The sequence below is a fragment of the Nomascus leucogenys genome, chromosome 2 (genome assembly GCF_006542625.1).
Source record: "Nomascus leucogenys isolate Asia chromosome 2, Asia_NLE_v1, whole genome shotgun sequence".
Classification (NCBI taxonomy): Eukaryota; Metazoa; Chordata; class Mammalia; order Primates; family Hylobatidae; genus Nomascus; species Nomascus leucogenys.
Window position 1 is genome coordinate 62,960,560 of NC_044382.1, and position 283,664 is coordinate 63,244,223.

The following is a 283,664-nucleotide window of genomic DNA, read 5'->3' on the forward strand; positions in this document are numbered from 1 at the left end:
TGTATGCATGCAGAATGAATACATGCTGGAGGCACGAATGCATGTGTATTAAAGTAATAGTCTGCGGTCTCGGCCTTCTCTAGTAGGCCTTGCGCACCCTCTGGCGTCGCCTAGGTGCATCGCGCTGACCCGCCTTGTCCCATCTCTCCACGCCCATTGGAGGAAGTGAGTGTATCTCGCTCCACCCAACACCGGGCGGAGAACTAGGCTTAGGTCTTCGCTGCCCGCTACGCATGCGCACATTACAGAACTTGTGAAGAAGCTTTATGCAGGGCATATCACAAGCAGTCAGGATGGCCGAGCGGTCTAAGGCGCTGCGTTCAGGTCGCAGTCTCCCCTGGAGGCGTGGGTTCGAATCCCACTTCTGACAGAGCTTAATTCTTTTCTCTCATCAAGACCGCAGATCAATGAGCTTATGATGTCTTGTGTGTATATATAGTACTCATAATCTTTTTTTATTCTTTCACAGATCAATGAGGTTATGATGTCTTGTGTGTATATGTTCTCATAATCTTTTTTTATTCTTTTACAAAACGAGTATTTTCTTATTAACGAGGATTTTATTTTTTAGAAAAGAATCTCGCTCTGTCGCCCAGGCTGGATTGCAGTGGCGAGATCCTCCTGCCTCAACCTCCTCAGAAGTTGGGAGTTCAGAATCACACCACCACGTCCTGTCAGACTTCTTCCCCACAGACATTCATTTGACATTCATTTGACTTTGGATTGTAAAACGTACGGTCCCCTATGTTTGCGGGCCTCTCTTGGTGTGCGGTCGTCGAGATTTCTCTTCTAAAATACCGGAAAAGAGTATTTGTCAGAAGTGGGATTCGAACCCACGCCTCCAGGGGAGACTGCGACCTGAACGCAGCGCCTTAGACCGCTCGGCCATCCTGACTTCCCGGAGAGCATTATTTTGGGGTCTGATGTAGTTCCTCTCATGCTGCAACGACGCTCGGGACCCAGAACCCAGAGGCGGTGTCCCGGGCAGTCCTGAGTCCGGCCGGCAGCTTAGGTTATCCACAACCAAACCCAGCTGGTGCAGCGAGACTCACTGCTGCTCTCAAACCGGCGCTTTCTACTGAATACACAGATAATTTACATGGAAAGTCAGTTTTCCTTACCATCAACAGAAATAAACACAATGAAAACGAAATAACGTTGCTAAATTCTAGCCGCCTGCCCAGGCTGTGAGCCTCAAGTGGTGGTATTATTCTGAACGACTACTAATACCGGTCGGATGTTTCCGGCTGTGAATGGGGCACTGGCGGAGTAGGGGGCGGGGTTTGGAGAATTATTGTTGGAAGGAGGATGCTCTGTAAGGTTTTTGTCATCCGCTCCTCAGGACGGGAGGCCTTGGGTTGGGAGATCCCACTCTGCAAATGATTACCTAGGGCCTCATCCAGAAAGAGTTGGCTTTTAGACCTTTCTAATAAGCTGATCAAAGGAAAAAGTTGGAGATTGTTAAGCTTGGGGAAGAGAATTATTATCTGTCTACAAAAGCCTGATATACAAGGGGTTGGGATTGTGTCTGCCTGTCCTTTTTGATCCAAGAACTGGGGCCTGAGGTGGGGGTGCAGTGGGTGGATAGTTACAGAGGATGGGTTTGGGAGAAGAAAGAGTTTGCCGGAAAGGAAACAGGGTGACTGTATTGGTAGGGATATCCCCGTCGCTGGAGGCATTCAAGACGAGGATCGATGGTCACTTGGTGGAAATGCTGCCAAGGAGATTCAAGAGTTTCTATTGCTGCCGTAACACATAACTACAAATTTGGTGGCTTAAAACCATCCCATTTATTTATCTTACAGTTCTGGAGGTCATAAGTCTAAAATGGGTCACAGGGTTACATTCCTTCTGGAGGCCAGAAGGGAGAATCCATTTCCTGTCCTCTTCCAGCTGCTGGAGACCACCCATATTCTTTGGCTCCTCACACACCACTCCAACCTTTGCTCTGTCTTCACATCACCTTCTCTGACTCTGACCCTCCTGCCTAACCTCTTTATAACAACCCTTGTGATTACACTGGGCTCGTCTGATAAGCCAGGGTCATCACCCCATCTCCAAATCCATTATTATTATTATTGTTATTATTTTGAGACATAGTCTCACTCTGTTGCCCAGGCTGGAGTGCAGTGGCACGAACTCGGCTCACTGCAACCTCTGACTCCTGGGTTCAAGCAATTCTCCTGCCTCAGCCTCAGCCTCCTGAGTAGCTGGGACTACAGGCACTCACCACCACACCCGGCTAATTTTTGTATTTTCAGTAGAGACGGGGTTTCGCCATGTTGACTGGACTGGTCTTGAACTCATGACCTCAAGTGATCCACCCGCCTCCCAAAGTGCTGGGATTACAGGTGTGAGCCACTGCGCCCAGCCCAAATCCTTAATTTAACCACAGCTGCAAACTCTCTTTTAACCATTTAAAGTAACAGAGCCACAGGTTCCAGGGATTAGAATATGATGAGGAGACTCATTATTCTACCAGTGCCCTAAAGCACAATTTGATTTGGAAGATTCCATCCAGGAGTAATTTTCTATAATATCTTTGGTCTGCAACCAACTTTCCCCACCACTTCGCTGTTCAGTTTCCCCAAAACTGCTCTGAGTTCACCTCCCCCCTCATCACAAACGTGGCTGGTGGATCCCGGAGGCCCCTGCTAAACCTTGAACAGGTTGAGAAGTACTGCGTTTGAATTCCTGTGGTGTGACCTTGGGTAGATCACTTCACCTCTCTGAGCCATATAGGAAGGAAGGGAGGAGTTGGAGCAGGGGTCCCTAACCCCTATACCGGTCTGTGACCTGTTAGGAACCGGCGGCATAGCAGGAAGTGAGCCCCAGGCAAGCTAAGGAAGCTGCATCTGTATTTACAGCCACTCCCCAACACTTGCATTATCGCCTGAGCTCCGCCTCCTGTCAGATCAGGGGCAGCATTAGATCCTCATAGCAGCGTGAACCCTATTGTGAACTGCGCGTGCAAGGGATTAGGTTGTGCAGTCTTTGTGAGAATCTAATGCCTGATGATCTCCCATCACCTCCAGATAGGACCGTCCAGTTGCAGGAAAACAAACTCAGGGATCCCACTGATTCTACATTATGGTGAGTTGTATAATTATTTCATTGTCTATTACAATGTTATACTAACAGAAATAAAGTGCACTATGAACATAATGTGCTTGAATCATCCCCAAACCACCCTCCTAACCTACCCCTACCTCCTCTGGAAAAACAGTCTTCCACAGAACCAGTCCCAGTCCCTGGTGCCAAAAACGCTGGGGACCACCGAGTTGGGGGACTGTAACGCCATTCATCGGTTTCTTTGGGTGTAAAAGACAGAAACCCAGCTTGCCCTCGTTTTGGCAAAAAAGGGAGATTTGTTGGCTCATGAGACAGAGGGCAGGTTGGGCAGGCAGGCTGCTGGATCTCCGGGATCCCAGGAAGTGAGGGATCAGAACTTCTCCCACCTGTGCCCCTCTCTGCTTTTCTGGAGGCAGCTCTGGCCAGGGCCTTGTCTCTCTGTTCAACACCAACAGGGCCACCCTCACACTCCAGATCTTTCCACCACCGGGAAGCCTTCCCTGCTCACCCCTACAAATCGAGTTGTCTGGCACAGTCTCCCCCATCTCCCTGGGTCTCCAGCCAAGCACATCTGTAATGAACATATTATCTGGGTAATCCTTTGTTTAATGGCTCTCCCTAACACCTCCCAACACCAAACTGTGGCCACTCTGTGGCTTGGTGATTAGCCGGACCCCTGGGGCTAGCGCCTGGCACATAATAGGGCTTGGTCCATATTTACTGTGTGATGAAAGAAATAAATAACACAATCCTAGTTTACAAAAATAAAAAATAAATAAATAAATAAAAGGGTTCATACCATGGAAAAATCTCAAGACAAAGAGTTAAGTGAAAAAAGCTAAGTAGAAGCCAGAAATGGGCTGGGCGCGGTGGCTCACAACTGTAATCCCAGCACTTTGGCAGGCTGAGGCAGGTGGATCACTTGAGGTCAGGAGTTTGAGACCAGTCTGGCTAACATGGTGAAACCCCATCTCGACTAAAAATACAAAAATTAGCCAGGCATGGTGGCACATGCCTGTAATCCCAGCTACTCGGGAGGCTGAGGCGGGAGAATTGCTTAAACCCAGGAGGCACAGGTTGCAGTGAGCAAAGATTGTGCCACTGAACTCCAGCCTGGGCAACAGAGTGAGACTTCATCTCAGAAAATAAAAAATAAATACATAAATACAATCTTACTAGGTGATCAAGGTCAACATCAACAGTGATAGGTTCCATTGATAGTAGGTATCCTTGAGTGGCAATTTACCTCTGTAGTCTTCCTTCCAAAAATACATTACTCTAAGTCTAATCATGACAAAATAATATCAGACAAATCTCAATTGAGGAACATCCTACAAAACCCCCGACCAGGGCCGGGTGTGGTGGCTCACACCTGTAATCCCAGCACTTTGGGAGGCTGAGGCGGGTGGATCACCTGAGGTCAGGCGTTTGAGACCAGCCTGGCCAACATTGTGAAACCCTGTCTCTATTAAAAATACAAAAATTAGACAGGCATGGTGGTGCGTGCCTGCAATCCCAGCTACTCGGGAGGCTGAGGCAGGAGAATGACTTGAACCTGGGAGGCAGAGATTGCAGTGACCTGAGATCATGCCGCTGCACTCCAGCCTGGGTGACAGAGTGAGACTCTGTCTCAAAACAAAACAAAACAAAACAAAGAAAAAAAAACCCTGACCAGTACTCCTCAAAATGTTCAAGGTCATCCAAAACAAGGAAGGTCTGAGAAACTGTCACAGCCAAGTGGAGTCTATAGACACGGGATGACTAAATGTACTGTGGTATCCCGGATGGTATCCTGGAAACAGAAAAAGCACATTGGGGGAAAACTGAAGAACTCTGAATAAGTATTTAATAACAATGTAGCAATATTGGCTCATTAGTTGTGAAACAAATGTAGCCTGGGCAACATAGTAAGACCCCACTCTAAAAAAAAAATAGCCAGGCAAGGTGGTTCACACCTGGGGTCCCAGTTACTTGGGAAGCTGAGGTGACAGGATCATTTGAGCCCAGGAGTTTGAGGTTGAAGTGAGCTATGGTCATGCCACTGGACTCCAGCCTGGGTGACGGAAGGAGACCCTATCTTTAAAATAAACAAATAAATAAAAATTTTGCTTTTCAAAATTAGCCCGGCTTTGTCACCCAGGTTGGAGTGCAGTGGTGTGATCTCGGCTCACTGCAATCTCCGCCTCCTGGGCTCAAGTGATCCTGCCACTTTGGCCTCCCAAGTAGCTCGGATTACAGGAACGCCACCATGACTGGCTAATTTTTGTATTTTTTTGGTAGAGACAGGGTTTCACCATGTTGGCCACACTGATCTCAGACTCCTGGGCTCAAGCAGTCAGCCCACCTGGGTCTCCCAAAGTGCTGGGATTACAGGTGTGAGCCACAGTCCGGCCAAAAACACTGTTAAAAAATAAAAGACAAGCCACAGACTGGGAGAAAATATTTGCAAGATTTTTTTTAAATGGCCAGGTGCGGTGGCTCACGCTTGTAATCCCAGCACTTTGGGAAGTTGAGGCAGGCGGATCACGAGGTCAGGAGATCGAGACCACGGTGAAACCCTGTCTCTACTAAAAATACAAAAAAATTAGCCGGGCGTGGTGGCGGGCGCCTATAGTCCCAGCTACTCGGAGAGGCTGAGGCAGGAGAATGGCGTGAACCCAGGAGGCGGAGCTTGCAGTGAGCTGAGATTGCGTCACTGCACTCCAGCCTGGTCAACAGAGTGAGACTCCGTCTCAAAAAAAAAAAAAAAAAAAAAGATTTTTTTTAAAATCAGATATATCTGATAAAGCACTTGCATCCAGTTATATCTCAATTATAAGGAGACAACTCAATTTTAAAATGGGCAAAAGCTTTAAACAGACACTTCAGCAAAGAAGATATATGAATGGCTAATAACCACATGAAAAGATGCCCAACCGTCGTTAGTTATTATGGAAATAAGCAGTAAAGCCACAATGAGACACTACTGCACACCTATTAGAATGGCTTTTTTAAAAAACTGACAATACTAAGTATTAGCAATGATGAGAAGCTACTGCTAGAAGTCTCTCATATATTGCCAATGGGAATGTAAAATGGTGAGACCATTTTGGAAATTTTTTTTTTTTTTTTTTTTTTTTGAGACAGGGTCTCCTGTTGCCCAGGCTGGAGTGCAGTGGTGCAATCCCGACTCAGTGCAACCCCTGCCTCCCAGTTTCAAGTGATTCTCCTGCCTCAGCCTCCTGAGTAGCTGAGATTACAGGCGCCTACCACCACGCCCAGCTAACTTTTGTATTTTTATTAGAAACGGGGTTTTGCCATGTTGGCCAGGCTGGTCTCAAACTCCTGACCTCAAGTGATCCACTTGCCCCCGCCTACCAAAGTGCTAGTATTATAGGCATCAGCCACCGCGCCTGGCCAAACATTGATTCTTTTTTTTTTTTTTGAGACGGAGTCTCGCTCTGCTACCCAGGTTGGAGTGCAGTGGCGTGACCTCGGCTCACTGCAAGCTCCGCCTCCCGGGTTCACGCCATTCTCCTGTCTCAGCCTCCTGAGTAGCTGAACTACAGGCGCCCGCCACCACACCCGGCTATTTTTTTTTTTTTTTTTTTTTTTGTATTTTTAGTAGAGACAGGTTTTCACCGTGTTAGCCAAGATAGTCTCTATCTCCTGGCCTCGTGATCCGCCCGCCTCGGCCTCCCAAAGTGCTGGGATTACAAGCGTGAGCCACCACGCCCGGCCACTGGAAAATGGTTTTGCAATATCTTTTTTTTTTTTTTTTTTGAGACGGGAGTCTCGCTCTGTGCTCAGGCTGGAGTGCAGTGGCGTGATCTCGGCTCACTGGACGCTCCGCCTCCCGGGTTCACGCCATTCTCCTGCCTCAGCCTCCCGAGTAGCTGGGACCACAGGCACCCGCCACCAGGCCGAGGTGGGTGGATCACCTAAGGTCAGGAGTTCGAGACCAGCCTGGCCAACATGGTAAAACCCCCATCTTTACTAAAAATACAAAAATTAGCCAGGCGTGATGGCGCACACCTGTAGTCCCAGATACTTGGGAAGCTGAGGCAGGAGAATCCTTTGAATTATTATATGTATATATAATTTTATTTTGTTTTTTAAAAAATAGAGACAAGGTCTCACTCTGTTTCCCAGGCTGTGTCGAACTTCTAGCCTCAAATGATGCCCTCGCCATCACTGGCCTCTGCCTCCCAGAGTGTTGGGATTGGGATTATAGGCATGAACCATTCACACCCAGCCAGTTTCACAATGTCTTATAAAGTAAAACATATTGGCCAGGCTGAGCTCGGTGGATTACACCTATAATCCCAGCACTTGGGGAGGCCAAGGCGAGCAAATCACTGAGCCCTGGAGTTCAAGACCAATCTGGGCAACATAGGGAGACCCTGTCTCTACTAAAAATACAAAAATTAGCTGGGTATGGTGGTGCAGGCCTGTAGTCTCAGCTACTAAGGAAGCCAAGGCAGGAGAATCGCTTGAATCCGGGGAGCGGAGGTTGCAGTGAGCTGAGATCGCACCACTGCACTCGAACCTAGAGGACAGACTCCATCTCAGAAAAAAAAAAAAAAAAAAAAAAGAAAGAAAGAAAAGAAAAGAAAGAAAAGCATAAACAAGGTGGCTGAGTGACACTGCTCACACAACGACAGAGTTCAGGGGTGGGTTTCCCCAAACCATCCTTAGGTTCCATAATCAGCCAGGACTCACAGAACTCACTGAAAGCTGTATAACCACAGCTGCAGTTTATTACAGCTGAAGGATACAGATTAAAACCAGCCAAGGGAAATGGTGTATAGGGTAGGGGCCAGGAAAGTTCCAAACCTGGAACCTCCATTATCCTCTCCCTGTGGAATCAGGGACAGCGTTACTTTCCTAGCATCAATGTGTGACAATACGCACAGACTATTGCCACCCTAGTAAACTCACTGTCTTGGTGTCTAGAGTCTTTATTGAGGTCCCATCATGCAGGCTGAGTTGACTGCCCGGGTGGCAAATCTCAGACTCCAGCTCCTCCTAAGGTCCAGCTATGTGGGTCCATATCTTGTGTCCCAAAGCTTCCACCCTAAGCCACACTGTTCGGCGACCTGCTGCAGCCAGACCCCATGCTAAACCACATTGTTAGACTATCAGGTGTGGCCAGCTCCACCCTAAACAATGACTATCAGATATGACATTCCAAGGGTTTAGAGGTCAACACCCAGATGCTGAGCACAAAAGCTAGATCTTGCTGGGTGGGTGGTTCGCACCTGTAATCCCAACACTTTGGGAAACCAAGGCAGGCGGATCACGAGGTCAGGAGATTGAGACCATCCTGGCTAACACGGTGAAACCCCGTCTCTACTAAAAATACAAAAAATTAGCCGGGCATGGTGGTGGGGGCCTGTAGTCCCATGCAGGGGAATGGCGTGAACCCGGGAGGCGGAGCTTGCAGTGAGCCGAGATCGCGCCACTGCACTCCAGCCTGGGTGACAGAGAGAGACTCCCTCTCAAAAAAAAAAAAAAGCCCTCAAAACTAACTAGGAAATGGGGAGATGTAGGTCAAAGGGTACAGAGTGGCAAACATGTAGGATGAAGAAGTGGAAAGACCTAATGTACAGCATGAGGGTTATAGTTAATAACAGTGTATTGTATTCAGGATCTTTGCTAAATGAGTAGATTATAGCTGCTCTTGCCACAGGGAGGAAAATGGGTACCCATGTGAGATGACGGATATGTTAGTTTGTTTCACTACAGTAACCATTTTACTCTATATGTATCTTACAACATATTATATATCTTATGTACACACAATAAAATGCATTAAAAAAAAAAGGAACCATTCCCACAGCACCAAGCATAGGACCAGTTGGAAAAGTACTCAATCAATATTTGTTGACTGCAATCAGCAACTCTTCGAAGTTGGCTTCTGGAAGCTGTTAGATGAACCCCCATAGGAACCTTTCTGTGAATTTCTTAAAATTGTAAAAGGCAGGGTGTGATGGCTCAAGCCTGTGCTCTCAGCACTTTGGGAGGCCGAGGCAGGATGATTCCCTGAGGCCAGGAGTTGGAGACCATCCTGGGCAACACAGCAAGACCCTGTCTCTACAAAACATAAAATTAGGCCGGGCGCCGTGGCTCACGCCTGTAATCACAGCACTTTGGGAGGCTGAGGTGGGCAGATCACGAGGTCAGGAGATCGAGACCATCCTGCCTAATACGGTGAAATCTGTCTCTACTAAAAATACAAAAAAAAAAAAAAAAAAATTAGCCTGTAGTCCCAGCTACTCGGGAGGCTGAGGCAGGAGAATGGCGTGAATCTGGGAGGTGGAGGTTGCAGTGAGCTGAGATCTTGCACTCCAGCCTGGGCAACAGAGTGAGTGTCCGTCTCAAAAACAAATAGTAAAAATAAGTTAAAAATAAAAATAAAATAAAATAATTAGCTGGGTGTGGTGGTACACGACTATAGTTCTAGCTACTGGGGAAGTTAAACTGGGAGGATCACTAGAGCCCAGGAGTTCAAGACTGCAGTGAGACATGATCATGCGATTGCACTCCAGCCTGGGCATCAGAGTGAGACCCTGTCTCAACAACAATTGTCTTTTTTTTTTTGAGACAGAGTTTTGTTCTTGTTGCCCAGGCTGGAGTGCGATGGTGCAGTGTTGGCTCACTACAACCTCCACCTCCCGGGTTCAAGTGATTCTCCTGCCTCAGCCTCCCAAGTAGCTGGGATTACAGGCATGTGCCACCACACCCAGCTAATTTTTTTGTATTAGTAGAGACAGGGTTTCACCATGTTGGCCAGGCTGGTCTCAAACTCCTGAAATCAGGTGATCCGCCCGCCTCGGCCTCCCAAAGTGCTGGGATTACAGGTGTAAGTCACCGCACCCAGCTACAATAACAATTGTAAATCTAATAGTGTAAATCCTTCAGTGGTTTAAGACCCAGGTGATCTGACCCTTGGCTGCCTCTTGAACCTCATCTCTCCCTATCTTCCCAACTCTTAGCCCTCTGTCCTTCCTCAAAGATCTCAAAGTCTTCCCTCACTCAGGGCCTTTGCACAGAAGGCAGTTTTCCCTGCCTGCAATGTTCTTCTCCCGTCTGATTCTTGTTCATCCTCCAGGTCTCTGCTAAAATGTTTAGACCTTCCTTGACCCAGTTATCTAAATGACAACCCCCAATCCTCAGAATTACTCTCTCCCTTGGCACCCTGCTCTTTTTCTGTGGTGACATCATCACTATTGGTGAGTTGCTATTTCTTGGTGGGTTTGTACATCTAGACTGTCTCCCCCACTAGACTCCTTGAAGGTGGGGGCCCTCATCACAGCTCACAGCTGTGTCCCCAGGGCCTGGCACTCCCGAGGCACACACTAAACATCTGCTTCGTGCCTGAACCCCCACTGCTGAGTAGCTGAGTAGTTGGGACCACAGCTGGGCAGGCCCAGTACACAGTGGGGATTTGGTCAGAGTAGGGAACTTTCGTAGAATTGAAGAAAAATGAGGCAAGACATGTACTGCAGGTATCCCGTGTAGAGATGGGCTGCTCAGAGCCCGGGAAGGGGAGGCCAGTCCTGGCAGTAGACAGGCTGTGTGTCCCCCGACCTCATCCTAGGAATCCAGGACCCCGTGGCGCCAGTGGAGACTGTGGGTGGGCAGCTGGTTTCAGTCTGGGGACAGGTTCCTTCCCACTTTTTCTGACTGGGGGGCGAGTGAAGTTGGTTTGGGAGAAAATGTCAAAGTGAAAAACAGTGGAGTGATTCAGTCTTTTCAGTCTTGCTTGCTGCCATTTGAAAGGAATGAAAGTGGGATTAACAAAAAAAAAAACCCACAAAATCCAAACCAAAACAAAAACACCCTACTGTTTTAGAATCTGTCTCAGAAACAATCATCTTTTTGTTTTCTGTGTCATAATAAAATTAAGGGCTCACCCGAGCTTTGTTCTGCACTTGGACTGGTCTGCAGAGAGGCTGGTCTTTGAGTAACAATTTTGCAGCTACCAAGAAGCACTCCTCATTTCCAGAGTACCTACTGCAAGTGGGGTGCTGGGACAAGGGAAGGGTCCCAGGTGCATTGAGGGGAGAGGGTTGAACATCCCATTGAGTAAAGGATTAGGTCAGCATCAACCAGTGATATTTTTAAAGTGTTCATCAGAGCTTGTCTCTCGCCTGCTTAAAATACTCCAGGCCTTGGCCGGGCGTGGTGGCTCACGCCTGTAATCCCAGCACTTTGGGAGGCCAAAGCAGGCAGATCACGCGGTCAGCAGATCGAGACCATCCTGGCTAACACGGTGAAACTCCGTCTCTACTGAAAATACAAAAAAATTAGCCAGGCGTGTTGGTGGGTGCCTGTAGTCCCAGTCCCAGCTACTCTTTGAGGCTGAGGCAGGAGAATGGCGTGAACCCAGGAGGCAGAGCTTGCAGTGAGCTGAGATCACGCCATTGCACTCCAGCATGGGTGACAAAGCGAGACTCCGTCTCAAAAAAAAAAACAAAAAACAAAACACTCCAGGCCTTAAAATAAAATGTTAGCCCTTCTCCATCATTGTGGTAGGCTGTATAATGGCCACTAAAAGATATATCAGTGGCTCATGCACTTTGGGAGGTCAAGAAAGGAGGATTGCTTGAGCTCAAGTTTGAGACCAGCCTGGTCATCATGGTGAAACCCAGTCTTTACAAAAACTTGGTGAGTTATGGTGGCTCAAGGACCTGTGGTCCCAGCTACTCAGGAGGCTGAGGCAGGAGGATTGTTTGAACCCTGGAGGCGGAGGTTGTAGTGAGCCAGGATGGCACCACTGCACTCCAGCCTGGGCAACAGAGTGAGACCCTGTCTCAAACAAACAAACAAACAAAACAGATCCTAATTCTTGGAACCTGTCCATTTTACCTTATAAAGTAAAACGGTCTTTACAGATCAAGTGACTAAATTAAGAACCTTTTTCTTTTTTTTTCCTTTTGAAACAGGGTCTTGCTGTCACCCAGGCTGGAGTGCAGAGGCAAAAACATGGTTCACTGTAGCCTCAACCTCCTGGGGCTTAAGCAATCCTCCCACCTCAGCCTCCTGAGTAGCTGGGACCACAGGTGTGCACCGCCACGCCCGGCCAATTTTTTTTTTTTTTTTTTTTTTTTTTTTTTTTTTTTTTTTTAGAGATAGGGGTCTTTGCTATGTTGCCCAGGCTGGTCTTGAACTCCTGGGCCAAACCCATCCTCCTGCCTTGGCCTCCCAAAGTGCTAGGTTTACAGGCATGAGCCACCATGCCCAGCCTCAAATTAAGATTCTTTAGCTGAGGAAGACTATCCTGCAGTATCTGGGTGGCCCTAACACCATCACAAGTGTCAAGAGAGGCAGAGAAAGATGTTATACATACAGAAGAGGAGGAGGCCATGTGACGTAGGAGGCAGAGACAGGGTTGATGCAATCATAAGTTGAGGAGTGCCAGCAGGCCCCACCAGGGTTGGAAGAACAAGGATGGGATGCTCCTCTAGATCCTGCAAAGGGAGCATGACCCTTAGGACACCTGATTTTGGCTCTTCCCAAATTTTGGAAGATTTTGGCCCAGTGAAACTGATTTCAGACTTCTGGCCTCCAGGACTATGGGAGAGTAAACTTCTGGTTTTTCTTTTCTTTTTCTTTCTTTTTTTTTTTTTGAGACAGAGTTTCGCTCTTGTTGCCCAAGCTGGAGTGCAGTGGCTCAATCTCGGCTCACTGCAACCTCCGCCTCCCAGGTTCAAGTGATTATCCTGCCTCAGCTTCCTGAGTAGCTGGGATTACAGGCGTGTACTACCATGCCCAGCTAATTTTTTATATTTTTAGTAGAAACGGGGTTTCGCCATGTTGGCCAGGCTGATCTCGAACTCCTGACCTCAGGTGATCCGCCTGCCTCAGCCTCCCAAAGTGCTGGGATTACAGGCGTGAGCCACCGTGCCTGGCCAAATTTCTGTTGTTTTAAGTCACCAAGTTATAGCAGCCACAGGGCACTAATACAGTCCTCTAAATAGCCTGTGTGATCTGGCCCTGGCCCATGTTGCCAATCTCACCCTTACTCACTTGGCTCCAGCCCCACCAAGGACCTTTATCTGTTCTCAAAACTGGTCCAGCCTCAGGGCTCCTGCACTTATTAAATTCTTTCCCCAGATTTCCCAAGGCTAGCCCCTACTCATGATTTGGGTCTCTGCATAAATGTTGCCTCTTCCCACAGATCTTCCTTGACCACCTTAACCCAGAAATCACCTGTGAGTGACTCTGTGTCACATTCCTCCATTTTACTTTAGTCACAGCGTCTGTCACTATCTGAAAGTATTATTCCTCCCTGGTTTATTACTTCTCATCCCCACCAGACAGTGGGATCCAACGACTGAAATCCTATCATTTGTGGCAACACAGATGAACCTGACATGTGAGTGAAATAAGCCAGACATAGAAAGACAAACACCACGTGGTCTCTCTCATATGTGGAATGAAATAAAGAAGTTGATCTCGGCCAGGTGCGGTGGCTCACGCCTGTAATCCCAGCACTTTGGGAGGCCGAGACGGGCGGATCACCTGATTTCAGGAGTTTGATACCAGCCTGGCCAACATGGTGAAACCTTGTCTCCACTAAAATTACAAAAAATTAGCTGAGCGTGCTGGCGGGCGCCTGTAATCCCAGCTACTCAGGAGGCTGAGGCAAGAGAATTGCTTGAACCTGGGAGGCAGAGGTTGCAGTGAGCCAAGGTCACGCCATTGCACTCCAGACTGGGCAACAAGAGCAAAACGCCATCTCAAATAAATAAATAAATTGATCTCATAGTAGAGTTGAATAGTGGTTACAGGAGGCTGGGGTGTAGAGGGAGGATAGAGAGAGGTTGGTTAACAGGTACAGAGTTACAGTTAGGGCTGAGCATTGTGGCTCACACCTGTAATTCCAGCACTTTGGAAGTCCAAGGCGGGTGGATCGCTTGAGGCCAGGAGTGCGAAACCAGTCTGGGCAACATGGAGAGACCCCATCTCTACAAAAAAATTTTAAAAAATTAGTCGGGGCTGGGTCCAGTGGCTCATGCCTGTAATCCCAGCACTTTGGGAGGCCAAGGTGGGCGGATCACGAGGTCAGGAGTTCAAGACCAGCCTGGCCAACATGGTGAAACCTGGTCTCTACTACAGATACAAAAAATTAGCCGGGCATGGTGGCTCGAGCCTGTAATTCCAGCGAGACTCCATCTCAAAAAAAAAAAAAAAATTAATTGGGCATGGTGGTGTGCACCTGTAGTCCTAGCTACTAGGGAGGCTGAGGTGAGAAGATCACTTGAGCCTAGGGGTTGGAGGCTGCAGTAAGCTATGATCATGCCACTGCCCTCCAGCCTGGGTGACAGAGTGAGACCTTGCCTCAAAGTAAATAAAAGTAAAAAGAAAAAAATACCAATATTGTACATTTCTTTTCTTTTTTCGTTTTTGTTTTTAGATGGAGTCTTGCTCTGTTACCCAGACTGGAGTGCAGTGGCGCGATTTCGGCTCACTGCAACCTCTGCCTCCCTGGGTTCAAGTGATTCTCCTGTCTCAGCCTCCCGAGTAGCTGGGACTACAGGCACCCACCATCATGCCTGGCTAATTTTTTTGTATTTTTGTAGAGACAGGGTTTTGCCATGTTGACCAGGCTGGTCTTGAACTCATGACCTCTGGTGATCTGCCTGCCTTGGCCTCCCAAAGTGCTGGGATTATAGGCATGAGCCACCGCGCCTGGCCCTAATATTGTATATTTCAAAATACAGTAGCTAGAAGTGGGGATTTTGAATGTTCTCACCCCAAAGAAGCCATAAATGTATGAGGTGATGGATATGCTAAGTACCTTGATTTGACTTTTTTACACAATGTACACAGGTACCAAAACATCACATGGTACCCCATATTTAGGTACAATTATAGGTTGCTACAAAAGTAATCGCGGTTTTTGCTACACTTTTAAATGCAAAAACCGTAATAACTTTTGCATCAACCTAATATTACATGTCAGTTAAAAACAATTTTTTAAGTGGCTCTCCTTGAAGTGTGGGTATTTGGGGAAAAAAAATGTGGGAGCCAAGAAGCCCTCGTCTAGTTCATTTCCTGCTGTATCCACAGGGCCTGGCATGTAGTAGGTGTTCAGCAAACATTGGTTGATGAATGCATGAATGACCTATCTGTGCAAACCTCTAGGCTCAAGGGGTGTGTGTGTGTGTGTGTGTGTGTGTGTGTGTAAGGATTTTAGGGTGCATGTGTGGCAATGAAACTGTAACCTCTATATGACCTCCCATCTTCTGAGTGACCCCTCCTCCCTCACGCTGTCAGGAGCTTTCTGGGGAATATTTCATTTATTCCCTACAACGCTCTGTGAGGCAGGTTTCCTTCATATCTATATGACAGACGAGGAAACTGAGGCTCCGCGATCATCTAAGTTATATAAAATATGTTCAGAAGTGAAAACCGCATTAATAGGCAGAAAAGGACCTCCCCCTTCTACCGCTTACCCACCGCTTACCCACCGCTTACCCAGACCCTCCCCTTCCCCGCGCTGGGTCTCCCGGGACTCTTCTTTACTTTCTTTTCTATAAAATACAGACGGAGGGGGGGGGGGAATCTCACTGTGTTACCCAGGCTGGTCTCGAACTCTTGGCCTGAAGTTATCCTTTCACCTTAGCCTCCCAAAGTGCTGCGATCAGAGGCAGGAGTCACCGCATCCAGCCCCCCTCCCGGGACCCTTCAAGAGTCTCTGCGCAGGGTCTAGGCCGAGGGTGCACAGCGCGCAGAAAGCGCCTGGGAGAGCGGTGTCCCCCGCGAGCCACCACAAGTTTATCCCTAGGCGCGGAAGCTACCACGGCCTGGGCGAGTGCCGGAAAATTCCCAGCAGGCGGCTTGCCCCGGGGGAGGCCGGCGAAGCGGTCTAGGCTGGTGCTGGCGGAGCCGATTCACGGACCCGGGGTTGTTTACTGGTCCGGGGAGTGGACGCGGCTGCCCACTAACCGGTCGCGGCTGTAGCGGCGGCGGCGAGCGAAGGGTTAAGGGGGCGGCCCCGGAGGCGGGGGCGGAGCCGGGATCTCTGCCGCACCTGGCGCCCCAGGCTCCCAGCCCCGACGCCTCCTGCAGCGCCCGGAGCCGCACCGGGATCGGGAGCTTCGGGAAAAAGCGGCGCGGGAGCCGGCACCCACCGCTGGAGGGGCGGCGACGGCGGCCGTAGCGACCTCGGGAGGCGAGCGGAGCCGCCATGGCCGAGTTCCCGTCCAAAGTGAGCACGCGGACCAGCAGTCCTGCGCAGGGCGCCGGAGCCTCGGTGTCGGCGCTGCGCCCGGACCTGGGCTTCGTGCGCTCCCGCCTCGGGGCGCTCATGCTGCTGCAGCTGGTGAGAGCGCGCGCGGGCCCACGGGGTTGGCCTGGAGGTCCCGGTCCGGCCAGGATGGGTGAGGGACTCCGGCGCTGCGTTCATTCTTCGCGAACCTTGCGCTCCCCACCCGGGCTCACACTCTCACCGACGCGTTGCGCGTACCCCTAGGGCGCTTCCCGCACGGACGCCCCCAAGATCGCCCTGCATCCCTCTCACCACGAGACTCCCCCGTGGCCGTCCCTGCGAGCGTGAGCACCCTGCATCGTGTACAGAGTGCCCACTGCCCGTGCCCCATCGTGCCCCCTTCAAGGTGGTTACCAGCGGCCACAGAGAAGCCCCCACCGGAGCCACAGTCACTGAGCACAACCCCCCAACCCTTCCCAGCCGTCCCTTCCCTCCTCTCTCTTTTTCACCCCTCTTTCTGCCCGGACAGTGCCCCCAGCCCTCTAGGGAACCCAGTCTGAGGCAAAGTCCACTCTCTGACCACCTTCTGCCCCGCTCCCAGCGGCTCCGGGTGGCCGCACCCATGAACATTCCTCATCTAATCTAGAGGGCACATCCGACTCCCCAACACGCACACTCAGGCACTACCCTGTGGGCGCCCACGCGGGAACCGGGCTCTTCTAGCTTTCTCTGGGTGACCCGCCAGGTTTCAGCCGGTTTAGCCAGCCCCACGGGGCCCAGATATCGCTGGAGGGTGGGGTTTGTGGGTAGCCAGGGGCAAGACTCCTACTCTCCCCCAGACCCCTGTACAGACCCCAACTGAGGAGGACCCATGGGAACATCCTCCACTCCCACACCAGCCACAGGCCCGGATGTTAGCTTCTTCCTCTGCCACCCTTTCGTGAGAGCCTGGAAGGTGGGTGAGGGCCTGATACATTTTCAGAGGACTCAGGTGGAATTGGAGTTGGGGCAATCCAGCGAGTGGACATTTCCCACTGTCTCCTACTGCTGGGTGCTAGCGCTGCTGCGAGGCCCAAGCTGGAGGGCAGGGTGGTTGCTTTGGTGCCAGACCCTGGGCTGAGGTCCAGTCTCCCTCCCCTGACCTCTCCAGGTGCGGGCCCACCTCCACCTGGGTCAGTGCTATCTCATTTCAGGATTTCTCAGATCTCTGTGGGCCCCCTCCCCAGCCTCTGAATCTCCTGGTGGGTTTGTTTAAAATTTAGATTATTGGACTCCACCCCCGGAAAAAAATGTGCAATTGGAATTTGAATCTCAGAAAGTACAGCCAGAAATCTACATTTTTAACACTTCTCCCAGAGTTTTTTGTTTGTTTCTCTTTTGGGGTGTGGGGGAGAAGATTCTATCTTCTGAGGGAAGAGGTCTAGTTCCTGGAATCATTTAATTCTGCAGATGGGGAGAGCCACTGACCCCGCCACTGCTGGAATGCTCGGCTCTGGGCTGGTTGTGAGGGGCACAGCCATGAGCAGCTGCCTGGCTGCCTAGGGGAGAGCCAGGTGGGTGTGAGAAGTGGTGCGAAAGGGCAGAGGAGAAGGAGAGCAATTCTACGACCAGGAAGGCTTCTTGGAGGAGGTGGTTTTTGAGCAGAAACTTCACTGAAATCTGAGGCAGAGGCAGGGAAAGGGTGTTCCAAGGGCAGGGAACAGTGTGAGCCAAGATGTGGTGATGAGAAAGTTGAATTAATTTGCAGGGAGTAGGCAACAGGTTGGTGGTGCTGGAGTTGAAGCACTTGTTTCTGGTGTGGACCGAAGCCAAGGGCCTTGTGTAACTTCTGTGAGCTACAGGGTCTAGGTTCTGTTGGTGGCCTTAAGAGGTTTTGGAACAGAAGAGGGATCTTGCTGGGTGGAGGATGATGAGCGGCAAGATCCCTGTGAGGGACCCCTCAGCATCCCTGGTGAGGTGGATCCTGAGGCTGGCCCCTGACGGACAGGAGGATTGCTTGTGGCCAGAAGTTCAAGACCAGCCTGGGCAACATATTGAGAACCTGTCTCTACAAAAGAAGGAAAAAAAAATAGCCAGGCATGGTGGTATGCGCCTGTGGTCTCAGCTGCTTGGGAGGCTGAGGTAGGAGGACCCCTTGTGCCTGGAAGTTCGAGGCTACAGTGACTTTGATCACACCACTGCACTCCAGCCTGGGTGACAGAATGAGACTTTGTCTCAAACAAAAAAAAGAAAAGAAAAGAAAAAAGAAAGAGACTAGCAATAGGGGCAATAGGGGGAATGGAAGTCATTGGAGTAAGAGGAGGATGTTGCTGCTGTGGGCCGCAAGGGTCTTGGTAGCTTCCTCTAGAGAAGGCTTGTGTTCCTGATTGGGGGTGAGTGGGGGCATCCCCTGAGGGCTCAGCAATCCAGCCCTGAGCATCTGGGTCCCGTTACACAGAAGTAGACATTGACGTCTAGGTAGAAGGACTCGCCAGGAGTCCTGTAATAGATCTTGGCACTTGGGTCTCTTGACTCTCGAGGACTGGGTGTGAGGGAAGTGGGCTCCTTTTGCCCCCTACCTGCAGTGCATTTGGGAGGATGAGGGTCTCCCATCAGAGTTCTGAAAATGACCTGCACATTTTAGTACCTTAGAAATCTGCTTGTTGGGGCCGGGCACGGTGGCTCACACCTGTAATTCCAGCACTTTGGGAGGCCGAGGCGGGCGGATCACGAGGTCAGGAGACGGAGACCATCCCGACTAACACGGTGAAACCCTGTCTTTGCTAAAAATACAACAAAATTAGCCTGGCGTGGTGGCGGGCACCTGTAGTCCCAGCTACTCAGGAGGCTGAGGCAGGAGAATGACGTGAACCCAGGAGGCGGAGCTTGAAGTGAGCCGAGATGGCGCCACTGCACTCCAGCCTGGGGGACAGAGAGAGACTCTGTCTCAAGAAAAAAAAGAAAAAAAAATCTGCTTGTTGGAGAAGCTGCATCCTGAGCTGTTTCTCTGGCAACAGACAGTTCCACTGGGTCTGAAATGGGATATGTGGGGGTTCATCCAACAGGCACCACCATCTGCTGGGAAGCCATGGTAGCTCCCATCTATCGGGCCAGCACTAGGCTCAGGCCCTTTGCTAAGGCCTTTAGATCCTCTTCATTGGCCCCATTTTACAGGTGAGAAAACTGAGGCTCAGAGGCCAGTTCTTTGCCCAAGATCTCACAGCCCTCCTCCACAGGAGTGATTTTTCTGACTTTTCTGGCCTATAGTCTTAATGACCACGTGTGGCTTTGCTGCTACCTTCCCAGGATCTGTCATTGTGGGGGGAGTGGTGGGGACCCTGGGCCCAGAGCCCGCTTTCCAGGAGCTCTTGGTCAGTGAGAGAGGTGCCCAGAGGATGTGCTTCTCCCAGAGGGATCAGAGAAGGCTTCATGGAGCAGGAAATAAATGAGAAGATGGAAGCTTCTCATCAAGGATTTGATGAATGTTCCTGGTGTGGTGGGAGGAAGGGAAGGTGGGTAGAAAGGCTCCCAGCTCCTGGAGAAGGAGATATACTTTTCATTCGGTATCAGAATGTGTCCTGAAGAACCAATCTCAGTATTCTTCACAGATATCTGGTGGTGTTCATTGATTTATCACTATCCTTATTCCTTGTAGATTCAGAAAGAACACCAGATGGAATATGATATTAAACCACATAAGACAGAAGAGTTAAAGCAATATATCTTTAAAAGCTGGTGGTGTGGAGGGGAGAATTGACTTGCAGCAAGTTTAAGGCTGTTGATTATTTGCTGAACTTCCTAGCAGCCTAGGCAAAAAGGGAAACATGAAGAATCTATGCAAATAGCGTCTAAAAAAGGAGGCAGGTCTTTGTTTTGTAATTTTTTTTCTGACCAACGGATTCATGTCACAAGGCAGGCAAGTTTGATCTACAGACAACTCTTTTGGTTTTTTTAAAAAAAGGCGTCAGTGCTACGATTTTTGTGTAACTCAGGTGGAAGAATGCAGAAAGCGTGGTTATTTGCTTATGGGGAGCTCCCAAAGCCTTTTTACAATAAGTATAAAGTAGTGCTATTAGGTGCCCATCTCTCCTTGTTTCAAGCCTCCCCAAGCCGTGGGGAGAAGGATGATCTTATCTGGATTTATTGATAAGTAAATAGGCTCAGAGAGGATGAGGAACTTGTCCAAGGTCACACAGGATAGAGTGGCAAGCTTGGCCTTGCACTTTGATCTGTAAATCCAAAACCTGGCTCTAGCTATGCTTCCTCATCTTGTTTATTTTGGGGGTGGGAAGTTCTAGAGTGCTTTGGAGGGGGAAAAGGGGGACTTCAGGAAGGGAGACTCATCAGGGGCCAAGGCCATCAGGGAGGGCTTCCTGGCAAAGGAAGGGAGAAGGAGGATCAGGACAGACCAGAGCTTGTACAGAGAGACCTGTCAGTCAGTAGGCATCCTTGAGGCCCAGGATGTGGAAGCTGTGTGAATGCCCTGTGGCAGTAAGGCCATTTGGTTTGGTACCTTCTGTCCTTCCATTTTGCCCCACCTCCTGGGATTGGGGGTGGCCACACAATTCCCATTTTGCAGGTGAATAACAGATCAAAAGCCTCACCTAGCTGGGCAGGTGGCAGGGTGGCACATGCCTGTAGTTCCAGCTACTTGGGAGGCTGAGGCAGGAAGATCGCTTGAGCCTCGGAGTTTGAGGCTGCAGTAAGCCATGATCACGTCACTGCACTCTAGCCTGGGTGACAGAGTAAGACCCCTACTTTTTTTTTTTTTCCTGGAGACAAGGTCTTGCTCTGTCACCCAGGCTGGAGTGTAGTAGTGTGATCACAGCTCACTGCAACCTCAACCTCCCAGGCTCAGGCGATCCTCCCACCTTAGGCCTCCTGAGTATCTGGGATGACAGGTACATGCCACAATGCCTGGCTAAGTTTTTATATTTTTTGTAAAGATGGGATTTCATCATGTTTCCCAGACTGGTCTCGAACTCCTGGGCTCCAGCAATCCACCTGCCTTGGCCTCCCAAAGTGCTGAGATTACAGGTGTGAGCCACCACACCCAGTCCTCTACTCTTAACAAAAAAAAAAGGAAGAAGAAAAAGAGAAGCCTTCCCTAGATCTCCATGATCCATGGGGTGGCATGGAGAGTGGTGATGGGAACACAGGCCTGGACGCTGAGAGCCTTGGGTTCAAATCCTGGCTCTGTCCCTTTCTGGCTGCATGATCCTGGGGGAGTTCCCAAATTTCCCTGAGCCTCACTTCCTTGTCTGTTAGATGGTGATGGCGGGATCTAGATCATGCCTGCAAAGAGCTAGCCTAGCACTATATGTGGGAATGAAGGACAGTTTGGATTCACAGGGTTATAGGATCCGAGGGTTCTTACGCAAGCATAAGAGGTCCCTTTGCAGCATCTTCAACATGAACTTGCGTGCTTCCAGAGACAGGGAGCTCAGTTCTTCTTAAGGCTGCCTGTTCCATCCTTGGGCACTTGGGAGTGTTGGAAAGTTCTTCCTTATGGTGATACCGGCTCTGTCTCCAGCCCCAGGAGGCAGACCAGCTCCTCTGCAGATGGAGGGCAGTGCAGGGACTGAAAGCCAACTCTGGTCTCCAGGAAGGGGCTACCTAGATGAGATTGTTGGAGTCCGAGTGAGGTGTGAGCAGGGCTTGGTCACACTGGGATTGCAATGTCTGAGACTCCTGGGGCTTCCCTTAGCACTGAGATTTGTGGGTGGTTCAGTCTTTTTAGTACAGCATTCCAGGCCCTGCATGCCCAATATCTTCATCCAACCCAGCTCCGCTGCACAGAGCAATAAATGCCTTGTATTGTTAGTTCCCCCACACACTCCCCACTTACGGCAATGGGGGGAGTATTGAGTGTTTGGGAATTAATTTGTAATTACATTATGAATATATGAATACATTCTCCTCACAAAATAAAAAAACCTGTACAGATTACACTAAAGCTGTAGTTGGATTACCCACCTCTGTCCTTAAGGGGACAACTATTTTGGGTGTTTCTAGTCTTTTTTCCTGTGCACTTTTGAAAACATTGATAGTTTTATTCTGTATCCTTTGTTCAGCAAGTTGCTTTTCTCATACTTGGTGCATCTGAGAGCTCTTCATGTGCTCTGTCATCCAGGCTGGAGTGCAGTGGCGTAATCTTGGCTCACTGCAACCTCTGCCTCATGGGTTCACGCCATTCTCCTGCTTCAGCCTCCCGAGTAGCTGGGACTACAGGTGCCTGCCACTACACCCAACTCATTTTTGTATTTTTAGTAGAGACGGGGTTTCACCATGTTGGCCAGGCTGGTCTTGAACTCTTGACCTCAGGTGATCCACCTGTCTCGGCCTCCCAAAGTGCTGGGATTACAGACATGAGCCACCGTGCCCGGCCACTCTTCATGTTCTGAGACTTGTCTTCCTTCCTTGTAAACTGTTGTGGAGTAACCCGTAGTGTCCCGGCAGCCTCTGCTCATTTAGCTGTTTCTCTACTGATGGAATTGTTTCATTTTTTGAAAAAAAATTACAGAAACATAATACAAAGCACTGAAATGGTAGAAAGGGTAATCATGAAAATGTAATCTCTCTCATCCCTGACTGACCATGCCCCACAGCTGCCCTCACCCCAGGCAACCACATGCCTTGTGTCTCATTCCAGGGTGAGTGGATGCATATTTCTACAAAAAACCCATAACCTCACTTAACCACAGATAGGTGCTGTCTGTGCGTGTGCCAAGCCATGTTTTTCCCCACGGCAATACACCTAGGGATATTCTGTATCAGTGCACAGCAAGCTGTGTCCATTTTTTTCTTACCTTTATTTACCTAATTTCTTTTTCTTGATTTTTATTTTGTTTGTTTGAGACAGGGTCTTGCTCTGTCACCCAGGCTGGAGTGCAGTGACGTGATCTTGGCTCACTGCAGCCTCTGCCTCCCAAGTTCAAGTGATTCTCCTGCCTCAGCCTCTTAAGTAGCTGGGATTACAGGCATGCACCACCATGGCCTGACTAATTTTTGTATTTTTAGTGGAGACAGAGTTTCACCATGTTGGCCAGGCTGGTCTCAAACTCCTGACCTCAGGTGATCCGCCTGCCTCGGCCTCCCGGAGTGCTGGGATTACAGGCGTGAGCCACCGCACCTGGCCCCTAATTTCTTTAATAGGTAATGTATTTACAATGCTCAAGAATAAAATAGACTGGGAAGGAGTACAGTGAAAAATCTGTGTTCCCTCTTGGTGAAAGTTGACTCCTTCGTGCCCACTCTCAGTTTTCTATATCCCATTTTAAGACTTTCTTTTAGGAGATCTATGCAAATGTGGCTCTAGATTCCTATGCCCAGTTTATATAGTCTCCCCAAGATATATAGTCTAGCCACATCCTTCTGCACTTTTTCTTTTATACTTAAAAAATGAATCTTGGGGGTCCTTTTGTCTCAGTGTGTGGAGTGCAATTGCTTCTTTCTTTATGGCTTCTGTAGTATTCCATCATGCAGCTGTGGTGTGACTGTGTGGTCAGTCCCTTTGTTGACAGACACTTCGGGTTTTCTATTCCTTTGCTGTTGTGCACCCTGCTGCAAGAAATGCCACCAAGTGCATCTGTATGATATGTTTCCAGAAGTGGGACTACTGGGTGGGAGGGTATATGCATTTGGGATTGTGATGTAGATTGCCATATGCCTTCTGGAGAGGTCACACCCTTCCTGCCCGCAACAGCATGCCTCCTGGAAGGTTCCTGTTCCCACAGCCTCCCAACATGGTGATTTAACACACTTCTGGATGTGCCCCAATCTAATAGACCAAAATGATAGGTCAATGTAGTATTATTTTCATTTCTCTCTCTCTTTTTTTTTTTTTGAGACAGAGTCTCACTCTGTCACCCAGCCTGGAGTGTAGTGGCATGATCTTGACTCACTGCAACCTCTGCCTCCCGGGTTCAAGCAATTCTCTGGCCTCAGACTCCCGAGTAGCTGGGATTACAGGCGCCCACCACCAAGCCCGGCTAATTTTTGTATTTTTAGTAGAGACAGGGTTTTGCCATGTTGGCCAAGCTGGTCTTGAACTCCTGACCTCAGGTGATCTGCCTGCCTCAGCCTTCCAAAGTGCTGGGATTACAGGCATGAGCCACGAGGCCCGGCTAATTTTTACATTTTCAGTAGAGACAGGGTTTCGCCATGTTGGCCAGACTGGCCTCGAACTCCTGACCTCAGGTGATCTGCCTGCCTCAGCCTTCCAAAGTGCAGGGATTACAGGCATGAGCCACCAAACCTAGCCTATTTTCATTCTCTTGTTAGTGAGGTTGACCTTTTAAAAAATGTGTTTGGGTTGTTTGTTTGTTTTTGAGCCAGGATCTCACTCTGTCACCCAGGCTGGAGTGGAGTGGCACGATCAGGAATCACTGCAACCTCCGCCTCCTGGGCTCAAGCCATCCTATCACCTCAGCCTGCTGAGTAGCTGGGACTACAGGTGCTCCTCACCATGCCCAGCTAATTTTTGCTAGAGACATGGTCTCACTATATTCCCCAGGCTGATCTCAAGCTCCTGGGCTCAAGCAATACTCCCGCCTCGGCCTCCCAAAGTGCTGAAATTATAAATGCGAGCCTTGGCGCCAGGATCTAAGAGATGTTTAAGAGCCATTTGTATTTCCTTGTCTGTTTGTATTCTTTTTTTTTTTTTTTTTTTTTTGAGACGGAGGGTCGCTCTGTCACCCAGGCTGGAGTGCAGTGGCGCGATCTCGGCTCACTGCAAGCTCCGCCTCCCGGGTTCACGCCATTCTCCTGCCTCAGCCTCTCCGAGTAGCTGGGACTACAGGTGCCCGCCACCACGCCCGGCTAATTTTTTGTATTTTTAGTAGAGACAGGGTTTCACCATGGTCTCGATCTCCTGACCTCGTGATCTGCCCGCCTTGGCCTCCCAAAGTGCTGGGATTACAAGCGTGAGCCACCGCGCCCAGCCAATCTGTTTGTATTCTTTGCTCATTCTACTGAGTGTGGTTGGTCTTTGCCTTAATAACTGCTAGGAGTTCTGGATTATTTGCAATTATTTCTTTCCTAATTTGTTTGTTTTGCTGGGTTTCCCCCCTCCCCCCCATGGTGTTTTTCTTGCCTTGCAAAATTTTGTTTTAGTTTTTTTGTTGCTGAATTTCTTTATTTTATTCTTCTTCCTTTTTTCTTTCTGGGTTCTGGAAATTGAATCATAGTTCAGTCTTTTTCACTCCAGTTGTATCTGTCTGGAATGTATTAACATTGTTACATATTTGTTGTATTTAATTACATTGTTAGCTTCTATTGTGATAGATAATACAGGTTTCCCACTTCCTAGTGATTTAAGTTTCCTTTTTAAAATTAGCTTATATATGTGATATATACAAGTTCATCAATGGGGACTGGTTTAGATAAATTATGATACATCTGTACAATGGTGCATGATGCAGTGAGTAAAAAGATATCCCCCACCCCTCACAGAAGACAATGCAACAGCTCTGTGTGTAACGAGGGACAATCTCCAGGCTACATATTTAAGTGAAAAAAGCAAGGTACAAAATTGTAGCATGCTATCATTTGTGTGGAAGAAGTACACAGATACAAGACACACTTACCTGAAATGCACGTGTGTGTGTGTGTGTGTGTGTGTGTGTGTGTGTGAGAGAGAGAGAGAGAGAGAGAGAGAGAGAGAGAGAAGTCCCTGGGGACACACATAAGAAACCACTCTTGGCCGGGCGTGGTGGCTCACGCCTGAAACCCAGCACTTTGGGGGGCCGGGGCGGGCTGATCGCAAGGTCAGGTGATTGAGACCATTCTGGCTAACATGGTGAAACCCTGTCTCTACTAAAAATACAAAAAATTAGCCGGGCATGGTGGTGGGCGCCTGTAGTCCCAGCTACTTGGGAGGCTGAGGCAGGAGAATGGTGTGAACCCGGGAGGCAGAGCTTGCGGTGAGACAAGATCGCATCACTGCACTCCAGCCTGGGTGACAGAGCAAGACTCCATCTCAGAAAAATAAAAAATAAACTACTCTTGAGCCGGGCACAGTGGCTCACACCTGTAATCCTAGCATTTTGGGAGGCCGAGGCAGGCAGATTGCCTGAGGTCAGGAGCTCGGGACCAGCCTGGCCAATATGGTGAGACCTCATCGCTACTAAAAAGACAAAAAATAGCCTGGCATGGTGGTGCGTACATGTAGTCCCAACTACACGGGAGGCTGAGGCATGAGAATCGCTTGAACCCTGGAGGCAGAGGTTGCAGTGAGCCAAGATTGCGCCACTGCTCTCCAGCCTGGGTGACAGAGCAAGATTCTGTCTCAAAACAAAAACAAAAACAAAACGCACTCTTGGTTGCCTCCAGAAGTTGAGTATCAAATGGAAGACATGATGCTGAATACGCTATTTGGATACCTATCATGTCATATGTATTATATCTTTCAAAGATAAAATCACATATAAAACTTTGAAATAAATGCAAATATTGAGTAAAGAAAAAAATAGGGCCAGGTGTGGTGGCTCACACCTGTAATGCCAGCACTTTGGGAAGCTGAAGCGGGAGGATCACTTGAGCGCAGGAGGTCGAGACCAGCCTGGGCAACAGAGCTAGACCTTGTCTCTACAAAAATTTAAAAATTAGCCAGGCATGGTTGTGCATGCCTGTCCCAGCTCTTGGGAGGGTGAGGTGGGAGGATTGCTTGAGCCCAGGAGTTCAAGGCTGCAGTGAGCTGTCATCATGCCACTACAGTCCAGCCTGGGCAACAGAGTGAGACCCTATTGCCAAAACAATAAAAAATAGTACACGTTCGTGGATATGGCAAAAGCTATGAAGGTGGCGCTTGAATGTCCTCAGGCCCAGAGAGAGAAAGGCACTTTCCCCAGCATCACACAACAGGGAGCAATAGCCTTGAGTTCAGTGTTACGGCTGAGGGACCTTGGGTGATTTTCCCAACCATCTATGAGTGGAAGGAGAACAGGTTACTGGGATAAAGTCTCCCAGGCTGTTGCTGTTGCTGTTGACCTGGCAGGGACAGGCATTGGTCGCTCCTTATCAGCCAGTAAGTTGTTTGTGGCAGAATTTGGTGAGGACCAGGGCCCTGATTTCCCATTCAGAGATTATCTGAGGGATCCCCATGGCTGCTGTTTGCCCAGGTCTCCATGGTGATTGGAAACCTGGGTGGTGGGGGTGCTGTCTTTCTTGGCAGCCCAGTGGGCTGAGCCCTGATTGTGACAAAAGCCAGGCCCAGGCCCTTTGCTGTCGGGCTGGGTTGGTCCCTCCTGTTTGTCCAGTGGGGAGAGGCCAGGGTGGTACCCCAAGGTCTCACAGGGAGTTGCGGGCAGGGAGACAGGTCAAAGGTCAGGTAGGGCCCAAATCCTGAACTGCTAGGGAACAGACACAGGCCTGTTCTGGGATGTTCTAGATTTTATTTGGGGCTGGGGTCAGACACCAGATGAGCTTTTTCACATCTGCCACTCTATGTGAGGGTGGCAGGATGGGAGCACTGCCCCCCCAACTTTTTTTTTTTTTTTGAGATGGAGTCTCGCTCTGTCCCCCAGGCTGGAGTGCAGTGGCACGATCTTGGCTCACTGCAAGCTCCACCTCCCGAGTTCACACCATTCTCCTGCCTCAGCCTCCAGAGTAGCTGGGACTACAGGCGCCCACCACCATGCCCGGCTAATTTTTTGTATTTTTTTAGTACAGACAGGGTTTCACCATGTTAGCCAGGATGGTCTCAATCTCCTGACCTCATGATCCACCCGCCCGGCCTCCCAAAGTGCTGAGATTATAGGTGTGAGCCACTGCGCCTGGCCCCCCACACCCCCAACTTTTTTTAAGACAGGGTCTCACTCTGTCACTCAGGCTGGAGTGCAGTAGTGTGATCATGGCTCACTGCAGTCTCGACCTTCTGGGCTCACATGATCCTCCTGCCTCGGCCTCCCAAGTAGCTGGGACCACAGGCATGTGCCACCATGCCTGGCTAATTGGCTTATTTTGTTTTTGTTTTTTTGTAGAGATGGGGATCTTGCTTATGATGCCCAGGCTGGTCTCAAATTCCTGGGCTCCAAGCATTCCTCCTACCTTGGCCTCCCAAAGTGCTGGGATTGCAGGTATGAGCCACTGTGCTCTGCCAGTGGGCCCCTCCTTGAAGTTGAGACAGACAAGCCTTGCTCAAGGTCACCGAGAACATCAGTGCCAGCATTGGGTGTAGAACCAGTGTTGCAGGAAGTCCAGGGAGAGAGGAGGATCCTCACTTTAGCACCCCCATTCCTCCAGCAGGCTGAGGCCAGGGTGCACGGGGCTGATGAAGCTCTATACACTCCCAACAGCAGCTGGTTCTTTCTCTGGAGGGGCCGATGGAAGGATGAGGTGGCCCTGGGGTGCTGAGACTATAAGCTTCTTGTTATCCCAGCTGCCCTGGGTTCGAGTTCTGCCACTGCCCCCTCTCAGCTCTGGCTTCAAGAGCAGTGATGCTCTCTTCAAATACAGTAGTCTCCAGGGGAATGTCCCCACATCCTGGGTGACAAGGGAAGGGGAGCCTGGGCCACAGAACTATCCAGGTCCCAGTCCTTACCAGGCATGACCTTGGTTCAGGTCCAGATCTTCCAAGAGCCTCAGTTTTCCTCATCAGTGGAATGGGTCAAGTGTTTCCCTTGAAAGGGTTGGGCCCAGAAGGAGGAAGGCCCTGGGGGTAAAGCCCTGGCGGGGTCCTGGCAGGGTACTTGCGGGGGCGGGAGTTGGAGGGAATGAATGCAGGGCTCCACCTGGGACTTTACAAGGAGGGTAAGGCCTTCCTGGGAACTCTCTGTGTGGCTGGAGGGGCCTGGGTGCTGGGGAGGCTTGGGTAGGCTTTGTGGGGTAGGCCTAGGAGACCCTGGGAAGGAGGGAGGAAGCAGAGGAGGGGACCGGCAGGCAGGGAGCTCTGAGTTTCTGAGATCCCACCTGCGAGTGCTGCCACCTGCTCTGAGAGCCAGAGGGGGCCTTGGAGTATCACTCAAGAGGCCCCCACCTGCCTTTACACACCTGGGGGCTGCCTGTGGAGGGAGGACCTACTTGATCTGACCAGAGGGCAGAATGGGAATGGGGTGGGATTAAGTAGGGGGTAGTTTGAGTTCAAGTTGGGAAGACTTTTCTTTTTTTTTCTTTTTTTATTTTTGAGACAGAGCTTTGCTCTTGTTGCCCAGGCTGGGTGCAATGGTGCGATCTTGGCTCACTGCAACCTCTGCCTTCTAGGTTCAAGCAATTCTCTTGCCTCAGCCTCCCAAGTAGCTGGGATTACAGGTGCCCGCCACCACGCCCAGCTAACTTTTTGTATTGTTATTAGAGGCGGGGTTTCACCATGTTGGCCAGGCTGGTCTGGAATGCCTGACTTCAGGTGATCCACCTGCCTCGACCTCCCAAAGTGCTGGAATTACAGGTGTGAGCCACCGTGCCCGGCTGGGAAGACTTTTTTAAAGCCCTAAGGGGGGACCTCACAGCAAGGATGAGGTGGTAGTGGCTCCTTGGCTGCAAGTACACGTGGGGGCTGCAGGACCTTGCTGGGGGTCCAGGGGCGGCTCAGCCACTGGGGTAGGTGTGCTGCAACCTCTTCTGCCTTTGGCATTGAAATGCTCTCTGCTCTGAGACCCAGGACTCAGGAATAACAAGCGATACAATGAACGCTTTGGAGGAGGACCAGATCTGAGCCCCCACCTCCAGCATCGTCCTCCTGCCATAGCCCCAGGAAGCAGGGCCCACGCGGGAGGTGGGGGTGGGGTGGCTGTGGCCTGGGGTGGGGACCCTCGCTGCCAAGCTCCCCACTGTGTTCCCAGGGCATAGAACAGCTCCTGGCACAGTTTGTTTAATGACTGAATGACTCCGTTTGGTGACTTACATGCCCATTTTTCCAATGACAAAAGAGAGCTTAGGGCTGTTCAGTACTGCCCAGGTCTAGTGGACTGGGGCTGGGTTCTGAGTCTGCTGTTGCCTTCCTGGAGAGCGGGGATGACTCCAGGATCCTCGAATGCTGGAATGCATGGCACGGGAATTCCAAGGTGCCCTCCCTCTCACACAGGCAGGGGGTGGTGTGTGGCTGTGTCGTGGCCAGCTTAGGCGCCCGGAGCCTCTGTCCCCTGCCCCTTTGTCTCGTGTGATACAATGGGTGGCTTTTTGTCCCCATAAAGTCCCTTTCACTGTAGGGAGAAGGGCCAGAGCGGGGGTGGGGACCAAGCCTGGCCAGGCTGAGTTCTGAGTGTCCTTGGCTTGCCCAGATGTGTCCCCAGTGAGGGGGACCCCAGGAAGAGTTTGCTTTGCCATGCTGGGCATGGTTTTCCTGGATGGAGCAGTGGGAATAGAGAGGCCGGAGCTGGGGAAGGACTCGGGGGCCTGGGAAGCACTCGGGGGCCATGGATGGACATGGGGGCAGGGGAAGGACTCGAGGGCTGTGGAAGGACTTGGGGGCTGGGGATGGACTCGGGGACTGGGGAAGGACTCGGGGGCTAGGGATGGACTCGGGGGCTGGGGAATGACTCAGGGGCCAGTAAAGGACTCGGGGACTGGAAAAGGGAGTTGTGGATAGACTTGGGGACTGTGTTTGGACTCGGGGGCCATGGAAGGATTTGCTGCCTTGGCCCCTTTGGCCGTCACGTTGTTTCTAAAACCTTTGGTTCAGTCATCCATGTTTAAAAAGCTGATTTTCGCCAGGTGCAGTGGCTCATGCCTGTAATCTCAGCACTTTGGGAGGCCAAGGTAGGTGGATCATCTGAGGTCAGGAGTTTGAGACCAGCCTGGCCAACATGGTGAAACCCTGTCTCTACCAAAAATACAAAAATTAGCTGGGCATGGTGGTGGCACGCACCTGTAATCCCAGCTATTTGAGAGGCTGAGGCAGGAGAATGACTTGAACCCAGGAGGCAGAGGTTGTAGTGAGCCGAGATTGCGCCACTGCACTCCAGCCTGGGCAACAAAGCGAGACTCCATGAGATAAATAAATAAATAGCTGATTTCCATATAAAATCCAGAATTCTAGTGTCTCTTGAAAAATTAGAAACTTTGGTCACCCCAGGCCTACATTCCCAGCAGCCACTCCAGAGACTCCCCAGCCCACTGTAGTCATTCCTGTGACCTGCCAGCCCTGGCAGCTGCTGAGCTTGAGCCCTGGTGTCCTCTAGGCCCCGGCTGCCTTCCTGCCTCATGGCTTCCCTCTCTGGGATTTCCCTCCCCCAGCCCCGGACTGTCTCACAGCCCTCACGACTGTTCACGACTGCTATGGCTTTTAATGTTTTCTTTCACATGGTTTCATCTGCATGACACACCTGTGAGGTGACCGGGTGTCCCCCTAGGGTCCCTGTACCCCAATTTCCTCACTTGCCAGTTGAGGAAACAGACCAAAAAGGTTAGGTGACTCCCCCAAGGCCACACAGTGAGCCCACAAAGGTCTGACGCTGCCCTGGAAGTGAGGAGGGTGAAAAGAGTTGGGGTGACTGTCTTTGCATGACAGCTCAGAGTCCATAGGGTTGGTCGAACCCCTCCCTTTGGGGCCCCTGGAGGAGGCCCATGTTCAGGAGTGTTGACCTCAGGCTGCGGGGAATCTCAGAGAACAGCAAGCCAAACTTCCCTGCTTCCATTGTGCCAGGGGTGAAGGGGTCTGCCCAAGGCCCCTCAGCCTATGAGGAGCTGAGGGAGTGCAGCTTCAAGGAAGATCTGAGGGCTGGGCTGGATTTCTGGGGCCTCCTGTGGGAGCACCACTACCTTATCTGTCAGGCGGGTGGGGTTGGCACTGACGTGGGTCCTTATCTGTGCCCGGGCTGTGCCTGGTGCTTGAATGTGGATACTGTCATGCTCTCAGTGAGGCCTCGCCCTCCTGAGGAGCCGCACACACCGTGGCGAATGCAGGAAAGTAGGCCCAGGGCCTGACTTGAAAACCCATGTTCTTAACCCCTCAGGGTGATCATGACACCTGGCCATATTGAATATTAAGCCTATGCTGGTTGCCGATCTAAGTACCTTGCTCAAAACTACCCTAGGGCCCAGGCAGGAGGATTGGTTAAGCCTAGGAGTTCTAGACTAGCCTGGGCAACATAGGGAGACCCCACCTCTACAAAAATTAAAAATAGCTAGGAGTGGTGGTGCATGTCTATAGTCCCAGCTACTTGGGAGGCTGAGGTGGGAGGATCACTTGAGCCCAGGAGGTCGAGGCTGCAGTGAGCTGCAATAGCGCCATTGCACTCTAGCCTGGGTGACAAAGTGAGACCCTGTCTCAAAAACAAAACAAAACAAAACAAAACCACCCTAGGGGGTAGATACATTTCAAAGATGAAGAAAGATGAAGACAAAGGCACAGAGAGGCTAAGCCACTTGCCTGAGGTCACACAGCTAGTTAAGTTGGCAGGGCCAGAGCATGAATTCAAGGAGTCGATAGGCCACCCCTCCAACAGAACCAATGCCAGTGTCACTCAGGTGAACAAGGTCATGACACCCATCCACAGATTCAGAGAGTAGCTGAGAAAAACCTATTCATTTCCTGCGGCTGCCGTAACAAAGTTCCACAAACTGGGTGGCAGAAATATATTGTCTCGGTTACTGAAATCAAGGTGTTGGCAGGGTTGCTTTCTTCTGGGACTCTGAGGGAGAGTCTGTCCCATGTCCCCCTCCTGGCTTCTGGTGGTGACCGGCAAGCCTTGGTGTGCCTTGGCTTACAAATGCATCACTCTCGTCTCTGCCCTGTCTTCACACAGTGGTCTCCCCTTGTGGTCTCTGTGCCCACATTTCTCTTACGAGGACACTGGTCATTGGATTAGAGATGCCCCCAATCCAGTATAACCCCCCCTTAACTTGAGCATGTCTGCAAACACTATTTTCTTTTATTTTATTTATTTCTCTCTCTTTCTTTTTCTTTCTTTCTTTCTTTCTTTCCCTTCCTTCCTTCTTTCTTTCTTTTTTTTTTTTAGACGGAGTTTCGGTCTTGTTGCCTGGGGTGGAGTGCAGTGGCGCAGTCTCGGCTCACTGCAACCTTTGTCTCCTGGGTTCCAGCGATTCTCCTGCCTCTCCCAAGTAGCTGGGATTACAGGCACATGCCACCATGTCTGGCTAATTTTTTGTATTTTTAGTAGAGGCGGGGTTTCACCACGTTGGCCAGGCTGGTCTTGAACTCCTGACCTTAGGTGATCCACCTGCCTCAGCCTCCCAAAGTGCTGGGATTACAGGTGTGAGCCACCGTGCCAGGCCTTGTTTTGTTTTGTTTCTGAGACAGAGTCCCACTCTGTCCCCCAGGCTGGAGTGCAGTGTTGCGATCTCAGTTCACTGCAACCTCTGCCTCCTGGGTTCAAGTGATTCTCCTGCCTCAGCCTCCTGAGTAGCTGGGATTACAGACACCCGCCACCATGCCCGGCTAATTTTTGTATTTTTACTGGAGACGGGTTTCTCCATATTGGCCAAGCTGGTCTCAAACTCCTGTCCTTAACTGATCACGCACCTCGGGCTCCCAAAGTGCTGGGATTACAGGTATGAGCCACTGCGCCTGGCCAGACCCTGTTTTCAAATAAGGCCACATTCCCAGGTACTAGGGGTTAGGACTTGAACATATTTTGGGGAAAACATTGCAAACCACAACAAGAGATGAGGAAAAACTTCCCTCAGAGTCAGTGAAGGGCATGCACCCTGCAGGAACCTGGCCTGTCTGGCTGTCAGTGTTGGCAGCTTCTGGGGAAACTGTAATAACAGGGTTTCACTGGAGCAAGGAGTGCCTCTTGGTCGGGCATTTGTGACGAATCTTCTTTCTGATCCTGCAGGTGGTTTTAACAAAAACATCTGTTTGTTACCCAATTGTTTGGAAATTCTTTGAAGATGCAAAGGTCATTTTTGACACTGTAGTCTTCATATGTAAAAAAAAGTTCCTAATCCAAATTATTCAGGTTTTCAGAAAAGCAAAAAAAAAGGCCCTGTGCCCTTGAGATTTCCAGACAGTTCCCTTTGTTTATCTGCAGGACCTGTCTTGGGGGGGCATGGCAGGGACCTCAGAGAGCTGGGAAGGAGGGGAGGATGTGGTTTGCCTGTGTGTGTAGGAGACAGACAGTTAGATGTTCATGTAGACACCTGCAGAAAAACACGGGGACAGATGAACACGTAAGCAAGAGAGACCTACAGGGCCCAGGGGTGAAGGCATAGAGTTGTGTTCCCAGATACCCATGTGGCACCCTTCCTGCCCCTCCCTCACCTCCCTGGGTCTTTGCTTATCATCACCTTGCCAGTGAGATCTTTCTTGGCCCCTTCTCCATAGACGTTTGTTAAATGTATGAACCCAGAGAGATGCCCACAGCGAGGCCTGTGTTGGGTGCCCTGTTCTGAGCAGGGTCTCTCTGGGGGGACTGGGCTGGGGTCTCAGGGACCAGGAGAAACCAGTTTGTCTGGTTCAAATGCAGGAATGAACCTTCCTTGTTCTAGGGCAGAAACCAAGGCGGCTCCCCAGGCACAGAGCCAGGCAGCACAGCCAGAAGGAATGCCAGAAATTCCCAGTGCTTATCCACCGGCTTCATCTGGACGCTGCGTTTGCTGATCTGGAAACCAGGGGTGGGGCTGGAGCACAGCACAGGGTGGGGCAGGGATGGGGGACGGCGGGGGGGAGCCTGGGTGCCCAGCCCAGCCTGGCTCTTGGAGCCAGCTGAAGTGTCCTCATTTTTTACACTTCACTAAATAACTCATAGTAGCGCAGGTTCCGAGGAAGCATGGATCTGGGTTCGTGTCCTTCCCTATCCTTTTACAATTTTTTATTTATTTTTTGAGACAGGGTCTCTGTCACCCAGGCTGGAGTGCAGTGGCTCAATCATGGCTCACTGCAGCCTTGACTTCCCAGGCTCCATTGATCCTCCCCCTCAGCCTCCCAAGTATCTAGGACCACAGGCACATGCCACTATGCCCAGCTAAATGTTATATTTTTGGTAGAGATGGGGTTTTCCCGTGTTGTCCAGGCGGGTCTCGAACCCCTGAGCTCAAGTGATCCACCTGCCTCAGCCTCCCAAAGTGCTGGGATTACAGGTGTGAACCACTGCGCCCGGCCTCCTGCCCTGTCCTTTACCCACAGTGACCACAGGCACATCGCCTCCTGAGATTCCCTTTGGAAGATGGGGATAACAAATAGAACATTTGAGGAGGGTCTGGTGATGGAGGAATCAATGAGACGTGTCTGGCACAGAGCGGGAGGGCATTGAGTGGTTATTGTGACCTAGGCTGTGAGTCATGGGACAGGTGATTGATAGGCGTATGATAGTGGAAACCTGAATTGGTCTTTTCTTGATTTTTGGTTCATTGCATTTTCTGACTTTAGTTAGTTGGAAGCCGGCAATACAGTGGCAGCGGAGGCCCATGAGGAATTGGCTTTAAATGAAAAAATAATTGTTTATCTTGGACACACCCAGTTCTCACCTGGAGAAGGGATGGAGGCGTGCTGCCTGAAGTGTTTGTTCTCCTTCAGAACACTGGCCTCCCCCCGGCTCTGGGGGTTCGTGGCCTCTCCAGGTGTGTCTGTTTCTGGCAGGGTGTTGTTCTGAGACATCTTGCCCTGGGTCCACACTTGTAAGGGCTCTGCCCCCAGCTTGGTGTGTGACAGCGGGCAAGGCCCTGCGGCTCCGCCCTGGCTTCCTCACCTGCCTGCCCTCACCTGGCCTGCTTGTGGCGGTGAAAGGAGAGTGCTGACGGGCAGCAGAGGCTGGCAGGGTGCTGTGTGGCGGGGGGTGTGTCGCTGGAGCTTCACCCCAGTGTGGGGAGGAGCAGGTGCTGAGCCCTGGAGAGAGGGACACCTTCCCTGAGCCTCCCACTTCGGGCTGAGCCCCTTACTTGGGTTGGGGGGAGGCGAGGCCGGGGGCAGTTCACAGATGGACACCTGCTTCTTATTATTTTATTTTGTTAATTTAATTTTAATTTTATTTATTTTAGTTTATTTTGAGACAGGGTCTTGCTGTTGCTCAGGCTGGAGTACAGTGGCACAGTCATGGCTCACTGTAGCCTCAACCTCCCAGATTCAAGCGATCCTCCCCTCTCAGCCTCCCAAGTAGCTGGGACCACAGATGCACCACCACCACACTTGGCTAATTTTTAAATTATTTGGCAGAGATGGGCTCCCTGTATATTGCCCAGGATGGGGTCTTGAATGCCTGGGCTCAGGCAATCCTCCCACCTTGGCCTCCCCAAATGCTGGGATTACAGGCATGAGCCACCACGCCCAGCCCCGCTGCTTCCTCTTTCAATACACAGCGCGTGTGCAGGGCAGGGTTCTGATATCTGTCATGGATGCAGAAATAGGATTGTTAGTTCCTAAGCACATTGTGTATTTAGCGTATATTGTGTGTCCGGGACTGTTGGGCACTGAAGATACAGCAAAGAACAAAACCCAGAATCTTCCTCGGAGAGCAGGGAAGGTACTCGGTCAGCGTCACACAGCCACACAGATTTTGACTTCCAAGCTCGAGGCCCCACCTGCCACTTCCCCACTGGGCCACACCCTTCCCGAGCCAGATCCCTGGGGGATGGGGAGGAGGCGGAGGAAGGAGGGTTGTGAGGGCTGAGGGCTCCCTGGGCCAGCTCAGCTACAGGCCCCCCAGTCTTGTCCCTGGCTTCTGTAGGGATCCACACAGGAGCTTCCCTTCTGGTCCTTGATGAGGGTGCTTTTGGATGGGGTGCCTGGCAGGCACCCCAGCTCTGTCTGTGCTCTGGGCCCAGGCCCTCAGGTGCTCTAGGGGCTGGCGGCAGCCCCTCAGCTGCTGGGAGCAGCCAGGACTTTCTGTCTCCAAACCCTAGCAGCCAGAGGCAGGTCCTGCTCTGGAGCCGCTTTTCTGATCCCGCTGACTTGTCCTTGGGCTGGTGGCAAGGTCACTACGCAGCCTTGGTGCCACGTACCTGGGTGCTGACAAGGGGAAAAAGAGGACACCTCTGTATGTCTTGATTGGCGATGGAGGCTTTCTCCAAAGCTAGACCCTCATGTCCTCTCCGTGGCCAGGGATTCCAGAGAGTGCCCTCGTGGAGAAGGCACTCTCCAGAGCATCTCCATCAGCAAGGGGTGGGGGGTAGGAGGGGCTGGGGAGGCCCAGGATGGCCACATCCGAGGTGCTTCTGGGGGCCTCCACGAGCTCCCTGGGCGCTGCCTCAGCTGGCCCTTTGCTGGCCCGCACTCTGAGACAGTCTGCATAGTAAGTCGACAAACCTGCCACAGAGAATTCTCTGTGGCTGTGAGGGCTGGGGCCTGTGCAGTCTGGTTTGGACTTGTGGAATAATAAAAAAACACTTCTGTTGCAATCATTTATGTTCATGAACTTGTGGGTCCTCACAGTAGCTCTACGAGGTAGGAATGGTCATTATACTCATTTGATAAGCAAGGGTGGTTATACACTTTCCCAAGGCCACACAGCTGGTAAGGAGAGCTGAGATCGAAGCCAGACAGCTGGGCTCCAGAGTTCATGCTGTTAGCCACTACCCATGCTCTGCTGGGATGGTCGGGCCCATCCTGCCATGTGGGAACAGCATGACAGGTAGGCCCCTTGGCTTCCTGGAGGCCCAGTTTCACCTGTGAGATGGCAACACCTGTATAGAAGGGCATCTGGGAGAGCCAGAGAAGTGGGGTGTCGGGCAGGAGGTCACCCAGAGGCCGTTGTGACGTTCTCTGCTGGGCCCAGCTGGGAGGGAGGACACAGGGCTGTTGTCTTCCCGCCTCTGGGACTGTGGTGACTTGATCTTCCTTTCAGCAGCTTTTACTGAGCCCCTGGCAGGGCCTAGGTCCTGTGCTGGGTGTGGGGACGTAGCTGTGAGACAGCCACGGCCGTGCCCTCGTGGAGCTCGCAGTCTGGGGAAGGGAACGATTATGGCCCTGGATGGTGGGTGCGTGGGGGGCCCTGTGAGCGCTGATGAGGGCTCTGGGATGCCAGCTGGAGGCGTGGGGGTGTCCTGGAGCACCTGACATCTCAGCTGAGACCTGGATGAGGAGTGAGAGTGCAGGTCAGGGCCCCAGTACAGTGGTGTATCCCACGAGCCAAGTCAGCATTCCTTTTTAAAATTTTTTCTATTTTTTGAGACAATTTCACTCTGTCTCTGAGATTGGCGTGCAGTGGCATGATCATAGCTCACTGCAGCTTCTAATTCCTGGGCCCATGTGATCTTCCTGCTTTAGCCTCATGAGTAGCTGGGACCACAGGTACGCACCACCATACCTGGCTAACTATTATTATTATTATTATTGTTTTTTGAGACGGATTTTCACTTTTGTCGCCCAGGCTGGAGTGCAGTGGTGTGATCTCAGCTCACTGCAACCTCTGCCTCCCAGGTTCAAGTAATTCTCCTGCCCCAGCCTCCCAAGTAGCTGGGATTACAGGCACATGCCACCATGCCTGGCTAATTTTTGTATTTTTAGTGAAGACGGGGTTTCACCATGTTGGCCAGGCTGGTCTCGAACTCCTGACCTCAGGTAATCTGCCTACCTCAGCCTCCCAAAGTGCTGGGATTACAGGTGTGAGCCACTGTGCCCGGCCTTAATTTTTCTGTAGAGATGGGGACTTGCTCTGTTGCTCAGGCTGGTCTTGAACTGGCCTCCAGCGATTATCACACCTTAGGCCCCCAAAGTGCTGACATTACAAGCATGAGCCACTGTGCCTGGCCAATATTACTTAGCTAGATAAGAAATGAAACTGCATCTCTGGCTGACCCTGCCCTGTCTGACCCTTCTAGGTGCTGGGACTGCTGGTGTGGGCGCTGATTGCGGACACCCCGTACCACCTGTACCCGGCCTATGGCTGGGTGATGTTCGTCGCTGTCTTCCTCTGGCTGGTGACAATCGTCCTCTTCATCCTCTACCTGTTTCAGCTGCACATGAAGTTGTACATGGTTCCCTGGCCACTGGTGGTGAGTCTGGATGGGGATACTGGAAGTGGCTATGACAGGACCACTGTGACTTTCCCTAAAAGAAGTGGCAGGGTGTGGGGGGGTGGCCTGACTTCCTCACTGACTTAAGCTGGTCTGCAGAGCCAGGGGTGGAGGTGAGGATTGATGGTTCAGGGGTCCAGTTTTTCTATTTTTCCTTCAAGAGTGTCTCACTATGTGCAGGCTGGAGTGCAGTGGCTCGATAATGGCTCACTGCCGCCTTGAACACCTGGGCTCATGTGATCCTCCCATCTCAGCCTCCCCAGTAGCTAGGACTACAGGCATGTGCCACCATGCCCTGCTAATTTATATATATATATATATATATATATAAAATATATATATAATATATATAATATATTATATATTATATAAATAATATAAAATATATATATATTATATATACATATTTTTTTTTTGTAGAGGAGGGTTCTCTTTATTGCCAGGCTGGTCTTGAACTCCTGGGCTTAAGCAGTTCTCTCACTTTGGCCTCCCAAAGTTCTGGGAGTACAGGAGTGAGCCACCACACCGAAGTGCACAGTTTTTTGGGGAACCATGAGCCAGGAAGGACACAGGCTTGACTGTCCCAGGAGGGGAGTAGAAGTGAGGAGCTGTTGAGTGGATTTATAAGAGGCCATTTGGAATCTTAAAAATATTTTTCCCGGCCGGGTGTGGTGGCTCACGCCTGTAATCCCAGCACTTTGGGAGGCTGAGGCAAGTGGATCACCTGAGGTCAGAAGTTTGAGACCAGCCTGACCAATATGGTGAAACCCTGTCTCTACAAAAAATACAACAATTAGCCAGGTGTGGTGGCGCGTGCCTCTAGTCCCAGCTACTCGGGAGGCTGAGACGGGAAAATTGCTTGAACCTGAGAGGCGGAGATTGCAGTGAGCCAAGATCACACCATTGTACTCCAGCCTGGGTGACAGAGCAAGACTCTGCCTCAAAACAAAAAAAAAAAATTCCCCTCTGAGAGTGGTCAGAATTTGTGCCTGTGTTGTATGAGTTTGTGAGATTGTAGCTTGGCCTAGGTAGGCAGCCCTGTGGCTGGAGGCTGGGGCAAGCTGTCAGAAGTTGCCCAGGCCAGGGCCTCAAGTGTGCAGGACAAACTCAGGCACCTGGCTGCCTGCAGGTGAGGCTCTGAGGCCCGGGAGGGGCTGGGCTCCCCAGGTTTTCCCCAGGACAGTCTCCCCAGGACACAGGGCTGAGAGCAGACATGGGAAGTACCCTGGCCAGACACACAGAAAGCTGCTGGTTTGTTTTTTTTTTCCTCTGACCCGGAAAACCCCTGCAGCTGGGGTCTGAGGCTTTCAGTGAGAAGAGAGGCGAGAAAGGCACATGATTGTAAGACAAGCAAGGCTGGGACTAGGCGGCATTGTTTGGAATTCAATGACTTTTTAAACCGAGGAAACGTGAGTCATCCTCAAGACAGAATGGGTTTGTTAGATCTCGACATCCCTGGCAGAAACAGGCAGCGTTTGCAGGGGTCGCTGGGCTTGCAGGGAAGATTTTGGGGTGAGGAGGCGGCACCCTGACTTCCGGGCTCAGGGTCCCCGCCCCCCTCGTGTCCCAGGGGCCTCTAAGAGAGAAATCTCCGGAGATAAAAGCCTGTGTGTCTCTTAGGTGCAGATTTGGGGCTCCAGCCGTGGCTGTTAATGGAAGGAGGCTCCCTTCTGCCACAGTGGCAGGGCATTGCTTCTTGTGCTTCTGGACCCTCAACGAATGGGGCAGAGAGGGCTTAACTGCATCTAGAGAAGGCTGGATTAGCATGGCCAACTTGGGATTTTCTGGCATGGGGGCTACAGACCCCTACAGGATCCAGGCAAGATATGTGAGTGAATTGGGTCAGGAGGGACCCTGGAGAAGCCAGCATCCATCTGCCCATCGCAAGCTGCCTCTATACTCATTTCATCTGTTCCTAGTCGGAATGCAGCCCCTTTGTAGCAAAATCTTTTGATACCCAAATATTTTTTTTTTTTTTTTTAGACAAAGTCCTGCTCTGTCGCCCAGGCTGGAGTGCAGTGGCGCGATCTTAGCTCATTGCAACCCTTGCCTCCCGGGTTCAAGTGATTCTTCCGCCTCAGCCTCCTATGTAGCTGGGATTACAGGTGGGCACCACCATTCTTGGCTAATTTTTGTATTTTTATTGGAGACGAGGTTTCACCATGTTGGCCAGGCTGGTCTCTAACTCCTGACCTCAAGTGATCTGCCTGCCTCGGCCTCCCAAAGTGCTGGGATTACAGGCATGAGCAATACTGTACCCGGCCAAGAATTTTTTAATAAGAAATTTTTACATGAAGTCTTCAGGTTTTCATGAAATTTAATTTTATAAGGTTGGTAATTTTTTAAAAGTATATTGGACAAACTGAATGAATGTTTGAGGACTATGCGTTTGAAGACTGTGAATGGGTTCCTGGGGCCAAGCGTTTGGGATGAGGGACTGGGGCCTGGTTGTTAGCAGAGGGCCCCTTCCTGCCAGTCTGGTTCCGTATCCAGCTTGAAATATCTGGTCCTCCTGGTCCTGACCCTGGCATTTGCTTAGAGCCTTGAGCTTAGGATGTAGCCGAAAGGGAGACTAAGATTCTTCCCCCTCAAGGCAGAGAGGGATATGAGGCCCAGCCCAGGACTGGCCACAGAGCCAAACCTTGCAGTGGTACCAGGGATGGCCTGGGCTTGGCACTGGGCTGCACTTGGAGGAGTGGCCTGTGTTTCTTTAGCTGGTATAAAGAGATGGGTCATGGATTGGCCTCTTTCTGTGAGGAATGGGTCTGGCACTGCCCCTACCCCATCACTGAGGCCCTCCTGTCATTCCCCTCCCCCAGCCTCAGGTGTGTTCATGCTCCCTGCTCAGCAGGCCTCCTGGGGACCAGGGCCTCATGGGCTGACCCCCTGGCAACGGTGGCCTCTTGAGGCGCTGTTGGTGGGAAAGACCCAGGTGTTTGCATCCCCATCCAATGGCTACTCAAGGAATATGCCAGTGGGAACCAAGAGGCCCCAACCGTTGGTCTCCTTGTGTGTCTTTTTTTTTGATACAGGATCTCACTCTGTCACCCAGGCTGGAGTGCAGTGGTGTGATCATGGCTCACTGCAGCCTCAACCTCCTGGCGCCAGGTGATCCTCCCATCTCAGCCTTCCAAGTAGCTGAGATCACAGGCATGGCCACCATGCCTGGCTAACTTTTTTATTTTTGTAGAGATGGGGCCTACCTATGTTCCCCAGGCTGGTCTCTAACTCCTGGGCTCAAGCAATCTTTCCACTTCAGCCCCCCAAAGTGCTGGGATTACAGGTGTAAACCACCGTGCCCGGCCTCTCTTTGTGTCTTAAGCCTTTTCTCTCCCCACTCCCTACCCCCATGTCCTGCAGTTAATGATCTTTAACATCAGCGCCACCGTTCTCTACATCACCGCCTTCATCGCCTGCTCTGCGGCAGTTGACCTGACATCCCTGAGGGGCACCCGGCCGTATAACCAGCGTGCGGCTGCCTCGGTGAGTCTGCTTCCCAGGCTCCTCCTCGGTGGTCTGCAGGGTCTCGGCCCCAGGACACGCTGCTCGCTTGGTCTGAGGCCAGGCACCTGCCACCTCCTGAGGAGTTGTCACCTGAACACTCAGTGGGTCTTAGAGGGGAGCTGGGCTGCCTCCAAGCTTCCATAATTAACAGTGGGGAGTGGTGTGTGGTGGGCAATGGAAGTTTTGGGTTAACTATTTTTTTTTTTTTTTTGAGATGGAGTCTTGCTCTGTTGCCCAGGCTGGAGTGTGGTGACGCGATCTGGGCTCACTGCAACCTCCGCCTCTTGGGTTTAAGTGATTCTCCTGACTCAGCCACCCAAGTAGCTGGGACTACAGGTGTGTGCTGCCACACCAGCTAATTTTTTTGTATTTTGTATTTTTTTTTGGAGATGGGAGTCTACACCTGGCTAATTTTTGTATTTTTAGTGGAGATGGAGTTTCACCACGTTGGCCAGGCTGGTCTTTTGAACTCCTGTCCTCAGGTGATCCACTTGCCTCAGCCTGTTAAAGTGCTGGGATTATAGGTGTAAGCTACCGTGCCCGGCCTGGGTTAACTATTGAACCTTGTTGTAAATCAGCTGTGCCACACTGACTTAGGGTCACGTGCCCCCTTGGAGAATGTGAAAAACACGCTCTTCCACTGACAAGTGCACGTGCAAAAACCTTTTGGTTTAAACCATTCTGGGAGATTCATAGGCTCTCCCATGAAACCCAAACTCCAGGCCCACGTCAGGTGGCCAGTGAAATGGCTGCAGTCCCTTCCACGCCTGTCACCCTTCACACCACCAGGCCCTGCACACCATCTCCTCCCAGGATCCTGCGGCACCCACAGTGAGGGGAGAGGAAGGGACTACGAGTCGCTTTTGACAGACAGGAGGCTCCTGCTCAGAGAGGTTGGACGCCGGGCCTGGAGCCACAGCCAAGCCCAGGGGAGGGCAGGGCCTCGATCGGCATGCATTTGGTTCCTTACTCTTCCTGATGAGGGCAGTTTTGAAATTAGCAAATTCAGTGAGGGGGACAGAGACGGGGAGCTTCTGAATGTGGCTGCAGCTGTCAGTATAGAGGCGTGAACTGGTTCTAGGAAATTCCTAGGGTGGCCTTTGAATGTTGTCATTTTAGAACTAAATCCTTGCTAGGTGTCCCCTGTGTCACTCTTATCTTCTCCTTCATTGCCCTTATCACAATCTGACAGGCCCCGCCTGTGGTTCTTAGCTGTTTCCCGTGCTTAGAAGGTAATGTTGGCATCCCAGGACCCTGGTGCTCATCAGCCCCACGATAAACAGCTGTGAAATGCACCTGGCTAAGTGTGAGATGGTGCGGCTGCCACAACCCCTCCTGCCTGGCCTGAGATCTGGTTGGAGCTTGTGTCACTGTCACCCTCTCGGTCCTTAAGCCCTTCTCACCTCTCTTTCAGTTCTTTGCATGTTTGGTGATGATCGCCTATGGAGTGAGTGCCTTCTTCAGCTACCAGGCCTGGCGAGGAGTAGGCAGCAATGCGGCCACCAGTCAGATGGCTGGCGGCTATGCCTAAACCACCTGTGCCACGGCCCCCTCTGGGGCTGAAGCCGCCGCTGGGTCACAGAGCAGGGTCGCCCTGCAAGCCCGAAGCTGGGGAGCCCTGCGCGGAGTCAGCCCGACAGGGACTGCATTTGCTCCTCTCTGCCCATCAGACACAAGCTCTCACAGCGCTAAGGAAGCAGGCCCAGGCTGGCAGGCACCTCGGCTTGCAGGAGGCCAACCGCTGAGACCTCCTCTCCATCCCCCTTATTCAGTGGAAGGTGACGGGGGATCTGAGGCTGTGTCTCTGCCTTGTCTTTAGAGGACTTCAGCGTCCAAGACTGGGGCCCACCCTTCTCACCAGCACTAAATGCACTAACAAGGACTCCACACCTGCAGCCCCAGACCCGCCGTAGTATAAGCCTAACAAGCAACATGTAGCACCTTAGTCTTTGTTCCAGGAGAGCTGAGCAAGCTCGTGAAACCACTCTCCTTCCTTTAAACACCGTTTCGACCAACCTCTCCCTGGAGCCAACCTGTAAAAAGTGGGTTATGATTGTTGACAGCATGGTCTTCCCTCCCTGCGTTTCAGACATACCAGTTACTGAAAGCAAATCAGTTTTAAGTGATTTCTCAATGCTGAAAAGCCTGTCCAGGTTTCCTTCCCTTTCCCAAGCCTCTCTCTGTAATACTCCCTTTGGGCGAAGCTAACATCAGTGCCGACTGCCTCCCCGACCTTGCTGACTAGGCACACGAGACGCGAAGGAGGGAGGGATGCAAGGCCTTGCCTGGCGAGTTGTCATGTGGTTGGTGGTGACTGTTTTATTTTATTTTATTTTTTTTTAATAAAAATAAAGATGAGAGAAATTATTTGGACAAGATGTTGGCGAATCACTTTTGCAGGTGCTTGTAACCTCCAGGAGACCTCAGCTTGACTGTAGAAGATGCCTGCTATAGGGCAGTTCACGTTCTGGAGTCGTTCAGCAACACCTGCCGACCCTTTGACCAGAGGAAGGCTGCCTATACTTCCTGCTTGCTGGGTCTGGAACAGTCCTGGTTTATGCTGTTTGTGCTGGCATAAGTAGAATAGCACGGACTTTTATTCTCACAGGTGACTCAGTTTGACAATAACTTAGTCACCCTTGCTTTGGGCAGGTTAGATGAGCTTACTGAATGAAAGATTTCAACAATATCATCTACCTTGAAAGTCTGTGAAGCTTGGAGGTCATATAATCAAGGCGGCTGGCCATGCTGCCTGTTCAGAGCTGGTAGAGACAGCAGAGGAAATTCCGCAGCTGAGTATTCCTGAGCTTATTTTTCCAACACCACAGAGCAATGTTCTCTAAACAATAAGGTAAAAGCATTTCTAGGTACCCTCTGTACCCTTTTTATTTATTTTATTTTATTTTTTTGGTGATGGAGTCTCGCTCTAGCACCCAGGCTGGAGTGCAATGGCACAATCTTGGCTCACTGCAACCTCCACCTCCCGGGTTCAAGTGATTCTCCCACCTCAGCCTCCCAAGTAGCTGGGATTACACCCAGGGTTTAAACAACAGGGTTTCACCATGTTGGCCAGGCTGGTCTCTTAACTCCTGACCTCAGGTGATCCACCTGCCTTGGCTTGTCAAAGTGCAGATAAGCTACACTGTTACTAAGGGATGGGGGATTAAATCCAGTACCTATGTCCCAGTCCGCCTGGGACAAGCCCAGTTTGTGCTGTTGTCCTGGTATAATTTTTTTTTTTTTTTTTTTTTTTTTTGGAGATGGAGTCTCACTCTGTCACCCAGGCTGGAGTGCAGTGGCACCATCTCGGCTCACTGCAACCTCTGCCTTCTGGGTTCAAGCAATTCTCCTGCCTCAGCCTCCCGAGTAGCTGAGACTACAGGTGAGTGCCACCATGCCCAGCTGATTTTTTGTATTTTTAGTAGAGGTGGGGTTTCACCATGTTAGCCAGGAATGGTCTTGATCTCCTGACCTCGTGATCCACCTGCCTCAGCCTCCCAAAGTGCTGGGATTACAGGTGTGAACCATCGCATCCGGCCAATTTTTTTTTTTTTCTTTTTTTTAAGAGACAGGGTCTTGCTGTTGCCCAGGTTGGAGTACAGTGCCACAACCACAGCTCACTGCAGCCTTGACTGCCCAGGCTCAAGCAATCCTCCCACCTCAGCCTCCTCAGTAGCTTGGACTACAAGTGCAGGCCACCATGCCCAGCTAATTTTTTTTTTTTTTTAAGACGGAGTCTTGCTTTGTCACCCAGGCTGGAGTGCAGTGGTGTGATCTTGGCTCACTGCAACCTCTGCCTCCCAGATTCAAGCGATTCTCCTGCCTCAGCCTCCTGAGTAGCTGAGACTACAGGTGCGTGCCACCACGCCCGGCTAATTTTTTTGTAATTTCTAAAAGTACATACAAACAAAAGATGCATATCAAACATATTAGGAGGTTGCACATGGGAAGATGGGGAATAGAAATGGGGGGTGGGAATTAAAGAAAATAAATGAGAGAGGGACTTTGTATGGATCAATGATAATAACTCAATCCTCTATCTGACAAAGAAGAAGGAGAAGGAAGAGGAAGAAAAAGAAAGTGGGATAAAGGATCAGAAAGGGAGGAAAATAGAAAAAATTAGAGTATGACTCCAGGGTAGACCTGTTTTGTTGTCGCTTGGTTCGTTGGTTGGTTTGTCAGTTGTATTTTTCATATGTTTCGCCATGTTGGCCAGGCTGGTCTCGAACTCCTAGCCTCAAGTGATCAACCCACCTCGGCCTCCCAGAGTACTGGGACTACAGGCGTGAGCCACCACGTCCAGCCCCCACATTGCTTCTGGCCTCTGTGGTAGACCTCCCAGACAGGGTGGCCGGGCAGAGGCGCTCCCACATCCCAGACGGGGCGGCCGGGCAGAGGCGCTCCTCACTTCCCAGACGGGGCGGCCGGGCAGAGGCGCTCCTCACTTCCCAGACGGGGCGGCTGGGCAGAGGCGCTCCTCACATCCCAGAAGGGGCGGCCGGGCAGAGGCGCTCCTCACATCCCAGAAGGGGCGGCGGGGCAGAGGCGCTCCTCACTTCCCAGACGGGGAGGCCGGGCAGAGGCGCTCCTCATTTCTTCCCAGACGGGGCGGCCGGGCAGAGACGCTCCTCACTTCCCGGATGGGGTGGCGGCCGGGCAGAGGGGCTCCTCACCTCCCAGATGGGGTGGCCAGGCAGAGGCGCTCCTCACATCCCAGACGATGGGTGGCCGGGCAGAGGCGCTCCTCACCTCCCAGAAGGGGCGGCCGGGCAGAGGCGCTCCTCACTTCCCAGAAGGGGCGGCCGGGCAGAGGCGCTCCTCACTTCCCAGATGGGGTGGCTGGGCAGAGGCGCTCCTCACTTCTTCCCAGACTGGGAGGCCGGGCAGAGACGCTCCTCACTTCCCAGACGGGGCGGCCGGACAGATGCGCTCCTCACTTCCCAGACGGGGCGGCCGCGCAGAGGCGCTCCTCACTTCTTCCCAGACGGGGCGGCTGGGCAGAGGCGCTCCTCACTTCCCAGACGGGGCGGCCGGACAGATGTGCTCCTCATTTGGCGGCCGGGCAGAGTCGCTCCTCACATCCCAGACGATGGGCGGCCGGGCAGAGGCGCTCCTCACATCCCACACGATGGGCGGCCAGGCAGAGACGCTCCTCACTTCCTAGACGGGGTGGCGGCTGGGCAGAGGCGCTCCTCACCTCCCAGACGGGGCGGCCGGGCAGAGGAGCTCCTCATAGCCCAGACGATGGGCGGCCAGGCAGAGACGCTCCCCACCTCCCAGACGGGGCGGCGGCCGGGCAGAGGCTGCAATCCCAGCACCCTGAGAGGCCAAGGCAGGCGGCTGGGAGGCGGAGGCTGCAGCGAGCCAAGACCACGCCACCGCACTGCAGCCCGGGCAACAGCGAGACGGTAGGATTCTCTACATAGAGCGGAGAAATCGGGGGGCCTTCTCACCGCCTGGTCTAGGCAGCCAGGCAGATCCAGGGATCTGCCAAGTGTCTCCCTGGAAAAGAAAGGGGACCTTTCGGATGAATCCCACCTGCCCTTTCGGCCTCCCAAACTACTGGGATTACAGGCGTGAGCCACCGCACCCGGCTGATTTTTAAATTTTTTGTAGACACTGGGTCTCGCTATATTGCCCAGGCTGGTCTTAAACTCCCAGCTTCAAGTGATCCTCCCACCTCAGCCTCCCAAAGTGCCGAGATTATAGGCATGAACCACCACACCTGGCCCTGGTATAAATATTAATAGCATCTAAAGTCTCAGAGTTTGAATAATAAATTAGTCCTTCCAGGAGTAAGTTATAAGAGTTTGGTTTTAAGGAAGGGCAATGCACTTAAATGCAAAACAAAATCCCAGGCAAGTTAGAGAGCTCACCCCTCTTATGTTTCCAACATGAATCAAAAAGCCTGTTTCAGGGGGGACATTAAAGGCACTCAGTCAATGCTAAGGCTCAGCAGTTTGCGTGACTATTGCTTCCCATTGGGGAGGAGTCCTAAGCAAGAGGACTGGGGCTTCCTCACCCCAGGCCAGATGAGAGCCCCATCAAAGGTGGCACCTGACATCTCAGTCTAAGTGTCTGTGGATGGAGAGACAGGCTGCTAGTTTATTTTAAAAGAAATCAGAACGTCTACTTATACTAAGTGACAAAAGACTTGCCTCCTTTTTTCTGAGCAAAAAGGGTGAAAAACCAGCCAGTCATGGTGGCTCACACCTGTGATCCCAGCACTTTGGGAGGTGGGTGATCACCTGAGGTCAGGAGTTCAAGACCAGCCTGACCAACATGGTAAAACCGTCTCTACTAAAAATACAAAAATTAGCTGGGCATGGTGGTGGACACCTATAATCCCGGCTGCTTGGGAGGCTGAGGCAGCAGAATCACTGGAACTTGGGAGGTGGAGGTTGCAGTGTGCTGAGATCATGCCATTGCACTCCAGCCTGGGCAACAAAAGCAAAACTCCATCCCCCCCCAAAAAAGGGTGAAAAACCAATTTGCCTTTATCATCGTTTTTTCATCATTTAATCTCTGGACTTGTCCACTGGCCTTTTCTCAAGCAGGCAGGCTGGTCCACAGGTCTTAGTAAGTGCCCCCAGCATGCCTGGGCTGTGGTGGACAGTCCCATTTATAGACAAAGCAAGGGAAAGCAAGCCCAGGAGAGGTGGCATTTTGAAAAGCTGGCTCTGAGAGTGGTTTTAAAGGGCCAAAGCAGGCTGGTGCGAGTGCAGTGGTGTTTACAACTAATAATAGATCACAACTAGTGGCAGATTTCTTTGTTCCTTCTCTACTTCCATTGCTTCACTTGACTAGCCTTAAAAAAAAAAAAAAAAAAAAAGACCAAAGCAATAATAACCTGATGGCAGTGGCTACCTTAAAGAAAGAGTACGACTCACTGAGAATGGTGGTTCTCGCAAAACACCTCAAATTTTACTCATGGTACAAAAGTATTTAATAAGTGACACATCAGTACAGAAAAACACAGAGCTTATAGCTTGTCCTTTAAAACCAGAATGGCCAAGTGAAAAGTAAGTACAGATTCTTTTTACTATTAAAAAAAATCAAAGGGACACACTGGGAATTGAACTACTATGCTTTTTCTTCGTTCTAGAGATGACATATATGTTTTCTGATAAGTAATCTACCACACATTGCACTAAACCAAAGCATACAAACAGCCAGTAAAGCTGTGCCCTACCTGCTACTCATGCTGGGCTGGACAGTGGAACACCATCTTGGTAGGAGAGATTTTGACAGGAAGAAACTGCAGAGTCCCTACCAGAGAACCTTACAAACTGGTTTATACACAAAGGATTTTCAGCAAACATGCAAACACACTAACATGCTATAAGAATATGTTTTAATCTATTTCTAGCACACAGCATACATTCATAGGTGCCCAGTAAAATAGGAATGAATGCCAATGTAGAAAGCATTTTTGCCTTCACGAGTACTAACACCTAAAAAGCACACAGCATATAATACTTTGATCTTTAAGTGGATAATCATGGAAGTTCCAAGATCACATCCACTAGGTTAGCCTGAGTATTCATCTATAAAAATATTTTTTTTTTCAAAAATAATGCTTAAAAGAGACTTCTAGAAACAGTGGGACTACATCAGGACCAGAAGACAGTGACACAAGGACTGCAAATGTTAAGACTAGGAGTAGCTTTTCACATGGAGCTTTTATGTAGAGAACGTCTCTTTCTGTTGATTCCTACAGCTGAGACAAGATGTGATCACAGGAGATTCCAAAATCTCAAACGGCTTGAGTAACACCCTAGATAAACATCAGGAACCCCACTGAGGCTGAAGTACTGAAACTGTGGCCCATGTGAAAAAGAGGTGCAAGTGCACAAAGATTCATGCAGAGCCTGCTGGAACAGAGGGTGGTGGCGGCGGGTTAGTCCACCCTTACACACCAGCAGGTATGCTGGGGAAGGGCCCCCCAGGTGGAGTGCCTGACATAGGGCTTGCTCCAGAGGCATCTGACTCAGAAGATCCTGAGAGAGATGTCTACTTGAGGTGGGGAGGAGTACTATGGTTAATGAATACAAGAAGGTGTTTCAGGATAAATAGGTCCAGGAGGGTTAGGTCATTTTGGTTTTGACCTATCAATACTTAACATAAATGAAGAGTTACATAACAGAGTCAGTCTTTCCAAGATGTGTTCTGTCCTCATGAGCTGAGTCTATTGGGCTGGTGACATCCAGAATGATCCCATTCATTGGCTGGAGGTAGGACCTAGTGCCGCAGATTGTTCTGGGAAGCTGGCAGAGAAGATTATTTGCACAACGAAGTCACCACTAAGCCACTGCTTAAGTCCAGTCCTCGGCCTTCTTTTTCCTATATGAGAAAACAACCAAAAGGAAGGACTAGAAAGAGCCCTGGCTTGGAATCTTGCCTCTGACATGGGGAAGGCAGAGCTGAAGGTGGGAACGTGGACCTCCAGAGTACACAGGAAGGGAACACAGGTTATTGGTTATTCTGCATTTCTGCTCAATACTGGCCTGCCCTAGTCTTAATTTTTTTTAATATTATTTTTAAAGAGGTAGGGTCTTGCTCTGTCACCCAGGCTGGAGTACAGTGGCTTGATCATAGCTAACTGCTGCCTGGAATTCCTGGGCTCAAGTCGTCCTCCTGCCTCAGCCTCCTGAGTAGCTAGGACTACAGGTGTGCACCACTACAGCTGGCTAACTTTTTTATTTTCATTTTTGTAGAGACAGGGTCTTGGTATGTCACTTAGGCTGGTCTTGAACTCTGGGCTCGAGTGATTCTCCTGCCTTGGCCTCCCAAAGCACTGGAATTGTACGTATGAGCCACTGTGTCCAGCCTGGCCCTGGTCATTCTTAAAATGAACTCTTAAAAGGTACCTCCTTTCACTGGAAAACATTTTTCTTTCTTTTTTTTTTTTTTTTTTTGAGATAGGGGTCTTGCTATGTTGCCCAGGCTGGAGTGCAGTGGCCACTCACAGGCACCACTGCTGTGTAATACAGCCCCAAACTCCTAGGCTCAAGTGATTCTCCTGCCTCAGCTTTCCAAGTAGCTAGGACGACAGGCATGCACCACCACATCCATTTCTTTTTTCTTTTTTTTTTTTTTTTTTTTTGGACACAGGGTCTGACTCTGTCACCCAGGCTGGACTGTAGCGGTGCAATCACGGCTCACAGCAGTCTCAACCTTCTGGGCTGAAGCGGTCCTCCCACCCAGCCCCCAAAGTAGCTGACTGAGACTACAGATGCACACCAGCACACCAAGCTAATTTTTGTATTTTTCATAGAGACAGGGTTTTGCCATGTTGCCTTGGCTGGTCTCAAACTCCTGAGCTCAAGCCATCTGCCTGCCTTAGCCTCCCAAAGTGCTGGGATTATAGGTGTGAGTTACCATGCCCAGTCTCCTATTTTTCTTATAAAGAGCTTGCATTATAAGAAAAGCAAGGCAGGGCCAGGTGTGGTGGCTCACGCCTGTAATCCCAACACTTTGGGAGGCCGAGGTGGACCATGCTTCAGGAGTTTGAGACCAGCCTGGCCAACATGGTGAAACCCCGTCTCTACTAAAAATACAAAAATTAGTTGGGCGTGGTGGTAGGTGCCTGTAGTACCAGCTACTCAGGAGACTGAGGCAGGAGTATCGCTTGAATCTGGAAGGCAGAGGTTCCAGTGAGCTAAGATTGTGCCACTGCACTCCAGCCTGGGTGACAAGAGCAAAACTCTGTCTCAAAAAAAAAATAAAAGAGAGGCAAGGCAGAATGAGACCTGAGACCTGCTTTTTGGGTTTTGTCCTTCTGATTAGGAACTCTAAGATGGTACCTGGGGCTTGTTTCATGAAAACATGAGAAGGCCCCAGCCACAGTAGAATAGCAGCTCACTCTTCTGATGCCTCATCGGCTGCTAGACTGATACTGGCCAGTTTGAAGGGAGAATGATGGGGGAAGCGCAGGAGGTTCATGTTCGGTATTTCTACCTGGAACTTTCTAAGTGGCTCAAAGTGGCTAAATAAATAGGCAGTAGTAACTTACTGCTCTGTAGTCCAAAAACATTTCTTTAAAAGCCAGAAAATCTGTGAAGGTGAGCAGCATGTCGAATATGTCACCAGCCACTTCATCCTTATGGTGCCTGCAAATGGAACAGATGGCTGTTTTGTGAATGAATGATGAGACAGTCCTCAAGACTGCTTTCGTTTTTCTTTCCACCACCCCAGCCCCACCCCCGCATTTTTTTTGTTTTGTTTTTTTAGAGACTGGGTCTTGCTCTGTCACCTAGGCAGGAGTGCAGGGGTGCAATTATAGCTCATTGTAGCCTTGAACTCCTGGGCTCGAGGGATTCTCCAGCCTCAGCCTGAGTAGCTAGGCCCACAGGTATGCAACACCACACCTCACTAATTTATTTTTTGTAGAGTCGGGGCCTCACTATGTTGCCCAGGCTGGTCTTGAACTCCTGGGCTCAAGTGATCCTCCTCCCTTGGCCTCCCAAAGCACCGAGAACACAAGCGTGAGCCAATGCCTGGTCTTTTCAAGATTTCATTAAAAGGTTTGAGGGCTTCCTACATAGGACCTAACCACCAAAGGCATGCACAGGAAAACAAAACAAGGAGGGTCTTTTGGTCAGCCTAGGGAAGGAAGAAAGTGAGGAAACAAAACAAAACATAAAAATCCGTCAAGCTCAACTCACTGTAATGTTGTGGTGAAAGCTGCCATGTTGAACCCAGGAATCCGCTGCAGCAGCTGTTCTTCAATATATTTTTCTACCAAACAAATCTGCAACAGTGGAAAGGATTTTGGTAAGACCACACTTTGGGAAAACAAGACTTCTTTTCAGAAAGCCTGCCCAACCCTTCCTAGACATTTCCTGAGGTCTGTGTGCCACAATCTACACTGAGTGCCAAGGATACCAAAGAGGACCAAAACACAGCTCCTGTCCTGGAGAAGTACTCAGCCTCGTGTGGAAGAGAAGCATTAGCTGATAATGATGCTGTAACAGGGTGGATGCTCTGACACAGGTAGAGACCGTGAGTAGCACGGTGCCCACATCCACAACCCAGTGCAGGATGCAGTAAGTGGGGGCTTTGCCTCCCGGGTAGAGGGCATCTGTGTAAACAGAACATATGGACATGGAGGCAGTCACAGGTTCCTTCTGGACAGGTTTGTTTATGCCATGCTTCTGTGTTAAGAAAATAAAGTCCTGGAGGCCGAAATGGATTCTTAGATGACAAAATCCCAGGGGGCTGTTAAGAGGCCTCAGGGTAAAGTGTAGAGACCCAAGGATGACAAGCTGAGGTTCCTGGGTTCCAGTCTTGGTTTTTCCACCAAATAGTTAGTGATCTTGGTCTCAGTTTTCACTTTTACTTAATAGTCATGCATATATGACTGGATTATATAGAAGAAAGAAAGAGTATGTGAAAGCAGAAAGGTTTGTCAAAAGCATGCAAATGCAAGGTATGAAGAACTCATGTACTGTGATTAAAAGCAGGATTATGATAAGCCAAATGTATTTTATTTATTATCTTTATTATTATTATTTTTTTTAGAGACAGAGGTCTCACTGTGTTGCCCAGGCTGGTTTCAAACTCCTGAGCTCAAGTGATTCTTCCACCTCAGCCTCCCAAATAGCTGGTACTACAGGTGTGCTACCAAGCCCAGGTCAAACTTCTTTTAAATAAGAAGCTGATGAGCTAATCAAATATTTGCCTGAAAGCCTTTTGGAAAATAGCCCCAAAGGCTGTGCAGAGGAAAATGAACTTAAACCAGATTCTAATGAGGATTCCTGGCAGTGTACAGGTGGCACATTTTAGAAGGCAACAAATTTCAATGTCTTTTGATTCTAAATTTAAATTTTTAAAAAACTCTGACCTCCTGGTAGGAGGCATAGAAATCTACTTACGTATTCATTAAAAATAGGTGTGTAGGTGAGTTTATTCTCTTCTGTGTCTTCAAACTCCAGGTAGTACTTGTCCATGAAATTTCTCTGTAATAACTGGAACTCGTCATCTGAACCACAATGGGGAAAATGTATTCTTTTTAATGGAGATTACCAATCATTATGATTTATAAGTAGGCAGGATATATGTCAGCAGTACTGCTTTCTCAATGGTCAGTCTTTGGAAGGAAAGCTGATGTTTTAAGAGGGTATTAAATGGGATCCTGATGTTGAAATAGCCCAATCCTGTTTTCTTTTACTTTCTTTTTTTTTTTTTTTAGCTGGAGTTTCTCTTGTCGCCCAGGCTGGAGTGCAATGGTGCGATCTCGGTTCACTGCAACCTCCACCTCCGGGGTTCAAGAGATTCTACTGCCTTAGCCTCCTGAGTAGCTGGGATTACAGGTGTGTGCCATCTCGCCAGGCTAATTTTGTATTTTTAGTAGAGACAGGGTTTCATCATGTTGGCTAGGCTGATCTCGAACTCCTGACCTCAGGTGATCTGCCTGCCTCGGCCTCCCAAAGTGCTGGGATTACAGGTGGGAGCCACCGCACCCAGCCCTGTTTTCTTTTTAAATTGTGGTGAGATATATAATTTTTTAAATCATTTTAATGTTTAAGCACACAGCTCAGTGGCTTTAAGTATGTTCACATTGTTGTGCAATGATCACCAACAACCTTCAGTCCACTTTAACCACATCCACACAGGGTGGCTTGGGAACTCCCTCACATTACTTTTCTGAAAAGGAATGAATTGGTTCTCTCTTATTTTGATATAACTTCAGCAGCAGTTGTGGAAACAGTGTCGTAATTAAAATTATGAGGTCTGAAAGAGGCTAGCCCGTCTGGGTTCAAATCGCGTCTCAGCTACTTACTAATTGTGTGACCTTGGCTAAGTTACTTAATTTCTCTAAACCCCGTATAAACTTCTCATTTATCTGGAAAATAAGAATGGTTTATGGTAGTTATCATATAGGATTGGAAGTGGAATTTAGATGAGAATTCATGTAAATAGATTAGTTCATGTTGAACACTTAATAAATGATAGGGAATAGAGAATCTTTTTTTTTTTTTTTTTTTTAATTGAGACAGGGTTCTCCCTATGGTGCCTAGGCTGGTCTTGAACTCCTAGACTCAAGCAATCCACCTGCGCTGGCCTCCCAAAGTGTTGGCGTTACAGGTGTGAGCCACCATACCCAGCCCGGAATAAGGAATTTTAACAACTGAATAGATTATTTCTAAAAATAAAAGGAAAGTTTCAGAAAGGACCCAGACCTTGGGATAAATACTGTAGGCTCACAGAAGGCTCATTTTCCCATAGCATATAGGGTATAATAGGCAAGAGAACTGAATGGATTCTTCGGTATTCCCCAGAAATCCCCAAGTCCACATGGGAAACGAGCTTAATGATGAAACATCTATATTCAGGAGTTAAGGGCATGAACTTTTATACCTGAAGGTATAAAAACTTGGTAATTTTCATACTAAATGGATTAAGCCATACAGCCAATAACACCAAATAACAGTGTTCTTTTCTCAATTCTCATAAAACTTAAAGTCAACAGAATTTTCTCAAATGTAAGTTTTCCCCTCCTACATACTTGTCTTAAACCTCTGGGGAGTGTTACTGCTTGTCTGTTACTTAGCAGGTTTCATGGATGCCCAAATACATCCATAAGTAGGAACTCAAAACCTAGGAAAACACAGAACCAGCTGAAGCTTAATACCTTGTTTTCTTTATGGCCATGTGTGCTTGTGGTTATGGTTTTATGTGTTTATTTTCATTTTTATTTTTTCCAGACGGAGTCTCACTCTGTCGCCCAGGCTGGAGTGCAGTGGCACGATCTCGGCTCACTGCAAGCTCCACCTCCCAGGTTCACGCCATTTTCCTGCCTCAGCCTCCTGAGTAGCTGGGACTACAGGCGCCCACCACCACGTCCGGCTAATTTTTTTGTATTTTTAGTAGAGACGGGGTTTCACCGTGTTAGCCAGGATGGTCTTGATCTCCTGACCTCGTGATCCGCCCACCTTGGCCTCCCAAAGTGCTGGGATTACAGGTGTGAGCCATAGCACCTGGCCTGGTTTTATGCGTTTTATGGCATGAAAATGTTAAAACTCAAAACTATCTAAAAATGAAATTGCTCTTACCCTACATAAGAAATAGAGTAGATCACTATTTCCTATAGTTTTGCGAAGAACGCCACACTGCTGGTGCCCCATTAGCCTGAGTCAGTCCCTTCCAGGCCTCTGAATCTATGCTTATTAGATGTTTTCAGGAGTACTGGGCTGTTTGTTTCTAAGACAAACTGCAGTAAGCCTTTACTTAAGTATTACACTGTGCTACATTAAAAATTGCAGGCAGCTTGATGTTTTCTCTTTTTAAAATTAACTCTCCAAATTGATTTCAATGTCCTTAAAGAAGAAGCAAGCACCGGGCGCGGTGGCTCACGCTTGTAATTCCAGCACTTTGGGAGGCCGAGGCGGGTGGATCACGAGGTCAGGAGATCGAGACCACGGTGAAACCCCGTCTCTACTAAAAATACAAAAAATTAGCCGGGCGTGGTGGCGGGCGCCTGTAGTCCCAGCTACTCGGAGAGGCTGAGGCAGGAGAATGGCGTGAACCCGGGAGGCGGAGCTTGCAGTGAGCCAAGATCGCGCCACTGCACTCCAGCCTGGGCAACAGAGCGAGACTCCGTCTGGAAAAAATAAAAATGAAAAAAAAAAAAAAAAAAAAAAAGAAGAAGCAAGCAAGTCCTTAAAAACAGTATTTTAAAAGCTTACCCATGATAATGTCCTCTAAATATCCAACCACAGCATCAAATTCTGCATCAGAGGCGGAGGAGCTGAAAAACATGCCTGGATTAGGTGCTATTTCAAATAATGCATTAAAAAAATGTTTTTAGTATGGACGTTTTCAAACATGCACAAGAGAAAAAAGAGTAGCAAAACGAACTTCCCATCACCAATCTTCAACAATTAAGAATGACTGATTGTCTGATCTAGTAAGTCCAAACAGAAGAAAACACACTCGGCACGTTTGTGACATGAACGTTCAATGTCATGACTCCACTTTAATAAAAACTTGTTCTCCAGGCTCTTCGCTATCACCCCATACCTGTCTGCTTGTGAGCATGAACCCGGCACGGACGAAACACCTGTCAGGGGGGTCATTTGGTCAGGAGTCCGGGAGGCGGGGGCCAGGGAGGCGTGGAGGGGCCTCGGGCGCTCAACCCCTCCAGGATTTGCTGACAGCTGAGGGTTGGCGGCTGGGGATTGTGATGGAGGCGCTGATCAAGGTGACACCCGCCTCGCACTCCTGTCCTGCGGGGCCTGAAACCTGCGGCCTTAGTACTCTACAAAACGAAGGCCTGGAGCTGGGACGGCGCCTTGGCGGCCCCCACCCTGCCCGGCCCCTAAGGACACCTGTTTTATAGGGTCAGGCCCGGGGCGAACGCCGGCTGCCCCTGGCCCCAAGTCACCTGCGCCCTGGTGGAGCTACTCACAAAGACAGCGCAAAGCTCTCTTCTTCTAAGGCGTCCATCGCCGTCGCTCCGAGTAGGCTCCAACCCCGCCCGCGGCCCAACTCGCATGCAGGGCGCGGCAGCCGGCGGGGTTAAGGCCTCTCAGCCAAGGCCGCGGCCCGCTCACTGCCAGGTCGGGTCAGCGCCTGCGCGCCAGGCCCGGCCTTGGGTACCCGCTGCCGCCACGCGTCGGCCCGGCCTCTAAGCCCGGCCTGGCCCTCTGCGCGCGCCACCGACGCCGCAGGTCCAGGCCTCGGTGACTGCCAGAGGGGCGCGGCGCCCCGCCTCCCGTCACCATGGCTACCGCAACTCTTTCCACCGCCTCACGGCCTGCCGGCAGCCAATCACAGGCGCGCGTTACCGATGCGGGCGGGGCAAGACAGGGAGAGGAAGTCGCGGAAGGGAGTGCGGAGGGATGCGGAGACTCGGCGGGCACGCGTTGTGTGCAACTGCGTCTCACGTCGCCCCCATTGTAGAGATGAAGGAATCGAAGAGACAAGCCTGAATTTCCTCACTCGCAACTCGAGAATAAATTGCGCCTCCCTGAGTGTGGAAGATTAAATAAGTAGTTTAAGGCGTGTTTGAAGAGCGCTTTTAAGTTGCCAAGTCGCTAGAGAGCAAGTCCCTTATCCCTTGAACTAGGTGATTGCCGACGTCTGATTTCAAGACAGTTCCTACCCCTCGTGGAAGGAAAGCCCCATCGCAAGAAGTAGATGTCTTGTAATTTACATTATAATCTTCGCATCATAAAGATTACTCGGCAGTAATTGGTTTCTTGACTAATTATACAAGATGAGAATTGAAGAACTATTTTGAGCCACGCAATCAGGAATCAGATACCTTTCAGGAAAAGGCCTCTTCAAATCTGCCAAACTTTGAAAAAGGATTCGTTTGAGCTGATTTCTCTTGATTGGACAACTAAGCATTGTGTCTCTTTAGTTGCATGATACCTTTTGGCCAAAGTGTGGTATATGACTAGAGGAACTAGAGGGGTTTAAGGTATGAACTGAGGGTCAGGTGGCCATTCAGAATGGGTTAGCAGACATTTTTTTTTTTTTTGAGATGGAGTCTTGCTCTGTCGCCCAGGCTGGAGTGCAGTGGCACGATCTCGGCTGGCTACAACCTCCGCCTCCCAGGTTCAAGCGATTCTCGTGCCTCAGCCTCCCGAGTAGCTAGGATTACAACTGCCCGCCACCATGCCCGGCTATTTTTGTATTTTTAGTAGAGACAGGGTTTCACCATGTTGCCCAGGCTGGTCTCGAACTCCTGACCTCAGGTGATCCACCTACCTTGGCCTCCAAAAGGGCTAGGATTACAGGTGTGAGCCACCACGCCCGGCCTAGCAGATATCTTTGAATGGACGTAAAATAGATATCCGTGGGATCTGGAACAAAGATGGTTACAAAGACATAGTCTGGTGTGACAGCTGTGACCAAGGTGACATCAATTATTACTAATTTATTTATTTATTTATTGAGATGGAGTTTCGCTCTTATTGCCCGGGCTAGAGTGCAATGGTGCGATCTCGGCTCAACACAACCTCCGCCTACCGGGTACAAGCGATTCTCCTGCCTCAGCCTCCCGCGTAGCTGGGATTACAGTCATGCGCCACCATGCCTGTCTAATTTTTTTGTGTTTTTAGTAGAGATGGGGTTTCTCTATGTTGGTCAGGCTGGTCTTGAACTCCCGACCTCAGGTGATCCCCCCGCCTTGCCCTCCCAAAGTGCTGGGATTACAGGCGTGAGCCACTGAGCTCGGCCTATTTATTTTTTGAGACGGAGTCTTGCTCTGTCGCCCAGGCTGGAGTGCGGTGGCGCAATCTCGGCTCACTGCAACCTCTGCCTCCCAGGTTTAAGGGATTCTCCTGTCTCAGCCTCTTAAGTAGCTGGGATTACAGGCACGTGCCACCACACTCGGCTAATTTTTGTATTTTTAGTAGAGACAGGGCTTCACCATGTTGGCCAGCGTGGTCTCGAACTCCTGACCTCTGGTGGTTTGCCCACCTCGGCCTCCCAAAGTGTTGGGATTACAGGCGTGAGCCACCACGCCCGGTCAGGTGACATCAATTATGAGTTACTCTGTTTAGCACCAAGTGGAAGATAGGCATTTTAAAAGGTTTGCTGAATTACTGGACTGAGTTGTTTAGTCAAGCCCTGGTCACACAGCTCACAGCAAACTCAGAGAGTTTCTTCATGACCTACTTTCTCTATATACCACACATTTCTGGACAAAATGAGTTTGCCTACCCTTCCTAAGTCATTGATGGAGTGGAGGAGGAACACACCTTGATTTAATCTGTTCTGGTTATCTATTGCTGTTACAAACCCCCTGAAAACTTAGTGTCTTAAAACAACCATTTTGCTCACTAATCTGTAATTTGGGCGGGGCCAGCTAGTCTCTATTCCAGTTGGTGTCAGCTGGGGCAGCTGGAATGGACTAGAGGAGCTTCCTCCAAGGAGTTTACTCACGTGGCTGGCAAATTAGTGTTGGCTCTTGGCTCTCAGTTGTGGACATTGGCCAGAGAACTGGGGCCGGGAGTTGGGGGGTTTCAGTTCCTCTCCATGTATAGGATTCAGGGGATTCTTGGGTTTTCTCACACCATGGTGCTGGGTCCGAGAGCAAGTGTTTCAAGAGACACTGAAATGTAAGCTGGCAGTCACTTAAAGGCCTGGTACTGGAAACTGGCACAATATCCCTTCCACTGTGTTCCACTGATCAAGCAGACATAGAACCACCCAAATTTAAGGAGAGTAGACATAAACCTCATTTCTTGACGGGAGGGATGTCAAGTAATTTGTGGCCATCTTTTTTTTTTTTTTTTTGAGACGGAGTCTCACTCTGTCACCCAGGCTGGAGTGCAGTGGCGCGATCTCGGCTCACTGCAAGCTCCGCCTCCTGGGTTCACGCCATTCTCCTGCCTCAGCCTCTCTGAGTAGCTGGGACTACAAGCGCCCGCCACCACGCCCGGCTAATTTTTTGTATTTTTAGTAGAGACGGGGTTTCACCGTGGTCTCGATCTCCTGACCTCGTGATCCACCCGCCTTGGCCTCCCAAAGTGCTGGGATTACAAGCGTGAGCCACCGCGCCCGGCTGTGGCCATCTTTTAATCCATTTCACCACGCTTATTGACTCTAGGAACAAATGGGGATAAAGATAAAAAGTACCCACTCACTCAAGGATGTATCAGATAGTGTGCTAAACACTTATAAATACATTGTCTCCTTTTGAAATATTTGAGACCCTATAAAAACAAAAAACCGGTATGAAGTGGGTAGTATCTCCATTTTACAGACTGGGAAGCCAAGCATTAGTGGGACCTGAGTCCAGTTCCACTCCAAAGGGCCTATTTCAATCATCATGCTATATAGCCCCTAATCCCTGGGTTGTTAAACCATGTTCTTGGAAATCAGAACATGTTTTCTCCTGATTACAGAATGGCCTTTTTCCACTTGTAGCAAAATTAAAAATTGACTTGAATATACTAAATGTTTTTCCATTAATACTCGTTTTTAAAATCCTTTGATTGGGGGTTGGCACTAGGAATTCTTCTGAGTGAATAAATAGCAAAAGGTAAATGATGGGCAATACTGGAAAGAGCTGATCTTGGGTGGTTTTTGTGGATACACATTCAAGATGGTTGAAACTTGTGCAAAAGTCATTTTCTGCTAGTGAAATTGTGTCAGTTTTGTGACTGAATCAGTTTCCTGGCACTCTGCAAATGGCACCATGACTTTCTTCTGCTCTATGTCATTTTAAAAAGGGGCCAATTCATTAAAAAGCTTTTTTTTTGGCTGAAACGCTGGACTTCCCCAATGAATCACCTGACAAAATACCATAATTTTTTGTTTTTCTCCCTGGTAACAATTTATCAGTAGTAAAAGTCTAGCTTTTAATTTCTCTTAAATGCTTACATTCAGTTCAGAATATGGATGTACAATTTTACTCTTCCACATAGCTTGCTAACCCCTAGTTTTTTCTTTGATACGGAGTTCCTGTCTTTCCCTTTGAGGTGACTCCAACTTTACAACTTAGCTTCCATCCTGGATGATTTGATGAATTTAATATTGAAGCCCTTTTGTTTTATGATCTAGAAGTTAAGAACAGGAAAAGTAAACCACCTTAGGAACAAAGTTCAAGGGTAGATTTTTAGAAAGCTATTAGGCTCCTGCATTCCTTTTCCTGGCAAATTATTAATTCCATCTATTTTTCCTTCTCTCCACTAAGTGTACAGACTACCTTTAGTTTCAGCTGGACCACACATTTCTTTACTGGTCTATTTCCATTTTTTTGCTTGTCCTTTACCCCCAGCCCACCCCACTCCTCCATTCCATTCTCCAAATAGAAGCCAGAGCCATCTGTTAGAATTATCAAGGCACTTCCATGCTTAAACACCTTTGCTTTCTACTGCACTTAGTATAAAATAGAAAATCCTTCACATAGCCTTCATGAGCAGTTCCCTGGCCTCTCCAACACTGTAGCATTACCTCTTCTACCTACTTGCTTCCTATTTTTCCAGTTACAGGGGCCTTCCATCGGATCCCCAAACCCACTGAGACCCATTCTTCCTCAGTTAGTGCCTTTGCCTAAAATGTTGTGTTTGCCTAGCTACCCAGTCCTAGAAGCTAGTCCTCAGTCTCTGCCAGGCTATGTCCCACTTCCTCCTTTAAGTTTCACTAATGTTACTTCCTCAGTGAGGTTTCTTCTGACACTCCCACCACCATCTAAATTAGGTCCCCCTCATTCTCTCTAGGACCCTATTCTTTTCCACTAAAAGTTTGTTACAATAAACACAAATATACTGTCTTCTCCCCACCTTGGGAACAAACTTCAAGGGTAGATTTTTAGAAAGCTGTTAGCCTCCTGCATTCCTTTGCCTGGCAAATTATCTATTAATTCCATCTATTTTTCCTTCTCTCCACTAAATGCACAGACTACCTTTAGTCTCAGCTGGACCACTTCCAAATTACTGTTAAGACATAATAATAGACAATAATTAGACAAACTTACTAGACATAAGCTCTACAAACAGATATTTTGTATGCCACATAGGCACAGTGCCTAGCACATATTAGGTGCTCAATAACAATCTGCTGGATGAGTAAGTGGCCTTATTCTTAACTCTAATACTTGATTCTCTCCTACTCCCAAAAGTAGCCCTTAAAGTCTGAGAGTATAATGTCTTGGAACCTTAGCAGTATACACCAATGAAAGTTGTGAAATCTTAGTCAAAAAAGGCAACAGATGTTTTATTCTTCAATGCAAATTACTGTATTCACCACAAGCTAAAGAACAGAACATGTATCTACATATATATTTATATATATATATATATTTTTTTTTTTGGGATTTATGGAAGACTAAAGACACGGAAAAAAATCCAGCACCCCAACATGTACAGCCAGGAAGGAAATCAGCTCTGTAATAGGACAGGTATAATGAACTACAAATAAGAAGGGGTGGAAAAAGAAGAAAAAAAAATGTGCATTGAGTTTAAGACACTGTAAAACTCAGAAGACATATTTACTATTCAAGTATAAACTCTGTAAGGACTTGGCATAAATTGAAAGGCAGCTGCTGAGGTACACCATTATAAAAGAAGTTCTATGAATTTACAATTCTACCTTCCAATTTCCTGGGAGAAAAAACCAAACTCTTGAAGGTCTTCACCAGAGACCCTGAGAGGGATTAACACTTTTGATGAAGACATAGTCAATAATTCATGATTGAACTTACTATTCAAAAACATGTATTTATTTAGAACAATAGAAATACGTGTTCTCAGACTGTCCTCTAGAGTTTTTGAGACTATTAGTTCAAGAGTTTCAAAGTATATTACTTGTAAAAACAATACTGATTTAAAAAATTTAACAAAAAAACAGAAATCTGATTTGATGGTACCTTAAAAATATCCTAAATACCAAATTTTCTCCAACCTAACATTACAGCTAATTTAAGAATTCCTCCTGCATTGGTAAAACATTTTTTCCTCATTAAATGTGGGTACTGAAATTGGATAGAAACACTACGAATGTGAAAATACCACCAATTTTCTGCAGTAAAAAAAAAACCAAAAAAACAAAAAAACAAACAAAAAACGTAGAATGTTCTTTGGAATCACTGAAATATCACAAACTTGGGTTTTTTCTTACAGTCTGTGCACCTTCTTTCAGGTTCTCTGTTTTGCTTATACTACTGACTGTGTGATTCTAATTTTTATAGATTCAAGTCTTGCAATGCAATATCCATGCTTGACACACCGGTGTCTCTGACCAGTGAGAAATTATGCATAACCCAGAAACGCTGTCATTTACATCTCCATAAAGACTTCTGCCCCAAATAAAAACTTCAGAATGACACAACACATCCTGTGTAAACAATCAAATGAACCCAACATGGAGGATTCCAGTGTGATTTCAGTACTTGGGAGGGCATTGTCTGCTATGGTTTTTCATGGAAGTACCACAGGCCTGGCTGCTAGCATTCAGCTTTCCTTGGCCTTAAAAGGGATTTTCTCAGGGCTGGCAAGTTGGATTAGATTCTAAGAGAATTTTGTCTTTGACAAACTACCATTTTTAGCGTAAAATCTGGCCATGGCTGTAAGTTGCAATGTGTGTACAACTGATTAGAGAGTTTTTTTTCTTTTTCTTTTCAACATTGGCTGGAATTGAGTAGAAAAAAGTCCACGATGCCTCTTCACATGTGTCATGAAATATGAGAAATCTGTCTGATTCTAGATACTATTTCTTTACGACACAATGGGCAGGTCTCCAGTTGCAAGGCACAATCCATGCACAGGTCACTGGGGAGAAACACAGAAAAGTCAGTCAAGTTAATGCTTCAAAAGGTCAAACTCCAACTGCCTGCCAACTAAATCTAAAATGTTAACAAGTTTGTTCATTGAAAGGGTTACTAATTATACATGGTTTAAAAAAATGAATATGTAAATAAAAAATAAATCTTACATTTCTGATCAATTGTCTTAGTCTGAGGAACGAGTAAAAAGTTCATATGCATTCTTTCAGACACTCTATATATGCACAGCATATACTTACAGATGTGTACATATAGGTAGGGATATAATATTTCTCCCCAGAAAGCTAGCCATTTATCCCAGAATCATTTACCAAACAGTCCATCTTTCACCACAGTTTTGACACAGTGCCTTTGTTATATGGTAAATTTTCATTTTTAGTTAGTTCTATTTCTGGGCTTTTATTGTATTCCATTATTTCTGCCATTCTTGTCATATAGTCATGGGACCAAACTGTTAACATTTATTTTAATGTATTTTAAGATGTGGTATGGTTGTCATCTCTCTAACTTTCAGAATTTTCTTGCCTTAAACTTTTAAATCAGCATGTCAAGTTCCAGAAAAAAATCATGTTGCTCTTTTTATGTTGACCAAATTAAACTTAAGAGTTTAGAGAAAACTGTCACCTTTACAATACTGAGAGGTCCTCCTATCCAAGAAGAGACTCATTTATTTAAGTCTTCTGTTATAGTCTTTGGTAGTTTAAAAGTTTTCTTCATATACGCTCTACATATTTTTCTTGCTGTGTATTCTTAGATAGCCCTTTTTTTTAACCATTGTAAAAGGGATCTTCAATTACATGCTGTAATTGGCTGCTATTTATACATATAGCTAGAAGAGCTACTGATTTTTGTGTATTTTGTAAGTCATAGTGGTGACAGTAGGCATCCTTATCTTATTCCCAACGTCTCTTGAAATGCTTCCCATGTGTCACCATTAAAAAGATGCTAGCTGGTGAGACCCCGTCTCTACTAAAAATACAAAAATTAGCTGGGCATGGTGGTGGGCGCTGGTAATCTCAGCTACTTGGGAGGCTGAGGCAGGAGAAATCACTTGAACCTGGGAGGTGGAGGTTGCAGTGAGCTGAGATCATGCCACTGCACTCAAGCCTGGGCGACACAGCGAGACTCTGTCTCAAAAAAAAAAAAAATAAATAAATAAATAAAAATAAAGAGATACTAGCATTTGGCTGAAATATATGTTTTTTATATTGTTACAGAAGTATCCATCCATTCCTATTTTATATTGTTTTCGTCCCTTCATTCATTTCTGTTTTGTAATATTTCATCCATTAGGAATGGATATTGAATTTTAACAAATGCTTTCTCAGCATTCTTGAAGAAAGTGATAACTGCCCCTCTCCTGCCTCTGGCCTATTTGAGTAATTACATTAAAGACTTCTATATTGTAGGCTGGGCATGGTGACTCACGCCTGTAATCCCAGCACTTTTGGGAGGCCGAGGCAGGTGGATCACTTTAGGTCAGGAGTTCAAGACCAGCCTGGCCAACATGGTGAAACCCCGTCTCTACTAAAAATACAAAAATTAGCTGGGCCTGGTGGCATGTGCCTGTAATCCAAGCTACTCGGGAGGCTGAGACAGGAGAATTGCATGAACCCGCAAGGCAGAAGCTGCAGTGAGCTGAGATCGTACCACCGTACTCCAGCCTGGACGACAGAGCGAGACTCCATCTCAAAAAAACCTGCCCTTGCCTGGGCTGGACTGCAGTGGCACGATCTCTGCTCACTGCAACCTCTACCTCCCAGGTTTAAGCAATTCTTTGTCTCAGCCTCCTGAGTAGCTGGGATTACAGGCACCCACCACCATGACCGGCTAATTTTTTTTTGTATTTTTAGTAGAGACGGGGTTTCACTATCTTGGCCAGGCTGGTCTCAAACTCCTGGCCTCGTGATCCACTTGCCTCAGCCTCCCAAAGTGCTAGGATTACAGGTGTGAGCCATTGCACCCAGCCTGAGATTTCTATATTGTACCATCCTTGCATTCCTAAGATAACTCCCCCTGCCAGTTGTGTTGCTGGGTCTTACTTTCTAATATTTTATTTGGGAGTTTTAGATTTATATTCATAAATAAAAAATAGTTTTTTCTTTTTATGAGTTTTATCAGCTTTTGGTATGATTACTAAAAATAACATTGTGGTTTTCCTACTTTCTCTATGGTTTGGCCAAGTTTAAATAGAATTGGGCTACCTATTCCCTGAAAGTTGTAAAGAGTTCACCTGTGAAACTAGCCTTAGTACTTGTGGAAGAGAAGACAAAGGTAGCTTTGATAACGATTTCAACTTCTTTTTATGGTAATAGGAATGCTTAGATTTTCAGTCTCCTCTGGGGATTGATTCTTGTAATTCATTTTATCCAGGTTTCCTTTCTTTGTCCCTATATCCCTTTTAAAATTGTTGCTGCTCAAAGTTTAGCTAAATTTTCTTATAATTCTTTTAATGTCCTCTTCCAACTCTATTTTGGATATATATCTACTATGGAGACTATGATCATACTTAAGATACCTAGTTCTAAAGTTTTATATTTCAGCACTCATTAATGACCCCTTGTATTATGTGCAAGACCGCAGGGCCAGAGAGCTCAAAGCTGATTAAGACAGATCCTGCTGTTTGAGATCTTAACATTCTTACAGAAACAAAGATCAAAAAGGGCATGAAGATATCCAACCTTTAAACTCTGCATCTGTCTGTGAGGCCCTGATAACTAAAACCTCCAAATATGCTCAAACTGAGAAATTCTGGGCTGTAGAAGTAATAGGGAGGATCAATCACAGCTGGAATCACGGTGCCTTTCTTTCAGAAGAGAGGCTGGTATAGCTAAGAGTGAAATGAGACACACTCTACTTCCCTTAAGGGCACAGCCAATTAGATAATCCGTTTCAAAAGACAACAAACATAGAGAGGCAGAGTCAGGGGCCCAGGCTGAGTCATTCCTGGGGATGACAAACTGGGTCCATCACTCTAGGCTCTGGACCCCCGTGGAGCCACGTGACTAAAGCTATGTCAAAAATAAGACCAAGGCAGGGTATGGGATATGATGAATTACAGGTAGCTGGCTTGTAACATCAGCTTGAGTGTTGCTCATAAACAATCGGCACACATTGACTGGCCAGGACGCCACATTGCCCAACTGCTCTTCTCCTTTCTAAACTTAGTTGGGCTAGCCTTCCTGGGGACCATCTTACTTGCTTCTCTTGCTGATGCTCACTCTGTTCTATAGGGTCCAGGCTGCCCTCTGAGTTCATCTCATACAGCTGAAATTTAGTAAGATGACATGGAGGCTGCTAACTTCTCAATGGTTGACTGTAAATAAGAAGTTAATGAGGAAGCTCTAAAACTAAAAAAGTGCCCAGGAAGCTCATAAATAGCATTAAACCTGTTACATTTTGTGAAGCCAAAACTCTATCAAAAATACAGTACTAAGTAAACAAAACAAAAAGAAGCCTTCCACATCAAGCAGCAGCTTCTATTTCAGGTACTTTGTGGAAGACAGCCAGGTTCTACTTAAACTCTAGTTCCTCATTCAGCCTGCTTTAGATACAATAAACCTTGACGAACAGCCATGGAACTAGCAATTCAAGAACAGTATGAAACTTTGCCTAATATAAAGTACAAAAGAGGAAACAACCCAACAAATCCTCTTACCTGTGTCCACATGGCTTCAATTGTGTGTCTGCTACCTCATCACAACAAAGGGAACAGCAGTTTTCTCGGATACTGACTTGCTTCAACAGAGCAAGACGCCTGTGCCTGAGTAGAAAAAGCAATTTGAAATACATTTTGTCAGCAGGGGGCCTGTTAGCAGTGATGCATATGAAATGTTTTGAAAATGCTCTGCACCTGTGAGATATATTCCTTAAACTTTGTTCAGTAAGGTTTTCATACATGCCATCTCCTTTCAGTCCTACAATCATTTTCTAAAGTAGGGAATGAAGGAGGTATAACCATTCCCATTTTACAGAAAAAGTTCAAGGAAATGACTTGTATAAGGTATGCAGTCAGGAATCAAATTCAAATCCTTTAGTTCTAAGTCCAGCGCTCTTTTTATGGTACCAGCAAATTTCAACCTTTTAAGTCACATATGTGAGAGTCTGCTCACAAGCATAGAGCCTTTCTCTAAACACACATATACAAGTTTTTATACAATTTCAAGGGGTTTATAACAGTCCTTTTTAGACTCCCTGCAAGTCCAAACACCTCAAGTTAGAACCCTTCCATTATACTTTCACTCAGTATGGAATGGAAGCAGACAGGCAAAACTGTTCTGCTGAAGGTACAGCCCTAATAGATGGGCAAGGGAAGCATGAAGCATGTATTCAGTTCACTTATGGGATTACTGTGTGCCAGACACTGTTCCAAGCCCTAGAGATTCAGCAGTGAACAGAGGACTAAAAAATTATCCCTGCCTTTGGAGAGCTTATGCTCCAGTAGGGGAAAACAGAAATAAACAAGATAAGTAAAATACAGTGCTAAATGCTGATAAATACTATGAAGAAAAGAGAAAATGGGAAGGACAAGGAGTGTACACATCAGAGGTGGCGTGTTATTAAAACAATTTTAAATATGGCAGCCAGGAAAGGTCTCACTAAGGTAATATTTAAGTAAAGAGGTAAAGGGAGTGAGGAAGTGAGTTCTGTGGTTGTTTGGAGAAACTGTTTCAGGTAGCAGGAACAGCAAGTGCCCTGAAGTGCCTGGTGTGTTTCAGGAGCAGCAAGGAGGCCAGGGTGGCTGAAGGAGCATGAGAAAATGGGAGAGGGTAGGAAATAGGTCAGAAAAGTAACATAGGGAAGGGAGAGGACAAATTGTACAGGGCCTGGGAGGTCACCGGAAAGGTTTTGGCTTTTCCCTTCAGTGAACAGGAAGCCACCCACTGGCATCTTTTGAGCAGAGAAGTGTGTGATCTGACTTACGTTGTAACAAATCATTCTGGAGGCTGTGTTGAATAGACTGAAGGGGGTCTGGGGAGGAACAAGGTAGAAGGCAAGACAAAAATAATATAGGTAGGAAATGGTGGAGGCCTGGACCATGGTAGCAGCACTGAGGGTGATGAGTAGTGGGATTTTGGATATATTCTGAAGGCACAGCCTACTGGATTTGCTGAGGGATTGAATGTGGAAATAGCAGAAAGTAAGGTGTCAAGGATACTCTACGGTTATGACCAGGGAAACTGGGATGATAAAGGAGTTATTTACAGATGAGGGGCCAGGCACAGTGGCTCACGCCTATAATACCAGCACTTTGGGAGGCCGAGGCAGGCAGATGGCTTGAACCCAAGAGTTCGGGACCAGCCTGGGCAACATGGCGAAACCCAGTCTCTACAAATAATACAAAAATTAGCTGGGTGTGTTGGCATGCCTGTAGTCCCAGCTACTCAGGAGGCTGAGGTGGGAGGATCGCCTGAGCCTGGGAGATGGAGGCTGCAATGACCTGAGATTGTGCCACCACACTCCTGGGCAACAGAGTGAGACCCTGTCTCAAAAAATAAAAAATAAAAATAAAAAAACAGAGATGAGAGAAGACTGTAGGAGAAGCAGTGGCTGTGGGTGGATGACTTGTAGCTGAGAGTGGGTATGTGGTGCTTCACTGTACTATTGTTTTTTTCTTCTGTATGTAATTGAAATTTTCCATAATAAAAAGGTTAAAGAAAAAAAAGAATGAATGGAAGAATTACAGACAGAGAGTATATACAACACAGAACAATTTATAAAATCCCAGTTAGTAGTAACAGGGCCATGATCTCCTACTCTGATGCCAGAAAGGAGTAATATTCCAGTGAATATAAAGTATCACTGAATATACATTTTTGGAACACAGGATAAAAATATTAATGGCACAGAAAATGGTCTTAAGTTCATACTTAATGCCACAATTTATAATTAAGCACAACTGGAATGTTAAGGGCAGCAAGGTGCAAGAAGGAGGTTGGCACTAAGGTGGCCACTCAATTAGGCTCCTGACAACTCCATCTTCTTGTTACTATCAGAGAAAACAGTCTAGAGACAGCACAGGATTGACCTAGCTTGGAATTCAGCTGTTCTTATTCAAGACAAGACGATCTTTAGGTACCAAATTTATACACATGGTTACCAAGAGAGTATGTATAAGCTGCCTGTAAAATGAGACTTTCTGACAGTTGATGCCCATTGCCATCTGAGTTTGGGAAGGTTTAATTCTGCAGGAGCAGTTAACTAAATGCTGAAGCATTTTAACTATGTCCAGTCCCCATGGGAACTTAGATGGATCAATTGTCCCTTTTAGGGTATATGTGAGAAGACTTATTTGTAGGCCTCATCCAAGGAAAAGGCAGGCTAGATGAAAAAGAATGGGGTATGATAGATAAGGGAGAGGTGTCCCCTCAGACTTTGGCCAAGAGGAATTTAAAGTTCAGAATCTCTGTCAGGCACCAAGGATGAGCCTGAATGAAAAGTTCTAGGAATTAACCTCAGAACCCTGAGCGGGAACATATGCAACCCTTATGTTCTTGGGCTATTACTGAGGCTTTGCTGCCAATGCTACCATCTGCAGACAATGCTACCATCATCGTCCCATTTTCTAGTTCATCTGGAAACTATTCAACCACTGAGACAGTGAGTCCAAGGTGAAGCACAGCCCAGAGCACTGCTTGCAGATCTGCTTTTTGAGCCAAAACTAGAGCTAGGATTATGTTACAGATACCTTCAGGGGCGTAACAGTCCGACATTGGCTATGTCATGGCCAGTATGCTGGCCTTGGCTGCTGAGAGAGACTCTCTTACTGATATAAGATATGTGGTCTTAGTAACAGGAATACCCTTTAAACAGGCAGCTGCTCTGTTTAAAATGATAAACTTTAGCTCACATTGTGAAATAAGCTTCAACTTGAAGTAATTAACAGGAAGCAGCTGGAGTCTTTCCCCAGCCTAAGGAATAGACTACATTCATCTCACAAGGAAGCAAAGAGGCATTCATCTGATAAATTAATGCCAATCACAGTTTTTGTCAAATAAGGGCTGTGAAATTTTATGCAAGATGGTATTCACGGATGGTTGTGGAAGTGTTGTCATCTTTGCCACACAGTTGAAACCACATAAAAAGTCTGTTTCAATAAAGCCGAGTCTATTAAAAGGTGCACTAGATTTCCTAATATTTAGGATTCTGACATTGACATTCAAGTGAAGTTAGTTTGCAGTTTGTGTGTACGTGTGTCATATTTTTCTGATTTTTATACCAATCTTGTTTATCTCACAAAAAAAATTTGAAAGTGTTCCGTCTTTCTGGGTTTGGTAATATTTTAAATAACAATAAGGTTATCTGTTACCTAAAGATTTGGTAGAGACCCCCTGTGAAACCACCTGGGTCTGGTGCTTTCTGGGGACAGATATATACAATAATTGGTTTGTGTATATTTCTTCTGGGATCTGTCTCAGAAATTTATATTTCCTGAAGAGTCATCCATTTTACTCAGGTTTTCAAAATTTGTTATATTCTTTTAAAGTTGATTATAAATTGTTTAACTTCTCATAAGATTCATGTGAAAGTCTGGAGATAGCCTGGGCAGATTCCTTACCTTGGCAAAATGATTTTTTCTTCAGCTGTTAGGAAGGCGTAGTCATTAAAAGTGCTAAATTTCATAGATGGTGGGTATTTGAATGGTTTTGCTCCAAAATTGAACTCACATTGTTGATATGACATGAAACTAGCTGCAGCAAAAAATCCAGATCTACAAATAAAATGAGTACAGAGGCCAATAGAATTAATAAAAATCAAAATAGAGTTAATAGAACAGTTTTCAGAAAGACAGGGTGAGTCAATCCTACCCTGGCAGAAAGGAAGAGTGACAGATTGTGTTTATAACCCACACAGGTCTGTGACCAGAGAATATTCTGCCTTATCTTCCTGTATCAAATTTTGGGATAGTTTTAGGTCTGATCAAATGGGTTCCCAATCACTTGAAATTAATCGATTTCTCATCACAATTGCATATATAAATGGACAAAGACTTTTTTTTTCCTAGAGAAAAGGGCATTCCGTGCATCTACTCAAATTTTTGACTGAGAAGAGCTACTTACACAGTAGATGAAAAGACTTGCTTTTCAGGAGGCAGCTGGTTGCCATTTAAAAAGAAGATCATTTGCTTTTCATTCAAGTCTAACAGAAATCCTACTGTGTCTCCTAGAGGATAAAGAGAAACACTGTTAGGATAATGATGTGTACTACCAGAATTCTTTGCTAAGCATCTCAAGTGTTTCAATGGCACTGTATTAAGTCTGCATCTTTAGCTATGCATTCAACATGTTCATTTTTGTTTCTTCTGTAACTGATCTGACCCCTATACACCAATATTTTAATGTAACAATAAGAAAAAAATACTGCCAATTAAATTATGACAAGCCAATTTTAAGATGCATCCCAATTTCAAAGATGTTAAAATGTGGGGAAAAATATGCATTTTGGGCTCAATGAAATATGGTAAGATCAAGAAATCATGTGGTTACTTGCCTCTCTGGTGAGATTTATAACTCCCTAGATAACTACCCCAAAATATGCCTTTCTTTAAAAAAAGGCAAGGCAGGCTGGGCGAGGTGGCTCACGCCTGTAATCCCAGCACTTTGGGAGGCCAAGGTGGGCAGATCACCTGAGGTCAGGAGTTTGAAGACCAGCCTGGCCAACATGGTGAAACCCCATCTCTATTAAAAATACAAAAATTAGCTGGGTGCGGTGGCGGGCACCTGTCATCCCAGCTACTCGGGAGGCTGAAGCAGGAGAATCACTTGAATCCGGGAGGCAGAGGTTGCAGTGAGACGACATCACGCCATTGCACTCCAGCCTGGGCGACAGGGCAAGACTCCGTCTCAGAAAAAAAAAAAAAAAAAAAAAGGCAGGGCGTGGTGGTTCATGCCTATAATCCCAGCACTTTGGGAGGCCAAGGCGGGCAGATCATCTGAGGTCCGTTTGAGACCAGCCCAGCCAACATGGTGAAACCCCATCTCTACTAAAAATACAAAAATTACCCGGGTGTTAATTGCGGGTGCCTGTAATACCAGCTACTCGGGAGGCTGAGGCAGGAAAATCGCTTGAACCCTGGACGTGGAGGTTGCAGTGAGCTGAGATCGCGCCACTGCACTCCAGCCTGGGCGACAGAGTGACACTGCATCTCAAGAAAAAAAAAAAAGCATTTATCTTCACTTATCAGATAAAGTAAAACTCTAAGGTTTCAGTTTTTCATTTTGTCGTTTTTGTTGTTAAGACAGGGTCTTGCTCCATTACCAGGGTGGACTGCAGTGGTACAATCCTAGCTCACTACAGCCTCAAACTCCTGGGCTCAAGTGATCCTCCTGCTTCAGCTTCCTGAGTAACTAGGACTACAGGCACGTGCCACCACACCTGGCAAATTTTTAAAATTTTTTTGTAGAGATGGGGGGGTCTCATTATGTTGCCCAGGCTAATCTCAAACTCCTGGCCCCAAGTGATCTTCTCAAAGGCTCCTCACACTTTGACCTCCAAAAGTGCTGGGATTAAAAGTATGAGCCACCACGTCTGGCCCAATTTTGGTTTTGAAAGATGAGATAAACAAATTTGTTTGTCAAAGATAAACAAATGAAATTACACAGCAATGACAAGAAAAATGGACACTCAATGCTGGTGGAGGAAAATCTGCCAATATACAGCAACAGCTTTGAAATTCTATATCCCCTTTGCCAGAGAAGTTTCACTTCTAAGGGTTTTGTCTTGAGAAAATCCAGAATGGTCTATAATGATAATTTTAAAAGGCAAAAATATCAGTGTCCAACAATGAGGCATTAATTAGTATATCATAGTACAACTATATAATGGAATATTGAGAAGCCATTAAAAGTAATGTTATTGGCTGGGCCATAGGGGCTCAGGCCTATAATCCCAACACTTTGGGAGGCCAGAGTTGGGTGGACCACTTGAGCCCAGAAGTTTGAGACTAGCCTGGGCAACATGGCAAAATCCCATCTCTACCAAAAAAATACAAAAATTAGCCGGGTGTGGTGGTGTGTCCCTGTAGTCCCAGCTACTGGAGAGGCTGAGGTGGGAGGATGGATTGTGCCTAGGAGGTCAAGGCTGTATGAGCTGTAATCACACCACTGCACGCAAGCCTGGGCTATCGATAGATGAAACCCTGTCTCAAAAACAACAATAAAAAGTAATGTTATTTAATAAACTGGAAAGCTGTTCAAGGTATTAAGTATAACAACAACAAAAATATATATATATAAAATTTAAGTGTTTTTTAAAAATCTCAAGAAATTACAGGAGATTTTTAGTTTATTCATTTTTTTCTTTTTTCTTTTCTTTTTTTTTTTTTGAGATGGAGTCTTGCTCTTTCACCCAGGCCAGAGTTCAGTGGCGCGATCTCGGCTCACTGCAAGCTCCGCCTCCCGGGTTCACGCCATTCTCCTGCCTCAGCCTCCCGAGTAGCTGGGACTACAGGCGCCCGCCACCATGCCCGGCTAATTTTTTGTATTTTTAGTAGAGACGGGGTTTCACCGTGTTAGCCAGGATGGTCTTGATCTCCTGACCTCGTGATCCGCCCGCCTCGGCCTCCCAAAGTGCTGGGATTACAGGCATAAGCCACCGCGCCCGGCCTATTCATTTTTTTCTTTTTCTATTTTCCAAATTTTTATAATAAACATACGACTTGAATAATCCTTTAAAAAATTCTTATTAAAAAACAAGCTAGTTTTTGAAAACAGTGCCTTTATCATATGCTCCGTTAAATGAAGAAGTTTTACGTGCCTTCAAGAACCTGCAAGCCATTAAAATGAGTGTTCCTGTTGGCTTTTCTAATTTTTTTTTCCCCACACCATCAATTTAATCAAGTGGAGCTGTTTCCACATGGGGGTGGGCAAATTCCTGCTTTCTTTCCTTTTTTTTTCTTTTTTTGAGATGGAGTCTTACTCTGCTGCTCAGGCTGGAGTGCAGTGGTGCAATCTCGGCTCATTGCAACCTCTGCCTCCTGGGTTCAAGTGATTCTCCTGCCTCAGCCTCCCAAGTAGCCGGGACCACAGGTGGGTGCCACCACACCTGGTTAATTTTTGTATTTTAGTAGAGATGAGGTTTCACCATGTTGGCCAGGCTGGTCTTGAACTCCTGACTTCAAGCAATCCACCTGCCTCAGCCTAAATTTCTGCTTTCTTAGCATGCCTAAAAATTCAGTTTATATCCATAATGCTGATTGGGGTAGCAAAATGAGAGAGGGATGCTTGGAGAAAGAGTTGGGTTATATCCTCTATCTAGTTCTGATGCTAGGAATCAAATCCTTCCAGAGATTATATCCTCTGCCATATGATCCTACTTCCTTAGAGTGTGGCCACTGGATAGGACCTGTTCCGTAGCCATCTTGTCCCTGAAAAATCCTCATTTTAGTGGCATTACAATTCCAGTGTCCCTGATATTGCCATGGCTGCTTTAATTCAAAACAGATCCAAAGAGGAAAACAGAATTCATACTAATCTTGAGCATCATTTTCTGACAAATGTAAAAAATTTATTTTCTGAAATGTTTTTGCTACAGGAAAGACTCTACCAGAGGTAAATTTATCAGAGGAATACCATTTATATCCTTGGCAGTGACACAAAAGTTAATATCCCTTTTCACATTTGATCATCTTCTAAGACATTTTAAGGCTTAATGTAATAAATGCTTCATAATAACCAGATGTCTTAACCCACTTGATAAATTTATAATGGAGGGAATGAATACCTTCTTTCCAGCATGGGTGTATGTGAGGCTTACTTCTGGCATTGTACCAAATCAGCTGCCGGCAGCCATCATACGCACAGGAGTATTCATCATCCCCAATGCCATAGCCTTCCTGGAGAGAGACAAGGCCCAGAAGATTAGCAAGTCTGCCTGCTCTGACCTGGGAAGAGAGAGTGTATCTTTTACGACCACTGACCTAATAGCTGGGATTCTAAGCTTTCTGGATGAAGAGAGAGCTCACGGTTTTTTGAAAATACTAAAATTATGACTTAGAGGGCTGGTTCCAAGTGAATAGATAATGACTTCACCAACAAATATTTTCCTAGTGCCTCCTTTGTTCAGGCACTTTCACATTTGTTAGTTCATTTAATTCTCACTATCATGAGGCTGGTGGCATCAGACTCCATTTTAAGAGGAAACAAAGGCTCAGAGAGGTCAACCAGCTTGCCCAAGCATGTATTACTTGCCCAAGAAACGAGCCGGGTTTGAACCTAAATTCTTCTGATTCCAAGATCAGTCAGTACACTTGTATATCAGCACAAGATTGTCAGAGGCATTCAAACCAGATAGACTCCATCTTGAACAGGGGCAGGGTAAAATGAGGCTTAGACTTGCTGGGTTGCTCAGCTGCATTCCCAAGAGGTTAGGCATTCTTAGTCACAGGATGGGATAGGAGGTCAGCACAAGATACAGGTCACAAAGACCCTGCTGATAAAACAGAATGCAATAAAGAAGCCAGCCAGAAGCCGGCCAAAACCCACCAAAACCAAGATGGCAACAAAAGTGACCAGTTGGTCATCTTCACTGTTCATTATATGCTAATTACAATGCATTAGCATGCTAAAGGACACTCTAACTGTCATGGCAGTTTGGAAGTTACCCTATATAGTCTAAAACGGAGAGGAACCCTTGGTTCCAAGAATTGCCTGTCCCTTTCCCAGAAAACTCATGAATAATCCACCCCTGTTTAGCATATAATCGAGAAATAACTTACTAAGTTACTTCTGTTTCTTTAATAAACTTGTTTTCACTTTATTCTATGGACTCGCCCCAAATTCTTCCTTGCGCGAGGTCCAAAAACCCTCTCTTGGGATCTGGATCCAGACCCTTGCCAGTAACAAGATCAGATCAGGCAAATACCTTTCTTGCATGTAGCAGACTTCAAAATACCCAAATATTCAGAGATTTCAAAACTGGAGATAAGAGAATGGTTATAGTGGACACTCAGCTAAAAGCTATTCTGAGATCAGCTTGATTTGAGGATTGTACATGTCCTTGGCAGTTTCTTCTTTTTTTTCTTTGAGATGGAGTTTCACTCTTGTTGCCTAGGCTGGAGTGCAATGGCGCAATCTTGGCTCACCACAACCTCTGCCTCCCGGGTTCAAGCGATTCTCCTGCCTCAGCCTCCTGAGTAGCTGGGATTACAGGCATGCGCCACCAGGCCCAGCTAATTTTGTATTTTTAGTAGGGACAGGGTTTCTCCATGTTGGTCAGGCTGGTCTCGAACTCTAGACCTCAGGTGATCTGCCCGCCTCGGCCTCCCAAAGTGCTGGGATTACAGGCGTGAGCCACTGTGCCTGGCAGTTTCTTCTTTTATTACTTATTGCCTTTCAATTATTTCACAGAACTGTTAAAATAAAAGGGTGGCTGAGATCTTAAGAAATTATTTTGAGTGCTTATAAAAAAATAGAAGAAGCATGCAAATCAGACAACTGCTATCTTTAAGGAACAATGGTGAAAAGTTTTACTAGAGAAAGAAATTGAAAACGGCCAAATCTAAGTAAGATCAGGTCCTGATGGCCTGCTTCTTCTATGGGGCAAACAATACAGTGAGGAGATAGATTGGAAAAAAAGTTCTGAGGAATGCAACAACGATTTTGTACTGGATTTTTGGATTACAACATACTGAATTTGGATGAATGCTCTCCAAAGTGACTCTTCTGAAATAGCTATTGATATTCACTATTCAGACTATTCAAGAGTTAAATGAGCTTGCATCTAATTGCCTTAGAAATTCACCACCCAAGGCTGCCAGGAGCAGTGGCTCATGCCTGTAATTTCAACACTTTGGGGGGCAGATCACTTGAGGCCAGGCATTTGAGACCAGCTTGGCCAACATGGCAAAACCCTGTTTCTACTAAAAATACAAAAATTATCCAGGTGTGGTGGCGCACACCTATAAGCCCAGTTACTCTGGTGGCTGAGGCACAAGAATCACCTGAACCTGGGAGGCGGAGGTTGCAGTGCGCAGAGATCACGTGCCACTGCACCCTGGCCTGGGTGACAGAGCGAGACTCTGTCTCAAAACAAAACAAAATAAATTCACCACTTGCTAGAAAGAATGCCTTGCCACCCCTTTCAAAGGCTGAACAAGTCAGTAAGTAAAAAACTTAAAAACCACTAAAATGTAGGCACTGGGGCATAAGTAAACGGCAAGCAATTCTTTTCTATCTTCACCTTCTAATGTCCTGAGAAGTCCTTGACAGAACACTTGAAAGAAATTCCTAGAAGCGAGCCACCATGAGTTGGTAAAGAGCAGACTCATTACACATTCTTTACCATGCAATGTCTTTGATGACTGGGTAAGTTCCACAACAGAGTGGCACTGTAGCACAAAGAAGGGACTCTAATAACTTTAACTACAGAGCAGCATCTACAGATTTAAGGAGAAGATGCCTCTGCCTAGCAGAGATGCACTTTAAAAATCTCTTAAGCTTACATCTCAGAGAACAACCTAGATGTCCTACACCTTCTCTCAGCTCAAAATGTTCCCAGCAAGATTAATCTTGGTTTCCATTGGCTAGGACAGATAAATGAGAGACTAGAGTGGCTAGCTTGGTATTTATTTTGAACTACCTGTTTTTTGGTCATGCATATTTTAGCAATGGAAACATTACCAAATACAAACAAAAGAAAGTTTATCCACAGCTTGTCATTCAAGGAATAGTTTAAGTCTCTTTCTCATGTGGTGGACACTGTCCTTTTTCCTGCTGTAGGGCATCCCAACCGCTTCCTGTTACGGGAAATGTATGAAGACAGTGTTCTGCCTCCTCCTTTGGAAGTGGAAAGGTAAGATATGACCTAAGCTTGGTCAGCTGGACCTTCCTATCAAACACTCAGTATGGTGCAAGTGACCCCAAACAGAGGGATAGTTAGGATTGATTTCCAGCAGCAATGGTGGCTGCATGCTGGCCAGATCATTCCCCTAAAACACCGGCTATTGTACTTCCTGTTTCTTGGCCCTGACAGCCTTGGAGCCTGTCTAGTTCCAAAATTTCTCCACAATCTGCAGGCCCCAGAAAGGCTTCTAAGTCATTCCTTTTCTGTCTGTGATAGCCAGAGTCATTTTCTCCAAGGCAGATGCTTCAACAGGGGAAGGAGCATGGGCTATCCCGACCTGAAATCTCTAGCAGCTGGAGACTAGATGGCTTTGGGCAAGTTTCTTAATTTCTCTGAACTTGATTTTCCTCATCTTTAAATGGCAGGATAATACCTTTCCAAACTCTCAAAAAGATTAAAGATGAATATGTGAAAGACTTACCACATGACAGATGCTCACGAAAAAGCAAAAGATATTTATTTATTTATGTATTTTTGAGACAGAGTCTCACTCTATTGCCCAAGCTAGAGTGCAGTGGCACTATCGGGGCTCACTGTAACCTCTGCCTCCCATGTTCCAGCGATTCTCCCGCCTCAGCCTCCCGAGTAGCTGGGATTACAGGCGCCCGCCACCACGCCCAGCTAATTTTTGATTTTCAGTAGAGACGGGGTTTCACCATGTTGGCCAGTCAAACTCCTGGCCTTAAGTGATCCACCCACCTCAGCCTCCCAAAGTGCTGGGATTACAGGGGTGAGCCACCGTGCCTGGCCAAAAGGCAAAAGATATTTTAGATAAATCAGAGTACACCCTTGGAGAGTTGCTCCTCCTAAGCCTCCATAAAAATATACAATACAACAAGACAAATTGTTCTGTAGGTTACCTGAACAGAACTATCCTTAAGCTTATTTTAATGACCTAACATTGAGCCCAGTGGCCAGCCTTTTAAAATGGAAACCTAAGCAGCAAGAGTTCAAGTAAGAGGCACTATGGAGAGACTTGGAATCTTTTGAAACTGGGGGTATGTAAGTCCTAGGAATGACTTACTTCATGGAATCACACCCTGTCTGAATAGGCAAAAAGAATCAGAATCACCAGAACAATGTACATTTAAAGCAAAGTTTTATATATGGCAGCATCATTAAAATCCTGTATTTGGGAAAAGACATCATGTCAGACTTTATCATTTTCTAACAGGGAATCAACTAATGCTTGGATCAGGGAAGAATGTTTGTTTTTAAAGAAACCAATAGCCTGTCAAGTGATCTGGAGGATAAAAAAAACAGTATTTAAGTCTTTAACTTGACAAGCCAAAGGTCTGCAACTACATGGCAAAAATTATAGTTTCATCGAGCAGATGAAATGATCCAGCTTCACTGGTCATTAAAAAAACACACTTGTAACATGCAGTGTCAGACCTAGATCTGTAGTGTGTTTGCTGCCAAATCAGGAGAGACAAATTTTATATCAAAGCTTCCTCCCTGGAAGAATCCCCTATTACTTCTAGTTCTAGAACAATTTTTCACTTCAAAATGAGGAAACTAGCTAATTCTCTGAGATTTTCCCCATTTTTGAATACAAAGAAAACAACTGTTGTAGAATAGGAAGGCCACTGAATTCTGTTATGAGTTTCTTCCTACTCTGTCTCAGTTTTCTCATCTGTGAAATGGAAATTGCAACAGTAAAAGCCATTGTGGGAATCAGATGATTGGCAGACTGGGGTCTAGTTCTCCACCCCAGACAGGAGTACAGACCTGACCTCTCCACTGGCCCTTTTCCTCCAATTTGTCTTCTCTCCAGCCTAGGAGTTTTAATAACACACCATCAACAATTCCAGGGTGAAATACAGCCTTGCTGAAATAGGCCTTTAAAAACTATGCTTATAAGTAGGTCACCATGGGATGTGCCTGTAGTCTCAGCTATTCAGGAGGCTGAGGTAAGAGGATGGCTTGAGCCCAGGAGTTCGAGGCCAGCCTGAGCAACACAGTGAGACCTGTCTCTAAAAGCAAAGCAGAAAACCAGAAAACCTCACCATGCTTATGGCCGGCAAGTTTAGCTTGATTTTGTTGGATCACTTCTAAAACCCATTCCAGGATCTTACATATTGGAGGGGGGGCTATTATTTAGATTAACAAAATAATCCAAGGGGCTTTTCCCACCTCAAATGGTAGAAACCATATGAAAACAAACTATTCCTGATCAAAACTGGATTAATTCCAAACAGCTTATAATTTGACCATCAGAAGAAAGCCAATTGGCCTGGGTGTTAGAAGAGTATAAAGTGGCAAGAAATCATACATCTGTAGGAAAGGGAGGAACTCCAACACCTTCAATGCTACTTACTGTAGGATTTAAGTTTCCCTTTTATATTATAGCTTTCTATAACAAAAGATAAATGACTAAATAAATATTGAGAAAAATGTGCCAACTAATTACCAGGTAAAAGTCAAGTGAAAGAAGTCAAGCCAACACTATTTTTTGAAAGGGAAAGAATCCCTACAAAGCCCTTCGAGCTTCAACTCAAGGTAATAATCAGCACTACTTCCTGTATAAGAAATGAGCCAAATATGTGGTTGGGGTGGAAGCAGAGCCTACAAAGACAAAGGACACATCCAGCCTCTAGGTGAAAAATTAGCGTGAACTTAAGATTCAAGAAAAATCAAAGGCCAAGGGACAATTTCACTTGTTTTCCTATTTCTCTATCAGTTTAGTAGATCATTGTTAGGGACCTGGTACCATGTGGCTCTGCCCAAGAAAAGATTATTGAGCAAATCTATTTGAAAAATAAGTATTTTCCACCCACCAACTAGGGGGAGAAAGCAAACTGCCACTGCCCCCCATTTTCACAGTTCTCTAGGGTACTCACATGATTGAGGAATTTGCTGTCTCGAGTGGCCCAGCCAATCTGCATGACGCCAGAAGTGACCACTGTTACTTCATAGTACCATACCCCGGCATCCACACAAAAGGTGCAACGCACACTTTCAAAAGAGGAGGCATCACAGCGAGCCTGACAAAACCAAAAAATGTGACAATCAACCATGAGGGCCTGAAGACCACCAAAGATAACTGACTACTGGGAAGGTTGAGTGTATTTTTCCTTATTAAAGCTTCTGGTGGACTATTGCTTCCTCCTCTGTCTATCCTCAGTGACAAAAAGTACAAAACCAAACTATATAAGGTATTTGGCAACATACAGAATCAAAGAATTGTTTGCAGCCATTCTTCAAACAGTTCTTTAATCCTGACACATCTAGTGCCTTATGGTACCTTCTGTTCATAAGCAGCTCTTTCATCAAGACTTCCCCATGAAGTCAGCAACACTTCCAAAATATAGGGAGAGAGGGAAGCACTAACCCTAAGACAATTGGCTATGCAAGGATTAAAATAATTACCCTCTCATCCCCCAAAGGGTCCAACTGTAGAAGTGTTACCTACCTCTAAGCCATGAGGTGAGATCTTCAGGTACTCGCTGACATCATTGCTATTCAGCATGGCCCTAATGCTACTCAAGTTCACTTTCTCATAGGTCAGCTGTCTACCTTCTTTTAAAACTGCAAAAGAAAGAGTGTTCATGTTTCTAAGGCAGGCTGCTGTGGAGAAAAGAAGAAGCTAGTGCCAGCTATAGCAATCAGACAAGAGAAAGAAATAAAGGGCATCCAAAATGGAAAGGAAGAAGTCAAATTATCCATGTTTGTGGATAATATGATCTTATATTTAGGAAAACCTGAAAAAATCTGCCAAAAACTATTAGAACTAAAAAGCAAATTCAGTAAAGTTGCAGGATATAAAATTAACACACAAAAATCAATAGCATTTCTATATGCCAATAGCAAACAATCTGAAGAAGAAATCAAGAAAGTAATTGTATTTACAAAAGCTATAAATAAAATAAGATACCTAGGAATAAACTTAATCAAAGAAGTGAAAGATCTCTACAATGAAAACTGTAAAACACTAATGCAAGAAATCAAAGAGGACACAAAGTTATACCATGTTCATGGATTGGAAGACTCAATATTGTTAAAATGTCTGTACTACTCAAAGCAATCTACAGACTACATGCAATCCCTATCAAAATACCAATGACATTCTTCACAGGAATAGTAAAAAATAATCCTAAAATTTATACAGAACTACAAAAGACCCAGAATAGCAAAAAACCTGACCCTGAGCAAAAAAACGAAACTGGAGGAATCACATTACTTGACTTCAAATTATACTATGGAGTTATAGGAACCAAAACTGCACGGTACTGGCATAAAAACAGACACATGGACCAATGGAACAGAATAGAGAATCCAGAAATAAATCCATACATCTAGAGTGAACTCATTTTCAACAAAGGTGCCAAGAACGTACATTGAGAGAAAGGATAGTGTCTTCAATAAATGGTGCTGGAAAAACTACATATCCATAAGCAAAAGAATAAAACTAGACCCCTATCTCATCGTCTACAAAAATCAAATAAAAATGGATTAAAGATTTAAATCTAAGACCTCAAACTATGAAGCTACTAAAATAAAACATTGGGGAAACTCTCCCAGACACTGATCTGGGCAAAGATTTCTTGAATACCCCAAAAGCACAGGCACCAAAGCAAAAATGGACAAATGGGATCATATTAAGCTAAAAAGTTTCTTACAGCAAAGGAAGTGATCAACGAAGTAAAGAGACATCCCACAGAATGGGAGAAACTATTTGTAAACTATCCATTTGACAAAGGATTAATAACCAGAATATATAAGGAGGTCATATAACTCAATAGGAAAATATCCAATAATCTGATTAAAAAGTGGGCAAAACATCCGAATAGACATTTCTCAAAAGAAGACATACGAATGGCAAACAGATGTATGAAAAGGTACTCAACATTATTGATCATCAGAGAAATCCAAATCAAAACTATAATGAGCTATCATCTCACCCCAGTAAAAATGGCATTTATCTAAAAAACAGGCAACAATGAATGCTGGTGAGGATGTGGAGAAAAGGTAACGCTTGTACACTGGTGGTAGGAATGTAAATCAGTACGGCCACTATGGAGAACAGTATGGAGGTTCCTCAAAAAACTAAAAACAGAACTACCATATGATCCAGCAATTCTGCTGCTAGGTACATACCAAAAAGAAAGGAAATTAGTATATCAAAGAAATATCTGCAATCTCATGTTTATTGCAGCACTATTCACAATAGCCAAGATTTGGAATCAACTTAAGTGTCCATCGAGTGACAAATGAATAAAGAAAATGTGGCACATATACATAATGGAGTACTGTTCAGCCACAAAAAAGAATGAGATCCTGTCATTTACAATAACATGGATGGAACTGTAGGATATGATGTTAAGTGAAATAAGTCAGGCACAGAACGACAAACTTCGCATGTTCTCACTAATTTTTGTGGGAGCTAAAAACAACTGAACTCATGAAGATAGAAAATAGAAGGATGGTTACCAGAGGCTGGGACGGGTAATGGGGGTGAGGGAGAAATAGGGTTGGTTAATGGGAATATAGCTAGATAGAATGAAGAACACCTAGTATTTGACAGCATAACAGGGTGACTACAGTCAACAATAATTTATAGTACATTTAAAAATAACTAAAAGTACAAAACAAAGAAATTTTAAAAAACCAAAAGAGTATAATTGGAATGTTTGTAACACAAATAAATGATAAATGCTTGAGGGGACAGATATCCCATTTACTCTGATGTGGTAATTACTCATTGTATGACTGTATCAAAATATCTCATGTGCTCCAAAAATATGTATTACTACATATCCATTAAAAATAATCCTCCTGGAAGGTAAAACACACTGATTTTTCATACATTAAAAATAAACAAACAAATAAGCTAGTGCTACCCTAGTCAAGAAGTAGAGGTACTCATAAATGGCAGAATAGGTGAGGAGACATAGCCAGAGCTTTGCTGCTGCACTGCCATTTGAAGATCAATCAAACAAATGCTAGGAAAGGCAGCACTGCTAGATTTATGCTTCCATTCCCTAGAGTATCCTTTTGTATGAACAAAATCCAAATTGCACTCTTTCAGAATTATTCTTTAACTGGCACTTCACAGGCTGTGCATGAAGCTCCTCCCCACAATATTGGGGTAACAGTGGGGGTGGATTTACATGTCCAGTTGTGCTTTAGCACAGTACTAACCATGGATGGGGGAGTGAGGGTACAGAAGTATACAGGTTGATCGCTCTTAATCTGAAAATCCAAAATGCTCCAAAATCCAATAATTTTTGAGTGCAGACATGAGGCTCAAAGGAAATGCTCAATGGAGGAGTTCAGATTTTTTGATTAGGGATGCTTAACCTGTTATCTGCATATACTCCAAAATCTGAAAAAATGTGAAATCTGAAATACTTTCAGTCCCAAGCATTTCAGATAAATTCTACCTATAAGAGAAACTATAGTAGGTTTTGTCCCAGCAGCCATTGGAGGAGGAAAAGAGAAAAATCAAGAACAATTCTCATGATGTAGGTAAGACATGACTTGGGTTTTGAAGAGCAAAGTTGGGAAAGGGAAAGAAGTAAAGAGGGAATTCCAAGTGAGGGGAATAGGTCCAGAGGTAGGAATCATCAGGACCTGTTGGTAGGACCGTGAGATGATTTGTGTTGGAAAGAGATGGTCAGACAGTGCCATATAATTAAGGGCTTTGATGCAGCAGGAAACTGGGAGCCAGTAAAGGTTTTTGAACAGGAAAATGCTGGAATTAGAAGCATACCATGTAATTCTTGTCTAAAGGGTCTCTAGGATAATTCTGCTAGAATATATCCAACCTGCCAGTAGAGGTCCTTGTAAGGACTCATACTTACCATTGCAAAAGACCAGTGAGCCTATGAAAGAAATGAGTCTGGAAATGGAAACAGACATTTTAATAAAGGACAACTCCCACTTACAGAGATTGTCTAAGCTCCACTGGGCACAGAAACCAACTTGACGTTTCAGATAATCAGGATCATTAGCCCAGGACTCCAGTGTGACAAGCCGGTCACTAATACTGGATTCAGAAATAGTCAATTTATTTTCACCTGTTTGGAAAGACATAATCTTTGAATTAACAATGAAAGGGTAGAATGATTTGCTCAGCAAATTAGTATTGCTAAGGAGGGGGAAGAGGCAACTAAAGAATTGGAGACTAGATTAGACTTCAATTAAAATTTCTAGGGATAACATAGCCAAAGAGCTTTGACTATTTTCTTTTCCTTTTTTTTAGTCACAGGGTCTCACTCTGTTGCCTAGGCTGGAATGCAGTGGCACAACTATGGCTCACTATAACCTTGAACTACTGGGCTCAAGTGATCCCCCCCCGCCTCAGCATCCCAAGTAGCTAGGAACATAGGTGCATGCCACCATGCCTGGCTGATTTTTAAAAATTTTTTTGTAGAGATTGAGTCTTGCTATGCTGCCCACCCTGGTCTCGAATTCCTGGCCTGAAGCAATCCTCTGGCCTTAGCCTCCCAAAGTGCTGGGATTATGGGCAAGAGCCACCACACTTTTTTCTAGAAACTAGCAATTGCATCACTAAATTTTTGGCTATAAAAAGTGAGTAATCATGGTTACCAAGTTTTGATTCTTAGGTGAGAAAATCCTTGCCTTTGTCCCTGTTATACTTCATTGGCTTTAACGTGTCTATCCAGATGAAAACAGAATGTATGCCCATCTGATGGGGTTCAAAGTGTAGGCTCATCCAGTAACTAAGAAAAATAAAATTTTTAACAACCAATACAGAAGATCATTAGTGCAAGAAGTCACTATACCTACTTGTCTGTGCAAACTTTTCCAGTGCGATAAGTGCAAAAAGCATGACTGTGGGGTGGGACTGTAACTTCTGAAAAACAACAAAAGATAAAAAAAAAAAAAAAAAAAAATCATTCCCCTGCAGAGGTGGCAAGTTATCAGTTTCATTTCCTTGCCCAATATGTGCTAGAAGTTTTTTTGAGTGGTCAGAAAAGTTTCATTCATTCAAGTTCTCAATTATCCATTTGGCTAATAATGTTAGTAATGAACTGGACACGCTCTCTTAATCTTGTATTTTTTTCTTAAAGTCACTAGGTTAATTTACAGATTTGGAAATTTCAAAAGTATCCTGTTAAATACACTATGTTATTTTACTTAGTAAAACTTATATTAGGGCTTTGTTAAACAAAATATTCATTCTCACATTCATTTATGCAAGCCAAACAGAAACCTAGAATTATAAACTAAAAATGATCTTTTACTTAGAATCCTAAAAAGAACCACTTATCACTACCAAGTTCCAAAATTATAAATAAATTAACAATTAATGGCTTAGTTTTTAAGCTGTTCCCTGAAAGGAATTCTACAAATGCTGATGGTAGACAGGAGAAAGCAACAAGTGAACTCTTTTAGTTACATTTAAGTTCATGTCACATGAGTTCCCCTTTAAGGAAAGGTCTATCTGTTGAACATGACACCTTCTCATAGCTGTGCCTTCCCTACTGCTACATTGGGAGGCACCAGAGGAGCTCCAGAATACCAGATGATTCCCACTCACTTCCCTGGTACCCCCCTAAGTTCTGGAAACCTCACATAACCACCATCCCTGCTGCTGGAAAGCCTATTCAGCATTCTATTTCTTCTCATATCCATCTAAATCCCTCTGCCTGGCTTTTCAGGCCCTGAACCCTTTCTAGCTGGCTACTCATTCTGTGTCCTATCTCTGAACACTGTCTTCTCTCATCAGACAATTCTCTGTCTCTGGGCTTCTGCCTGTGATGTTCCTTTAGCTAAGAAACCAATTTTTTCCCTCCTCTGGGCACAATAAAATCGTCATCTTATGGCATGACCCAGCTGAGGGTCCACCTTCATCAGGAAGTCTCACTTTCATGACACCCCGGCTCTTATTACCCATACCACCCACCTCCCTCACCTTCTCATTTAGTCTTTTTTTTTTTTTTTTTTTTTAAGATGGAGTCTCACTCTGTCGCCCAGGCTGGAGGGCAGTGGCGAGATCTCAGCTGTCATCTCTGCCTTCTGGGTTCAAGTGAATTCCTGCCTCAGCCTCCTGAGTAGCTGGGACTACACACACATGCCACCACGCCCGGCTAATTTTTGTATTTTTAGTAGGGACCAGGTTTTGCCATGTTGGCCAGGCTGGTCTTGAACTCCTGACCTCAGGTGACCAGCCCACCTCAGCCTCCCAAAATGCTGGGCTTACAGGCATGAGCCACCGTGCCCGGCCCTCATTTAGTCTTGACAAAGTACTTTCTCCCATGATCACATCCTGTGATAAAATGGAGGCTAATTACCTTGTCTGAGTAGTTTTGTTTCCTCAACTAACCAATAAACTTCTTGAAATCAAAGGACTGCCATGCTGTATCCCCAGAGTGCTCATTGAGAGTAAGGTAAGTGTTTTAAGCACGTATCAGTGGGTATTGACAAATAAGGGTTTTCAGACCAGAGTTTTGAAAAAGGCCAATGCTCACTAGGCCTACAAAAATAACTTTTAAAAATACAGACCATTCAAGACCACAGGCCAGAACTATGAGAGATCTGAGGGCACAGTCTCAGCAAACCACAAGCTTCATAGACAATATATTAAATACTCCAGTGACAACAGTTTTAAGAAGAGTAGCAGTGAGGGGGAGGGCAGGGAGGAGTAGAGATTTATATATACTGGGAATCTGACTTGATTGCCTCCTGGCTTGGAACGCCATGTAATTTTGTTTCTACTGTGGAGGTCCCTATTACCATTTGGCAAACTCAACGAACATGCAAAAGAGCCAATCATAGCAGCTATCTTATGACTAAATTTAAAACCAGACCAACTCAGCTGTTTTTGCTGGTTGGGATAAATTCCAATCCCACTCTCTTTTTTAAACATAGGAGGGAATAAATAAGCACTCGGGAAACACCTGCAAATAAAATTTACAATTGATTCCATTCTCTGTGCCAGTGGCTATGCCAGCAATTTGAGAAAATGCACAGTTCTAGATGATGCCCACTTCTAGATGACTAAGAATAAATAGTTTTGATGTCTCACTTACCAGACACTGTAGCAAATATTCCAGTATTCCTGGGCTAAGTAAACCTATACTTGCAGGACCTAGACAAATACAACAAACACTTGATATAATTAAAATGCCATATTATTTTAAATCACTGGTAACAATCAAATTGTTTTGGTAGAACTCTTTCAAGCACATTATCTTATTCAAGCCTCCTGCTCTGAGATAGAAAATAGTACGAGCCCCATTTCACAGTTAAGCAAGTGAGCCCACAGAGTGAAGCAACTAACTCCAGGGCACTTGGCGAGCACATGGGAGAGTCCAAACCAGTAGCCACATGTTCTGATTTCTAATCCATTGCTTATTCCACAATACGTGATGTAAGTAGCTGAGGTATGCCCCTGTACTTTGCTGTTAACTTTCTTAAAATGGGTAACATTCATAAACAAATTAAATACCTGCTTCTCAGGAACTGCTCCAATCAGAAGTTCCTTTTCCTCTCCCTCTACCTTGTATGTCTTCATAATCTAGCTAAACTTTATAAAGTGTGTATATGTGCAAATTATATATTGTATACACACATACATATCTTTGTTATGCTGAATTTAGCTTTTTTCCCCTTTTTTTTCTTTTCCTCACTCCTTATTCTTAAAGCAAATAAGCACAACTTTTTTCTTTTAAAATTTCCCCTGAAAATCCACAAAGCTAAATTAAATTGCATTTATCTCTGTAGCCTTTCAGTAATTTTCTTCCAGTTAGTCTATGTCTCCCAATATCATTTTTATGAGATTTCTTTCTGGTATAGCAGTTTGATCAAAGACCTACAGTACAAATTTCCCTTTAATGTCAAACAACTTAAGATCTTCCACTGTGGAGTGTCCCGAAGTTACCTGCTAGTTTCTCAGCCAAGCAGCCTAGGACTGCAGATGTGTTCCTGTGTTTGGCAGGATGGCTTGAGTCCTGGCAAGCTACTTCTCCATTTAAATTGAGAATTTCAGTCAATTTCTGGAGCGCATCCTAAAACAAAAAAGTACAAGTGGGTTTGACCCATATACTACACAGGTTGTTTTCCCAGGCTCATTTTTTTTTTGAGACAAAAGCTATAACCAGCACTTTGGGAGGCTGAGGCGGGCAGATCACGAGGTCAAGAGTTCGACACCAACCTGGCCAACATGGTGAAACCCCATCTCTACTAAGAATACAAAAATTAGCCAGATGTGGTGGTGCACACCTGTAATCCCAGCTACTCGGGAGGCTTAGGCAGGAGAATCACTTGAACTTGGGAGGTGGAGGTTGCAGTGAGCCGAGATCAAGCCGCTGCACTCCAGCCTGGACAACAGAGCAAGGCTCCGTCTCAGGGGGGTGGGGGGAGCTATAACCAGGTGTTAAATAAACTCAGAATGACCATATAAAAATTATGCAATGTACCCCAATGATATCATTGATGGGAAATATCTGATCAACCTGAAAGTCTCCTTACATGACTTACTAGATTCCATTTCATTCAGAATGCTTAAGTTGTTATCAAATATATGCTACATATTCTTGAATCACTAAACAGATTAAATCCACTCAGACGCCATTATGAAAACATTAAAGGCTAGTGATGTTGAAGTAAAAAGTTACTTTAAAAAAAGTTTTACTAAGCAAAAACAAATCCCAACAGAGTTTTCTTCTTTTCTTTTTGCTCTTGCTCTGTTTCCCAGGCTGGTGTGCAGTGAAGTGATCATGGCTCACTGTAGCCTTTACCTCCTGGGCTCAAGTGATACTCCCACTTCAGCCTCCCTCATAGCTGGGACTACAGGCACATGTCACAATGCTCAGATAATTTTAATTTTCTGTAGAGATGGGCATCTCATTATGTTGCCCAGGCTGGTCTTGAACTCCTGGCCTTAAGTGATCCTCCTGCTTTAGCCCCCAAAAGTTTTGGGATTATAGGCATGAACCACTGCACCCTGCCCCAACAGAGTTGAAGGCAAATTGAAACAGGCACCTCTTATAAGCCTAGGCAAAGGTCAATTCATTCGTGACTAGGCTAAAGACTTTCCCCTTCTGTCCACAATGTTTTTCTGCACTGGGCTTAATTAGATGAATGATAATGCCAGAATCGAGGCTGGGCACAGTGGTTCATACCTACAGTCCCAGCACTTTGGGAGGCCAAGGTGGGAGGATGCTTGAGCCCAGGAGTTTGAGACCAGTCTGGGCAACATAGCAAGACTCCATCTTAAAAATGAAAGGTGCCAGAATCCAAAAAAAGAAAAGAAAAAAAAAAGGACTCTGTAAAACACATGGACTAAGGCAATGAAAGTTCGATGCTTTTGTTCTATGTAAAGGATAACCAACGTTACACTAATCATTAATACATTTGAATAAGATTCAAAAGTGCTTTCAGTTTTAACTTTTTTGTTGTTGTTGTTGAGACGGAGTCTCACTCTGTCGCCCAGGCTGGAGTGCAGTGGTGCAATTTCGGCTCACTGCAACCTCCACCTTCTGAGTTCAAGTGATTCTCCTGCCTTAGCCTCCTAAGTAGCTGGGATTACAGGTGCATGCCATCGTGCTGGCTAATTTTTGTATTTTTAGTAGAGATGAGGTTTCACCATGTTGGCCAGGCTGGTCTTGAACTCCTGACCTCAAGTGATCTGTCTGCCTTGGCCTCCCAAAGTGCTGGGATTACAGGCATGAGCCACCATGCCTGGCTTTTTTTTTTTTTTTTTTTTTTAATAGAGACAAGGTCTCACTATGTTGCTCAGGCTGGTATCAAACTCCTGAGCTTAACTGATCCTCCTGCCTTGGTCTCCCAAAGTGCAGGGATCACAGGCATGAGCCAGTACATCCAGCCCCGCTTTTCCTCTTAATAAAAAACATTCTTAAAACTTTTGTTAAGAGGAAATTGCTTAGAGAAAGATAAGAAAATCAGCTCAGCAACTCAACATTCTCTTCTAGCTTCTGAATAAAGATCACCACCTCAGATACAAATACTTCTTTTTTTAACCAGGCTGGAGTGCAATGACGCAATCTTGTCTCACTGCAGTCTCAACCTCCTGGGTGCAAGTGATCCTCCCACCTCAGCCTCCTGAGCAGCTGGGACTATAGGCACGCACCATGACACCCTGTTAACTTTTGGACTTTTTTGTAGAAACAGGGTTTCACCATGTTGCCAGGCTGGTCTTGAACTCCTGGACTCAAACAATCTGCCTGCTTTGGCCTCCCAAAGTGTTGAGATTACAAGCGTGAGCCACTGCGCCCAACCTAAATGCTTCTTCTTCTTCTTTTTTTTTTTTTTTTTTTGGGACAGAGTTTCGCTTTGTCACCCAGGCTGGAGTGCAGTGGCACGATCTCAGCTCACCGCAACCTCTACCTCCCAGGTTCAAACAATTCTCGTGCCTCAGCCTCCTGAGTACTGGGATTACAGGTGCCTGCCACCACTCCCGGCTGATTTTTAACAGAGACGGGGTATTTTAGTAGAGACAGGGTTTCACCATGCTGTTCAGGCTGGTCTCGAACTCCTGACCTCAGGTGATCCACCCACCTCAGCCTCCCAAAGTGCTAGGATTACAGGCGTGAACCACCGCGCCTGGCCTTAAATGCTTCTATTTTTAACATTTTAAAAATTTTAACCTAGGCTGGGCACAGTGGCTTACATGTATAATCCCAACACTTTGAGAAGCCAAGGTAGGAGGATCCCTTGAGCCCAGGAGTTCAAAATCAGCCTGGGCAACAGAGTGAGACCCTTTATCTACAAAAAATAAAAAAAATGTAGCTGGGTGTGATGGTGCACGCCTATACTCCAGCAACGTGGGAAGCTGAGGCAAGAGGATCACTTGAACCTAAGAGGTTGAGGATACAGTGAGCCATGACTGTGCTGCTGCACTCCAGCCTAGACGGGGCCGGGGGAGGAAGGGAGGCAAGAAGTTAAGGGAGGGAAGGAAGGAAGGGAGGGAGGGAAAGAAAGAAAGAAGAAAAAAAAGAAATTAAATAAAGCCTTGATAGAGAATGTGGTGGGGCACAGTGGCTCACGCCTACAATCCCAGCACTTTGGGAGGCTGAGGTGGGCTGACTGCTTGAGCCCAGGAGTTTCAAGACCAGCCTGGACAACATGATGAAACCCCATCTCTAAAGAAAACACAAAATTAGCCAGACATGGGGTCATGCACCTATGGTCCCAGCTACATGGGAGGCTGAGGTGGGAGGATCACCTGAGCCTAGGGAGGTTGCAGCTGCAGTGAGCTGTGATCGCTCTACTGCACTCCAGCCTGGGTGACAAAGTGAGACCCTGCTTCAAAATAAATAAAAAGACATAGGGCTGGGTGCAGTGGCTCATGCCTGTAGTCCTAGCACTTTGGGAGGAGGCTGAGGTAGGTGGATCACTTGAGGTCAGGAGTTCAAGACCAGCCTGGCCAACATGGTGAAATCCCGTTTCTACTAAAAATCCAAAAATCAGCCAGGTGTGGTGGCGGGTGCCTGTAATCCCAGCTACTTGGGAGGCTGAGGCAGGAGAATCGCTTGGACCCGGGAGGTGGAGGCTGCAGTGAGCCAAGATCACGTCACTGCACTCCAGCCTGGGCAACAGAGCGAGACTCTTGTCTCAAAGAGGAAAAGAAAAAAAAAGAGGACATAATTCTTCGTAACACAAAATAAATTTACATAATAAAATCAATACTGAATAAAACAGACCCCAAATGTATAAAGATGAAACACATTACATCAAATGTTCTTTGTGGTCATTTTTCCTGTGCTTATGCACAAATGATAGTTTCACAAAAGGTAAGTATTAACTTACTTTAGTGGGCAATGGACATTCATCTAGTAACAATGTTATAACAGCTGGTCCCAGTGGATCTTCCAGTGGAATAACTCTAATTAAAGACTGGACAACATCCAACCATCCTTCATCTAAGAGCAAATCAAGAAGATTATATGATGGAGTCACTATTTTTAAAATGTGAAAATACGTCACACAAGATCAATTCACATTAAAAGAAAGACTTTTGGTCTATAGATATTTAGCAGCTAATATTTGGCATGGACATAATCATCAATTGCTAGTCATCGTGGTGGAGTAAAAACATCTTAAGTTACAGGAGTCTGGTGATTTGTGGGTACCTTTATTTGGAAAAGGTTAAGCTATGGTCTTGTGCTCTCACATTAAAATAGTTTTAAGCATCTTATTTACTACATAGGAGTTAACTGAGAAAATGAAGTATACTCAGCAGTTGGCTTTGTTTTCAGAATGATACTTAGGAAACTAAGGAACAAAAAATATCTTTGGCCAGAGGCTGTGGCTCACACCTGTAATCCCAGCAATTTGGGAGGCTGAGGCAGGAGGATCACTTGAGTCCAGGAGTACAAGACCACCCTGGGCAACATGGTGAAATTCTGTCTCTACAAAAAAACAGAAAAATTGCTGGGTATTGTGGCATGCGCCTGTGGTGCTAGCTACTTGAGAAGCTGAGGTGTGGTGATCACCTGGGCCAGGGTAGGTTGAGGCTGTAGCTGAGCTGTGATCGTGCCACTGCACTCCAGCCTGGGCAACAGAGTGAGACTCTGTCTCAAAAAAAAAAAAAAAAAATTATATATAAATAATCTCCTCTCCATTCCAGAACAGTATGGTGAAAGATCCATCAATGCCAAAAAAAAAAAAAAAGGATATAATATGCATTGCCTATTATACCTATTCAGGGAAATTTCCATACAGTAAGGGCTTTTTTCATTGTTATGTATGCTGTATTTTTGGAGTCTTTTATCTCAAAACAAAACAAAACAAAACAAAAAACAAAAGGTGGCTACTTTTCTTCATTATTATATATTCATCATAAAGTAATACAAACAAAACTAAAAATACCTGTTTCTGCCATTTCGTGTAATGTTATCATTGAATAGGGAGGTTCCTGATCACTGGAAAAAAAAAATTCAAGGCATTAAACCTGAGGAAATAATAAATGACAATTCCAAATAAAAATTGAAACTGGAGGTGTGGAGGTAAAAAGGGACAGAAGAAATGAACACAAATGTAAGGAGAGAGATAGAAGAGACAACCTGAGCTATGACCTGTAAGGATGAATGTATACCGTATGTGCTAATTTCCAGTCACTGTCCACAATGACCCACAGACAAAATGGGCAGGTGGGTACAGACAAGGACTACTATGTGTCCTGGGGTAAACGCACAGGACTAAAACTGGAGATCACAGCCTACTCTCAGCTTTACACTCAGAGGCCCAGTGCCAACTGAGACAAGCCAGGAAGGTCAACATCATCTTCATACTTACCTCAGAGAAATGCCAGGAAGAGAGATGACAATCCCGGTTGAGGACTTTTGGAAGCAAGGGCCTATATACACATCTTCATTTTGAAGTTTTCTTCTGGAAATACCACTACATGCTTATACTTCATAAAATGGTATACAAGAAAACAAAACCAAACTTAAGGAACTACTTAACATTCTAGACATTGCTCCAAAGTGGCATTATACACCTTAATTCAGTGGTGTGATCCCAGAAATCTTTACAAAGTCCTTCAGGGGAACTTCAATAATGAAATGTTTTCCATTAAACAATTCTAACTGCTTAAGAACTCACCACTTATTGTTTACATATTGTGGGTCTCTGTTTTACTGTGGAAAAAAAAAAAGCCCCCAAAACTATCAACTTAAGTCATTTAATCCTGAGAATAACCTTGTGATATGGGAATTAGTATGGTCATCTCAGGTACTCATTAGGTGCTGCCTGTTTAAACAATATAACTGACTGATGCAAACATTTCTGAAGAATGATCTGGCAATAATAAAATTAAGTATGCATATACCCAACAGTTGTAGGTAAATTTTTACACAGGTCCAAAAATCGATGCATATTTTTGCTGTTCACTGCAGTGCTGTTTGTAAGAATAAAAATTTGGCAGTAACCTAAGTGACCATCACCAGATGAAAATGTAACAAAATATGATACTTTCAGGCATACAAAGGAATACTCTGTAATAGTCAGAAGCAGTTGTAGATTTATATATAGCAACATAGATTTCAATGTTGAGAGAAGTTAAAAACAAAGAGGTTTGTATAACTATGTCACTCTCTTTTAAAATATTGCAAGGGGCCAAGCGTGGGGGCTCACATCTGCAATCCCAGCACTTTAGAAGGCTGAAGCTGGACAATCGCTTGAGTTCAGGTATTTGAGACCAGCCTGGGCAACATGGCAAGACCTGGCTCCACAAAAACTTTTAAAAAATTAGCCAGGTGCAGTAGCACACGCCTGTAGTCCAAGCTACTTAGGAGGCTGAGGTGGGAGGATGGTTTGAACCCAGGAGGCTGAGGCTGCAGTGAGTCATGATCATGCCACTGTACACCAGCCTGGGTGACAGAGTGAGACCCTGTCTCTTTAAAAACAAAACAAAACAAAACAAAAAAACTCTCTCTCTCAAAGTCTATTCTGCACCCATTTTTCCAATGAGCTTAAATTAACATTGCTTGTGGTTTACTTCCTTACTTGGGAAGGACAACTTTTATTACAATTTGGTACAAGGGATTTAAAAATTTTTTTTAAATTAATTAATTTTTTGAGACAGGGTCTTGCTCTATTGCCCAGGCTGGAGTGCAGTGGTGCGATCATAGCTCACTGCAGCTGGAAACTCCTGGACTCTAGCAGTACTCCGGTCTTAGAATCCTGAGTAGCTGGGACCACAGGCAAGCGCCACTGTACCTGGATAATTTTTAAATTTTTTTTGTAGAGATGGGGTCTCCCTATGTTGCCCAGGCTGGTCTTGAACTCCTGGCCTCCAGCTATCTTTCTACCTCAGCCTCTCAAAAGTGTTGGGATTACAGATATGAAGCCATTGTGTCTGGCCAAAAAATTATTCTTCTTGAAGACTAACAAATGCTCCAGTGTTTTATGGAAAAGTTTAATACAGCTCTAAAAATTCATTTGTATTCACAGGTACGCTCTCTTTTATGCTTAATTTTTGAGGAACTATACGAAACTGGATTTCTATAAATGTGATTATCAAATGTTTATATACTTAAATTTACTAGCAGGGCCTGAAGCAAAAAGAACACATAAGTAACTTTTTAAAAAATACTACCATCTACTGAGCAACTGTTAAGTACAAAGCTCCACACTGAATGCCTTATGTACATTATCTCATGATAATCCTTGTGGGAAAAGTATTATCCCCCCATTTACAGATGAGGAATCTGAGGCTTCAAGAAGTAACTTACCCAGTGTCACGCAGTTAGTAAGGCACTGGGCCAGAACTTGAGCTAGGCCCATCATGGTTCTAAGCTTTGTACTCTTAACTACTGAAGTATATAACCTTAAGTTAAATGTTTTTTTCTACTTGGATGCCCTTTAATTTCACTGTTATTCAATCTATGATTTTGTATTTAGAGGTAGACAAAGCAGAGGAAAAGACAAAACAGGTACAGGTGTGCCTTGCAGTATCAACTGACAAGCTTCCTAAATGGATTAAAGATAGTCAAATAAGGGATAAAGGATCAAATAAAGGATAATGAAAACTCTCCTTGACCTTTGTCCTTATGTTGCCAAGAGAAGTTGCCTGTAGCCATATTCTTGGTAAAACAACTTATCTTGAATCTGAGGTCAGTGGAATAGACAGGCATGTACCATTAACAGCCTTCATGAAACCATTTCCTATTGTAGCTAGCAACATAAACTCACTCCATATTTACTCTATTCTCTAATAAAGATCATAGCTTTATAGTGTTTTCTGCTACAGAAACATTTAGACATTTCCAGACAGAGTAGATGATAGAAAGCAAAAACATCAAATCTTATCATTTACTCTGCCATCAGAGGAGAATTAAAATATTCTCCTTTGCCCTGTGAGCACAAGGCTTGGCAAGTATGTCCTAAAGGAACTGAAGGAGTCCTAAAGTCATGGTTCCTGACAGAACACTTTTCATTCCACTGGAGGTGACTGTGAATCAGATACTTACTTATCTACAAGAGTCCGTATTACTGCCAGCGTGTCCAACACTAGCCCATCCACATTTTGTTTCTTTCTCCTTGGCTCATGTGGTCCTCGGCCCCTCCTTGGTGGCCGAACAGGGTCCCGTGGTTGGCTCCTTGTGTCAGCAGTGGGTACTGCACTGTTCTCGGCCTGTTGCTGCTGGGTGTCAACACTGTCATCTGTTCCACTGTCATCTCGACAGATACAGGAATTACCCATGGTAGTAGTGGCACCTCCAGTCCCTAGGAGGTGGGCTATGTGCTCTTCTAGAGTCAACAGCAGACCCTGGCCAAGGCTTCTGCTCACTAAGAACACGGCCCAACCAAAGACGATCATTTAGGTAGTTTTCAGTTTTCCAAGTACTGTTTTCATAATCTGGAGTTGAGGAATTTGCATCCTATTTGTTTTTAACAACTGAATGCCAAAGAAAGTTGCAGAGCTTATTCCCAACATTATCAACTACAGGGAATTCTGGTCATCCAATGGCAGTTCTAAAAGAAAATGAGAAAAAGGAAAATGAATAAAAGATTCTTGACCACTTAATTACTCAAATTTTCCTAGTCTGATTTTATAGATATTAGGATTCTAATGAAGAATTATCTTTGGTTATTTTTACAGGTTTCCAATACAAAGAGATAGCTTTAGATAACATAATTAGCAATCAATCAATCAATTTCTTTTTATCATTCTGTTACAAAGTTGACTGACAAACCATATTCTTATAGACCAGAGGAGTTATCATTGACCTTTTTAAAACCACATGTATAGTTTTTCCTATCTATATAGAAATACATTAGAAGGATGTGTGCATTTCTTTTTCAAGGGCTCCTTTTATCATAAAAAAATGAATTGTCTTTCTGTGTAAGAGGTAGGTGTTAAAAAGAGAAAAATCTTTAAAAAAATGAATTATCTCCTTTCTTTAAATCCACAGGATAATTTAACAAGTTTTAAATAAAATAATTACAGATGTTTGTTGTTAAAAAAAGTTATGATACAAATATGATAGCACCATTTGATATCAAGGAGAATAAAAGGATAGAGTTCCCCATTGGAAGCTCACTCAAGAACTGAAAGAATTCATACAAGTTGTTGCAAAGTGTTTCTGTTATGTAAGCAAGGCTTTGTTTTGGGAAAGGAAAATTAATATCACAAAGGTTGTATTTTCACAATGATCAGTTTGTTGCACATGTCTGTTACAAAGTTCAGAATAAGATGCACCAATTTATCTTTGCCTGAAAATACTGACTAAGCACCTTGTGCCAGGCACCACGCTGGATTAGGAGAATAAAGATGAATAAGGAATAGTTCCTGCCCTCCAGGAATTCATGGATGGCCATTCTCATCCCACACAGTATGTTTACCATTAAAAACCTAATGAAAGAACCAGCTCTTCAAGAAGCTGATAAAATCTAGTCAGATTCTGGAAGGAAGTAAAGATTTAGAAACAGGAGACTTACATGGGCTGGTAGCAAAAAGTAAAAAAAAACAAAAAAAAACAGGCTGACATCTGGCGAATAGGCCACATAAGGAATAGACTATGCTAGTGTGCAGTCTCTACACAACATTTGGCTAGTTACAATTAATTCCTCATACCTTGGGCACCGACCAGGAATAATATAAACCAAATTTATAATTCAGTGGAATTAGAAGAGAAATATTACTTCCATTATTTTATTTATTTATTTACTTATTTTTGAGGAGTCTCACTCTATCACCCAGGCTGGAGTGCAGTGGTATGATCTTGGCTCACTACAACCTCCACCTCCTGAGTTCAAGCAATTCTCCTACCTCAGCCTCCCAAGTAACTGGGACTACAGGTGCTGCCACCACACCCAGCCAGTTTTTATATTTTTAGTAGAGACAGGGTTTCACCATGTTGGCCACGAACTCCTAACCTCGGGCTATCTGCCCACCTCGGCCTCCCAAAGTGCTGGGATTACAGGTGTGAGCCACTGTGCCCAGCCTATTTCCATTATTTTAGACAGATTAATGGCAAATTCTTTTTATTTTCCCAGTTTGATTACTGCTACAGGGGAAACATAGAAGAAAAAGAGAAAAATGGAGACAGTAAGTCTTCATATACATATAAATAATCATATGTAATAAAATATATATAAAGAGGGAGGAGGCAAAGGGAAGGGAGAGAAAAGAATGGAATGGGATGGAACAAGACAGGAGAAAGAAAAGGATAAAGGAAATGAGAGGCAACAGACGTTTTCGCTATTAAGACAGCAATGGCTGGGCCAAGTGATACCACAGATGTTCTTGGTTCCCCCAAACCACTTGGGCTGTCTTCAAAATTTGGAGGTTGTACTGAAAAGGATGTGACTGAAGTATATAGGTAGGAGTATGATGCAAGGACCAGCTGGAAATAGCTTTTTAAAAGAACACATTCTAAACCAGCAGAGTTGAAGTAACAACATTGCCATTACTGTGGGGATCAGAGTATGATTCGCTTTAGAGGGTAGATAACTAAGAGATTTCAATGCTTAAAAGAACAGAGGAAACAGAAATCCAAAATAGGAATAACTCTTTAAAGGGTCCCTGGAATGAATTTCTACAGATCTTATAAATTATGCTGGTTTCTGAGAAAGATGAAAAAGCAACATTTAAGAAGCTATGCTCTGGGTCCTCTCACAGAAATTTCACTGATAAGGCGCTGTTAGAATATTCCAGATGAAAAGAGGTAAACAATTCAAGGTTTTTGGACAGTTCTGACTCTGGGCCAGTAGGTCAGATGATTGTGCCACTATTTACTTGAAATCGTATTTTATTAAAAAAAAATCTTTATCTAGAAACCTTAAAATATACAAATTCATTTCTAAAACCTAAATGCTGCACAGGCCTATGGAATGTGAAAGTTCCTCTTCTGCTCTGCCTAGCCCATGCCTTTCCCAGAGATAACTAACCTCTTAAAAGCTTCATATGTTTGCCTCCACATCTATTATTACATACTTTCAAACTAGCTTTTTCTTTTTTTTTTTTTTTTTTTTGAGATGGAGTCTCACTCTGTCGCCCAGGCTGGAGTACAATGGCGCGATCTCGGCTCACTGCAACCTCTGCCTCCCAGGTTCAAGTGATTCTCCTGCCTCAGCCTCCTGAATAGCTGGGATTACAGGCACATGCCACCATGCCCGGCTAATTTTGTATTTTTAGTAGAGACAGATTTTCACCCTGTTGGTCAGGCTGGTCTCAAACTCTTGACTTCGTGATCCGCCCGTCTCGGCCCACCAAAGTGCTGGGATTACAGGCGTCAACCACCGCGCCCAGCCGCTTTTTCTTTAAATCTAACTAGAATGAAGCCATAAATACTGTTCTATGATTTGCTCTTTTTAATACCACAACCCTCTATATCAGTATATATATAACTACCTCATGCATTTAAAGGCTGTACAGAAATTCATACTCTGGATTATCATAATTTCTCGACCACTATGCTATAAAAACTTGTGGCTAACCCAACTAACACTTTGGGGATGGTAGAAGGGAGTAGTCCAGGATTAGAGACATGGGACCTCTTCTGGGGAAATGTGTCATCCCCTAGGGAAGTGCTAACTCCAAACTCCTTCCTCACAGTGGTAAGGGTCCTAGGACTATGCTCTGTGGTGTCAACATTGCCATAGCAGAGAGGAACTCCACTGGCTTCTCTAATACCCCACAGCCTTTCCACACAATCTGTATGAAGGTGGGATGGGAAACAAGATGCAAACAGTAGATTCAATCCAAATTGGGGAAAACATACCTGAGGAAGGGAGGCTAATCACGTACTAAAAATAACTGGCAATGATTTGAGAATTTCAAGTTCCAGAAAACAAAGCCTCGAAGGGGAGAGAACAGGGATCTTGTTGCTCAGTAATTTCAGGGGGAAAAAAAGCAAAAAGAATAGGGGATCCTATAAAGTTACAATTTAATGCCAACACATAAAGGTATTTAGGAATTATTAAGAAGAAACCATCTTGGGGGTGCCTGTGAGGAGAGAAGTTAAAAAGAAGTTTGTTGGATCTTAAATTCTTAAACTTTATTTTATCATTTTTTCCTAAGGTTTTTATACACTGAATACAGAATAATCTATGCAGATTTCCATTTAGTATTTTTTTTTTTTTTTTTTGAGACGGAGTCTCACTCTGTCGCCCAGGCTGGAGTGCAGTGGCTGATCTCCGCTCACTGCAAGCTCCGCCTCCCAGGTTCATGCCATTCTCCTGCCTCAGCCTCCGGAGTAGCTGGGACTACAGGCACCCGCCACCATGCCCAGCTAATTTTTGTATTTTTAGTAGAGATGGGGTTTCACTGTGTTAGTCAGGATGGTCTCGATCTCCTGACCTCGTGATCCGCCTGCCTCAGCCTCCCAAAGTGCTGGGATTACAGGTGTGAGCCACCGTGCCTGGCCCATTTAGTACAATTTTAAGGTGATTGGAAGATATCCAATACATGCAGATATTTTTTTAAAATCTGACTAAATCTGATAGGCTGGGCATGGTGGCTCATGCCTGTAATCCCAGCACTTTGGGAGGCTGAGTTGGGAGGATTGCTTGAGCCCAGGAGGCTGAGACCAGCCTGGGTAATGTAGCAAGACCCCATTTCTACAGAAAAAATTAAAAAATTAGCTGGGCATGGTAGTGCACACCTGTGGTCCCAGATACTCAAGAGGTTGAGGTGGGAAGATCACTTGAGCCTGGGAGGTCGAGGCTGCAGTGAGCCCTAATGGTGTCATTGCATTCCAGCCTATGTGACAGAGCTAGAGCCTGTCTTTGAAAAAAAAAAAAAATACTAAATATGAAGGTAAGAAGACAAAAATTAAGTTTTTTTTCCAAATTGAACTAAAGTGCATTTTGAGTCAGTTTCTTCCAAAAGAGCAATTTTCCTTAAATGACCCAGAAAATGTCAACTATAAAATTTGTCAGAGAAGAAAATGAGGCTTTTAAAAAAACTGTAAATACTTTAAAGCCAAATACTTTTTTTTTTTTTAAATAAAAAGGACCAGCTGTGAAAACCAAGTGTAAAGAAGAGGTTAATTAGGTGGAAGAAGCTGTAAGGCATTTTATAAAGGCAAGCCTAGGAAACGTACAAGGAAAAAACAAGAGCTGTTACCTCTAAATACTTTCTGAGATGACTACACAGAGTACTCTTGAGGGCTACAGACAGGGCACATAAATGAACAAAGTAGATGATTTTTCAGATTTATTTGGCACTGAAAACCTATAGGTTTTAAATTGGAAATGGCTGTCATTCATGGTATTTTTTTTTTTTTTTTTTTTACAGAGAAGTGGTGGACTGTAGGCAAAAGACTGGGTGAAAGCTGATCAATTACACTTTAGACAACTTTGTTTTATCCATTTAAAAAAAGCTTTATGTGGCCCACTTTCCAAGGACCACTGCTTTAAGACAACAAAACTCAGCTTACAGATTTTACACACAATACCAGAGGCCACCATAGCACAGTACACACTGTTGTCAGACGAGGTGAAAGTCCCAGCCCTGCAATATTTACTGATACGCATCCTAATTAACCTGACTCTTGACACATGTTAAAAAACAGAAATAGTAACAGTTCTTATCTCACAGTACCACTGTGGGGATTAAATGAAATAATGCATGTAATACACATGGCACAGTGCCTAATACTTAAACTGGATCAAAAAAATGCTAGATGTTATAAAATGAGCACATATCTAATCAGAAATAACTAAATAACCTGAGGAAGAAGGATTCTGGAGTAAAACTTGAGTTAAAAGCACTAAGAAAACTAAAGAATTTATCTTTTACAGAACTACCCCGTACTGAAGTAATTTTATGTATAACCTATACTTTACCTATATTTTTAGACAGAGAATCTTGGGAGGCATTGTAGCTTGATCATCGCATAGGTGGCATTAGAATCACTTAGAGTACTTATTAAAATGCAAATCCCTGGTCTCACTACAAATAGCCAGAATCAGAATTTCTGGGATGCCGGCCCAAGCCTGTGTTTTCTTAAAAGCTCCCCAAGTGACTCTGATGGCAGCCACATTTGGAAATCACTGTGTATAGAACCTACCACGGAACCTGGCACAGCAGTAAGGACACACTGACTGAATTAGGGGGCAAACTGAAATACTAAAGGGCAATTCTTCTTGGGTCAAAAATGTTAATTTCCTTGTCCAGTAAAATGAACTGAGACTATCTTTGAATGCAGTCCTTTGGAGAGGTCAGCCTAAAAAGCCATTAGAATAGTTATATCCATAAGTGACATGTACAGTACATATCAACACAAAGAAAAAAATGGCTCCATATATTTCCCATAAGGTCCATCTTATGAAGCATCAAAATGAACCTAAATGGTACGCTGCTTAAGGGTAATATCATCAAGGGTTAAGAGACTGAACAGAATAGAAAATGAGTAAGATGAGATTATATAAAGGCAACACATCTGTAACACATACATACATATATATATATATATATATATATATATATATATATATTTTTTTTTTTTTTTTTTTTTTTTTTTTTTGAGATGAAGTCTCACTCTGTCGCCAGGCTGGAGTCCAGTGGTGCGATCTCGGCTCACTGCAACCTCTATCTCCTGGGTTCAAGTGATTCGCCTGCCTCAGCCTCCCGAGTAGCCAGGACTACAGGCACATGCCACCATGCTCAGCTAATTTTTTGTATTTTTAGTAAAGATGGGGTTTCAATATGTTGGCCAGGCTGGTCTTGAACTCCTGACCTCATGATCCACCCGCTTCAGCCTCCCAAAAAGTGCTGGGATTACAGGCGTGAGCCACCGTGCCTGGCCAATACCTATATTCTTTACCTTAACTTCAAAGACAACAATAGCTGGTGAAGTCGACTTTGAGACAAAAAAAAAAGCCAGTCACACAATTTAAATACACACCTGTGGCAACCATCAACTGATTTAATAATTTTTATCACTGGATGCCAGTGCTTAGTAGAAAGACTCTTCTTACCACCTAAATGGCAATACTTTTACTATCATTATACTTTTTAAATATTTTTTCAGATGGAGTTCTGAATATTTTTATTATTTTATGAATAATAATATTTTTATTTTTTCAGACGGAGTTCCACTCTCATTGCCCAGACTGGAGTGCAATGGTGTGATCTTGGCTCACTGCAACCTCCATCTCCCGGGTTCAAGCCATTCTCCTGCCTCGGCCGCCCGAATAGCTGGGATTACAGGTGCCTGCCACCACGTCCGGCTAATTTTTGAATATTTAGTAGAGATGGGGTTTCACTATGTTCACCAGGCTGGTCTTGAACTCCTGATCTCAGGTGATCTGCCCACCTCAGCCTCCCAAAGTGCTGGGATTACAGGCATGAGCCACCACGCCCAGCCTAATATTATACTCTTGATAACAATTTTGCTGCAAGAGCGTAATTGTGATCGAATATTTCCTTTGCAAATCTATTTCTCTGAAGTGTGGTATTATTAATTTTGATTCTTGCCTTTTAAAAACAGAAACTAAAGACTATTCTCTCCATTTCTATATTATTTGATTTATTAGATTTTTACATTTTACATGTTTTTTCTTTTTTCTTGGGGGCAAATGAAGCACCTAACACTTTATATTTTTTTAAAGCTGCTCTGAGACAAAAAATAATCAAACTTAGGGTCTTGGTAAGTTTGATGTTAAAGCAGTAAGGTTCTGGTACTCACTGTCTTTATAAAACACAGACCTCTACCATCATAAACAGCTCACCATGGAGACATCTGGCCAACTAGTCTAACCCTCTCTGACAAATGGTCCAGGAATCAATGATTCATCTCTTCAAATATTTGCTTGCATTCAGCCATAGTACAGATCAGTGAGAAAGAACACTTTCTTTTCTTTGAAAATAGGACTGCAGAATTACACTGCCTAGGAAGGAAAAGCTGATTAAAAGAGTGACCATAAAGAAGAAAAACCAGACTTTGGGCACTAAATTACTATTGTTATAATCTTCACCTTATCATTCCAAAATAGTGTTAGAGGATGCGACATTTTTTTTCAACTCTCCCCTGCAAAGGCTAAGTCAAATAGCATGAATAGCAAAATGTGTAACATCCTGAAAATTTTAATGATGTTCTCTCGTTAGAAAATGTTTTCGGATTTTTCCCTAAGTGTGTTAAAGCAATAGCTTCTATCATCACATTTACTCCCCACTCCCAATATTTTATTATGAAATTTTCCAAACATACAGAAAATTGAATTAGAGTTCACTGTAAACTGTGAACTATATACCCACCACCTAGATTCTACTACTAACATTTTACTAAACTTGCTTTATCACTATCCATCTCTATATCCATAATTAATCCATAGTTTTTTTTTTACATATTTCAAAGTGAACTATAGGCATCAGTATACTTTCCCTTAAATAATTCAGCATGCATATCACTAGACTTCAATAAGCTTCAAGTTTTTAGGAGTCGAATTTACATATACTGAAATGTGCAAATCTTTTTTTTTTTTTTTTTTTGAAACGGAGTCTCATTCTGTTGCCCAGGATGGAGTGCACTGGTGTGATCCCAGTTTACCACAACCTCCGTCTTCCGGGTTCAAGCAATTCTCCTGCCTCAGCCTCCCGAGTAGCTGGGATTATTGACACATGCCACCACACTCAGCTAATTTTTGTGTTTTCAGTAGAGATGGGGTTTCACCATGTGGGCCAGGCTGGTCTCAAACTCCTGACCTCAAATGATCTGTCCGCCTCGGCCTCCCAAAGTGCTGGAATTACAGGCATGAGCTACCGCACCCGGCTGCAATGTGCAAATCTTAAGCACAGTAATGTGCTGAGTTTTATCAAATGCATACACCTGTGACTCAAACCCTATCAAGATAGAGAACATTATCTAGAAACAAATTTGCTTTAAAAAATACAAAAATTAGCCAGGCACAGTGGCATGTGCCTATAATTCCAGCTACTTGGGAGGCTGAGGTGGGAAGATCACCTGAACCCAGAAGGTGGAGGTTGCAGTGAGCCGAGATCATCCCACTACCCTCAAGCCTGGGTGACAGAGCAAGACTCTGCCTCAAAAAAAAAAAAAAAAAAAAAAAAAAAAGCCTGCAGAACACCCCAAAGACCACAGTCTTCTTACTGAAGATTGTGTTTAAATGGGGAAAACTCTGAAGTCAACAATACTGATTTGGTAATGCATGAAGATTACACTTGCCAGCTGAAACAGAAACTACCTAAAGATGTTTCAACAAGAGTGTTTCTGTCTTTAGACTCTAAAGACTTTGTTAGGGAAGGTAAGAAGGGGGTAGATTGTGAAATATTTGGTTGGAATTTTACTTTTCCCCCAAAAAGAAAGGTTGTCTTGATAAGGCGTTTTTACTTGCCTCCCAGATGTCCAAAGCTATCTATCTGTAGGTTTAAGTCACACAGAGTACCATTAACCCCTGAATTGTAACTGTCAAGAAGTCTGGGAAAAGCACTGGATGATTCTGACATTTCCCTTATGCACTGAGGATCTTTAAGAAAGCACACCTTTGAAAGCAGATTTTTTTTCTGGTTGAAAGAGTATCTGAGCAGGGCATGGTGGCTCACACCTGTAATCCAAACACTCTGGGACGCCAAGGCAGGCAGACAGCTTGAGCCCAGGAATTTGAGACCAGCCTGGGCAACATGGTGAAACCCTGTTTCTACAAAAAATACACAAATTAGCCAGAGTGGCGGCTTGGACCCTATAGTCCAGCTACTGGGAAGGGCAGTGGGAGTGAGGGGTGGGACGATCGCCTGAGCTGGGGAGGTCGAAGATGCAGTAAACCATGATTGCACCACTGCACTTCAGCCTAGGAGACAAAGTGAGACCTTAAAAAGAAAAAAAAAAAGTCTTTGGAAAAACCTTCCTCTAAAAAGTTGAGAGTTTTTTAAAACTAGTAGCAGTGCATCTGTGGTCAGAAAGAATTACAGAATATAGTCCTGACCTAAAACAGTACAAAGGAGAAAAGACAAATCCTTTCAGCATTCAAAGAATTTATTAAAAAATAAAATTTAGGCCTAGGATAGAGTAAGGAATTTCCAGAAGCAAATAATAGTGAAAAAGGGGAAGTAAATAATCCCTGCCCGAAATCTTAAGGATTGAAAAATTTGCCTTGGACTCCCAAAAAAATACTAAGGAAGAATTGAGGTAAGTGCTTATGATGGTTGCAGTACAGGGAAGAAAAACAAATGTAATATTCCATAGTACTTGTGGTTTTCCCCCCAGGAGGCCAAATAATAGATCATATGTTATTCAAATATACACAAATCTAAAGGAAAAGCATTTTTCTATTATAGAAAACTCTTTGCTTTTAAGAAAAGCAAATAAAATATATAAGCAGCATGAATATCAACATTTTCCTTAATGATGTCTACTTTAAACGATGTCTAAAACACTCATACTGCATACTCATTTGGATACTCATTAGACCCTAATACGTATTCAACAAATATCTTAGGTGAATTTATTCTAAAATCTGTAACATAAAGTCTCTCCAAAATATTTACCATTTTGAAAAACTGAGACAACACCATTCAATAACTATATATCCAATGCTTATATGGCAGGCAGTGAGGAAAGACGGAAAAAGGTCCCTCATGCTCCTGACAAAGGGAGCTGGGGTTAGGGACAAACTTAGCTCCCTACCCAAAGACTACAGATAAAGCATCTACTAGAAGGAGGCCTCCTGTTCCATCAGTTTTCCAGTGGAAAAGGAACTTTGGTAACACTGAAGTATCTCTGTGTGAGCAAGTTTTTAGGTCAGTATACAAATCAGCAATAGCAAAAGGGGAATAGAGAATCTATCTTTGCATTGTAACACATTTATGTCTTACATTATAAGCCAAAATATTGTTGGTATAAATATCCCTGACCACACAATGAAAAGTAAACAAAAAACCTATAAATTAAATTGATAAAGATGAAGCTAAATAAAAATTCTAATAAAGAGGAATCATGATGAAAACTGAGATCATTTTGAGACAATACAGATGATGCACCCCAAACTAAGCACGCTTCCTGAATACTGCAGGAATCCCCATTCTGCATATGACATGTGAGAAGCTTGTACTGGTGCCAGGTTTCCCAGGACAGACTTCCTGGGCGAAAAAAGTATTAAGAGACCACAGTAAACTCCAATATTGTTCTAGTTTTAGGTTATGAATACCATGTTTTAGTAATCCTTAGTAATTCACTTGGTAGGTTATTAATAAGTAGCCCTTAGGCATACCTAAGTATGAACAACTATGAAGCAATAAGAACTTAAAAAAAAAAAAAAACCACAGAGCTGTATTTCCCATGTGGAGGGACTGGGCAGGAACCACATCTTGAGAATCACTGCATTAAGGGAACACAGGAGCGAAAACAATTCTTCAGGAGATAGAGGGGTAAGAAAAAACTAACACTGAACATTAAACTATGAGGTAATATACTTGCTGAGTAAGGTATTTCCAACCTTCTATTTGAGGTACATAGGACCCATTAAATTACGCCTGGAAACTATAATTTCAAGCAATAAGAAAGCTATGTGCAGAGTTCATTCCTTAACAAATTTAAGGAGTATATAAATTCCTTACTATTTCAAATGTATTGTCAGTTTTCAAAAGCTCAGAAACAAAGCGGAATGTTCTCTAAGAGGCCACCACTATTTATAAGATAACTTTTCCTGATGTAACCTTGTATATACCACACATTTATTTAAAATTACTGCTTTTACATATTTAACCAGCAACCACTCCCTTTTGGAATGGACACATTTGTATGTTTTCTCTACTCACAAAGGTTGGCAAGAAAAGGATTTCAAAAGCTGACTTACTGAATGATAAACCAAAGGGAAATATTCACTTCTTTGCACTTCTAAAAAGTTGTAAAAGTCCCCTCCAAAAGGTTGTGGCCCAAGTTACAGCATTTACTACTTCGTGATTATTCTGCTTTCCAATTTTCTAATTTGAATATCAGGGAAAAAACTACCCAAATTCAACAATAACTGCCTTGAAAATGCCAAAAGCTTGAAGAGAAGCTAAATCCATAGTTTATTATCCCCAAATAATTCTTTTGAAATAGATTGCTGGTTCCACTGTGTTTCCCATTTGTGGTGACTATTGACTTTCCACTTATTTTGCAATCCTGAGACTATCACACCCTACTTTACAAGTATCCTACTAAAAAATACAGAACATTTCCTATTTATTTATTTGAGACAGGGTGTTGCTCTGTTACCCAGGCTGGAGTGCAGTGGCTCACTGCAGCTTCAACCTCCCAGGCTCAAGAGATCCCACCACCTCAGCCTCCCGAGTAGCTGGGACTATCTGCATGTGCCACCATGCTGGGCTAATTTTTGTATTTTTTTTGGTAGAGATGGGGTTTTGCCATCTTGCCCAGGCTGGTCTTGAACTCCTGGGCTCAAGTAATGGTGTGAGCCACCATGCCCAGCCATAACTTCCAATCTTCAGTAGTGTAATAGTGATTACTACCCTCAAGAATTCCTAACATTTTCTCCAAACCATATAGAGTGCGAAAGACAGCTGTATTTAAAAAGATGCAAAGGGATTTCCCACTTCATTAGAACAAATTACTTCATTGCTAAGGAAAGCATATACAATTCTCAATAGACTAAATTAAGCTCACAAGGCTAGGCATGGTGGCTCACACCTGTAATCCTAGCACCTTGGGAGGCCAAGGTGGGTGGATGGCTTGAGCCTAGGAGTTTGAGACCAGCCTGGGCAACATGGCGTAACCCTGTCTAAAAAAAAGTGCAAAAATTGGCCAGGTGTGGTGGCTCGCACCTGTAGTCCCAGCTACTTGAGAGGCTGAGGTGGGAGGATCACCTGAGCCTGGAAGGTAGAGGCTGCTGTAAGCCGTGATTGCACCACTGCACTCTAGCCTGAGAGACAGCATGAGACCCTGTCCGGAAAAAAAAAAAAAAGAAAAAGAAAAAAAGAAATACAGAATAATTGTTTGTTAAACTCTTGCCAAAACATCCTTTTTTTTTTTTTTTAGCCTCCAGGCCCCACAGTGTTACATAACTCAGATTTGTTGTTTTTACCTGATTCACTACAGATTAACACACTATTATACAAAATGCTAAGTTTTTATTTCCCTTTGATACTTGCTAAAAGTTATTTTGCTGACAAAAGCAGAAGCCCACATAGAGTATGCTAGGATACCTCCTATAATCAATAACTTAAAAATAATCACTGAGGGCCGGGCACAGTAGCTCACGCCTGTAATCCCAGCACTTTGGGAGGCCAAGGTGGGCAGATCACTTTGAGCTCAGGAGTTCAAGACCAGCCTGACCAACACGGTGAAACTCCCTCTCTACTAAAAATACAAAAATTAGCTGGGCATGGTGGTGCTTGCCTGTAATCCCAGTTACTTAGGAGGCTGAGGCAGGAGAATCGCTTGAACCCAGGAGGCGGAGATTGCAGTGAGCCGAGATCGAGCCATTGCACTCCAGCCTGGGGAACAAGAGGGAAATCTCGGTCTCAAAAAAAAAAAAAAAAAAAGTCATAGAAAAAAGCATAACATAGAAAGACATTAAATAGTAGGTTAGGGCAACATGCATCCTGGGAGATCAAATAACTCACAATCACCAGTTATAGTTTTTAAAAAGATCCACAGAATATAAGATCACAAAAACAAAAAATTCAGAGCAGTACAAAAATTACTTCGAAAGGCAGACGCAGTGGCTCACGCCTGTAATCCCAGCACTTTGGGAGGCCGAGGCAGGCGGATTACCGGACGTCGAGAGTTCAACACCAGCCTGACCAACACGGAGAAACCTCGTCTCTACTAAAAATACAAAATTAGCTGGGCGTGGTGGTACACGCCTGTAATCCCAGATACTCCGGAGGCTGAGGCAGGAGAATCGCTTGAACCCAGGAGGCGGAGGTTGCAGTGAGCCGAGATCGCGCCACTGCACTCCAGCCTGGGCAACAAGAGCGAAACTCCGTCTCAAAAAAACAACAAAAAAACAAAATACACAACTAAATTACTTCGAAAAAATCCCACATAAATTGCCCGATATTTGGAAAACCATCTCTAACAAGTACCACGAACCAAACACTAGTAAAATGTCACACAGGGACACAAGTCTCCTATAATCTCATAGAGGGATCTACAAAGCAAGATACCATCCCAGGAAATGCAAACTCCACATAAGGGGAAAAATAAAGAGAACCACTGTGCAAGAGAAATTTAAAAGCAACTTCCAACGTGCCTCATAATCTATAGTCGAGGGCTACCACAACGCATAGTATTCGTGGAGGAAAAAAGGCAGTCTTTACCAATCACAGCTGAGGGAGAAAGTATGATATTCACTGCCTGTAGACATCCAAAAGCCATGCGTGTGTGTGTGTGTGTGTGTGTGTGTGTGTGCGTATGCAAAAGGGGGAGGAGGTTTACAACGTTGAGATCAAATTACTTAGAGGAAAATTTCAGCTGTCAGGGGAAAAAAATTCCTGAAGGAAAAGATATTCCAGTGGTAACTCCTGCCAGCACCATAAGAAGTTCAAAGTAAATGAAAACTGAGAGCAAAAGCTGGAAATCCCACCATCCTCATCTAAGCAGGGTTTGAAACCATGGGTTTAGATCTTAGTATGGCCTAAGAAGCTGTGAACCTTGAAGCTTTCAGTACAATATGGCTCCCAGCACTCCACAGGTGACAGACGACTGTATTAATCTCACCCCTTACCTCTACATACTACTTTACAGTTTAGAAAGTGCCTTCACTTTTATTCCTCAACAGCAACCCGTTTGGTGGTAGAATCACAGTAACTTAGGTTCACGCAGCTTGTAGTTTGTACTTTCACATACTGCGCTGGTTATTTTACAGAAGAGACTTAAGGAGGTTAAGTCACTCCACTAAGCACAAACAGATGGTAGGTGAAGAGCCTGGAAAACTGCGGGATTCTACTCAGTCAATAACAGACACTTTTAACCCTTCAAAGTTCAAAGTACAACACTCCAGGGGGAGCAACCTTACTCAGAGAACTATACAAGACAGGACCTCGGACTCTCAGCCGACCGTCTCGGTCTCGGTCGGTTTCCCTCCCCAAAGACGGGGAAAGTGAGGCAGCAGGCAGAGACAAATGCCTAATTTGGACTCACGCAAGGGTTGTTGGTGGGATAGACCCTCCCCACCCCACTCGGGCAATAAGCCCGGAAGCAGTTGGATCCTGTGTCTGGGACACCTGGTCGATCTCCAGAGAGGGAATAATTCCCGTTTCCCTTTCACTATTCCCCACTCTGGCTTTCCTATGGATGGAGGTGTCTTCTTCCCATCACCGCCCAGAAACCCCCTCTCCCCAAGGTCCTTACCCAATTTTCAGCTCCGGCTTCCGTAGTAGGAGATGCCGCTAGTTCTGGCTCCTACCTCCTAGCCCCATTCTCTTTCTATCCCAAGGCGTTTCTAAATCTCCCCGGGGATGTATGCCTCCCACCCGTGCCACCTATACCGCAAACTCCACAAAAGGAACCCTCCCAAAGCGTCCCCTCATCTACCCTTTCTATCCCGGGCACCCCTGAGTAGGTCAGGACCCCCTCAGTACCAGGAGCCACCCCAGGAGACAGCTGCCTCTCTCCCGGGCCCTGTTAGCCGCAGCCTCCTCAGAAGGACGACCCCCAAGAACCTCTTCTGGTGAGGACCCCCGAAAGAGGGAACACCCTCTTCTAGGAACCTCTTCAGATCCCTCAAGCGCGGGCCTCGGTGGAAAACATCTCGGCTGTTTCTCAGGTTCTGACCAACGCCACCTCTCTCCCGGGCCCTTTCCAGAGCCTACCCCGGCCCCAGTCCGGTTAGCCCGCCCCAGGCTCGAGCTGCTGTTCCCCTCCTTCACAGACGTCCCCAACCCTCAGACTCCCTCCCGTTCCCCGTGCCCAGGGGGCTTCTCAGAGCAGCGCGGTCGGGCTGCGGCACTGACTTTCTCTAGCTCCCGGGCCCACTGGAGGGAGGGGGCGGCGACGGCGGCGCGACTCCTTTGTGACAGGTCCGAGAGAACGGTAAAGATGGACGCGAGGCCACGGCGCTGCCATTACGCGCAGAGCCCACCCCCGCTTCGTACCGCCCCAGCCCTCCCTCAGTCCCCTAGGAAACGCCCCTTCCTCGGTGGCAATCCCGCTCCTTGACAGCCAATCACCTTTCAAAAATTGTATCACGCGATCAGAGGGACCGGCCCGCCCCCCAGGCGTAAACTGGCCAATCCTCATCCTGAGGCGTGAATGGTCCAATCAAGTCTCTCCGGCTCGTTTTCAGGGTACCGGATTTCCATCGGGCTCCCGGGGAGGAAGAGCTCCGCGGATTGGGTTACGTCACCGGAAGTGGGGCGGGACTCTATTGTGGCGGTGAGGAACAGGAAGCCCTGAAGGGTCAAAAGAAATACAAAAGCAAAGGCTATTTTTTTTTTTCCTTCTTTCATTCCTTCCTTCCTCTGTTTCTTTCTTTCTTCCTTTCATTTTTTTTTTCTTTTTTAAGAGCGAGCGGCTCTGCGGTGGCAGTTTGGGGTGGGCGCCGCCGAGGTGAGGGCGTCTCGCCTCCCGGGCGCCGGTAGGTGAGTGCGGCCTCGGTCCTGGCCTGGCGGCGACACCTGGGTTCCAGCTTCCTTGCGGAAGAGATGAGCTGCGGCTGCTGTTAGGGTTAGCGCCAGGGCCAGGCCTGTTCTCAGTCCGCGCACCCGCTCCTTGTCCGGAGTAGCCGAAGCCTGGGGCTTGCGGGCCCAGCCTGAGGGGAGCCGAGGGTGCCCGCGGGAAGGCATCTGGGTCGCGGGGAGGACCCTTTCAGGCGGGCCCAACACTGCTGAGCGTTTAATGGGGTTTCCCCAATTTTCTACCAGGTAGGGCCACCCAGGCTTCAAGTGAGTAGCAGGCTCCGTTCCAGAGGTCTGGGAACAGGTCCAGGTTACTCACTCCGATGTGCGGCGTCTGGTTGGAAATGGTTGAATCCCAGAATGGCAGTGCAGGATGGGAAGCACATTTATTGTGTGCCATGTACCAGTTGCTGTGCCAAGCGAATTTTCTATTACGGAAAACAAGCCAGTTGGCCCGTTTTGCAGGAAACTTAAGGAACGAAGACAAGAGAGTTGAAGCGTCATGCTTGAGAGTTGGTGGTCCTTGTGACTGTCAGTCCACACAGAGGAAAAGGGGAGACCTGTTTGTTCGTAGTCGTGGTTCTTAAACGTTAGTGGAAAACAAGATCTCCTGGGGCCCTTTTAAAATGCGGTTTCTCAGACTCCCGCACGCTCGGGTAGTCCGACTGGCTAGTTCAGGAGTGGGACCCAAGAAGCCAGATGCGAGCCTGGTGATCGGAATTCCCGATGACCTCTTGCCTACCACCTGTGAGATAAGATTTGTCGATTCTTCAGTTATTTGGTGTATTCATGTGTCCACAGGGACACCATAAAATGGAAGGCACCCTTCTGAAATATTTGAAGGGAATCAGTGGGTAGACTCCTTTTTGATACAAAGTATTGAGCCGACAGCAGCTTTTACAATCTTTTAGTTAGATGACTTGCGAACAATTTGTAAGGGTCTGAAAGTAGAGGCTGCCCGATTATCTTTCTCAACTGAAGTCTTCATGTCGTTACCCTGTGGGGAAGTGCTTCATGATATAAGAAAGGAATAATTGTGTCAAAACCATTTAGTTGATTATCAGTCTCCACTTTCATCTTCCAAGAATCGTGATGCTTGGTTAGAATCAAGCTGCTGCTTTAGCTATTGAAAACCACGTATGTGGTAAATCAAGTAACAAGTGCAATGTAAGTACAGGGTCAGTCATAGTGTAATTATGCCTTTATGGCAGCTAAATTAAGCATTTTCAACATGTTCACTATTAGTCACCTTCTGAACATACTTTGTCTTCATTCTTAAATATTGTTTCACTCTTTACTGTAGAATATGTTGTTAAGATTGTTTTGTCTAAAATCAAGTATTGACAAGTTTTAAAAAAAGATTGTTTTGTGTTTGGTTTTCTATATTTCCACTATGCTCTATGGAACTATGGGTTGGTTTGTGTTCAATTTGTTTGGTATTTATTAGACTTCTTGAATCTGTGGATTAGTGTCTTTCATTAATTCTGTAAAATTCTCAGCCATTTTATATGCATATATTGCTTCTTCCCATTGTCTCTCTTTTTTGTCGATTTAACTAAACCTTTTCACTCTTTTCTCTATGTCTTTTACTCTGTTCTTTCATAGTACATTCTGCATAATTTATTCTCAAGTTATTTCCATTGTTATTAAACTCGGCCTCTGAAATCTTAAATCATATATTGCATTTTTTAGTTTCTGAAGTTCTGTTTGGTTTGTGACACTTTTACAGTTTCTTATTTCTTACTATTTTGAGGCTTAATTTTATTTCTTTAAGCATGGAAAGTATAGTTGTTTTTATAATCTCTATGTTTAATTCCACTGTCTGAATTCCCTTTGGGGGAGTCTATTTCTGTTGTCCATTATTCCTGCTGTTTTACTTCCCAGTTCACCTTTACTTTGAAGCTGTAGTTCTTTTGGGTACCAAATTAAGATGGAGAGGGAGGTAGTTGTCAGACTGCACTCCCTGGATGGGCTCCTGGCTTGAACTTGTTTCTGTTGTCTCATAAAGGCATTGAAACTTTAGCTTTTAAGTCAGATAAATCCTCAGGATGAAATCCATTTTGAATACTGGGCTTAATTTCTGGTTTTCACCTTCTAGATTGTGTCCACATTCTTTACTATCTTGTTAGCTTTTCTATTTAAGAACTAATATTTTTGGCTGGGCGCGGTGGCTCACACTTGTAATCCCAGTGGTTTGGGAGGCCGAGGTGGGCAGATCACTTGAGGTCAGGAGTTTGAGACCAGCCTGGCCAAATGGTGAAACCTTGTCTCTACTAAAAATACAAACATTAGCCAGTCATGATGGCGGGCGCCTGCAATCCCAGCTATTCGGGAGGCAGAGGTAGGAGAATCGCTTGAACCTGGGAGGTGGAGGTTGCGATGAGCTGAGATCATGCCACTGCACTCTAGCCTGTGTGACAGAGCGAGACCCTGTCTCCAAAAAAAAAAAAATTATTTTTGACAAATTTCCAGCATATTTAGTGCAGAGGTGGAGAATTGGTTTCAATTACCTAGCCCACTATTTCAAGAAATGAAAATCCCCCTGTATTCTGATTTTTGGAATGTGAAATTTGTGTGATTTCCAGCATCCTTAAATTAAAGATGGTTATTCTTCATATACGTAAAATTTCCACCACTTTTCACTGTGCATCGTCACAGCCATTATGAAAATTAAGCTTCCCCAGTGCTTATTCTAGTCTTCCTTTCTGAACTGCTTAGTGCCTCTTATGGCCTGTAACCTAGTTTTACTTTTCCTTAAATTGCTGTGTGCCAACCTTACGTCTTTTACTAAATGAGTATAAGTTCCTCAGTTGCCTGTTTAGTACATAGCATTGTATCTTGCACATAATAGGTTCTCTGTAAATATTTGCTTCAAAAAATGTTTTTTCTTTGAGATGGAGTCTCACTCACTTCGCGCGGGCTGGAGTGCAGTGGCGCGATCTCGGCTCACTACAACCTCCGCCTCCTGGGTTCAAGTGACTCTCCTTCCTCAGCCTCCGGAGTAGCTGGGATTACAGGCATGTGCTACTACGCCGGGCTAATTTTCATATTTTTAGTAGAGACGGGGTTTCGCCATGTTGGTCAAGCTGGTCTCGAACTCCTGACTTCAGGTGATTGACCTGTCTCAGTCTCCCAGAGTGCTAGGGTTACAGGCATGAGCCACTGCGCCAAAAAAAAAAAAAAAAAAAAAAAAAAAAAATTCTTAGTTGGCCTTGTCTGGTTATTGTAATGCAAAGCTCTTTTTTTTTTTTTTTTTTTTAAAGGGAATGGGTATCTCATTATGTTGCCCAGGCTGGCCTTCAACTCCTAGGCTCAAGCAATCCTCCAGTCTCAGCCTCCTGAGTAACTGGGACTGTGTTTTTTTGTTTTATTTTGTTTTTAATTTGGTCTTGAAGTGGAGTTATATAGGGTGGGGGGAGGGAGGATGGAGTATGACTTGAAGTGTGGGTTAGGTTCTGAAGCGAGCCTAGGTGACAAAATAGCTTACAAGCAAAGCTACCCTTGAAATGTCAGGGAGGCAGCATGTTAATTGTAGGAATACCAGTGTTGCAGAACTCTGACATGGCCAGTGTGATATTGTAAAATATATATTTGGCCTTCATCCCTGTCTCCTGTGGCATACAACTCCTATAATCCTTGAAATCTCCAAAATGATTAGTGTCTTTTTATATGCTAAGGAGCTGACTGATGGCTGGCAGCCTCTAAGTAACTTGAGCATGGAGGCTGGTCGCTTGAAAGACCCAGGCAGGATTAGAGGGTTGGGACCTTCAACCCCTCCCCAGTGTCCCACCTCTGGGGAGAGGAGAAGGCAGAGGAGCTGATGACCACCAGTGGTCACTGGTTTAATTAATCATGTCTAAGTAATGAAGCTTCCATAAAAACCCAAAAGACTGGGTTTGGGGAGCTTCTAGATAGCTGGACATGAGAGGTTCCTGGATGATGGTGCCCCAGAGAGTGCATGGAAGCTCTGTGCCCTTCCCACATGCCTCGCCCTATGTATCGCTTCATCTGTATCCTTTATAATATGCTTTTATAATAAACCATTATATGTAAGTAAAGTGTTCTTCTAAGTTCTGTGAACTGGTCTAGCAAATTAATAGAACCTAAGGAGGGGGTCATGGGAACCCCGATTAATAGCCAGTTGGTCAGAACCACAGGTAAAACAACCTGCTTCTTGTGGTTGGTACCTAAAATGGAGGCTAGTCTTGGGGGAGTCACCCCTCAACTTATGGGATCTGACACAGTCTCCATCCAGGTAGGTAGTGTCAGAATTGAACTGAATTAGAGGACACCCAGCTGGTTGGTATCTGCTGCGGAATTGGTTGATTGCTTGGTGTGTGGGAACATATCCCTCACAGAATTATACTGTGTTGATTGTTGAGTGAGAGAATAGGAAAAACGCTTTGATTTGGTTTGGGTTTTTTTATATATATATATCCTCAGGCAAGTTTTATTTTGGCTTTGGAAAAAAATGCTGTTTTTCTTCCTGTGAGCCCCAGATGAAGTTGTTGGTTTGTATTTAGGAGTCACAATATGTAAAAAATACAATGAATACAATCATTCGTGCATAGTGAGGGAAGTATTTATATTCGGAGTGGTGCATGTGAATGAGGATCAGCTAAGGGAACCGATATTTAAATTAGTTATCTTCTAGTGCGTATAGGTGAATTCAAGATAAATGCACATTTGAGACCCTGCTCTTGTGCTATGGAAAGATAAATAAATCAATACTTTTTTTTTTTAACTTCTTTTTCTTCCTCCCTCGCCAGGCAAGGTCTTGTGCTGTTGCCCAGGCTGGAGTGCAATGGCCCTCATAGCTCACTGTAGCCTGGAACTTCTTGGCTGAAGCCATCCTCCCACTTCAGCCTCCTAAGTAGTGCACCATCACACCTGGCTAATTTTTAAATATTTTTGTAGAGACAAAGTCTCACTGTGTTGCCCAGGCTGGTCTTAAACTCCTGGCCTCAAGTGATGCTCCCAGCTTGGCCTCCCACAGCTTTGGGACTGCAGGCATGAGCCACTGTGCCCAGCCTGTTTATTTGTTTGTTTGTTTTTAATAGAGATGGGGTCTCACCATCTTGCCCAGGCAGGTCTTGAACTCCTGGGCTCAAACAATCCTGCCTTGGGCTCCCAAAGTGCTCAGATTGCAGGTGTGAGCTAGTGCACCAGGCCTTAATTTCTTTTCTTTTTTTTTTCTTTTTCTGAGACGGAGTCTCGCTCTATTGCCCAGGCTGGAGTGCAGCGGTGTGAAGTCTCAGTTCACTGCAACCTTCGCCTCCTGGGTTCAAGCGATTCTTCTGCTTCAGCCTCCCGGGTAGCTGGGATTACAGGCACGTGTCACCACACCCAGCTAATTTTTGTATTTTTAGTAGAAATGGGGTTTCACCCTGTTGCCCAGGCTGGTCTTGAACTCCTGACATCAAGCGATCCTCCTGCCTCAGCCTCCCAGAGTGCTAGGATTACAGGTGTGAGCCACCGCGCCTGGCCGAATTTCTTATTGTATGTGTTTCATAGATGACTGAAAGATTATTGCAAAGCCAAATTTTTTATTGTATGTGTTTCATAGATGCCTGAAAGGTTATTGCAAATTGCTCCTTATGATAAACATTTAAAATATGGATTAAATTGCTTTTTCTGTGGTTTAGTTTTTAGATTCTTTTAGTCTCCTTTGCTACTGGAATATGTTAATTAAGTTTCAGTGTTAGAAGATTGACTTTACTTTGCCTAGTAATAAATACTAACAGCGGGATTTCTGTTAGTAGTTGTCATTCTCTAAAGAAATTTTATGATATAGGAAAAGTCAGCTAAATTTTTAAAAATCTAAATAACTGTATCTTAGTTGAAGTGCCTTCTGGCCAGAAAGAAGTCTTTATTTGGAATATAGTTGAGTTAGCCAGATGGCAAATTCCTCTTAGTTGCTGTCCTGCATTTTGAAGTACAATGTGACTTGAATATCAGAGTAAAAAATGTTGGAAAGCAGTAATCTGTATTTACTGACAAAAGGAAATAGATTGACCTATTGCTTTTGCTACTCAAAGTGAAGCCTTAAAACAACAGAACACAGAAACCTGATTCTGGTGTGTTTTTACATGTACAATCTGTCTATTTTAGAATTAGAAGGATATGGTGGCCAGTGATGTAAACACTTAGTTTGCCATCACATAATTCAATTCCATAGGAAACCAGATCTCATTACCTTGTGTCATGGCACTAGCTAAATGAGTCATTTTTCAAGTTAGGAATAGCAATTATTTGGGGAGCAACAATGTAAGTTTTGTATTTTAAAACATGTGTAGTGTGCTATGTAAGAACTGAGCCCATTTTGTCACACCACCCTGGAAATTAAATACCACGGTCTCCAATGTAAACCCAGTAGTTCAGTGTTGCCAGTTACTTTGGCTTGAAATATAAGAACTTTGTTTTCTTGACTGTCAGGCAGATTTGAAAACCACGTTCTTTATTTGTGCCAATTTGGACTCTAAGTTTGTTGGACAAAGTGAATTTTGAAATGGTTTTAGTTTTCCGTGAATTCCCTATTTGAAGAAATTGAATAAATCCTTTAAAAAATAATGTAATGTTTAGTTTGATAATTAAACTTGAGTCACTTTGGAAAACATGTGAGTAAAGGAAAGCTGACAGCATTTGTTTACTCTTTCTAAAGTGGAACACAGTAAGGACAAAATAAGCATTCCTAATGTAAGTCCTCTGCATTCCTACAGGGGTCTTCACAGTTAGAGCCCATATCCCTGATATCCCTGGGTTGTTTGTCTTTTGATTTGTTTTTAATTACTCCAGCAAACAAAAGTGAAAAAGAAGAGACTTGTGAAAATTTACCTAGACAATAGGAATTAGAAGTCAACACAATCTAATTTTCTAGTTTCTTTGTCTACTTCCAGCAGGTCAGAAAGTTGCAGGTACTTATCACCTCTTTCTTGCAGAATAAACAGCCATTGGACTCTTCAAAGAAAAACGCTGTCTCCATCAAGTACTGCTTTCGCAGGATAAGTGACCATTTTTAATCAGTTGAAATTAACAGAAAGTAGCAGTTATTTTTGAAAGATGACATCAATTATATAATATAGTAAAGAGATTTAATTTTTAGTCCTTTGTTTCTTACTGCACAAATTGTATGGTGTTTGAATAGAATTCCCATGATACTGACACTTCAGAAAATACTTGCTTGATGGCTGCCAATCTCTATAACTTACATTGGACAGTACTTAGGAATATTCATGTGAGTTCATTCCTCCCTGCTCAGATTCTTCAGCTCCTCGTGGTTGGTTTATTCAGTAAGTATTTGAATACCTAATATATGCCAGACACTGTGCTAATAATAATAAGCACTGTGGAGACAAAGAGCTGTTGGAACAGTCACAGATGATAAAACACAAAGAATAAGGGCTGTAGTAGAGTTATGAATGATCGTAGCAGGAACACAAAGGAAGGAAATAACATATTAACTACTCTAGGAGGTCTTGGAAAGCTTCATAAAGGAGATGGTCTTTAGTCTGATTCTGGGCGGTTGGAGCAGCAGTTTGCATGAGTGAAAAGAAAGCAAGGGCATTCCTGGCAGAGGGAACAGCCTGAGCAAAGCCATGCAGAGAATGAGGACCTACAGAAGAAAATGCTAATTTGAAAAAAGATGCATAAAGCAGTCTATGTTTTAGTCTAGTCCTTTTAAACTTACAAAAATTTATTAGTATGTGTGGCCATCTAACTTGGCTTATTTTCTTTATTTGGGGATCAAGGGAATGCCAGAATTATGATATTAGTTTTATTATTAATTAATTAATTAATTGAGACAGGGTCTCACTCTGTTGCCCAGGCTAGAGCGCAGTGGTGTGATCATGGCTCACTGCAGCCTTAGCCTCCTGGAGTAAACGATCCTCCCACCTCAGCCTGTGAGTAGCTGGGACTACAGGCACACACCGCCATGCCTGGCTAGTTTTTTAAATTTTTTATAGAGATGGGGGGTCTTGCTTTGTTGCCCAGGCTCGTCCTCCTGCCTTGGCCTCCCGAAGTGTTGGGATTATAGGCATGAGCCACCATGCCCAGCCTGAATTAAGATATTAGTTTTAAAGAGCAGACTTTTATAAGTGTGCATTAGTTTTGACAGTGTGACTGTGTTTTCAGGAGACCAACCCACTGAGAGCTGATGAGAAATACATTTCTTGTATTTTTCTTGCCCCTGCAGTGCTTGTCTTTAAATTAAAAAAAAATATGCATTTGCTTTATTTCTTATTTTCATAACTGATTTCTGGTTTTGTCCTTGTGTATAAAAGACCGTAGGCTGGGCATAGTGGCTTATGCCTAAAACCCCAGCACTTTGGCAGGCTGAGGTGGGCAGATTGTATTGCTTGAGTCCAGGAGTTTGAGACCAGCCTGGGCAAACATGGTGAAACCCTGTCTCTACGAAAAAAAGAAAAATTAGCCAGGTGCAGTGGTGCATGCCTGTAGTCCCAGCTGTTCGGGAGGCTGAGGCATGAGAACTGCTTGAGCCCAGGAGGCTCTCTGAATTCTTATTTAGATGGAATGTAAAATTCTAGGGTTTGGTTTTTTGTTGTTGTTGTTGTTTTTGGCATATTGGAAGATTTTTAAATTTTCTCTTTTAAAAATATAGGCCGGGCACAGTGGCTCACACCTGTAATCCCAACACTTTGGGAGGCCAAGGCTGGTGGATCACCTGAGGTCAGGAGTTCGAGACCAGCCTGGCCAACGTAATGAAAGCCCATCTTTACTAAAAATACAAAAATTAGCCGGGCATGGTGGCACACACCTGTAATCCCAGCTACTCAGGAGGCTGAGGCAGGAAAATCGCTTGAATCTGGGAAGCGGAGGTTGCAATGAGCCAAGATCATGCCACTGCACTCCTGCCTGGGCGGCAGAGCGAGACTCTGTCTTAAAAAAAAAAAAAAAATTATCTATATATATATATAACAAGAATGAAGAGAGACATTTACTGGGACACCAATGGCATTGCCATATCCTACTATTTATTGCCCAGGTTTGAATCATATCTAATCTGATAAATTCATTTCCTTGAGACATGATTATTTTTCTCCATCTTATAAAATTAAAGTAACTAGGAATGTTTGGCTCAGAAAAGCAACAAATTAGGAGGAACATGGGAATTGTCTTCAAACAACTGAAGTATGGTCATGTTAGAAAAGATTTGATTCTTTTTATATAGTCCCAGTGGATTGAACCTATGAGTTGAATTTATAGTAAAACAGATTTCAGTTCAGTTTAAGGAAGAACTATCCTAACGGTCAAATCTGCTTAGAGACGGAGTTGGCTGCCTAGGAAGGGAATGCAGTGGTCCCTCTTGAAGTTTTAATATATGAGTTGGATGACCTTCTCCTGGGTGTGTATGGTAAATTCAGATGTCGAGTGGATTATCATATTAGGTGGGCTGTAAGGACCTATCCCACTCTGAATTATTTACTGGGAAAAATAGGTGATGGAAAGAAACCAGATGATTAATACAGGATGAGAAAGGAGACTTACGGTTAATAGGGGATAAGAAAGGGGGAAATTGAGGGTTCGGAATGTCTCTCTCAACCATTAGAGTCCTAGAAAGTTCACGTTTTCTCTGCCAGAGACATTTAAGAAATTGTTGGCTCTGGTTTCATAAGAGGTTGTTCTGTAGAACTTGAGGAATTTTTGGCATTTTCACAGAGACTGAACAGTTCTGCTTCAGTAATGAGCCTCTGGCTGGAGTCACTGAGTGCTGCTAAATCAGAAGTGTCCAGGTTGTGGGCTTTAGGTGGGAGCAACAGCGTCTGTCAGTTGATTTCATTTCTTTCTAGTAATTTTCACAATTCTCTCTTATTATTGTTACATTAAACTAAACCTCAGCAACAGTAGTATTCAGGCTGAGACTATTTTCTTGTTCTGAACGTTTGGGTTTGTTTTTTCAGCTTCCATTTCTAGCTTTACTAAATAAAAATGTTGCATGAATATTCTCAGCACTGGAATTTGAAGTAGGAAGAAAGCTGAAGTTGACATGTCTTTGTTTTCAACCAAGATTTAGTGTTTTCTGGGGAGGAGTATGGTAAAGTTGGTAAGAGTATGAATTTTTGATGTCAGGCCTGGATTTGGTTCTCAGCTCTACCATTCACCACCTGTATCACCTTAGACAAATAATCTAACTCCTCTGGACCTCAACTTCATCTGTAAACAGATAATATTTCACATAGGGTCAATGATCATGTAAATTAGATAATATCCATAAAAGATATATAGTACATGGTAAGAGCTCATTAACTGTTAGCTGCTTTATTTTTGTGGTAGTGTGGAAACTTACTGTTTTTGTTGTTAGTGGTCATCTTGGAATGGACATTGGATTGAATATGTGCCTCCTTGTTAGTGCATAGTGCTGTGAATAACACATAACATGTCTGGGTAGGGGTTAATTCCACAGTTACTCAAAAGGAAAGAAACCAATAAAGAAAAACAGAGGTTTAGTTTAAAAGGAGTAATATAGCCAGGTGCGGTGGCTCACGCCTGTAATCCCAGCACTTTGGGAGGCCTAGGCAGGTGGATCACGAGGTCAGGAGTTTGAGACAAGCCTGGCCGACAGAGTGAAACCCCATCTCTACTAAAAATTCAAAAATTAGCTGGGCGTGTTGGCACGCGCCTGTAGTCCCAGCTACTCAGGAGGCAGAGGCAGGAGAATCGCTTGAACCCGGGAGGCGGAGGTTGCAGTGAGCTGAAATTGCACTACTGGACTCCAGCTTGGGTGACAGGATGAAACTTCATCTCAAAAAAAAGGAGTAATAAGTAATACACACTCTGCTATCTTTATTTCCTTCTCTCCTCTTTGAAGAAAAGCTCAGGTAGAAATAACAGATTCGGTAATCTTCTGTGTCAAAATATGCATAAAATGGTTGAGGTGATTGTGGGAATCAGAAAAGAGAAGGATTGAAATTCAAATCTTAAATGGCACAGACAAGGGGTTTACAGGGAGGAAGGTCAGAAGAGATATAAATGAAGAGTCAGGTTAGTATTCAGGAAAGTACATGAAACTGAAGTTGGGAGATCGGTTCTTCCAGTCTCACTTTCTCCATTCATGGTTTGTGCATCTTCCCTGCTATACAGACTGGACTTGATCACTAAGTCTTCAATAGCTGAGATTCTCCATCTTAATCTACCTGGAGGCAAGAGCAGGTGAATCAAGATAGTGTAATGTCCCAGAAACAGGAATTTCAAGAAGAAACAATGTCAGATGTTACAGAAATAAAGGAGGATGAGAGCTGGGAAAAGGATAGGATGCTCAGGAGGCCAATTTATCTAGATTAGAGGGACAGAGAAATACCTGCAAGAAATAAATTTACTGTGGAACACCAGGTAATAAGAATTATCCCAGGTCCTCTTGCCAACTGTGTAGATAACATCGATGTTAATAAAAATTATCGGATATGTTAGGAAAAATGTATTCATGTGCTTTCATCAATGGCCTATAAATTAAACTGTTTGAGATTTTTTGTTTTTTTTTTTTGAGACAGAGTCTCGCCCTGTTGCTCAGGCTGGGGTGCAGTGGTGTGATCTTGGCTCACTGCAACCTCTGCCTCCCAGGTTCAAGCGATTCTCCTGCCTCAGCCTCCTGAGTAGCTGGGATTACAGGTGCGTGCCACCATGCCTGGCTAATTTTTCTATTTTTGGTAGAGACAGGGTTTCACCATGTCAGTCAGGCTGGTCTTGAAATCCTGACCTCGTGATCCGCGCGCCTCGGCCTCCCAAAGTGCCAGGATTACAGGCATGAGCCACCGCACCTGGCCGAGAATTTTTTCAATTCAAAGTTGGAAGATAATTTTTAGTTTGTTGCTGGGTGAGATAGAGCTAAATCTTGTTTCTCTTTAGAATTTTAATTGCAGTTCTCACTTGAAATGATTTTTTTGTTTTTGTTTTGTAGATTGGTTGTTTCATTATGGATGGAGGGGATGATGGTAACCTTGTTATCAAAAAGAGGTTTGTGTCTGAGGCAGAACTAGATGAACGGCGCAAAAGGAGGCAAGAAGAATGGGAGAAAGTTCGAAAACCTGAAGATCCAGAAGGTATACTGTGACATCCAGCATAATGGTCTTTAATCCACACAGCAACCCTGCAGAGTGGGTATTAATTGTCCTCACTTGGTTTTATTTATTTATTTTTTTTGAGATGGAGTCTCGCTCTGTTGCCCAGGCTGGAGTGCAGTGGCGCGATCTTGGCTCACTGCAACCTCTGCCTCCCAGGCTCAAGAGATTCTCCTGCCTCAGCCTTCCAAGTAGTTGGGATTACAGGCACCTGCCACCACGCCTGGCTAATTTTTGTATTTTTGGTAGAGGTGGAGTTTCCTCATGTTGGCCAGGCTGGTTCCAAACCCCTGAGCTCAAGCCATCCTCCTGCCTCAGCCTCCCAAAGTGCTGGGATTACAGGCGTGAGCCACCATGCCTGGCCAATTGTCCTTACTTTAGAGTTGAGGAACTGAGACTCAGAGGGGCGAAGTCACCTGTGTAAGGTCCTGCACAGCTGGGAGCAGAGCCAGGATACTCACATCCTGCTCCTTTTCTGCCTACCACACTTCCTTCCAAGAGATTCTGCTCCTCTCCTCCATCTGTACAGGTGGATCCATGGTCTGAACAACTGAGAACACTGCTGCTGTGGAGGGTTTGGGCTGGCCCCTCAATCAGTTAACTGTCTCAGGCCATGGGCGCTATTGACATTGATAGTTGGCTTTGAGAACTGGTGGCCCCTCTCTGAAGTCCAAAGGGAAACTGGACTTTGTACTGTTTTTGTGTTATCCACACCCTCATATCATGGAGAGACTTGACTTTGTCTTTAAAACCTTTTGTGATTCCAAAATAATATGAAAACAATCTGAAGTATATATCTCCTCCCCCTCCACCTCTCTCCCCTCTCCTTTTCCATTCAGAATGTCCAGAGGAGGTTTATGACCCTCGATCTCTATATGAAAGGCTACAGGAACAGAAGGACAGGAAGCAGCAGGAGTATGAGGAACAGTTCAAATTCAGTAAGCTTCAGAAAACACAGAGTTCAAGGTGGTCTGCGGGGTATTTTTGACATACTTTTGCCTCGTGCAGCACTTTTCCTAACTAACCATGGAATTGTCTTGATTTTTGAGTCTCCAGATGCTTATTTGGTGGAAAAGAGACAGCCTTCAGCCTTCTAGACCACATTGAATATTTTTGTTTAGAGGTCAAAACACCCATTTTAATTCTATGGTAATATTTAGTAATGGGAAAAATGCGTTGTTTTTTTTATGCCCTGTTATCTATTCAAACGCCGTGGTATTTACCAGTTCTTTTTTTTTTTCAATCCCCTGAAGAATCTGCTGTTTATTAAAAAGGGGGAAAGGAAAAATCTTATTTTTCCCTTTAGCCTGCTAAGAGTTCCTTGTTTAATTATTTCCTCAGAAAACATGGTAAGAGGCTTAGATGAAGATGAGACCAACTTCCTTGACGAGGTTTCTCGACAGCAGGAACTAATAGAAAAGCAACGAAGAGAAGAAGAACTGAAAGAACTGAAGGAATACAGAATATCCTTTGTACTTGGAGGAAAACCTGTAAGGTGTCCATTTTCTCTTCAGCATCTATGGATGTTGTCTCCTCATCAACAGAAAGAGGTTTTTCTACCTGGTGATCTCTCAAGTCACTTTGAACACTGATATTCCTGTGATTCTGAAAAGCTGGCAGTGGTTTGTGGAGTTTGTGTTGTGTGCAAGAGTGTTGTAGTCAAAAGTCCACATCCTTCTTAGGGTTAACTCTAGGCATCAATCCTAATAGTACTGGGATTAGACTCTGACACAGGTGGTCAGTGCAGTCAGCTTCATCCAGGGGAGAAATTGGCCTCTGAGTTTTAAAAGAACATGTTTAGCAACTTTCCTATATTCTTAGTAAGATGTTCTCTACTGGTATAGCATGCCCTGTCCCCATAGAAGGGCTAAGAAAGCAGCAAAGATGACTTTGCTCTAGATCAATGTTGCCTTTTGGTCATCCACTTGAATGTCTTAATAGACATCCCAAATGAAACTTGGCTGAATGAAAATTCTCAGTACTGTGCCACATCACCCCCACTCTCATCACACTGCCCTTCCCCAAAGTCTCTTCTTTTTCTGGTCCTCCCAGCCCCAGTAACTGGTAGTCCTGTGCCTCCAGGTGCCTGGGCCAAGAACTGCTTCCAAAATGTACTCCAAATCTCTTGAATTCTTGGTATCTACTGCTACTGTAGTAGTAGTAGACTTTCTTCTGGACTCCTGTGACCATCTAATTGGTTTGTTTCTGCTCTCATCCTCAATAATCTATTCCTTAGACAAGAAAGGGAACTTTAAAAATTATACATGGCATCATGTCACTTTTCTATTTGAAACACTCTAGTGGCTTCCCCTTACATTTAGACTAAAGTCTTACTCTGTATCAGGTCGTAGAAGGCTCTACATTATTTAGGCCAACCCACCTCCTTCTTGCATCTTGAAGCCACTCTTTCTCATGTTGACTGTACTGCAACCTGCTGGCCTTCTTTATGTTCTCTTTCTCCATGCTTTCTGAGTCAATCTCAAGGCCTCAGACTTGCTGTTTCCTCAGCCCAAAATGTTCTGCCCTCAGATTTTGCAAGACACATTTCATAGCTCAGCCCTCTGCTCAGCTATTCCTTTTAGAGACCTTCCCTAATGCTCAGCTCTCCCTTTTAGAGACCTTCCCTAAGCACCCCACCTAAAATTGCTGTCGATAATATCAGTTTTTTTTTTGAGATGGAGTTTCTCTCGTTGCCCAGGCTGGAGTGCAGTGGCGCGATCTTGTCTCACTGCAACCTCCGCCTCCCAGGTTCGAGCGATTCTTCTGTCTCAGCCTCCCAAGTAGCTGGGATTACAGGTGCATGCCACCACGCCCAGCTGATTTTTGTATTTTTAGTAGAGATGGGGTTTCATCATATTGGTCAGGCTGGTCTCGAACTCGTTACCCCAGGTGATCCGCCCACTCCACCATCCCAAAGTGCTGGGATTACAGGCGTAAGCCATCACACCCAGCCAGTAATATCATTTTTTATAGATTTGTCACTATATGAAAGTTGTCTTTATTTATTTGCCTACTGGTTTGTTTATCTCTTTCCTGCTAGAATGTGAAGTAAATGAGCTCCATAAGAAAAAAGACTATCTGACTTGGTCACTTCTGATTTCCCCAGTGCCTGGCATATAGTAGATTCTCAGTAAATATGTGAACAAATTAATAAATGATTCAAAGGAGATATTAATAGGACCATTTGTCTTCATGTGAGGAAGTTTATTTGGATATTTCAAGCTTGTATGTTGAGTAACATCACTGGTGTAATCCAACAGGCTTCATCTCTTAAAATGGACGACATTAGTGTGTATATGTACTAGTTGGTATTTTCTTGCAGAGAATGTGCAGCACATTCCATTTTAAGAGTTACATGGGAGGCCTGGACATGGTGGCTCACGCCTTTAATTCCAGCATTTTGGGAGGCCGAGGCAGGAGGATCGCTTGAGGTCAGGAGTTTGAGACCAGCCTGGCCAAAATGGTGAAACCTCGTCTCTGCTAAACATACAAAAATTAGCCAGGCATGGTGGCTTGTGCCTGTGGTCCCAACTACTCAGGAGGCTGAGGCAGGAGAATTGCTTGAACCCAGGAGGTGGAGATTGCAGTGTGCTGAGGTCACGCCACTGTACTCCAGGCTGGGGACAGAGCAAGACTTCATCTTTAAAAAAAAAAAAAAAAAAAAGGGTTATGTGGGAGAAGACATGGACAGATTCCCTGGGAATTGGTTTACATCAGAACTGGTAGGAAAAGACCTGGCTTCCAGTCCCCATTCTGTTACTGGCATTCAGGTGCAACATGGAGATAGAAGCTCATGGGAAGTTATACCTTAATCTCAACTGTAGGATTGAGGCTGATTATTCTGAACTCCCCCTTCCCCGACCCTGATGACCCCAAAATAATATGTGTTCGTTTGTAGAGATAGGCAGATACCCATATTGTGTTGTTTCAGACACTACGCTTTTTCCTCTGAGGAAATACATTCATTACACTTCTCACTTGAATGATATTTTGTTTTATGTTGGTAGACTAGCAAATAAGACATATAGTGTCCCCCAAAGCAGCATCTGGGGAGAAGTGCTGTTGAGTGTGAGATGCCCTTTGGTTTTCAATTAAAAGGAAAGAATGAACAGGACAGCAGTGGGATAAAAGAAACCTTTGTGTCCTGGTAACATTGCAGTACAATGAGGTTCCAGGGATAAGGGCTTCAACTGGAAACTTAGAAAGTTCTGTCTAGAAAAACTGAAGAAAAGCAGGTCTTCCAACTCACTGACACCTAATGCACTAATCCCAAGCATGCAAGGAGCCAGAGACATGTTGAGATAGGATTTGAAGGATTAGACATTTGTTTATTGAAGCTCTAAGTTAGGAACTGATTCTTGGCTTTGCTTGATTACTATATGATATGTTGTATAATAGGATAATTCTGAATACAAATAAGCTGTGGTTTAAACCATGTAAATAACAGAACTCTTGTTGTTTCCTCTCAGGTTAAACCAGTACTTAGCAGTATTGCGTATGTTAAAAAATGGTGCAATTTTAAGAGAATGCTGATCTAATGAATTTCTTGAGATTTTTGAGGTGTGTTTGTGTTTTTAAAGCATTTTGGGAGAAGAGGGGCTTAAGAAGGAAAAATTGCTTGTACTTTGTGGATCAAAAATAAGATTATTAACACCCCCTACCCCTAAAAGGTTAGGACTTTTCTTCATTTCAAAAGAATAAAAAGTTAAATGTTGGGTTTTGTCTATGTCCTGGTATAAATAATATATAAATATATACATGCTTTTGTTGTGTTTTTTTCCGTTTTTGTTTTTTTTTTAATATTTAATATTGAGAGTTTTGAGAACTTCTGTCTCCTAATGATGGAGTTACAGATAAAAAATCACAACATGCTAATTTTTTTTTTTGGCATTCTCTCCTAGAAAGATGAAATCTTTTTTTTTTTTTTTTTTTTTGAGACAGAGTTTCACTCTTGTTACCCAGGCTGGAGTGCAGTGGCACGATCTCAGCCCACCACAACCTCTGCCTTCTGGGTTCAAGCGATTCTCCTGGCTCAGCTTCCCAAGTAGCTGGGATTACAGGAATGTGCCACCACACCCAGCTAATTTTTTGTCTTTTTAGTAGAGACAGGGTTTCTCCATGCTGGTCAGGCTGGTCTTGAACTCCTGACCTCAGATGATCCGCCCACCTCGGCCTCCCAAAGTGCTAAGATTACAGGCGTGAGCCATTGTCCCTGGCCAATCTATTTTTTTTTTTAAATAAAAATGAGTATTAACATTATCTATTTCCATGATGACCCTAAAAACATTAAATTCATTAAACTCATAATAGTACTGAGCATTATATCTAATTTCCATTGCATACTGCAAATATTTAAGGTAACTTGTGCCCATAAGAACAGAGTTAGTTGCCAGGAGAGTGATTAGAATTAGAATCTTAGGATTTCTGGAACTCAGTTTTCGCCATTGTTCAAAGACTCGTAGACAACCTTAACCATACATTCTCTACTTCCACCCACCTCTTTGGGCTGATAATTCATGCTTCTTAGATTTCCTGGGCACTAGATGTCACTATTGTTCCAGACACTACTGCATCTTAAATAAGGACTTGCACCGTGTCAGAATACTTATCTGTTGTCTAAGACATTTCGAGAGAGCATAAAATAGGGGGAGAAGTGGAGGGAGAGGAGGGAGGGCTGGTGGAGGGAACAAGTGAAAGTGACCTCCCTGACACAAATTTGGGGCCTTTCTTCACTTCAAAAGAATAAAAAGTTTAGAGCCAGAGATTGGCATCAAGAACGAAAAACTGATATTACAAGCGAACTGGTCATGCTTTTAAAAAGAGCTTTTCAGTTCTTCTGTATATGCACAGGATTTCTCATTAAAATCACCTTGGATTGTTTCTCGGCCTTTTGGCTAAGAACAAGTGTAAAATCACCTTCAGAGAGTGTTTAAAACAAACTCCCGGGCCTCTAGAGGTCTCATTCAATAGGTTTAGGGCAGGAAGGAACTTGACATGTTTAATGAGCCTTGGGGTGATTCTGATGTTTCCTTGCACCAGTGGAGCAGGAGTTAGTCTTCGTGATGTCTAAGATTAATTGCCACTGATAGTCATAACAACATTCTGCAAAATTTGATTTAACCGTTGAAGGGGGAAGCACGTTTTCAGGGAAGCCACATTTCTTTTTCTGTTTTCTTTATATTCCTTAAGATCTTTGTTTTCGTCATCAAGCATGATACTGGCCATGTCCTTGAATAGTGGGTTTTGTGGCTATGCTCAGATTTTCATTGAGAATCAGAGGAAAAGGTTGCTTATCTGTATTATTTTGGGCTTTATATGCTGTCTTCCTCCATGGTCTCTTTCATTTATCTTTGAATTGGCTGGATTTGACTGGCAGAATAAAGAATGGTGGGGCATTTATTTAAACAAGTAGGCCAGACATTACGTAGCACAGCTGAAGGGCTAGTGGGTTATATTTGTTGTCCTTCCTTTTGCTTAGTATGACCCTTAACTGGTAACTCACAATAACCTCAAGAAGGTTGGAATTTCTCAAGAGAACAAGAAGGAAGTGGAAAAGAAACTGACTGTGAAGCCCATAGAAACCAAGAACAAGTTCTCCCAGGCGAAGCTATTGGCAGGAGCTGTGAAGCATAAGAGGTCAGTCAGCACTCACACAACTTAGATTTCGCTCTGACCGTGTGTACTCTGAAACACCACTTGTAATGGAAGCCAGAGCCAACGCTTGCCTCACATGAGTCCTGGTGAAGTCCCCTTGGAGTGCTCCCCTATCTCTCCCTTTCCAGATTTGGGGCCTTCTATAGGCTTTGACCCTCGTCTCTCTGATCATTTATTCAACAAATATAAATAATAGCTACTCTTCAGTGGGGATCTGCCACACCAGGCATTGTGTTAAGTGCTTCCTGCACATAATCTCATGTATTCTTCAACAATCCTATGAAGTACAATTATAATCCCTGATTTGTAGATGAGAAGACCAAGAGTTTGAGAGGTTGAGACCCTTCTTTGTGCAAGATCATAGAGAAATAGAGAGCTGGAGTTCAATATTTGGGCTTCTGTCTAGACAAATGAGATAGTGAGTCTTGTGAAAGGATCTGTGTAGGGTGTACTGAGAGCAAGGAAAAGGAGCATACAATGCTGCTTGGAGGGTGTTGTGTGCATCTTCATGTTGGGGAGGTAGGGGAAACCACTGGAAAGATGCTGATTAGGTAGGACGACTAGGGCTTTGACAAGCAACAAGGGAGAGAACAGTCTAAGCAGAGGCAATAGCTGCTGCAAAGGCATCCTGTCCTGAAAGAACATGGCAGCCCTGGCAGGGTTTACAGACCTGGCTGTGGCTAGGTTTGGATTGATGTGGAAGTGATAGCACTGTCTCGAGGCTGTGATAAGTTCTTTGCTATGTTTGCTCCTCCCTTTCCAAATCCTGAAATGGCATCAGAGTGATTGAATCTGGTCATTTCGATTTGACCCAACAGACTGTGGGCGAAATGATAAGTTTAAGTGCAGTCTATTAGGAAAATCAATATGATATATTGGCAACCAGCCATATGTTTTGAAGGGAGTGTATTGATGCAGTCTTGTGGTTTGGCACACCACCCATCTGCTGCAGATGTTCTTAGGAACACTGCCTACATGTAAAAATGTCATGCTGGTATAGCAACAGAGGGGAGGAGTTATCCTGAGAAGGGCTTGCTACCAAAACCATGAATTATTCCTTTCAAGTTCTCACATAAGCTTTCCTGCAAGACCAGGGACTTGCAGGATTTGGACCTGGGTCAGTTTTACTGGAATATGCCAAGGGAGGGCTCTCCAGGTGATCAATTTGTTATCCCTTGAGACTGTTCTTGGTGGTCGCAGAATGGGTGTTGTAACTGTCTCCCTTAGTTCTTAGATCACCTTTAGAAAAGGCTCTGTAGCAGCGTATTTGGTGACCTGCATATAACCCGTTTTGGGTTTTGAAACAACATCATTTAATGTTTCTTTGTGTAGCAAGGTAGTCTCCTGGGGCAGGAGTTCCTAATCTGTCCGACTCTGAGTTTATTGGAATCACCTGGGAGTTTGTTAATAATTTATATTCGCAGGCCTTGCACTAATTCTGCTTCAGTAAGTTTAAAGTGAAGTCTGGGAGTCGTAGTTTTCAAAGTTCCATGAGTGATTCTGCTGCCTGGTGAAGGTCTGGAAGCCATTGGCATGTATATGTCATGAAGCATAAGAACAAAACAATCAGCAATTTCTTACCTTCTTCAAAGGAATATTTTTTACTCTCTTCTAGTTTATTCTTTTATTTATTGTTAGAAAAAACTGTCAGATACCTAGTTCATGAATGTGCAGCCTTTTTAGTTATAGGCATCTGAAGCTATAAATTTTCCTTAACTTTCATTGTATATAAGTTTTATATTTCCTTCTAAGTATTTTAAAATATCCATTATGATTTCTTCTTTGATTCAGGAATTATTTAGAAATGTATTTTTTAAATCTCCATATTGAGGTAACAACCATATTTCAGTGAGGGGGAAGATAAGCCTTCCCTCTCGCCACACACGTTTTAACACCTTATGATGATATATATATATATATATATATAATATATATATATATATATATAGCAGTGTCTTACAGGCTACAAAATATGTTTCTCTTTTGTTATTGATTTCCAACTTAATTGCATGGTGGTTTTGTATACTCTGATTCTTTTTTCTTTTTCATTTCTTTCTTTTTCTTTTTCTTTTTTTTTTTTTTTGAGCTGTCACCCAGGCTGGAGTGCAATGGCACGATCTTGGCACACCTGTGCCTCCCGGGTTCAAGCGATTCTCCTGCCTCAGCCTCCCAAGTAGCTGGGATTACAGGCATGCACCACCTTGCCTGGCTAATTTTGTATTTTTTGTAGAGACGGGGTTTCACCATGTTGGCCAGGCTGGTGTCAAACTCCTGACCTCAGGTGATCCATCCACCTTGGCCTCCCAAAGTGCTGAGATTACAGGCGTGAGCCACCGCGCCCAGGCCTCCCATATAACTCTGAACCTGCTGTGCACTCCCTGCAAGAAAATACCAACTAGTACATACACACAGTAATAACCCCAATCTTAGAGGTGACTTCAGTATGGTCATGTTGAACACCACAAACTAGACATTATTTTTTGATACAGTATTTGTTTAGATTTATATTTGTGTTTGCCAGTTTATTTGTTCACCACCCCTTCCTTCTGGGATCCCTTCCTTCTGGGATCATTTCTTTCTTTATTGAAGAAATCCTTATACATTCTTTTAGTGAAAATCTTCTGGGTGACTCTCAGAATCTCTATCATGTCACTAAAGATGTTTTCTTCAATCTGTAATTACTAAATGTTTGTCATTTATGAACATGTCTAAATATTCTTGAAATCCATCTGTGGTTCTAACCAATTTGAGTGATAAAGACGGCCAAGAATCTGAAGTTGAAGTGATGCTTGAAGATATAGTGCTTTATTCCCTGGATTTGTCAGGAGTTTAAATTGTCTTTATGACTAATGATGCAATTGGAAGGAGATTAAGAATCTGAAATGAATACTTTTCATTCATTTTTATCATCCCAGCCTCTTGAGACTGCCTAAGAACCATGTAAATAGTTATTGGAGCTCCTGATTCCCTAAGCTTTGATCTGCAAGATTGGACATGGCTCAAGTCACCATGTGTTTTGTTACAGCTCAGAGAGTGGCAACAGTGTGAAAAGACTGAAACCGGACCCTGAGCCAGATGACAAGAATCAAGGTGGGTGGCAGCCTTCATTACTTCCTTGTACTCAGAATACAGAGTACACATGAACCACAGTAAAGGGCTGTAATGCATTGCATCTGCAAATGAATGCATTTCTGTCTTCAAGCAAGCCTACCTATGTGTAATTTACCCAACTTTTTTATGCCAGGCAGGATTTTATACCAGGCAAGAGTTTATACCAGGCAGGATTTTATACCTGCAAAAGTTATTATATTAGAAACCAGTGAAACTGATCAATGAAAATAGTACTCTCCCAGGAGTGCTTACCAGGCCCTGGTCATACCACCTCTGCTCACAAAAGGTGTTTTTCTGTTTCCCCCAAATATCAAGTTTCTTGATTTCACCTGGTTTGCTACCAATGGGAGGTAGATACCTGGCTCCTGCTCATTGTTGGATTGGATTGAGCCTAGAAGCTTAATACAGTCTCCAGGAGTATACTTCTTTGGTTTTTACCTTTATGCGATGAAATCTGCCTCTGTATTAAGAGGCAAGAACTTGTAAGTGAAGGTGAATGTTACTGGGGCTGGATTAGGGATGAGAAATTCGAGTGTGTTTTCAGTTTTATTCTAACTCCATGTGGGATTGAGACTGAACTAAATTCCATCGATCAACAGGGCTTACATTAATTTCTCTCAAAAAAAGATGATGCTTTTTAATATGCATCTACTAAGCACCAGTGGTGGTGGTCTGTTGCTGTTACCCTTTTGCTCTAGAACCGACTTTTAAAAAGAAGAGTCTGGGGAAAAAAAAAAAGAGTCTGCCTTTTACCCATATCCTCTTCCATCTAGTTCTCCTTAGAGGGAAACAGAATTATACTTTTTTTTTTGAGATGGAGTCTCACTCTGTAGCTCAGGCTGGAGTGCAGTGGCTCAATCTCAGCTCACTGCAAACTCCGCCTCCTGGGCTCAAGTAATTCTGCCTCAGCCTCCCGAGTATTTGGGATTACAGGCGTGCGCCACCACACCTGGCTAATTTTTGTATTTTTAGTAGAGATAGGATTTCACCATGTTGTCCAGGCTGGTCTTGCACTCCTGACCTCAAGTGATCTGCCTGCCTCGGCCTCCCAAAGTGCTGGGATTACAGGAGTGAGCCACCAAGCCCAGCCACATTTCTTATGTATCCATCAAGAGCTATTCTATGCATGTGCAAGCAATTGCAAATATGTATCTTTTAAATGCTTTATTATGGATAATTTAAGCAATATTCAGAAGTTGGGATAACTATAATAAACCCCTATTACCAAGCTTCACTGACTTTTTTTTTTTTTCTTTGTAAGCTATCTCCTACAGGAAAGACCGTCAACAATTTTTTTTTTTTTTTTTTTTTTTTTTTGAGACAGGGTCTTGCTCTGTCACCCAGGATAGAGTGTAGTGGGGTTATCTTGGCTCACTGCAGCCTCTGCCTTCCTGGTTTAAGCAATTTTCATGCCTCAACCACCCAGGTAGCTAGGACTATAGGCATGTGCCACCATGCCCAGCTAAATTTTGTATTTTTAGTAGAGACGGGGTTTTGCCATGTTGGCCAGGCTGGTCTCGAACTCCTGGCCTCAAGTGATCCATCTGCCTCGGCCTCCCAAAGTGCTGGGATTACAGGTGTGAGCCACCACACCCAGTCAGCAGTTTTTAAACACATAGCCAATTTTATTTCATTTATATCTCTCAACTATAATATTTTGTGACAATTCCAGACATTATATCATTTCATTCATAATTCTTAATATGTGTCTCTAGCAAATACAAGTTCTTATTTTGTTTAACAATTACAATACCATTATATTAATAATCACAGGCCAGGTGCGGTGGCTCATGCCTATAATCCCAGCACTTTGGGAGGCTGAGGCGGGCAGATCACCTGAGGTCGGGAGTTTGCGACCAGCCTGACCAATATGGAGAAACCCCGTCTTTACTAAAAATACAAAATTAGTCGGGCTGCTGGCATATGCCTGTAATCCCAGCTACTCAGGAGGCTGAGGCAGGAGAATCGCTTGAACCCGGGAGGCAGAGGTTGTGGTGAGCCGAGATTGCGCCATTGCTCTCCAGCCTGGGCAACAAGAGCGAGACTCTGTCTCAAAAAGAAAAAAAATAATACAGTAATTACCAAATATTATCGAATATTAAGTTAGTATTTTCTCCAATTGTCTCAAAAAAGTTTTTTCTTTTTAAAAATTATGATATTGGCCAGACGTGGTGGCTCCCACCTGTAATCCCAGCACTTTGGGAGGCTGAGGTGGGTGGATCATGAGGTCAGGGGATTGAGACCATCCTGGCTAACATGGTGAAACCCCTTCTCTACTAAAAATACAAAAAATTGGCCGGGTGCGGTGGCTCACGCCTGTAATCCCAGCACTTTGGAAGGCCGAGGCGGGTGGATCACAAGGTCAGGAGATCGAGACCATCCTGGCTAACACGGTGAAACCCCGTCTCTACTAAAAATACAAAAAATTCTCCAGGCGTGGTGGCGGACGCCTGTAGTCCCAGCTACTCCGGAGGCTGAGGCAGGAGAATGGCGTGAGCCCGGGGGGCGGAGCTTGCAGCGAGCGGAGATCGCAACACTGCACTCCAGCCTGGGTGACAGAACGAGACTCTGTCTCAAAAAAAAAAAAAAACAAAAAACAAAAAATTAGCGGGGCGTGGTGGTGGGCACCTGTAGTCCCAGCTACTTGGGAGGCTGAGGCAGGAGAATGGTGTGAACCTGGGAGGCAGAGCTTGCGGTGAGCAGAGATCACGCCACTGCACTCCAGCCTGGGCGACAGAGCAAGACTCTGTCTCAAAAAAAAAAAAAAAAAAATTATGATCTTAGCAAGGACCAGATATTATATTTGGCTACTATGGCTTTTTAAAAAAAAGTATTGAGGTATAATTCACATACCATAAAATTCACCCTTTAAAAGGATACAACTCAGTGGTTTATATTTTTAAAAAATCAGTTGACCATAAATGTGTGGCTTTATTTCTGGACTGTCTTCTTCCACTGAGCTATATATGTCTATCTGTATGCCATTACCACACAGTCTTGATCACTATAGCTTTGGAGTAAGTTTTAAAATTGCGAAGTGTGAGTCTTCCAACTTGGCTCCTCTTTTTCAAGAGTTTTGGCTATTTGGAATCTTGAATTTCCATATGAAATTTGGGATCAGCTTGTCAGTTTCTGCAGAAAAGGCAGCTAAGATTTTGATACAGGAATTGTTGGAATCTGTAGATTAATTTGGCAATATTGCCATCTTAGCAATAGGCTAATACACCTTTTAATTTGAATTTAATCTGTAAGTTCTTCCTTTCTAAATTTATATTTTGTTTTCTTTGTATTTTATTTGTGGAGAAACTGGGTCTTTGTTCTTTAGCATTTCTCTGGCTCTAGATTTTACTGATTGCATCCCCATGCTGTTTCCTGCTACCTTGTGTTTCCTGTAAAATGGTAATTTGATCTGGAAGCTTGATCAAGTTGGTTTTTTCGGCAAGAATACATTATATACTGTTTTTATACTTTCATTGTTAGTAGTATTTTAATCTAACCTACTCTGTTCATTGCTTAATTCAGCAGTTATTGTACCTTGGGAATCATTGCATAATTGGACATAGAGCACTTCCTCGTTCCTTTTTAAGGCTATGTAGTATTGTATATTGTATGGGTATATCATTTGTCCCACTTTATAATTGATGAACACTTAGATTGTTTCCATTCTTTCCCTGTTCTGGTGTTTCAGTAATAATCCTGCACGTGCATAATTTTTCACATGCACAGATCTATCAGGTTAAAGACTTTGAAGTAGACTTGATAGGTCAGAGAGGATATACATTTGTAAGTTAGGTAAACATTGCCAAATTGCCCTTCAGATAAGTTATCCCAATTTATACTCCCATCAGCAATTTTGGAATTTTTCACTGACATCTTTTTAATAAATAGGAAACTTGCTTAAATAGGATAAATGTATACTGTATATGTGTATACACACTCACACATAAAGCTTCATAGGAATATTTTTCTTTCAATTAATTTTTTTTAGAGATAGGATCTCACTTTGTTGCTTAGGCTGTAGTGCAGTGAGTATTCACAGGTGCAGTCATGGCACACTACAACCACAAATTCCCAGGCTCAGGTGATCCTCCCACATGAGCCGCCTGAGTAGCTGGGGTTAAATGCGCTTGGCATAGGAATCTTAAATGCATTTCCACAAGTAAGCTAGTCGCTCTCTATATGGTACTTATTTCCTGGTAGGAACTATACGAATGAATCAGTGGAAAGGAAAACTTGTGTGGATTCTTTGAACTATCTTAGGCAGACAGTTGTGTTTCAGAGCCATCTTTTTGTCCACAAGAACGCTCCCTGAAGCTTGCTTCAGCCCTGTCCTTAGCAGTGGGAGGATTTCCTTCTTGGGCTCCTGTCACTCTGATAGAGATTCAGGCTTCCCCCAGTGAAGACTTTGAACTTAAACACTGAGCAGAGCCAGTGAATGCACAAGTTGGCCCCATCTACTCCCAAGTCACGCATCTGTCTGAATACTAAGAATATTCTCTATTAGTAATTTTCTGTGTTAATTTGGTATGACAATGTGGTCCTGCAAATGCAGAAGTTGGCAGGAAACTTCACCAAATGGGTGAGATCAGAGGGCACCATTTTGTTCTCTTTGGACAGTTAACTGCTTTTGGAATGAAATTTGTCAGATTTGCAATCTCTTTTCTTTCTTGAAACCTCCTAGATAATTGGGGTATTTGGTCTTTTCACTTAAACTCTTCTGATGCCACAGTGGTCCAGATTCCTTGATTATATTTCTGTAGCTAACTTCCATCCTTCCGTTAGGCCAGTTCTCTACCCTCACAGGCACTCTGACTTTCATCCTTCTTTTCTGTGTAAAATAGAACTTTAAATTCCATTTGCCCTTGAAATATGGTCATGTGCCACATAACGACATTTTGGTCAATGATGGGTGCATATATGATGGTGGTCCCATAAGATCATAATATCGTATTTTCACTGTGCTTTTTTCTATGCTTAGCTATGTTTAGATACACAAATACTGACCATCGTATTACAGCTGCCTACAGTATTCATACAGTAACATGCTGTACAGGTTTGTAGCCTAGGAGCAACAGGCTATATACCATGTGGCCTACATGTGTAGTAGGCTATACCATCTAGGTTGTATGAGTACTCTATGATGTTCACAACAATGAAATTGTCTAATGTTGCATTTCTCAGGTCATATTCCCATCATTAAGCAGGGGTGTCTGTACTTGATAAAATGAAATACCTCATTCAACAATTTCACATAAATTAGTTTTCTAGGTAACTGATCTATATATCCTTTTAAGGTTTTTTTTGTTTGTTGGTTTGTTTTTTTATTTTGAGACAGTCTAGCTCTGTCACCCAGGCTAGAGTGCAGTGGCACGAAGCTGGCTCACAGCAACCTTCACCTCCCGGGCTCAAGCAATTCTTCTGCAGCCACCCAAGTAGCTGGGATTACAGGCATGTGCCACCACGCCCAGCTAATTTTTGTATTTTTAGTAGAGACAAGGTTTCCCCGTGTTGGCCAGGCTGGTCTCGAACCCCTCACTTCAGGTGGTCCGCCCACCCCAGCCTTCCAAAGTGTTGGGATTACAGGCATGAGCCACCACGCCTGGCCGGTTTGTTTTTTTTAAACAGCCAAATTTTTCTAACCGAATGCTGAAAGTATCATTCTATGTGGTATACATAAGTACTACAATGTATGTTTAAGTCATGAATGGTATAGTTTGATGTTATGTTCCAAATGTTAAAAGAGCATCACATTTTTATACCCCTTCCCCCCAAATTAGCCATTTGCAATGAAACTGTAAACTGACACATTTTCCTGCATTCTGATTTCTGACCCTTGTGAATGCAAGCCTGCTCTGAGCCAGGCCCTGTGCTATATGTCCTGGGGGTGGAATGGTGATAAAAGAGTGCTTGCCTTCAAGGGGCTTATAGTTAGTAGAGAATACACAAAAGCAACTCCTCTCATCTTCTACAGGCTTCTTAGTTTTAGTACTGGGATGCTCTTGGGGTTACAAAGATAAATGGGACTATTCCTCGCTAGTTTAAGGGCTCAGGATGTTCTTTGAATTTTTGTATTTGCTTTTTTAAAAAATTGTCTAGCCAAGCACAGCTGCATTTTAAAAAATTGTCTGAATTGGTAATATATGCACCTAATAAAACATTTAGGCCAGGCTAGGTGGCTCATGCCTGTAATCCCAGCACTCTGGGAGGCTGAGGCGGGAACATCACTTGAGCCCAGGAGTTTAACCTGGGCAGCATAGTGAACCTTATGTTCCAAAAAAAAAAAAAAAAGGAAAAATTCAAAAGGGACAAAAGAATGTGAAGTAAAAAGTAACTCTCCCCCATTTTCCAGCCACTCATTTCCTTTCCTCTGAGCAGCCACTGCTACCAGTTTTTATTTATTGTTCTCAGACACTGACATGCATCTACATGGGCATGGCCACTTTGCCCCAGATTATAACTTTCACACACTGTCCTGCTCCTTGCCTTTTTCATTTAGCACAATATCTTGGGGATCATTCAATAACAGTACACACAGAGATGCTTTCTTCTTCCTCTTCTTCTTCTTTTTTTTTTTTTTTTTGAGATAGGTTCTTGCTCTGTCACCCAGTTTGGAGTTCTGTGGTGCGATCATGGCTCACTGCAGCCTCAGCTTCCCCAGTTCAAGTGATCCTCCTACCTCAGCCTCCTGAGTAGCTGGGACTACAAGTGTGCACCACCACACCTGGCTAATTTTTTAAATTTTTTGTAGAAACAGAGTCTCCCTGTGTTGTCCATGCTGTTCTCAAACTCCTGGGCTCAAGTGATCCTCATGCCTTGGCCTCCCAAAGTGCTGGGATTATAGGCATGAGCCATTATGCTCAGCTACTTTATTCTTCTTCATGGTTGAATAGTAGTCCATTACTTAACTCGTCATCTATTAATGGACATTTTGGTTGTCTGTACTCTTTTGCTACTATAAACAGTGCTGCAATGAATGTTCTCTTATGAACATCATTTAAGTTCAAAGAACACTGCCAAATTTCTCTGTACTCCCTGAACAGCATATGAAGTTTGCTGTTCCCAACACGTTCCCTCCTAATATATTGTTTATCCCATTATGTTTAAAATTCATCTGTTTCTTTTTCTTTGAGTTGTTCATGTTTTCCGTTCACTTTTCTATTTGGTTATTGGTTGTTTTTTTAACAGATTTGGAAGAACTCTTGGTATCTTAAGGAAATTTGCTTTTATGATATTGCAAGTATTTGCTCCTGCCTTTTTTTGTAGCCTTGCTCTATCTCTATAGCCGTTGTCAGCTTTCATTTTACTTTTCTCCATCTCCGTGTTTTAACATTGCTTATCTTTGGCAGCTTCCTTTTCCCTTCTTAGAGCTTCTTGCACAAACAAGCAAATACATTGATCTCCTGAACTTTGTGTGCAGGTCATTTGATATCTCTTCTAAGTGCTCAGTGGTATTGTTTGCTTACTCCTGGTTTCCTATACTTGGAACTGTGTATTCTTTTCACATTTACTTGAGGTGTCTGGGTAAATTAAGTGTTAGTGCATCTAAGGCAAAACCCTAGAAGGTAGTATGCTTGTCAGCCTGTGGCAACAAAGTGTGAACTCCAACCCTTATTCTGCAGTGAGCTCAGGTTATCATTTTAGTATGTTCTCTTTTGATTCACATTTAGTTTCACATTTTCTGCCCTAAGCAACCTACAACCTTGCCAAGTCATTTGACTTTCCTCGTCAGTAAAATGGGGATAATGCCTGTACATCAAGTTGTGATTAAATAAGGCCAGAAACATTTCAAGGAAGAATGGAAGGGCTGGAGTATAGTTCTTAACTTTTCCTTTTGTCTTCAAGCCCTGCATTTTCTTTCTTCCTCCTCCTTTCTTTCTTTGTTTTTTTGTTTGTTTGTTTGTTTGTTTGTCTTTTGAGACAGGGTCTTGCTCTGTTGCCCAGGCTGGAGTACAGTGGTGCCATCATAGCTCACCGTAACCTTGAACTCCTGGGCTCAAGCAATCCTCACATTAGCCTCACAAGTAGCTGGGACCACAGGCACGCACCACTATACCCGACTAGTTGTTTTTTATTTTTTTTTTGAGGCAGAGTCTTGCTCTGTTGCCCAGGCTGGAGTGCAGTGGCGCGATCTCAACTCACTACAACCACTGCCTCCTGGATTCAAGCTATTCTCCTCCCTCAGTCTCCCTAGTAACTGGGATTACAGGCACACGTCACCACACCCAGCTAATTTTTTGTACTTTTAGTAGAGATGGGATTTCACTATGCTGGCCAGGCTGGTCTTGAGTCTTGAACTCCTGACCTCAAGTGATCCACCCACCTTGGCCTCCCAAAGTGTGGGATTACAGGCATGAGCCACAGCGCTTGGCACTGTCTAATTTTTCAAAACATTTTTTCGTAGAGATAGGGCCTCACTATATTGCCCAGGCTGGTCTTAAACTCCTGACCTCAAGTGGTCTTCCTATCTCAGCCTCCCAAAGTGCCAGGATTATATGCATAAGCCACCATGCCCAGCCAAGCCCTGCATTGTCTAGATTGAGGTCTTTGTCATTGAGGTGGCAGAGTAACTGTGGGTTTCCTGTAAGAAAAAGAGTCCCAGCTCCTAGGTGACATTCTGCATGGCCTTAAAATGTTACCTGACAGGCTTCAGTTTTCTCATTTGTAAAAGAACGCAACTGGAAAGCAAAGGTTGTGTTAAATTGGTTTCTGAATTGCTCCTCTCTCCCATCTGGGAAAAGCGGCCCTTCTTAATAAAGAACATTGTTCTGGTGAGTCCTTCTGAGCCTATTCTAGTCCAGGGGGCTACCTGATTTTTTAAAATGTTTAAAAAGAAAAGAATGTTATTTTGTAGCTGATGTTTGGCCTTAAAATTGTATCTGTGCTAGCTGGCTTATTGGTCAGTAAATAAGGAATGGCGTAGTATATTGAGAACTTAATGGAATTGTTAATATTGCTCACAGTGTCTCTCTTAATCTGTTTTCAGATTCTCATGGCTGTGTGAGCACAGAGAAATCAAAGCACTCTACGCTACACTCCAGAGTAGCTTGTTCTCCAACTCAGATTTGATGGGGAACAAGAGAGTGTAGTCAGGTTCTGGGGTTAAAAAGACCTTGATTCAAGTCTCAGCTCTCCCCCTTTACTTTCAGAAGTCCTTTCACCTCCTGGAGCCTCCCTTCCTCCTTCAGTTTCCCCATCTCTAAAATGAGGGTGATGATAGTATTGGCTGCATAGCGTTGTTCTGAGGCTCCTCTGTGGGAAAAGCCCTTGGTACAGTGCCTGGCACATGGTAAGTCAGTCCCCAACTTTGGAAAAGGGTGATGAAGTGACAGTCTTTCCCCTTTTATTGCAGAGCCCTCATCCTGCAAGTCTCTCGGAAACACCTCCCTGAGTGGCCCCTCCATCCACTGCCCCTCTGCTGCAGTCTGTATCGGCATCCTCCCAGGCCTGGGCGCCTACTCTGGGAGCAGCGACTCTGAGTCCAGCTCAGACAGCGAAGGCACCATCAATGCCACCGGAAAGATTGTCTCCTCCATCTTCCGAACCAACACCTTCCTCGAGGCCCCCTAGTTTCTCCGTCCTTACACAGGGACCTCCTCCCCAAGGGTAGATCAGACCGTTCATGCTGCCTACAGGCATTATGTCCCTCAAAAAAAAAAAAACTTTGCCTGCATCCTGTGCACAACATGACATTTTTAACCAATCCAATCTAAAAATGTGCCAGAATCCACCTGTGGCCCGAATTGTGTTTGGTTTCTCGTTCTACTCCAGTGCAGATGACCAAACCTGTCCCGCTGCCACTTTCCTCACTGATACTGGGAGGAGGGCAAGGCCCAGCCGAAGTTCCACTAAAAATGCCCTAGGAGAATAGGCACCGGCTGGCTTGCCAAAGGGTTTGGGTTTTATTGCTTTCTGTTTTTTTCTTTTCCCGACAGCACAAAGAAGTAAGGGCAGTTATTGGACAGGTGTTATTTAAACATTCTCTTGTAGATGAATGTGTTGTTTGGTTCTACTGCATTGTGGAGCATGCAGGGGAAGAGAACTGACCCAAGTGATGAAATGGAGCCCTTCCCTGGAACTAACCAGTCCTTGATGTTGTGTGACTAAGTGAAGATGATAAACCCCATCTGCTGGGGGTGTCACTTCACACTCGGCCTGCATTGTGAAAGCTTTCCATACCCTTGGCCATTCCCTCTCTCCTCTCTCTCCAACCCCATTTATGCAGGAAGGGACTGCTAACAAGAACGCTTCCATCTCAAACCTTTTCTCTGCCTGGGAAATTATTTTATGTTTGTTTTTGAAATAAAGGATTTAGTTTAAGATTCTAAATTTTAGAGAAACAAATGTAGGCCTTGTTTACTCATAGCCAGACATCAGAACTGCAGGTAGGTATGTTAATGAGATGACTTATTTCTGGCAGCTCCTGGAATCCTAATATTGTAAATGAGTGGGACACACTTGCATATTGTGACTGTATTCTATTGAGGCCCTTCTCTGTTTAATGCATATTATACTTGTGCTTTTAACTGTGGAATCTATTTCTAACCTAAAGGTGCTGCCCTAGTACTTTTCTTTGCTGCCCCTGCTGCTCTTTTTCCTTTCCAAACAGCAACTCTGAGGCCATGAGCAGCCAAAAACTAGAGGTACTGTCCCACCTCGTCTCATAAAGGGAAACGGGCTCATCCCTTGGATTCTGGAGGAGGGAGAGGGAGATGGTGTGGAGGCCTCGAGGACAGAGATAGACGTGAGCTTTGACGACAATCTGTAGGCTCTCCTGCTTTAGAATAAGCATGTACCGTTCTTTATCCATTCTCCTTATTCCTACGTCAATTGTTTTTACTTTCTTGGGTGTGAGACTGAGCGAGACACACAAAAAATGTGTTGACACTCTGATGCCGGCAGGCAGAGCAGCTACCGACTTTGAACGTGGGCAGAGAGGCCCCTGGATCTCATCCAGCCCACTCCTTTTCCCCTTCCAGTGCAGTGACACTCTGGTGCCCGTTGGCAGATGGCGACTTCCCTGCACCCATAGCTGATGCTTTGTGAATTCTTCCTCCTTTTCAGAACTACTCTGTGCTAATTGTTCCTGCCAGTATGGGCGCATCAGCTCCATCCTAACAAACAAGACGTTAGGTAAAACTGTGTAGGCACCTTCTGCTTCTCTGCTTCATTGTTCCTGTGATAGTCCTGTTGTTATTACAGCATGTACCCAAAACAGCCTCACATTGTTACAGGAGGCAGGCCAGGGCATCAAAGTCACCATCTTTATGTGGCGTGACTCTTAAGAGGCCATTATTGTACCTCATGGCCTCTTGATGTGGAAAGAAGTTGACAAAGGGTTGCAGGGTTTAAAAACATACATTAACATGAAAGCTAATAAACCTGTCAGAGAACAAGATCTTGTTTTTCCTCTACTGAATGTTGTGCTTCCAACTCTCCCCGTGTCTCTCAGCTAGATTGTGTTGAGAAGGTTGAGTGAGACTCTTCAGACTGTGACTTACCTTCTGGTGTCTCAGGAAAGACTGAGAATCACTGGTGATCATTGCATCATATTCCATTGTACCCATTAGCACAGAGCTCTGGAACTGAAACAGAGCTTCTGTGGAAACCACAGCTAACAAAGCAGCATCTAATCTGACCAACAGAGGAAGCAGCCTTGGAAAGTATCTAGTGTAGACCTTGAAGTTCAAACCCAAAGGAGAATAGAATAAACAGGGCTGGAAGGAAACACTGCTTTAAACTGTAAAGTGTAGTACTCCTGCCTTAATAATTGGGATTTTATAACTGGGTAATTATGGGACGAAAACAAAATTTGGCATGGGTTTCTTTAAGCTCGCTTGCTTTGTCCTGAGTGGTAGGATTCTTACACTTCTCCAACCATGTGAGGGAGAAAGCTAATAGGAATCCTACTGCCACCTCTATATGGGGAGGATTATCTAGCTTGTGTCACCCACCTGGGTGGAGGAAGTGAGTGTGATATTCAAAGCATCTATTTTTCCATCTGTAAAAACCAGGGAAGCTGATGTGTCTAGACCAAAAAGGTGGCTGGCTACCTACTTGTGTATGTCTTCCCTGAATCTAAGGATGCAAGAGACTGAGAGCTGGCTCCCCAAATCCAGAGGGGTGGGGCGGGGGGTGGCTTCAGCTTTTTTTTGGATCATTCTAGACTGGGAGTCAGGAGGCCCTAAGTTGGGTGACTTAGTGCCAGGCATCCTCATTTCTTTCACTCTAGCTCCTGAGTTCTTACCGTCTGGCTACCTCCTTCCCACCCAAGAGAGGAGCTTTGTTTGCCTAAGCCCTTCCCCACTGTTTCTGCTGCTGCTCCCTGGGAACTCAGCCTAGTTCCACCATAGTGGTTATGAGTTAGGAGCCAGCTGTGACTAGCTGTGTCACTTGGGCAAGGTTAGTGTGACCTCTCTGGACCTCACTTTCCTCCTTGGTAAATAGGAATAACACCACCAGTTTCCTAGGGAGATAGAGATAACCTAGATTAGGTGCTAGGTGTGTGGTATCAGACACACAGTGTTTAGTAAATGGTGGCCACCCTCAGTGCTGTTACCATCAGCCCTCCCTCTTTTCTGGGTGGCGTAGCCAGAGCTTCCATTAGTGGCGATTTATGCAGGTTTATCCATTCCACTGGCATTCCTCAGTTGCAGCTAGAACACCGCCATGGGTGAAGGGTCAGATCTGGTCGTCAAAGCTCCAACCACCAGCTTTTGCTGTATGCTTCCCTTTTGGCAAAATGTTAATTGCTTAGGCACACCCGGTTCCTTGGCGCGGTTGTCCTAGCTGTGGGTATATGGCTCAGCTGTCATCTTAGGCCCCTCCAGAAAAACAGCTCCATGGCAGTGCAGATTATCTGGACTTAGGTATTTTCTTGGTTTTCTGGCATGCCCAACCCACTTAGGCGTCACAGGATGGAATGCAAGTTCTGCTCAGTGGGAGGCTAGGATCTTGGCAACACTTTTGTAGTCACAGGTTGAACACAGAAACCAGTCACACATTTGTGCTTTAGTGACACTGGCAAGGGCTGACATTTTGCTCCCTTACCTGCTGGAGCAGCGGTTCGGAGAGAGAGGGAGCCTCACAGTGGTAACAGGCAGAACATGGCCCCAGCATCAGAGCTTTGCAGAGGGGAGAGGCAGAAAAACACTGAGGGACAGCCATTCACCTGTGCTTTATACAGCAAGCTGGTCTTCCATTACTATTTTAGTAATAGTCATGCACATCATTGCTTGCGTTCGTTTCTTTCATTCAGTGTATACTGAGAGCTTGCTATGTATGTGCCAGGGTGTTTGGGGCATTTGTGCGTTATTTTTGTGGACTCTAGTGTCTTTCATTCTGGGGGAAAAAAGTCCTGTGAAGCAGCCCTTCTCTATATTTTACAGGAAATCAGAATTCCTAGGAGCTCCATGGCTTGTCTGAGGTTGCATAGCTAAGTGACAGAACCAGAATTTTCATTTGAACCTTTAAGTCTGGCCTTCTGTGGTTTCAGTGAAACTTCTAAGCAAATGCCAGTGCCCAGGCCTCCATGGAGGGGATTCAAGGGTAAAGGAGTCTTTCTGGCTGGATTTCCAAGTTCACTTTTCAGCCTGCTATCCATGTGCAGGAACCAAGTAGCAGCACCAAAGCTTGGATTTTTACAAAAGTGATTGGAGCCAGGCGCCGTGGCTCATGTCTGTAATCCTAGCACTTTGGGAGGCCGAGGCAGGTGGATCACTTGAGGTCAGGAGTTCGAGAACAGCCTGACCAACATGGTGAAACTCCATCTCTACTAAAAATACAAAAATTAGTCGGGCAAGGTGGTGTGCGCCTGTAGTCCCAACTACTTGGGAGGCTGAGGCAGGAGAATCACTTGAACCCAGGAGGCAGAGGCTACAGTGAGCTGAGATTGTGCCACTGCACTCCAGCCTGGGTGACAGAGTGAGACTCTGTCTCAAAAATAAAAAAATAAAAAGTGATTTGGTTGGCCTTGTCAAGAGTTTAGACAAACTCTTTAGACAAGAATTTAGACAAACTCTTCTTTAGACAAGAATTTAGACAAGTTTGTGAACTGAAGCCAGCCAGGAGTAAAGGGCCTGCTTGACTTACCCACCCACTGTTAGGCAGAGAAGGGGCAGACAGAGAGCAGAGATGGCTGGATCTGCCCCCACATGAAGCCTGGATGTGGGGACCGTGGCCACCACACCTGAGGAAGTGATCTGAGAGTGGGAGCATGTGGGATAGACCCCCACTGCAAGGCCAGGGCTTCGCCTTCACGTGGCCCAGTGGACGGCAGTCTCCCTAGTTTCACCAAGCTTGTAAGCCGCTCCCACGGGAAGGTGTAAGGGAGGAGTGGGATTCCACCCATGTTGCTGGCCTGGGGGCCAGTGCACTGTGGTTTTCCGAAGGACAGTCTGCAAATCAGAGCTCTGTGCAGTCCTGCGGCCCTCTTGAGAGAAGTGTCCCTAACAGATCCTTCAGCTGACTCTTGGTGTCCACAGAATCAGCAGGGGCACCAGAAGCTTAGGATGAAGGTATCCCTTACTTGCTCCCACCAGAAAAACTCTGGCTGGAGCTTACCAGGCACTAAGAGGTGGGAATCTACCTGCTGTGGTGCCCAATCCTAGCAGGCCCTAGTAAGAATTACTGGCCAGAAGAGTAAATGGGGACAAATGACTTTCCAGTTTCAGTGGCAGAGTGACAAATTCATTAGCAGCTTGAGCAAAAGGACCCCATCCAGAGCCAAGGGAAGGCATTCAATGCAGTGGAGCAAGTGTGGGCCATGAGGCAGCCAGACTTGGGTATGAGGCCTGGCTCTGCCTCTAGTAGACTTGATTCGCTTCTCTGCTTGTCTCCTCATCTCTGAAATGGTCACTGTCAGGAGCTATCGGAAGGGTTCACCAAGATAGTGCTTGCAGCCTGGGCAACATGGCAAAACTCCGTGTCTACAAAAATTAGCTGGGCGTGGTGGTGCATGTCTGTGTTCCAGCTACTCGTGAGGCTGAAGGTGGGAGGACTGCTTGAGCCCACAAGGTTGAGGCTGCAGTGAGCCGAGATCACACCACTGCACTCCAGCCTGGGTGGGACAGAGTGAGACCCTGTCTCAAAAAAGAAAAAGTGCCTCCAAAACACTGAACACGGAGGTGGAAACAGTGCTTAATAGGAGGGTTAGCTGTTGCTGGTTACACAGAAACCCGTGTCCAAGGGGCTACCTGGAGGTCCAAGCGGGAGTCAGGTGGATAAAGGAGAAAGAGGTGTTATGTGGAATAAAGGAGGGACCTGGGAGTGGGGCTGAACTTTCAGAGAGGGGTCCTCTGGCTGGTTTCATAAAACTGGGCCTGAGCCTAGAGAGGGGGATGCGGAAGAAAAAGCAGGGTCAGAAGCAGCCCCATTTGGGTCCTGAGGCCAGAGAGGCTTTCACAAACCTCTAGGTGGCCGACCCAAACACCCGGGAGACCCAAGGAGGAGCAGATGGGTGGCTGGGACTGCTGTCCAGTTGTGGGGTAGGGATATATCAGAAACTGGTATGGGCCTGCACATTCATTCTATTCATCCACAAATACTGAGTTTGTACAATGTGCCAGGTTCTGTGCCAGTTTAACAGGTTATCACTGTTAACTGGCAGTGATTTAACAGGTTATCATCTGGAATGCATGTCCCCATGCAGAAGTGACTACACCAACTTATCAGACTTGTGGGGTGGATTTTCATTTTCCATTTCCTTTCTCAGATCAGTGAGCCCGTCAGGTCCCTGCTGAGGAAGGAGCTGACGCAGGGACGTCTGAAACTCGTTTATTACCCTGAGTATATAACAAATAGAACACAGTCACAGTATTAAAAAAAACAGCAGGAATTAATTAGGTGCAGGCTACGACACGTATGGCACCAAGGACACGTTTCTTTCATCAGAGTCTGCAGCTGGTTACTTGGAAAAAGCCAGTTATGATTGTAAAAATTTTATTCTCAATAACAATTCCACTAAGATTATACAAAGTACATTCAATACTTAAGAATGGCAAAGGTGGGGAGAGGAGGAGAGGAAGCCAGTTTGGCCTGGAAGCATCAACAGTTGACTCTAACAAAGGAAGCCCAGCTGGGCTGGAGGAAGTTGGGGGTGGAGGTCTGGTTGTAAAAAATAAAAATGTGGATCGGTAGAAAAAGGCCACCCACAAGGAAGCAGGGTGAGCGTGCATGTTCCTGGGGGAGGGCAGGAGGCTCAGCTGACATGCTGCTGCTGGGCACTGGAGCTCAGGCAGGCTCTGAGTTGGTGGGGGGCAGGTTTTTATGCTTGAAATACTGCACAACTTGTTGGGGCAGCTCCGCCAGCACGGCTTTGGCCAAGGTCTCTTTTGCTGCCTGCAGGGTGGAGGAGGGTGGGGTGGGGAAGAGAGAGAATAAGGATTAATGACTGGAAGTTGTGAGCGGCACTATGCCCAGAGGGCTGCTACAGCAGGTGTCCATTGAGGACAAAATTAGGGCTGCGGGCCAGGGCTGTCTGCAAGTGGCGTCCCTTATCTCAGCCCAGGCCTGAAATTCCCCCTGATCGCAGTGACTTCCTTTAGGTTAGGTGTAAGTGTTACCTGGAGCACTTGAGATGCTTGGGAGTAACGGGTTAGGATGACTCCGTCTGCGGGAAGCACCTATGCGTCTGGCAAACATCTCTTGAGCACCTTCTTGGCGGGAATAAATGGGCCTGACAGTCTGGTTCACTAGTGAACGGCCAGCCACAGGCCAGGCACATGGAGGTACTCGGTCACCAACCTGTGCATGAAGGGGTGACCGATGCCCAGCGTTTGTCCTTAGGAAGCGAATGCTCCAGAAGGAGTAGAACCATCGCAGGCAACCCCAGAGGATGCCGGGCAGAGAGGTGAGGGCCACTGGGTGCAAACCAGCCTGGGCAGTTCTTGCTGAGGCTGGGTTAAGCCCCCAGCCAGCAGTACGGGGGTGGCATTACAGTACAGCAGTACAGTGGAGAGACTGCTCCCCTATGGGACTCCTCATGGACCCTGCTGCTAGGGCAGTGATCAGGAAGCCAACCCCGGCCTCCTTGTGGGCAGATCTGGGATCACCTGCAAATAAAGCCAGAGCCACTTCCAGGAACAGGGCTGAGGACACCATTCTCCCAGGCAGAGGGCTTTAGGGAGAGGAGGTCAACCTAAGATGACTGGGAGGCCTTGTTTTCCGTCTGCAAAATGAGGGGGCTTGCTGGGGTGTGATGATCAGGAAAACCCCTCTCTCCTCCTGCACTTTACACCACATGGATAGCCCCAGCCTCTCATCAGACCCCACTAGACAGCAGGTCCTCCAGGAAGCCCTGCCCCAGAGCCTCAGGCTAGATGCCCACGGCTCCATGTTCCATCAGTTTGTGGAAGCAAGTGCTCACACTATCACAATGGCCACCACCAGGGCAAGGCCTGGCATGGCGCCTGGCACATAGCAGGACCTCAGAAGAGCACAGTCAATGGAGTGGAGAAGTCTAGGATTGGGCCAGACAACCCCAAGACTCTCAAGCTTGATTATGAGCTATGGTGGCTGGGATCCTGTAACCGCCCCCTCCCAGCCCAAGCCCACACTCACGTTGCGGAACTCTCGAAAGGGAACGAACTGCACAATATCGCGGGCTGCCTCCTCCCCCGTGTGGGAGCGCAACGTGCGGCTGTCCCCATCCAGGAACTCCATGGCAGCGAAGTCTGCATTGCCCACGCCCACGATGATGATGGACATGGGCAGCTTGGAAGCCTGCACCACGGCATGCCGCGTCTCCTCCATGTCACTGATGACCCCATCCGTGATGATGAGGAGGATGAAGTACTGCTGCTGGGAGGGAGCCAACGGGGCACTCAGCAAGGCCGAGGCCCTGGCACCCCTTCTCCCTCCCTCCACCCCAAACCCTCTGAGTCCTGGAGGAAGGCAGTGCACCTTACCCAGCTGCAGCCAAGTCCCAGACAACTCGCTATGCATCCTGCTCTCAGCACCTCACCCCTGCAGGCCTCTCATGCTCTAAACTCTGACCTGGTCACAGCAGGAAGTACAAACTGCTCTCCCCTCCTGTCCTGTGTGTTATCTTAGACTCCCCCTTGGGGCCTCTGAGAGCCCTGGACTCTGGGCCTGGCCTTGCCGGTTGCTACACTGTGGGACTCTAGGCAACTGACTTGACTCATAGTGCCTCAGTTTCTTCATCTGCAAAGTGGGAGTTGTTGCAGATAATGTGCCTGACGTGGCAGTAGCCCAGTCAGCTGCATTCCCGACAGGCCCACAGCTGGTGCAGGAGGACTCATCTGGCTGATGGGCTGCTCTGGGACCAGTCTCCCCCTCTCTGCTGCACCTGGGCATGGGCACCTGTGACCCCCTCCATTCCCTACTCAACAGGGCAATCTGAGACACCTTGCAGGAGCTAAAGCAGGTCGTCTGGGCCAGGGCTTCCAGGAGTGTGGGACTCTGCTGACAAATAAGTGGATTTGGGTCACATCCCAAACACAGCACTGAGCACCATCAAGTCATCAAGTCACCCCGGAAGAGGACTGGTTTGCAGTGGCCTTTCAATTCTATGAACTGCACCCAGGAGCAAGTCTTGGTTTGGTACTACTGTGTCTTTCACGTCTCTCTAACGTTTGCTAAGCTTCTTATCAACGGAAAGGGAAGGCAGGAAGCCCAGAGCTTGAGGAGACAATAGTCTCCGGCTAGACTTTAATACCATTGTACAGCTTGTTGTGTTTATTTTTGTTACTCTCTATTTATGGCAAGTGATACTGCTTTTTTCATTTACACTGGGATATAGAGTTTCTTTATAAATTAAATTTTAAAAATTGAATAATTAGTGTGGGAGATATATAAAATACAAACTGTGAAGTGGGGCCGGGGTGTGCCTGAGTGAAGTGCAGGAAGGCTCATTGGACCATCGGAGGGTGAGGGCCCAGGATTCCAAATTGGCCAAGAACTCTTTTTTTTTTTTTTAGACTGAGTCTTGCTCTGTCGCCCACACTGGCACAACCTGGGCTCACTGCAACCTCCACCTCCTGGGTTCAAGTGATTCTCCTGCCTCAACCTCCCAAGTAGCTGGGATTACAGGCACCTGCCACCAGGCCTGGCTAATTTTTGTATTTTCAGTAGAGTTGGGGTTTCACCACGATGGCCAGGCTGGTCTCAAACTCCTGACCTCAGGTGATCCACCCGCCTCGGCTTCCCAAAGTGCTGGGATTACAGATGTGAGCCACCACGCCCAGCCAAGAACTTATTTTCAGCTCAGCTCTGTCCTTAGTACCCACTGACCCCTTGAGGGGAAGCTCAGTTTCCCCCATCTCTAACATCAACAGATCAGCTCTTGTGATCTTCATATCCTCTGTTTGGGGCTTTAGTCTTCCAGAAAGGGAAACTGGGGCTTAGCCTAGTCAAGGTCATGGAGCTAAGGAGGGTGGAACCAAGCTGGACCCCAGGTCAGCCCTTGGCCACCTTCATATCCAGCAAAGCCACTTGTTCCCTGGGGAGGTTGCAGAGGCTACAAGCTCAGCCTTCCAGGGTGCCTTGTTCCTGTCTGCCCGCCAAGTACAACTGTGGAGGGAAGGAGCAGGGTGAGCTGTGTGGAGACACGGACCCCACCACCCTCACCTCCAGCTCCAGGCAGCAGTGGTCTAGCTCCAGCACTGTGCCTTTAAGAGACCAATCCCTTGGCTGGGGATACCTGTTGCCATGGAGATGGCAGCCTGAATCCCACAGTGGAGGGCTACTGTTGCCAGCCCCCCATCCCTGGCTGTGAGGGGCCTCAGAAGCCCATCCAGACCCTACCCTTGACAGCCCACCATTGTTCCTGGGCCCCTTCCCTTAGGCGGCCCTCCAACCCCACCTCAATACCATCAGAAACAGTCCAGGGCAATATTTCTGGGACACCTAAGCAGACAGGTAGAAAGACACTAAGAGGCCAAGCAATGAAGAAAGAAAAGAATGCTTGGCCTTGGTCTAACGGGCCCCACCCTTCAGTGGGTGGGATCTGTCTCCAAGCCCGTTCCAGTTCAGGCAGGCAGTGCCCACTCCCTCCCCACATGGCCCTCCTGGCTCCCTCCTTTCTATTAGCCCCGTGCCTAGGAGATGTATGGGGCTCAGGCCTGGGCCTACCTCTTAGCTGGCAGCCCTCCTCCCTGGGGAGCCTGGGGGCAGACAGGGCCAGGTTCCTGCAGGACTGTGGGCACCAGTGGCCAGAGGAGGTGATACCACACAGTGACAGCTCTACACAGACCCTGCCTGTCACCCTCACTCTGACTCCCATTCTAGAGGAGTGGAGCTCAGACAGGTGATGTAACTTGTTGAGGCCTCACAGCCGGGAACTGGCACAGTCCAGATTGAACCCAGCCTGGCTGACTCCGAAGCTGGGGCTCTTTACATGATGTCCTCCTCCACCGCCCACTGGCACCAGTGGCCTGTCATTGTCTCCAGCAGAGGGGCCTGGCAGGGAAAAGCTTTCCTCCCACCCAGCATGCCAGTGTCTGAGGGCCTGAATATCCAGGATAGCAGCCCAGGGTGGGGCCCAGAGCCCTGGTACTGGACTTTAACCCGCACCCCTGTGTGCCAATCAACCAGCCACCATGCCCACACCCAGGAGCTTGGCCTCAGCGAGTGCCCAGCTGCGCCTGAGGTCAGCAGCCCAGACCTCGGCAGTGGAAGTGCAGCTGACAAGTCCCCGGCTTCCCACCCAGCCTGGACAAAGCCAGAGTTGCTCAGGAGCCTCAAACGTCTATTACACAGCCCTACCCCCAGGACAGATCAAAGGGGAGGGGGCTGTAGATGGAGAGAACGGAGGGTGGAATCGGGTGCAAGGGGTTGGAAGAGGCTCTGCAGGCTCTGTTGCCTCTGCAGATGGCCCTGGTTCACCCTGTCCCCAGCATTCCCACCTCCAGAAACAGCCCATCACTGTCAGATTGAATCCAAAAACCCAACTCCCAACAAGGACGAAGCAACTCTTGCCTTTACCCCGAGGTTCTTCAGGTTTCTAGGGCTGTAAACAACTGCTTCCCCTAATGCATTTAACGTGTGATTTGATTTATAAGAAATTGACTTGACCACAACAGTTCCAGGCAGAGTCTAGGGAAGCTGTACTTACTCCCTAGCTCATTTCAGGGAAGTTGGCAGCTGAGGACCCTGCGAGGGGAGTGGGTGGAATTCCCAGGGAGCTGGCTGGGTGCTTCCCAGCTCCCCCTCCACTGGGACACCAGACACCTGGGTGACCAACCAGGAATGGGCCATGAATAGCAAGGGGCCAAGGCAGAGGGAAAGATGAAGGCCTGAGATAGGAGACCCCCAAGGCCCACTCAAACCTGCATAAGACCTTCCAGTGGCTCCCCACCGCCCTCCAGAGAAAACCCAGATTCCTCAATGGCTTCCGAGGCCCCCCGCAGGAGCTGGCCTACCTTTCAGCCTCACCTCGCCCCACCTCGTCCTCTTTCAGCACATTCCTTCCTTCTGGTACACCCACACACCAAACCTCCAGGCCTCGGCACGTGCCGTTCGTTCCCTCCGCCTGAGACACTCCACGCACACACATCCTTTAGGAGGCTAACTCAAGCATCCTCCAAGTTTCAGCTCACATGTCACTTTCCCAAGAAGCCTTTCCTGAGCCCTCCATCTGGGTCAGATGCCACCTCTGCCCGTGCTCCCATCACCTCAGGCTTAGTCCCCCTGCCTCCTGCTCCTGGCCTAGGGCTCCTCACTAGACTGCAGGCTCTGGGAGGGCAGAGGCCCTGTCTCACTCATCACGGTCTCCCCAGTGCTACGCAGAAGTTGCTCGGTAAAGATGTGTTGAGTGAATGAATGGGAGAGTGCAGCCCTGCCTAGAGAGAGGCTTCCACCACCTGCTCTCAATTTCCTGTATGTGGGTGTGCATCGGTGCACATATGTCTGGGGATGGGGAGGGTGAAGCCACACCAAATATTCTTCCCCAAACTAAAAAACGGCTGACAAAACCATCAGGGGATAATTCATAAATGACTTCCTTTTGCTTTGGGACTAATTGTGCTTGGCATCACTGAATGCTAGCCCAAGAGGTGTCCCCAAAAGATTCGGCCAGCAGGGAAGCACTTTATGTGTGCCAGGCACTATGCTGAGCAATTTCTATGCCTATCTAGTTCTAGAAGGCAGGGACTGTTTCCATTATCCTCGTCGCACAGATGAGGAAACAAGTTCACAGAGTTTAAGCTACCTGCTCTGGGTCCCACGAAGTCAGGAAGTTGGGGAGCTGGGATTTGAACCTCCCAGAGCTTGAGGCTGAACCACCAGGCAGCCCCACCTCCCCTCCACTGGTGCACCCTGAGGCCAAGGGGATAAGGTAAGGCAGGAGGTAGAGAATGGCCTTATCTGTTCTTGGACATCAGAGTGGGAGGGCCTGATAAGAGGTCCCTTGGCCCCACTCCTGCAGGTTAGAGATGCTCAGACATCCCCTGAGGTCACACAGCCTGGGTGGGTGACAGAGCTTTTCCAGCAGAAGGGAGCCAGGAGGTGGCTGCCTCCCCCAGGCCGGGAGGACCAAGTCGCAGTAAAAGTGGCTGGGATGTCCAGAGGACTAGCACCAGGTGCTTGGGCCTCAAGTCCTTCTGCTTCTTCCCTCTGGGGAGCTCTCCGCAGCTGCTCCCCAGAACACACAAATGCCCTTCCTGGCCTTTCCTGGGGCCCAAACCCACTCAGACCTGGGTCCAGCAGATAATAGACCCACCTCTCCCCAGGACCCTGGTTCCTGCCCAGTCCTGCCCCAGCTCTGCAGGTGCAGCAGTGAAAGGTCCCTGGCGCTAACACTGGGCTGCACACCCGCTCCCTGCCCCACATTTTTCCCCTTAACAAACATGCAAGACTTTCTTTTTCTATCCCTTTGAAAGCCTACTCAGGGTGGGCAAGACTGGGTGGGACAATGGCCTGGCACCCGAACAGGAGGGAGTGCAAGGTGAAGCCTGCCTCTTGCTATGCCCTCTCTAGTCAGTTCTAGCCCAGCAAACCCAGGAATTAAAAAAAAAAAAAAAAAAAAAAAAAAAAAAAAAATCCCGGCCAGGTGCCATGGCTCATGTCTGTAATCCCAGCACTCTGGGAGGCTGAGGTGGGCGGATCAGTTGAGGTCAGGAGTTCAAGACCCAGCGTGGCCAACATGGTGAAACTCTGTTTCTACTAAAAATACAAAAATTAGCCCAGCATGGTGGCAGGTGCTTGTAATCCCAGCTACTCAGGAGGTTGAGTCAGGAGAATCGCTTGAACCCAGGAGGTGAAGATTGCAATGAGCTGAGACTGTGCCACTGCACTTCAGCCTGGGCAACAGAATGAGACTTTGTCTCAAAAAAAAAAAAAAAAAAAAATCCCTCCCAGGCCCTTCCCAGTTACTGCCCATTAAGCCTGCACCTAGGTCCTCACAGCACACTGGGGGTTTACTATGCCCATTTCATAAGAGGAAATGGGTCTGGGTGCAGTGGCTCACATCTGTAATCCCAGCACTTTGGGAGGCTGAGGCAGGAGGATCACCTGAGGACAGGGGTTCGAGACAGGCCTGGCCAACATAGTGGAACCCTATCTCTACTAAAAATACAAAAAATTAACTGGGCGTGGTGGTGGGCACCTGTAATCCCAGCTACTCAGGATGCTGAGGCAGGAGAATCGCTTGAACCCGGGAGGCGGAGGTTGCAGTGAGCCGAGATCACACCATTGCACTCCAGCCTGGGCAACAAGAGCGAAACTCTGTCTCAAAAAACAGAAAGAGGAAATGGGTTTAGAGCAGGAAACATTCCATTCCATTAAGAAGAAACATGCCCCAGGCTCCGAGTTGCCAGGGTCAGGGCCGGGACCTCCTTCCGGCACTCTGAGCTCCTTCTGGCCAGGTGCTGCCTCCACGTCCTGCGCTTCCTGTTCCCTCTACCCTGGCCACGCTTCCCTGAGCGCTTTGCTGACCTGTCCTTCTCTGTCCCTCAGGTCTTTTTGGGTGCCAGGTGCTGAGTGATCTTATTTAATCCTAATACTACCTCCTCCTGATTGATCCTATTAGTTTTCCCACTGTACAAATGAGGAAACTAAGGTGACGTGACTTGCCCAAGTCACACAGTGAGGAAGGGACAGCAGCAGGATTCAAACCCTGGCACCTGCCACTCCAGGGTACCCATTTTTCCCACAGATCCTCTGCTGCCTCCTGAACCATCAGAACAGGCTCTGCCCCTGCCTGCTCCTATTGAAACCGCCTTTGCAAAATTATAACTGAGGAAATTATGACAGTGAAAGAAATCAGACCTAACTGACTCCATCTTGCTTCTAACCCTTCAACTGTCCTTGTTTATTCCTCGGTGTAGGCCAAACTAACTTTGGGAAGGGATTCAGCTCTTGGTTTGACTGAAACAAACTGATAACAGCCCATTCCCAAAAAGACCCTCTTCTTGCCTGGGGTCCAGTATGTCTTTGCAGGACTAACAAATCAGCTACAGATTAGAAATTACAGTTTAGGAGTCATGCAGCCTCTGGCTCCAAGAGTCTGAACCTCTCCAAATTAGGGATGTCACTATTGTGAAACCTAAGATCAGTGCTTGAGATATTTTGCAGACCCTGCACTCCATGGATCAGCTGACACCACCCAGACCGGTAATCTGGCTCAATCAGTTCTGCCATCGTACCCAGGAACAGAAGACAGCAAGAAAAACTCACTTCAACCCCCTATGATTCCATCTCCAGCCTGACCAATCAGCACTCCCCACTTTCCAAGCTTCTCCTTGCCACATTATCTTTAAAAACTCTGATCCCCAAATGCTCGGGGAGACTGATTTGAGTAATAATAAAAGTCCGGTCTCCTGCACAACCGGCTCTGTGTGAATTACTCTTTCTCCATTGCAATTCCCCTGTCTTGATAAATCATTCTGTCTAGGCAGTGGGCAAGGTGAACCCACTGGGCAGTTGCACTATCTTTCCCACCACCTCCCAGAAGTCAACTGCCACCTCCCTGGTGACCAGGTGCCTCCCTCCTCTGGCTGGTCCCAATGGTCCCCTTAGGCATGGGACCAGGTCCCTTTCCCTGGGGGAGGAGGCTCTGACTGAGCTTGTACAACTCACATCCCTCAGCCAGTGCTGACTTCATCCATTCACAGCATGATGAGCGTGCACAGCCCAGGTGCTGGACCAGGTGCGGAGAGAAGGATGTGAACTAGATGTTGCCAACCATCATCAGGGTCAGCCAGGAACAGGCAGAGAAGGCAAGAGATCTGCTTCATATAGGTGGTCAGGGAAGGCTGCTTGGGGGAGGAGGCCCTGAGGGAGAGCCTTGCAGAGTCCAGGAAGGACCTGCGGGGGAACAGCTGGGAGTGCTCGAAGAACACAGAGGGGGTTAGGTGGCAGAATCATCCTAAGAGAAGGAAAGGGCTGTGCAGTCAGTGAGCGGGTCGGTAAGGAAGGCAGAGGCTGGCCTCAGGGGATCCAATCTGATGGCAAAGGGTTTTTGGCAGGGCAGCGGCTGGATCTGACCCTCCAGTGGGGGAAACAAATGGTAGCTTGTGGACTGGTGGTGTGAGGAGTGGTGAGGGCAGCTGCAGGGTCCAGTGAGAGACCTGTGGCCAAGGGGAAGTGGGTGAATTTGGGATATGTTAGAGTCTAGTAAAATGAACACTCTAGAAGTGACTTCAGCAACCCTCTTCTTTCAATGGAGGTGGAAGATGAGAAAGGGGCAGGGGCTGGCCGAGGTCTCCCAGGAGGTAGTGGCCAGAAAGGAATTGGAGTCAAGTCTCCTCAACCCAGACCAGCATCCAGGCTGGGTGCCTGATTCCCCATCATGGTGCTGGAGCCTGAGGAGCAGGGCTGGGTCAGGGGCTAAGAAGTCCTATGCATAGGGCATGTAGGTCAGTCAGGTCCCCAAGGTCAGGAGAAGGCAGAAGGGACATCAGATAACTGCCCTTAGGGCAGGGGGAGAAGACCCCTCAACTCATACTGCAGAGAGAGGCAAGGGCAGGTCATGGTAGAAATGGGGAGGTGGGCAAGGTAACCCTTGGTGACCCCATCACTGGCATCAGACCCTGCCAGTAGGGCCTGCCTGGGAGCCAGTCTGCAGCTGGGGGCGGGAGAAGGGAAGGGAGACCAGGGCTGCAGATGCCTGGGATGGCTGCTTACCATATATTCCAGATGCCATGCAGCTACTTTGGCAGCCTCAGGCCGGGCCAGTGAGGCTCTAGGCTTGTTGCTGAGTGTAGGGCCAGGGCCAGACAGTTCAGTAGCCCTCAGTGTGAGGCAGGGGCAGCTCTGATTGGAACTAGGTGGCTCAGAAGGGTCAGTGTTAGGGCCTCAGGGATCACCACCTCCAGTTTTCCATCTTGTTACTCTTGTGGGAATAACGAGTACCTCGCCCTGGGGAGACATCTCCCATTGATCACAGCCCTGCTTCCTGCTCAGCACGAATGGATTTGCTTTCTCCAGTCTGTGCTCCAGGAAGCCAGGACCAATCAAGTTAAGCTTGACTCAACTCTTAAAACACGTGAAGGTAAAGCAAGGCCCAGAGGTGTCCACTAGGATTTAAAGCAAAGAGAAGGCAGAATATCCTGCTCCCCAGCCCAGAGGACGTACGTGGTTCCTGGCATGCCTGGCTTGCAGCTGCCTACTCACCGTGGCCGTCTGCTGCTGTGTGGCCTGGGCCGCAAACCGGGCCACGTGGTTGACGATGGGGGAGAAATTGGTAGGACCGTAGAAGCGAATGTGGGGCAGGCAAGCTGAGTACGCCTGGGCAATACCATCCACACCTGCCTCAGGAGAAGAGTCTGGATCAGCCAGGTCTCCCTGACCCCATACCCACTCTCATCTCCCTGCTGATAAAGCATCTATTTCATGCTTACCCAAAATTGTCCTGCCATGGCTAGCATAGGCCTCGTGAGACTGGAAGCTGCCAGAGGGAAGGGCCAGCATGGTAGAAAGCCAAGAGCCCTGAATGTGAAGTCAGACAGGCCTGAAGAGTTTGAATCCTGCCTTTTCTTTGAGACGGAGTCTTGCTCTGTCACCCAGGCTAGAGTGCAGTGACAGGATCTTGGCTCACTGCAATCTCCACCTCCCAGGTTCAAGCAATTCTCCTGCCTCAGCCTCCCAACTAGCTGGGACTACAGGCATGTGTCACCGCACCCGGCTAATTTTTGTATTTTTAGTAGAGGCAGGGTTTTGCTGTTACCCAGGCTGGTCTCAAACTCCTGACCTCAGGTGATCTGCCCACTTTGGCCTCCCAAAGTGCTGGGATTACAGGCGTGAGTCACCGCGTCCAGCCTAAATTCTGCCTTTCTCAGCTGTGGGACCTGCGGCAAGTAGTTTAATCTTTTTGAGGCTATATCTTTATCTGTCAATGGGACTGATAATCTACACTCTGGCAGTTGGCAGGAGGGGGGTCTCTCAGGCCTTTCCAAAGAAGGGGCTTGGCAAAGCTTGCAGTGATGCTTTGAGACCATGGGAAGCCATCTGGAGGTCCATTCTGGATATGCTATGGCTTCTGTTCAGGGTTGGGGGATCGAGGCATTTGCACAGTGCCTGTACAGAGTAGGTGCTCTGTAAATAGCTGCTGTTATGAGCACAATGCCCTGTAGCCCTGCCCAGAGGCCTCTGGCCAGGGATGAAGTTGACCAACCAAAATATCTCTGGAGATCTACCCCAAATCAGACAGCCTGGCCCAGCTTTGGGGATCCCCAGGGAAGGTAGATGCTATGTTGAAGCCAAGTCCTAGGCTGAAAGGTCTCATGATGGTAGAAACAGCCCTCTTCCATACCCACCTGCATCCCCTCTCCTCCACTCAGAGTTTTCTTCCTCCCTTCCTCCATCCCTCCCTTCCTTCCTTCCATCTTCCTCTTTCTTTCTTTCTTTCTTTCTTCCTTTCTTCCTCCCTCCCTCCCTCCCCTCCTCCCTCCCTTCCTCCTTTCCTTCCTTCCTTCCTCCCTCCCTCCTTCTCCCTTCCCCTTCCCCTTCCCTTCCTTTCCTTTTCTGTCTCTCTCTTTCCTTTCTTTCTCTTCTCCTTCCTTTTTTTTTTTTTTTTTTTTTGAGACAGAGTCTCGGTCTGTTACCCAGGCTGGAGTGCAGTGACATGATCTCAGCTCACTGCAACCTCTGCTACCTGGGTTCAAGTGATTCTCCCACCTCAGCCTCCTGAGTAGCTGGGATTACAGGTGCGCACCACCATGCCTGGCTAATTTTTGTAGTTTTAGTACAGACGGGGTTTCACAATCTTGGCCAGGCTGGTCTTGAACTCCTGACCTCTGATCTACCCACCTCGGCCTTCCAAAGTGCTGGGATTACAGGTGTGACCCTCCCTTCCCCTCCCCATCTCTCTCTTTCTTTCCTCCCACCTCAGCCTCCTGAGTAGCTGGGACCACAGGCATACGCCACCATGCCTGGGTAATTTTTTTAATTTGTAGAAACGGGGTCTCCCTCTATTGCCCAGGCTGGTCTTGAACTCCTAGGCTCAAGCGCTCCTCCTGCCTCAGCTTCCCAAAGTGCTGGGATTACAGGCATGAGCCACGGCATGCGGCCTCTAATAGCTTCTTAACTGTCCCTAGGAGGCTCAGAAACCCTCTTAGGCCCAGGAGTGGGGATGAACACAGACACCACACTCACTTCCCAGCCCCTGCTTCCCCCTGATCCCCTCCCAGAGCAGGGCTGGCCTTCCCAGCAAGGGGGTGGGTGGGAAGGAGGTGAAAGCAGGTGTGTCTGGTGCCACCCTCACCTCCTCCTGGTTTACACAGGGCTTCCTGTCAGTGGCTTCCTGTAATTCTCACTGAATCACCCAGTAAAGTGAGAAGAGCAGCTGTCATAGTTTTCCTGGAGCAGGTAAGGAGGCAAAGGCCCAAGAGGTACAGTGACCTTTCCAAGGTCCCACAGCTAGGAAGGGCAGCAGCTGGCCTTGAATCCAGGACTATCTGACTCCAAACTGCAGCTCTTCCCCCTCTGTCACTCTGAACAACAGTAAGGGGGAGGGGAAAGGAGAAAGCAATGAAAACCTGTCCTCTGCCCTCCCTCCACCCAGGGAGCTGGCCAGGCCTGTAGCAAACACAGGGCAGCTGCAGGCGGGTCTGACACTCACCTGAGCAGAAGGGGTTGGTGGGGTTGAAGTTGATGGCAAACTCATGGGAGACCTGAAACGCAGAGAAAACGCTGAGCTGCAGCCTCCCGCCCCCAAACCCAGACCCAGGCCGCCACCCACTGCCAGGCCAAGCCTCCCTTTGAGAGCACCGGCTCGTAACCCCCACCCCTACCCTCCTCTAGGCCACTGATACCCCCCACATCTGCTTTTCATCTCCACTGCTGGGTGTGACCCACAGAGAGGCCCAACCACCCTCTCCTCATAGTGGAGGAAACTGAGACCCTGGTGTGTCACCCTGGGCTCTTCTGGGGACTGGCGCTGCCTATGCCCCGTCAGTCCTCTAAGAGTCCTGGGTGGGACAGGGATTCCCCTGTGGGCCAGGGTTCCAGGATGCTCCCTCATCACTGCTACTGCTGGATGTGGGCTCCACAATTAGAGCACCGCTTCTCCGGGCTTCAGAGGCTTTTCCTACCTTAATAGTAAGCAAAGGGGCTTAGAGGGGAGCCCGCCTTGTGCCAGACAGCCAAATGGGGGTGAGCTGACAGCCCGCTCAGAGCTGACCTGGCGATCAGGGAGTGTAAGGGGGCTGCAAGAGGAGCGGATGGGGCTATCACAGGCTCCCCAGGGACTCATCCTGCTTCTCTGCCTCCAGGCCCAGCACTCAGCCCCAGAGGATCATCAGAGGCTGACCCGGACACTCCGGGACACTGCTGCACCCATCACATCCAGCTGCTGCTGCTCACATGGCTTCGGGGTACAGAAGGACTCATAACTGGCCCCATTCAGGGCTGTGGGTGAGACTGCAGTGCCTGCAGAACCCAGGGCCTGGGGAGATGCTGCAGAGCTCAGATGGGGGACAGCCCCTCCTTTCTTCCCTCCCCTGCAGCCCTACAGCCCCAAATCCCCCTCATCCCCCTTCCTACCACGTACCACATCCACATTCAGTGCTGTGCCGGAATCCCCTTACTCCTTCCTCATAACACCCCAATGGAAGGGCACCTGTTATCACCTCATCTTATGGATGACAGAACAGACACAGAGTGGACTAGAATTTTCCCACATTTCCTGGCGGACAGAGCTGGGACTCGAACTGAGGTCAGGCTACCACCAGAGCTCACGCTAACCTCCAAAGGCGTTCCTCCCCCAGGGATTTTCAATGAGGAGGGTGGAGGGGTGCCCAGGGCAAAGCGACCGCCTCCCTGGTCCTCAGCTGCAGGGGAAGGGCTTTTGTCTGGGCACAGACAATCTCAGACAGACGCTTCAGCTCCAAGACACGATGATGGGGGTACTGGGAGGCTCTCCTGCATCCAGCGTCCCCATTTTACAAATAAACAAACCGAGGCCCAGAAAAGGGAAGCCAGGCACCAGAGCCACACGGTCGAATGGGCCTGAGACCCAGTGCCCTCCCCTCCCCTGGGGGTGGGAGTTGGTCTTACTCCTGGGGGAGAGGGCAGGGACCCAGTAGTGGGGCTCAGTCTGGCCTCTCTGGCAGCCCGGGGGAGGGGAGGCATCGGGAGGACTCCTCCCTGTTTCGGGCAATGGGGTTTTCCGTTCTTTGCTGTCCGCTTTAGGTGCCTGGCACAGAGCCAGTCCTCTGGTGTCCCTCTTGGGTCCTGTCCCTGTCCAGGGCCCCCTTCACCCTGTCCCCAGTCTGGGCTCCAGGTTTGGGGGCTGGAGGTCCCTGTTGCCATGGAGACTGCCTGAGCCTCTGTAGAGATTACGAGGGGGGCTTGTATGGAGGGGCTGAGAGAGAAAATGGTTGCCAGGGAAACAGGCCTCCCTTGGGCCAAAGACTTCCCGAAAAATCAGATTTTAGGAGATTTTAGAGACCACAGTGGGAAAGCCCCCTGCTGATAGGGGTGGAGGAATATTTTGCCTTCTCGGGCCCCCCACTCTTCATCCCCACTCTTCCCCCCCCTTTATTTGGGGAGGGCCCAGCCTTCTGGTCAGGGGGGCTGTGGAAGGTTGTCCATCCGCCCCAGAGGCCCCAGAGGTTGCCTCCTCTAGCAACTCCATTTCATAGCTGGAAAGAGTGAGGTTCCCAGAGGGCCAGGGAGTGCCCAGGTCACACAGTGGGGCCTGGGGACAAGTGTCCATGCTACCAGCAGTGGCAGCTCAGCCCCTCCCATACTGGCTGCCCTGGTTTGCCTGAGAAAAGTCATAAACAGGACAAGTTCCTGGAGGCCACAGAAGCTGATGAGGGGCCCCTGGGGACTGGCTGCCGGCCACAGGCCTTTGTCCTGGGACTCCTGTTGCCTTCTGACAGCCAATGGCCCTGTTCACCCAACCTGGCCTGGCTCAGCCTTGAGGTCAGGGAGTTACTTCAGGCTCAGTTCCTTGAGGCCCTGGCTGAGGCAGGTGGTAGAGGCAGGGGGTGGGGCATGGAGAAAGCCCAAGGGATATCAGAGTGACTGTCCTCTCTGAGCCTCAGTTTCCCCACCTGCAGAGTATGCTCCCCCTCCTTCCAGACCTTTGCACAGACTGTGCCTTCTGCCCAGATCCCGTTCCTCATCTGAGTAACTCTGCTCACATTGAAGGGCCAAGACCTCATGCCATCTCCAAAGGGAAACATGTCCTGAGCCCCTCAGCCACTCTCTGGGGCAGGAGTTCTCTCTGGGATCATCTGGGCCACCCTCAGGGAGAAACTGAGGTCTCAAAGGGAGGCAGCCTGGTCGCATGCTCCTTCTGGCTCCTTCTAGCTTCCCACCCTCAGAGAACCGACCCCTCTGTTTGTTCAGGCCTGGGGTCCCAAATTTGGGCTAGGTCCCAAATTCATTCTGTCAACAAACAATAATAGCACTGCACACTGCAGGCCAGGTGTTCCATGAGGGCAGGGCTCTGGGCAGGAAGAAGGGCCCCCATGTGAGAGTGAGCATGGCTCCCAGAGGGCAGGCCACTCCCCGAAATTCTAGGTGAAAATAGGTGGCAGAAGCCCAGGAGAGGGAGCAGCAGGCTGAGTGAAGGCCATGTGCAAAGGCCCTGAGGTGGGAGTGAATGAAGGAGCTTCAGGCAGCAGGAGTGAGGCAAGTCAGAATGCCAGAGAGGGTGAGGGGCCAGGAGGGGCCAGGCCTGGCGGCTCCCGTGGCAGGGGGAGGTGGGACACAGCATCTGTCCTTTCCTAGCCGGGATGCAGCATCTTTCTTGGCACTGCCGGGCACTCCAGCCTGGCCAAGCCCCGGCCTCCCCAGCATCGCCCTGTGACATTTACAAGGAGGCTTTTGCTCAAGAAAACACCTCATTCAGTTCTTTGAAAGCTGGCTGGTGTCCTAGCAACGGGCTCGTGCTGGGCCCAGCCGTGCCAGCTCGCCCTGCCCCCCGAATGGCATCACTGTGGCCCAGCTTTGGTCCCATCTGAGGCGTAGCCTCACACCACAGGGAGCCAGGACACCCACCTCTCCTGCCCTGGCCCTTGGGCCACTCCCCAAAATTCTAGGTGAAAATCATCCTCCCCGGCGAGGACCAGAGAGGACGGGAGGCAAAAATTCATTCTAGAAACAGCAATGCGGCACAGCAGGGCAGACAAGAAGGGGCACTGGCCGAGCAAGACCCATGTGCAGACTTAGGAGCTCTCTGGGCTCACACCCCACAGGCTTCTCATGGGAAGGCAACAGATTCTGAGAAGAAACTTTAGAGTCCATCTGCCCGGTTGGTGAACATGACCTTGGGCAAGTCATTTTGAGGCTCCAAGCCTTGGTTTATTGCCCTGTAAAATGGGACGGCATTCCCTGCCCCTGTCCACAGCGACTCCCCAGCATCACAGCTTCTGCCCTCATTGACGTCTCCATCTCTGAGCCACCAAACCACCCCTCCCCTGGTGCCTGTGGTTCTATGAGGAGCCCCCGCCTCCTGCCCCAGGACTACCCACAACCACACCTCAGGGACCCCCCTTCAATTCACCTCCACGCCTCTCCTGGCTCCTCCTCAGCCTTTAGACCTGCTTGACCTGCCCCTTCCCCTCCCTCACAGCCAGGTGACTTCCACACTGGCTGACTGCCACACTGGCTGATGTCTCCATGCCCTTCTCCCCTCCCCGTCTTGTCTCTGCTGTAATGGCCCCAGCTGTGGTCAGTGAAACGGACGGCCTCTTCTCAGCCTTACATCACCAGGCCAGGGGCAGCCTCCAACCCTACTCCCTCCTCCCCGAGCCCCGACTGCTTGGCTTCCTCAATGATCAAAATGGGTTCACAACAGAGCCTACCTCATTGGCTTTGGTGAGAATTAGTTGAAACTGGTAAAGCAGGCAGAGTGGTATCTAGAACATTCTAAGGGCCCAATAAATGCTGCTACTTATGGGTTTGCTTTCTGCCCCTCCCTCCTTCACTTCCACCCCGCTCTGCTCCAGCTCAGTCTCCGCTTCCTCTGCCTGGCTCTCTCATGCAGCTGTTTCTTTTTTATTTTAATTAATTAATTAATTAATTTTTTAGAGACAGAGTCTCACTCTGTCACCCAGGCTGGAGTGCAGTGCACTCATAGCTCACTGGGCTCCAGGGATCTTCCTGCCTCAGCTTTCCGAGTAGCTGGGATTACAGACTCCCGTCACCACACCCAGCTAATTTTTATATTTTTAGTAGAGACAGGGTTTCACCATGTTGGCCAGGCTGGTCTTGAACTCCTCACCTTGTGATCCGCCCTCCCCAGCGTCCCAAAGTGCTAAGATTATAGGCGTGAGCCACTGCACCCAGCCAACTTTTAAATTTTGTAGAGACAGGGTCTCACTGTGTTGCCCAGACTGGTCTTGAACTCCTGGCTCAAGCAATCCTCCTGCCTTGGCCTCCCAAAGCCTGAAATTACAGGTGTGAGCCACTGCACCCTGCCTCATGTGGCTGTTTCTCATTCCACCTGTCTCCCTAGCAATCTCATCCTCCGAGGTGGCACCATGGGTCCTGGCCCAGGTGGCCAGGGCTCTCTCTGTCTCCCCAGAGCCCAAACCCATTGACCCATCATCCACTTATCTTTTTTTTTTTTCTTTTTTTTTTGTGACAGGGTCTCACTCCGTTGCCCAGGCTGGAGTGCAGTGGCGCAATCTCGGCTCACTGCAACCACTGCCTCCCGAGTTCAAGTGATTCTCCTGCTTCAGCCACCCAAGTAGCTGGGATTACAGGCATGTGCCACCACGCTGGGCTAATTTTTGTATTTTTAGTAGAGACAGGGTTTCGCCACGCTGGCCAGGAAGATCTCAAACTCTCTGACCTCAAATGATCCGTCTGCCTCAGCGTCCCAAAGTGCTGGTATTATAGTCATGAGCCACTGTGCCCAGCCATCATCCACCTTTCTCCTGGGACTCCCACCTTACCACCTCCCCTGCTGAGCCTAGCACCTACCCTGTTCTTTATCTCAGTAAGCAGCACCACCCCCGCCTCAGTGCCCAGTTGGAAATCTTGATGACCTCTTCGGCCCACACTCACTTGGTCATACAGATAGTCCTGGCCTCTGCCCTGAGTCTCCTTGCCTTCGCCCCTTCTCTCCACCCTCCACTCTGCCCACTCTTGCCCTAGCCACGCCCCACTCAGCAGCCAAGAGAGGCCTTTAGAAATGCCAATCTGCTGATGAGCCCCTATGTGGTCCCTGCAGGGGTCCCCGTGGCCCTTTAATGCCCACATCTGTCTCCACCCTGCTCACCTCCAATGGGGGGTCTGTCACACGCCTCTGCCAGCTCCTCCAGCTCGTCCTGCAGCCTTCGCACAGGCTGTTCTCTGCCCTGAAGGCTCCCCCTGCCCCACTGCCACCCCTAGTCACTCTGCTACTTCCCTTTCCCCTCTTGGTTTAGAGCTTGCCCCCTCCAGGAAAGCCTGATGGCCCCAAGCTGGGCTGGGTTACCTCTTCGGCTCCCCACAGGCCTACGGTGCCCCCACCTTAGCACCGATGACACTACCTGTCTTTAGTGTTGCCATATCGAATACAGGATGCCCAGTATGACTCAGAAACAGAAAACAAAAAACTGCATGTTCTCCCTTATAACACGGAGCTAAACAATGGGTGCACACAGAACAGACACACAGAGGGGAATAACAGACACTGAGGACTCCACACAGCGGGAGGGTGGAGGGGTGATGGATGAAATGCCACCTACTGGGTACAATGTACTTTATTTAGGTGATGAATACACTAAATGTCCATATTTCACACAATACATCCTCGTAATACAACTATACTTGTACCCCTAGATCCATACAAAACCTTGAATTTCAGATAAACAATGGATGATTTAAGTATAAGTATGTCCCATGCAATATTCAGGACATACTTGTTCTTTAAAAATTGTTTATCTGCACTGGGCACAGTGGCTCAGGCCTGTAATCCCAGCACTTTGGGAGGCTGAGGCCGGTGGATCACCTGAGGTCAGGAGTTTGAGACCAGCCTGGTCAACATGGTAAAACTCTCTACTAAAAATACAAAAGTTAGCTGCGGGGTGGTGGTGGGCACCTGTAATCCCAGCTACTCGGGAGGCTGAGGCAGGAGAATTGTCTGAACCTGGGAGGCGGAGGTTGCTGTGAGCAGAGATTGTGCCACTGCACTCCAGCCTGAGCAACAGAGCAAGACTCTGTCTCTAAATAAATAAATAAATAAAAATAAATACATAAAAATAAACATTGTTTATCTGAAATTCAAACTTAACTGGGTGTCTTGTATTTTGATTTGCAACATCTGGTAATCCTATCTGTCTTCCCCACTCCACATGGGTCTCAAGAGCAGAGAACATAACGTGCTGCCCCATTATAGCCTCAGTGCCTGCCCAAGGATCAGGCTTGAGAAATGAGCGTGGCCTGGGGTGAACACAGGGAAGGCAGGGCAACAGGGCTCCAACCCAAGACCTTTCCAGAGCTGATCCCAGAGAGGCCATACACACAAACCCCATCTCAACCAAAAGGAAACTAACTCCGGTTTCACTCACCTTCCAGTCTGGGGGTAACTGGGCCCCGAATCCCAGAGCTGGAAACATCTTATCACTAATCAGAGAGAGAAGAGAAACACACTGTAAGACACCTGAGGACACCACCCGACCCTCTGCCTAGGGCTGGGCCCACTCTGCCTCACACACTTCCAAGGACAGAAAGGAGGAGCTCACCACCTCTAGAAAAAGCTGTTAGGATCATCTACCTAATGAGTCCAACCCACCTCTGGGGACCTGATGAACATGTGGCCTGACCACATCTATACCTGTGGCAGCCACAACAATGGTACTTCTAACCAATGGGCCTGGGCGCAGCTTCTAGATCCTTCTCAAACTGAGACTTCAGCCAGCCGCTAAACCAAGGTCAAGATGGAAGTAGAATGAATGTACCGGCTGTCTCTCAGCCTGCTGCTCATAGCTGGGGAAAACTACTAATATGAGAACCCTCCTGGGGCATTCAAGGTCCTGTGTCATCCAGCCTCAGAGCCTAATCTTATCTCCTTCCACCCACGCCCCTTCACACCCCACTCCCCTAGCCCTGGCCATTAGCCACTTGCTATTCCCCAAACACATAGGGTACCTTCACATTCCAACTTCAATGTTGTTGTGCCCCCATCTGTAACATCTCTCCCTAATCTGTTTCCCCTAGCAAACTCCTACTCATCCTCTAAGGCCTAATCAAAATGGCCCCTTCTCTCCGTAGATTTCCCTGATACCCTACAATGCCTCTCTTTTTGTGTTCCCATAGCTCCTGCTTCACATGTAAACTGGTCTCTCAGAACTCCAACGATTTCTTCCTTATCTTCCCCTTTAAGTGAGAACTCCCTGAGGACAGGGATCACATTTCATTTGTATATGCACTCAACAGACATCTACTAAGGATCCCTATGGCTGCCGTGGAGGGGACACACAGCTGCGGGCCAGGGCAGAAGCAGGGAGGCTGATGAGGAAGCTAATGAAATGATCTGGGCAGGAAGTGATGGTGGCTCAACCAGGCATCCAGAGCTCACTGGGGCCATGCTAAGTCTTAATGCCCATTAGACATCTCAGTGATGGGCTGAATGGGCAGCTGGACACCTGGGACTCCACACAACCATGCTGATGATGACTTCCACCTCCCTTGCTCTGCATGTTGTACCTCTCTTAATGTGGCCTGGGATCACAGCCATCCTTCAGGCCCTGGGCTCCCTGGGAGTCAGATGCTGGTCCCTGGCTGCCCCTCTCTAGGAGGCCAAGTCCACACAGGGCTCCTGAGCCTTCTGTCTTTCCTGCCAAATCTCTGGCACCTGCTTCTTCCTCCCCTGTTCCCAACGTGTCAGCCTCCTGGTCATTCCATCCTCTGACCTGGAGCTCCCAATCAGCACCATCTGTGACAGTGATGTCATATTCTTTTGGTGGCCACACCTGCCACACTTTCACACAGCTTCCCTTCACTGACTTTCCATGGTACCCAGCCTGACCCAAAGGTCCCCAGGAAGCAAGGTCATGGGAGAAGGGTCCGTGAATGCTAGCTGCTTCTCAGAAGTTCCCAAAGCGAGACCATTAGGGAACTAGGTGCCGGGCCCAGGAACCAGAATGGCTGGCCTCCAGTCCCATGATCTGCAGGACCTGGAACAAATTTTCCATTCCCATCCCAGGCCTCCCATTCCCCAGCTCTAAAAGGAGAGGATGTAGCAATAATGAACGAGTTTCATCTTCCATCATGATTCGTTTTCTTATTGGCTACTTGGTGTACTGTGTAGAAAACGATCCCAGTTTGAATCTGGGCTTGGCAGGTTAGAGTTCAGCAATTGATTAGCAATGTCTGTCAAGGGTATGGGAATGGGTAATAACTACACCTATGCCATTTGCTGTCCATTCCTAGATTTGATGATCTCTGGGCCCCTTCTATCTTTGATACACTGAGCTTCCCAGGTTGGATGGAACCCTAGCTGACCTTCAGAGCCCCTCTCCAACCTTACCTGTCGTAGTCCTGAATGATCTGCCCAACAGCCCAGATGGCTGACAGATATTCGTTGGTGCCCATAGGGTTGATATAGTGCAAAGAGGAAGGGTCAAGGGGATTCCCGTTGGAGGCTGTAAAGTCTATTCCAACCTGCAGAGTGGAGAAAAAGGCCACTCAGTGGGGCCAGAGACCCCAGCACCCTACCCCACTCCCAGGGAATAGAAGAGGTAGATGGGACATGGGAAGCCCACTCATCTTCCAGCCCTCCCCACAATAAGATGGTCTGAAACCTCGAAACTGTCTGATTGTATCACTCCTCTGCTGTAATTCCATCTGTGGCTCTCTATTGCCCAAGCATAAAGCCCACTGCCTAGATGTGATGACATAAGAGACTAACGTACAGTCCCAGATTCCTTTTTCTCCTTACTATCCCTACCCACACATTCATCTGTTCCCATATGCAGGCATTTATTCATGAGCTTCCCTCTGCATGCAGAGCCAGGCTATCGTTTCTCCCCGTCTAACTTTGCTCCATCTTCCAGGCACAACTCAGATGCCACTGCTCCACTGCAACCTTCCCAGATAACCTCACCCCCAACCCAAGCCATCTCCCCATTATCCCTCAGACCACCAAGGGGCCTGGGACCTGGGGTTGCCTGGTAGAGCAGTGCCCCTCTCCCCAATCAGCTGGGAGCTCACCGCAGCACGTACTCTGGAGAAGCCTGACCCAGGGCTGGGAACAGCAGACAAGGCAGGTGCTTAACAGGGACTCGGGGCTGATAGGCAGGCAGGGACTGGGGCTCTACCTGCTCTCTCAGCCCCAGAGAATCCCAGCCCAATCCCTGGAGAAAGGGCACAGAGGGGTAGGCAAGAACAACCCTTGCCCAGCAGGGGAGGGTTAGAAGTAGGACCCAGGGGAAGATTTGGCTACATGGGAACTCAGTTGCTGTGGGGTAGGAGAGAAGGGGCCATCCATCCAAATCCTCATATGACTAGAGGGTCACTCCCCTAGGTCAGGGGCAGCATGTCTTAGTCCTTGAGGGACCCCTGCAGGGACACAGCCTAGAGCCTGGCACAAAGGAAGCAGTCAGTGTGAGTTCGCTGAAGGAACAAACCCATGCAGGAGGAACAGGAGGGCCTGGCCTCTCTGCAGGGGAGGGGGCAGTGGTGGGCAGCAGGGTCAGAGGTCAGCAAGGCCAATCCTCTGACTCCATGGCATCCTGCGACGCCCTCCATTTCCCATTAGGATCTCAGGGTGGTGACGGGGAACGGTGAGACAACATGGGGAGGTAGGCAGAGCATGGCACCCCAGCAGCTTCCTCCCTTCTGGGCCTGAGGCTCCCTTGGGGTGAGGAAGCAAAGCCAGGATGAATGGTACAGAGTCTGTGGGGCAAAGACTCCAGGCCACAGGCAAGGTGGCAGTTCATTCTTCCAACGAGAAATGATGGAGCACCTGCTATGTGCCAGGTACCGTGTGATATGCTGGGGTTGGAGTGGAAGCAAAATAAAGAAAGTGCCCACACTTAAAGCACTCACATTCCAGTGGGTGCGACGATCAGGGAGAAGCGACAAATGCATATGAATCTCGGGGCGGCAAGTGCCCAGAAAATAGGAAAATAGTGAGGGCCAGGCCCAGTGGCTCATGCCTGTAATCCTAGCACTTTGAGAGGCCAAGGTGGGCAGATCGCTTGAGCCCAGGAGTTTGAGACCAGCCTGGGCAACATAGCAAAACCCCATCTCTACAAAAAATGCAAAAATTAGCTGGGCATGATGGCATGCACCTGTAATCCCACCTACTCAGGAAGCTAAGGTGGAAGGATCAACTGAGAGCTAAAGGTAGGGGCTGCAGTGATCTGAGATCGCGCCACTGCACTCTAGACCAAGTGACAGAATGAGACGCTGTCTCCAAAAAAAAAAAAAAAGAAAAGAAAAGAAAGAAAATAGGAAGATATGACAGAGGAGCAGCAAGGCATTGAGGGAGGGAGGGCTCCCTGGAAGGTGACCTCCATTACCTCCTCAGGCCTGAAAGATGGCAGGTAGGCAGCCACGCAAAGGTTCTGGGGAAGTGTTTCAGGCAGAGGGAACAACAAATGCAGAAGGAACAGCAAATGCAAAGTTCTAAGATGAAGCAGAGCTTGGCGTGTTGGGCAAACAGAGGAACAGTGTGGTTAGAGCCCAGTGAGCAAGGAGGAAGGAGACTGCAGATGAAGGAGGCAGGGATCGCTGAAGGCCTTGTGGCCAGTGAGGAGGAATTTGCTTTCTTCTACCCACAGAAGGAGTGTAGCTGCCAGACTGAGGTGCAGCTGTGCTCTGACCTGTAGTTAAGCCCCAACTCAGGCACATCCAGCAGGACCAGACAGCCCACTTATGCCCTCCTCACTAGGCCAGACACACTCTTTGCCCCAGGGAAGTCCTTCCTGAAGTCTACCCTAAGTCCCTCTGGCTGCACTAGTGGCCCAAGTCTTCAGGGAGGACCCTCACTGGGATGGGGGTGCAGAGGGATCCAAGGGGGAGAGCCTTACGGTGAACATGAGCTGGCAGCCTCCCAGGATGTAGTCTAGGAAGGAGTAATCTCGGTTTATCTGGAAGAAAGCAGGTGAGTCAGTGGGTCCCCTTGACTTGGTCACACTCCCCATGGGGGAGTTGTTGCTGTATGTCCTGCAGCCTCAGTAGGGATAAGGAGGTCAAAAAAAAGCTGATGGGCCTGATCTAATTACAACAAAACCCAAATCTCTCTATAACAAAGCCTTCAGTGCAATGGTTCCCAATGGGTAGGGGACTCACAGAGACCCCCACACCCCATAGATACACAGACACATGCTGGTTCCAGGCAGGGTGCCAGGGCCCAGTGTCAGTTACCTGACACAGAGTGTCTCAATTTGTCACTGTTAGGTACTTACCTTCTCCTGGCCCTTATTAATCTACCTTTTTAAGAAAGAGAAAGAGCAGGCCTCCAGCTCAAGGCCTTCCTCTAGAAGTTGATCAAGCCGTTAAAAGACTGTATTTGTTTTGATGGTCTTTGTCTCTTTTTGGCAAAGAAGCCAGACCTTTTAATTTTGGCAGAGTTCTAATAATCTCTTTCTAAATAAATGTATTTAAGTTAAAAAAAAAAAAAAAAAGAAAGAAAAGAAACAGGCCAGGTATAGTGGCTCATCCCTGTAATACCAGCAGTTTGGGAGGCCAAGGCAGGCAAATCACTTGAGGTCAGGAGTTCAAGACCAGCCTGGTCAACAGTGAAACCCCATCTCTACTAAAAATACAAAAATTAGCTAGGCGTGGTGGCATGCACCTGTAATCCCAGCTATTCGGGAGGCTGAGGCAGGAGAATCCCCTGAACCTGGAAGGTGGAGGTTGCAGTGAGCCAAGATCATGCCACTGCACTCCAGCCTGGGCAACAGAGCGAGACTCTGTCTCAAAAACAAAAACAAAAACAAAAAAACAGTGATACAGGGAAGAAAGACTGATTCAAAAAAATAAGTAAGGCAGTTGTCAGAAATTGTGAAAAGTGATGTGAATGATGGAAATTTCAGAAACAAGGACCACCCATCACAAGGCTGCAATCTGACATCTTGACCTTTAACAGAGTGCTTTTTTGTGGCGACACCACTGAATGTTCGTGTAAACCCTAGCCAGACGAGGCTCCAAATAAGGTTGGGGTCTGGGATCCACCCGCTGGTGGAGAGCAGTGGCCGGACTCCTGAGCTGTCAGGCCCTGAGCCCAGGTCTCTTGCTTTCCTGCCTCAGGCTGCCTTCCTTAATGTTCTGCCAGATCCAGCAGTTATTTGCCCACCAGGTCTCCTGGCCCCTGCCCACAGCCTTGCCACTGCTGACATGAACTTCATTGCCTTTCTGGGCCTCAGTGGCCCCGGCTGTACCATGGAAGTCACAGTGACACTGATGCCAGAGAGGACAGGGTGTCCCCACCCAATGTCCTCTGCCCCTTGCATGCCCACCGTGGGCGGCAGCAGCTCGCAATGATAATTCTCCCACCAGGACAGGCCCTGGAAGGTCAGCTCGTGCCTTCCTTGGCCTCCACACAGGAATGTGAGAGAAGAGTAACCCTGGACATGCTCTGCCTCATTAATATCTCCATTCCACAGATGAGGAGACTGAGGCCTGGTGAGGTGAAGCTCAGAAGGCCATAGGGCCAGGATGTGGCAGAGCCGGGATTTGAACACAGGCCTCGCTGGCTCCAGATCCAATGCTCTGTCTATCCCTTCTGTGTGGCCTGAAACCTGGCCCCTGGCTCGTGCTTGCCCGCGCCGGCTCACCTTGCAGGATCGCAGGATGATGATGCCCGAGTTTTTATAGTTCTTCTTCTTCCTCTGCTTCTTGGGGTTGATGCACTCGAACTCCAGCTGGGCAACGCAGAAGAAAGACACTCACCTCGGGGCTTTTTTGGGGACAGATCCTCCTTGGCCCTAGAATCCCTTCCACAGGCTTGACAATGGGGGCAGCATGCTTCCTCCAGGGAGCCTCCCGGGATGTCCACACCCCAAAATGGTAGCAGAATCAGCATCTGCCTCCCTCCTCCCCAGATAATGCACCCCCAAACTGTCCAGCTGAGGGCCCAACATCACGGGATGACTTAAATGGACAGCTCCTGACTGCTCACTATGTGCTGGGGACTTCACCTGCATCATCTCATTCAATCCCCACCCAAATCCTCTGCCCCCATTGACAGATGGAGAAACTGAGTCTTAGACTGAATGCCTTGCTCAAGGTCATGCAGCCAGAAGGGGGATCTGAGCCCCAGGCTGCCTGACCCAAGACCCGGTGCCCCTTTCCCCAGCCCTGCTGAGGTCTTGGGGTTACAGTACACGTGCCCATCTCACCGGGACGCTGTCTCGAGCCTCACACATCTGTGACACTGAGGTCTGGAACTCGCCGATGAAGTCATGGCCCCCGTCATTGTCATAGTCGTAGCACATGATCTGGGGTGGGTTCAGCAAAGTCACCCCAGAGCTGTCCCCCAAGAGGTGCTCTCCAGCCCCTCTCAACTCCCCAAGCAAACCCTCTGTCTTCTGTTTGGGTAGTGTCTCCCCTCAGCATCTGCCTAGCTGGCCTGGGTAGCTCCTGAACTGCCTCCTACAGGAAGACTTCCGTGATTGCTGGGAAAAGGAGAAAGTGTGTCTGCCCCACCGATGGAGGCTGTACACTCTAGTGCAGGCAACTCCACTCCTTACACACCTGGCAAATGGCTCCCCCTCCGTCTCGGGTTGTGACCCACCCAGCTTATGGCCTGGGGCCCTCTTTAGACATATTTTTTTTCTGAGATGGGCACAGAAATCACAGCTTTACATGCTGTCCGAGCTGCCATGGCCCTCCTAGGAGGAAGGCAGGGATTATTGTTCCCATCCCACTGATGGGTAAACTGGGGTCCTGAAAGAGAAGTACCTGCCCAAAGTCTCACAGCAGCAGTAGCAGGCCTAGTACTAGAACCTAAGATTCCTGGTGTGCTACTTGGGAATCTCTGTCCTGACCTAGCTGTCTCTCCAGTCCCATCTGCTCTCAGACCCAGCCCCTGGGGACCAAGAGCTTTTATTTTTTATTTATTTGATTTTATTTTATAATTTTTTTTTTTTTTGAGATGGAGTCTCACCCTGTTGCCCAGGCTGGAGTGCAGTGGCGCAATCTAGGCTCACTGCAAGCTCCGCATCCCGGGTTCATGCCATTTTCCTGCCTCAGCCTCCCGAGCAGCTGGGACTACAGGTGCCTGCCACCACACCCGGCTAATTTTTTGTATTTTTAGTAGAGACGGGGTTTCATCGTGTTAGCCAGGGTGGTCTTGATCTCCTGACATCGTGATCCACCCACCTCGGCCTCCCAAAGTGCTGGGATTACAGGCATGAGACACTGCACTCAGCCAGAGGACTGAGAGCTTTTAGAGAGACTGGTAATCACTGTCCTCATCATGCCAAATTTCATCATTTCCAAGGTGTTTCCCTAGCTAGCAGCTCCGCAGCCCTCTGGGGAGGGCAAGAGAGTTTTAGAGAGGGACTCAAAGGTGGGGGCCCTGCCCAGGTACTTCAGGGCAGCAGATAGATTCAGGATAAGGACCCAGTCTCCAGTCCTCCTTCCTCCAAAGATGGGGGTTCGTTCCATTTGTATGAGAAAGAGCTTTCTACAAGGCATCCCTGGGAGCCTCAGGTAGACTGGGAGGCTGGAGCTGGCAAGGTGGGGAGGAGGGTCCCCAGAGCCCCCTCACCTGGATGGGCTTCTCCATGTCCCCATCACACAGGGACACCAAGGGCACTGTGAATGGCTTCCACACAGGGTCCAGTGTGTACTTGATCACCTGCGGGACACAGAGGGATGCTGTGAGCTCAGGCCCTGGGCAGCAGTGCTCTGGGGTCGGGTCAGCCCAGTGGGGACAGGGTGACAAAATGGAGACCCACAGCCATACTTCCAGAGATGGAAGCGAGCATCCCTGTGGCCGGGAGGAAGCATGTCCCTCAGGTGCCACTGTGGGTTTTCCTGCACACTGCGCGGCTGTGACCACACCACCCTTTTCAGAGCTGTGGAGGGGCTGGACTGCAGGCCCACTGCTTAGAGATCCCTGGGCCCCCACATACCCACCTCAGTCCTGTGGACCAGCATCCACTTGCCATCGTCTCCTGGCTTACAAAACTCCAGAAAGGGGTCTGACTTCCCAAAGAGGTCCTGGGAGAAGTGGGAAGATGCGGATGAGAGAGGCACAGCCTTGCTAGGTTCAGGCAGATGGGGGCGTGGCCCCGCTGCCTCCCCAGCCAGGTGTCAGGATAGAAGCTGTGGGCAGAGCCAGCCTGGCCCCCTCCCCTCAGCCTCTGCAAGGCTCAGCAAGAGGCCCAGGGCAGCTGCAGCCCCCTGGGATCAACCAGGTCCCCCAGCAGAAATCCCCCACCCTGAGGCTGTCAGAGCTTGTGCTCAGAGACCCTCCAAGATTCAGAGCCTGTGTGAGTCAGAACTCCAGCATTTTAGATGGGCCAGGACTTCAAGAGGGCAACTATTCCCAAGGTAGGGTGAGGCTCCCAGGAGGGTGTCATTTAAGTTTATTTTATTGGGAATGTGAAAAACTGAAACTATCCTGCACATGACATAAGGAATATCATGGCCTTTAAAAAATCATTTAAGGTTTAAAAAGTGCCACTTTTTGTATGTGACTCTATCTATCCATCCATCCATCCATCCATCCATCCATCCATCCATCCATCTATCCATCCATCTATGGGGTCTCACTATATTGCCCAGGCTGGTCTCAAATTCCTGGCCTCAAGTGATCCTCCTGCTTCAGCTTCCCAAGTAGCTGGGATTATAGGTGTGAGCTGCTGCACCTGGCAAGTGTTACGTTAAAGAGGTTATATTCAAGTTAGGGAGACAGAAAATAAGTAAAGAAAGTATGGGCCAGGTATGGGATTACGCCTGTAATCCCAGCACTTTGGGAGGCCGAGGCAGGCAGATCACGAGGTCAGGAGATCGAGACCATCCTGGCTAACATAGTGAAATCCCGTCTCTACTAAAAGTACAAAAAAAAAAAAAAATTAGCCGGGCGTGGTGGCGGGCGCCTGTAGTCCCAGCTACTCGGGAGGCTGAGGCAGGAGAATGGCGTGAACCCGGGAGGCGGAGCTTTCAGTGAGCTGAGATCGCACCACTGCCCTCCAGCCTGGGCGACAGAGCAGGACTCCATCTCAAAAAAAAAAAGAAAGAAAGTATGCTAGACAGTAATAAGTGTTAAGGAGACAAGCAGGAGGGGGTGGGAAATCGAAGACCAATTTCAGGGAAGGCCTCGTTGAGGAGGCGATGTGGGAGCGAAGGCTTGATGGAGGTGAGAGGGTGCCGTGAGAAAATTCAAGGAAGAGAGCGTCCCAGGCAGAGGGAACAGCAAGTGCAAAGCTCCTGAGGGAGAAGAGTGCCTCGTTTAATTCATGGAAAAGGGGCTAGATTTGGCTGAAGCAGAGTGAAGTGCGGGGAGGAGGAGTGAGGTCGGGGAGTTGGGGCACTGGGGACATGTCAGGTAGGGCCCCATTGGGTAAGGATCTTGGAATGTACTTACACTAAGTGAGATGGGGATGCCCCGATGAGGAGGTTTCCAGCTGTGTTTTGAATACCCCTAAGGGATGGAACACTCACTACCTCAGAGGTGAAGGAGTCCTAATCTGGAGTGGCCAGGAGGGCCCTGTGCTGGACCAGTCCCTAGAATGTGATGGCGGTGGTGGCCCGAGGCCCCGGAGTGAGGCCACACAGCCCTGGGGCTGGTGGGGGCTACTGTTCCCAATGGGAGCCCCTCCTCTACCCGCCTTACCTTCTTGTCCAGCCTCCTGCCTGCCAGGCTTAGCGTGATGACGCGGTTGTCAGACAGCTCCTGGGCAGTGATCTGTAAGGCCAGGGACATGAGGGGCTCCTCAGACTCCCCCAGCTTCCTGCCAGGCAGGATGGCACAGGGTGCCCCAGGAGCAATCCTCCAGGGCCAGGGGGGAAGGGAGGGGCAGTGACAGGTGACCTTGGACAAATCTCTTGTCTTCCCCACACCTCAGTTTCCATCTTCTGGAAAATGCGGGAAATAACCCATCTGGTGATGAGGAGTCAGGAAGTGGATCTACGCAAATCCACAGGGCCCATGGGGTGGTGGGCAGAGATGAAGCAGGGACCAGACACCGGGGGTGGTCTTGTGTCCCAGGGAGAGGTTCTGGGCCAGACAGCAGCATGACCGGACTCCTCCTGCCCCTGCTGCAGCCGCAGAGAGCACAGCTTCCTCAGAACACCAAGGTATCAGCATCACAGCCACTTCATTGTACAGCTAGGGAAACTGAGGCCCAGGGGAAAAACTGAGTCCCATCAGTTCACACTGGTCATCTGTCCTCCATGCATTCCCCATCAGCTATGGTCCCCTGACCCCAGCCCAGCCAGTGATGGCCTAGCTGGGCGACTTCAAGACTGCTGAGGCCCTCTCTAGGCCTCTCTCCCTCCCCTGCTGCCCATAGCAACGCAAGTGGGCTGGGGCCTCTCGCTGAAGCCTCCTCTCCTCTCCTGCCTCTAGGATGGCCTCACCCAGCGCAAGGCATCCGGCCCTCTGGACCCACAGACAGAGGCCAGCCACGTTGCCTGTTCTGCCCTGCCGTCTTCCCACTGGGACTTGCTCAATAACCCTATAGGGTAGTCCTATTATCACCCCCATTTCCCAGGGGAGGGGATGGAAGCCCAGAGTGGAACTGCCAGAAATGCTGGGGGTGATGGCATACCCGGCTGAGTGGGGTCTGTCTGAGATGGCTTCTAGGTGGAAGCTGCCTTGTGAAGGCATTCATTCATTCATTCATTCAGAGATGTGGTCTTGCTCTCTTGCCCAGGCTGGAGGGCAGTAGCATGATCATAACCCACTGCAGCCTCAAACTCCTGGTCTTAAGGGATCCTCCTGCCTTAGCCTTCCAAATAGTAGTACTACAGGTGCAAGCCATGCACCTGGCCTGGGAAGGCATTTAGATGGGGCAGTTAGAAACCAAGAGGTGGGGGGAGGTTGTTTGGGAGGTGGTGATCCACGGGGCAGGGACAGAGTAAGTAAGAGCCTGGGGTATGTTCAGGATATGCTAAGAATTCAGTTTGCTTTGAACGCAGGGCATTTAAGTGAAGGAGAGTAAAAAACACCAAGGCAAGAGAGCCAGGCAGGGTCTGAGGGGTCCTTCACAGCCTTGAACCAAAGGGTTGGTCAGGCAGTGGGGAGCCATGTGAGGTTCCAGGGCAGGGGAGTAACACACGGGAACACAAAGGCATGGCTTCTCCCTCCAGCCTGGCCGGCTCCCCAGGCATCGCGTGGGCTCAGAAGGCAGCCAGACAACCAGGGGACGATCTCGCTAGCTCAGCTGCCCGAGGGAACTTCCTCTCTGGGCCTCAGGGGTGGCCCTGGCTTCTGGGAGTCTTTGAGGACCAAGGAGCTCATCCCAGCAAAGGGCCTGCGCATCGCCGGAGGAATTGCTGCCCATCGTGGGAATTGTTGCGCATTGCAGGAATCATTGCGTGTCGCAGCCACAAGCAGGGCACTGATGGGCAAGGCACTTCTGAACGACCCCCAGGGGAGGGCAGGCAGGGGCCAGTGCAGGGAGGGGGCTGCTGGCAGGGCTCTGGAGGCCTCCCCAGCTTGTCAGCCCCCAGTGCATCATTTGTGGAGCCAGCAGCCGGTTGCTAAGAGACCTGTTGCTAAGTTGTAAGTTGGGCCTTTTTACTCCAAACAAAGCTGGTGATTATCTGCCAGGGAAGCGGCCCATTGATGGGGGAGGGTGTGGGGTGGGGGTGGAGGGGGTGCGGAGAGCCAGGAGGAGACTGGTACCGTAATCAAGCCCTTCCCCGCAGGCTTGTCATTCAGCAGCAGCAGAGGCCTAGTGATCTTCTTGCTGGAGACGATCTAGGGGAGAGAAGAGAAAGGGCGCTCAGTGAGGAAGTGGGGGAAGCCCGGGGAGGAAAAATCCTCCACCGGCACCGCTCGGCAGGGCTGCCCCCCGCCCTGGCTGGCTGGTGACCTGCCTGAGCATCACCATCACCCTGGGATGTGGACAGCAGCCAATCTGGGCAATGAGGAGCCTGAGGCCCAGAGAGGGTAAGAGACCTGCCTGAGGTCTCCCACTGCAGTTGGACTCCCACTGCCTGGTTTGCCCCTAGGAAAAGGCATTTTGGAGACAACTGTGGGAGGTTAGCCCCCCAACTCCCTCCTCCAGAGGCATTCCAGAGAACCCAACTGCCTCAGATTTTGATCTCTGATGGACAGAGTCAAGCTTTGATTCTATGTATTTTCCTTTTGAGACAGGTCTGGATCACGGCCTACTGCAGCCTCAACCTCCTGGGCTCAAGCGATCCTCCTACCTCAGCCTTCTGGGTAGCTGGGACTACAGGCATGCACCACCACGCCCGGCTTTTTTTTTTTTTGGTAGAGACAAGGGCTCATTATGTTGCCCAGGCTGGTCTCAAACTCCAGGCTCAAGCAATCTTCCCGCCTTGGCCTCCCAAAGTGCTGGGATTACAGGCATAAGCTATAGAGCCTGGTCAATTCTTTCTATGTATTTTTATTGGTTTGAATAGGTAATATACTCACACAGCGTGCAATAATCAAAACAACATAGAGAGGAAAAGTGGGCCACATTGAAAAGTCACCCTCCCACCTGTGCCTGCCCACTGCACTCAGGGGCCAGCATGGTTCGTGCTTCCTGGGTGCAGTGTGAGCGTCGTCCTGTGTAGCGGGGAGCACACATCAGTATGATCTAGTCCTGCTCCTGCGGGGCTAGTTCTTCTCCCCAGATCCACGCACCTGCTCTGTGCCCTGGGGACTGTGCCACCTGGCTCTTTTGCCCTCTGGCTTTCAGAGGTTCAGCCAGTTGTGGGGACGGGCAGGAGATGGGAGAGCAAGTGGCGTGAGAGGTGGGGGCCCCCGTTTGATGGGAGCTTCTTCATTACTCTGTCTTCTGCCTCGGTTGCAGTCCAGAGGCCTCCCTCTATGGGCCACAGGTCTCACCAGGCCCTGGCAACGCCACTTCCTCACCCTGCCTTCCTTCCAAGTGAAGGTGGTCAGCTTTCCTCTGGGGCCAAGCCCTGGAATGGCTTCCCCATCCCTTGTCAGTTCCCTGCCCTGTCCACAAGCCCTTAAGCTCTCTTCTCAGTTACATCACAGGGTAGGGACCCTGACTACCGTACCCTGCTTCCTACACAAAAAGTAGACATCACAACCACGGCAGTCCCTTGCTTTCTGCATGGTCACCATCTCCTGGAAGGCCCCGGGCATTTTTCAGTCTCCACTAGGACCCGTCAAAGCATTTTCCATTTCATTCCCTCATCAACCGTGTAGGCCGGGCAGAGCAGTCATCATAATCCCCAAGGAAAATGTGGGGAAACTGAGGCCCAGAGGGGGATGGGAGCTTATCCAAGGGCATACAGCCATAAGGAATGATTGAGACTTGTGTCAGGGGCACCTAGCCCCACTTGCTCCTGGCCTCCAGGAGCTTACCAAGGACTGAGATGGATGGGGAAGTGTGGCCCACAGAGGGAAAGGACGTTTCTCAAGGTCACACAGTGAGTCTGCCACAAAGCGGGACTACTGTGGGCATCTTGGTTGCTGGTCAGCTGCTCCTACCCCAGGAGGTCAAGACCACACCTGATTACTCTAACAATCAGAATCCCTGGCCACCTGGGGCCCCGGATCCTGAGAGGCATTCTGTTTGGCTGCCCCTCCAGATGGGAGATCTTCAGCCCGGCCTCGAACCCGCCAAGCCTGTTCCCCACTCTGCATCTGCACTTTGGGACCCACCCAGGAAGATGGGACTAGGGAAAGATAGCACGAGAAGAGACTTTCTGAGGGGTTGCCGGTCTTTGGGCCCCTGCTCCCACCCAGGAGGGCCCAGCTCACCGTGCCCAGGCTGCAGAAGAACTGGCCCAGGAAGTCATGCTCGTCCAGCCGCATACTGGACTTGTCCTGGTCAAAGAGTGTGAACTTGAGCTTCTGTACCTCCTCGAAGTGGTAGTCAAGCACAAACTTCTTGGAGAAGGCAGGGTTGAGGTTGTTGATCGCGGTTTCTGTCCTGTCGTACTAGCAGAGGGGCAGGAAAATGGAAGTCAGAGTCAAGGCAGCTGGTCCAAGACCTCGCAGACTGCTGGAAATCATTCTGCTAACTTGTACAATGCCTACTCTGTGCCAGGCTCTTGTGGTCATCGTCAGTGACTCACTATCCCCAGCTCACAGACAAGGACACCGAAGCACGGAGAGGTTAAGTGACTTCCCCAAGGCTGGACAGCTTGTGGAGCAGGGCCGAGATTCGAAACCGAGGTCTGACTCTACTACCCACACTCTTTTTTTTTTTTTTTTTTTGAGATGGAGTCTTGCTCTGTCGCCCAGGCTGGAGTGCAGTGGTGCGATCTCGGCTCACTGCAAGCTCCGCCTCCCGGGTTCACGCCATTCTCCTGTCTCAGCCTCCTGAGTAGCTGGGACTAGAGGTGCCCGCCACCACGCCCGGCTAATTTTTTTTGTATTTTTAGTAGAGACGGGGTTTCACCGTGGTCTCGATCTCCTGACATCGTGATCCGCCCGCCTCGGCCTCCCAAAGTGCTGGGATTACAAGCGTGAGCCACCGCGCCCGGCCCCACACTCTTAATTCTTCGGCCCTGGCTCCCTACCCAGGTGCGAGGGTAACAGCTCGGGCCCTGTCCCTGCCTGGGTAAGAGATGGAGGACAAGGCCCTTTCCCCATCTGGGCCTCCGTTTCCAGCTCTGTAAAGGGAAAGGATTTGACTACCTGTGGTTTTCACTTTTTATTTTGGGAAAACCCTTTTTCAAACCACGTTTTACATGGAAACTGAGAGAGGAAGCAGAAAGAAGGGAGGATTCTTTGGGGGAGGTGGGGTCAGGGACTCCCCACGGGAGCGCAGGGAGATGTTTGTATCTTGTATAGAATCCTGACACTGTGCAGCCCAACACCCCATCTGCTATGGATACCAAAGCCTGGCTGAGCACAGGGCCTTGTACTGTGGGTCGGTGGTGGCACTGGGACAGGAAACCCGCCTCCTGGCCTCTGGATGCTGAGGCCCCAAACCGCGGAGTCTGGGTGACAGTCTATTTTGGGGCCCAGGCTGTGTTGACTTTTCCTCCCACCCCGTCCATTTCCAAGGGCTGGAGCAGCAGGGACGGAGGAGGTCTTGGCCCTGGGCTATTTTTAGCCAGGGTGGCTGGGCTGGGTGGGGGCAGAGGTTGTCAGGGAGGGTGGGGAGGTGTGCCATGAGTCAGGGGGATACCACTCCCTGGGGGCACTCAGGGGTTCTAGAGACCTGGTGGAAGGGAACTGTGTCCCCAGACATGCCTCTCACAGGCCTGGGGCTCCCCCAGGAGTCCTCAGCTGGCCCCGTGTCCCACCTCCCACTTCCAGTTGTACCATCAACACGCTGGGTGACACAAAAAAGTCCCTACCCATTCTGGGGCCCCTGTTTCCCCCTCTGTAAAGTAGGTCAACAATCCCACACCGTTTTCTTGGCATCACAAGAAGGAGCCAACATCCATGGGAACTCTTTGTAAACCACAGTATGTTCAGGTGAACTCCCAACGTGGCCTAGTTAAATATCCATTAAAAAAATACACACATATTTTGGGAAATATACATGCATATAAAGCCATCTGGAAGGCTGGATACCAAACTGTTAACAGTGGTTCTCTATGACAGGTGGGTTCCTAACAATTTTGATTTTCTCCTTTAGGTTTATCTGGATTCTCTACATTTACTCCAATAGTTTCCTTTTGCAAAAGCAAAGCAAGTTTTAAAACCTGAAGGTCTCAACAGCTTAGGTTTCTCAACATCCTTCCTCAAGTTGCAACTCTTTCCAACCTTCAAGCCAAAGTCCTCCAGCTCAGAAGTCCTTGCCTGGGGCACCATTAATATCCCCAGATCTGGGGCCTTCCAAGGGAGTCAGCAGAAAAAAATATATTATAATTTCACAGATGAGGAGACACGTTCAGAAAGGGACAGCCACTTGCTTAAGGCCACACAGCAGGGAGTAGCATCACTGGGCCTTGGACCAGCTCCCAAAGCCTGAGCTCACTGTTTCTCTGTTTCTTACTGACCATGTGTTCATTTAGAAATAATATGGAAAGGTTATTTAAAAGCTGAAGCAAACATTTCGTAAAACTATAAAATTTTATCTATATATAACAATTTATAACAAGATGGGGCGTGGTGGTTCATGCCTGTAATCCCAGCACTTTGGGAGGCTGAGGCGGGTGGATTGCTTGAGGTCAGGAATTCAGGACCAGCCTGGCCAATATGGCGAAACCCCATGTCTCTACTAAAAATACAAAAATTAGCCGGGCATGGTGGTGCACACCTGTAGCCCCAGCTACTCGGGAGGCTGAGACAGGAGAATTGCTTAAGCCTGGGAGGCAGAGGTTGCAGTGAGCTGAGATCTCACCACTGCACTCCAGCCTGGGGGACAGAGAGATTCTGTCTCCAAAAAAAAAAAAAATCAAATAATCAGTATAAATTATATAATTATAAATATAAATCTATAGATTTTAACTGTAATAATTTAAACACAAAGTAATATTTTAAATATATTTAAAATAAAATTTCATTTTAAGAGTAACAATTTACCAAGTAATCCCCTGCCACCAGCCCACACTCCAACTACTTCTATCAGAGTTCTTGGATCCCAGTCCTGGAAGACTCCCCCTCCCCAGCAGCCTAGCCACCCCCTTACCCACCGCAGACACACGGAAGAGCCTCACCTCGATCCATCTGCCATTGTTCTCTGTAAAGAGGACACAGAAGGGGTCGGACTTGGAGGTAACATCCCGGTCCAGTAGGTTCTGGCCACTCACTGACAGCTCCACCTTGCACACGCAATACTGGGGGCCCATGGGGGCTGCCCCCGCTGCTGGGGCACCCCCACTGGGTATGTGGGCCATGGGAGCCAGTGGCGGTGGCAGGAGTTCCTGGCAGTCTAGGGGAACAGGAGTGAGGGTCAGAGAGTGGACAGACACCTGCTACGCTGCCCCACCTTAGGGAGGCATTACCACCTGGCCTTTAAGAGGTGAGTGGAGAGATGGAAGGCAAATTGAGGCAGGTTGTCAAATAACATGGGCAAAGGTTTGGAGAAAGAAGAATGCAAGGAAATGCATGAAAAGGGAGTCTCAGCTGAGCGCAGTGGCTCACGCCTATAATCTCAGCACTTGGGGAGGTCAAGTGCCTGGAAGCCCGGAGTTCAAGACCAGCCTGGCAACAAGAAGGATCCTGTCTCTGCAAAAAATATTAAAAAATCAGCCAGACATGGTGGTGTGTGCCTGTGGTCCCAGCTACTTGGGAAGCTGAGGCAGGAGGATTGCTTGAGGCCAGTAGTTCAAGGCTGCAGTGAGCTGTGATTGCGCGTCACTGTACTCTAGCCTAGGCGACAGAATGAGAGCATCTCAAAAAAAAAGAAAGAAAGAAAAGAAAAGAAAAAAGAGTCTCTGTCTCTGGTAGGTGTGTTAAATTTGTCTGAAGTTTTTCTGTGCTGTGGTCAGTCTTCACCTGTAAGGATGCACAGCTGCCTGTGTGTTGCCCCTGTCACATGAGCAACAAATCACAGTGGACATGGGTGTCTCAGATACTCATTGTGCCAGGAAAACCTGGGCTTCTCCTCAGCAACTAGCATGTTGGCATGTTGTGGCCACAGTGGAGCTGACAACTGCTCAGGCTTCTCTCATTGCTTTGGTCACTAGGAAGCTCACTTCTGGTAATGTCAGAAGCGTTTAAACCAGAGCAACTCCATCTTGAATAGGAGCCAGGTAAAATAAGGCTGAAACCTACTGGGCTGCATTCCTAGATGGTTAGGCATTCTGGGTCACAGGATGAGATAGGAGGTCAGCACAAGATACAGGTTATAAAGACCTTGCTGATAAAACAGGCTGCAGTAAAGAAGCCAGCACCAAAACCAAGACAGCCATGAGAGTGACCTCTGGTCGTCCTCACTGCTACACTTCCACCAGCGCCATGACAGTTTACAAATGCCATGGCAACATCAGGAAGTTACCCTATATGGTCTAAAAAGGGGAGGCATGAATAATCTGCCACTTGTTTAGTATATCATCAAGAAATAACCATCAACATGGGCAACCAGCAGCCTATGGGGCCGCTCTGTCTATGGAGTAGCCATTCTTTTATTCCTTTACTTCCTTTTTTTTTTTTTTTTTGAGATGGAGTCTGGCTGTGTCACCCAGGCTGAAGTGCAGTGGCATGATGTCAGCTCACTGCAACCTCCGCCTTCTGGGTTTAAGCAATTCTTCTGCCTCAGCCTTCCGAGTAGCTGGGACTACAGGCACCCATGACCACGCAAGGGTAATTTTTGTATTTTTAGTAGAGATGAGGTTTTACCACATTGACCAGGCTGGTCTCAAACTCCTGACCTCAGGTGATCCACCCACCTGGGTCTCCCAAAGTGCTGGGATTATAGGCACGAGCCACTGTGCCCGGCTATTCCTTTACTTTCTTAATAAACTTGCTTTCACTTTATGGACTCGCCCTGAATTCCTTCTTGCACAAGATCCAAGAACCCTCTCTTGGGGTTTGGATCGGGACCCGTTTCCTGTAACAGTAACATTAAAAATTCACCCTTGTTCATTGTCTATCACCTTCACCCTGTATCTCCAGCTCACACACAATGACTGGTGCACAGGAAGCATCCAGTATATATTTGCTGAATGAAAAAAGGATGAGTGTGTAAATGAATGAATGGACAAACCCTCCATATGCCTCAGATCCTGCCAGCATTGGTCCTTATCTTCAACACACAATTTACCCTTTCACTCATATACAATTTCCCAAAATTCTGTGCCCTGGGCCTCAAGTATCCTCCTCCAGTCAAGGTTAATTACTGACATGTGATCACTCGAAGGAGTTCTGTTTTCCTTTGAGTGCAAGGTGTTAGTGAGACTGGAGCAACCCATCTCAAGGGGTGGAGAGGGACCCAGGTCACACCCATCACAGGCCCGGCAGACAAGTCCTCTGGCTTTCTCTGCCTCAGTTTCCCATCTGCCCATAGACATCAGGAGACAGCCCTTTGAGCCTCCTATGGTCAGGTCTCATTTCCACTGGCATGTGTGCATTTAACACTGGCCCCATCATCCCGGTGGTTGAACCTAGCCCCTAAACACTTACCCAGCAATGGCCAGGTTCCAACTCCCTGACTAACACTTTGTCCTCCTGAGGCTAAGTGGTTTACTGACCCTGTACTTCTCCAGTGGAGGGAGGCAAGTGTGGTGGTGGGTGGGACCCCTCTGGGAACACAAATCCAAGTCACTGTGCTTGTGAGCACTAACTGAACATGTCACCTGCACAATGTCGCTAATCTTCATTCAGTCTTATGAGGCAAGTATAGTAATATCACTCTTATTTTCCAGAGGAGGAAACTGAGGCTTTCATTCACTCTAGAGGGTGTACTGAGCATCTATTAGGTCCCAAGAACTGTCCCAGTGCTGGGAATGCTACAGTAAGACTGCTCTCAGCCGGGCTTGGTGGCTCATGCCTGTAATCCCAACACTTTGGGAGGCCCAGGCAGGTGGATCACTTGAGGTCAGGAGTTCAAGACCAGCCTGGCCAACATGGTGAAACCCCATCTCTACTAAAAGTACAAAAATTAGCCAGCATGGTGGCATGCACCTGTAGTCCCAGCTACTCGGGAGGCTGAGGCAGGAGAATCGCTTGAACCCAGGAGGTGGAGGTTGCTGTGAGCTGAGATCGCACCACTACACTCCAGCCTGGGCAACAGAGCAAGACACTGTCTCAAAAAAAAAAAAAGATTGCTCTGTCTTAGCTCATGCAGGGCTCACAGTCCAGTCTGGCAGGAACACAATGAGGGAGCAGGGAGAGTGGCCAGGACCTGCAGGAGCTGTGGGCTCTGATAGGGTGTCTGAGTTTCATTCTGAGAGCGATGGGAAGTCTTAGAAGCAGAAAACTGACATGATCTGATTTGTGTTTTTAAATGCTTACTCGGCCCCTTGTGGGGAGAAGGGGTTGTCAAGCTAAGGAAAGGTAGCAGAGAGAACAGCGAGGAGGCAGCTGCTGTCCTCCAGGCAGGAAGGATCAAGCCACCGTTACTATGCTGGGTCCACTCCTCCTCCCTTTCACCCAGGCCACAGCGCACTCCGGAGTGCCAGCCTCTTGCTGGGCAGATGCAGTCCCCTGCAAGCCCCAGTCTGCAGGAGGCCAGGGTGAGAGTGGGGCTGGCAGCGGAGACCTCCCAGCTTCCCCTCCAGATCCAGTGCTACCCGGACATGCCTGGTAGGGGAAAAATCTGGACAATGATGAAGCTGGTCCTCAGCCCCCTCCCTTCCAGCCTTTGTTCCTAGAACCTTGTTATAATCACACGAGCTCAGAGCATCAGGACAGCACTACAATTTGCCTGCAGGATTTATTCTTGTCGTGTAAAAATCAGTTTCCACTGGAGGAGGTGGTGAACTGCGTTCACTCTTACTGTGTGCAGCTGGGCAGCTGTGCCAAGTGGGGGTGGGGTGGGGAATGGGGCAGACAGGGATGTCCAAAACCTTGCTGTGTGGCTGAGAGAGGCTACCCATGCCTGCAGGACAATTGCCCCCATTTTAGAGATGAGGAAACTGAGGCCCAGAGAGTAAAAGTCACTTGCTTGAAGTTACAGGGCCAGGAAAAGGCAGAGACAGGGTGTGAATCAGGTCTCCCAGGCCAATGCTTGGCCTTTTGCCAGGGTGAGGAGATTGCTGAACATTGTGGGACCTAGGCGGGGACAGCCAGGACATCACCCAGGCCAGGGGAGCCTGAGGCTAGGCGGGCAGGTTGTGATCAGGGCTAGGGAAGCCAAGGGCATTCCCCCATTTGCACACACACCCAGGATGGGACCCAGAGTATCCAAGTTCACCAGTTCCTCTGGGTCACCCTGTCTACACCCCTGCATCTCCCACCATTGCTGACGAGGTGGATTCTAGCTCACCTACTCCCTCCCCACTTCACAGGTCCCCTCTGTGACATGTTAGATGCCACCTAGGCCACCATCCCCTGCTGCCAAATCAGACACTTCTGTTTTCATCCTAAGGGTGTCAGGCACACACACCCAGATTCACGTGCTTCCTTGTCCATTTACACACGTGTGGTCACATATACACACATACACACACGTACACATATGCACCCAGACTGACAAATACAATGACAGATGCTCATATGAACACTCCGGGGTCACCTCCTTCTGTCCCCATCACTATCCTACCCCCACCCCCCTGCCTCATCCAAGCCCCATTGTCTTGCCTTGGTTACTCTATCAGCCTCCTGCCCTTCCCTCCCTCCAGCCTGACTGAGGGTGTGGGCAGGAGGGAGAGGTTATGGGGGCAGGGGGCGCTGGCTGGGCCAGGAGCCCCCAGCTCACTGCAGCTCCACCTGGATCAGCTCAGGCCCTGGCTAGAGCGAGTGATGGGTGGGTGGGAAGGGAACTCCTCCCCGAGCCAGGAGCCAGGTCCTCCCATCTCCAACTCACCCTCTGGCTGGAAGCTTCTGGATCCCCGAAACGGGGAGCACATGATGTCTGGAGTTGGGGCAGGTGGGGGGAAGAGTGGGTCCCTCTGCGCAGCCCAGCAGCAGCCAGGCGTACTGGACCCTGAGGCCTGACGCAATGGAAAAAGAAACTACAGCTTAGGCTGGGCCGGGGGCCCCCTCCTCTCCTACCCCAGCAGGAGGGCAGGCAGGCAAGGTGTCATTAAGGGAGGGCTGGGCCTGCCATGCGCATCTGGGCACGATGGAAACACCCCTGGGGCAGCCCCCACCCCATAGGTAATTTGAGGTTTCAGGCTGGGGGATGGGATGGGGAGCCAGGGCCTGCTTAAAGCATGGTCCTGACTCCTGGCACAGATGGGCACAGTCCTTCTGGGGTGACCAGACCCCCCAGGCAAGGAGCTTGGAGAGGGGTTTATGAAACTAGTGGTCCCTTTTACAGATGGGTCAACTGAGGCAAAGAGAGGACAGGGCTTGGGAATTCCCAGGCACTGATTCATTGGTTCATTCAACAAATACTCCCTGAGCACCCTGGGGCTATGCAGTTAATAAAACACACAGGAGCCAGTGGTGGCTCACACCTGTAATCTCAGCACTTTGGGAGGCTGAGGTGGAAGAACGGCTTGGGCTCAGGAGTTTGGGGCTGCAGTGAGCTGTGATTGTGCCACTGCACTCCAACCTGGGCGACAGAGCAAAACTCTGTCGTAAAAGAAAAAAAAAAAAACGGACACATAGGATTCAGCCCCCACAGGGTCCACTGACCCCAGCAAGGAGGCATCTTGCCCTTAGGCAGAAGGACAGGCTTGGACACTGGTGCTGAGCCACAGGCCTAGAACATCATGGTTTTAGCCAGAAAACGAGGAATTCATCGTCCTTAATCTCCTTTTATCTTCACCTCCTATGTGCCACCAGTGCTGCTGATTTCACCTTCAAGCTGCATTCAGCATCCATCCTCTCCCCACTTCCACTATGTCAGCCCAGCCAGGCTCCCATCATCTCGTACCCAGACACACCCTGACCCATAACAGGTCTCTCTGATGCAAGCTCAGCTGCACTCTCTTTTCCACACCAGAGCCAGAGGGAGTCTTTAAACCTAGAAGTCAGAGAGGGAGTCTTTAAACCTAGAAGTCAGATGCCACCATGGCTTTACCTGAAAATCTTCCTGTGACCTCCTCATCCAGGTCGCACAAACCCCAAATCGTGCCCAAGATGACAGGACCCTGCCTGACCTGTCCCCACTTCCTGCCACCCTCCCCCTCACTTGCTTCCTTTGCCCCAGGTGCACTGGTCTCCCTTTGCTGTCAGGCTCTCTCCTGCCTCAGGGCCTTAGCACTTGCTGTTCCTTTTTCCAGGAATGCCTGTGTTCACAGGAAAGGTCTTGTCAGCTTAATATCACATCCTTAGAGGCCTTCCCTGATCACCCAGGCTGACGTAATCCGTCTCTGCTCCATGCTGCTTCTTTCACAGATTGCTGCAATGTACAATCGTTTTACATATTTGTCTGTGTGCCTGTGTCTGTTTGTCTGCCCCGTCCCTCAGGAGGACATCACCACTGTTTCCCCAGCACCTACAGCCATAACTGCATATGTGAGCACCTAATCAATGAGGGAGGTGGGGGCTCACCAGGCAGGCTCCATCATCAGCAGCCCCAGAGCAATCATAGCCACCTCCTCCTGCACACATCACTTGAGAGAATCACAGGCAGCTTCTCAAACCCAGGGCTCTGAGAGGCCAGCAGGAGAGGGACTGTGTCCTACTTCACAGGGGTGGAAACTGAGGCCCAACAAGAGGCAGTGGTTTTTTAAGCCAGGGAAGGATGGTGACCAGGCCCAGAGCCAAGGCTGCCATCACTCCATCCTTCCCACCTTGGCTCTGCCATTTAACTGCTGTGTGACCTCTGGCAAGTTCCTTCAACTCTCTATGTCTCGGTTTCTCCCTCTGTAAAATGGGAACAACAAGAGTGTCTTCCGGCCCGGCGCAGTGGCTCACACCTGTGATCCCAGCACTTTGGGAGGCTGAGGCAGGTGGGATCACCTGAGGTCAGGAGTTAGAGACCAGCCTGGCCAACATGGTGGAACCCCATCTCTACTAAAAATACAAAAATTAGCTGGGCGTGGTGGTGTGTGCCCGTAATCCCAGCTACTTGGGAAGCTGAGGCAGGAGAATTGCTTGAACCCAGGAGGCGGAGGTTGCAATGAGCCGAGATCATACCACTGCACTCCAGCCTGGGTGACAGAGCAAGACCCCGTCTCAAAACAAAAACAAAAACAAAAAACAACAACCAAAAAAGAGTGCTTTCCTAGGTGTTGTGACAATTCAGTGAGATAAAGCACTTGGAACAATAATAGGTAGCTTTTGCTATGATCAGTGATTCTTAATGGCTGTGAGGAGAAAGTAGCCCTGGCCCCACTGCGATGTAGAACCCGGGAACCAGCTGTAGTGTAAAGGAGCTCACTGTGGGGGAGGAGCTGCTGGGCCGGCTGGGTGGGGGGATCTCCAACTTAGAAATGGGCAGAGAGGAGGGGACAGTGAAAGAGGCAGGCACAGGGAAGCAGATGGCCCAGGAGGAGGTCTGGGAACCCCGAAGGGGAGAAGAGCTGTTGGATGGTGAAGGGCAGGCCTGAGGTGGCCAGGGAGGCAGCCCCCATTCCAGAGGCTGGTGGAGAGGAGGAGCTGGGACCACAGTGGCATGTCCTGTCATAAATTCTAGTGAGGGCACTGTGTGCTGTCAGAAAAGCACGTGCAACTTGATGGGTAGAAAAGGAAAAAACAGGCCAAGTGTGGCAGCCCACACTTATAATACTAACACTTTGGGAGGCTGAGGCAGGAGGACTGCTTAAGGCCAGGAGTTTGAGGCCAGCCTGGGGCAACACAGTGAGATCCTGTCTCCACAAAAATAAAAAATAAAAAAATTAGCCAGGTGTGGTGGTGCACACCTGTAGCTACTAGGGAGCCTGAGACAGGAAAATTACTTGAGCCTGCAAGGTCAAGGCAGCAGTGAGCTGTGATTGTGCCACTGCACTCGAATCTGGGTAACAGAGTGAGCTCTTGTCTCTAAAAACAAAAAAAAAAGAAAGAAGGAAAAAAATAAATTCTCTGTTTTGCTGGTGGCAGTAACAAAGAAAGGGGCATGGTTGCCTGGTCACGGTCAGTACCAGGCATTAGTTAGGAACCCATTCTGTGGGGTCTGAATCCCTAGCAATTCTTAATGTCTGGGGACAGGGGAAAGTAGATAAAAAACTTGGGGGATGTGTAAAGTTAAGTTTACATAAAGGGGGCGAGGTTAAAACTGATTGAGAGGGCTGGGCATGGTGGCTCACACCTGTAATCCCAGCACTTGGGGAGGCTGAGGCGGACAGATCATCTGAAGTCGGGAGCTCAAGACAAGTCTGGCCAACAAGGTGAAACCTCGTCTCTACTAAAAATACAAAAATTAGCCAGGCATGGTGATAGATGCCTGTAATCCGAGCTACTTTGGAGGCTGGGGCAAGAGAATTGCTTGAACCTGGGAAGTGGAGGTTGCAATGAGCTGAGATCGTGCCACTGCACTCCAGCCTGGGCAACACAGCGAGACCCTCTCTCAAAAAAAAAAAAGAAATAAAAACAAAAAACTGATTGAGAAACACAGCTCTAGGCTCTCCCTCCAGGCTGGTGGACACAGCACAGGGAAGCCCAGAGAGACCACGGTAGTGATGGGGGACTAGGGAGTGAATTATGGGCTTGGATACACAACCCTCAAGGTCTTCGAGGTGGGGCCCACTCCTGGGTGCTGTGGCTTCTGGGACCCTCAGGACCTCCAAGTCCTTCTGCACCCAGCATATCCTGTCAGTGGGGTCTCATCTCTGACAGCAGAAGCTCCTGAGGTGGCTCAGAGCTGTCACCACGTGTGGTTTCCAGACGGGTCACCTACGCATCTCCTCGGAGCCTGCTAGAACTGCAGCAGCCAGCGGGTGCGGTGGCTCATGCCTGTCATCCCCGCACTTTGGGAGGACGAGGCGGGTGGAACTCGAGCTCAGGAATTCGAGCCCAGCTGGGCAACATAGTGAGACCCTGTCTCTACAAAAAATGGCAAAAAAAATTAGCTGGGCATGGTGGTATGTGCCTGTAGTCCCAGGTACTTGCGGGGCTGAGATGGGGGGAATCACCTAAGCCCAGGAAGTCAAGGCTGCAGTGAGCTGTGATCGTGCCACTGCACTCCAGGCTGGGCAACAGAGTGAGACCCTGTCTCAGAAAAAAAAAAAAAAGAAAAAGAAATGCAGCACCCTAGGCCCACTCAGACCTGCTCTAGCAGAAGGCCTAGAGTGGCGCCCATAGGCCTGTGTTTTAACACGCTCTCCTGGTGGTTCTGATGTGGGCTAAGTACACACAAATCACAGGTTAGCTGAGTACGTGGGGCATATTGTTCAAATACAGATTGTCATTCAGCAGGTCTGGGGAGGGGCCTAAAATTCTGTGTTTCTAACAAGCTACAGGTGATGCTGCGGCGGCCCCCCGGAACTACACTTTGAGATACGAGGCTACAGATCAGAAGTTGCAATGTGGCCACCCCATGGCTGACCACACCCTGGGGATGGCTCTAGCGTAGTTGGGTTTGGCATAATGAGGCAGGTATCACACTTGGTCTCCATACAAGCCCTGCTGGCTTCACACACTGAGCTCCCAGCCAGGTCTCTGTAGACCTCTGAGTTTGCAACCTCTAGTCTGGATGAGAATGCTCTGTTAACCAGAACCCTCAGCTAACAAGACACCCATTCCCTATGGGCCCTGATGGCTGCTAAGTTTACTGAACTTTTGGGGGGCTGGAACGTATCTTGAATGCATCCAGGTCTAAATTGCCTCCTTCATCCCATTTCCCAGATGAGAAGATCCAGGAAGACAAATGGCAACCATATTAGTCCAGGTTTTCTGGAGAAACAGAACCAATGGGATATCTAGCTATGCATAGACAGAAATATATTTTAAAGAATTAGCTCATGCGAATGTCGGGGCTGGAAAGTCCAAAATCTGTAGGGCAAGCCAGAAGGCTGGAAACCCAGGCAGGGTTTCTACGTTGCAGTCTTGAGGCTGAATTCCGTCTTTGAGAAACCTTAGTCTTTGCCCTGAAGGCCTTTGATCAATTGAATGAGGGCCACACATAATGGAGGGTAAGTTGCTGGACTCAAAAGTCTACTGATTTAATGTTAATTGCAACTAAAAACTACCTTTATTTGACCAAACAACTGGTCACTAAAGCCTTGCCAAGTTGACACATAAAATTAACCATCATAGCAATCTCTAGTTCCTAGGAGATCTGTCATGGGGCAAGAAAACACGGTGTTAGGGCAGGAGCTCTGGGCTAGCCCTTCTTAAGTATGGGAGCTCAGAGAGCCCGCCCCCACCCTGTCAGCTGCAAGAGAAGGGTGAAGGTGGGTGTGGCCATGCTGATGGAGAGATAACCATAATAAAATGAGAATAATAATGCCTGTCCCAGGTCCTCAAAATTCTGTAGCTTCACAACATCCCCAAATGAGGTGTTATCATCAGCACTCCCATTCTCCAGGTGAGTAAACCAAGGCTAGGAGGTTGAATCACTTACCCACATAGTTCTGGTCCTCTGGCTCCCAGCCCAATACCAATCTACCTATTGGGCCTCTACTAATGTGACTCTGGACAAGTCATTGGTCTTTCTGTGTCTCAGTTTAGTTTTCTCATCCAACACATGGAAATTACAAAATGCTTGACACACTGCAGATACTGGCTCAAAATGAGAAAAACCTCTCCATGGCTCCCGGCTGTTCTCAGGACAACATCCAGGTTCCCTGATGAGGCTCTCAAAGTCTTCTCCCTCGCACCTTTGGCTCTAGCTCTGCTGTTTGCCACACAGAATTTCAGCAAGTATTTTTCGTGCCTCCCTAATTCTGCATATGCTGTTCCATCTGCCTGGAATGCCCTTCCCCCTTCTTAGTGATTTCTTTCTTCAAACTCAGCTCAGTAAAACCAAATGCACGGTGACTCATGCCTGTAATCCCAGCACTTTCGGAGGCTGAGGTGGGCGGATCACTTGAGGTCAGGAGTTTGAGACCAGTCCGGCCAACATTGTGAAACCCCATCCCCACTAAAAACACAAAAACTAGGCAGGGCGTGGTGGCTCACGCCTGCAATCCCAGCACTTTGAGAGGCCGAGGCAGGCGGATCACAAGGTCAAGAGATCGAGACCATCCCGGCTAGCATGGTGAAACCCCATCTCTACTAAAAATACAAAAATTAGCTGGGCGTGGTGCGCGTGCCTGTAGTCCCAGCTATTCGGGAGGCTGAGGCGGGAGAATCGCTTGAATCCAGGAGGCAGAGGTTGCAGTGAGCCGAGATCGCGCCACTGCACTCCAGCCTGGCAACAGCAAAACTCCATCTCAAAAAATAAAATAAAATAAAATAAAATAAAATAAAATAAAATAAAATAAAATAAAATAAAATCAGTAATTAGCCGGGCATGGTGGCGGGTGCCTGTAATCCCAGCTACTCAGTAGGCTAAGGCAGGAAAATCACTTGAATGGGGGTGGGGTGCAGAGGTTGCAGCAAGCCAAGATCACGCCACTGCACTCCAGCCAGGGCAACAGAATGAAACTCTGTCTTAAAAAAAATGCACTATGCACCCACCCCCACCCCCAGGACGGCCGAAATTTTAAAAAGCTGACAATGCCACGTGTTGGCAATAATGCGGAGCAACTGGAACACACACAGGTGGCCAGAGGGAGTGGAAATTGGTGCAACCACTTAGGAGAAACATTAGTGCCCAACGAAAACACTCACATATGTTCACCCAAAGATACACACAGGAATGTCATGGCAGTGCTAATCCGAATAATCCCAGTTGGAACTCCCCACCCAAACCCCCATCATCGGAAGAAGGGAGACATAACTGGTGAATGAACACACAGCAGACCACATACAGCCAGCTTGAAGGAAGAACACGGGTAGCAATAACATGGATGGGTCTCACACGTGCTGTGTGAAGGGGGCCAGAGAGAAAGGAGTATGTTATCCTCTATCATTTCACTTAGGTGACCTTAAACATGGACAAAACAAATCTACGCTGCTGGAAGTCCGGATAGCGGTAGGACATGTGGACGGGTGTTACTGACCAGAAGGGGACACCAGGGGCTTTGGTGCTGGCCGTGTCTGTTTCTGATCTGGGTTCTGGTGACCCAGATGTGTTGGTTTGTGAACAGTCATTGACTGGTCCATGTAGAATGTCTGCTCTATTTCATATGTTACACTTCAATGTGGTAAAACAAAAAACAAAAAACACCAAAACCAAAAATCCAGGGACTCCTCTACAAAGCCCTTCCTACTTCCCTGGTCCTTCAGAGGGAATCACTTACAATATCAGCATACTGTAACCATTGGCTTAGAAGCGTCACCCTCACTGGAGCTTAAAGATGGAACCAAACCCTGTTTCCATCTCATTGCTCCCAACACCCAGAGGCACAGAATGGAAGCTCGACAAAAGTTTGTTGAAAATGAGGAAGAGTGAAAAGGTGTGAGGAAGAGGAGCCGTGACATCTTGGAATTGTAGAGGCCTGGGACTAGAGGTTCACAGAATTCCAGAATTTGGGAATTCTGGGATTTCAGAGTCATGAGTTCTCTGAGTCTCAGAGCTAAAATTTAGAGTTTATCTGGCCCCACTTGCCAGCCACACAGGAACCCTGGCCACAGCCTGGCTGCCCCAACATCCTGCATCCTGGTTCTGGTGGGCAGGGTCCAGCCACAAGCCTTATTCTCTGGGGCCCTTGCTGCATCAGCTCCTGCCAGGCGACAGGCAGCCCCCCAGGGAGCAGGCTGGCACTCCCAACCAGGTGGGGGCGGCACCTTGACACAAATCACTTCTCCACCTCGGCTATGGCACCGGCTGCTGTGCTCCAAAGACACCACACTCCAACAGGCAGCCAGGCCATTACGGGGATAAATATAGATGCAGACAGCATGGCGAGGAGGCTGCAGCAGGGGTTGGCCCTGAGGCCCCCCGGGGATCCCCAGCTTCCACCAGACCACATTCAGAGGGAGGTCATTCTCTGTAGCGCCCGCTTAATCACTAAGCTCTGGCTCTTAGGGGAGGGGGCTTCCCTTGGGACCCCCCCACCCTCCCAGGCCCCAGGTTCAGCTCAGCCTGCACTGGAAGGTTTGTGTCACTTATAGGGGCTGACCTAGCAGGCTGAGAGGCAGCCTCCACTGTACTCCCCGTGAGTCTAGGGACTGGGTTCTGTCCTCTCCTGCCACTCCTCCCTCCTGGGCCTCAGCTCCTTCCCCTCCTGCCTCCCAGGAAGCTCCATGTGGGGATGGGCACGGAGTGCTCTGGCTCTTGGGAGACTCTGAGTACTTAGGGGACCTTGGGAGTGGGTCTGGCCAGGCTCAGAGGGCAGGGGACTCCCGTGGAGGAGGGAATGGGGAAAGTTTTATGTCTGAGAGAAGGTGGATTTGCCTAGGACTGAAAGACTGGGGGCTGGGGAGGTGGAGAATGTGAGGTCCCCTGGGCGGCACATCACCTACTGCCATTGCCTGCCCACCCAAGGGACTGAGGTGTGCTGGAGAAAGTCACCCATTCCCTATGCAACCTGGGCCATGTGTGCTAACCTCTCTAGCCTCAGTTTCTTCATACAGGAAATGGAGCTGCTGCTAACTAGAGCTGTCCCCACTACTTTCTTCATGATGTTCTTAAGGCAGCAGTGACAAGCTTGTAAACTGAAGAGGGTTGTGCACAGATGTAATCCCTCTTTTACTTATGACTTTGGGTCTCCACCTTCCAGGAGGGCTTCCCTCACCGTGCAGCCATCCATTTGGTTGTTCAACAGATGTTTCTTAAGCAGTTCCTCTGGACCAGGGACTTTGCTGTGTGCTGGAGGGGCAACCATGATCAAGACACACTCAGGCTCTGGGCATAGGAGTTCGGGATGGAGTTGGGGGGACAGAGAGGTGAGCAAATGACAAGGGCAGGAAATCTCAGATAGTGGAAAATGTCATAAAGAGAATAAAGCAGGGTGAAGTGATTGTGATTGTGATGGGGCAGTGTGGAGGAGGCTGCATTTGAGCTGGGATGTTAATAGACCAGAAGCCCCAGGAGAGCAAGGCATTGGTCTCTCTCATTCATGGCTGTATCCCAGCCATAGCTGGTGCCCAGCAGGTACTCAGTGAATATTTTTGAATGAATGAATGAATGAATGAATGGTCTCCTGAACCAGGTTAGGCATGTCCCCACCACAGGGCCTTTGCATGTGCTGTTTCCTCTACCTGTTTCCCAGCATGTGCAAAGGCCCTGTGGTGTGGACATGCCTAGTGTGGTTCAGGAGCCCATTCTCCCTGCAACTCTATTGTATCCCTGCAGGCTTTTGTGTTTTATCAGGAGCTGAGGATATCTGGCCTGCCTGATGTGCCCTGGCTGTCCCCTCTCTAAAACACAGGAGGGAGTATGCCCAACTACCAGCAGACAACTACTCCAATCCCTCTCTCCTCTGGTTGGACCCCAAGTCTTTTTTTTTTTTTTTTTTTTTTTTTGAGACACGGTCTCACTGTTTCACCCAGGTTGGAGTACAGTGGCATAATCATGGCTCACTGCAGCCTCAACCTCCTGGGCTCAAGCAATCCTCCCACCTCAGCCTCCCAAGTAGCTGGGACTACAGGCACGCACCACCACACCCAGCTAATTTTGTTTATTTTTATTTTGGTAAAGACGGGCTTTCGCTATGTTGCCCAGGCTGGTCTTGAACTCCTGGGCTTAAGTGGTCTGCCTATCTTGGCCTCCCACAGTACTGGGATTACAGGTGTGAGCCACCACGCCCGGCCCTCCCATCAGTCTTTCAGAGACATGCCCAACCTGAGAAAAGGGTATTGTAAGAGTGCAGTGAATGCTGGTAGCTGAGCTACTGGGTTTCAAACTCTGGTTGGCCATGGGCTAGTTGAGCACCACACAATGGATGGCTTAGATTCTCTCACAGTTCTGTAGGCTACAAGTTTGAAATCTAGCTGTCAGCAAGGCCATGCTCCTTCCAGCACTCAGCATGGTAAGCCAGAGATCCCTCCAGAGACTCAAGAGGGCAAGCTAGTAATTCTCCCAGGATCCATCACTCAATATCACAGACTCATTTAACAGGAGGCTGCAAGGAGGGGCAGGTGCAGTCATTCCTCACGCAAGGATTTACTGAGCACCTACAATGTGCCAGGCGCTGTTCTAAGTGCTGGGACATGGCCCTAAACAAGACGGACACTGTTTGCTCTTGCCTTTTTGTGGATCTGACACCCTTTGGGGAGGGAGGCAGATAAGCTGGTGCACCAACGAGTAAAGAAGATGATTTTAAAGAGTGGCAAATGCCCCAAGAAAAATACAACCAGGAGATGCAGCAGTGAGGAGGGATGGTGACACAATCTCACTACAGTCAGTCTCATTGCAGACCTCAGAGCAAGTGTGGCCAGGACAAGTGAAGAAATGTTCCACAGTCGGGCACAGTGTCTCATGCCTAAAATCCCAGCACTTTGGGAGACCGAGGTGGGTGGACCACCTGAGGCCAGGAGTTCAAGGCCAGCCTAACCAACATAGCAAAACCCCATCTCTACTAGAAATACAAAAATTAGCTAGGTGCACGCCTGTGGTCCCAGTTACTTGGGAGGCTAAGGCACGAGAATCGCCTGAACCTGGAGGTGGAGGTTGCAGTGAGCTGAGATCGCACCAGTGCACTCCGGCCTGTGTGACAGAGCAAGATCCTGTCTCAAAATAAATAAATAAATAAATAAATAAATAAATAAATAAATAAATAAATAAAAAAAAACAAAAAGGAAGAAAGAAAGAAATGTTCCAGGATATGGAACAGCAGTCTTCTTGACTCTGCCACGGGAGCGACAGCCGAGGTCCAGGGGCCCAATGAGGGCAGAAGACATTGGGATGGGAGCCAGGAGGCACCTCTAACCTGGGCTCTGTCCTCAGGCACTGTGGGACCCCTACGTCCTCCCTTCTGGACAGGGAGGTGGGGAGACATGTGATTGTGGACTTTTCTAGCTACTGCCTGCCAAGATCACAGGGTGACCTGGCATCCCAGCTCCCACAGAGCCCACACCACCATGTCTGGCAGGGTTGGGGGAGACCCCACCTCCACTCTCTGAGGCCATATTCTGCAAGGGGGAAGGAGCTGGGTCCTCGAGGTGTTTTGCTCCTGATTCGGTAGCCCCAGTGCCGTCTATGTATAAGAGTCAGGGGAGGGGAGAGGGACAGAGACCTCTATCAGGCTGGGGACACACTGACCCTGAGCTGAGGGCTTCTCAGATTAGGGACCGTGCCTGGCGATGATGCCTCCTGCTCTGACAGGAGGGAGGAAATTACTAGAGAATGCTCTTTTGTTTTCTGTTCACTCCTTAGAGCCCTGTGAGGCCAGCCAGATGTGGGGAAATGGGGACACCTGGATGAGACCTACCACCTCTCCTGGTCTTCTTTCACCCCAGGCCCCTGCCCCTAGAACAGCCCAGAAGTCCTGATGGGAGGGGGAGGAGCAAGCTGGCCTGAGACAATCCCACAAAGGATCCTGGATGCAGTCACCCACATCAGGCTTCTTAATATTCCCACGGATAATGACAATGACAGTTAACCAGGCGCTCACCACATACCAATAAGTGCTGGCACCCGAGTCCTTGCAATCTAATTTAATCCTACCTTTGCAGAAATACACAATTACCTGAAAAGAATATAAAGGTGTATAGATATAGAAACCGAGGACTAGGAGGAGGACCGGATGGGGTCCAGTACTTACTGTTTTACAGACATAGAAACCGAGGCTCCATTCTCAGCCATCTTCTTCCCTTATGCCCCAGTTTTTAATTCTCATGACATTCCAGAGGGAGTGTCCATTGGAACACCACCAGAGACACCACACTTGCCACTCATGAAGTGCTCCCTACTTGCAGAACGTCTGCTCCCTGTTCCCCAGTTCCAGCCTCCCAGCCGCCCTACTGTAAGCTGGATCATGTCACAGTTTGCCTCATTTTACAGACAGAAAACCCCCAAGTCCAAGGGGTGACAAGGCACGCAGACAGGAAGTGACGGCCGCGAGATGAACCCAAGCGTCCACATCCTTTGTCCCTGGTTCTTTCCATGGAGAAACCTGCCTGGGTGACCCCTTCCAATCCAGCTGGCTGGGGCGGTCCTGGAGCTCACCCGGACCTATGCCAGGGGGAATGCCATAAAACCACGCCTTCATGCTGTGTCCATTCTCCAGGAGGCAGGCCCTGGAACATCAGCCCATTTCACAGATGATGACCCAGAGGGCCACAGGGGCGGAGGGTCTGGGCCAAGTTCCCTGTTGGTCATAGGTGGAGTTCAGACCCAGGTCTCCCAGGCCTCCCCATCAGGGCTGGCCACAGGCAGGCTGCAGCTGCCAGGGATTACAATCTGCGCACACCGCCTGTTTCCTGAAAACCATGGGCTCCCTGCAGTCCGGGAAGCTATGGATGCCCAAGGGGCAGAAAAAGCCCCCCACCCTTTGATGACAGCACACACCTCTAAGGGAGCAAAAAACTAAGGTAGACAAAACAAAGGGCGTTTTGTCTGGAAGATCATTCTTCCAGACCCCTTGTCCCTTCCCCCAGTACATATGGGGCAAGGGATTCAGATGCAAGATGAACCCCCTATTAGCTACCAGAGCCAGCAGCATCTGTGACCTTGGGCAAATCACAACCCCCTTTGAAGCAGCCCCTTCCCCATAGGAGAGCTTCTCAAACTGGGGGGTGGGAGGAGAAGCGAGGCTGGGGGATGGGGTGGGAAGAGCAGGGAAGAGGGGAGTAAGACCCCTCTATTTGCAGAGGAGCATCGCTGTGAGAAACAGGGAATAAGAGAGGGCCTTGCTCGCCCGCTCTCTCCATGCCCACCCCCACACCCCCTTTAAACACACAGGTGCCAGACAGCTTTTTCGCAAAAACTAGTTTGCAAACACACTCCGACTTCTGGGAAGCTGCCCAGCTCCACTCCCCCTCTGCGCTCCCAGTACCGGGGCTGGGAGCCGGCCCTCCGGCAGTTGCCTGGGGCAGGGGGTGGGTGTTGACGGGTGGGAGGAGGGCAGAGGGGCGCAGAGAGGAGCCCGCGCCCGCCAAGAGCCAGCGCGACCTCACGCCTTCAGCAGCTGCGGCAGCGGCGGGACTCCACCTCCCGTACGCCCTCCAAGCCCCTCGTGGCGGGTGGGAGGGTCCCCAAAGCAGCTGGGCTCGGACCCCCGAGAGCGACCCCTCCCCAGGAACCCGGCCCGCCCTTCCCCGCAGTCCGGGCGCCGGCGGGGCGCCCCCGCGTGGCCGGGTCGGAGCTGAGTCACCGAAGCGCCGGATTCCGGGTTCGCGCGGGCGGCGGGGGCTAGAGTGCCGCAGCCCCCGGAGGCGGAACCCGGCTTCCTTCGGACCCGCAGCTGGATCCAGGAGCCCAGCCCCAAGGCCGAAGTTGGGCACTCACGCCAAGCTGCCCCGCCTGCCCGGGCCCCACTCACCGCAGGTCCCGCGGGCGCCACCGCCCTCACCGCACGGCTGCCGCTGCCCGCGCTCCGGGCCGCCTGGGCATCCCCGGGCGCTGCTTCTGCTCGGCCGGGCCCGCGGGCGCGGGACAGGCTCAGGGCGCTGCCCGTGCGGCCACGGCCCGTTCGCGTGCGCTCCCAGCCGCTCGGGGTCCGGTCCTCCTCCCGGGCCGGGCGGGCGGGCGGCGACGGCGGCGGCGGCGGCTCGGGCTCCTCCCTCCGGCCGAGGGGGGGAGTGGGGAGGGAAGTGGGAGGCGAGGCGGGAGCTTCCTGGAGGGGCGCGCGCTCTCCCACGGGAGGAGCGGGGGCGCTGTCCCGCCCGCGGTCCGCCGCTCCCAGCCCGCGCCCGGCGCGCCCCGGCACTCGAAGCGCCTGGCACCGAGGGGGCCCGAACGTTCGGGGTCCGAACGCGAGGGTCCGAAGGTTCCAGGCTGGGACTCAGGTGGCTGAGGATCGGAACAACGCGGCTTCGCGCCCTCCCCAGGCCTGCTTTGCCCGAGCCTCTGGCACCTCCGAGTTCGGAGCGCTGTGCGCTCAGGGCCACCGACGCGGGAACAGAGGGGTGGCCTCAGCCCGGGCCTGCGGGGCCCCAGGGCCGCTTGGACCCCCCAGCGCCAATGGGAGCGGCGCTGCGCCCTCGGGGCAACACCCAAGGCTGGGTTCTGGGATGTATTGGGCAGGATTAGGGCCGCAGTGTTTTCTTCCCTTCTTTTTTTTTTTTTTTTTCAATAGCAAAAGAGCTCGGCGTTTTCTTGCCGCCAGAGATTGGAAACATGACATATTTCTCTGACACAGACGATGAGATAAAGACGGATCCGAACGGGGCCTGGGGCTACACATCCGTGCGGAAAATTAGGCGAGTGTTTAAGGCCTTGGAGCCCAGACCTCCTTTTCCCTAGAAGAGGCACCAATTCTTAGGACACTTGTCTGTCGCTGGGTGCTCAAGCCGTTGGCCGCTCCGCGGTATTTAGGTGCTCTCTGGGCAAGTTCACCACCGGGCATCAGAAGGCTGAGCCTCACTTAACCAGATTCTGGGGGGGCGGGGCCTTCCCGGAGATCTCAGGGCCATGTCCACAGTCCTTGGCCCTGGGGCTCAAGGACTGGGCAGCTGAGGGTTAACACCGAGTGCTTCCATTGTGGCTTTTCGATTCCAGGCAGGTGAGGGTTAATGTGGGAGCCTCGCGCGCTGCAGCCTGTGAGCCTCCCTCCACGTCTGAGGTCTGAGTCACTGGCACTTTGCAGCCTTAGAGGGGCAGAGACTAAACAGCCCCCGGGGCTCTGAGCTTTGTTCTCTGCCTGCCTGTCACCCATCCATCCTTCCTTTCTCCAAGCGCTCCTCACCTTTCTTCCACCGAAGCCATCAAAGCCCTCTGCCCCGCTCTGGGGCAAACCAACCTATCAACCCAACTCCAGCCCCACTTCCTCCAGGAAGCCTTTCCTGATTCCTCTGGCCTCAGAATCTGTCTCTTGTCTTTCCAGCAGCAGGAGAGCCAGGCACTGGGATGGACAGTGGTGAACCAAAGCAGATAGTCTCTCTCAAGTTGCCCACCTGTGGGGGCCAAGATCAGGACCCAGGCAATCATATCACCATATGAAATGTGCAAAGATTGGAGGTAGGGTGGCTCAGAAGACCCAACTCAGCCATGAGAGTCAGCGAGGCTTCCTTTAAGAGACCTGAAGAATGAGATAGTTGGGCCTGTCAAGGAAGATACTGGATCCCTAGCCAAGGAGACAGAGTGCAAAGGCCAGGCAGGGGTCACAGCAATTCCACTCCTAAATATCTACCCAGGAGAAATGAAAACATATGGCCACACAAAACTTGTACACAAATGTATGTAGCAGCATGATTCATAGTAGCCAAAAAGTGGGAACTACCCAAATGTCCACCCACTGATGAATGGAAAAACAAAATGTGGTATATCCACACAACATAGAATATTATTCAGCCATAGAAAGGTGTGAAGTACTGGCCAGTCGTGGTGGCTCACACCTGTAATCCCAGCACTTTGGGAGGTCAAGGCGGGCGATTACTTGAGGTTGGGAATTCGAGACCAGCCTGGCCAACATGGCGAACCTCTGTCCCTACTAAAAATATAACAATTAGCCAGACGTAGTGGCAAGCACCTGTAATCCTAGAAATTCGGAAGGCGGGAGAATTGCTTGAGCCCAAGAGGTGGAAGTTGCAGCCAAGATTGCGCCACTGCACTCCAGCCTGGGTGACAGAGGGAGATTCCATCCCCCCTCCAAAAAAAAGAAAAAAGAAAGAAAAAGAAAAAAAGAAAGGTGTGAAGTACTGATACATGCTACAATATGGACAAACTTGGAAAATATTATGCCCAGTGAAAGAAGCCAGTCTCAGACAATATTATATGGCTCCATTTAGATGAAATGTCCAGAATAGACAAATCCATGAAGAGACAAAGCAGATTTGTGGTTGCCTTGGCCCAGGAGTGGAGAATGGGGAGTGATTGCCATTGGCAAAGGGTTTCTTTGGGAGATGATAAAAAATGTTCTAAAGTTAGATTCTAGGCAGAGTGCGGTCCTGCCTGTAATCCCAGCACTTTGAGAGGCCAAGGCAGACAGATTACTTGAGGCAAGGAGTTCAAGACCAGCCTGAGCAACATAGTGAGACCCCCACCATCTCTACCAAAAAAAAAAAATTAGCTGGGTGTGGTACACGCCTGTAGTCCCAGTTAGGAGGCTGAGGTGGAAGGATTGCTTAGGAGGTTGAGGCTGTGGTGAGCCATGATCACAGCACTGCACTCCGGCCAGGGTGACAGAACAAGACCCTGTATAAAAAAAAAAAGTTAGACTATAGTGATGATTGCACAACTGTAGATATTCTTAAAACCATTGACTTACACACTTTAAAAGGACAAGTGTCATGGTGTATGGATTATGTCCCAATAAAACTATCTTTAAAAAAAAGGCCAGGGATCAGGAGAGCCCTGAGGCAGTTGATTAAGGCCAAGGATCCAACACAGGTTGATTCTACATGCTTTATCCTCATTCCACACCCAACACAAGACTGCAAAATGTTAAACGGCAAAGTCTTTCCCTGCCCAGGTGGAGACCTGTCAGTGCACAGTGGGAGGCCTGAAGGCCCAGAAATAGACCCATGTCAGGGTATGTGTGTCAACACCTGCCATCTGGGTGTTTATTTTCACAGTCCAGGCTGTTTGGACAAATGGATCAGAATACCCAGGTTTGCCCGTGCATGTCAGTGTGCTTGTGAATGAAAGACACATTGAAGGAGCACCAGCTGTTCAGGGATCTGGCAGGGCCAGAGGTGTGTGAGGACTGGGGGAGGGAGGGTGTTCCAGTTATTTATGTTGCATCACAGATCACCCCAAAACTTATCCCTCACACTTCCGGGGTCTTCAGGGCTCATCGAGGGCAGGTCTTGCACAGCGTTTCCCATACAGTTGCAGTCAGATCATGGTGGTGGCTGAAATTGTCTAGAAGGCTTTCTTGAACATATGGCTGGCACTGGACGCTGGCTGTCAGCTGGAACCTCAGCTGCAATTGTCAGCTGGAACACCTACCTGAGACCATTCCTTGTAGCCTGGGCTTCCTAGTGGCATGGCACAGGGTTCCATGAGTGAGCATTTCAAGAGAGGCAAGTGGAAGCGTTATCATCTGTTTCAGGCCCTTGCCTTGGGAGTCATATAATGTCACTTCTGTTGTAGTCACAGAGGGGTGTCACCGTCACATAGTAGGAAGAGCATGTGGGATGGAAGATACTGTGATGATTGTCTTTAGAAAATACCATGTGCCACAGGGGGTTGATATGGAAACATATCAGGACTCTTGAGGGATCCCCTCAAGGATCTCCTGGTTAGAGGCAGGTGTGGCTGACTCCAGTGTCAAACCTCAGGCGTGGAGTCATGGCCATGAGTTTGAATCCCAGCCACTCAGTGGCTGGCTGGGTGAAATCACTCAATCCTCTGGCCCTTGCTCTCCTTCTCTGTAAAATAGGATAGACTTAGTATTAGCTTTATGGGATGGTTGTGAGAATCCAATGAGACAGAATGCAGTGAGACTGTAACGTGCCAGGCAAGTGTAGACAGCAGGGCTAGTGTATAATTGCTATTTTTTTTTTTTTTTTTTGAGACGGAGTCTCACTCTGTCGCCCAGGCTGGAGAGCAGTGGCATGATCTCAGCTCACTGCAAGCTCTGCCTCCCGGGTTCACGCCATTCTCCTGCCTCAGCCTCCCAAGTAGCTGGGACTACAGGCGCCTGCCACCACGCCCAGATAATTTTTTGTATTTTTAGTAGAGACAGGGTTTCACCGCGTTGGCCAGGATGGTCTCGATCTCCTGACCTCATGATCCACCCACCTCGGCCTCCCAAAGTGCTGGGATTACAGGCGTGAGCCACCGCACCCGGCCATATAATTTTTTTTGCTATTTTTTAAGTTCCAGAGTTGTGGTCATTCTGATGCAAGGATGGTCCCTTTCTAGGATCAGGATACCCAGACTTCTCCAGCCCTTCCAGACAGCCTCAGACACCTCCCTCAGCTGTGACCCTGTGCTGAAGTATGTGTGGGTGTGTGTTGGGGGGTGGGAGGTGGAGGACTAAGGGTCCTGTGAGGACCACTGATGCCTCTGGCCCCAGGCTCCTAACCAAGGGGACCCCAGTTGGCCTTTCTTCCCTGGGGAAAGCTCTTCTACTGTTCTCTCCTTCCCAGGGCAAAGGTCTCTTTCTGGGCAGCTAGGTTGGGGTGTGTGTGGGATGAGCCGCCAGGTGTGGGTTCCAAGGGCCAAGGGGAGGGTTCTTCACTGGGGTAATTGGGAGGCAGGACAAAGATCAGCAGTCCCTGGAACTTCCTGAGCCTTGCCCCGGGATGAGATAATCTGTACCAAACCAGCCATTGAATGGTCTTTCCTGGAAGCTCTGGATGTGCCTAGAGTGCATCACAGGTCCTCAGGCCTAGCTTTGGCCATGAAGGGTAGGGTTGGGGGCAGAAGCAGAGCCCAAGAAGGGTGCACAGCCCTCTTGCCTTCCTGAGGGCCCCTCTCTCTCCAGGGAACACACAGACCCCGCAGGCCAGTTAAATCTCCAGTCCAGGACCACCCCAAGGTCACCCTTTCCTTTTGTTCCAGAGTTGGAGTCTGAGCCCCACTAAATACTCACTGTGTGACCTCAGGCAAGTCATGTTCTCTCTCTGTGTCTTGGTTTCCTCATCTGTAAAATAGAGGAGATTGTTGCTGTGATTGTTGGGCCTGGAGTACATCACAGGTGGTGATGCTCTACAGAAATAACCAGGCAGGGCAGGTGGCTGAGGATCCAGAACTCTCCCCAAGGGAGTGCAGAAATGAGCCATAAGATCATCTTTGCAGCTGAAGCACATAGGTCCTCGTGCCTAACCTCCTTTTGCTCATCCCCTTACTATACGGATGAGAAAACTGTGGGTGTCACAGGAGTGACCTGGGTTTGATTCCTGGTGCCACCAGTTACCAGCTTTGTACCTTTGGGAAAGTTAGGAAAAGTCTCTGGAGTTAGTGTCCCTCTCTGGGGAGGGAGGGTCATGGGATCTGCAGGACAAAATAAGGGGTGCAGGTGCAGGTGCAAAGGCTTGCTCAGCCTCTCCAAGAGACAGCATACTCCAGACCAGTGGGCTCTACTGCGGCTGCACACTAGAATCACTCAGGGAGCTTTCTAAATACTCTTTTTTTCCCCCAAGACAGGGTCTTGCTCTGTCCTCCAGGCTGGAGTGCAGTGGCATGATCTTGGCTCACCACAGCCTCCACCTTCTAGACTCAAGTGATCCTCCTACTTCAGCACCCCACCCCACCCGCACCCCCCCCACCCCAAGTAGCTGGGACTACAGGTGAACGCTACCACGCCCGGCTAATTTTTGTGTTTTTTTGTAGAGACAAGGTTTCGCCATTTTGCCCAGGCTGGTCTCAAACTCCTGAGCTCAAGTGATCCTCCTGCCTCAGCCTCCCAAAGTGCTGGGATTATAAGCGTGAGCCACTGCACTCAGCGCAAATACTCCTTTTAAAAATAGTGATTTTTAAAAGCTTCCCAGGGGATTCTAATGTGCAGTCAGGGTTGTGATCCACTCATCTACAGTCTTGCTAAGCTAAGTATGGCCCAGCAACATGGCCATCACTTGGGGGCTTCTTAGAAATGCAGAATCCCAGGTGTCTGGGGCTGTCTGGAAGGGCTGGAGAAGTCTGGGTATCCTGCCCCAGACTTGCTGAACCAGAATCTGCATGGTGACAAGATCCTGACACCCTTACAATTTCTGTAACTGCAGTTTTACAGCTTGGGAACCACTAGCTGGACAGGTGAGTGTGTTTAGGGGAAGGATAGAGGAGGCAATTTGACAGCACCTGAGGCATGTGAAGGAGGTGAAGGGGGGAGTCTGTGACTTCCATCAGAAAGATGGACATTCAGAAACAATGGACTTTGGGGACTTGGGGGGGAAGAGTGGGAGAGGGGTGAGGGATAAAAGATTACAAATATGGTGCAGTGTATACCGCTCAGGCACTGGGTGCACCAAAATCTCACGAATCACCACTAAAGAACTTACTCATGTAACCAAACACCACTTATATCCCAATAACTTACGGAAAAATAAAATAATAATAATAAATAAAACTAAAAAAGAAAGATGAACATTCAATTTGTACAATTATAAGATGGAGGCCAAGAGACAAAGTAGCAAAAGGAGATTCTCCCAGTCTTGCAGATAGATGCAGGTACTTACCAGCCTGATCGCGTTCTCAGTGCGAGGGCTCACATGCAGAGACGGGGAGCTTCCATTGGATCATACTGCTTGCCACCCCATAACCTTGCTTTTCTTTGAATTTTATTTGTTTTCATGTATATATTTAAACTGAGCCTACTTTGGGGAGGAAGGGGGCAGGGAGGCTGTACTCCATCCATGTTGGATAGAAAAACAGGCCGGGCACAGTGGCTCATGCCCGTAATCCCAGCATTTTGGGAGGCCAAAGCAGGTGGATCACTTGAGGTCAGGAGTTCGACACCAGCCTGGCCAACATAGTGAAATTCCGTCTCTACTAAAAATACAAAAATTAGCCAAGCGTGGTGGTGAACATCTGTAATCCCAGCTACTCGGGAGGCTGAGGCGGGAGAATTGCCTGAGCCCGGGAGGTGGAGGTTGCAGTGAGCCCAAATTGCAGCACTGCACTCCAGCCTGGGTGACAGAGCGAGACTCCGTCTCAAAAAAATGAAAAACAAAAACCAAAAAACGGTTAAGGCCTCCAAGCAGGCAGGTGGCAAGAGAGGAAGTTTCTTAATAAAATGAACAAGGCAATTTCACACCAACTTGATGTAGGCCCAGCCAGCTCTTCAGTGCCGCAATACTATGGTTTATTTCAGGGAAGCTGCTGAAAGTTTCTTGGAGTGTAGAATTTGGGCAGATATGAAGAGGGAAAAAGGAGAAGAGAGAAGTAAAATGGCTAAGCAGCAAATGAAAATAATGTCCTTGCGCTCTGGGGTCCCCTGTCCCCCATGGCCAGGTGCCTCTGGTTGGTACCCTCTGCTCCTTCCTCAGCCTTGGCTCCCCTGCCAAGCCATTTACAGGCTTTGAGGGACTCATCTTTCATTCTTGGGCAAGGAGAGGAGGCAATGCAACCCCTCTGGTGTGAAGGTGATCTTGGGCACACCGAAGGCCAAGGTCAACTTGGCATCATGTCCCAGGAAAGGGAGACAGAATTTCGGGCCCAGGGTTGCCTGGTAAACTTCTTGGATCCTCTTCCTGCCTACTTTTTCCCCCATGACCAGGCCGACAGGCCCATTTGGTGCTAGGTGTGCCCTGACCCTGGCCCAGTAAAGGTGGCCCTATGTGAAGTATGGGTGCTCAGCACTTGGCCGGAGGACTTTCTCCTCACGCTTGGCAGGGGGCCGGGAACAACCTGGAGGGCTGCAAAGGTCAAGGCCAAGCCATCCAGGTGAGCCACTGGTAGGCTGGGACATCCCAAGCTACTAGGCCAGGTGGGAACAGGCCCTAGCATCGCCTCCTAACTTCCTTCTGGGTCCCACAGTGAAGGAAGTTACCTCATGAATCGCCAGTGGGCTAGCCTGCCCTCCAGTGGTGCTCAGCTGTAACTGCACCCTCCCGACCTGGTTTTTCACAATGGGGTGGGAGGCTCCCACTAAGATCAACTTGTTTTAACTACAGGAGGGAGAGAGGATGCCGACCTGTCATTTTGGGCATCTCTTCACGTCATATGATATTTGGCTATAAAAAGAGGGGAGAACTAGGATGTAACCTGTACTTAACTCCTTTTTTTTTAATTTTTATTTTTGCCAGTAACTTTGCTTGTCTTGCTTTCCTGACCTCTCCAACAGTCTTGATGTGTGTGTGTGTTGGGTGGTGGCTGCCAACCCACATACCTCAAAGACAGGTAGCAAGGGGTTAAGTCACATTCTATTCCATGCCTGTCTGACTTCCAAAGCCATGTTCCTCTGGTACAACATACCCATGCAAACTCTCTAGGCCAGGGTCAAAGAGCAGCAAAAAGTGGGGTCAGGTGGGGTGTCAAGACAATGGGGAGTGGTGGGGACTGTAGCAAGCTGAGGCATGTGTACGCATCTGAAAGACACAGTCTTGTGACTCTTTAGTGGGAGTGCTGGATTAGCACTTAAAAGCAAGCAGAATCTGAATTTTTATGTAAAATTCCCAATTTTGAATACTGACAATGAATTCAGAAAGTAGTTTCAATGTTATGCAAGTCAAACAAAAAATGCTTCTAACATGCTGAGCTTCTATAACACCCTCATGTTGCAGGCGAGGTCTGGAGAGAGGAGGTAACTTGCCCATGACCACATGACTAGAGACAAGGTCTGAGCTGGGAACCCATGTCTCCTGACTCCCAGGCCAGTGCTCCACTCAGCACATCTCTCTGTTGTCTGCACTGCTGTCCAGTCCCTAGGGCAGGGGGTGAACCACTTCTGACTTCAGTGGGGTAACAGGAAACATCGGACTCAGGCTAGAGGTGGAAGACCATCATGTTTATTGATCAACTTGGCTTCGAGTGTGACAGAGCCATTCTTGCTTCTCCTTGGAAGTAACAAGAACACTGGGTAACATGTGGAGTGTACGGAGGCGCACCTGAATCCCACCGAGGTGGTAGCTGGACCCAGCAGCCTAGCCTATTGTCTTGGCAGTGCCCCCCACCCAGTATCGTTAGACCTGGCTTTGTCCCTTACACGGGACAGACTGGGCTTCTCCACTCCCGCCAGGCTGGCCCTACCTCCACGTGTCCTTGGAAGCTAGTATGTAAGTAAGGGAGGGGTCATCAAGTTTATAGATGGGTAGGCTGAGGATTGAGGCAGGAGGGGACTTCATGGCTGAGTCCCCGGCTTGTCCCAGAGCCCTGGTCCTTGAACCCCTGGACTGGTCAGTGCATGGACACTGTCTTCTCCAGCTCAGGCAGAAGAATTTTCCTGACTTAGCTGCTCCATACATGCAATCTATAAATATGTATTTGATTTAAAAATTAATAAATTAGATCTTGGGCCAGCCTGAGGTCATCTGGCCAGCCATGAGTCCTGTGACATGGACATTTGTCATGTGTCATATATAGACCAACAATCATGTATCCTGCCACTTGGTGTGCCAGGACCCCTGCCATAGAACACGCATCACACCGACTTTCATGTAATGCCACATGTCAAGGGGTCACACTGCCACATATAACCATATGTGTCATGCATTGTCATGACACCCTCACTGTATGTCGCATGTCCCCAATTGATCACACATATCCCGCGTAATGCAGGGTACTCCTTTGTCCAGGCCCAGCTCCTGGTTCCCAAAAAAGTTCTCCCTGAGGACTGCAGCAGGACACCCGTATCCTTCCTCCTGGGTGGAGTGCAGAGCACCCTGCCGAGCTCTTCTTTCCTGAGTCATTTATCCCAGTGGGCGAAGGGTGGATCATCTGGGTGCATCACTTGGCTGGATTCCAAAGGTCTTGAGGGGGCCATCAAGTACCCCAAGGGGTCTGGGGCTGGTTGTCAAAGAAGGCAAAGTCCAGCCTGGGCTCCTGGCTTTTCAGGCGCTGGGCCATGTCACAGGGAATGGGGTTATTCCAGAGGCTGTGGGGCACAGATATAGGCACTCATTCATCCTCCCGTCTCTGCCGTCTGTCGTATCTGCAGATTGGGAGGCTGAGGCCCAAAAAGGTAGAGCTGTGCCCAGAGTTACCTGGCAGAGGCAGGTGTTAGACCAGCATAGCTGACCCAGGGCGAGGGTGTCCCCCACACCTGCCTCCTGAGTCCTCCAGCTCAACCTTCCTCCCTGGGAGATAGTGATGCCAGCTAAGGCCACACTCATATGACACATTTGTGCAAATAAAGAAAAGACCCTCTTTCTTCAAGATGTTTAACTGCCATCTGTCTGAAATTGTCATAATATATGATTTTGATAGAACAAGGCACTTTACTCTCACCTGCTGGAAATCTAGCAGGTTGACAATGTGAATGGTGCCCCTTAGGTTTAATGCCCTTGTGCAGTGCACAACCTATACAACTGTATGTGATGGCTCTGATTATAGCTGCCATTTTAAGTGCTTACTATGTGCCAGGCACTGGGTTCAGTGCTTCATATGCTCATTTAGTCCTTACAACTCTCTGAGGTAGATACTATCAGTATCCCCATTTCACAGACGAGAAAATTGGGGTTCAGAGAGGCTGAGTTATGGCTACAAAGTTACACAATTGGCAAGTGGCAGAGCTGGGATCTGATCCAAGTCTGCTTGCTGCCAAATTCTTGGCGGAGTGGTCCAAGCCTCCTTTACAAATCCCCAACCCAGGCCCTGCCGCCTCCTCCCGGGAGTCCCATTAGATCTGGGGGTTGGTGTAGCCTCCCACCCACCATCCCTGCCCCTGCAGGCCTCTGTTACCGGATGACTTGGATGCTAGACCCCTGGGCCAGTCCTTCAGCCAGGAGCCAGGCCCCCAAAGCTGTGATCTGATTCTTCTCCAGGCTTCTCAGTGGATGGTGAGGGGAGGGGAAAGAGAAACATGGCCGTGAGAATGGGTGTGAGAGTTTCCTAGGTCCCTTCCTCAGGCCAAGGTGGGGGGACACAGTCTCCCACACTACCTTCTCAGGGAACCCAAAAGACAACAGGGGACTTGTGGCATGTGCAGCAGGAAGGCTGAAGGCCAGAACCCAGGGGGAACTAAGCCTGGCAGGGGCTTGGAACAGGCCAGAGTGTGCAACTCAAGGAAGGGCTTTCTAGGAGGCAGGGGACCGACCCAGTGGCCTCTTGGTGTTTCTGGGATGTAAGTCCCCCTTCAGCCCGTCCCATTCCTCCCCTGGCCCCTCATACTCCACTCTCTTCAGCCGGCCCATCTGCGGCAGCACCTGTGCCAGCTCGGCAGCCGCCTCATCCCCGAGGAGATTCCAGGACAGCCTGTAGGGTAGGGGTCCCAAAGTCAGCGGCAGGAGAGCAAGGAGGTCGAGGGGTGGAGACAAAGCAGTGAGTGAGGAGAGCGGGGGGCCAATCGTGGGGGCAAGGGTTTTCAAGAGAGGCCACCTGATAGGGTGCTTGTGTGTCCTTCCCTGAAGATGTCAGGGTGCAGGTTACCTTCCTCCCTGCTCCCCTCCCTGTCAAGTTTGGATCATGATGTTCTTCACAAGGTGTTGCCATTTTTGCCACATACATGTACCTCCTGTATTTAGGATGCATCATATTCTTCTTTAAATCAGCCCCTTCTTTTTTCTTTAAAAAATTAACCTTGGCTGGGCGTGGTTGCTCATGCCTGTAATCCCAGCACTTTGGGGGGGCAAGGTCAGGTGTTTGAGACAAGCCTAACCAACATGGTGAAATCCTGTCTCTACTAAAAATACAAAAATTAGCTGGGTGTGGTGGTGGGCACTTGTAATCCCAGCTACTCGGGAGGCTGAGGCAGGAGAATCTCTTGAACCCGGGACGTGGAGGTTGCAGTGGGCTGAGATTGCACCACTGCACTCCAGCCTGGGCAACAGAGGGAGACTCCATCTCGGAAAAAAACAAAAAATCTTGAAAGGAAACATTTATTACTACTATCAATGGAAAACTTGTGTTACAGACTCCATATAGAAGGTAGTTACAAAAATAAATATAGTACAAACAATGGTATTAACTTCTAGTTGGAACATATGCCCTTCCTAAGATGTTGGGTTTTTAACCCTTTTGGTTAAAAAGGGAGAATCCAGTGTTAGGTGTTAAAGATGAATTACCACTGATCTGAGACTTTCGCTTTGGTGTAATGAGAAGGGTTAAGACCTTTAGGATGCAAACTAAAATCATCTGTAATCACTTGTGTCCTGTTCTTTAGGAAACAGCTTTGTCCTCCATACTATGGTTAGGGTCCCAGGCTAGTCCTAGAATTCTAGTTTACTCATGAGGCAGCCCTGCAAGTCCCCAAGGTCTGGGGGATTCTGATTGCTAAGAGACAGCCAAGCATGGCCAGCCAGCAGGTCTGGGGATGGCTTTCTCCAGCTTTAGCCACTGTTTCTACCAACAGTGGTTCATAAATGGAGGTTTCATCAAGCAGGCAAGGTGGTCTATCCAGTTGCCTCCCAAAAGGAAGGTTGGACCAAAAACCTTTAAAGACCATCTGGTCCACCTCCCCTCCCACCACTCTACAAATGGGGAAAAAGGCAGGAGAAGGTAAATTGTTTTACCCAACATTACCTGCAGCTCAAGTGTTAGAATGTCTTTGAGAGGATGTCTGAGTAAGAATGATCTTCCCCATTTACAAATGGGAGGACTGGCCAGAGAGGATGGGAGCAGCTCCAGGCCATACAGCAGGCTGGAGCCAACTCCCCCGACCCCTCCCCACTTTTCCTTTTCCCAGCCAGCTCAGGGCTCTTGCAATCACTCACAAGATTACTTCCAGGGCAGGGCAGCTCGTGAAGCTGGAGGTGAGGAGCTTGGCAGTCTGGTTGTCAATCTTACAGGAAACCAGGCTGGGGATGGAGAAGAAGGGCATGGGATGGGATGGGGGGTGTTTGAGTCAGGGGATCTAGCAGGTCCTGTCTCCCACAGTCAGTACAGGAGGGAGCAGAGCCGCCAGGGTCTGGGGTAAGCTAGGAGTTTTAGGAAAGACTTCCTTTCTTGAGCCAGGCCCCCACCATCCCTGGGGCTTCCATCACTTCAAAGCCCTCCCCAGGTGTTAGGCTCAGTCAAAGAAGGGCTGCCCTCAGCCTGCCACTGGTCCCCCAGGCAGGCAGGGGAGGCTACTTACTCTATCTGTCTGAGCAGCGGGAGCTCCTTACTGAAACGCAGGACCCCTCCAGCCAGGTTGTTTTCCGCCAAGCTGCAGGGTAGGGGAGATACCTGTGAGAGGAACCCCCAGACCCGCCCAGGACTGTCCCCATGCCTGGGCTGGGCAGCCCCTACTTACCTGATCTCTTCCAAACTGGGGGATCCATCCAGGGCCTGGGCCAGGCTCAGGGCCCCACCTGGGCCCAGATGGCTGAACGGTAGGCTGGGGAAAGAGGAGAGGGTGAGAGGAGCCTGAGGGACTGGCGTTTCCAGAGCCCCACCCTCAGCCTTGTCTCAGGCTGCAGCACCAACCTGTAGACAGTCTCTGGCTAATTCCCCATCCACACAGGACCTGGGTGGGTATCAAGGACCCTGGCTTTGGGGTCTGAGATCCAAAATTCAACACCCGGGTCCTTTGTGTATGAGTAAGTAAAATTCTCCACACCTCTCCTGGCCTTCGTTCCCTTGCCTGGAAAAGGGAGCACATAAAAGTCCCCGCACCAGCCGGGCATGGCGGCTCACGCCTGTAACCCCAGTACTTTTGGAGGCTGAGGTGGGTGGATCACTTGAGGCCAGGAGTTCAAGACCAGCCTGGGCAATATGGTGAAATCCCATCTCTACTAAAAATACAAAAATTAGCCAGGCATGGTGGCACATGCCTGTACTCCCAGCTACTCTGGAAGCTGAGGCACAAGAATTGCTTGAACCCAGGAGGTGGAGGTTGCATTGAGCCGAGGTTGCACCACTGCACTCCAGCCTGGGCGACAGAGAGAGACTCCATCTCAAAAAAAAAAAAAAAAAAAAGGTCCAAGCATTCTGGGGCTGCCATGAGGCCATGGACTTCAATTGTGAAGTGCTGAGGCCACATTGATTGGCACTGTGCTCCTGCGAAGCCCTCTGCCAGGATTTCTCATTCACCCTCAGGGACCCCCTCACAGGGCAGACTGAACTGGGATCATTGTACTTCTTTTGCACGTGAAGAAACTGAGGCTGAGAAGGGGCAGGGGTTTGGCCAAGCGCAGGCAGGGGCCAGTGGCAGAGGCAGGACTAGGCTGGGCCTCATGATTTTCTTGCTGTAGATGTCAGAGGCAGGGAAGGAAGAGGCAGGAGAGTGGGTACATGCCACAGCTTGACTTGGGGCAGGGCAGCTCAACTGATGGGGGCGTGGACCTCCCCACTGCTCCCGGGAACCCTCCTCCCCACCAGCCCTGCATGGTGTGGGCAGGGGGTCACTCACTGTAGGACCCTCAGGTGCTGGGGCAGCTCCTGAGCCAGCGCCAGGGCTGTGGGATCCCCCAGGGCATTGCAGCCAAGCCTGGAAGAGGAGAGGGATGAGCATTGAGTGCTGGGCCGGCCCACTTGGGACCCCCGCCTTGCCCTGTGCCCACTGCGGGAGAGGAGGCCAGGTGGGCCTGGGGGGCACAGCTGGGCAGACACTCACATCAGCTCCTCCAGGCGCCTGCAAAGAACGAGAGACTCCGCCAACTGCACTCCCCCGGCTGAGCTGATGCTATTCACTGAGAGGCTTTGGGAGGGGGGCAGCCATCAGGTCCTCTGATGCCACCTCTCCCCGACACCCCAGCACATCTGCTGGGGCTGCCACCCCTGCTTCAGGGGGCCTAAGAGACAACCCCCCCACACCACACACCTACCCAGACAATGAGGCAGAAAGGCCCAGAGAAGAGCAGGGGCTGGGGTGGCCTAAGGTCCCACAGTGAGGGCCAGGAGGTCACTGAGCCCCACTGCTTGGACACTGAGGTTGGCGCAGGGGAGATTTTACCATGCTGGCCTGAGCTAGGGGCCAGTATCTCCTAGGACCATGGTGTGACCCCTATGGCCCTCCTCTGTAGGGCTGGCCACTCACTCTATCTTCCTGAGCTCTGGCAGCCCGGGCAGGATAGTAGCTAAGTGCTGGACACCAGCGTCTCCAATCCGGTTGTGGCTCAAGCTTGGGGGAGAGAACAGCTTCATCAGCCTTCTGCCATCTCATCTTGTCCACACCCCACTCCCAGAAAAAGAAGGGGAGGCTGAAGTCCCAGGAAGGGCCTCGGCTAACACAGAGAGCCCCATCACCCCATGTTGAGTGACAGCTCCTAACTCTTGGCTTCTTTTTAGGGTGTTCTCCCCATTGTCTGACCTAAATCCCTCTTGCTGCAACTGACACTCTTACATCCTGTCTTTGGGTCCCCCAAGGTTCTAGGCCCCAGGTTGTTTACACAGTGTAGAAGTGGGTGAAGGAGATGAGATGAAGAAGCAAAGGGCGTGCTCAGGTAGCCCCTTGCCCTTGTCATCTTTCCTGGCCAAAATTGTCCTGGGTTTGGGGGCAGGATGGGCAACTCACTCCAGCTCCTCTAGGCTGGTGGCAGCCCTGAGAGCCTCAGAAAGGTGGCAGCAACCGACATCACCGATACTGTTCCTGTTCAGTCTGGAAAGGCAGGGAATAGACCAAGAGGCTTTCAGGAGCTTAAAGGCCTTTGCAGGTGCTGTGCTAAGAACTCTACAGTTTGCAAAGCCTTACACACCCAGTAATGCATATGCTAGTAGCAAAACTTCTGGGGGTCATGGCAGGTGGGGGGTGGTGAGCAAGGTGGGAATTATTGTCCCCAGCGTCCAGGTGAGAAAACTGAGACCCAGCAGTGAGCTGTGACCGGCCAGAGACTTAGGGACTTGCAGGCTGGTGGAAACAAATCCAGAGCCCCTGGCCCAGGAGCAGTCTCTACATTTCTTTGCCAAGCTTCACCTCAGCCTCTGTGTCAGGGGTCTCCGGGCTGGCCCGGCTGAATGCCAGTTTCACGTGGGGTTCTCTGATTCACACAAATCAGTTCTCAGGGGCATATCATGTTCTCATCTATGCAAATAGTAGGTTTTTCCTTAAACCCAGGGTATTGTCTTTACTGAGCCCTGATCTTGCTCTGCCTGGGTAGGAAAAACCAACAAACAGCTGAGGCAAATGGTCTTAGGCCCTTGGGAAGTATTTGTTTGCATGTTGTTTTTACTTTCTCTTATTTTGCAAATTAAATTTTAATGGGGCTGGGCACGGTGGTTCATACCTGTAATCCCAGTACTTTGTGAGTCTAGGCAGGTGGATCACTTGAGGTCAGGGGTTCGAGACCAGCCTGGCCAACATGGTGAAACCCCATCTCTACTAAAAAAATAAAAAATTAGCTGGGCGTAGTGGTGCACACCTGTAATCCCAGCTACGTGGGTGGCTGAGGCACCAGAATCGCTTGAACCCTGGAGGCAGAGGTTGCAGTGAGGTGAGATCATGCCACTGCACTCCAGCCTGGGCAACAGAGTGAGACTCTGTCTCAAAAAATAAAAATAAAATAAAAATAAATACATTTTAATGGATCACCTTTCAGTAAATTAATTTTGGGCAAAATGGTCCAATATGATATAACATCCTGGAACTCTCTAACCTCACTTCCTACCTACTCTGCTCTGCCCGAGGTGGGGGGTAGGAGGTGTACTTGGATATAAACAAAGCAATGCTTTGTGTCACTGCTTGGATTTGTTTTTAGTCACAAGATTGCATGTTTTGAAAAATCACATTGAAAGTGAGTGTCATGTTTATTTATCCTAGCGGCAGGGAGCGAAATCACAAAGGGAGTATAGGAAGGCCACCCCATCTGAGTCTAGACCCACACTACTCAAAGTGCAGACTGTGGCCCCCAGAACTGATACCACCCGGAAGCTTGTTAGAAATGCAGAGTCTGAAGCCAGGCGCGGTGGCTCACGCCTGTAATCTCAGCACTTTGGGAGGCCGAGGTGGGCAGATCACCTGAGGTTGGACGTTCAAGACCAGCCTGACCAACATGGAGAAACCCTGTCTCTACTAAAAATACAAAAATTAGCCGGGCGTGGTGGCACATGCCTATAATCCCAGCTACTCGGGAGGCTGAGGCAGGAGAATCGCTTGAAACTGGGAGGCGGAGGTTGCAGTGAGCTGAGATTGCGCCATTGCACTCCAGCCTGGGCAACAAGAGCGAAACTCCGTCTCAAAAACAAACAAACAAAAAAAGAAATGCTGAGTTTGGGTGCAACGGCTTAGGCCTGTAGTCCCAGCTACTTAAGAGGGTGAGGCAGGAGGATCACGTTTGCCCAGGAGTTTGAGGCTGCAGTGCAACATGATTGCACCTGTGCCAGCCTAGGCCACATAGTGAGGCCCCAACTCAAAAAAAAAAAAAAAAAAAAAAGCACAATCTAGGCAGAGTTCCAGACCTGGGGAATCAGAATGAGCATTTTAACAAGAGCCCAGGGTGAACTGTGTGTGCCTCAAGGGTTGTTCTACAACGTGGGCCTAAACCCTTTAGGCCACTTTTGTAACCAGGAGGAAGCTGATGGCATTAGAAGGCAAGAGCAGTGGGCACCCACCTGGGAGGGCACAGGGATGGGCCTGGGAGGGAGCCACAAAGGATCCCCTGGGAGGTGCCCTCAGTGCTTCCCTGGATGTGGTCCCAACTGAGTGGGAAGTGTTTCTTCCCACTCATTCCCACGGGGCCACTCGGTGACTCACCTGAGGCTCTGCAGGCAGGTCATGTGGCTTAGTCCGTGAGTAAGCAAGGCCAAGGTGGAGCTGTTCAGCAGAAGGTGACTGAGGCTGGAGAAGAGGAGGCCGGGTGAACTTGGCATCTGGGGGTGGGGCACTATCCAGTCTGGGGGTCTGAGGCCTCTGTGCTTAGCAAGCCTAGGGACCTCCAAGACAGCCACTTATATCCACACAGTGTAAAAATTCTACAAAATGGACTGCACTGGGAGGTCCAAATGCTGTTTCTCTGCATGAATTACTGAAGTCAGGCAGGCAGCAGTTCTATGTTCTGAACAACACGGACCCAGGCTAATGATCAGTAATAATGGCGGTCACATATTGATCATAAAACGTGGGCCAAACTCAGGGCTTGGGGCCATCTGGAAAGGTGGGTTTATTATCATCCCCATTTTACAGGTGAGGAACACCAAGGCTCGGAGAGTTAGAGAACTTGCTTAAGGTCATACACAAAGTGGCTGCTTCAGGAATAGAACCCAAAGCTATAGAACTCCCATTCCTGAGCCCCAACCATATGGGACCCAGGCAATTGTACTTCTAGAGGCCCCCAGCCTAGGCAGGAGAGGAGAATAACAATAGCTAGCACTTGTAGAGTGTGAACTCTGACCAGACTCTAAGAATGTAACACATATTATCTTATTTAATCCTCACCACAACCGTAGCAGGAGAGATTGCTCTTATCCTCAAAGTTAAGATGAGGAGGCCAAAGAACAGAGAGGCTGAGGGACTGGCACAAGTTCACACATTAAGAAACAGAACTGGCTGGGCACGGTGGCTCATGCCTGTAATCCCAACACTTTGTGAGGCTGAAGCAGGTGAATCACCTGAGGTCAGGAGTTCGAGACCAGCCTGGCCAACAAAGTGAAACCCCGTCTCCACTAAAAATGGAAAAATTAGCTAGGCCTGGTGGCGCGTGCCTGTAATCCCAGCTACTTGGGAGGCTGAGGCAGGAGGGTTGCTTGAACCTGGGAGGCGAAGGTTGCAGTGAGCCAAGATTATGCCACTGCACTCCAGCCTGGGCAACAGAGGGAGACTCAGTCTCAAATAAATAAATAATAAAATAAGAGGCAGAAGCAAAAGATGGTCAACTGTCTTGGTTGGCTCAGAACAGGAGGGTTTTCCTGGATGTGGGACTTTGGGTGCTAAAATGGGGAAAGCTCCAAGCAAACTGGAAGTGTCAGTTACCCTACCCAGAGTTGAACCCAGGCAGTGAGGCTCCTAACTAGGGTCCATGCTCCTACCCACTCCATCACAGGTAGACAGCTGGAAGAAGCTGACTGGATTTGAGGGTAACTGCCTGTGGGGATTTACACTTGGAAATGACAGATCTGAGATGGGAAGAGACCTCCGGGCACTGACGATCCATCCCCTTCCTTCGGACAAGGAAGATATCATTATGCCCAGTTTACAGATAGGTCAACTAAGGCAGCAGGAGGTAAGGAGCAGCACTTGTTGCCTGGGAAATCAGGAGGAAGAAAAAGGCCCCCAGGGGCATGGATGAATCTGTCCTGTCCCCGGCCCAGGTGCCCAGCTCAGTACATATTTGTCGAATGCATGAATGAGCCAATGAATGACCTCACTGGGCCTCCAATCCCCTGAATAAAAGCTTCCAGAAGGCTGAGCCGAGATGCAGGTACATGGAGAGTGGGCAAAGAAACAGACCAGTGAGATGACAGGAGGGCCCTGTGGTCAAAGGTGTCTGTAATCCCTCTTCTCCTTTTGCCTGATTCTCTCCCCAGGAGAAGCAAAGAGGGACAAGTGGAAGAATTTCAATGTTAAGGGGCAAAAAGTCAAAAGGCTACTTTCAAGCTGAATTCAAAACATATGTAGAAAAAAAAATCTGGAGAAAAATTCACAAACCGTTCAACAGAAGTTTTCTCAGGGGGTGTCACCTCCAGGGCATTTCATGTTATTTGTTACATATTTCTAGAATGGTGGAACTTTTTATAGCCAGTGTATATTTTTGGTCATCAGAAAAAGTTAAGAGATGAAAAGCAGAAGATATTCTGTTAAATTTTCTGTCCAGATACTGTCTAAACAGGAATCTGTGCGGGACGGGGACCTGTCTTTTAGACTGAGGCTGTTTCTGGCACTTCTAAGAATTTGATGACTTCAGATTATGGGGGAGAGTAGTAAAAGCTGCCAGTTACCAAGGAAACAACTGTAGACAAATGTAGTGGACATCTGTAGATTTTTTTCTGCCCAGAGTTTCTTTCCTCTTCTGTTACTCACACCCTGAAATACCACCCCTGTAAGTCCAGAAGATAGGGTGGGCATGCGCTCAGGTCTGGCCAGTGATGAGAATATTTTGTGCTCACAGCCACAGTGATTGCTTTAGGGTGGGGCAGGTGACCCAAGCTAGTCCAGTGAGACTCATTCTAGGACCAAGGAGAATGGTACTCCCTTTCCACTAAGCTGAGAGAAAGTAAGCCTGCAGGTGCAGGGATGGCCTGCCTGAGAAGGAAGCCAAGGTGGACAGAGAAAGAGTAAGCGCCACAGTGAAGTATGTGAGAGAGAAGCCTGACAAATACAGAACCCCTGGATCCAGCTGTGCCTGAAGTCAGTGGCCTCGTAATTTTCCATGACATAAGCCAATACATTTCTGTCTTGGATTGCTTTGAGTTGTATATTCTGTTTCCTATGACCAAGGTTCTTGCTGGCACTCAGAGCCAGAATAGAAAGTAAAAGGTCATGTAAGGGCATTCAGCTCACCTGGGTCCATCCAGAAACATGGCAGTTTGTGTTCACAAAACATGCAAAGGTTCCTAGGCATGCTACTCACTGACCATGCGGCACTAAGCACCATCACCCCTCACTCACTCCTTTCCCCATTAACCACTATCACCCCTCACTCACCCCCTTCCCCATTAACCAACCCCACCACTCACTCACAACCCTTCCCCATTAACCACAATCACCACTCACTCACAACCCTTCCCTGTTAACCACCCCACCCTTACTCACCCCTTCCCATTAACCACCATCACCACTCACTCACAACCCTTCCCCATTAACCACCCCCACCACTCATTACCACCCCTTCCCCATTAACCACCATCACCACTCACTCACAACCCTTCCCATTAACCATCACCACTCACTCACAACCCTTCCCATTAACCACCATCACCACTCACTCACCCCCTTCCCCATTAACCACCAACACCACTCACTCACCCCCTTCCCCATTAACCACCACCACCACTCACTCACCCCTTCCCCATTAACCACCACCACCACTCACTCACCCCTTCCCCATTAACCACCACCACCACTCACTCATCCCCTTCCCCATTAACCAACCCCACACTCACTCACAACCCTTCCCCATTAACCACCATCACCACTCACTCACCCCTTCCCCATTAACCACTCCCACCACTCACTCACCCCCTTCCCCATTAACCACCATCACCACTCATCCCCTTCCCCATTAACCACCATCACCACTCACCCACTCCCTTCCCCATTAACCAACCCCACCACTCACCCACAACCACCATCACTACTTACTCTAGCCTCTTTAGCATCCATTTCCCCTCAAGGGCCCTCATCAGCGCCTTGGTGCCCTCCTCATCAAATTGATTGTTAGACAAGCTGCAGAAGACCAGGCAGAGGCAAGGGTTAGCACGGCCTGCCCAGCCCTGGAGCTGAGCTGTCCTGTCAGCTCCCGTCTCCTGCTCTGTCCCCTGGGAGGCCAACTTTGCATCTGCATGCCCTGGGCCACCCTCGCTGTCCAGGTTCCACATGGGTATTCTTGGCCTCAGGGCTCAGGCTCTGGGTAGGCATGATAGTCACAGCTGGCCCAGCTGAGAAACTATGCCCTGAATGAAGGCTGCAGAGAGGAAGCTGGGGGACTAGGGACACACACACACACACCCCCTCTTGTTCTTCAGCCCTCTCCGTAGTCTGACTCCCACAGCCAGCCCAGCAGAGCAAGGCTCATGAGCCCCATTTTCGTAGATGAGGCAATCAAAGCCCAGAGTGGAACAGCCAGCCCACAGCCCCTCTGTGAGTCAGTGGCGAAATTCAGACCAAAACTATGGTGCTCTTCCTTCCCCAGGCCACACCCAGAACTGTTGCACTTCATCAGGGGAAGGGTCATTGGTCGAAGTCTCACTGCCTGCCCTCCCAAACGCCCTGCTCTCTTCTCCACCCCTCACCCTCAGCTGGGCCACTTGTCCCCGATCCCTCCACTCTGCAACTCACTCCAGCTCCTCCAAGTGGTGGCAGTGGCCCAGACCAGATGCCAGGTGGGCGAGGCCCTCAGTGCTCACACAGCTGGAGGTCAGCCTGGTGGGCATCAAAGGGCAACAGGTCAGGCAGGAGCCCTGGGTCTTGGGAGCTCTGAATGCTGGTGGCAGAGGGCAAGGATGTGGGGGGCAATGTGAGGGGACCTCCTTCCCTTCATAAATCTCTTCCACCATGAACTCATTAAGCCACCATAGAGCTTGGAAGCAGAAGCATGGACTAGTTCAGTATTTCCTAAACCGCAATCAGTCAGGTGGCAACTTCGCAACTTAAGCCAGAATTAGGTATTACTGTAGTTTAGCTAGTTACTGTTGTTTATCAAAAACTCTGCATCTTTAAAGCAAATACTGAAGAAGTGTCAAAGATCTCTCTGTCCTAAAGAGTTTCTTCCTTTTTAAACATTTATTTTATTTATTTATTTTTTGTAGAGATGGGGGCGGTCTCGCTCTGTTGCTCAGGCTGGTGTCAAACTCCCGGGCTCAAGCGATTTTTCCTCCTTGGCCTCCCAGAGTGCTGGGATTACAAGCTTGAGCCACTGTGCCCAGCCCAAGAGTTTCTTCTTGGTGTAATCAGTTAGATGGAAATAAAATGAAAAGTTAGGAAAGCTACATTTTGCAACTGTCATACTGATTCATTGATTTAAGTAAGATTTATTAATGGCTGCTAAAATTTGCCGATGAGAGTTTGAGGAAGACCAGGATATTTACATAATCTTAAAGTATCTCCCCACATGATCTGTGTTAATTACAAAGGGAAAGTTAGCAACTTTGCAAGTGGAGAGACCTGGCAGTCACCACTGTTACAGGTGATCACAGTTACCTTCACCAGCCTAAGGACACCGACACATCAGCTGCCCCGATGGAAGGCACGAGAACACAGCATCACCTGTGTGATATTCGTGCCCAAAGGGCAGACTCTAACTCTAAACATGAGGAAACATCGGACAAACCCAAGTGGAAGGACATTCTATAAAATAACTGGCCTGTAAATGTCAGAGACAATGCTATGAAAGACAAAGAAGGGCCAAGGACGTGTTCCAGATTGAAGAAGACACTAAAGAGATGACACTAAATGAGACGTGTGATCCTGGATTGGATCCACAACTGGGAAAAAAATGCAATAAGCAACATTATTGGGAGAATTGGTGAGACTGGAGTACAAACTGTAGTTGAGATAATAGTAGTGTATCAATGTCACATTTCCTGGATTTTATAGTGTTACTGGATTATGGAAGAGAATGTCCTTATTTTTAGCAAATTCGCTGAAATGTTAATGGGTAAAGGGACACGATTACAACTTCTAAATGGTTCAGAAAAGGAGAGAGGGAGAGAGTGGAAGAAAAGGGAGGTGGGGAAGAAGGAGGGAGGGAAGAAATGAGCAAATGTGGAAAAATATTGGCAAAGGGTGAATTTTTTTTTTTTTTTTTTGGAAACAGAGCCTTGCTCTGTCACCTAGGCTAGAGTGCAGTGGCACAATCTTGGCTCACTGTAACCTCAGCGTCCCGGGTTCAAGCAATTCTTGTGCCTCAGCCTCCCAATTAGCTGGGATTACAGGCATTCTTTTAAAATAACTGCGAACTAACACAAAGTTTCAAGAAGATTGAGAACTGCTGTGTGCCATTTACCCAAATTCACCCTTAGAGCCGGGCGTGGTGGCTCATGTCTGTAATCCTAGCACTTTGGGAGGCTGAGGCGGGTGGATTGCCTGAGCTATCCACGCCCAGCTAATTTTTTGTATTTTAGTAGAGACGGGGTTTCACCACGTTGTCCAAGATGGTCTCGAATTCCTGAGCTCAGGCAATCCACCCGCCTCAGCCTCCCAAAGTGCTAGGATTACAGACATGAGCCACCACGCCCGGCTGTAAGGGTGAATTTGGGTAAATGGCACACAGCAGTTCTCAGTCTTCTTGAAACTTTGTGTTAGTTCGCAGTTATTTTAAAAGAAAAACAACGAAAGAGTGTTAAAAAGGGAACAACTTTCTTGCCATGTGGCTCAATGTTCCTAAGGTCATGTTTACGACTGGGTATCCCTAAAAATCATCTCCAGGGCCACCTGTGGTTTCTGTCCACAGGGTGAGACACCGAGTCCTCTGAGCCCAGGGCTGGGAATAATGGAAGGTGTCAGGGCAGGGCAGAGCTGCAAAGCGGACTGAGTGAATGTCTTGTCTGCATACCGAAATGTCTTCAGCTCAGAGAGCGATAGCAGAAGGCTCTGCAGCAGCAGGGAACTGGCATCATCGTCCTCACAGAGGTTAACCTGGGACAAGCTGAAAAGGTCCAAGGATATTCCAGAGGATTTCAGGCTGGACACACCTCGGAGGTCATCACATCCAGAAGGGGGTGCCAAGAGAGGAGATGGGGCCACGCAAGAGCTCCCCTGAGCCACCCTGGGGCTCTCCCTCCCCTCCCTCCCCTCCCCTGGCCAAGTGTGATTTTCTCCTGCACAAGGAAGTGAGAATGCCAGGGTCACACGTGGCCTGGAGTAGGCACCAGGGTCAACCAGAGAACTCAGGGCCCCACACAGAGTTTCCAGGCACTGACCTGAGCTGCTGTAGCCTGGCACATGTCTCTATCAGCTGTCCGACAAGAAGGCTGTGGTGGGTCCCAAGGTCACAGTGAGCCAACCTGGAGACAGACAGGGAGATGACAGTTTTGGAACATCTAGTCCAGTATGGGGGATTCAGTCTCTGCCTGCAAGGAGCTTATGGTGTAGGGGTAAATAAATGCTGATCAAATGAAGTCCTACAGTTTGCTATTCACTTATGAGAAGTGCTAGGAAGCAGGAGTCCAGATGGGGCAGCTGGTATGGTTGTGCAGGTTGTTCACTGCACAAGGACACACAGCCAAGGAGGTGAGGTGAGGCTGAGATCCTACCATGCTCTATTTCCCAGAATGTACACATGCAGGGCTGCATCCACTCAAAAGGGTGACATTTTAATTTCCCAAACTGTGCCATATGGATTAGAGGTGCTGTGAATCCAGGGATCTATAAGAGTGGATAATAGAAGTGTTTGACTAAGTCTTGGGGTCCAGGGGGCCTCCCTGAGGTGGTGGCATTTAAGCTGAGACCTGAGGGATGAGGAGGAGTTAGGCAGGTGAAGCAGGTAGGCGCGAAGAGAACATTCTGGGCAGAGGGCACAGCCTGTGCAAATGCCCTAAGTTCTAAGCAAGATAGTGTTCGGGAAACTGAAAGTTCGTGGGGGTGACGAGCTGAGACTGGGGCCTGGGGTGGGGCTGAAGCGCCTCAGAAGTGGGTTGGTCAGACCTCTGTAGGCTGTGTAAAGACTTCGAACCTCTAAGGTCTCTGGGCAGGGTGGTGAATATTGGTCAGAAGCAGCCCTGCCCCCTCCCCAACACCAGCCCCTGTCTTGGGGTCCCTGGTGCTGGGTCTCACCTGAGTGCCACAGCTTCTGGATTCTCTTCCTGGCGAGGAAATTCCAGCTGGACACAAAGCTGCTGCTGGGTCTCGGAGATGCTGAGGAGTGAGCAGTAGCCAACGTGAGGTCGGGCAGCCTTCCCCAGAGGGCCCAGCTGGCACCTGGGCTGCCCGGCTCCAACTCTGAACTCTCAGACACTTTGCCTGGGTCCCCTTCTCCCCTGCCAGGGACCAGCTTAGGATTGGAAAGTAGGTGCTTCCGTGAGTCACACACAATACCCCAACTAGTGCCTTTTCAACAATTTTTCTTTCTTTTTCTTTTTCTTTTTTTTTAAAGAGACAGGGTCTTGCTCTGTAGCCCAGGCTGGAGTGCAGTGGTGGGCACGATCATAGCTCACTGCAGCCTTGAACTCTGGGCTTCAGTGATCCTCCTGCCTCGGCCTCCCAAAGTGCTGGGGTTACAGGCGTGAGCCACGGCGCCTGGCCCTTTTCAACAATTTATAGTTAATAAGTTGATGAGCCTTTTCAGACCATGACAGAAAGCCATTAGAGGGATCCAAGGGCGGTTCCAGAATTTTCTGAGGGAGGGGCACAAGGACCACAGTGTGGTGGAAGGGTGGGGTAGGGGATGTGTCTGGAGTCTGCATTTGTGCTCTAAGCTCACTGCCTTCACTTGAATGTTATGTTCATTGGGTGCTAATGGGGAGAGGGCTATGGGAGATGATAAAGTCCCCAGAGCATCCCCTTGCTCACTCCTGGAGGAGAGAAGGAAGAAGCAGGGCAGGCTGTGTGGCTGGTGACAGCACAGCAGACATCTTTACAGGCTCCAGTTCTTGTAATCCTCCTAGCCCCAAAAAGGGCTGTAATTAGACTCTTTTAAGAGCAGGAGGTTGAGGCCAGAGAGACACAGTAACGGGCTCCAACCAGTAAGCGACTGAGTTGGGATCTGAACATACGTGAGTGGGATGCTAAAACCTTTGCTATAAGCTCCTCTGCGTGTCATTGTGTTATTTCTGGTTGAAGAGCCATGATGTGTGTTACTGCATCTGGGGGCCACTTCCAAACAACCAGCGTGGACTCCCAGCCATGTGTGCCTGGATCCAATAGCCCTTCGTTTTGACTCTGGGGATGTCTTCCTCTGACACTGTGGCTTGACTACTGCACTAGTCCCAACAAATGTGTAGCCCCTCACATATGCCCCAGGAGCTCCTGCTACCCTGGGGACATGGAGAACTAGCTGGTGACACAGCTATTACCCCACAGGATGAGGGAAGGTCAAGGAAAAGTCCCAATGCTCATGAAAGATGAAGAATTCTAAGGGGGCCTCTTCTCTGGACTCACCTGATTTCAGTGACACTGCCTGAGGCCTGGGCGCAGACTTCTAACAGGGAGAGAACCCCGGCTCTGTCCGCCCATGGCTCCTGCACCCTGTCACAGAAGGGGACACAGATAAGGCCCCCCAGGGTGAGCAGCAGACAATCAGCACACATGACAGGGCCAGGGGAGGAGTGTCAAGGGGGGGCCTAGAGGCTTTTTGAGATTTTTTTTGCTCATTTTAAAACTATAAAATTATACAAGTAGGCATCAATCTAAAAAAGGAAGTTAACATCACCCTTATTCCAACAACTATTATTGTGACAATCCAAACAGAAAATATTATTTTTAAATGATATTTTTATATTTTATTTTATTTCATCTTATTTTATTTTATTTTATTTTTGAGACAGAGTTTTGCTCTTGTTGCCCAGGCTGGAGTGCAATGGCATGATCTCAGATCACTGCAACCTCTGCCTCCTGGGTTCAAGCGATTCTCCTGCCTCAGCCTCCCAAGTAGCTGGGATTACAGGCATGCGCCACCATGCCCAGCTAATTTTTGTATTTTTAGTAGAGATGGGGTTTCACCATGTTGGTCAGGCTGGTCTTGAACTCCTGACCTCAAGTGATCCACCTGCCTCGGCCTCCCAAAGTGCTGGGATTACAGGCGTGAGCCACTGCACCAGGCCACTGATATTTTTAGATTTAAGAAAATATTCACATAATGTTACATCACAAAGGTAAGGAAATCAAACTGTATATAAAACATGATCCCAATTTTGCATTTCAAAAAAAGGAAAGTATCTGGAGAAAAAATGTGTGGAAAGAAAGAGGGAGAGAGAGATGTGTGGAAAACATAGGAAAATATATTAAATGTTTATGGTGGTTGTTTAGATGATAGAATTCTCATGAGTGATTTTTATTTTATGTCTTCTTTAATTTTCTATATTTTCTAAACTTTCTACAATGCATGTGCATTAATTTGAAAGTAGGAAAAAAGAGAATTAATTTAAATATTACTGCTTTAAAGTTATGTTGAATTTTTAAAGCACTATTTTCTTTATGTATTTCTGGATTTTCTGCACATTTCAACAATGAGTAAATATTATTTTTTATTTTTATTTTTTGTAGACATGGGGTTTTGCCATGTTGTCCAGGCTGGTCTTGAATGCCTGAGCTCAAACAATCTGCCCACCTCAGCCTCCCCAAGTGCTGGGATTACAGGCGTGTGCCACTTCCCCCAGCCAATATTATTTTTAGACTAAGAAAAGTTTTATTTAAAAATGTTATTTTAGCTGGGTGCGGTGGCTCACGCCTGTAATCCCAGCACTTTGGGAGGCTGAGGTGGAGGGATCACGAGGTCAGGAAATCGAGACCATCCTGGCTAACACGGTGAAACCCCGTTTCTACTAAAAATACAAAACATTAGTCAGGCATGGTGCCTGTAGTCCCAGCTACTTGGGAGGCTGAGGCAGGAGAATGGCTTGAACCCAGGAGGCGGAGCTTGCAGTGAGCTGAGATCACTCCATTGCACTCCAACCTGGGTGACAGAGCGAGACTCCGTCTCAAAAAAAAAAAAAGTTATTTTGGGTGCTCTAGCAATTCTGGATATATAACCAAAATAATTGAAAGCTGGGACTTTCTGGCTGGGCATGGTGGCTCACACCTAGCACTTTGGGAGGCTGAGGTGGGAGGATCACTTGAGCTCAGGAGATCGAGATCATCCTGGGCAAAACAGTGAGACCTCATCCCTATTGTTTTTGAAATAAAATAATATTTAAAAAAAGAAAGCAGGGACTGTCAATTGGACACTTGAATGGACAACCCAAGTGTCAATTGATGGATAAGTGGATACACAAAATGTGGTCCATCCACACAATGGAATATTATGCAGCCTTAAAAAGGAAAGGGCTGGGTGCTGTGGCTCATGCCTGTAATCCCAGCACTTTGGAAGGCTGAAACGGGCAGATCATCTGAGGTCAGGAGTTCGAGACCAGCCTCGCCAACATGGTGAAACCCTGTCTCTACAAAAATACAAAAAAAAAATTAGCTGGGTGTGGTGGCGGGCGCCTGTAATCCCAGCTACTCCGGAGGCTGAGGCAGGAGAATCACTTGAACCCAAGAGGTGGAGGGTGCAGTGAGCTGAGATCGTGCCACTGCCCTCCAGCCCAGGTGACAAGAGCGAGACTCCGTCTCAAAAAAAAAAAAACAAAACCAAAAAACAAAAAGGAAGGAAAGTCTGACACAGTGACACACGCTGCAACATGAATGAACCAGAGGACATTATGCCAAATGAAATGAGCCAGTCACAAAAAGACAAATACAGACAAATACAAATGACTCCACTCATATAAACTATTTAGAGCAGTCCAATTCAGAGAGACAGAAAGCAGAATGGTGGTTGCCAGGGGCTGGGGTAAGGGGGAAATGGGGTGTTGTTTAATGGGGACAGAGATTCAGTTTTGCAAGAGGCAAAGAGTTCCGGAGATTGGCCATACAAAAAAGTGGATGTACTTAACACTTCTGAATGGTACACTTAGAAATGGTTAAGATGGCAAATTTTATTGTGTGTATTTTACAACAATTTTTTACAGGTTATTTTGGGGAATAGTCAGTCCTCAGGTGCCTTGTCACAGGCTGCAATGGGAAGTGCACAGCTCTGTCGGTAACGCAAGTTTTTTGGGCACAAACATGAAACTGAATGTCATGGAGCCTTTTGATCTAACGTCCAGTTTCCAGGAAAGTCAGGGGTTAGAGGAACACGTGCCATGACATCATGAGAAAGCCACCAGAGTCAGGAGCGGGACAGTCTGCAGTACACACAGTTGCTGATTTTGTCAACAGACACTGACATGAAACAGAAAGCTGTGGTGAGGGGGTGGGGGCAGTGATGCTGCAGGTTAGAAGAGTCAGAAGACCATCGCCATCCCGTGCAAATGCAGACCAGATGTGACTAGATCCTGGATCCCAAAAGCCAGCTATCTCATCTGGGGGACAATGGGGACATTTTAGATTAGACTAGGGAGTACCTGACACTAAGGAATTGCTAACTGAGTTTCTTAGGTGTCCTGATGGAACTGTGATTACAGAGAAAATGTCCTTATTTTTTGGAGATTCATGGTGAAATATTTAGGAGTGATGGATTATGAGGTCTATAGCTTACTTGAAACCGCTTCAGCTGAAATAAAAAATAAAAATATGAAGCAAATATGAAAACATTATGAACAACTGTCAAACCTAGGTTCTGGGAATAGGAGTTTTAAAAAATTATTCTTTCTACTTTGGTTTCTTTTTCTGAGTGTTTTAAAATGATCATGGTGAACAGACAGACAAGAACTTCGTTTCAGTTTATTTTTGTCCTCAGTTCAGTATCCTCTGAAAATTTCTTTCTTTCTTTCTTTTTCTTTTTCTTAAATCCCAAAGCACAGGCCTCCAGTCTGGGGAAGGACAGTTTCTCTGTGTGCCTTGTGGAGTCTCTGGGACAGAGGGACACGGTTTGCTCAGGGTCCAGATGGCAGGGTTGTGGGTCCAGGAAATGGCCGCGGCCATGATCCTGGGGGCCTCTTACTCCAGTGCCCACCCCTGCTCCCATTCATGCCATGGCCCCTCCCAGAGGCAGCGGGGGAGGAGGTACCTGAGGCTGAACAGCCCTGCGGGTCGCCCCATCAAGCTCAGGAGGATGGCCAGCTGCTTCTGGCCCAGGCAGCACTGGGTCAGCCTGGGGACAGAGGTCAGTCACTGAGGTGGCTCTGGCGGGGTGCCCCCACCCCTCTGCTGTCCTCACAGGCTGGGTGGGTCACTCACGTGAGCTCCGTCAGCTGCAGGGACTGGCTCAAGCCGGTGGCCAGCCTGGACACATGCTCTGGCCGGAAGCTGCACTCACTCAGCCTAAGGGCAGAAAGCCAGCGCAGAGCCTGGGTGAGGCCCGTGGGCACTGCTGCCCAGCTTCATCTCAGCCTCCCTGAGGGCCTATTGGGGGAGCATCCCACCCCTGAGGGCAAAGGCCTGGAGCAGGGCCTGAGAGGCCAAATATGCAGCTCCCGCTCTGGGAGCTTCCTGTCTCTTTGGGGAGGAGCCTCCCGCAGCCCCTGTGAGAAAGTATTAGGAGTGAGTTATTTAGGGAGCCTGACTCTAGGTCAGGCACTGCGCCAGCCTCTGGGTGCAAGGGACTTCCTGCCTTACCCGCAGGGTCTCCTTTAATTCTCATAGCACCAATTAGAGGTGGTGAAACTGACTAAGCCAAGGACACAGAGCAGATGAGAAAGAAGGGCAGAATCGGGTTTCCATCCAGGTCAGTCTGACTGCAGACCCCAAGCTCTTAACCACTGCCTTACTCTCCAGGACCAGCGCTGAGGGTGAGCTCCCTGGGGAGGGAGGTGTGCCTGGGATTCTCCGTGGGGCTCTGCTGTCCAGGCACCTCAGCCCTGAGTGGCCAGCAGACAGGACCAGCCAAGCGAACAGGCCCAGTGAACCTCGGGGCAGTTCACTCTGATGGGGCAGTGCTGCTGGGATGCTTCCAGGAGGGGCTGATGTTTGAGCTGGGTTTTAAAGGATTGGGAGAATTTTATCTCAGGAAAGGCAAGGAAGAGAATTTTTGGCTGAGTGCGGTGTGAGCAGAGGCAGAGAAGCTTCAGGCAGGGCTTGATCTAGGAGCAAATAGTGAAGGTTGTGGCTGAACAGCGTGTGTGTTGTGTATGTGGTATTTGTAGATATGTATGTGAGGGGTTTGTTTTTGTGGGATGTGTGTGTATTGTGTGGTGTGTGTGGTGTATGTGTGTGTATGTGGTATGTGTATGGTATGTGGTGCGTGTGTGTGTTATGTGTGCTGTGTGGCGTGTGTTGTGTGTGCTGTGTGCTGTGTGTGTGTGTGGGGTGTGCATGGTGTATATGTGGTATATGGGGTTGGTGTGTAGGGTGTGTGTGGTGTGGGGGAGGTGGGAAGGAACGTGGTGGAAGGTGACAGTTGGATCAGACTGTGAGGGAGAAGATGCTAGGGACTTTGAACTCAACCCTGTGGTTAATGGGGAGCCACTGAGGGGCACAGAGTAGCAGAGGGGCACTGTCAGATGTGTGTTGTGAAGATCCCTCTGGGGGCTGTGGAGTGAATGGAGGGGAGGAGGCCTGATAAGATGCAGGGATCAGTTTGGAGGCCCTGTTCACATCTGAAGTAAGACATGTAAAGGAACTGGCCCAAGGCAGTGGCAGTGAGTCAGGGCTACCAGGGGTAATGATAATGATAATAATAATAATAATAATAACAGTTATAATAACAGCTGACAGCACTCCCATGATCCAGACCTTTTCTGGCACTTTATACTTATTAACTCATTTAATCCTCACAATAACCCTAAGGGGTAGGTTGTGATATTATCCCCATTTTACTTGTCCAGGGCCACGTAGCTGGTAAGTGGCAGATCAGGGATTTATTTTTAGTTGGCTTCAAAATCTTTAACCACGACACTCAGAAGCCTCAAGGCCTGTAGTCAGGACATGGCAAGGAAGAGAATGTTGGGCTGAGTTGGGCTTAGAATGTTGGACTAAGAGGCACAAGTTCAATGCCAAGGCCCTGGCTGAGATGAGGTACCAGGGCATCGGGGGCAGATCTGGGGGAACAGACCCAGGCAGTGAGCTTGAAGTTACTCTCTAAAGGAGGAGAGGGCCCAGGGAAGAGGGTCCATGGAGACCACCACAGGGTCAGCCTCCTCTCCCTTCTCCGTCCCCTGTCCCATCACCCTGCAGGGATTACCTGAGTGTCTTCCCAGCCTGGTCCTCTCTGGAGAAGTGAATCCGGAAGCTCTGCTCAGAGCCCAGGCTGCAGAGAGAAGGGCCTGGGGAAGCGCGGTGCCCAGAAGTGCCAGCCTCCTAGGCACCTAGGGCACTCATGGGGCACAGAGGGAAGTGGGGCTGCACCCACAAGAACAAGGGAGGATGCAGGCCTCAGAACTAGAGGAGACCCCCAAACTCATTCTGTGAGCATGGCAATACCTGGCCTTCCCACCCCATGGCCTCCATGGTCCCCATGGCACCCGGGCATCAGGGGATAGAAATTATGATCCCATGCCCAGGAAACCCTGAGATTCAGAGAAAGGCAGAGGTTGCCCCAAGCCACCCAGATGGAAGGCCACAATGTGTGGGTGCCTTGCTTCTCCCATCAGCCAGGGGCACCTGTTGGCCAGCAGAAAGGGGCTTTTCAGGGACCAACATCCCCTTACTTCACTGAGGCCTCCCGGACACGTGGGCAGGAGGGCAGGGTCTCCACCAGGTACAGGGCACTTTCCTGAGAAACGCTGTTGTGACTCAGACTAGAAGGGAAATGGGGATGAGAATGGGGTGAGGGCAGGACCTCCTTGGAGCCCTGCCCAGCCCCCTCCATCTCCCTTCCAGCTGTCATTTCCAGGAAGAGAAGCCTCCATATCTAAGCATCTATTCTCCAGATGTACACACTGAGGCCCAGAAGGATACCATCCCCACAGAGGCAGAACTGGCACCAGACCCTGAGTCCTTGAGTGCTGCACTCACCCTGCCTGCTGCCCCTATGGTCTGGGGTCTGGGCACTGGCAAGGCCAGGCTGGCAGCTCTAGCCCCGCATGGGTCAAGGACTCCTAAGCCCAAAGCTCAGTTGCCTAGCAACAAGTGGTGTCCTGGAGCTGGCTGTCACTCCCGTGGGTCACTGGGGAGATGGGGCAAGCATGTGGATGACTTCCTAAGGTCCCTTGCCTGCCACAGGGACATCTCCAAATTTATGTCCAACAGAATGGGTCAGAAGAACTTTAGGGATGGGATGGACCAGGAGCCAGGCAGCTGCAATCCCGCATCAGCTGGTTGGGGATGGAATGTTGCTTCCCTGTCCCCACGTCAGTTTGGCTGTAGGGGTGCATCACCCTGCCATGAATCACAGCCTCTCTTGGGTGTTTGGTGGAGGCTCTGCCCATGGTGGGTGTGAGGGACAGAGGAAAGGACCCAAGGCCAGCGGAGTGAAGGCAAAGGAAGAATCGCCCCTTGCCCTCCGCAGTCCTTGTCCTCTGGTGCTCTGGGGGATGCCCTCAGAAGGAGCCCCCTCATGCTTTTGGCCTAGGGGAGCCTTCCTCCTTGCTATTTGTCGTTTATGCTGCTTTCCACTTACTCAAGCGAACCGGAGATCGGCACCTTTGGCAGACATTCCAGAAGGCATCTGAGCCCGCTGTCGCCCAGCAGGTTTGCTGAGAGGCTGTAGGGGGTAAGGAGCAGTGGCGGTGATCAGAGGTGCCTCCTCAGCCTGAGATGCTCCTCAGTCACCAGGAGGCTGCATCCACTGTCACTGCTACTGGACCCCATGTCAGGGTCACCAGCGCCACCATCACCACCATCACTAGTATCACCACCATCACCACCACCACCAATGTCACCACCACCAGTGTCACCACCATCACCACCACCACTTTCATTATCACCACAATTCTACACCACCAAGCCCAGTACCACCATCACCATCGCTTCCATCACCACTAGAATGACCAGCAACTCCTACGTTCTCTGCTACTATCCTCTCCCCAGCACCACAGTAAACCCGTCCTCATCGTCCTCTTCCATGTCGGGTGGCCACTCACAGCTCATGTGCCTCCAGCAGGCTTTCAGGTGTTAAAGAAAAACCAATTTGCCTTCACCACGCCCTTGGCCTGCATCATTTGGGATCCACAGTTTTTGAATGAGAGGAAATTCAGGAAAAAAAAATGTTTGGAGGATGCATTAAACCCATAGATTTCTTCTTTTAATCTGGGAATGCAATATCAATATGGAAACCTCACCTGAAGTTTCTTACTTCCCTTCATTGCAGCATTCTGTGGGTTTATTTATTTATTTATTTTGAGATGGAGTCTTGCTCTGTTGCCCAGGCTGGAGTGCAATGGCACGATCTTGGCTCACTGCAACCTCTGTCTCCAAGGTTCAAGAGATTCTCCTGCCTCAGCCTCCCAAGTAGCTGGGATTACAGGCATGTGCCACCATGCCCAGCTAATTATTTTTGTATTTTTAGTAGAGACGGGTTTTCACCATGTTGATCAGGCTGGTCTCAAACTCCTGACCTCAGGTGATCCACCTGCTTTGGCCTCCCAAAGTGCTGGGATTACAGGCGTGAGCCACCACGCCCAGCTAGTTTTAACTACAGTTTCAGAAATAATATAACCAGTGTGTCCTGGAACATCTGATTTTCCTCCTAGGTCTGTGACATTTTTGATGTTTGTTAATTTCGTCTTTTCCTGAGAAACATCATTTAAAAATTGGTTTGTCTTATGAAGCCACTTAATAAAATAGTCTTTAAAATAAGAAAAATTGGCTGGGTGCGGTGGCTCAAGGCTGTAATTCCAGCACTTTGGGAGGGCAAGGCAGATGGATCGCCTGAGGTCAGGAGTTCAAGACCAGCCTGGCCAACATGTTGAAACCCCGTCTCTACTACAAATACAAAAATTAGCCGGGCATGGTGGCTCATGCCTGTAATCCCAGCTACTTGGGATGCTGAGGCAGGAGAATCGCTTGAACCTGGGAGGCAGAAGTTGCAGTGAGCCGAAATCGTGCCACTGCACTCCAGCCTGGGTGGCAGAGAAAGACTCCATCTAAAAAAAAAAAAGAAAGAAAGAAAGAAAAGAAAAATTTTCCTCTTTAATGAAAAACAAAAAACTCAAAGACATATTTCTTATTCATATCTCTTTTAATACGTTCCAAGCACAGCGGCTCATGCCTGTAATCTCAGCAACTTGGGAGGCTGAGGATCACCTGAGCTCAGAAGTTTGAGACTAGCCTGGGGAACATGGTGAGACTTCATCTCTTACAAAACTAAACTATTAGCCAGGCATGTTGGTATGTGCCTGTAGTCCCAGCTACTCCAGAGGCTGAGGTGGGAGGATCACTTGGGCCCAGGAGTTGGAGGCTGCAGTGACCTATGATTGCACCACTGCACTCTAGCCTGGGCAACAGAGTGAGACCCCAGGTCTTAAAAAAAAAAGAAATCCGTGATTTCATCAGTCACATTTTTCTTCTCTGCCACATCACAACAGAAATGAAAATTGTGTGGCATTTTTGGTGGACTGCTCTCTCTATTTCCCACTGGTCCTAGGCTGGATTCCTAATGAGTGTGAGCAGGGACTCTGCATTTTACTAGCTGTGTGACCTTGGGCAAGTTCTTACACTCTCTGTGTCTCAGTTCCCTCATCTGTAAAATGAGAACAATACTAGTATCCGGGGATACGGGAAAGATAAAAAGAACACGTCAAGCACTTAGAACAGTGGAGAAAGTGCTCAATAGGTGTTAGCTATTATTATTCCACCCATGCAGGGGCTGACTATTTGAGTACCCAAGACAGGCCACGCGGATACCACATCTCAACAATACAAGAGACTGCAAGACCCCACCCTGGCTGGCTCTGCGTCCCTCCTCAGGCAGAGTCATCTGGTACTTTTAACCGCCTGCTGGGCCAACAATGAATCCTGAGTTTTAGCCCCCATCTGTCAGCAGAGCTTGCACATGCTTGAGGCTGAGGGCTGCCCAAGTCAGAGGGCACACCATGGAACTAGCTCCCCCCTGGCAAGAGTGGGGGCGGGAGAGAGAAAATTGATTCAGGGAAGCTTTGGGTATGTGACCCAAAGTCCCAGGCATCCCTGACAGCTGGTCCTGAGAGGTGTAGGCAGGCACACATGAGTGTATGTGCACACACGGACCCTCATACCCCCTTCAGCGCCCCTCAGGCATGCGTCCATGCTCCTCTCCTTCCTCCTCCTCCCTCAACTTACTCCACCTGGCTGAGGTCTTTACACTTGCTCAGCAACCAGCACAGTGACTCCACGTGCTCCTGGCTGAGGCTGCAGCCCGTGAACCTGCTGAACGGAGGTAAAGGGGACAAGCAGGGGATGGGGCGTTTGGCCACTGAGACCACCTCTACCCTGGCTAGTCCAGGGCACAGCCTCTGAGCTCCAGGTGGGTCTCCACTCAAGCTTGGACCCTCTGGAAGTGTCCAGAATCCACTGCTCCCACCCCCACGGTAGATCCCACCTGGACCTGTGTTTCTTCATGCTGGGTGAAACAAGTCCCTCTGCAGGGTTGTTCCAGGGGAATGTTTTGTGGTAGGCAGTCTGCATACTGCTCTGGCCACCCAGGAGGCAGATCTACTGGTCCCCAACATCAACTAGCTGCCTAGGCATTGTTCAAGGGGGCTCACCCACAGCACACGCCTTCCTGCTCCTCGTTGGATCTGAAGTGCAGGGTTGCACTGTGCAGGGACCTGAAGCAGACAGCACTTGGGTCAGAGAGCTGTGGTCACAGCCTCAGGATGCCCCCACGGGGCCAGCACCCCTCCTCCAGAAGCCCAGCCTCTAGTTGGGTCCTACTGTCTTCATCCTACCCCCTCATACCCACCAGACTCCAGGCGCAACCCTTTAGGACTAGTCCTGGCTGTCCCAGGGGAATGCCCACCTGAGATCCACCTTTTTAACCCGTGGACACAGGCTTAAGGTGTTGGCCAGCAGGAAGGGGCTTTTCGGGGACAGTCCCGTCTGGCTTAGCCTGAAAAGGAAAGGGGGTAGATCCCAGCAAGATGAGTGGACAAGGAACCTGGCTAGGCTGGAGGGTAAGGAAAGGGAGGGTGGGGAGGGCTAGCAGCTCAGCAAGGCAACAGGGAAGCAGGCAGGGGATCAAGAGGCACAAATAGGGCTGAGGGTCAGGCAGATTTGGATTTGAGTCCCAGTTCTGCTTACTGGCTGTGTGACCTTGGACAAGTGACTTCACCTCTGTGAGCTTCAGTTTCCTTATCTGGAAATCAAGACTCGTCACGTATGACTCTCGAGGTATATGAGGATTTAATTACATCATGCAGGTGCACTGCCGGGCATAGGACCTGTGCTTGCTGTTATTATTACTATTGTTCTTACCTGCAAGCACAGATTTCACAGGCGAGTGCTTGCTCACAGAGAGTGGGAAGCTTCAGGCCCTTCGGACACAGTTTTTAAACCTTAGCACTATTGAGATGTGAGGTCCAATAATTCTTTGTTGTGGGCTGCCCTGTGCCCTATAGGATGTTTAGCAGCATCCCAGATCTCTATTCATTCGATGCCAGTAGCAGCACCCCTCACCTGCAGTCATGACCACCAAAAATATCTCCAGACATTTCCAAATGACTCCCAAGGGCGAAAATCACCCCCAGTTGCAAACCACTGCCTTAGAGAAAGTGAGATGGGTCCACTTTGCCCTCAGAGGCAGCCTCAGCACCTCCATTTGCCTCATCCAGTAATCCCCCTATCAGCTTGTCTGTAAATTCCACTCTCAAGATCCACCCTGAGTCTACCAACTTCTATCCCACTCCAGCAGTGATCAGCCCCCAGCACCCTTCACCCTGCTGCACATATCTCTTCCCACTCTCATTTCCACTCGTATCTCCCAATCCATTCTCTACCCAGCACTCAGACTGAGCTTTTGAAAACCCAAATGAGGACCGGGTGCAGTGGCTCCTGCCTGTAATCTCAGCACTTTGGGAAGCCGAGGCGGGCGGATCACTTGAGGTCGGGAGTTTGAGACCAGCCTGGTCAACATGGTTAAACTCTGTCTCTACTAAAAATACAAAAATTAGCCGGGCATGATGGTGCATGCCTGTAATTCCAGCTACTTGGGAGGCTGAGGCACAAGAATTGCCTGAACCTGGGAGGCAGAGGTTGCAGTGAGCTGAGATTGCGCCATTGCACTCCAGCCTGGGTGACAGAGCGAGACCCTGTCCCCACCCTTCCCCACAAAAAAGAAAAAAAGAAAACCCAAATTATTCCTCTCCCTTTCATGTTCCCAGGAACAAAAGTCTAAACTCTCCCCATGGGCGCCAGGCCCCATGCAACCCAACCCGAGCCCATCTCTCTCTTCCTCCTCTCCTAGGACTGTCCCTGCCAGTCACTGTGCTCTGGCTGCATCGGTTCCACGCTGTTCCTGGAGCCCACCAAGCTTAATCATGCCTCAGGGCCTCACACATGCCACTCTGCCTGGAATGCAGTTCTCTGCTCTTCACAAGGCGAGCTCTCTCTCTTCCTTTAGGTCCCAGCTCAGCATCCCTCCTCAGAGATGTTCCCTGACGGCTTCTGCCATCATCTAAATCACCTCTCCAGCCACTCTTCACCACATCCCGAGAAAATTCTCTTATCGCTGGCTAAGTTCATCTTATTTGATTTTACTTTACTTATTTTTCAGCTCCCGCTATTGTAAGATGAGCTCCAAGAAGATAAGGACATGGTCAACTTTTTCTGCTCTGTCGTCACACAATGCCTGGCCCACAGTAGGGGCACAAGCACTACCGGTTGAGTACTACAAAGTTTAAACCCTGGCAAGGGGTCAGGCTGGCCACCCCACTCCAAAGGCAGATGAGGAGTCAGGGGTGAAGCTGTGTGATTTAGGCAAAGAGAAGTTCCTCTCTGGTCTGAGGTTTCCAACATGTTCAATTTTAACCTGCCACCTTTTATGTCCAAAGGAGTCCTTTCTGACTCATTATCTCCGGGCAGGGTGGGACTATTACAGGGTGCCATGGGGTGCTGTGAGCTAGGCTGTACTTGCCCCTGGAACGTTGTCACATCTCTTCCCTCCCTCCCAGACAAAACCCAAGCATAAGTGAGATCCTAGAGGCAATGCGAGCCATCTTAGTCATCCCAGAGAGCCCCAGGCTTTGCACTGATGTTATGAACATTATGATTTACTTTCCTGTTGTATTATTTCATCTCAGCTGCAGCTGCTTCCCACCCCCCCGCCCACAGCTAGAAGACTGTTTAAAGTAAATCCTTCTAAAATTCTTTCTTTTTCTTTTTTTCCTTTCTTTTTTTTTCTCTGAGATGGAGTTTCACTCTTGTTGCCCAAGCTGGAGTGCAATGGCGCGATCTCGGCTCACTGCAACCTCCGCCTCCCAGGTTCAAGCAATTCTCCTGCCTCAGCCTCCCAAGTAGCTGGAATTACAGGCACCCACCACCACGCCAGGCTAATTTTTGTATTTTTAGTAGAGACAGGGTTTCACCACATTGGCCAGGCTGGTCTCAAACTCCTGACCTCAGGTGATCTGCCCGCCTCAGCCTCCCAAAGTGCTGGGATTACAGGCATGAGCCACCACACATGGCCTAAATCCTTTTAAAATTCTAACCAGTCTGAACTGAAATTAGAAAATAGTTTTAATACTTTGGGGGATTCTGCTTAAATTCCCTTTTTGCAGAGTTTGACGGTGACCTTTAAAAAGCAGCGTGTGATATGTACAGGACCTACATCTGTACAGCCCCTTTCTACGAGTGGGTGACCCTCCCGTGGGTGGGGAGAAGTAGGACAGCTCATTTGTCACAGATCTTCCATTTCTTAAGGTGATTTTAGAATAACTTATTTGAGTCCCAACTCTGGGGGAATGGGCGGGGAATATTAATCCCATTTGTCAGATGAGGAAACTGAGACGCAGAGGAGGCAAACGACGCCCCCTGAGATTGACAAAGTATTAGGGTGGAGCTGGAAGCAGATGGGAGTCCCCAGTTGTGCCAGGTAAAATGATAAAACAACCTAAGGAAAGAATGGAGTAGGGTAGAGGGGGTTGGAGGCGGTAAAGGGGGGGTGTTGAGGGGTTAGAGGGCAGGTACAGCTTTGCCATGGAGGAGCCTTAGGAATGCGAGCACAAGGAACCGGGAAATAGGAAAAACTCTTGTCTTACTGCAGCAGGCTCAGCTGAGGGAGTTGAGGTAGGCAGTCCAGCAGAGTCTCCAGGCTCTGGTCACTGAGGAACTCGCAGGACAATCTGTGAAACAAAGCAGGTGGATGACGTGGGGGAAACCTTCCAGGAAAGCAGGGAGCACGGCCTCATAGCCAGAGCCTTCTGGAGATGGGACCTAACCAGGGTCACCTGAAACGTTTCCTCCCAGCACTGGGTCTGTGGGTTATCCATGGGGCTGGAAGAAGAGGAAGGTCTTGTAAGTTTGGAAAATACGGGGTTAAGCCAAATTAAATGGTTTTGTTTGCTGCAGCGCTTCTCTGAGGCTGCGATAGGCTGCTGTGCATTATGAATTTCCAAGGAGCTACAGCAGACTTTTCCCCAAACTAAATGGACTAGCAGAATTAATTTTTAAGGGCCATGAAGGTTAGTGTTCTGCAAAACATGTTTGTTAAGAAAAGAATGCGGCTGGGCACGGTGGCTCATGCCTGTAATCCCAGCACTTTGGGAGGCTGAGGTGGGTGGATCACCTGAGGTCAGGAGTTTGGGACCAGCCTGGGCAACATGGTGAAATTCTACCTCTACTAAAACAAACAAACAAAAAAAATTAGCCAGGCATGGTGGTGCGCACCTGTAGTCATAGCTACTAAGGAGGCTGAGGCACGGGAGTCGCTTGAACCTGGGAGGCAGAGGTTGCAGTGAGCCAAGATCGTACCATTGCACTCCAGCCTGGGTGACAGAGCGAGTCTCTAGCTCAAAAAAATAAAAAAAAAAAAGAAAAGAAAACAGTGCTGCTTTAACCCAGAGGAGTGGATATGACAGTGGAAATTCAGCATACAACAGGTCAGAGAAGGAGACAGGGACTGGCTCGGGTCTCTAGTTGCCCATTAACAGCAGACCAACCAGTTCATCATTGTCCAGATAATTCGTCAGAACCCAGTGCATTTAGGAGAAACTCCAGATACCTGCCTTGCTGTCTCTGCTCTACATGGAGGACCAAGACAACTCAAGACTCTGAGTGCCCTGGGGTTTACATACAGCCCCTTCCTGGGGGGCCTGGAACCACTTCCCGACCCCCACAGACCTCTACTATGTTCTCCTTCTGCCTTCTCCACCTTCTCCTTCCTCTCTTTCTGTTCCTTCGTCCTCTGCAGGCTGCCGTCTCCCCTCTCCAGGGCCTCCAAGAACCTGGCCCATCTCTGCTGCTTTCTCCTCTGGCTGTTTGGAGGGGAGGCATGGAGTGCAGGGACCCTACATCAACTGGCTCAGTAAGCTGGGGGGCAGGGTAGGGCGGGAGGAGCAGTCTGTGGTCCTGGGGCTGGAAGCCTCATGTTGGAGCCTCTGCCAGGGCCCAGGCTGGAGGCCCAACTCTACCCTTTCTGCCCCAGGGACTGGGCATGGGCCCCTGAGGCACAGTCAGGACTGGGGCCTTTATTGAGGGCAGTCTTTCCAGAAACACATCCCGTATAGGGTCCCACCCCAAATACACTATGGGCTCTGGTTGGCAAAGGAGGTGATTACATCCTCCTTTTTTTTTTTTTTTTTTTTAAAGCAATGAAATCTTTACTCTTTACCACATCCCTCATGGTATGCCCATATGTACACAGGCAAAGTAGACCTGCAGTGCTTGAATTCAGGGAGGGGGGATGGAGCCCCACAATCTGTCTTCCCTGGCTTCCCCGTTGGAACCCCAGGACACAGTTGGTTAATCACTGGGCTTTAGCATTGAGTACCTCGATGACTATTTATAACAATAATCCTGCAAGTGATCACAGTACTCTACAGTTGGCAAAGTGCTTTCATATTCACTATTGCACTTTCTCCAACCACAGGTGACAGAGGGGCACCTGAAACTCCCACCTGTGCTCAGACCGCCCAGCACTGCCAGCGGGCTTTATTTATTTATTTATTGGAGACGGAGTCTTGCTCTGTTGCCCAGGCTGGAGGACAGTGGCGCGATCTTTGCTCACCACAATCTCTGCCTCCCGGGTTCAAGCGAGTCTCCTGCCTGTCTCCCGAGTAGCTGGGATTACAGGCGTGCGCCACCATGCCTGGCTAATTTTTGTATTTTTAGTAGAGACGGGGTTTCACTATGTTGGCCAGGCTAGTCTTGAACTCCTGACCTCATGATCCACCCACCTCGGCCTCCCAAAGTGCTGGGATTATAGGTATGAGCCACCGTGCCAGGCCGCCAGTTGGCTTTTTATATTAAGCTTCCTCTGCAGATGATTTGCCTTGGCCAGCAGAGCCTGCATCCCAGTTTCCTTGTGTTCCCAGGATCTGGCCCAGTGCATGGTATACAATAGGTACTTAACAGTCAAATCATGTAAGAGTGCTTTTTGTAGCACTGACTGTAGTGCTACACAAAACAAAACACAACACCTAGAAGCAGTTTGGATTTCAATCTAGACCAAGCTTGTCCAAGCCACATGGCCTGCTGCATGCAGCCCAGGATGGCTTTGAATACGGCTTAACAAAAATTCGTAAACTTTCTTAAAACACTGTGAGATTTTTTTTTTGGAGTTTTTTTTTTTTAATTTTTTTTTAGCACATCAGCTATCGCTAGTGTTAGTGTATTTTATGTGTGGCCAAAGACAATTCTTTTTCTTCTTCCAATGTGGCCCAGGAAAGCCAAAAGATTGGACACCCCTGATCTAGACTCTAGAAGGGTGTGGTGGAGTAACTTGCAGCTCGTCCCGTACTGTGGCAATTTAGTATTAAAAGGCATCAGTATGCACTCTGTGAAAACAGGCAGTCAGGGACCACTGACCAATGGATGACTTTAAGGAATTACCATTAATAGGGTAGGTCTGGGCCAGGCCCAGTGGCTCACGCCTGTAATCCCAACACTTCGGGAGGCTGAGGAAGGTGGATCACTTGAGGTCAGGAGTTCGAGACCAGCCTGGCCAACATGGTGAAACCCTGCCTCTACTAAAAATACAAAAATTAGCCAGGCGTGATGGCGGGCACCTGTAATCTCAGCTACTCAGGAGGCTGAGGGAGGAGAATCGCTTGAACCCAGGAGGCAGAGGTGGCAGCAAGCCGAGATCACGCCATTGCACTCCAGCCTGGGCAACAAGAGCAAAACTCTGTCTCAGAAAAAAAAAAAAAATAGTGTAGGTCTGATAATGGTTTTGTGGTTATGTGTTTGAACCTGGAGGACATGGGAAGGCCACACTCCAAGGGGTCAAACCGGATTATCTGGTTGGAAGGGCTGGAAGGGCATTTGAGATGGGGGCTGGAAAGCAAGAAAAAAGACTGAAGCAAAATGGAAAACACAGATGCTATGAAAACACAGTGCATAAAACTAGAATGCAGCTAGTTTATGACTGCAAACAGGTAGAAACTGAATATGCAAATAGGCAAGGAGTAGAAGGTCCTGTGGACACATGACAACATGGATTTGATGAGAGAAGAGGTTGTTTAGGTGAGGCAGGTTTTGTCTTGGATTTCTTTATTTTAAGGTAATTACTATAATAGAATCACCACAATGACAATAAAAGGAAAGGCTGACCATCCACTGTGCAGACGAGGAAGCTGAGGCCCGGGGAGTTAAAGCCCTTTTGAGCCAAGAGTCCTGATTCCAGGTCCAGTCTCTGGTCACAGACCCAGGTGTTCTGGGGTGAGTGAGGTGGTAACCCCATGGAGAGAGGGGGTACCTTGAGGAAGGGCTTTCAGAAGTGCTATGCCCCAGCCATGGAAGCAGGTCCAAGTGGGTGCCTGGGTGAGGCTCCAGGGGTGGGTTTGGAGGTGGACAGGGCTCCCAGGTGCCATGAGTTGAGTGGATGGTGCAGGTGAAGGCTTCCCCAGCCCAGCACAGCATCTCCCAGTGGGAGACATGTGCTGCCTAAGGCTGGGAGCTGCCGAGAGACAGCCAAGCTTCTACCAAAGGCCAGGGGACTCTCATGGGGCAGGGCTGGTGGGAAGAAACCGAGAAAGGCTCACCTGGCTTCTAACCAGGAAGCCCCCTCCCAGGTCACTGGGCAGATCCCCACATGGTGCCCTCTGGAGCTGTGTCCTCGTTACTTACTGGAGTTCCAGGGGTCCCGGGCAGTCCTTCAGAGTGGCACAGAGGCGGGTGAGGCTTGGGGGCTCCAGAGGACACTCACTGAGGCTGCAAAGGGGCAATGGGCAGGGCAGGGAATCAGAGAAAGCCCAGGGTCCCTGGCTAGCCCCAGGGGTTCTATCCTTCTCCCAGCATCCCTCACTCTAAGTGGGAGGCCACAGGCCCCTTCCCCTGTGGGGCACTCGCTCTCCTCCCGAGTCTCCCCTGCAGCCCCCATTCCTCCTGCCTTGACAGTGACAGTGCAGGACCCTGAGTTCCCAGCTGCCCTTGTCAGTGACTCTCCAAGTCCTCCCCACCACCCCCTCCAGAGCCCAGGCCACCATCCTCACCTTGACCATTTAACACCCTCTGGGCTTCCACTCTTGCCTCCCTGCAATCCCTCTCCACCCCGCAAGTGTCTCACATTTTAACACTGCAAATCTGACCAGGCCTCTCCCTGTTACCCTCTGTGGCTCCCCATTGCCCTGGGGCTAAAAGTGAAATTGAAATGTCCTTCCCAGGGCCTTACTTGCCTCCACTTTCCTGGAGGCCTAGAGAGAGGTGGGACCAAGTCAGGATCTCACAGCCTCTCATGGCAGAGCTTGCAGATGGGGAGTGCATTTGTGGGGAGAGGCCAACCCCTTTCTTTCTGGAAAGTGGGTGTCCCCCAGAGTAGATGGAGACCCCAGGCAGGGAGTGGCTGAGCTGCTCTGTTTGCTTCACAGAAATGTGGAATATTCTCTCCAAGGAGAATGCGGGGCATGGGCCAGCTGAGCTGCCCCTCAGGGGCCAGAACCCCCCAACTCCCAGCACCCCTCACACCCATGCCTCTTTCTTTTCCTCTTCTCTTAAACTTCCTCTCCTCCCTCTATCCCAATCCCCAGCCTTAGCCCCCTGCCAGCTCTGCCCCCTCTGACGCCTCATCCCTATTGTGGTTACCCCCAAACAAGAAGGGCTGGGACAGTACCAGAGGCTCCTGGGGATGCAGCGCTGACGGAACCCTAAGAACTCGGCTCCAGCTGGGAAGTCTGGCAAAGATCCAGTGGCCCATATATCCCTAGGAGGGGGATCATTTAGAAAGGAAATTTCAGATCACCCCCTCGGACTCCCAGCCCAGCCCATATACCCCTAGGAGGGGGATCGTTTATAAAGGAAAGTTCAGATCACCCACATTGGACTCCCAGACTTGGAAAGTCAGGGCTGGAAGGCATCTCAGAGACAATGCAGTCACTAGATCCTAGCTCAGTCCCTCATTGTTCAGATGGGGAAACTGAGGCTCGGGGAAGGGAAGCCCGAGTTAGAAAAGCCAGCAGCTTGTTCCTGTCCAGGTGAGCAGGCAGGAGGATCCAAGACAGAGCCTCTCTGACCACTGCTTGGCATCACATGACTTCTGCCTCCCTGTATGTCAGTTCTTTGGGCTTCAAGAACCCGGAGGTTCCCCAGAAACAGAGATCCTATCCTGGGAAGCAAGACCACCCAGGCTTGAGCCACCCCTGACTCCTGACAGCCCATCTGTATGGCAGTGCCTTTTCTTGACACGCTAGCTGTGATTCTCTCTGCCTAGCCAGCTGCACGTGGGCCCACCCTGTCCGCTGCCACTGCTCCCAAGTGAGGCCAAGAGGCCTGGTCCCACTAGAGGGCAGCCGGGAACATCATGAAGAGCTAAACTAGTATTGGTTGTTTACTGCGAAGACATAGAAAATTTTTTTTCAGAGCACCAACGGCCCCTGCCTTCAGAGCGTGAGAAGGCAGTGACATGTATGAAGGGGTGGGTCTACAAAATTCCCCGAAAGGCAGAAGCACAAATGTTCTCCTGTCTCTTCCCACACAGCAGCAATCTGCGGGCACCTGCCCTGCTCTGGTACCTCTCCCAACCATATCCCTCCCTTCCTCCCATCTGCATTGCCTCCTTCCAAGGGGAAAAGAGGGCAGTTGATTACTGACAATTTACAGGGCGGGGGTGGGGGGCAGTGGTTACTGAAGTGATGATTAAACCTAGTGTGCCGGACTTGGGTGGTTTAACTGAGGGCTGAGTGGTCAGCATGGGTCTGGGGGTGGGGGGACCTGCAACAGACGGGGACCAGAGTGGAAGGGGACTCCCCCACCCCGAGCATTCCCTCCTCACCTGCCTGTCTTGTCCCCTCTCAGGAGGATGTGTTGGCTTTCAAAGCTGGAAGCAGAGAGGAAGCAGCAGTTTGAAAATGGGCAAAGACCAACTTCCCTGGCAGTGGCAAGAACCCAGACTGGTCAGGGCAAGGAGGGCCTGGGGTGGCCTGCTTTCTCAGCAAACAAGGAGTAGATTAAGCAACAATTACATGTATCAAGGCACATGCAAAACACACCACCAACATTTCTCATTTGATTCTCACAATAAACAATGAGGTAAGAAATTCTTCTTTGTTGTTGTTTCGAAGAAAGGGTCTTGCTCTGTTGCCCAGCCTGGTGTGCAGTGGTGCAGTCATGGCTCACTGCAGCCTCAACCTTCCCCGGGCTCAACTGATCCTACTGCCTCAGCCTCCCAAGTAGCTGGGACTACAGGCACGCCCCACCATGACTATCTAATTTTTGTATTTTTTGTAGAGATGGGGTTTTGCCATGTTGAGCAGGCTGGTCTCAAACTCCATGGCTCAAACGATCCTCCTGTCTTAGCCTCCCAAAGTGCTGGAATTACAGATGTGAGCCATAGTGCCTGACATTTTTTTTTTCTTTGAGACAGAGTCTCGCTCTGTTGCCCAGGCTGGAGTGCAATGGTGTGATCACAACTCACTGCAGCCTCTATCTCCTGGGCCTAAGCAATCCTCCCACCTCAGCCTCCCAAGTAGGTGCATGCCATCATGCTTGGCTAATTTTTAAAGTTTCTGTAGAGACGGGGGAGGGTCTCACTATGTTGTCCAAGCTGGTCTCAAACTCCTAGGTTCAGGTGATCCTCCTGCCTTGGCCTCCCAAAATGCTGGGATTACAGGCCTGAGCCAGGCCAGTAATTATTATTCTTATCTCCATTTTACAGATGAGGAAACTGAGGCCTGGAGAGGCTCTGAGACCTGCTCTGAGCTCGCAGCAGGTAAGTAACTGAGCCTGGTCCATCTGCTGTGGCACCTCCCATTCTTCGGGGTCCTTAGGGAAGGGGAAGGGAGGCAGACCTCCCCTGAAAACCATGGATGCGGTGCCCTGAGTGCTTGGGGTGGCTTGGCTGGCTGGTGCCTCCCCTTCTACATTCTCATCAGCTCCCACAATTAAGACAGGTCCCTGAGTCCCCAGTGGCAACTAGGAAGCTCCCAGTTTTCTTTTCTTTTCTTTTCTTTTCTTTTCTTTTCTTTTTTTTTTTTGAGATGGAGTCTCGTTCTGTCGCCCAGGCTGGAGTGCAGTGGCACGATCTCAGCTCACTGCAACCTTCACCTCCTGGGTTCAAGTGATTCTCCTGACTCCTGAGCGGCTGGCACTACAAGGGCCCACCACCACGCCCAGCTAATTTTTTTTTTTTTTTTTTTTTTTTGGTATTTTTAGTAGAGACAGGGTTACACCATGTTGGCCAGGCTGTTCTCAAACTCCTGATGTCACGTGATCCGCCCACCTTTGCCTCCCAAAATGCTGGGATTACAGGCATGAGCCATGGCGCCTGGCCTCCAGTTTTCTTAAAAGTCTCTGCACCATACCAACATGGCACATGTATACATATGTAACAAACCTGCATGTTGTGCACATGTACCCTAGAACTTAACGTATAATAATTTTAAAAAATCCTAAAAAAAAAAAATCTCTAAGGACTATCCAAAGAATGGGTGAGGCAGAGTCAATGAACTCTCTAATGGTGAATTTGGAGAAATTTGAGCATCCGTGAGGCCATACTTATTCATTCATTTGATCATTCATTCATTCAGTGGACGCCCATCACATGCTCTCTGGATCTGGTGCTGCCCAAGGTGCTGAGGATGACAGGTTGGCATGAACTTGGTGGATGAGGGGTCCACGTGGGAGCAGATGGCCTGGGGGATGGCGGGCAGGGGCAGGGCTGGGGGTGGAGAGGCACGCTCACCTGATGTCCAAGTGGAAGAGCCACTGCAGAGTGGAGAAGCACCGAGCCAAACCCAACACGGCATCCAAGGACAAACCGTTCTCACTGAGGCTGGAGATCACAGGGGTGGCACAATGGAGGTCACTCAGGACCCAAACACATCCTCTTTGTGGTCAGGGCACAGGGCAGGGGAGGGATCCCTGGTTCCAGATGAAGGAATCCACTGAACCCAAGATGGTCAGAAAGCGCCCCTTGCAAGTCCTCATGGTGGAGATGGGGAAACAGAGTCCCAGAGAGAATCAAGGTCTAGCCCAAGGTTATGAGACATGCTGATGACAGAGCTGAGATGGGAACCCAGTGGGTCCCTCAGTCTGTGATGGATCTGAGGGGTGCTTTCTGGCTGGAGCTGGGCCCCCTTTTCTCCACCTGATAAAGGAGGGGTGGTGCCCAGGACAAAATGAAAATGCAGGGTCTCTTGTGCAGAAACCAGGAACAAAGCGTCTCCTTTCTTTCAGGGTCTCCTGTCAACTTGTCATTGTTTTCTCTTTACTATTTAATGCTGCACTCCCCTCCCACGGGGACACTGGTAGGGCGAGTGTGGACCCTCACAGCACCAGGTCACGAGTCCACACTAATAAGAAGGTCACATGAGGACATGCTAAAACCTCCAGTGTTCACGTAATTTGCCTGCAATGGTTAGACCTTCCTTCCTTCCCAGGTGCAGGCCCTGAACAGGAACCAAGGCAACTCCCTTCCTTCCCAGCATTGCACAAAAACAGGGTGTGAGCAGGGGGTCCTTAGGCCCCAGCACTCATTCCAGAGATTGTAGTCACCAACAGAGGCCACGCCTGCAATTTATGTATTTACTGACTGGGAACCAGGACTCAGAGAGGGGAGGTAACTTGCCCAGAGTCACACAGCAAAGCGTGTTCACAGAGACAGCCTGGAATATAGGACCTGTGACCTCTCCCCCGGGGCTCCTCTGGCTTTGGGCCAGAAGAGCTTGGGAGGAGGGGGCGCTTTGTGAGCCAAAAGCACCGAGGGCATTTAGGGATCAAGAACTCTGGTCCATTGCAGGCAAACTTTGGGGATTCCTCCCACACACTCTCTGCCAGGTACTCAGGGATCCTTGGCAGCCCTGGGCACCCTGCTTGAGTGTCCCGTCTGGTACAAACCCTCCCTGCCTACCCTGACCATATCCCAGCTAACAGCCCCAGCCCCTCCCGGCACCCCAGGGCCAGAATAACAGCTGCCAGCCGTTAGTCATACTTCGCACCCACACCTGCCCTCCCCATGGTGGCCTCAGAAAGCCTGTTCAGAGCTGCGGAGACAGGTTCCAGAAGTGAAACCTTGAATCAGAAGTGGGATTATTGAGTCACAGACTCTCTGAGTAAGAATCATCTATTAGCTAGCCTTTACTGAGCACTTACATTGTATTAGGGGCAATTTTCATGCATTTTCTGATTTAATCTTTACAATAAACCCAGGAAGGAGGGGGATGGGACAGAGAATGCTCCCCCTAGCCCCCCTTCCCCCCTCAAGCCTCAGAGGCTCTGCCTAGTGGTCTACTCACTTCAAGGACTGCAGAGCTCCCAGCCCTGGGAGCAGCTGAGCCAGACGGGCTGCACCTTCATCCCCGAGAGCATTGCCTGAGAAGCTGGGGGTGGGGAGAATGGAGGGGAGAACATTAGCAGGTGGGGAGTGGGTTGCTGGCAGCATGGTCCCTGCATTCCAGTTACTCAGGTTCCTGAAACTGGACACAGCCCCGGGCTGCCAGGCCAGATCTCAGCAGATCTGGCTTGGGCAGCTGGGGTCTCCCCCAGGTTCTTATTCTGAGGTTCATGGACCTCTGGGGGATCAGGGGTGAGCCTGTGAGCATTTCAGACATGGGGGATCTGTATTTTGGGAGGAAGAGTCACAACTTTCACCAGATTCACCAAGGGATTTCTGACTTCAGCAGGGAAAGAACAGTTGATCTAAATCTTAAAAACCGAACCCAAACACCAACACTAACTCACTGTAATTGGCCCCACCCACCTTCCAACGCACAAACCACTCACTCGAGGTGGAGGTGACCGAGGTGGCAGCTTCCTCCCAAAGCCTCGCAGAGCTGATCTAGGTGCTTTGCTTGGAGGCCACAATGTGTCAGCCTGCCCAGGGGCAAAACCACAGCACTGCATGCCCCGCTGAACAGAGGCGGAAAGGAGCCGCTTTCCCACTCCCCAGACACAGAGGCAGAGAATGAGGCTTGCAGGAGAGGAGGGACTGGGATGCATCTGGCACTCAGACAGACAGACAGAGAGGGACCAACACACACCACACCCATAATATGTCACATATAGGCAGAGGGTGGGCAGAGACACAGACGGAAGGAAACCAAGACACAGAGAGACTCAGAGAGAGAGAGCAGATCAGAGGAAGACAGATAAGACTGAAACAACAGATAAATAACTGATAAAACAGAAATACACGATGAGAGAGGGAAGAAATGAGAGAAAGAGGCAGAGGGACAGGGGGAGATTGGGACAGACAAAGACCAAGAGAGAAGGGGGAAGGGTGCTGATGGGAGCCCCCAGGCCCAGGCACCAGGATCATGACAGAAAGAGCCCAGTGCTCCCCTTCACCTCTTTTCAGAGTCCCTACAACCCCTCAGCTGCTGGGGGTCAGGGAGCGAAGGGGAGTGGAGTCTCCTGGGCTTGGGAAGGTGGTTGAGGGGGCTGCCTTGTGAGCCCTGTCCGGGGTGGGCTGGGCAGGGGAGGTAGGAGGTAGGGAAGCCAGGCCATGACCCCTGGACACAGCAGGTCAGGTGTCCTTCAGGGAGCACGTGGGGCCTGGGCACAGGTTTGGGAGCAGGCTCTGAGCAGGGGAAGGGAGGGGGCTGGAATCACACACAGGGCTGGAGGCCATCACTGTACCTCATCCTTTGGGAGCTCAGAGGCAGCTCAGAGGGCATCTGGAGCATGAGGCTGTCAAGAAATGCAGCCCTGGAGGGACATCACCAAGGCCAGGCTGAGCAAAGGCCATGTCTGCCATCTCCAGAATCCATCCTCAGCCTGGCCTTCCACCATCGAGCCCTATACTCCACCTAGAGTCAATCAGACCTTGGTGCCAATTTGGCATCTCCACTTCCTGGTTGTGTGACCCTGGACAAATCACAGCCTCTCAGTGGGAGATTGTATGTGAACTGCCTTAGTTTGGTGCTTGGTGCATACACGGCAAGTGCTCAATTAACCTTGACTGCTATTAACATTAATCTCATCCTCCTCCTCATCTGTGCTTCAGAGATGTCAGCCCCAGCACGAATCGAGCCTTCAGTAGTTCAGACTCTACAGAAGAGATTGTGGGTGGGCTCCGGGAGCAAAGAGCTGAGTCTCTACCCATGCGCTGGGCTGGGGCAATCCAGGACTCTAACGGGTCCTTTTGTGAAAGGGATCCAGAAGTTCCGACCGAGACCAGAGCTACAGGCCAGGCAATCCCCTGGGTTTAGGCTGGAGGGCTCTAGTCTCCCGGCATCCCCCTCTGGCTACCCAACTCCTGCCCTGGCATGCTGTCTGTATCCTACACATCCGGGCTCCTTTCAGGCACCACGAGAGGCGGAGGTGGTCTGGCTTTGGACCCTCCCGCTTTGGGGCTGCATCCTTTGCCAAGCCTGCTCACTTCCCGCTCTTCTGTGAATTTGTCCAGGTCACCGTGGCAGTTGACTGACTGGCATTGCTGTGCCAGCTGTGGAGAGCAGAGAGGGAAATGTCCCTGACTGAGCATGCAGTTGGGGTGAAATAAGGCCCTACCTCTCCTGGGGCCCCTCCTGCTCCTCTGGCCCCTGGGCAAACATGAAGACCACAGTTTTGTGCTGCAGGCTGTGAAGAGAAAAGAGGGGTGAGGAAGCGAGGGGTTATTGGCTCCCTGTTACTATTTCTTTTTGAGACAGGGTCTCAGTCTGTTGCCCAAGCTGGTGTGCAGTGGTGCAATCATGGCTCACTGAAGCCTCCACCTCCTGGGCTCAAGCAATCCTCCCACTTCAGCCTCCTGAGTAGCTGGGATTACAGGCTTGTGCCATCATGCCCAGCTAGTTAAAAAAAAAAGAGTATGTAGAGATAGCGTCTATGTTGTCTACTCTGGTCTTGAACTTCTGGGCTCAGGTGATCCTCCCACCTTGGCTTCCCAAAGTGCTGGGATGATAGGTGTGAGCCACCGTGCCCGGCCTGTCACTTTTTACCCCTGGCCGGGAGAACTTCTCAAGTGCCATCCCCCTGCCTCCAGCTGCAGCCACTTCCTCTGACTCCCCTGACTTCCTCTGAGCTTTGGGAGGGCTGAAATCTTTCTACCACAGATATTTCACAAATGTATCTATTACCCAAGTAAGCCCATTTCCTGGCAAGTCTTAAAAGAAAACAAATTCTGTGTTCTCTCTTTTAGCCCCAGACTGAAACCCCTCTGTCTGCTAGTCAGTGTTCTGTCTCTGCTCAAAGTATGTGTGGATTACCCCTGGTAACCTTTGGAGTGGGTCCTTCAAACCTTCCATTTTCTAGTGCAATAATTTTTGTCTTACAAACATGGGATTAAATTATAAATTCTCTTTTTAAACATTAGTTTTTTAAGGGGTAGAAGCAAGGATGAGAAATAATTATTAATACTTGATCATTATTGATGGGAACAGATTATATATACCATGCTCTCTCTCTTTTTTTTTTTTTTTTTTAATTTGAGACAGAGTCTTGCTCTGTCTCCCAGGCCGGAGTGCAATGGCGTGATCTCGGCTCACTGCAACCTCTGCCTCCCAGGTTCCAGAGATTCTCCTGCCTCAGACTCCTGAGTAGCTAGAATTACAGGTGCACACCACCACGCCCGGCTAGTTTTTGTATTTTTAGTAGAGACGGGGTTTCACCCTGTTGGCCAGGCTGGTCTTGAACTCCTGACCTCAGGTGATCCACCTGCCTCAGCCTCTCAAAGTGCTGGGATTACAGCATGAGCCACAGCACCTGGCCCAGATTATACCATTCTTTCTGCCATTGCATATCTTGAAAAGCTTTATTATAATCTTTTGTAATCTTTTAAGATAATGAGTTAAAATTTTTATGTTTGGCCTGGTGCAGTGGTTCATACCTATAATCCTTGCTCTTTGGGAGGCCAGGGCAGGAGGATCATGTGAGCTCAGGAGTTTGAGAACAGCCTGGTCAATATAGCAAGACCCTGTCTCTACTAAAAATAAAAAAAATTGCCAGGCATAGTGACTCATGACTGTAATCCCAGCACTTTGGGAGACTGAGAGAGATGGATTGCTGAGCCCAGGATTTGGAGGTTACAGTGAGCTATGATTGTGTCACTGCACTCCAGCCTTGGTACAGAGCAAGATCCTGTCTCTAAAGAAATTTCTTTATGTTTACTTAATAACTCCCCGTCACCCCTCCATATTGAAACTGCATCTATATTATCACTTTTTTTTCCATGGTTCCACTGAGTTCTCTCTGGAAGTAACTTAGTCTAAATAATATCCCTCGGTTAAACATTCCAGTTATTTTCTTTTTTTTTCCTTTTATAACTAACACTGAGGTGAACATCCCTACAGCTAAATGTGTTTGCACAATCATGATAATTTATTTAATATAAGTTCCTGGAAGTGAACAGAGCATCGCTTGGAATGCACTAGGGACCCTTTATTGAATCATCATATACAGTGAACCAAGGTCCCCTAATCTACGTTTTGGGTGAATCGGTTTCCCTCTCCTCCCTTGAGGGGTGTTTAAAGCAGGGACCACCCTACTGGGTTGAGAATGAGGCTTTCCTCCGAGTGGGAACTGAGTTGACATTAATCAGCATCCGTCCTTACCTCCCCATACTCAACAGCGAGACTTACAGAAATAGGATTGGGTGCCCTAGTGGCAGAGCCTGGGTCTGTGAGTGGGGTAGGGGGTCGCATGTCACTTGTCAGTTGCGCACGTCATGGACTGAGGGTCTGCTCTCAGGAGAAAAAGTAAGGGACTGAGGGAAGCCAAACGGAGCAGGTCCTTGGCCTGGTCTCCCAGGGAGCTTTGTCCCACTGGAGAGTTTGGGCTGGAGAGTTGTGCCCTCTGTCTCTGTCATTGGCCACTCCAGGTTAGGGGGAAGCGGGGATTGTACCCTCCCAGGCATCTCTGGTTCTTATCAGCCAAGGGTAGTTCTCCAGAGGTATAAACTGTGAGCAGCCTATATCCGCAGCAGCTAGGAAGAGGGGTGCCGGCTGTAACAGGGTCTGGGTGGGACAGCAGCAGCATCTTCCGCCAGTCCCAAGTCCTGGGCCCAGAAGGTATTCCAAGGGCTTCAGAGAGAGCATGACTGGGGGGGTGGGTACCGTGGTCTGGGGGAGCTCCCACCTGATGTGCAGCTCTGCCAGGGTCCAGCACGCACTCACGGCCCTCAGCACACAATGCACCCCGGTCACAGAAAGCCCATTGTCGCTGAGGCTGTGGAGAGCAGGAGAAGGCAGCCGTTGGCATGTGGCTGAGGTACCCAGCCCCAGCCAGCTCTAGCCCCTCTTGTGGCTCAGCACCTTGCTGGCTGTCACTCCTGGATGTCCTGGGTCCCTTGCCAGGGGATCTCAAAGGATTCTGGTGCATGTGAGTGAGCCAAAAAATGCATGACACCCCCACCCCACTTGGAGAATAAAGTCCAGCTTGACAGCAAGAACTCAGTGTTTTCACCTCTCTGACCCCCAGTTTTCTCATCTGTAAAATAACCACCACTTTCTGAGCCCTGACTGTACCAGACTCTGTACAAAAGGCTTTGTACATATATGGTTTCATGTAATCCCATTTTACAGAGGGGGAAACTGAGGCCCAGAGACATTCAATTACTTTCCCAGGGTCACAATGCTACTAAGTGACAGAGCCAAGATTGAAATCCAAAGTCGAGGCCCCAAACCACTGCTACCCAATCTCAACACTCCCAAACCCCAACCCACACTTGATCCTGAGACCCCCAAGACACCCCCACCCAAACATCACCCCCACCCCATGCAACACTGCAGCACACCCAGCAGCCTAATAGCCTTCCTTCCCATCTCACCACCCTTCACCCCAACAGTGTATCCCCACAGGAACACACCACTCCCTACCCCAGCACCCCAGGATGACACCTCCCCAATGCAACACCCTACCCCACCGTGCTCCAGGGCTGCTACAAAGATGAATTGGAATGCAAGCCACTGATGTATAATGAATGCATTTTACACATGTAAGGGTGCTAGATGATTGGACTAAGACAGTGGCTCATGCCGGAGGTGAAGGCAAGGCATGGTCGAACCATCTTGACTTTGCTGGAGTTCGCAGGAAGCAGGGGTTGCAGTAGATCAGCACCCTTACTGCTGATTGTGAACACGGGGACCACCTGGGGCTCTATAGGGCCTTCCCTGGTACCCAGTGGTGGGGTGGACAACTCACTCCAGCTTCCTGGTGATGCGCAGCTGGGATGCAGCCTCTGCCATCAGCCGACAGCCTTCATCTTCCAGCTGGTTCCCTGAGAGGCTGAGACAGAGGAGCCCAATGTACTGTATTGTGGGGCTGGAGTCCTCCCTCAATCGTTATCACTTACTCTTCCTTTGCTGACTTTAGTCAAAGCGTCACTCTCAGGAATGAACCTTGATAATAACTGAAATCGACAGACTCCATACCATATGCCTGGCAACATCCTAGGTTCTTCTATGACTATCGGCCTATTTCATCCTCATAGTGCCGATGACGTGGGCACTGTAATTATCCTCACCTTACTGATGAGTAAACTGAAGTGCAGAGTGGTTAAGGCACTTGCTTGAGGGTGAACCTGGATTTGAACCCAGGCAGCCTGCCTTCAAGGCCCCACCCTCAACTCTCCCTTTATGCTGCAAGCTACATAATTGCTTTTTGTGATAAATTTCATGATTATGGGGGCATCTGACCTAGTCTGGGAGTCGGGGTTGGCTTATTTGATGCTTAAGCTACTTGCTGAAAGAACTAGAAGGAGTTCAGTAGATAAAACGTGGGGGAGAGATGGAAGAAGGGTGTTCCTGGTAGTAGAAGTGGTACATTCAAAGGCCCTGTGGCATAATACATATGAGGACCTGAAAGAGAGCCAGTGTATCTGGATTGGAGATTGAGTGGAAGGATGGAGTCAGATGGGGTTTAGGAGGCTGGGGGCGGGGTTCTGGACCACCTGGGAGTTTAGAATGTGGGCTTTATCCTGAGCAGTGGGAAGGAGTGAAGGGGGCAGGCATCAGTGAAATGTAATCTACTCTCTGCCAGGTGGAAGTAGCCAGGGTGAAAGCAGGGAAGCCAGCAAGGAGGGCAAGGCAACGGGGGGGTCATCCAGGTAAGAGATGAGGGTGGGTTGGACTAGAAAGGTGGAGGAAAACAGGATAGTTTTGAGCGCTACCAGTAGGTCCATCTGGAGGGACTAAATGTGGGAGAAGGGCAAGGGGGCTAGGAAGTGGCTGCGTAACCAGGCGGGTGATGGGGCTGCTTCTGCAGGTGACGGCACTCGGGGAGGGGCACGCTCAGTGCTGGTGAGGCAGGTAGAAGTGTGTGAGCTTGTTAAAAAACCGCCTTCTAGTTCCGTCCTGGTTCTCCCAATGGGACGAGGTCCAGGACCAAGAGGTGATCACCACGACAACCCTCACACCATCCATCTTATCCTGAGGTGGGGCCACTCGCCCCAGAACACATCATGGCATTCCATCATCTGCCTTCATGTTCACTTGGAGGTTTCCTGGAGGGGCACCCCTACTAGGGTCGTGACAGAGCCTTCATCCATCCCCAAGCACTACTCTCATCGGCTCCAGCCAGGGGCTGGATGTCATGGGAATTTCTCCATCCCGAAAAGAGAAGGTTATCCCACTCTTCTCTGGGAGAAGGATGAAGGGCGTGGGGGGAGCCCTGAGGGACTGTGGTTTGGAAGGCAGACCCAGGTGTGGTGGGGTTTCTACTTGGCAGATCTCAGCAAGAGAGGTAGCAGTGGTTATGAGGATGAGGCTAGGAGCCAGACTGTCTGGGCTTCAACCCTAGCCTAGACTCTTCCTACCTGTGTGGCCTTGAGGAAGTTTATCTTTCCGCAGCTTAACTTCCTCCTCCATAAAATGAGGACAGTAACAGTTTTTACATCACAGAGATGTGAGGATTGAATGAGAGGAGGCATGTACAGTCCCTAGCACAGCACCTGACCCAGGAAAAGTTCTGAATAGTAGCAGCTGTTACAATGATCTGATTCCCCCAAATTCTTCATAAGGCAGCATGCCCCTCCCCCACACCACCCACCCAAAGGCGAGGCCCTGCCCACCCTCTCCAACCTCCTTTCCTGACCCCTACACCAGGGCTTCCCATGATACTCACTCCACTTCCTCCAGGTGAGGGCCTTCCTGGAGCAGGGCTATGAGGGCCTCCGCATCGTGGACCTGGAGCTGACACTTCTGCAGCCTTGGGTAGGAGTGGGGGACAGAAGGGCCCAGGGCAAACAGCTACTCCATGGCCCCTCCAGCTTCCAGTGCTGGGGGAGTCAGGGGGCCCACAGACCTGGATCTAATCCTCGCCACACCTCTTAGTAGCTGAGTGGTCTTGAGCAAGGGATTTAACCTGTCTGAGACTCAGTTTCCTCCTCCCTCAAAGGGGAATAATAATGTGTACTTCACAGAGATTCTAAAGGAATTACAGTGAGGTAACGGATGTAAAACTTCCAGCACAATGCCCAGCATATAGATAGCCAGGGTCCATTAAGTTGCAGCTATTGTTGTTATTATGACAGATGATCCTTATTCAAGCCAGGATGGGCACCACACCCGGCTAATCCTTTCCCTGTCCCTCATCTGCTTTTCCCTTTATCCTCCCTGCCCCTGTTCTCCCTCGCCTGGGACTTTCCCCACATCATATCCCTCTCCTAAGGAAATAGATCCCTCCAAGGTACCTGAGCGTCAAGCTTCTGCTCTGAGCCCCTTTCCTCTGGCCGTCACTTTCCTGCAGGTCTGGAGATCTGGCAAGAACAGATCAAGCATTGGCCTGGGCTCAGGCATCTAGGGCCTGGTGGATCAAGCCTCTTTCCTTGGCTTCTAGAGGCTGAAGACCCTGAAGCACAACCCAAAGTGAGTCGGTAACAAAGAAGATTGCTTGCGGATGCTCAAGGTGTGATTCAGTGGAGCAGGAGGGGCAAAAGATTTGAGGTCAAATGGAACCTTTATTCAAATTTTGGCTCTGCCATGTATAGCCATGTGGCCTTGGGCAAGTCACTGCAGTCGGCTCCCTTTTCTCTTTTCTAAAACGAGATGACAACATCTAACACATAGGTACCTGAAGGATTGAATGAGACAATGTACGTCCAAGTACCCAGCATAGGTGTAAAATCGAAGCTTAGTAAACAGAAGCTGCTATTGTCGATGATGTGATGGTCTCCATTTGTGGATGTGCTGTCTGTGGTTCAGAAGGCGAGGAGCATGAGCTGTATGCAGTGAGTCCAGGCTATGGTAAACAGACTCTCTCCCACTGGGCTGAGGGAGCATTAGGGGTTGCAGGGAAGCTAGGACATCATGAGCCAGGTTTCACAGACTTTTTGGATTGGTGCTAACCATTTTTTTTTTCCACTACAGCCTCAAACTCCTGGGCTCAAGTGATCCTCCCACCTTGGCTTCCTGAGTAACTGGTACTATAGCGGTGAATCACCATGCCCAGCTAATTTTTTTTTTTTTTTTGTAGAGATGGGGGTCTCACTTTGTTGCCCAGGCTGGTCTTGAGCTCCTAGTTTCAAGCGATCCTGCCCCCTCAGCCTCTCAAAGTGCTGGGGTTACAGACATGAGCCACCATGCCGGCCTGTTTAATAGAACTTTCTGCAATGATGGAAATGTCCTGGCATTTAAATTAAATTAAATTTAAAACTTAATTTTAATTTCTTTACTTATTTTTTATTTATTTATTTTTAATTTTATTATTATTGTACTTCAAGTTTTAGGGTACATGTGTACAACGTGCAGGTTTGTTACATATGTATACATGTGCCATGTTGGTGTGCTGCACCCGTTAACTCGTCATTTAGCATTAAATAGCCATATGGGGCTAGTGGCTATCCTACTGAACATCTCAGCTTTAAGAAGTTGGAGGGGAAAGAAAGTGACACTGGTCCTAGTTGGTCATTTTTTGAGACAGAGTCTCTCTCTGTCACCCAGGCTGGAGTACAGTGGTGTGATCATGGCTCAAGCTCCCAGGCTCAAGCGATCATCCCAACCTCAGCATCCTGAGTAGCTGGGACTACAGGTGTGCACCACCACGCCTGGCTAACTTTTCTTTTTAGAGATGGGGTCTTGCTATGTTGCCCAGGCTGGTCTTGAACACCTGGACTCAAGAGATCCTCCTGCCTTGGCATTCTAAAGTGCTAGGATTACAGGCATGAGCCACCGCACCCAGCAACATTGGTCCTACCCTACCAGGTCATTATACAAGCAAGGAATTGAGACCCAGAGAAGGGAAAGAGATTGCTCAGGGGCATACGTACATCTGTCTCTGAGTCTTAGCCAGGAGTGCAAAGTGTGGGAGAGCACAGTTGGAATGGTTTTTTAGGGAAAAGCAGCTTCCTTTTCTTGGCCCATCCAAGACTGGCCAAGCTGGAATCCATGCACAGCTGGAATAGCCAGCATTTGACTGCCCACTGCATGCCAACAGTGCTCTAAACTCCTTAAGGGTAGTAAGTCATTTAATTCTCAGAACAACCCTAAGATGTAGGTACCATAATTGCCCTCCCTGTCTTTTTTCAGTTGTAAGGGCTTTTCCAGAGTTTTCACCATCTGGTAATGCCAGTCTAACAGTATCTTTATGTCCTCCCCAAGGGTTTGCCTTCCTCTGAGACTTCTGGGGATGCCTCCTTCCACAGGGACCAGATGTGGTCTGGACACGCTAGAGGAAGTTAAAATCCTTTGCCACCCTAAGCAGTAATTCATTCCTCAGTGCAGCAGTAGCAGGAAGAATCCCCATACCCCAGCTCTTCCTAGTCTCTTGGTCACCTTTCCCCTTAACTGCCTGAGCCCAAGTTGCTTCTAAGGATGGTCCCAGACGCACCACCTCTTGGCTTCTTACCTTTGTAGCTCTGCAGTTGTCTCTGTGGGTGGGGAAAGAAGGAAGATGAGGTCTGCCTCCCTGCAGGATCAGATACCGAGCCATGAAACCCAGGGACTGGAAACCAGCACATCACCCACCACAGGCACACCCTTTTCTGCCCCAAATGTTCAAACATCCAGATATAGCTGATTTTGCAATTGACAGGGAAACATAACAGAACTAGTAAAAGTGCTTCAAATCAGGCATGTGAAATACTGATTATGTCTTTGCTTGATGAATCCTGCAAGAGTGTTTTAAAAAGTCAGAAAAACAATTTTCACAAGAAATATAATAAAAATTAAGAATGCTGTGAGTTTTTTTTCCTTTCTTTTTAAATTTGAGATGGAGATCTCACTCTGTTACTCAGGCTGGAGTGCAGTGGTGTGTTCATACCTCACTGCAGCCTCAACCTCCAGGGCTCAAGCCATCTTCCCACCTCAGCCTCCCAAGTAGCTGGAACCACAGGCATGCACCACCATGCCCCATTAATTTTGTTCATTTTTTGTAGAGACTATGTTGCCCAGGTTGGTCTCGAACTCCTGAGCTCAAGTATCCTCTTGCCTTGGCCTTCCAAAGTGTTGGAATTACGGGCATGAGCCACTGAGCCCGGCTGAATTTTTTTTTAATAGAAATTTTTATGATTAAGAAGCATGACACCTAACCTACCCCATGATCAAAACTGGCTATGTTGGTTCAGCACCATGGAGGGCAACATACAGCTAATTATTCCTGTGGCTATGCCTGTGCTTCGTAGACTTGTTGACTCATTCCTTCATCCATCCATCCATCCATCCATCCATCCATCCATCCATCCATCCATCCATCTTTTCATCCACCCATCCATCTTTCCATCCATCCATCCATCCATCCATCCATCCATCCATCCATCCATCCATCCATCTTTTCATCCACCCATCCATCTTTTCAGCCATCCACCCATCCATCCATCCACTCATCCATCCATCCATCCATCTTTTCATCCATCCATTAATTCGATATATACCAAGTACCAGGTGCCAAGCCTGAGCTAGGTTCTCAAGGTAGAGCTGTGAGTAAAACAGTAGGGCATGCACAGATTTATCTTGCAGACAAGGGGCCTCTCCATTTCCCATCCCACTTTCCCCTCCTCTTTTCTCAAGGCCCTGAAGGCCAAGATCCCCTTCCTTCCGCTCACCTGGCCTGAAGCATCTTGACGGTAGGACACGTGACTGCCACCCTTGCCAAGCAGAGTAGGGTTGACACGCAGATGCTGTTGCTGCTCAGGCTGCATGATTGTGGCAAAGGTGTCAGGAGTGGAATCCCCTACCCCATGGGCCCCAGATCTTCCTTGCCTTGCAAGGGAGTGGGGTGACTCAGGTATAAAGAGGGACTGGGCTGCAGAGGTAGTGGAAAGATCACTTACTCAAGCTTCCGGAGCCGTGGTAGGTGAGGGAGAACCTCCACGATGTTTAGCACCACCTGGTCACTGAGCTGGTTGTCCCGAAAACTGCAAGGAGACCAAGGCCAAGTCCCTCTGCCCTGGGGCTGGGGCACTTGCAAGCCCCAGTTAGCAAGTGACAGGATGGCCACCATCATGTGGGAGACACAAGACAGGGGACCAGAAAGAACTGATGGCCTGCTCACTGGATTCCAGCAGGCACAGCTAGGAGGAAGACCCTCTGCTGGCCTCACTTCTGGGTCTATTCTGTTCCTATGGGGAAGTTTTTGCCTGGTGGCTCAAGGGATCTAGAAGACAGACTGACGGCCTCTTCATGAGGTGCAATGAGGAGACCCAGCACCCTGCTCCCAGGGCTTATGCCTGGGATGTGCCTGAGGCCCCCAGGCAATGAGTAAAGTCTAGACTGGGATGCTGCAGACATCGCTTGCAGCCTTGGCTGTGGCCCTGACTCACCCAGAGCCCTAAGCCAAGCACATTCCTCTCTGACCTCACTTTCCCCACCTGTTCACAAGCCAGCCTTGCCTGGGTTCCTAGCTGGGGAGACAGATGAGTTGAGGGGAGTGAGGGTGATTGAGAACAATGGTGGGTGATGAAAGATAAAATCAAAGTCACTTTCAATAGCCAGGAAAGAAAAGTGTCAACAAGTTCAATACTTCCGAACCTTTGCTTAATCACTATTCACAGATGCCCAGCTGAGACGACAATAGGGACTGTCATCCAACTTATTATTTTCACTCAACAAGTGCTGAACCTTAGTGACAGGCTGCATCTGTGTGGATGAAGTGGTGCCTTCTCTAAATGTCATAAAAGTGCCATATAAACTAGCAGAGTTCTGCCAGAGAGGAGGGTCACTGTTCCCACTCCTAACCATGGTACTCAGTCCCAGACACAGGGCAGGAGTATATTTGTGCATATGAGCTTAGTTAGTTAGAGTGTGCTGGCATCTAAATGTGTACATGCAGTTAAATATGCATGTGTGCGCTGCATACATGTGCACACCTATGAGTGGGCATGTGTGGGTGCTTATTCTTGCATATGCCTGTGTACTTCTGTGCAAGTGTAGACATGTGTGCACAAATGTGAAGGTGTGCGGTGCTTCATGTAGTTATGTGTACCCACAGTGCCTGATTCCTGCCTACACACTGCCATCCCTTCTCCTGGGATTGCAGAAAGAGGGAGGGAGCCTTAACACTCATGCTCCTCTAAGACGGTCCAAAATATTAGATGAAGGAAGCCTTGCTCTGGGGACTCTGGGAGCCTTGGGTTTGGACTCAGCCCTACTGAGTACTTGGACTGATGCCTTCCCTCTCTGGGTCTCATTGAAAAACTACTGGTCAGACTTGGAGGAACATGCAGGCCCCAGGCAGGCTCCAGGGGGACTCTGGGACCTAGGCAGTGACTCATCTCCCCAGCCAGTGAGCCCTCCTGGAGATCACTCACCTGACTTCTTCCAGCTGTGGACAGAGAGGCAAAGCTTTCACCAGGTGGCTGATGCCTCGGGCAGTGATCTTACTTCCTGCTAACCTACAGAGTAAGCAAAGATGGTGGGGAGGAACCAGGAGGGGAAAAGGGCGGCGCCAGGAATCTGCCTTGTGTAGGATTAAGGAGAGGGAGGAGAGTACCAGGCATTCCCAGCTGAAGACCCTTCTCAGCTCCAAGGCCTGGCTCACCCCAGCATCTGCAGCCTCCCCATTGTCGGCAAGCTCCTGGAAAGGGCTTCTGCAAAGGCATCCCCACACTTCCTGCTCTTAAAGCTGCCATGAGAAGAAGCAAAGTGTCAAAGGATCAGTGCTGGGCAGAGCTGAGAAGTCATCGCCATTCCCTCAGACAGATGGGGCTTAATACAGTAGTACTAACAAATACATATTATGGCCAAGACTTCTAATCGTCCACCAAAGCCCATTCTCCACTTCATCTACAGCAATAGAGCTATCATGAGGAACATGGTTTCCTAGCCAGAGATCACATTTCCCAGCTTCCCTTGCAGCTCAGTGTGGCCAGGTGACTATGTTCTCACCAATGGAATGTGAGTGGAAGGGATGTATCCTAGCTCCAGGACTGAACTTTAATGCACTGGCATGTTCCTCCATGCTCTTTCCTTATTCCCAAGCCAGAGCACAGATATACCCATGACATAGCTTTGACTGTGCAGATAGGATTCCCAAGGGGATAATGGAGCAAAATGGGAGGGACCTGGGTCCCTGCATGACTGCATGGAGCTGAGCCATTCCACTGACCTGGACCACCTACCTCTGACTCTTCCATGAGACAGAAATAAAATTCTACATTATTTAACCTACTGTATTTGGGGAGGAGGTTTCTCTGTTACTGCAGCCTAGCCTTTTCTTTAGCTAATATGCACACTGAGCCTTTGCTCTGTGCCAGGCACTGTGCTACAAAGTGTTTTTCATGCATTATCCCATCTCATTCTTGCAATGACCATATGAGTTGGCTATTGTTACAGATTCGTTTTAGGAATGAAGAAACTCTGGCCTAGACAGTGTGCATGTGTGTGCTCCATACACCTGCCCAAAGTCCACCAGCCTCTATAGACAGCCTGGATCTGAGGTTTCAGCCCATGATTGACAGAGAGAGACTGAGAGTCCAGAAACCACAGACAAGAGGAGGATCCATTTGGACTCCAGAGGTCCTGTCAAGGCATGGAGCTTCCTCTCTTGCATTGCAGGACATTCTGTTTTGATATTCAAGATTCTTATCCAGTCCCCTTGGCAGAGGTTCGCTAGACTGGTTGGCCTCTGCTCCCCCAAAAGCTGAATCCCCTCCCCAGTCCTCCTCCACTCTTACTCACCTGAGATTCTCTATCTGCCCACAGCCTACCAGAGCCTCAGGGCAGTGGGGCTCCAGGGGACAGCCATCAAAATCCAGGTGGATGGGGGCCTCCCTGTGCTCTAGGATGTTGGTCAGGGTGGCCAGGTCGGTGCAGGTCAGTTGGAAATTGTGGAAGGGCAGTTGATAGGGGAGGCTTTGTGCAGTGAGACTGGCCAGCTCAGGCTCCTGTGTCTCATCCACATAGTGACACAGCTCTACAACCTTTGGCCCTGTGAGCTTGCGGGTGGCCAACTTCTTCAACACCTGCACTACAGCGGCCTGCTTGGCGCCCACACAGTCCTTGCTGTCCTGCGCCAGGTGGCTAAGGAAGGGGTGGCAGGTGCAGGATGCCAGGCCTGCCAGGAAGGTGGGGAGGTGGTCTGAGAGGCCCAGTCTAGCTTTGGTCCGCTGTACCCAGCGGGAATGGAGGGTAACATACTGGGTAAGTGTGTCTTTGTTCACCTTGGGGCTGGCCATCAGGTGCAGGGCAGCAAGAAACTCCTGCAGGCTGAGGTGGGTGAAAGCATAGCCTGTCTCCTGGTGCCCAGGGCCTGTGCGGACACAGAAGGAAGTCAGCAGGCTGTGAGTGGCCCCAAAGGCTATCAAGGGTGGAGCAATATCTTCCGCATAGAAGATAACCTTCCCTGTCTTCAGGCCCCTCAGGGCCACCTCCCCCAGGTCCAGCAGGGACGTGGTGGGCAAGCGCCCAGGGGGGCTGAGGGCGCGCACCATCTGCACATAGAGCTGAGTCATGGTGGGCGGGAGGGCCACAGACTGGCCTGGGGCGTGGTCAAGAAGCAGATGGTGGAGGCAGAGACAGGCGACTTGGCACAGTGCAGGCACTGCACACAGGCTTCGGAGACGTCCATTTGTCTGTAACTCCACCAGGGCCCCCTCCCGCGATGGCTGGGCGCTGAAGAAGTGATTCACATATTCTTCCACCCGTGGCCCATCAAAGCCCAGCATGTGCACCATGGCTGCCTCTGCAGGCAGGCAGGCAGGCAGCTTCCCTGGACGGGAGGTAGCCATCACCCGGCAGCCAGGCAGGAGGGTCCCATGGCAGAGATGGGAGAAAAGGGTGAGGACTGGGCCTGGGCTATCAGGACCCCTAGGCTGGAGGGCTTCATCTAGCCCATCAAAGATCAGCAGGACTTGGTCAGCGTTCTTCTCCAGGTACTGGAAGACAGCATCGTGGTCCGACTCAGGGCTCAGGTACAGATCAAAAAGGAGCTCGGACAGCGTCAGGAACCCTGTGATCAGGTTGAGCTGGCGGAATTCAAAAAGGAACAGGGCCTGGAAACAGTCCAGATGGCCCTCTGCCCACTTCTGGCAGAGCCGGTGGGCCAGCGTGGTCTTGCCCATGCCGGCCTTCCCCAAAAGCACGGTCACCCTCGGGCCCTTGTTAACCCTGGTGTTGAAGAGGTCCGAGATGCTCATGTCAGTGCCGTCTTCCACCTTGAGGTCCCCCATAATGGCCCCCTCCAGGGTGTCTAAGGACGCTGTGGCCCGGCGCAGGATTGGAGGGACGTAGACCTGATGGAAGGCGTGGGGCTGCCCTGACCCCGGGATTTGGCTCCTGTAGCGCTGCTGGGCAGAGGTCCGCAGGAGCTGCAGGTACTTCTTGGCCAACTCTGCAAGGGGCAGGGACATGGCATGAGGACAGGACCCCCTGGCCCTCTGCTCATGTCTTCTTGTCTCAGTATTGGGCTGTTGGGAGCCTCTAGCCCCAGGTGTGTATGTATGATGGGGTGAGGGTGGAGGTGTCAAGAGCACCATAGGGGGATCTGTGCCACCCCAGCTTCCAGAAGGAATGAGTTCTAAGGGAGCACAGGCTCTCTGGTAGCTATTTAAATGGGCAGGTGGGAATGGGGAAGTGTGGGTCATGGTTCTATCCATTCTGCAATAGTACACTTGGTGTAAGGGTTCAGTAAGATGGGGGGAGGGGAATAGGGCACCTCCTTTGCACCATCTCTTTTTTTTTTTTTTCTTCCCAGAGACAGAGTCTCAGTCTGTTGCCCAGGCTGGAGTGCAGTGGCACGATCCTAGCTTACTGCAGCCGCAAACTCCTGGTTTCAAGTGATCCTCCTGCCTCAGCCTCCTGAGTAGCTGGGACTACAGGTGCCCACCACCATACCCAGCTAATTTTTGTATTTTTAGTATAGACAAGGTTTTGTCATGTTGGCCAGGCTGGTATTGAATTCCTGGGCTCAACTGATCCACCTGCCTCAGCCCTCCAAAGTGCTGGGATTACAGGTGTGAGCCACCGCGCCCGGCCCCTTTGCAATATCTTATTGAAACAACCTCTTTCTGTAATATCTGGATCCCCAGTGCCCCTTCCCAATATTTCAGTTCTGCAATGCCCAGGGGTGAGCACTAACAACCTGTAGGCCTAGGCATTACCAATCAGAACTATGCCCTACAGTGCCAAATGTTAACCTTTCAATTCCTGGGTCATTAAGAGGTCTCAGGTGACCCAGGGAAAGGGCTGGGGCTGCTTTTGGGGGAACCCTAGGGGGAGAGGCCAAGGTAGTGGCCTATTTTGAGTGGATGTGAATCCTCTGGTTATAGCCATGGTTGGCAGCAGTGGGGACAGAGAAGGCTCTAGTTAGTGGGACAACTCATGGAGAACGAGGACCATTCTGAGAACTGGTCAAGAATGAGAGAAGTCCCCTCTCTTCTCTCACTGGCCTGGCTTGCCCTAAGCAGCTCCATGTCTCCCCATGGGCCCCCAAGGCCTCTGTCTTGGGGGTTTCTCCCAGGCCTCCTCACCCCTCCCATCCCTGCTCACCCCCAAACTGGTCTCCTCCCTGGGTCTCCTTCAACACTGAGGACATAGGGTGTCCCTGGAAAAGCCTGGACAGTGAAGCTGAGACCTGTATGGTGCTTCCAGCTCCTTCAGCGGAGCCCTCTTAAGAGAAGTCCCCATGCAGCCAGATGGGTGGGGAGCCCCTTCGCTGCCAGCCCAGTCATCTCCTCTGCCTGTGCAAGACCTCCAGTCCTTTTCTCCTGGAAACTTGGGAGACAAGAGTCACAGGGCCTCTGGAGGCTTGTTGGCAGGGGACAAGGTCCAGGGTCCGGGTCCTGGCCCCCAGGCAACCCCATCTCTCTGTTTATGTTCCTCCCCACACTGGTACCCACCTAGCTGGGTCCTGCACTGCTTCCGGCGGGGTGAGGACCCACAGCTCTGATGCGGGCGCTTCAGGCCTGAAAAAGCAAAGGAAGGGGTGGAGGAGTGGGGTCTGGGATCTGGGCTGAGGGGGTACCCAGAACCTTTGGAGAACTCCAGTCCACAAACAGGTGGCAGGCAGCCAAGTACACCCACATGCAGGGACTGGAAAGGCAGGCAGCAGGCAGAGGCTGGGTCAACACCAGCTTCTATTTGCAGAGGGGACTTCTAGGCACCCCCATTGGAAGGTGGATGTTCTGGGCCTGGCAGTCTTGCAGTCCAGGGTGCAGGAAGCAGGGCCGACAGCCAGCAGCCCCCAGAAACACTCAGCTCCAAGCACTAAATGGCCGTCTGTCCATCAGGGAAGGACCAAGCTCTATGGAAGTCACTGCTGGTCATATAAGTGAAGTTCCCAGTGAGTTTGGCCGGGCCTGCAACCTCCCTCCCGTGTTAGGGCTTTATCATCCCGATTTCTTATCACCTACATTTCCTCATTTCCCTTAATAGTTTCCGGAGTCTTGTCTCATTGCATGGATTTTCAATAATCACTTTAATGCCTTTCTGGAAGAGTTTGAGAAAGGAAGAAGGAAAACAAGAAGGAAGGGGACCCAGAAGGGAAGGGAGGGAGAAAGGAAAGAGGACTCAGGAAAGAATTTTAAGAAGTCAAGCAGGGTCCTCCCACAGCTAAGCTAAGTGACCAATAGGAACAGCCCCTAGAGCAGGGCCCTGGGCTCCTTGCCCAGCTAGGAGGCTGGAACCAGTTCGAGAGCACTTCAATATCTTAACAAATCCTATATTAAAAAGGGACTCACTGGCCAAATATCAATCAGATCTGGTTACAGCCATGAGACAATGATGCCAGCTCAGTGATATGGGCCTATTGGACCAGGGACTTGGGCAGTTTTGATTCACTGGGGAGCTGAGATTACAGGGTGGGTTTTCTGTTGGTATTACTGCCATGCACAGTGATAAGTAAAGTCAATGCTTCTGTAGAAATCAAGGTGCCGAGATGAAAGTGTGATCCATGAATCAGTAGGCGGTCATTATTTAATCACTGGCCCTTCTGAGCTCCTTCAGAAAATCAACCAAAGGCTCCCCCGGTGAAGACAGCAGCTGTGGGTGAGTGTCAAGTCCAAGGTGTACAAGTGGGGAGGGGTGGTTAGGGCTTCCCCGTGAAGTCTGACACTTTGGGGCTGGGAGATGAGGCCCTGCAGGTTGTGGGCAGGAAAGTGAGAACAGGCTTCCCGAGGGGCTCCAGGTTAGACCCTTGAGAACTGGTAACAGGACAAGCTAAAGCCTTGAAAGTCACAGCAGGAGGAGGTGGGGCTGGGAGACAGAGTTAGGGGCTTGACACACTTGCAAATGGGTCAGGGACAGATGAAGAGCATGGCCTATGAGAAATGGCTGTGACCAGCCACCACAGCCTCCTCCAGCTTGGAAGTGGGGACTTCACAGTGTTCACCACCCGCTTCCCACCCCCCAACTCCACTCCTCACCATGGTGGAGCTGAGATTCAGGTTGGCTTTTCTCCTCAGCTCCTAGCTGGCTGGTGAGCCCTGCAAGAGAGGGGAGAGTATAATGTGGTATGGGGCTGTCGTGGGATGCTGGGGACCAGCTCTGGCCTGGTGCCTGGCTCAGGGCTCATTTCACAGGGTGGGTACCCAGCAAAGGAGAAATAAACTGAACACTCAGTTATCTGTGGTGGAGAAAATGTGGTGGTGAGCTTTGAAGGCAGTGCTGGGCAGAAATGTGTGTATATGCAAGTGCATGCAAGTTTATGTATGTGTGTGCACAGGCGTGCATGTGTTATGCATGTGGGCACACTTGCATGCATGTGTATATGGGTTTATGCACATACCCACTTGTATATGCACTGTGTGTATCTGCATATGTCTGCACATATGTGCATGTGCCGCCCTGCCCCCCGCATTTCCCACACTCTGCCTTGAAGTAGGGTTCTTAAGTGAGTTCCCATTTTCTCTCCAAAGACGCTGTTGCCCCTCAATGTCCTGTGTTTCCCCTCAGTGCTGTGCAAACAGAAGGTGCCCAAGAAATCCCCACGGATCAGTAGAGGGCAGAAGGTGCTCCCCGTCACTGTTTCTGACCATGTTGCAAAACAAACAAACAAAAACACCTCTAGCCAGGTGTGACGGCTCACATCTATAATCCCAGCACTTTGGGAGGCCAAGGGAGGAGGATCACTTAAGGCCAGGAGTTCAAGACCAGCCTGGGCAACATAGTGAAGTCCCGTCTCTGGAAAAAAATGAAAAATTAGCCTAATGTGGTGGCGTGCACCTATAGTTCTACTGTAGTCCCAGCTACTTGGGAGGCTGAAGTGGGAAGGATCACCTGAGTCCTGGAGTTGGACACTGTAGTGAGCTATGATTGTGCCACTGCACTCCAGCCTAGGCAACAGAGCAAGACCTTGTCTCAAAAATAAAAAAAAAAAAAAACAAAACCCAACAAGAACAACAACAAAAAACACCCCCCCCCACCCCCACCAAAAAAAAAGAAAGAAATCTCTCGGGCATTATGGGCTATGTGGGATTTTGTGGCTGGCAGCAGTCACTCAGCAATTCGAGCAATTTGAGTGAGGCTAGGTGGAAGGAGGGGTCCTCCAGGCCCCAGCAGATTTGGGTGCATTAGGGAATTTGTTCCGGGAAGTGTCCAGAAATACAGAATTGAGATCCTGGCTCAGCTACACCCTCTCTGTGACTCAGGTTGGTCCCTGGGCTCCTCCCGGCTCCCCGTGACACAGGTGCTGGCCCGGCTGCTTTGCGTCTCTCACACCTGCCCTTACCATCATCACTTCCAAAAGTACTCAGCAGCAGCACCTCCAGGTCCAGAGGCACCTCCAGCTGCATGCACACACAATGAATGAAAGACTGCCAGGTGGCTGAACCCTGGACATGCAGCTTGTTGAGTTGTAGGATGACTCTCTGTTCAGGGTCCAAGGTCTCGTTCCTGGAATCCAGGTCCACGTTGGGGAGGAAGAACTTCATCTTGGCGTTCAGCCATTCTGGGTCTTTGGTGAGCAGCCTCACAAGACAGCTCCACAGGTTCTTGTTGCCGAGCTGGAGGCCAACGGGGTCCATGAGGAGCCGACCCTGGAGGGACAGGAGATAGGTGAGTTGAGGGGGACAGGTAAACTGGGGGCAGATGAGCTGAGGGACAGGGGAACTTGGGGGGAGGTGAGCTGGGGGACAGGTAAACTGGGGGGAGGTGAGCTGGGGACAGGTAAACTGGGGCAGATGAGCTGGGGTCAGGGGAACTGGGGGGAGGTGAGCTGGGGGACAGGTAAACTGGGGGGAGGTGAGCTAGGGGACAGGTAAACTGGGGCAGATGAGCTGGGGTCAGGGGAACTGGGGGGGAGGTGAGCTGGGGGACGGGGAACTGGGGGGTAGGTGAGCTGGGGGACAGGGGAACTGGGGGACAGGGGAGCTGGGGCACAAGTGAGCTAGGGGACAGGGGAGCTAGGAGGAAGATGAACTGGGGGACAGGTGAACTGAGGGCAGGCAGGTGAGCTGGGGGACAGGGGAACTGGAGGGAAGATGAGCTGGGGAACCAGTGAGCTGGAGGACAAGTGAATTGGGGGCAGGTGATTTGGGGGATGTGGGAGCCAGGAGGAAGATTAGATGGAGAACAGGTGAGTTGAGGGGCAGGTGACCTGAGGGCAGGTGAGTTGGGGACAGATGAACTAGGGGGAAGGTGATCTGGGGAAGGTGAGTTGGGGGATAGGGGAGTTTCTGGGGAAGTCAAGCAGTCAAGAACCAGTCCCTACATCTGAGCGACAAAAAATAGGCAGGGAAGTGGCATCTCCATGGAGTCTTGATGTCTCTGCCCAGGGATCAGCTCCAGAGATCAGTCTGTTTCTTCTGCACCCCCTCCCTACTCCATTTGTGCCTGCATCCTGGCTCTCTAGAATGGTCTAGTTCATCCCCTGTGGACAGTCTCCTGAGGATGCATTACTCATTCTTGTTTCCATGAACCATTTATGCTGCTCTCAGTCTGAGCTAACCTCATGGCAGAGACAACTAGTTGTCTCCCAAAATCTGTTCTTCCCTTCTTCCTCAGCATTAGAACTACTAAACATTCTCTGGTCATCTAGAATAGATTATTATATCCCAGTCTCCCTTGCAGTTACATGTAGCCATGTAATTTGGCCAGTGGAATGTAAGTGGAAGTGTTGTCTATTCTTCTTTGCTCCTTCCTGTTGGCTGGAATGTTGATGGGATGGCTGGATCTTGGGCAGCCATATTGAGTCATGAGGTGGAACCCATACTGAGGAAGGTGGAGGGTAAAGTTGCCCATCTGCCCTGTGCTCACTGACTTTGGACTTCTATTACATGGCAGGGAAATACACTTCCATTCTGGTTAAGCCACTGTTGTTTAGTGCTTTCTGCTACTCACAGTGAACTCTAATTCTAGCTAACACAGACCATCACCTCTTTTGCTAAGCAAATTCTCCCCTTCTGAACTGGAACTCTTTTTTTTTTTTTTTTGAGACAGAGTCTTGCTCTGTCACCCAGGCTGGAGTGCAATGGTGCAATCTCGGCTCACTGCAGCCTCCACGTCCCGGGGTCAAGCGATTCTCCTGCCTCAGCCTCCCAAGTAGCTGGGATTACAGGTGCACACCACAATGCCCGGCTAATTTTTGTAATTTTTAGTACAGGTGGGGTTTCACCATGTTGGCCAGGCTGGGCTCAAAGTCCTGACGTCAGGGTGATCCGCCCACCTCGGCCTCCCAAAGTGCTGGGATTACAGGTGTGAGCCATCATGATGGCCGAACTGGAACTCTTAAACCACCTCCTTGTAGAAGTACCAATGGAGGGCAAGGGGCATTTACACAGCAAAAGCCTAAATAATGTGCAGTTCCTTTGATTCAGCAATTCCATTTCTAGTACTCTAACCTTGGGAAACGATCATGAACGTATATACAATATTTAATTACAAAGATGCTCACTGCAAGATTATTTATAATTATTAAAAATTGGAAACAACCTAAATGCCCAACAGTTGGGGATTGGCCAACTAAATGGTGATCCATCATCTAGTGGACTATGCTATCACATTTCCAGATGTACTTTCTGGTACCATGTCCTTCCTCATAGCAGTACACACTTGGAAATCACTCACTGTGTATTAGGCACTGTCTAAGTGCTTTATATACCTTATTTTATCCTCACAACTCCAGAGAGTCCACCTCTAACTCTGAAAAGAGTAGGAGGTCCACCCAGAAGCCAGCCTTCCCAACTTCCAGAGGCTGAGGCCAGTACTATGCGTCCTGGGGTTTAGAGCCCAGCTGCTCCCTGGGCATGCAGCAGAGACATACTTGGATGTACTGTCAGCCCCACTGGTCATTTCTCCTCAACTGGGCTAATAGCAATAGGTCCTTATTCAGGCAGAGAGTCTTAGAATTCATGAAACATGCTCACACCATGATCCTCAGGCAGGGATCACCACCTCCACTAAAGCAGACGGAAAGACCATGGCCAAGGAAGGGCAAAGGGTGTGCCCACGGTCACACAGCAAGTCCATGACAGAGCCAGGAGCAGAACTGAGGTTTCTTGCCTCCCAGGCCAGTAAATTTCCAAGGCCTTGGAGGCCTAGATGGCACCAGACAAGGCTAAGTCCCTGGATTTTGTGTGATCTTGGAAAAAGGATGTGGCCATATAGCCTAGGGCATAACTTCTTTTCCAGGCTATGGTGTCCAGCATCCATGCTGCCCATGAAGAAATGGTCCAGGGCAGCACGGTGCCAGATGGAAGTAAGTGGTGCCTGGATGGTGTGATTTCTGGTGATGTTTCTCATCCTCAAATTTCTCCTCCAGCCAGTCTAACACAATACCTTTGCTTCCATCATTAGTGTTCTATCCCCTTAGACTATGACACAAATCTCTTTAAGGCTAACCATCCTCAGGAGAAAATGCACATGGCATCATTATCAGTCATTGAGATTTCCATGGGGAATAATCTTGGAGACAGAGGACGATGGTTGAAAGATCCATGGCCCAGCTCTCTTACTAATTCTCTGTGGTAGGCATTAGGGCTGTTCACAGATACTCTTTCTCCTCTTTCTAGGCCTTTGGTGGGATTACACTTCTCTGCCTCCTTGAAATTGGGCACAGCCATGAAACTTGCTTTGGTCAATGAAATATGCTAAGAAAGACTCACGTTATGCCTGTGTAGATGTTTTAAGAACCAAGGTGTGATTCACAGTACTTTTTCTTTTTTCTTTTTTTCTACTCCAGGGGCCAGAAATATTGCAAATCATGGCTACCCTGTTAGCCTGAGTCTGGGAGACAGGATGATGTGGAGGAGCGATCCCAGTCAATCCACACCAGACAGGAAGCAAGAGCAGGAAATAAACTTTTGTTGCCATGAGTCACTGGGACTTTGGAGGGTGCATGTACTGCAGTGTAACTTGGCCTATCCTAGCTGATACACTCATAGTGTGACCTTGAGCAAGCCTTTTTCCTATAAAAGCCTCAGTCATACCATCCCTAAAATGGGTAGATTAGATGCTGTCTCAAAACTCTTCCTGATTTTCTGTGTCTGATCATTACATTCTCATGCTGAATGACGGTCAAGGGCAGGTTTGTTGTGTTGCAGGCAGCTCAGTAAGGCAGATTTGGGTAGGGACCAGTCTTGGCAGTAGGAGAAGAGTGAAGAAGTAGATAGGAGGGGAAAAGAGGAGGTGAAGGGGAGAGAAAAATCACCTACTTGGTCTCCTCATTCATGATAGGTGCTCTAGGGTCCCCACGGAGTGGGTCTCATGGGTGTCTGGGCTAAGTCCTGTGCCTTGAGCTGGATTGACAGGTTATTTCCATAGTGCAGACTCCTAAGGGAAGAGAAGCCAGGGAGTTTTCCTCACTATGCCAGACTCCAAAAGGAATGCTGTAAACCAGGCACCAGCCCTTGCCCCTGCCTGTCAGAGACGCCTCTGAGAACATTGACTCCAGACACAGTCCCCCCAACTCCATCTGCTAGACCTTGTTCTTCCCCGACTGCAGCTCCTTATGTCCCTGGATTTACGCAGCCTAACCCTTCTTGATGTCACCTCCTGCCACACCTGGCTCAGAGGATGCCCCTCTTCCTCCTCCAATTCAGATATTCACCTTACAATGTCCTTTGCATGACAATGAGCCCTGCAAGTCAGCAAAGTTATTACTGCTCGTTTATTCAGATGAAAATGAAATAATCCTTACTGCAGATGCCAACTTTTGCCCCCAATATAAAACCCCAAAAAGGTTAGGATTTGCAAACTTCTTCCTATTTAGTTAGTTTTTAAACAATTGAGAGTAAACATTCTTCTTAAAGAGAAGACCAGGAGGCATTGATAGCTGCTCGCAGAGAGCACAATAAAAAGA

General features: G+C 48.4%; 6 protein-coding genes and 2 non-coding genes across 22 annotated transcripts; 3 read left to right on the forward strand and 5 right to left on the reverse strand.

Annotated features, from left to right (window-relative positions):
* Positions 1-287: 287 nt before the first annotated feature.
* Positions 288-370, forward strand: TRNAL-CAG. Its single transcript has one exon. It is a non-coding gene; the product is annotated as a tRNA-Leu (tRNA).
* A 442-nt stretch (positions 371-812) lies between these two features.
* On the reverse strand, positions 813-895 carry TRNAL-CAG. The gene has a single exon. It is a non-coding gene; the product is annotated as a tRNA-Leu (tRNA).
* Positions 896-16,086: 15,191 nt separating this feature from the next.
* On the forward strand, positions 16,087-44,971 carry PLLP (plasmolipin). The gene is made up of 4 exons (XM_003263095.4): positions 16,087-16,387; positions 38,906-39,079; positions 42,461-42,583; positions 44,019-44,971. Exons 1-4 carry the CDS (start codon positions 16,253-16,255, stop codon positions 44,133-44,135), a joined length of 549 nt encoding a protein of 182 aa, XP_003263143.1. The 5' UTR covers positions 16,087-16,252; the 3' UTR covers positions 44,136-44,971.
* A 4,523-nt stretch (positions 44,972-49,494) lies between these two features.
* On the reverse strand, positions 49,495-58,346 carry ARL2BP (ADP ribosylation factor like GTPase 2 binding protein). The gene is made up of 6 exons (XM_004093174.3): positions 58,017-58,346; positions 57,295-57,356; positions 54,481-54,587; positions 53,272-53,357; positions 52,620-52,716; positions 49,495-50,947 (listed from the first exon to the last, which is right to left on the reverse strand). Exons 1-6 carry the CDS (start codon positions 58,052-58,054, stop codon positions 50,885-50,887), a joined length of 453 nt encoding a protein of 150 aa, XP_004093222.2. The 5' UTR covers positions 58,055-58,346; the 3' UTR covers positions 49,495-50,884.
* A 4,907-nt stretch (positions 58,347-63,253) lies between these two features.
* RSPRY1 (ring finger and SPRY domain containing 1) lies at positions 63,254-114,668 on the reverse strand. 3 transcript variants are annotated; one of them, XM_003263092.3, is made up of 15 exons: positions 114,493-114,653; positions 98,597-99,101; positions 95,493-95,545; positions 94,431-94,543; positions 90,541-90,667; positions 89,690-89,748; positions 87,444-87,510; positions 86,579-86,710; positions 83,104-83,219; positions 82,532-82,675; positions 76,569-76,680; positions 72,908-73,010; positions 72,406-72,558; positions 68,506-68,610; positions 63,254-64,833 (listed from the first exon to the last, which is right to left on the reverse strand). In XM_003263092.3, the coding sequence occupies exons 2-15, from the start codon at positions 98,944-98,946 to the stop codon at positions 64,737-64,739; spliced, it is 1,731 nt and encodes a 576-aa protein (XP_003263140.2). In that variant the 5' UTR covers positions 98,947-99,101; positions 114,493-114,653; the 3' UTR covers positions 63,254-64,736. The 3 variants fall into 3 exon arrangements, with proteins under 3 accessions (XP_003263140.2, XP_003263141.2, XP_030652424.1); XM_003263093.3 differs by having other exon boundaries at positions 63,279-64,833; positions 113,891-114,668; XM_030796564.1 differs by lacking the exon at positions 114,493-114,653 and adding an exon at positions 104,421-105,028 and having other exon boundaries at positions 63,279-64,833.
* A 165-nt stretch (positions 114,669-114,833) lies between these two features.
* Positions 114,834-148,387, forward strand: PSME3IP1 (proteasome activator subunit 3 interacting protein 1). Of its 13 annotated transcripts, none has more exons than XM_030796596.1 (9): positions 114,892-115,119; positions 122,094-122,444; positions 126,256-126,324; positions 127,070-127,211; positions 128,069-128,167; positions 128,571-128,692; positions 133,732-133,865; positions 136,909-136,973; positions 146,344-148,387. In XM_030796596.1, the coding sequence occupies exons 4-9, from the start codon at positions 127,085-127,087 to the stop codon at positions 146,559-146,561; spliced, it is 765 nt and encodes a 254-aa protein (XP_030652456.1). In that variant the 5' UTR covers positions 114,892-115,119; positions 122,094-122,444; positions 126,256-126,324; positions 127,070-127,084; the 3' UTR covers positions 146,562-148,387. The 13 variants fall into 13 exon arrangements, with proteins under 13 accessions (XP_004087370.2, XP_004087371.2, XP_030652456.1 ...); XM_030796633.1 differs by lacking the exon at positions 114,892-115,119 and adding an exon at positions 118,418-119,410; XM_030796590.1 differs by lacking the exon at positions 126,256-126,324.
* A 4,526-nt stretch (positions 148,388-152,913) lies between these two features.
* On the reverse strand, positions 152,914-208,580 carry CPNE2 (copine 2). The gene is made up of 16 exons (XM_030796650.1): positions 208,314-208,580; positions 190,065-190,279; positions 187,207-187,386; positions 185,143-185,217; positions 183,127-183,198; positions 181,425-181,508; positions 181,054-181,143; positions 179,681-179,779; positions 179,117-179,203; positions 177,368-177,427; positions 174,862-174,995; positions 172,901-172,955; positions 166,009-166,060; positions 163,563-163,696; positions 154,551-154,787; positions 152,914-153,329 (listed from the first exon to the last, which is right to left on the reverse strand). The coding sequence occupies exons 2-16, from the start codon at positions 190,242-190,244 to the stop codon at positions 153,222-153,224; spliced, it is 1,647 nt and encodes a 548-aa protein (XP_030652510.1). The 5' UTR covers positions 190,245-190,279; positions 208,314-208,580; the 3' UTR covers positions 152,914-153,221.
* An 8,730-nt stretch (positions 208,581-217,310) lies between these two features.
* On the reverse strand, positions 217,311-279,390 carry NLRC5 (NLR family CARD domain containing 5). The gene is made up of 47 exons (XM_030796661.1): positions 279,096-279,390; positions 277,792-277,851; positions 276,268-276,333; positions 273,110-274,760; positions 271,971-272,054; positions 271,741-271,824; positions 270,265-270,348; positions 270,037-270,126; positions 268,842-268,901; positions 266,689-266,754; positions 266,121-266,204; positions 264,201-264,284; positions 263,136-263,225; positions 260,574-260,642; positions 259,701-259,769; positions 258,846-258,935; positions 258,359-258,442; positions 256,807-256,896; positions 254,899-254,943; positions 253,741-253,830; positions 252,759-252,842; positions 248,732-248,815; positions 245,497-245,586; positions 245,243-245,305; positions 244,818-244,904; positions 242,179-242,262; positions 241,268-241,357; positions 240,802-240,867; positions 238,860-238,943; positions 238,690-238,773; positions 235,083-235,169; positions 233,760-233,840; positions 232,907-232,990; positions 232,540-232,632; positions 230,325-230,408; positions 229,629-229,712; positions 226,086-226,169; positions 223,911-223,994; positions 223,434-223,517; positions 223,011-223,094; positions 222,807-222,884; positions 221,709-221,792; positions 221,550-221,621; positions 221,188-221,271; positions 219,647-219,730; positions 219,218-219,301; positions 217,311-218,411 (listed from the first exon to the last, which is right to left on the reverse strand). Exons 1-47 carry the CDS (start codon positions 279,388-279,390, stop codon positions 218,300-218,302), a joined length of 5,598 nt encoding a protein of 1,865 aa, XP_030652521.1. The 3' UTR covers positions 217,311-218,299.
* Positions 279,391-283,664: the final 4,274 nt, after the last annotated feature.

Bases quoted from the DNA above. Each gene is read 5' to 3' on its own strand.
- PLLP (XM_003263095.4), top strand. From the start codon at position 16,253: ATGGCCGAGTTCCCGTCCAAAGTGAGCACGCGGACCAGCAGTCCTGCG. The intron at 39,080-42,460 runs GTGAGTCTGGAT...CATGTCCTGCAG, and splicing joins TGGTTCCCTGGCCACTGGTG to TTAATGATCTTTAACATCAG. The intron at 42,584-44,018 runs GTGAGTCTGCTT...CCTCTCTTTCAG, and splicing joins ACCAGCGTGCGGCTGCCTCG to TTCTTTGCATGTTTGGTGAT.
- ARL2BP (XM_004093174.3), bottom strand. From the start codon at position 58,054: ATGGACGCCTTAGAAGAAGAGAGCTTTGCGCTGTCTTT. The intron at 53,358-54,480 runs GTAAGTAGATTT...CCACTGTTGCAG, and splicing joins CACCTATTTTTAATGAATAC to ATTTGTTTGGTAGAAAAATA. The intron at 50,948-52,619 runs GTAAGTTACTAC...TTTCTCATATAG, and splicing joins TGTTTTTGGACTACAGAGCA to GAAAAAGAAGGCCGAGGACT.
- RSPRY1 (XM_003263092.3), bottom strand. From the start codon at position 98,946: ATGATCGTCTTTGGTTGGGCCGTGTTCTTAGTGAGCAGAAGCCTTGGC. The intron at 90,668-94,430 runs GTAAGTTAATAC...TTTTTGTTTTAG, and splicing joins AATGTCCATTGCCCACTAAA to GATGCGCTCCAGAAATTGAC. The intron at 89,749-90,540 runs GTAACTTCGGGA...GTATTTGTCTAG, and splicing joins CTTGGCTGAGAAACTAGCAG to GTCCTGCAAGTATAGGTTTA.
- PSME3IP1 (XM_030796569.1), top strand. From the start codon at position 119,273: ATGGGAACCCCGATTAATAGCCAGTTGGTCAGAACCACAGGTAAAACA. The intron at 127,212-128,068 runs GTATACTGTGAC...TTTTCCATTCAG, and splicing joins AAAACCTGAAGATCCAGAAG to AATGTCCAGAGGAGGTTTAT. The intron at 136,974-146,343 runs GTGGGTGGCAGC...CTTTTATTGCAG, and splicing joins GCCAGATGACAAGAATCAAG to AGCCCTCATCCTGCAAGTCT.
- CPNE2 (XM_030796650.1), bottom strand. From the start codon at position 190,244: ATGGCCCACATACCCAGTGGGGGTGCCCCAGCAGCGGGGGCAGCCCCC. The intron at 181,509-183,126 runs GTAAGGCGGGTA...CACTTCTCCCAG, and splicing joins GCAGGAGGCTGGACAAGAAG to GACCTCTTTGGGAAGTCAGA. The intron at 166,061-172,900 runs GTGAGTGAAACC...TCTGCGTTTCAG, and splicing joins AGTTACCCCCAGACTGGAAG to GTCTCCCATGAGTTTGCCAT.
- NLRC5 (XM_030796661.1), bottom strand. From the start codon at position 279,390: ATGGACCCCGTTGGCCTCCAGCTCGGCAACAAGAACCTGTGGAGCTGT. The intron at 271,825-271,970 runs GTGAGCCAGGCC...CTTACTCTGTAG, and splicing joins GGGAGGCTGCAGATGCTGGG to GTTAGCAGGAAGTAAGATCA. The intron at 270,127-270,264 runs GTAAGTGATCTT...ACAATCATGCAG, and splicing joins CCACGGCTCCGGAAGCTTGA to CCTGAGCAGCAACAGCATCT.